The sequence below is a fragment of the Anas acuta genome, chromosome 20 (assembly GCF_963932015.1).
Source record: "Anas acuta chromosome 20, bAnaAcu1.1, whole genome shotgun sequence".
Taxonomy (NCBI): Eukaryota; Metazoa; Chordata; class Aves; order Anseriformes; family Anatidae; genus Anas; species Anas acuta.
The window spans coordinates 10,770,752-11,049,714 of record NC_088998.1 but is presented as its reverse complement, the minus strand read 5'-3'; the positions used below and the strand labels follow the sequence as shown (position 1 = coordinate 11,049,714).

Genomic DNA, 278,963 nt, shown 5'->3' with positions numbered 1-278,963 from the left:
TTTCATGCAGTGCAAATCTTTCCCTGTGGGTGCCTTGCAGCTCTCAAATTTCTGTGCTAACTGTCTGCAGTGACATCTACTGACATGAGCAGAGATTGACTGCGAGGTCTAAGGGGCAAAATTTACTGATATATTAATCCAGCAGCTCTTCTATTATATTGTCATCTTCTCTGCTTCACCAGTGATGCCACGTTCAGTATTTGGCAGTTGGTATCTTCCGTAACTACCTGCATGCTGTTTCCCACGTTTCCTCCAAGCGCCCAATTCTCCTGTGCCCACAGCCAGGACAAGTGCCCTGCTGGCCTAAACCTTTCCAGGAGGTTTTGTGCCACGATGGTCGCAAAAACATGTCCAAAAAGATTACATTTAAAACGATGCTATAATTTAATATTGCTGAAAAGTTGCTGTTACTTCTTTGAGTGTTTTCCTTCCACTTCTCCTTAATGATTTGCTACATCTGCCATTGGGACACGTATGAAAATGACATTGCAAACTGTTCCTCTTGTAAGCACTGTAAAACATCTATCAGATACTTAATAATGAGTACTTGAGGAGCATTGTACGTACACTTGCTCATTTTTCTTTTTTAATGATGAATGCAAATTGATCAAAAATAAAGATAAATTAGGAAAGTCCTTGCACAGCTTGAATCTCAATACGTTTTCTCCTTTTTTGTCTTTGCCTTTCTGAAGGAGTTTGCCAAGTTCCTCCTTTTAACTACCCTTAGAGCACAACTTTGTTCAGTGCTGTGCCTGAAAAGTATTTTGCTTGAAACAAACAAAAAAGTTGTGGTGAGCTGCCCGATGATGATTATTTTGTAAAAATGCATGTGCATCTGTCTTGCAGAAATGCTGCTCATGGATTCTCACTTATTCAGGTGGACAGTATGAAGGTCACCATGAAGGATATCTTGCAAAAGGCCTTAAAGAGAAGGAAGGGATCACAGAGAGGCTCAGGTGGGTTATTTATTGTATTTTTTAGAGGAGAGGGTGTTTTTCCATGAGGATATTTTATATCACTTTTTAGCTGTTATGAAAGATGCACGCTTTTTTCAGTGGGTGTTGTGATGCAGTCTGCATCTGCACTCTGAAGCAGTTCTGTGCACAGGTTTGTATTCTAGATACTGGCAAAAGGCAGACCGTAGAGAAACTGTGTCATGTTTGCTGCAGAGCAGTGTATCCATTACTGCAAATATTTCTTTATGATAACAAAGCCATTTGCATTCAAGTCCAGCCAGCAGTAGCATGAGATGACGGGTGGAAGTACAGTAGGGCCAGTCCTTGATAGAATTAGACTTTTAAGTTATGTAAGAAAATGATGCCTAATATGGCTTTAACAACTAATCCTTTAAATTATTTACTTTTCGAGAAAAAGACAAATTTACTTTCCGTGGTGTTGTCAAGGTAGTACTGTAATAGTTAAGTCATATTAACATTTTAAAAAAGAAAATTTGCAGTACTTGCATTTATATTTTACAGCAAAACCGTTCCAGGGTATAAATGCACATTCACATATATATTAGTACATACATTTCAGAAGTATAAGGCTGAGAGATCTTTCCAGCAACAAGAAATAATTACTGTGAGAAATTGCACTGAGCCTTGTCACACAACAAAGGAACTTTAATATAAACCTATCTATATACGAGGTAAAGATAAGGATCTCGTCTTTGTAAATGAATGAAGCCTCCTTATATACCCTTAGTTTTAACTATGTGAAAAGAAAATAAACCCTTTTCTGTTTAGAAGTAGTAGTTCAGTGCAGTTTTTAAACGAGTGTATAATCTGTCATGGATTTAATTAGCTATCTTCAGATGAAAGCTGAAGTTTTAATAAAAGTTAGAAGAGATAACGCAGTGAAGGACACGGATGAGCTGTCTCAAGGCCATATTCCAAGGGAACGATAAGAGCTGTAAAAAATGGCAGAGGAGAGCAATTGAATGAAGCAATGAAAATCTGATTCTCGTAAAAAAAAAAAAAAAAAAAAAAAAAAGTGCACACGAGATGCTGGTAGGGGTGTTGTAGATGAGACCCGCTCGCGTCTGCGAGCAATTTGGCGGCTGGCCAGAAGTCATTGTTCACCCTCGGCTGTGGCGGCTCAGTCCAGATGTGCCAACTGCACGTTTCGGCTTTTGCCAGCTGACTGCGCCGTTTGATAACCAGCTCTCTGGATGCCCATCACTGGCCGCAGAGATAGAATTAAATGATGATGATCTTCCCACAAGTTGGGAGAGGAAACAATGCATATAAATCTTGATTTCATCTCAGCGTGAGAAGTCTTTATCCATCATCACTCATAATGAACAAGTCGTTAGCTGCGATGAATGGTGTTCTGTTTTTTTCAAACACCTCTTTTGTTCACTTTTTGGGTGACTTTTATTTATTTCCTGGGGTCAGATTTCTCTTCCCAGAAGGGGGATGTCTAGAGGATTCACTTAGCTCAGTCTTTAAACTGCTTTCCTCCTTCGTGTAACAGATGTTATTCCTTGTCCATTTGAAATTTGCTTTTGCTTTTATTTTGTTACTTTTGTTCAGTAGTTTAGAAAACGAATGGAACTGTAATTTATTTCTTCAGCTAATATATTAATTTCTGTTTTCTTGGAACTTAAGCTCAGAAGCCTGTGTAGTAACAGGATATAGAAGCATACATATTTCTTCTTTCTTTTTTCATCTCTTTTTTTTTTTGATTATGTAGGAAATCATTTAAATTTTCTTATAAATTATACATGTGACTTCTCACCTCTTTGATATATGACCAGCATCCTTGCTGGATATAAGTCTCAGTAAAAGTAACAACTGAAAACCTTTTGATCACTGTGTGTATGTTTACTTTTGAACATATAATCTGATTTGTTGCAATAAGCCTTGTTGCTTGCAGATTTCACTTTAAGCTTGTGTGTAGATACATCCAGAATTAGGACCTGCAGTTGTAAACTTCATGAGTTGGAGTCACTGTTAGAAGAGTGATCACTCTAGGGAAAGGTTTTTGCTTGAATTCCCATACTAGTAAATGTCATAAAACAAATACAAATTCTGTTCTTAAAATGTTGGTGAGCACTCGTAGTGCATTGTTCACGTTGCCATGTAATGCTGTCGCGTGGGTGATGGGACTTCTCAGACTAGGCATTTATGTATTAAATCAGTAAATCATAAATTACAACTTTCTATTAAAATTATCTTCCCTTATCCACAACTTCCCTTTTTCTCAGTTACTTCTCTTATCCAAAACTGCAATTCATCAGTCAGCAGACACTTATTTATTTATTTATAGTCTTGCTGTCATTTTTTAAAACAGCAGAAATTGCAGCTGTTTGCACAGAGGGATCCTCTTGCTTGCACTGCCCTCTGGATCTGAAACAAGCCTTTTACCATTCCCTTCTGATGCTCTCAGCAGAACGGGATAAAAATGCTGCCTAGATTAAGGGATGGTTAAACCTCAGGATGCCACTACAGTGGGCATGGATTGACTGAAGCAGGCGTAGAAAAAGATTTTGTCATCATTCTTTATAGAGCACCACATTCTTCATTTTTGGAGTGAATATGCCTCGTACTTTCATTGAGAGATACACAGATAAATGGAATTCAAGATCAGACTATTAGCAGAGTAAGGTCCTGTGCCTTTGTCATTTAAGTCATTATGAAGCAGTGGATTAGGATGTCAGAGTTCTGAATAAAAGATGACATAATTTAGGAAAAGTATTTCTGCTCATTCTGCAACACTTTCTTCTGAGCTGACTGTTCTGGATTTTAGAAGCTACTAACCAGAAGGAGATGTAGCGTGTTCACTTAAAGCATTTGTAATAGTTTAATAAAACTGGAATGCATATGAACTTTGCTGCATTTTCAGTGTTCCTACAGATCAGTCTTCACAGGACAAATGAATTATGTTTATAGCTTTGTTAGTTTCACGTACTTGTGAAAGGAATTGCTTTCTGACCTATTTCCACTTCTGACTTCGGTGACATTTTTCAAACTTGTCCTGTTTATAAGAAAATGCAAGCCTTGGTTAGCTGTTCTGGGTAAGAAACTGAAGAATTGCTGTTGTCTAGTTGGGAAGAGGACATTCTGTTAGGAGAAGAACTAAGATACCAGGCTAGTTTTGTGCAGCTGTTTTACTCAGCTAGTAGTCCGCAGTTTACAAGTAGGCTTTTTAACCAGCAACTGAAGCACAAGTTCCAGAAAACGCCCAAGCCCAAGCCACCTCTGTGAGATGATGACAACCTGAGCTTCTCAATTTCCGACTTTTGTTTAAAAATGCCTTTACTGTATTTGTAGCTATCAGCCCTTGCTCCCTTCTGGAGCATGAGCCTGTTAATGACAGGGAAAAAGGTTCGTGACGAACGGCAGCGCAGGGCCCAGGGCTCTGCATGTTTCATTTCAGGACGTGCACTGGCATTCACATAGCTGCAGTGGGGACTACATCAGTAAAAATAATATCAGTGTGTTTATTTCAGAGTTCCATTTGTTGAAAAGACCAAAGCTGAATAAGACTTTTGACTGCAATCTAACTCAAAGCCAAAGATAATTTGTTGCAGGAAGATACAGGTCAATAGATGGAGACAGAAGTGGGCTACGACCTTTCTCTTACAGAAAGTACAATGAAAGAAATGGAAAAAGCATTCTAATTGTGTCTAGCTCTATTTAGATATTATGTTAGATAACGTTACTGCAAACAATTCAAAGTGTTTTATATTCTTTGCAGTTGCCCTTTCTTTGTGTCAAAAAACTGCATTGAAGATATGAAAGGTATGAATAATTTTTAAATAATAAATGTTGAGTGAATCTGCCGTAAATGTAGGTGTTAAAATAACCTGTGTGTTATGGCTGAGAGAACCAGACCCCTCAAGTCCTTCCATAGAGGACATGGTTGTTACTGGAGCAGTGTTTTGGGAGCTTCATGACCTGTCCCACAACAGATAGCAGCAGGGGGTTAATGGCAGTACTGTATCATTTCTTGCCACATGCCCAAATAACAAACTGGAAGAATTGTATGCGAATGGTGGCAAGTTAGGGAAAAGTCTGTAACAAACAGTCAGTGCTACACGCTGGAGAAGATAAATCTGCAGAGGAAATTGTTGAGGCAGATGTTTAATTAGTTGGAGTCAGGCTGGATAAACCGGGATAGGAACTGTATGCAGATATGCTGGTTTGCCTGCCTTTCAGTGGGCTGGTTCCATTGTCTTTAAAACTATTCTTTTTGCTTCGGAAAGAAGCAGCAAAAACAGCCATATAAGCTCTCTTATTGTAATGGATTCCCTTGTGTTCACTCATAAAATAGAAAATGTAATTGATGTTTTCCTATGGTAATGAAAAATAACTAAGTAGAATACTTTATCATCAGTTTGTTTAACCTATTGCGTGCTCAGCAGCACATACTGCAAATGCATATTTTGCATGAGTGCTGAAAATAAAACACTCTTGGTCATGGAATGAGCTCCCAGAGGATCCACCTCTGGGATCTCTCTTTGAATTGTTTGCAGTAACTTTATCTTACATAATATCTAAATATCTAACATAATATGTAAATAGAGCTAGACAGAATGCTTTTTCCATCTCTTTTATTGTACTCTCTATACAAGAAAGGTCGTAGCCCACTTCTGTCTCCATCTGTTGACCTGCGTCTTCCTGCAACAGATCCAGCGATGGACCACCTTGAGGGAGGCTCAGTAGAATCTTTGATGCAAGCCAGCTTTCTCAAAATAGGCAGAACGGGAGAGGAGAATTAGGTTTGGATGATACCCTAACCACAGTGGTCCAAGGCAGTGAGGAGGGAAAAGCTGAAATCTCCTCGCAGTTCCACAGGTACCTTGTTGGGCATGCCTCATTGACCTGGGCAGTGCTGAGATGCTGTGATAATGGCTCTGTAGAGTGCCCTAATATGCACGGATGATGTAAGGATTGCTTTGTATAATCCTGATAGGTCTGCAGCTCTTTGAAAATACTATTGAACTTTGTGAGCACTCCAGCAGCTGAAGGTTTAAATATAAAGTCGGTCTGAAATGCAGCAGATCTATGGAAAGGGAATCACATGCTTGAAATCACGAACATAAGAACTTCTCGTTCTTCCTAAATTTATCAGTGAAAATGTCAGATACGGTGCTGTCTAGAATTTGGACAGATATAATAATGGAGTCTTGAAAAGCCCTTTTAGAAGGTGAGATTTGGGTGGTTTAGTATTCAGCATAATGCTACTCCTTAGAAGTCAGTTAGCCTCAGTATTAACTTTAAAAAGGAGTAGACTTTAGGCATACTTTTAAGATCCCACCCTCACGTTTTGCAGAAAGATCCTGGAAGATGGACAGATCATGTTGTGTAGCTGTAAAATACCAGCATCAGTACAACTGTTGATTCGCTCTACTGCTAAACCATTTGTCTACAGGCAGTGCGCTGTGTCTTTCTTCTGGTCTTTCTTTTCCCAGTCCTTACATGTTACCCAGCTAGTTAGTCCAGCTTACACTAGGAATTCAGCTTATGGTAGCGGCACTTTTTAAATCCTGCTTTTTATGAAGGCTCTCAGTTAGACCAAGAAAAACAGAGTTGTTCCAAGAGGAGACGCAGAGACCCTTCTGTTCATGTCGCACAGCGCAGCTCAGGCTTGGTCTGACAGCATCCCACAACGTGCGGTAGGCAAGTAGATCGTATCAGGTTTTTTATATCTGCGCTAAAACCCACATTCAGTATTTTCTATAAAGCATGTTTGCATGGCTAACAATTTTAAGAACATAAGGAATATGATGACTTCATTCTTGATGCTTTGTGTATCTTGATGCCATGGTGATTCTCAAATTAAATACGTGCAGGAACTATATGTACGCGTGGAAGTTATCTTCCCTGCCTTTCAGCTGTCTCATACATACCTTTTGCTCTTCAACAAATACACTCGCTGGGATGCCAGTGGCCTTTTCCCCAGAGCTTGACTGAATGGACTATAAATACTAATGTAAAATAAATAAGAATGCAAAGAGAATATGTGCAGAGGCTTTGTTTTCAAACAAATGAAGCACTGATACCCGTTTATAACAACTGAATGTTCTTAGAAGGAAACGAGACAAAACTAAACAATGTAAAATGCTGAAACATTAGAATAATCCTGCCTGTTTCTGGTCCATGTCAGCCTCTCTTCATTTGAAATTTCTTGTGAACAGAGAAGCCTTGTCTGATTAATCTTGTCTGATTTTAAGTAGAAATTCTTTGCAGGATGAACATGCTACTGATTATTATTTAATAGCTCCTTCAAACTGTAAACATCCCTGAACCAGAAATGCTCAGTCCTTTTAAGAACAAAATGCTATACAAGTTTAATTGTTATAAACAATATCTTCTGCCAACATTTCACAGACATGACCTGTATTTTCCGCAGGTTAGAGTGAGTTATTAACTTAGTATTCTGTTCAGCTTGCAGAAAGACTAGTGCTTTTTCTATAAATGAAAACAGCTGCTTTACAATAACACCGAAGTCCCTAACAGCTGTCAACTATTGCTTTTTGCATTCTTTAAAATGTGTAAAGTGACCAAAAATAGTCTAAAATAATCTTCTTAATCTGGGTAAGTGTATTATCTCACTGCCAAAGGAAGCTGAGTAATAAAGAGAAAAATTCAAGAAACAGGGATGGAACATAGAAATAAAAGCCTCCCTATTGTATGTTAGTCTCTGCCACAGGAATTATTTTAACTGGTCTTTGCAACTCTGGTCTGTTCCATCACCAGGTAACCCAGAGCTGTGTCGAGCAGCACAGCCTATTACAAAACTGTGTTTTGTAGCAGTTTGCTATTCCTCTGGTTGAGATTTGTTTGCACAGGGCTGCTCAGTTACCCTTCAGAACCTCGAGAACAGAAGCTCAAAGTGAGGAGCACTGATGCAAACATGAAGCTTATCTTTCATTCAGAGAGTAACAAGGGAAAAGAGATCTGAGGTTTTTGTTTTGAAAATTCACTTTCTAGCATAGCAGTTTCAGCACCACTTTTAATGTCAAGTCTCATGTTTCAAACATGCTTCTGAAACTGTTTATAAACACATTTTATTCAAAACGTATGCAGGAGATAAGCAAAAACTATAATACAAAGACACCACTTGTGTGAAAAACCACTTATTGTCAAGTACCCTGCCAGGCCCAAGGGAAATCGCTAGGATGCCGTCAAGCTGAAGGTTTTCGTTTAAACCTGCCCCGTGGCAGCAGTGTTCCTGGCGTAGCGCAGTCCGGGTGGCACGCAGGGGGCTGGGGGCTGCGGTGCCCTGCTCCCTTTGTCCCCTGCAGCTGCCAGCACAGAGCTGGCGCTGCTCGTGCCGGGGCCGCCCGGGCTGGCGCTGGGTCTGTGCCGTGTGTTCGGTGCTGGATCCCTCCAGGGCCGTCGGCTTCAGCTCTGGAGGCAAATACGGGTCTGGGGAGCCCGCGGTGTGTCTAAAGCCAGTGCCCGGGCCGTTGTGGCATGCACTCTCTTGGAGCCTCGTTACAGATTTCAAACACAGAGTCTACTTTCTAGGACGTACACACCTCAATTTCAGTTTCTAAATTACCGAAAATTAGTAACTGGCTGTCTGGGGAATAACGGACAAGAAGAAATGGCTGGAAATAGGCATATGTAGGGTGCAGAGATCATAGATGAAAGGAGCCATGTAAAACCACGAGCCTGTGATTAAGGCATTTTTAAGAGATGAACCACGATTAGAAGGAACTGTCATTTAAGTTTGATTTTGTCATTGGATGATGATAACCGAGGAGCTTAAAATTAAAAGTAAATATGTTAGAGTAGGCGATGCATATGTTTGCTCTGACTTTTGGAGATGGAAGCCCCAGCATCTGTGACAGTGAAGAGCCAATTAATTTGTATTTCCTTGTGCTTACATGCGTGCTTTTCTGCTTAATGGTGGTTTTGAGTTTCCTTGGCTTTCAGTGCTTTGTTTTGGATAATTATAGCATCCCTGCAGAGTTTGCTGCCCTCAGTTATAAATGGCTTTACCTGGAAATACTTAGAAGTATTTTTTCCTTGCATTACGCTGTTTACACTCGCAGGATACAAATTTATAAACTTAAAAACATCAATATGTGTAGATCCTTTGCCAGACTTTCTCCTGCTTTTTGCCCTCTTCTCACCAAAGAGGAAATCTATTAAAAAAAAAAAAAAAAAGATGAACATAGAGCCCCCAAATATCACAACTTTCTCCCAGTGGTGTCTGTCCCATTGCCAGGTGCAGCGAGGAGCTGGCTAGATCATTTGCCCATTATTTCTTTAGCAAAATTTCCTTTGGATTGGTGTTGTGTGGTGTAAGCACCTCTGTGCTGGAGAGGATGTGACAGAGGCTGCTTGAAAGTTTTTCCTTTTGCCTACAATCTGCACTTCTGTTTTGCAGCAGTAATGATTTATTTCAGTGCGCCCTTTCTCGCTAGCCCACTGATGCTGTGCAGATGCTGACGTGACGGGGGCAGGGATGCTGGTGAACGTGGAGCCGCTCACAGGGAATAAAGTTTGTGAATAGTTTGTCAGAATAGAAATAGCTCGTTAGTCCTGTGCGTTTGGGCTGATGGGGTCTGGACATCAGCCTGAATTGCTGAGGAAAATTTTTCATGTCTGGCCTCTGAAATGAAAGTGAAATATTAGACCGAGTCTATTTTAGAGCTGTTGGTATTGAAATCATACATTTATTGGTTCTTCTGGATCAGTAATAAAGCTGTAATTTATGTGACATTTTAAATTCTACAGCTCAATGTTTGGATGGTAGAGATTTTTTGTTTATTTTATCCACTCTGATGAAAGAAGATACTGCTCTTACACCAGGTACATTCATGGCACCACCTCCATCCTGCTAGCTTTTTGTGAAGCTCGCAAAGCACCCGCCTGGGTGGTTATATTACTCTTGCTGCAATACTACTGCTTATACACCCATAACGGGGGAAAGCACCTTCCTCACTGCATAATTCAAGTCAGCAGTGCAGAGCCCTTACGCTGATGTACCTCACAAATAGCCCTCTGTGCCTGGATCTCAGGGTGCTCGCACTGGTGCTGTCCTTTAGGTAGCAGCTCGTGGAGGGGACTCATGGTGTGTTAGCTGCCGTGTGTACTGCCCTGTCACTAACCCGCACAGACAAGTTCCTGCACAATGTCTCTTAAATTGTGATCGACAATACACATTTTATATATGTATATAAAAAATACGGCTGTTGTGGCTTGGCCATTGGTATGTTGTGTTAAAGACAAAACACGATTTCTTTCTGTTTTCAGCTTTATTTAGAGCTGTGATGCTAACGTAAAAAGAATAAAGGCCTGTAGTAGACATTAAATAAAATACTTCTGTTAATATTCTGCAGCCTAGTTTGCTGCTAGTCACGCTGCACGCGTTCTGTTCTACAAAAGAGCAATACATAAATGAAGTGTGTTTGTTTCTTTTTAAGGGGCTTTTGACTAAATTCTTTAATTTCACTGGCTGTCAAGGTAGTGTTAAGTAAAATGGGTTTGAACTGCTGTAGTTTTTGTGTACTGGACTAGATGTCAGAAACCTTTGCCATCACTGGAAATTCTGTCACTCTGGATTTACTATCTGTTTCCCACAGCTGAATTCTTAAGCAGTGTGATTTAACACCTTGGCTCTCCATCAGCCGGTCCTGGCATTTATTTGAATGCATTACACCACTGGTTTCCATAAACTATTTTACAATTGTTTCATATAAATGACTGTTTATTTCTACAAAAACCATCTGTATTTCTGCGGAGAGCAGCAGATAACTGTGTGTAAAATTTGGTAATGTCACAACAGTGCAAGTTAAGAAAAAGCAGATTGGACTAAAAGAAAAAGTCTCGTGCTTGTGCATATTGTTAAAAGTTTGTTTTCACTATTCAAATATCTTTATTAACAGTATTTGCATTTGTAATGATAAAATCTTTATTCCACTTCAGAGGTGTTGAGGGGCTTTGGAGATTTTCAACGGATAAACAGATTTAAGATGTCCTCATAGCAGTAGGATTTGAGATGTAAACATTCTGGCTTTACAGCTATTTCCTCTCAAACTGTTTACATATTTTCTGTTGTTTTATTGTCATTGCCAAGCACACAATGAAATCTTTGCCCCTTCTGTTATGTTCTAAGAAAAATCCTGCAGCAGGAGGCCTGGGACCTCTCTGTGTTCTCAGTTTCTTTGCTTTCTGGAACGTATTGATCCCTCTCCTTCAGTTCTTTCACTTATGATCTTTGCCCCATCCTACAACCAAGGGTCAGTGTCCAACACTGATGGGAAACCCGCTCTGCCCCTGTACCTCCGGGGAGCTGCGTTGCAGTGCAGACAAGGAGGGCGATGTGGTGGCACAGTTCGCCAGCTCCCAGCCAGCATCGAATGAGTGCCCAGACTGAGCTGTTGTACTTCCCTGTGCCACCCATGGGCTGGCAGAGCGAAAGCTGGAATCCAGCAGTCTTACATTTAGCACAATTGATATTTTTTGACAGACTCTTTGAAATGATAGAAATACATAAACTTCCTCTTTTTTATAACCTTGTAATAGCTGTAGCATATTTCCAGCAATAATAAGAAAGTGGTAACAAAAAATAAATACAAACATACTTTAAACTAAAAAGAAATCACCCTTTCAAAACCTGGGATTGCAGCAGTAAGGCAGTAAATCATGTATTCTTGTGAAAGAAGAAACTTAAAATAGGGAAGTACCGCAGACATCAACATTAAATGTTTATCACATGTTTTATTTTGACTACTTTCCTGCCTTACCTCTCTCACATTCATTTTTGCTTACTTACTGTCTGCCTGGCCTCTGCTGCCATGACCATTAGGCAGTGACTGCCAAACTGTCTTTAAATTTTGAATTTCTCGTGTGCTATTTTGGAATTACAACTGCACACATGAGACAGTGCCTGGCACTGCTGCAGGGACGTTTGCAGGTGAGTGCCAGGTGCCTGCCACCCTTCGCGGTGGTGGGACGCTGCTCCGTGCAGGAGAGCAGCAAAGCAGGGCTTGGGAAGGCTGCAGAAGGGAGCGCCCTTCGTGTGCTGCGAGTGCGTGGTGCTGAGCCTCAGCGCAGCCTCACCCCTCCTGGTGCGTCTGGCGCTGGTCTCAGGAGCGTGGAGATCCTCCAGCATCACCGCGTAAACTTCTGGGGTTGTTTTGGGTTACGGGCCAAAAACTAACATCCTTCACACCACAGATGTTCAGGCAGCCTCACAGCTCCTGGCACGGTGTTGGCTGACTCACTGGGGACAATCTTCATCTGCTGTAAAACCAGACCAGGTTTGCTACCTCTGCTGAAGCCCAGCAGCCTGCTCCCCTCCCAGCTGCTCCCGTGTTCTGGAGGCTGCAGTGTCCTAATTCCAGAGCTTTTCTGTACAGAGGTGTCTGAGGAGCTCTGCCTATAGAGTAAGTTTTAAAACTAGTCCACAAGGGTACCAGATCACCGTGACCGGACAGCAGCCACTGGGAGTTCTGGGAGAGCTGGGATACAGAAATGCTGCGCTGTTAGATGTGGTGTGCAGCGTGGTGCACCTGCCGGCCTTTCAGGGGTGTGGGTGGCAGCAAATACAGCTCCCGTTCTTTGGAAGAGACCAGCATACCTTGGCTTCCTTGCTAAGCTCACTACAATTTTAGCAAAAAACAGAACTAAAAGATAACATATGGACGTATGCAGTACACTGAGGAAAGAAACTGCACAGCCTTTGTAGAGGAGGTTGTGCCTCACAAACGTGAGCAGCCGTTGAGGAAGCCAGAGACCATCTGAATGAGGCTGATGTGTTTTATATAGCATGCTTAGATTTCCAAAAAGATTTGACAAAGGCTCATAAAGCAATTAAGCTGTCACAGGATGAGAAGGAGGATCCTCACATGGATTAATAATTGATTAAAAGACAGGAAACAAAGAATAGGAATAATGGCTCTCCGTTATTAGTAACTAGGTTACTGGTGGAGTTCCAGTGGAACTGGTGGAACCTGCATTGTTCAGTTAATGTGCAGCATGGAAAAGGATGTGAATGCTGATGTGACAAAATGTGCTGTTGATACAAAAGAAGCAAGAATAGTGCAAATAAAAGCTGTCTGTGAAGTGCTGCAGAGGTATCTCACAATGCTGAGTGACAGGACAATAAAATGAGAGAGGGAATTCAGTGTCAATGAGTGCAAAATAATATACATGGTGAAAAGCAACCGTAACTATACGTATACAATGATGGGCTCTAATTACCTTCCATCAGTCAAGAAAAGTATCTTGGAGTCGGCATGGATAGTTCTCCGAACACTTCAGCTCAGTGCTTAGGAGCAGTCAGAAAGACAAATTGAACATTAGAAATTAGGAAAGAAATAGAGAACAAAACAGAAAGCATTATTATGCCAGTGCATAAATCTTGATGTGCCCACATCTTAATTATTATATTTTATCTCAAAAAGGATAAAACAGAGCTAAAAAGATACAGAAATAGATGAGTGTAGAAATGGATCAGATGTGAAATGAGGAGGACATGGTAAGCAGAGAAGAGCTTTTCTAGTTTGGAAAAGACATGACTGGGTACAAGAGGAGTCTATGAAGTGCAAGTGCTACAGATGGTGAATTGGGAGGGTTTTATCACTGCTGTTCATAAAACAAGAACTACATGGCACCAAAAGCAGTGGGTAGGCAATGATGTTTTGAGACAAAAGGGAATTCTTTTTCTCACATGGTGCAATAAATTATGGGAGTCGATGTTACGGAAATCAGAAATTCAAAAATGTTTTGAGCAGATGCATGGATGACAAAGGGTGTGAAAATGGTTGACAAAGGAGTATAGCTGGAGCTGGAACTTTGTGAGAATTCAGGAGCTCATGAGAACAAGGTAAAGATAAGGGCTGAGCAGGACACAGTGTTTTGTTGCAGAGACTAACACTGTAGAAATACAGGTTCTGTTTTAAACCATTTGAGGTTTTTGTTTATACTGGTCTGGTTAGTTAAGGTTAGGTTTGACCTCCACAAACATTAAATATTGAGGTAAGTCTTTCTATAATTGTTATTCTATCCTACTAACTTGTTTGCAGACGAGGATGGCTTTTGTTCGGGGTTTTCCTTAAAGCCTCCTTCTCTTTTTAAGTGTTAGTATTTGTTTATTGTGCAGATTCAACCCCTGACCGTGGTATTCTTCATTGCTATTGAAAGTTAATGGGGGAAAAATTGCATTCCAAACATTTGAACCTGTAGTAGCCATGGCTGAACTTAGTTGATCTCTGGTGATCGGTTCAATTTAGTTACGATTTTTAGCCATTAGGCTGGGGCTGAATGATGGTGATTTGGTTGAGGCCAAATGTCTGTAGAAAATTGGCTGTTTGATAAGAGCCCTGTTATCAGAGGGGGATACTTTCTCATTTACATTTAGATGAGTATTGATTATTTATTTACTCAGAGAAGTGAGATTCGTTCCCAATCTTATCTCTCTCGTCTCTGCTTGTCAGCAGAAAGAGAGATAGAGCTCCTGACATCAGCCCAAGATAACAGCACTTTGTAGTGAAGATAAAAGTTGGAATGGGCCTTTTTCTAGTCTTGACTGAAAGGATAAGTTTTAAAAATTAGAACTGATGGGTCATGCTTTCAAAACCCCATTCTGAAGGCTTTGCTGCTTAAATGGCAACAGAATTGGTTTGTTGTTATGCGGATGGCCATTCGCCTTTTGTAAGAGAGCCGCTTAATTTGATTATACTCCCTGATTCTTCCTGGGACACATTTGTGTTGTTCCATAGGAAAATAATGCTACGGATGAGTTATTGGGGTTTGTTCTGTTGTCTGGTTTTAATTCCTGATAAGCCTTCCCCTGCTGTAAGGGGTATCTCGAAATAATAAAGCACAATAGGTACCTGTAAGCAGAAACCAGTGGGTGGCTGAACAGGGCTTTTGGGGAAGGGGGTGCACGGCAGTGGGGACACCCCGATTCTCAGCAGCTGCTGGTCTGCCGGTACATTAAAATAAGCTGAGATGAGGGAAAAGGCTGTTGCCAGGAGTATCTGCAGCACTGGGTTGGTGTGTGCTCCCCCGTGCAGCCCCCTGTGCCGGCAGCGTGGCCCTGCAGAGAGGTGCCCAGGCCACCCTGCACCCACCCCAGGGCCGGGGTGCCTCTGGGGCCCTGAGCAAGTCTCTGCGAGCTTTTGACCAAAGGCTGTGCTTGAGAGTACAGCCACTCTTCTCTCACCGTGTTGTGGCTTGTTTCAAACAGCCGTCGTGCTTCTTTCCTGCCTCTCTGTAGGCCTGCACGTTTGTTTATCCACACCCTGCTTGCTTTAACGCAGCAACAGTTTTTCTCTCTCCAAGAATTGGTGACAAAATCACAGGACTAGAACGGGAGTTCGCATTCATTAGCTTTGTCTTCTGGGTGTTTTGCCCTGGTAACCTCCACGCTGACGTGCCCGCTCCCTGCTTGTTGTGGAGCGGAGCAGCAGCAGCTGGCTGCGGCCCGGCCTGGCGCTCGGTGTGTGAGGAGCTCGCGGCCCCACGGGGCGTCCTGCTGCCACCCTCTGCCATGCTCCCCAGGGCTTCTCCTACAGCCCTGCAGAGCATTTGCCTCCGGTTACAGAAACCCATAAAACCCAGCTTTGGCGTTATAACCTGAAATTCTGTTGGAATTCCCAGAGCAGTGTTGTTTGGAGACCCCTGAATCACGTCATATTTCTGCTGCAGTTACATCATGGGAACTTGTGAGAGAAGTCTGGTAGTAAAACTCCTTGCAGAATCAGCCTAACGTTTTTCAGCTGTTGTGAGGTACAGGTTGTGTGAATGTGTACAGACATTTAAGATACGTTGTTTAAGAGAAGGGACTGTCTAGAAGTCCATTTTTACTTTTTTCTGAGTTCCACGGTATTTCCTGGTTTTGGCCTGTAGTTCTGTTACTGTACTAACTGACAGTTAATACAGGCTTGACACAACCTGTGCAAAGCAATTTATCAGATGAACAATTTACCAAGCGAATGAACAATGTTGGATGACTAGAAATGGGTCAGTGGGGTAGGCGATAGCATAATACCTAGCAGTGCATCGTAGGGCAGCGATGTGCTCGTCTCACCAGACAGGTCTCAGGTGTGACCTGTGCAGACACCAGTGTTTCTGAGAGGGGCAATTCCGCTTCTTCATTTCATTAACATACTGTATACGTTTTTGGGATGGGGAAATAGAAGTGGAATAACAAGAGCTTGGGAAACACGAGAGAGTTGCCATGATGAGGCAGGGAGCGGGGGCGCACCGTGCGCTGCTGGCACCAGCAGATCCCCAGCCCCACTGGTCGCGGCCTGAAGGCCCTGCTGAACCCAGCGGTTCATCTGTGGTAGCAGCAGCTGGAGCAGTGGGTTTGGTCACAGGTGCCGGCAACACAGCAGTTCAGATCAGAAACAGCAGTTCTGCTGGCTTTGCCATTTCTGGGTATCGTTCAACATTTGGGTGTTTAGGAATTTGGGAAGCTGTATTTAACAAATGGACAAAACGAGGTTTTGCTGTCATTGATTCTGTTACCTACAACCTACACCAGGTTTTAAATACAAATTAACTTACAACTTGGCTTTGTTGGGGTCCTTTCCTACCCTGTAGCAAAGAAACGGATTCCTTTTCTCCAGCATCAGGAGCAATGTTTTTGCTCCTGAAAATGAACGTGTTTTCTGTACGTAGAGCTACAGAGAGGGCAGAGCAGAGGGCAGCAACACATCGTGCTTTTCACATAAGGAAAAATGCCCAAATAATACAGCTTAGTTGCACACCAAGATCTGGGTAGGAATTTCTTACAACAGGCAATGCCCCTGTCTTGCAGCATGGGCAGGGTATTTAATACAGAATTATTAATTAACAATCCGTGCTATTTAGCATAGGAATAATACAGAAATGTTGGTTGGAATTTGGTTGGAACATGGTGGGTAGCATTGCTGGAGTGCTATAGATGTCTGGAATATTTTGTTTTCTTGCACACCATCCTCCACCTTTTCATGATAGGACTCTTCCCTTTGGATAAGAGCTTTAGAACATAAACACCTACCTGCCTTACTTCTAGGGTGTGAGTAATCTCATATTAGTCGAACGTGATAAGCCATCACTTTGTTAGAAAACAGATGATTTTACAAGTTACTTTATGTTTCAGGTCCTCAGTATCGGCTGGAGAAGCAGAGTGAACCTAATGTCCCAGTAGATTTAGACTGTACCTTGGAGAGCCAGAGCACTTTGGAATTCTGCCTTGTCCGAGAGAACAGTACGTTTGCCCTTTTCACTTTTGCTCTTGTAAATTGCTTAAACTCACATAAGTTATGTATTTTGGAATACAAGCTGTACTGTCTGGGCAAGTAAGTTTTGATGAGACTCTTTCCTGAGGCATTTCTCTGTTGTGCCAAAAGAATATTCCAGAGGGAAATGATGGATTTTTCATACCTTTTAGTAAATAGTCTGCATCCTGTTTATCACTTTATGATTAATCTTTTTTTCTGTTAAACTCTGCTCTGTAAAGTTATGACCAAGCCTGAAAAACACTGGAAATATGAAGATTTTTCTGTTGCAGACACTATTTAGTGAATAAAGTGATTGGTCTGCAATATATTTTGCCATGTCAATACTGCTGTAGAAGGCACTGATATATTTTTTTAATTGAATTTAAAGAAATTAACCATGAAGCTATAACTAGAGTAGTATGATGATTTTTTAAAAGGTAGACAAATAGTCATCTCTCCAGCTACTCTGAAACATTTTTACTGTTACTATTTTAATGGTCCTAACATTATTTCCTGATTTATTCCTTTGCAAGAAATAATATGAAACTTACAAAATGGACATTTAACATAGATTTGGGTTTGTCCTCCATTTCATTTTGCTCCATCCATCATTCTTTCCAACAGTTGTACTCTTTTGATCTTGTACATTAGCTGTCAAAATTTTGATAGTACTAATGAGGAAACTGATGGCATTTATGGTCTCAGTCAAGACCATGCTTGGAGTATTTGCTGCAAACAGTCATAGTAAGAGTCCATTTCAAGAAGTGTACTTTTTTTTTCTTTCTTGCAAAGATTAGACCCTTTCATTTATGCTTTTCTGATACAGCATTTCATATTTTATTCTGGAAAGACAGCAGAGCATCACTGAAGTAACTCCTAACTCCAGTGGCAAGCAATAGACTCTGCTCTTGCGTAAGGTATAGCAAAATGAGACAGCTGCAATGAGCTCTGTGGTGGTACGTCAGTGCTGGAGCTGAGATTAAGCACTCATAGTTTTGGCTGCCATTCTGGGAAGTATCGAACTTGCTCCCAAAATATTCTTGGCACTCCTGCTTCATTTCTTTATAGAGTGGTTCTAAGAAACTGCAGGAGAGAATGATGTGAAAAGTAGAAGAGGTTTGTGCTGTGCATGAAGAAATGGAGCAATTTTAACCTCCAGTCACACTCTTTCAAAGGCCAGAATTCCCTGACATCGGCATCCCAGCTATTGTTTTTGTATTGATTTTTAGTCTGTGAAAAGATGTGTAATTCCTATATTTTCTTAGGTTTTTGCATATGTGATCAAAAATAGCATTTTTGTGTGCAGACTCCATAATTAAAAGTAGGTATCATGCACTGCATTTTAACCTATTTTCATAATCTGTGGAAGAGTCCCTGCTGTGGTTTGCAGGTATTCTTATTGATGCTTTTACTTCTCATGGGTTACTAGGTTCATGTTGCATCATTACTTTGATTATAAAGCTGTTGGAAGTTTGTAAGCAGTTTAGCAGCAGGCATTCATTCTGCACTGCATCAGTCCCAAACTGTAGCCCTGGCAGGTGCAGGAGAGCCTCGGAGGCTTGGTCTGAAAGTAAACACCAGTCAGAACGTTGAGGGAACACTCACCTTTTGCCAAAGCTCTTGTGCAGCAGCCACTGCCCTTCTAGGCTAGGCAGCACACACATGAACACAAGCTTCTGTGCAGAAGACAGCTTAGGAAGGGTGCAAGATAGATCCCTGAGGCTGTAGAGTCAAAAGTACTGTTAATTCGTGAGCTGTCCTGGCCTGCGTTAAGCAAATCATCAGAGCTCTTCCAAGACTGTGGCCTGGAGCCCCTGCTGGGACAGGGGTTACCACTAACTGGATGTGCCTGGGGCCGAGCCTCGACAGCCTCCCTGTGCTGCCTTCTCCTCAGGCTGCTGCAGTGTCATCATGCAGGTAGTGGGCGAGTGGCTTTTTGTCCTCCGCGTGGGTTTTGTGTGTGTTTGAAAGTGAAGGCAAAACAGACATTTTGGACAGTTCAAAAGCAAGTCACTGTTTTGGTTTGCTTGGTGCTGACAGTACTCTAGGCAAAATAATAAATGTTTGCACATTCTCTGCCATGCTGTAACAGCATTCTCTGAACTGACACCAAACTCCAATAAAGAACGCAGGAGAAGTCTTCTGCTTACAGTTTCTCCCCCCAAAAGTGCATGAATTTAAAGTCATCTTCCATTGTCCCTGCTCAGGATATATGGAAAACACCCGTGCAGTGAACTCTCTACACACGTACATATTCAAGGACAGTACAGGATGTAAGATCAGTCATAATTCATGCATTGTACATAGCCTAGTTTCCCCTACGCAAACCGAAAAACTAGATTTTGTAGTGCTTAAGGAGCTATCTTTTGACATGGCATTAAATGGAAATAATAACAATGCTGTGCTGTAAAGAAATAACTTGAAAATTGTAACATCAAAATGAAATATTTTGTGCATTTTGTTTTTATTTAAATTATTTTAGTTAAAATATGCCACTTAAGAAAAAAACTGTTACATTAACTATTTTTTAAAATGCACTCTTCATAGTCTCATACCATTAATTAATATAATATATACACATATATAAGATGCCAAACATATGCTAGTAAAATAGCTGCCATCTTCCCTTAGGCAAACAGAAAGTTTATATTTCCATGTACTAAATGAAACAGAAAACTTTCCATTATTAAAAATATACATGGAGAAATCTTCTACCTATCCAACTTCTACTAATAGCATTCAAACTAACAAACTGCTTCCAATATTTAGAACTATTTAACTTGCACTAAGATATATCTTTAAACTAAAAGCTTGCACTTTGTAATGTGAAATGCTTTTATGCGTAGTAACAAAGCATTCATGGCTAATTTAGTTTTGTACTTGCCATCTTACTTCTGGAAAGTTCCTCTTTCTCATTTTATCATTAGATAGTAATTAGTATTCAAGGGAAATTGGTCTTAATATATTAAAATTGGTTTAGTGCCTTTAGACCTGTACCAAAGCCAATGTCTTATTGGAAAATGTAATTGGGGCCTCTGTGTATGTAATTAATTGTATAACAATTAAGAACTTTGATTAAGCAGTATATAGTACATTAAGTAATAAGGGGACATTTCTGCAATGGAGTTAACTTTATATTTTGTTGTTGTATCAAGAAAATACAGAAAATTATTTTGTTCTCGAATATGATCTTCTTAAATATTTTAAGAAACTATGCTACGTGCAGCGTTTCTGTATTGTGATATTACTAATAAGTCATTTTTACATATCCCTACTGCTCACAAGTGTCCCTTTTGGATAGGACTTACTGTTTCAGCTTTCTAACTTAAGTTCAGGCCCATGCTTCTGGTCCCTGCCGTTTTATTACTGCTCATCTCTTTCAGCATTTGAAAATCAGGAATTTCTGTTAGGAGAGCTGACCAAGTTACAGATGTAGCTCAGTATTTCGTAATAATTAAAGTATATGAACAAAAGTACAACCTCTACACTCAACCTGGTTTTAAAAAAAAAAACACAGCTCTGCTGTTTCCAGACTGGAAAATACGTGAATTTTCTGAATGACAGTCAAATGGAGACTGCGAAATCAGTTCCATGACTGTGACTTCCAAAGCACCACAGTGGCCATCTTAAAGTGTAGGATTATGTAGTGCTTGATACTGCCTTTGCTTTTTATTCAATTTCTGCAGGCAGAAAGCACCGCTCATACTTTCTTAAGGTCTGTGATTTGAGGTTTTGTGTGACTGTGCTACACAAGCAGTCTGAGCGGAGATGAGAACAGGCCAGCCCTGGCTGGGAAGTCCCCTTCCTCCTCTGGATGGAGATGAGAGAGCTGATACGGATAAACGGGCACACAGCTGCACGGAATGCTTATGCCTGTATAGGATGTTCCTCTGTCCAGCACCATAAGTCCTCACAGTGTAACTTCTAGGGATTTCAAAACAATTTCTGTGAGAATAACATCAACTGTGCAGTGTCTGCAGTTCTCTCCAGGAATGTCTGAAAATACAGGCTCAGCTGAACCAGGTCTGTTACCTGCGTTGCACTTAGAATCCAGCACCGTGGGTCACCCTGCGCTCTGCATGGACAGCCCCAGGCACGCCAGGCTGCTGGCAGGTGCTGCTGAGTACAAACTGTATGAGTACAGCTCTTAATGAATAAAGGCGGTGGGAGGCTGGTCTCAGAAGGTGTCCTGGTGGCACCCATCGTCGTACTGAAGCCTTGGTGGCTGTGCAGGGTGGGCCGGCAGCAGGCACCGGCTGCACTGACCTGCAGGCAGCTCCTGTGCCCACCAGAGCTTCAGCCCCCTTCTGGCTCCAGGCACATGCTCTGCAGGCAGGGTGGATCTGTCAGGATGCTGGAAAATAAATCATGACAGTTCTTGTTTAGCTGTCATGTGTTGCTCTGTCCCTGGCTTGGGGACCAGCGGCAGAACCACACACTTCCTCTGGGCTGCTCTTTCTCTGCTCTCCCTTCATGGAGTTTCTACCCTGCTTCTCCAGTAATTAAACCCCTGTGATGGGCTCAGGGGGCTGCCTGCCTCTCAGCTGGGCTTTGCAGTTCAGGCAGGTTCTTACCTCAAGCCTTGTCTATCCCACAAACAACTTCAGCTTTTTTTGCTTTTTTTTTTCTTTTTTTTTTCCACAAAGTAAATCTTCTTTGATTAGGTAAGCTATTAGCAAAATGCAGAGGTCACTACAAAGTGAATCTCCGTGTCCTCTGCAAGCCCTGATGTGAAGGAGTCTGTTTCTGGCATCGGGATCTGCTCCACCCAGGACAGAGTGGTCGCTGCCTTCAGAGCTGAATTGCTGGATCGGCTCTTGGGCTAAATAATAGTCCTGGAGCATCCACTTTACTTGATTGTCTTCCCAAGCAGAAGCTTTTACATTCAAAAGCCACAGTGTGATCTCCATTACAAATACCCTGACAGGCCTGTAAATATTTGACAGGTTTATTCACAGCTGCTTGCATGTGGAAAATATTTTTACGATTTTTCCCCCAATCAGCTGGTGGAGATGGCTCTTTTCTCCTTGCTGAATTCCGGCAGTCTCGCAGACATCCTCGCAGAGCTGCGGGGTGAGAGCAATATGCCAAGCTCTGCAGTCAGGTTTTTCCCTGCAGGGCATTTCTCTCTGTTGTTACTGATATTACTGCTATTATCCAGTGCACCCTCAGGGGTCTGAGTGTCTTGCCATCTTTAGACAGATGATCTGTTTTGATGGTGGAGTTCCTGGCTCCTCTCCCAAGAGCAGCAACTGTAGAAATTCTGTAAACCTGAATCCATTCACAAAGCTTCATAAAACAAAATCAGCAGAGGTTATGTGATACGCAGAGGATCTGAAATGCTTCCAGTGCAAAAGCCCAGTGTTCAGCTTGCTTCAGCTGCAGCAGTTCATACTCCTCCAATTTTACACACTGCCGAGGTGTTCCCGTTTTCAGTTGCAGTGACAGTTTTTTCCCCTGGATATGATCTGGCAGGTCGCTAATTTACTTTCTAATACTTCTAATTTGGGTGTACACAATCTGAGAAGACAGCCTCAGAAAAGCCGTGTAAGGTGGACATTTAGCCTTCCATTTCAACAGTAACTAAATGCAGGCAGCGAGGTTAGGGACAGTTTGAGGCAGGCAGGGAGCTGGGAACGCAGAGGCAGTGGAACCTGGCAGAGGTTTCTTGTGTCTTCATCTTTATCAAGTGTTTTAAGAACATTTCACAGGAGATGCATGTTCTTTCTGTTGTTTCTGAATTTCTGATTGCTGCCGGTTTAGTGCATCGGTTGGTGCTAAAGCTTCTTGTAATAGCACTGTACTTGAAAAACAGCAGTCTAAAATACTGTCCGTTCTGGGAGAGGTGAGTCTCCATATCCCCCATTAAAACACGGGCTTGCTTTGGGAGATGACGGCAGGGAGTGCACAGTGCACCGTGGTGTTGGAAATGTCTCGGGAGAGGAGGCCTCTCCCTTTCATAGCGCAGCGTTTCGTTAGGGGCAGCATTAATTACCTGCCTGCACTCAGCTGGGAGCGAAGCAGTGAGGGGGCTCCCCAGGGTTCCTCCCGTACAGCCCTGCTGGCTGTGACCCTGCTGCACTATTTGGGTTCATGACAGCTTCTGGGTGTCCCCTGTCACCTTGTCCCCACGTCCCCGGTTCGTAATCCCCCAGGGGTGCGGAGGTGCCCAGGCACCCAGCCACGAGCTGTGCAGTGTAACAGCCTGGTCCTGCTGCTCTGCGGTGCATGGCGCAGTGATGGGGCAGGCTGCCTCCTCCGAGCTGCACCGTGCTCGCCTCGGCCCCTCGGGCCCCCCCTCCACTCCCACCCCTCGGGGGCAGGTTTGCTTTCAGCTGCAGGCAGCCTGTGCCGGTGCAGTGCTCCTGCCTTGCTGTCAGGCACTGCCACGCCACCGTGTTTCAAGATGCTTTTAAGTGCACCAAAAAGTTTGACATATCTCAGTGTATCTTTGAAGTACTGCAGCATGAGAGTTTGACATGATACATTATGATAATCCATAGTATAGAGACATTAACACAGGGGTCTTTGACAAAATACATTGTAATGTCTCTGAAGGAGCCATTACAATTTATCTTGTCATTCCGGAGCATAGAGTGGTTGCAATGTTAAGATGGCTCTGCATAAATTCACATGTAGACTGTTTCATTTGATTTTTGGAATTTTTTCAAGTTGAATGGCCCAGCCCAATTTGTCGCTTAACCCTTCTGTGTCCCCCCTTCCCCTAAGATGCGTTCCCGTCCGTGTTTCAGGAGCGGTGCTACGGGCGGCAAGGAGCACGCATCAATCTCACCCGCTCTCCTGTGGGCAGGATGGAAAGCTTATGTGACTAATGTCTATGAAATGTGAATCTTCTGCTGTGTGCTTTCAACATGTATTTTGACTCATTTAACAGCAAATGCTAACCTTACTTTAATGCAGACATGAATGATATTTATCACAAGCAGTGACATTTGTTACTGAATTAGCAAATAGGAAAGGGAACACTCTCGGCAAGCTGGGAAAATGCTCGCTGCTCGGGTGGGTTTTTTTCTTCTCTCTCCTACGTTTGTCCTGCTTATGGCCATACCTTGACAGCTTCCCTCGCTGAAGCAAATGGCTTGTAGTCCTGAAACTCTAAATTGCCCTCTTAAAAGGGAGCCTGCTTCTGAATCAACAGCGGGGATTTGAGCCAAGTGCCAGGGTTTTCCTCCGCTGGGAGCTGTTGCTTTTCCCAGCAAGCAGTCCCCGTGCTGTCAGGGCCCAGATACAGAAACTCACCCTAGCTCGGCTGTGAGCTGGGATCCCCCAGCGGGGCGGGGGTGTGCATCGCCAGAGTGCAAGGTCGGTGCGGGAAGTGTTGGTGCTGAGGCTGCTCGGGCTGCCTGTCTTCAACAAGTTCTTAGCCTGCTGTGCTGCAGCTTTAAGACCTGTACTAAAATTCCATCATCTCATCTTCCCATTATTAAAATTTCAGCAAAATATAAAGTTTTCATTAATCTCCTGCAGCAAATTTAGTACTCCGAACTGGCAGTTGATTCAGCTTTTAGGACTACATTAGCTGGGATATTAAACAAAACGTGTCATTCTTCAGTATCTTCTCTAAGAAGCTAAATCAGTTTTCAAACATATTTATACCACTTTATCTAACAGCATCGGAATGATCATTTAGAGCTGAGATGCTTTATTAGCAGCTGGCATAGAAATTACTTTGTGCAAAATTATATATCACATTATAGTAATGTTTAAATTGGTGTTAATCCAACATCATAAAACGCAAAAAATCTTTAAAGTGTGTTATATTTTTTCAGTAATTGGTATTTGGGCTTAATGAGATGTTACCTTTTATAAAGCCGGTACCTGCGGTAGTAATGAGAATACTAATCAGTAAATAAAGCACAGCGTCTGTACCACGGGCCCGAGGCAAGTGGCAGGGGCAGTGCCACTGCGGTGGGGTGCCCGTGTTACACCCGTGTCAGGGGATGTGCTGAAATACGGGGAAATGGTAAAAGTGTGTGCGTTGAAGGTGCCTGAAAATCCTGCTGTGGCTGGGGACAGCGTGTGCCAGGCAGAGGGGCTGGTGCCACGGGTGTCTCATGCCCCGTGAGAATCGGGCATCAGGGTGTTGCATTGCTTTTCACGTGGGACATGATTTGGTACATTGTCTGTAATAAATTAGTGATTTTGTCTTTGGATGGAGGATGCGAGCTCCCTCCTCCCACAGACATGGGCCCTGAGCGTTTTCTTCTTTCCTAAACGAATCAGCCAGTCCTCACGGTGCAAACCTTACTGCAGGTGTGCACCGACAGCTGTACGCTAGCTGCATCGTATGCCGTGTTTTAAACCTCTTGTTCATTATTGTTGGTGTATTTTGCAGGTTCAAGAGGAGAAGAGATCTCGGAGGAGGACCCCCAGATCGATATAGCTACAGTTCAGGATATGCTCAGTAGCCACCATTACAAGTCCTTCAAAGTCAGCATGATCCATAGGCTTCGATTCACCACTGATGTTCAGTTAGGTAAATCAATCCGTACTAAAGCGCTTAGGAAAATGGAGTGGTTCAAACCTTTGGCCATCTCTAATAGCTAACTGTCCATCTCAGACGTTTTTAAAGCAGTCATTATTATGTTGGTCTTTTTTATCATGGAGCACATCACTTGAATATGTTGCTAGCATTTCAGCAGTTAAAAAAATTGCTTTTAGTTGAAAACACTTCTGTATTTTTATTATCCGCCATCAGCTAGCACATGTTTCTTCTGAAAGAAGGCCATTACTTAATGACCCCATCTCTCTCTCTCTCTCTCTCTCTTTTTTTTTTTATTATAAATCTGGGATTCCTAATAGAAAGCTTCTTGCCAACTGTTTTGTTATTTTTAAATAAGGCTATGCAAAATTAGGAATTAAGATGTTTTTTCTTTTCTGAGACTGAAAATTTTAATGACCAGGTAGAAATTTGAGGTGAAACAAAGTATAAGTAGCATTCTCTAAAGGTTTTATACTGTCCTTATTAGCTTTCTGAATGCTTTTGAAAACCTGAAGGCCAAGGGATGACAGAATCTTGAATTATAAAAGCCCCATTACTGTTTTAAAATGATTGAATGGCTTTTTATCTTTGTGTTTAAATTGTGAAAATTTGATTAATGATGCATTGGTAGGTGACCTGTGACATTCCTGCAAATACCTTCCATAAAGAAATAATTCGGCAGTAAGATATTAAGTGCTGTAATGTTTACAAAATACGTTTATTCGTGATAATTCAGTAGAATTGCTAAATTTAAGCTACAGCATTATCTGTATTGTTGTCTTTACAATCTCTTCATTCTTCCGTTCTTAAGCAGATATAAAAGTATATGTCTCCAAAATTTGCACGTAAGAGGCTTTCTAGTTTTATTTTGAACTGTCTTGTTAAGGAAGGATTTATATGCTGGTGTTGAAGCAGGACAGCACTGGGCATGTTTTCTGCTTTTGAGTAAACTATCTGGGTGTGATAGTTTGCTCGCAGTGAAGTTTGACTCACTGTATCTGGAATCTGTCAGAAATGAGAGCCTGAAAAGGTCATGACAGATCACTAAAGATAAATGGTTAAGGGAGAGTAGCTGTTAAATGAAACAAATGGCTTAACTTGTTTGGTAGTGAAGGAGCTGACCCTGTCCAGTAGTGTAAGGACGATAAAAATTCCCGTTTTATAAAATCCTGCAAACATGTATTTTTTTGTTGACAGTACAGTGACACAATGGGATTTTTCTGTTCTAATTATTGTGTAAATATCAAAGAAATCCCAGCGAGGTATTCGAAGTTTGGGCAAATGGGCAGCATCAAAGCTTCTAAATAAAGTTGAAATAATTGTATATTGTTGGTTTTTCTCATGGATGTTTTTAAGATATTAAAGGAGCAATGCTGATAAAATAAACACTGAGGTGCTATTTGCAGTAGTGCTGCAGTGTCACCGTGTTAATCTTGTGCAAGTGACAGACTGCTCCATGCAATCTGAAATGTAAAAAAATATATATATATATATAAATTTCTCATCAGTAACTATGGTTTTGGAGATACTCTGTGTTGTTTTAGTGATGGTCAGTTACAGAGACTTTTCTCCGAGCAGTTTTGTGTGTCATTAGTTCTATGTAGCAGCCGTGGCAAAGCGACAGTTTTTCTAGAGAATTTGATCTCATCGCCTCGCCCCCTTACTGGCAGCACTGATGGGCTGGTAGCAGCACAGGAATGTATTGGCTGTCTGGCTAGCCGTTTGATGGTTGCACTGAAAACATCCATGTGGTTTTGGGAAAAGAGTCCCAGCTTCATAGGCTGAACACAGGAGAATGTTTAAGTGCATGCAAATATTTACTTTATTTGAATAGGTTCTGTACTGTATTTTATTTTACTTGCACAGAACAAGTAGCAATAACGTGAGCTGTTTGTGAATCGGTGTTTGCACAGAGGTACTTTCTGAAATGTTTTTAGCTGTTTGAGTACTGTTTATTGAATTTGAGGCAAGATTTCCTGAAAATATCAGAATAAGCTCAGTTGTCTGTACATTGTGCATAGCTCTTGGTAGAAAACAGAGATACATAAATGACAAGGGGAGGAATGACCCTTTTGACTGATGTTTTTATTACAGCTGAAAGCTTTAGCCGTGGCAGTTTAAGGTCTGGGTTTTTATGTTTTAGCTGATGTTACGGTATAATACACATACAGCAGTGTTCCCGACATCTTTACAAAGGCTCAGTCGTGTTGTGAAGGCACAAGACGTATTCGCTTGTGTACTACATTAGCAAAACTAAAAGAAGCATGTTGTCTTGGAAAACTGCTGCGGGAAAGTATTTCAGAAGGGGCGGGGGACAGTTGCAGACCCCCACAAGGGAAGCAGGAACAGAGCAGTGTTACTGGACTACTACAGTGATGACATTTCTTTTGCTAAAATGAATGAATAAAAAAATAGTAGAGGAAGCATTTTTACTTGTTTTCTGAGTGTGACTAATTTGTGCTGTGATACCAAGACTGTAGAAGCCACATATATAATACTGTTTTGATTTTAGGTTTCAATGCATACAGATTGCAGAAACAATAACACAGAAAAGACAACATTCTTTGTCAATGTGCTCTTCGGATGTGTGTGAGCTTAAGCCAGTGATGTCGAGATACAGAAATAATGGATGAAGTATACAGCAACAATTTGCAGATAAAAATAATAGAAGTTAAAGTGTATTTTACATGATAAAAAAAAGATGAAAGAGGAGGAAGTCTGTTACATCTGAGATGGGTACAAAATCCATGCTTGGTGAAGTAGCCTCTGCAGAAAAGATTGATGCAATGGGGAGTGACCTTGGCTTGGAGCAGGAGCTGGTGATGTATGTATGAGCATCTCTCTGCTAAATGGACCCAGATTTGTAGCACTAATATACATGGAAGCCCAGAACCAAACTCAGGATGGCAATAAATCAACAGCCACTTTGGGTGTCATTTCTGGTTTATATTCCACTATTGTTCTATCACTTTAATTCATGTCACTATCATCTGTTCATCTGGAACAGTTTTATATAATTTTCCAGTGGAGTTACCTGACAAATCCTATCAAATTAACAAGGTGCATTAACAATATTGACTGACTGTGAATTCTGAAGTTACAGGACCGTACTGTGAAAATTTTTAAAGGATATTTTCCGGGGTGATGTGTTTTTGTTTTTTTTTTTTAAGAAAGGTGTAGGGAACAAACCTCGCACACAAAGAATTTGCACATTTATTTTTAGAACTTGCTTTGACTTCTTTCATCGAGGAAATAAGAACATAAGAATTTTCCTTAAACTACAGAAAATCCCATTTTGAATAATTAGCCACTACAGTGAAACAATAAAGCTGATTTTAAATAATCTGTCCAAAATAACATTGCAAACCAAAATGAGCTCCAGTTACAACATCAGCCAGCTCACATTACCTAGTTCTAACAGCCCCTGTATTAACTGGGCTCTTGATACAATGCTTAATTGAAATGTGATATCTTTGATGTGACGTATGTTTAATGACAGAGTGCATTCTTGGATTAATAGAACAGGGGAGGGGGTTGGTGGCATTATTATCACCTGTCTTAGCAGCCGGGGTTAAAACGAAGGTTACCTTGTGTGCAGTGGAACGGACTGCAGCAGGACGGCTGCTGTAAGCAGGTGCTGCTTGCTGTCTGTATGCCTGGATTTTAGTTACATAAAGTACAAACGTGGTTTGCAGATTCTGCAGCAGTGACCAGACTTTAAGAAACATTGACTTAATTTTGGAGGGCTTGAGAGAGTTGTTTTGAGTGTGGCATCTTCTGTTTGTTTTGTCACATCTCTTACAAGTCAAATCATCAGCTCCTTTAAGTTTTCTTTTGCTTCAGACAAGCCAAATATAATGTATTGAAAAACACCATTGTCAAAAGCCTCAAGAGGGAAAGGTTCTCTCTGCCATTCTTCCAGAGGTGCAGAAGTGAAATTTAAATACTTTTTTTCCTGTGCTACTTCCTTTTGGCCGCGGCATCATGAGCTCCACCAGTAAGCTGTGACTTGCGAAATGTAATTATTTTCAAGGTTCCACACATCCTGGTGTAAAAAGCAGACTGAGAAGTTTGTTCAGCCATGTCAACAGACTCTACGCAGTGAGCTTCTGTTCGCCAGTGCGGCGTAGCAGGACGTTTGCTTTGTACCACCGTGATGAGAACTGCTGTAAATGGCAGGGAGCATCCCGGGGCAGGTTCCAGCACACGGGTAGCTTTCAGCCTGCTCGTGCAGCATCCCACTGGAAAAACACTCCTTTCATGAGCTCGAGAGAGACATGCAGAGGGATAATAGGGTAGGAATTTTCTGCACTCCCTCACAAAAGGTCTGCTGTATGATTCTGCGCGTGGAAGCACGCCGTGTATCCAGGTCAGCCTACGCACAGCAGGAGCGAAGCCGGAGCCATCTGGGGAAGCCCGTGTTCAGAGACAGGGCCCGGTGCCCGTGCCAGGAGCTACTCAGATCCTCAGCTTGCTTTCAAAGCAGCCTAATTAGAGCTGGCTTTAGGATGCCAGCAGTGTAAAAATGCACAAGATCTCTGGGACTGGGCGCCTTTGTTTATGATTATCTGGTTAACACAAAGACCGTTCTGTAATACCACAGTGTGTTGTCCTCTCGTATAGATTTCACAGTACAGGAGATAGAACAGTGACGTTGTGTGATAGTGTCTCCTACATATAATAGCGATGATGGAAAAAGTAGCAGTATCTTTGTATAAATCTTGCAGTTTGTGTAGCTGCTGTTTCCGGAGGAGCTCTGTGTGTGTTGAGAAGAATTTTTTCTGGGATATTTTTTTTTTCTCATTGGTATGCTTATTTCCAAGCAAGGCAGGGGAATAAAATGCAGATTATCAATGCACTTTGATAATCATTTGCTTTTGGTTTCAAAAGCTCCTGTGCTTTCAAAAAGCCCAAACGGGCAATATACCTTCATCCCATTTAAGATTTATAAAGTGTGTCAAATGACTGATATGAAATCACTTAAAAAGATCACTATTGTGGCTCTCTATCCTTTCTCATCTCAGGTATTTCTGGAGACAAGGTAGAGATAGACCCTGTTACTAATCAGAAGGCCAGCACTAAGTTTTGGATTAAGCAGAAACCCATTTCAATCGATTCTGAACTCCTCTGTGCCTGTGACCTTGCGGAAGAAAAAAGCCCAAGTGAGTAGTCCTTTTTATTTATGTTCTCTCTTCTCTCCCTCTCTGTATGTGCTAGATGCCCAAAGAATTATTGCTACCATGTCCTTTCCTTTTATAGGTGTATTTTATTCATTATAGGATGTTTTTAATCTGACTTGATTCTGTTGTAGAGAACATAACATAAACAGATACACATTTTATGAGTGTCCTTTAAATGCCGCTTGCAGCTAATGGCATCATTAAGAGTGTTTCTTGCCCACTATCAGTAGCTGCTAATATTGTCATACCAAGGAAACTGGTTTTTCCTAGCTGGTGTCTGGCCCCATAGCTCCGTAGTCAAATGTAGGTTTCCACATAATTGCTTTTTTTTTTTTTTTTTTTAATTTCTTAATATCTGGAGAGGTTTTTAAACAATTTCTCAGACACAACTGAGGATCTGAGGCATACAGTAAGTATCAGCACGGTCTCCATTTGCATCACTCGTGGCTGCAGGATCAGCAGAATTAAAACATGCCACGCTGGGAGTTCTGTTTCAGGAGAACATTGCCCATGCCTGGGCAGCAGTGATAGCTAAACCAGCTGGAGGATGCGTTGGATGTCCCAGTTCAACCGGTCTCCAAAAAAAGGGGGAAAAGATCGCTACCTTCAGAGTACAACTATAAATCTGGTGCTTTTGCTTATTGTATCAGTGGAGTAATGAGAGTCTAAATTTGTAAAATTTGTTTTAAAAAAGCAGGGCAGGGGCCTGAGGGGAATTGGGCAATGTCTCCCCATGGTGTCAAAATGTAACTATCTCCTGTCAAAAAGTAACTGCAGTTCTAAAGCTCAGATGGATTTTATTGCACTTGCGCTTGTGCAGGGTAGAGATGCTAAATATTAAGTACTTATCTGCAAGGTGACGGAGAGGGAGAATTATGTGATACATATTTACAGAGGTAATGATCTGTTGGATTCTTTTGGAAGAGTAAATTTATGGCTGCCACAGATTTTATCAGCAATTATTGAACTATATCCTTCTCCCCTTCATTACCCCTTCCTATTTCCATGCTCTTAGTCCAGTCACTGCCTTCCTTTTCTGTCTCTCCAGCAAGTCTTTATGGTCCTTGGGAAGGCATGATGCTGGGGAAGGACATTGCTAGTGACCAGGCAGTCCAAATGTGTAACGCTTGTCTTTACAGAGCTCCAAGGGAAGTGATCTAGCACAGCTCCATAACAGATAACTGGCAGTCAGCAAAGGCCACAGCAGAATCTGCAGTACTTCTAAATACCTAAGTGCTTGATTTCCAGTTGCACCTCAGACCGATTTTTCTTATTAAAGGTGTAGTTTTGCACTTGTAAATACATCAACACCTCTGGTTTTGTAGCCATGTTTCGTTTCAATTGCAAATATTTGTGGTAAAATCGTGCCAACAAATGGGGCTGTGTTTGAAAATCCAGCCTCGAAAGTCAAGGTTTCCAGCTCACACTCCTGCTAACACACACACGTGAGACCTTCAGGATGTCCTTGAATGCCTCTGGTGCTGTGTTCTGGAGGGGATGGGGGCTTGGCAGCCCCAGAGGCAGCCCCCGCTCTTCTGGGAAAAGACCCTTGTATCCAAATGCAGCGACTGCCACCCCAGGGAGAAACAAGGGGCAGAACTTCAGCCCCCAAGCGAAGTCTGCTGCCAGAAGGGCAGCGCCTTTCAGTGGAGACGATTCAATGAAGAATTGTGGTCACTTTGGAGAGGATTCTGACAGGTTATGACAAAGGCAATCTTTATGATACTGGGGTTTTATTTACTCGTTTTCATGTGGCCATTCATAAAGTTTTCATGTTAAGTAAGTGTTTGACATAGTTTCAAAAGGAGAAAATAATTCCCCCTGAAATCCACTGGCCTCCTCCAGATTCACCAAAGATGTTCCAAAAGTCATTATTTTGGGTCAGTAGGAGAGACTCTTAGCGTGACATCTCAGAATGATGCATTTTGGGGAACTCTTAACAGCAGATCGGTATCTCTTGAATTTTAAATGGAAAAAAGTTATTTTAGTAGCATAAAGGAATGAAACTCACTGTATTTCACAAGTTTTGTCTGTGATTTTTATCAGCATAGTGATATATGTTTGTAGCAGAGTTTACATCAAAAATTATTCCTGGATCTTTCTTGAATGAATTATTGCAAAGAAAGAGAGGCTGAGTGAAGATAAGGTGTTTGAGTTCTGCAATATATTTTGTTTCCATGTTTTTATCTCTTGTAACACAAACATGCTCCATTTCATCTTTCAGAAGTGTTCTGCACATGTAACAGGGCTTGTACAGTTACACTGGGGGAAAACAGAGTGTGTATTTTATTAAACTGACTGCATTCCCCAGACGTTAGTGACTGGGGCTGTACTAAAGTTGGGTGCTGCTTTGCTGTGCTGACATGCTGTGTTTCTGAAGAGCAGGGAAGGGGCTTCTGGAGCCTCCAGTTGTGGCTGGCCATGCTGTGCAGGGGCTGGGCAAGGGTCCTTGTGGAGGGAGGCTGGTCACAGTACAGCTCAGTACAGCTGAAACTTCATGCAAAATTTGTTTTCCTGCGTGTGGTAATTAACACAGTTTAATATTCAAGTGGGTCTGACTTTCTGACTAACGAGATTTTAGAGGTTTTTACTGGTACTTGTCTACAGAAACATAAAAATAGAAATTGTATATATATAGTAGGGGTGCTCATGCTTACTTTCAATTCAAGTTTTACCTGCAAAGACAGGTTTGTGCAGTGAAGCTTCAGTGACACTTGTGTCTTAAAGAACTTGACAACTTCACAGATCACGTGTTGTGAATATCTCCAGGAAGGCTCGAAGCCGAAGCTTTCCTTTACTGCAGCAGGACTTGGAGCTGCACTTAGTGGAAATGGAGAATGGAAAGAGAAAGCTTTGGCATCTAATTTGTCATTGGTGGGGGTATCGTAGGCAGGAATGGCTGATGATTTTTGTTTGCCCTTGTAGTAGGCCCAGGTTAGAATTTGAATTTTTATTTATAAATTAAATCAGACTCCCTGAATTTAGACAGAGGGAAGAGGTAATGGCCCTGCTGGCTCGATCAAATGCCATTAGAACCTGGAAACACTGTGTATAAAATGCTTGTTTAAATCAGGTTCAGTCTGATTATCACGAGAGATTCTGAATGTTTTGAATCTTGAAAGGAAGCATCCTATCATTGAGAAATAAGATTTAAACCTTAATAAAGTAGTTGTCATTTTTATAGCTGAAAAGAGCTTTGTATCTCAATTAAGTGTACATAATATAAAGTCTTAAGGAAGCAACATAATATGTTTAATACAATTATATCCCTTTGCAATAGTGTAATTTAAAGGAAATCTGATTCTGTTAATGTCTCTTACATTATTTGGACAAGGGAGAAACTTCAGTGTCACTAACCACTGCCTCTCCTACAAAGTGCACTGTGGACAAAGCGCGGCTGTGACCGCCGCGGTGTCGCTGTCCTTCTGAGGGCCAGGGTTACCAGCTTGCCTTGGCATCTGGCACTGGTGCTCACGGGGTTTAGCAGAGCTCAGGGGAGGCCTTTCAGTGGCACTGAGACTAATTGGTTGGGCAGACTTACAGTTTTCAAAATACATGTGGTTTTTTTCCATTAAGCGCATTTTATGACGGCTGCAGAAATCAGATTTATTTGATAATTTACTTGAAACATTGAAGAAATGTTCTCTGTGATCGTTTTTCTGTTTGTTTGTTTGTTTTGTGGATTTCCTTGTTTGGTTTGATTTTTTTTAGTAAAGCATATACATCTCAATTGCTTGGTCAAAATATCCTTAATATTAAGGGAGTCTAAACAAAGGTGTTCTGTAGGTCATGGAGTACATTGGTAACTTCAGTTTGTAATTTAATTGCCTGCTTTGCACCCTGCAGCTTAAGATTTCCTTTAAATTCTTATTCCATTGTTGCACTGGGGCTTAACAGAGTGTTAACCTGGTAATAGGCACAGGGCCTCCCCATTATATGTCTTGCTATCGAGCGGTTCTGCATGACTAGTTAAAAAAGATGGCAAGAAGATTAATGAAAGCCGCCTAGTACAGAAGGGGGTAGGTACCTTTGCAAGACTTCTAGCGAGGAGATATTAGAGCTGAACCAGAGCTTGGCTTTTTCTTTATCCTGTGACCTTTGAACCTGCCTTACTGTCGAGAGCTGCCAGCAGAGCCGACGTTTTGATTGATGTTGCAACACGAGTCAGTCTTTCCCATTGAATTCCACATCTGCACGAAAATAGCTTTTCTAGCAGTATTCATACTGGCTGTAAGTGATAGCCAAAGTGATGGCTGAAATGCTTTTATGTAGTTTTCATTTAAAGCTAAAGGTATGTGATGTTTTAATTCAGTATCAGGTTCCTCCAGATTATGCACATTGGGTAATACTAATTTAATGAATTTGTTATTGGATTGTGAAAGGACTAAAAACGTACAGAATGTGTTGGGAAGGCATGGATTCCTGCTGCTCAGGGAGCTTAAATAAAGATGTTGCATGTTTGTTCATAGCCCTGCAGTGGAGCCAGAGCAAAGAGCCAGCAATTACCCAGGCACTGTGCAAATGGTGCACAAAATATTGTGCGGTAGTTCCTAATATTAATGCTCCTGCTGTGAACAACGCAGTCTGGGAAATAATAGAAGAAAAATCGGACTTGATAGAAGCCTAATCACAGATTCTGGTCAAAGGATAAAAAATAGATTCAGCAGAGAAAATGTTACCGAGACTCAGGCGTGGAGTGAGAGAAATCTCAAGGTATGCAACAGAAACAAGCCCAAATGCGTGTGGACGTGTTGTTTGCAGAGTGGCTAAATGCCTCAAAGGGAAGGGAGCAAAGTCACAGATGGTGCTTGGTTTCGTCGTATTTTCCATTTTCTGTGGCAGGCTCAGGACTGTGCCCAGGTTGTTGGCGGCCAGCTTGAGCCCTGGCAAAAGGGCAGAGCTGTTGGAGACGTGCGAGCAGCCGTCCGTGGTCTGCGCTGTGCCGTGCCGGGAGCTGCTCTGCCTCTCCTCTAGCGCTGGAGCTGGCCACTCAGCCGTGTGCGTTTGGCACCGATTCGTACAATTTACACCCCGGAGAAGCAGCTGGCAGCAAGGGAGGCTTGAAGGAACAGCTTCGGCTTGGTGACCGCTTCAGTGTCCACTGCCAGTGGCTTGGAGGCAAGGGCTGCTCCTGCCTGGTGCCGTGCACAAGGGTGGCTGCAACTTATTAAAAACATCCAGCAGTGAGTAGCCTCCTCATAAAAGTACTCTGGAGCACTATCAGGAGCGTGCATTGCCTCATCCTTTTAACAAATATGTTTTGTAGCCCTATTAAAAGGGGTCTTCATCTATCCTGTCAAAGCTATTCTGCTGGGGTTTTTTAGTTTAATTACACTATCCAATTAAAACTCCTTGCTGCATTTTGATTCGCTTCTCCTTGGGCTTGAGTGGATATGACATTTACAAGGCTCGCCTTTCAAGCAGACAATAGCGTGATTGATGAGGTGCAGACGCAATGAAGGAGGCGATTGCCATGTGGAAACACTGCTTAGTGCATTTTGATTTATTTATCATCTTTTTTCCAAAACAAGGTTGCTGGTGAAAAGGTTTTGGGCAAGCCTGAGTTCCACGTCGATTTTCACCATTCTTGCAAAAATCTTTATTAGTATTTTGCCTTTGGTAATAATTCAATGAAGAAACAAAAGGATTCAGGAAAAAAAATCCAGAAGTGTGAATAGTTACCATAGTTTGACATGAAAGTGGTCTTTTACAGGACATCTAGAAACAAGACATCCACTAATAGCAATGTTTTACAATAAGCTTATAGCAGGATATAAAGACCTGAGTTGTGGGAAAAGTGTTCCTGAAATACGCTGCTCCCTGAGAATGGAGCAGGGCGGCAGGGCAGCAGCTTTCTTTTCATGACATCCATAACATTTGTTCCCACTTCAGTAACGCCTGGTCTCAACTCCACATTTTTTCCACTGATGTTGGTGGGGTCAGCATTTCGTCCATAACTTCAGCTGCATTTGCTACCTGCGGAGGAGAAATCTCCAAACGATGCACCTCTTGGGTGAGAATGGCTGGTGTGAAGTAGGCATAACCCGCCTTCATGCCCCGATTCCTGTCCAGTCTCCATCGCTGGCAGAGCCGGTGCTGTATCCCTGGCAATCCAGCCACGGCTGTGCTGCAGCTTGTGACATGCCCTTGCAAGAAAACATCTGAGTTTTTGTGTTCATTAGAGGTTGTCAGGTTCGGTGTTTAGATGGCGGTGCAACACTTGCATTTTTGTAGGACCTTCAGGCCCTGTCCCAGGGTCACAGCATCATTTTTTGACGTAGCACATACGGATTTAAAGCAGGGTCCCTCCCCAAAGCTTTAGAGTATATACCTCAGGGGTTGATGAACAGACATGCCCCCATTTCATACCACATTTAGCTAAGCTTGTCTCTGTACAGAAACATTGCTTGCCATGTATTTTATTTCCATGGTTCCCTGCCTGCTTACTGGTATATTTTTCCCTTCCGAGTCTGTGAGAAGAGATTTCAAGGTTTGATACTGTGGTCACAATTTCCAAAGTGGTGAAAATGGTGATAATGTGAAATGATGCCCATAAGTAGGTGGTTTTTTTTTCTTCAGAGAGGTGTTTCTCTAGCTCTTTATTATATATTATAGATTATATTATATGTATCTTAATTGTTGACTTATACTTTAGGGCCCTGTAATGACAAAGCAATCATCAAGGTGTACTGAAATTTTAACATAGATTTGCATTTCCCTGTGTTTGTTTTCTGTTTTATTTGAATCATGAATATTCTTTTCATCCTTCATCTAATTAGTGATTTAATTCAGTACATACTGTTTTAAAGATTGGCACGAACAGAGGCTTTTGATACAGTCTGATTTTGGCAGAGATGGGAAAGGCAGAAGACAAACTATTCCTAGTCTTGGCAAGTTCAGTAAAGAAGTTGTCTTTTCCTGTGCAGTTCCACATCCTTCCAATGTTTTCCAGGCAAAAAGTGTGGTTTTGAGATGCTGATAAAGAAAGTGCATTACTTCAGTTTAAAGGTGAAAATTTGTTTTTACCTGTATAAATTAAAGCACAGTGGAGCACAAAATTTTTGTGTGTTTTCTGAGACAGAAATTTTCAGATTTACCAATGAGCACATATGTATATCTTAGTCAGTAATTCTGGAAACTTTTCTAGCAGAATTTCTTGTCTGCTTCATGTAAACTCAAAACCAAATTGTGTGTGTTGGGGGGTGACGTGCAGCAGGGAGGCTGCAGTTTGCACAAGCACTGTCTCACCAAACGCCGTGAGGATAGGTTTCCAGCCATGACCAGTAGATTTGCGTGTGGCTGTGCCTCTGGGTTGGGAAGGATTGCTGTTTATACCATAACTAGCCCCTTCCTTCACTTTTTTGTCAGTACAGTAATATTAAAAACCAGGAGATATGCCAAGCAATTAAGTTTAAGACATCATGCTGACAGTGAGCTCTCCTCCTTTTCCGTGAATTAACATTTTCTATCTGAGTCTCCTGCATGCCTTTCTCCAGGTGTAACCACCTAGGAACCTGTTAGCATTCAAAGGTTAGGAAAGATTTGTCAAAATACGTCCAAAGGGCACCAGCGGTAGGACGCTGCTTCCCTGCTGTCAGAGGGACGTCAGTGCCACAAGGCACAGCAGGAGCGCTGCAGGCGTGGGGCAGTGGCACAAGCAGGCTGGGGGAGCCCCCACGTCTTGGCTGCAGCGTGCGGGGTGAGGGGCCAAGCAGATGTTCCTGCAGGTGACACGGGGACACCCTCAGCATCTGGGATGCACCCGGGCTGTCCGGGCACCAGGGCACTCCCCTGGCGTAGCAGAGTTGGCTGCAGAGATCTGTTGAGCTCATACTGCACGCATGGCAAGAGCATCTGATAACAGATGACTTGCTGTAATTTCACTTGCTTTTCTTCGATGTTTTATCAGATAAATGTATTTGAAAATAACATGTATTTTCCATTGCAGAGCCAGTAAAATCGATAGCAAAATGCTGATTAACAGTTTCCCTGTTGAGTTCCCTCTTGCCACCAGCCGCTGCCACCTTGTCGGCAGGTGGCTGTACCTGTGTACGTACACACGTGGCTTTGTCCCGGGGCAGGGCAGTGACAGCTGCTGCAGCTGAACACTCGGGTTTCAGACAGACTAAAGGACACATTGTTCATGCAGCAGGCACTGCAGTGAAGTTGTTCACAAAACATCTGCGTTTGTTTTAATTCTACCATCAAGTATGGCAGAAGCCACTTGAGCTACTGCTGTTTGTTGCCAGATATTCTTATATGGAAATATAAAACCATTGAAGTTCATATTGATCTCTGAATTGTCAAGGGTGGTGTTCTATTGGAAAGTGGTACATCACATATTTAAGCACTCTTGGAAATGGAAATCAATCTCACAATTCATAAATTCCATCTGGCTAGAACAGTAGCAGAGCAAAGTGCCAGTTATGGTATCAATGAACTAATATTTCATGCTGTAAATAGTATAACATGGACATGGGAGCACATAAACATAATGCTATAATGGGGCTTTCTAAAGAAAAGTCCTTTTAGCTTCTTTCCACTAAATCACCTGGCAGGGTGTAGGACGTGTTCTGCAGTGCCATGGGCTGTGCACAGCGGGGCAGGCGCCGCGCGCTCGGTCCCTGCGCGGGGGCAGCGCTGCCGTCCCCTGCCACGGCCGGGCAGCTCCGTGCCTCGGCCAGCACCTGCCCGAGAGGCAGGGCCCAGAGCAGCTTTTGTCATGGCCGGGCACAGACACTGCCCTCGGGTGTGCAGGGGGCTGCAGGGCGCTGGCTGCCAGGAGCGCAGCGCTGGGCCCTCCGCGGGGCACGGGGAGCAGGGCGAGCTCTGCCTCCTGCCACAGGCTGCAGCAGAATTGTTATTGGCATCCGTTGCTCTAATTGTCATCAAAACAGCTGACTCTTTGCAATCCTAAAATAAGTCCTCAAAATAAAGTTCTGTGTTCTGCTTCTGTCAGCTGTATGAACACTTCTGCCAGAACGGAGGAGCAGGTCACTGGGCTAGCGGAGAGTTGGGGATACTGGGGAGGGTTTCTTCACCAGGCATGATGAAAGCTGTGGTCTCGCTTAAGTTTTTGTATTAATATTTCATTGCGTGGCTCTCTGCCCCACCTCCACTCGGTGATGTATGGCCGAGCAGCAGACTGGCAGCACACCGGCTCTTTATTCCTTCCAGCTCTGGTGCAGGTTGTGTCTACCAGAAGGGGAGCGGGACTGCAAACCCAGCCCGGGCTGCCCCGTCTTGGAGAGGAGCCCGCTGGGCGGCGGTGTCCCCAAAGGGGCTCCCAGGGGTGGATGGCAGGGGACTGCAGCCCTCAGCCAGCAGGCAGCGGGGGCTCAGCTCTGGGTGCCCCCCGTCCCCCTGCCCTCCCCTCCAGCAGAGCTGTCCCGGGGCCTGCAGCGCCTGCTCCCGGGGCAGGGAAGAGGGGAACGAGCACCCGAGCCAGGGGAAGGGGCCCTCGTTCACACGCTCAGGAACCGCCAAGGAAACTTCCAAAACCAAATACAAAAACCTCCCTTGGAATCCTCCAGACCATGTTTGGTGCGATTTTTATTTTATTTTTTAGCGCGTTCTGGAGCTGTGCGTTCGGGCGTCCAGGGGAAGCTGCGGTGGCGTGCCGGTGCCTGCAGTGCTGTGTCATGTCTCCAGGAGCAGCCTTTCAGAATCATAAAGATGCTGAATTCAGTCCCGAGCAGAAGTCGGGCGTGAATGCATTAACATACTGATTAGCTTGCAGCCAGGAATTCCCGCATTTTTAGTACCACCAAGGCATCATTTGTCAAGTGATTTAAAGGGTTTTTTTACTATTATTATTAGCCAATTTTTCAATATAGAATTTATATTCCAGATTAGTGCATCATAATGGTGTTTAATTAACATGCCACAGTAAAATACGCACATCTCAAATTTTCTGGCCACAGATCTGGGGCATATATCAGTCATTTTTTGGAAATCTGGAGAATTAGATAATGTAAATAAGATTTCAAATTAGCTTTCCTTCACGAAAGATGTGAATTTACAGTAATGTGGCTGTTACTTTATGGATTGCTAACTTTGACCTTTGAACTGAATAAATTATGTGAAAACCGGAGGAAAAGTATAATGTATAGAATATGCTTAATTTTAATTTTTGAAGCCATGAATGTCTGAACGAGTGAAGGATATTTTGCCTTCCTACATGTTTTGCATACAGAGCTTTCTGCTGAAGCCGTGCCTCCTGTCCTGCCTGCAGTGCTGGTAAAGGTCACCAGTTTCCATGCCATTCTCCAAAGGCAGCCACGGAGGCTGGCCTGGCTGTCATCAGATCGAGTCCATTTAATCACTTAAAACCTCCATTTGGGACTGAGCAGCGAAGCCTGCCAGCAAAGTGCTACACAGATAAAAATTACAGTTCTACTTTAATTTTGAGTGTTCTGCTTGTAGGAGGAGAGATGCTGAGTTTCGTAGTGTCGTCGCTGCATCCGTTTTGTATTTTACAGTGACATTTTTCCTTTGCCTTAAGCAACTTGAGTAGGTTTGGGTGTTGTTTTGGGGAGAGGATTTTAGAGTGATAATTCTGGGGTTAATTGACCTTTTATTTTAAATATAACACTTATCTTCTACATTTGACGATTATACAGTGAATAGTTACATAAAGTAGTTCTAATGTGGTAGTTTAACTGAAATATGGTCTTGGGCTGAATGGGAGCTAACTAGCCATTTGATAGATTTTTGCATTTCCTGCAGTGGGGATGTGATGGGAAAATGAACTTTATTGAATAGAGTTCAGCTGCTCCTGTAAGCCACCACTTGCCTTAAATTGAAATGACATGAGAAGCCTGTCAGCGTTTCATTACTTCCTTCTGTTGTGCTGATGGTATGCTAAGATCACCATCTGTGTTTTTCTTCTGTCAGGCACACAAGCTCTGCGGAAACTTTAGAGGAATATTCTGAGCATTTTTTTTCTTATCTTTGCAGGTCATGCAATATTTAAACTTACATATCTAAGCAATCATGACTACAAACACCTTTACTTTGAATCAGATGCTGCTACTGTCAATGAAATTGTACTGAAGGTGAGTATTAAATTTTAACGTGACCCAAAATTCGGAGTGTTTTACCACTTGTTAGACATGGAAGTATTCGGGAGGTTCTAGAAATACACGGCTGGTGCAGTGCCTGAGGAGCAGCGAGGTGCCTCTCCCTTAGCAGCCCAGTGTCTGTTACTGGCTTTTCGGGCAGCCATGCAGGGCACTGCCTGTCCTGTGCGCAGGGCTGCCTCTTGGACTCACTTTCAGTTTAGAGATGCCAATCTTCGGCCGAGTTTTATCAGAAGCCATGAAATTCTATTGTGTCCCGGCACCCTGCACCTTCAGACACGTGTCCAGGTCTGTGGGCTGTCCTGCCGAGTCCCCCGAGGGCTGGGGCTGGGTCTTGGCAGCCAGCGCCAGGGCTGCCCAGCGGTTGGGACTGCCGCGGAGCCGTGCGCTGAAATAATCCCCAGGGATTACTTCAATCCGCCGGCCGATGTGGGGTTGGTGGCGCCAGCACCGGCTCACGCAGAGGGCAGGAGCTCTGCCAGGAGGGCACGTTGTTCAGGGCAGACGGGTTATTCCTCCCGCCCTGATCCTTTATCAGAGTTGTTTGGTTTCCTTGCAGCTCCGTGCAGAGACAGACTGATTTACTTTCTGAAACAAGTTTTCGTAACAATATTGGAAGATTAAATTTAATTTTCTGCAATCTAGGATTTTTTAGCAATTCAAAATTTTTAAAATAGTAATTTTTGCAATCTGTCCGTTATGTCATTTGCTTTTACTACTTCATGGATTGTTAGGACAAATTCTTTTGTTCCTACTTAACCCTAAATAAACCGTTGTAGTCTTCAGAACACAGGACAGATCTGAGACTGTTCATATAAGAAGTCTAAAAAAGTTTTGCTATGAATAGCATGAATATTCAAGAGAGAAATATTATTGAACAGTACTTTTTTCTTAACTCACAAATTGTTTATACAGAATATTTTCTGGTTTCGTGCATAAGTTACCAGTTTATTTTCAATTCCATCACCATTAAGAGATGCAGAGAAATCAGACTTTTCAAATTAGGCTTTTTACATGATCAAGTGAGAAAGACTGAGACTTTATTGACCATGAAAATTCCCTATATTTTTATGCCTTAAGCTGTAATATGCAATGAAAGTGAAACACTCTACAGTGCATAAAATTGTGCAAGTTTTAAGCCACAGCATATTAACCAGCTAATGGCAGACCAAAGGGCATTTTTATCTTTTTGATTCTTGCATTAACCTTCCATTAAAATTATCTATGTGATTATCACAAAGCACTGGAGATAATAAATTTAGGGAATAGCAGGCTTGTTAAATATCATTTAAAAATGCTTTCATCAAGTAAAATGTGCCAAAATACAGGGAAACTATGAGATTAGCTGAGTATGCAAACATCATAATGAAAGTATTATTTTTATTAAAGCTGATAAAATCTTTTATTGAAGCCCATTACTATATTAGACCAGCATTGTGGGTCTTCATGACTTCCTGCGTTCATCTGGAGGCTGGGTAAGGAGGGTTGGGTGAGCAGAGAGGGATGCTCAGCACCCAGCCCCCAGCCCGGGCACGGCCACGCTGTGCCCACCCAAGGAGCCCAGGAGGAAGAGCCAGGACGCAGCCCCGTGCAGCAGGGGGCTTCTCCTGAAGCTCTGAGCTGTTTCTGCTGTATTTTTGCCATTTTTACTAACGCCTTGTTCAGAGGTATGAGGGTCTGTGCCCTCCCTGGGCTGCTCCACTGAAACAGCAAGGAAATGAAATATCACTTCGTGTCTTGCAGGTTAACTATATTCTAGAGTCACGAGCAAGTACAGCCAGAGCAGATTATTTTGCTCAGAAACAAAGAAAACTGAGCAGGAGAACAAGCTTTAGCTTCCAGAAGGAGAAGAAATCAGGACAGCAGTAACACCTGGCCTTGAGGAACGCCTGTCTGCCGAATTCGGAGGAGGAGACGCTCCATGCAGCCCGGGAAGGTGGGAGCCAGGACTGTGGTGCTCCGGCTGCCAACAGGCAGGAGCAGCCAGGAAAGAAATCTGAATTATCCCATCTCTCACGGTTGGAAGATTATCCCTCTTTGGTGATGGGAAGTCTCCCCTGTGACAAAAATAAAGAGCCATATCAGCCGGAAAGAAGACTGTTACGCTTCAGGTTCCTTTGATTAGAAATAAGAGAATGACGTAGACTGGCATCATTTAATTACTGTATTATGTACAATCACAAGAAGAGATGTGATTACATATTATTTCACAGCCTGGTTAAAATAAATTATATACATCTGTAATACACCCACGTACACACAGGTATTGCTTGTGACATGATCAAATTTCTAAAAACAAAATGTAGGACAAATGTATCCATTTTTACTATTAATAAACAGATGTAATCTTTTTCAAGGTCCATATGATGCACAGTTCTTTTGGGGGGAGGCTGCAGTCCCAGATGGTTACACTTCTGTTGCTGAAGTGCAGGAGGCAACCGTGAGCCAGGGAACAGCAGCCATTGCAGGGGATCTGATCTGTGAAGAAATGTTGAGACAGTCAGGTCTCTTTTGCTTCATTTTTTTCAAAAATATTTTTCTTTAACTGTGCTTTTCAGCTTCGCATACGTTGTATGGAACATTATTTGCTGTAGTCAGCAGGATGTTTTGAAAACCAAGGCAGCGTCTCTGCAGCTACAAGGAGAGCATCGCCCTGCCCCTGGGAGCGGCGGGGTCGGCGCCGTAGGGCCACGGACCCACGGGTCTGCTCTCAGCGAGACAGCTGGCACCTGGGCACTGGGAAGTGCCTCCACCTTTCCTCAGAATTATTCTTTAAAAATACAAACAAAGACCTACTTTGTACTGGGATTTGTAACTATTCTGGCCTTGTCTGTCTAACACATCAGGGAACATGTGAATGGGATTATGGGGAACCAGAGCTGCATTTTTGGTTCAGTTCACCAGAGGTGTCTTTCATAAATCTCTCAAAGCCACTGAAGCTGGAGCTCTCTGCACTGCTGCAGTGGGTTTTGTATCAAGAAAATGCCTCCCGTTCTGAGGCCGTTCAGAGCCCAGCTGACGCTGGCAGGCTGCGGCACGCCGGCTGCTTGGGGCAGGGTGAACGCCCTCCTGGCCGTCTGCTTGCCCGCTGCAATGCCACCTCGGACACTTTCCTACCTTGCTTTTGTACAAAGAAAACTTTCTGAGCCTTAACACGTAGCTTAGGAGTAAGCACTAAGGCAGAGAGGTGTGTGTCAGTTGTCTGTCGCATTGACCTTCTCAGTTCTAAAAGGTTTAGCTTTGGAAGCACGCGAGTGCCGCCCTCCTGGAGCCAGAGCTGGGGCATCCGGGGGGGCCCTGCCTGCACCACACGGGTCTCTGGGTGCAGTCTTCCGTGACTCTTTCTCTGCAAAGGATAAACAAGAGAGACAATATTTTATAGTACGATATTAAATTTTTAAATATTTTATATGCACAAATGCAGCACAGATGCAATGGGGAAAGCCCCTTCAAATGATGCAATGTACCTGACTCCTTTAATCAGCTTTGTGAACTATTTAACATTAAAGTTGTTATGTGAATGTTCTTTTGCCAACTAGTTTCAATTCTTTTAACTGAACTAAAAAAATTGCCTACTTTGGTATCAAAAGTTACGCAAGTCTCCTACTTGTTTTCATGGCCATAATGCTGTTGCCACCCACTTAGGTTTATTTATTCTAAGTAGATATTCAATATGTGCAGTATTTTTCTTTCAGGAAAGCCTTAAGATTGACAAAATAAAAAAATAAAAAAAGAAAACAAAAAAAAAGAAAACTCCATCTAAACTGTGGTAGCGTTTGTGGCTGCATGGTCACTTGCCTGGATTGGTGCTGCGTTGCACGTGTATTTACAGCCTCTTAAGCCCCTTCCACCTGCTTGATTTTTAACACAGCCTGCGGGGGAGCTGGGACGCTCGCAGCACAGCCGAGCAGGGCAGGGAGGCAGGGGCGCTGCCCTCCTGCGTGCCCGGGGGCTTGGTGGGGAACGGGCGAGCTGGGGAGCCGGGGAACGAGGTCACTTCAAAATGTTCGTTTGCAGATAAGAAACAAATTTACTTCCAAAACCCAGATCTGCTTAAATACGCAGTGCGGAGAAAATGTTTCTAGTGTTTTGTGTTTGCTGGAAGAGTTAAACCAGAGCTCATGGTTGCAATCTGTGCACAGCTGAACAAAAATCCATCACGGGCTGGTCTTTCCCCGGTAGTTGTAGATTTAATTGATTCAGATGGGCATTCAACTGGGTCAGCAAAGCAAGCTGTTCCTTCCATGCCTTGTTACTAGGCTTCAGCAGGAGAGGGTGGCTGCCGGCTCACGTAACAAGGATGCCTTCTCCCTGAAGTGCATCAGTCTGTATTGGAAGCCTCTGAGTTTTTCTGAATTTTCTCTTATTCTGCTCCAACAGGCAGGGACCTGCCTTGCTTGTGCACCTGAAGCTTTATCATTGATTTTACCTCCTGTGTTGAAATATATTCTGCAAAAATCACCACCAAAGCCCAGTGACTTGGGGAGTACACAGAGTGAGCTGACAGCAGGGGCTGCTCTCCTCCTGCAGCGCCAGGAGCCCTGGGACGTGGGTGCTGATTGCAGCCTGGGTGCTCACAGCCCCTGGTGCGACCCAGCCACCACTGCCCGTCCTGCCTGGCTTTGCACAAAAGTGTCCCAAATCCAGCACAGGCTCCCAGGGCTCACCCAGCCCACCACCGGCCAGCCAGAGGAGCTCAGCGCGGCCGCTGGTGCGTGGTCAGCGTGGTGCCGCGGGCAGCAGCCCATGGCCTTCGGGGTGGAAGTGCTGAAGTGCGTCCCAAAGGAACGGCCACCCCCAGCCCCCTGCAGCCACAGCCAATGCTGTGAGCTGGACACGGGGCCTCGAGACCCTCGTGCCTCCTGGCCTGCCTGCAGAGGCTGCCCCAGAGAAGGGCACGGCAGCACCTCTGACCCAGGCACGTGCTGGTGTCCCAGCCGAGGCCGCAGACCCAGCCTGAGCTCTCCAAGGGCACTGCCCTGGTTTGCTGTGACTCCAGGAGCAAACCGAGCAGATTCCCCACATGCTGGGGCTGGTGGCAGCACCAGAGCACCCGAGGGCTCTGCGGCAGCAGTGCTGGGGTTGGGGCGCTGACAGGAGCGTGGCGGCTCCCACCCCGTGCCAGGGGCAGGGCAGAAAGCACTGAGCAGTCCTGGGCACAGCCCTTAGTTTAATGGGGGGGTTCTTTATGGAGACATGTTTGTACTGGGCACATGAATTTCACGGCAATGTGCTGCTGTGGCAGCGTGTGGCATCGGGCGCCGCTGCTGCTGCTAAAATTAATGCCCCTTAAATCACATCCCGGAGCGGCCGCCCGGGTGCGATGCTGGGATGGGGATGGAGACGTGCGGCTGCGATGGCTGCAGGGGCTGCGTGGTGGCAGCACTGCCCCGCGCCCCGCTCAGTGCCAGCCCCACAGCATTGCTCACAGCCACCACCAGCAGCCGGGGCACGGCAGGGCCGCACTGTACGAAGGGTTAAGCATGGTCACATTTCACTCTCCCCACACACCTCTTCTTAAATGCAAAAACAAAAAACAAAAAAAAACAAAAAAAAAAAAAAAAAAAGGAAAAAAATCTCAACAGGGTGTTGTTCACTCTAAAAACCCTAAGCATGATTTGTGAACTCTCACAGCCTTGGTAATCTCATCAGAGTAATGGGATTATATTTCAAATCACCATGGCCTGTTCATTACACATTTAAACTCCTTTGACAGAGGAAAAGTTAAATAAAATGTGTGCGTCAGCCCTGGTTGACTTTCCCGGTTCTCTTTCTTGATTAGACAAACAGATGCTGAGCTCCAAAATGAAAAAATAATGTGCTCATTTATTCATTTTTCTGACAAGTCACAATAGATTTTTAACTACAAATGAGCACCCTCCCCAGGTGGGGAGCGCAGGGGGTCAGCGCGCCGTGCCGCAGCGGGCACTGAGCCGGCGGGGCCCTGACCCACTGCAAGCGGCTGCACCCGCACAGCCGGCACCAGGCCGCTGCCATCGCTGCCCAGCACCTGAGGAAGGTTTCCGAGGAGCCCTGCTGATTGCGAGGAGCGGGGCTGCAGGCCAAGACCCCTCCGTGCCCTCACATCCTCTGTGCAAGGAGGGAAGCGGCCAGCGTGGCCTGGGAGCGGCCGCTTTCTGCTCCCAGCCGGCACGGCACCACTGTCCTGCGTGGTCCGAGCAGGCTGGGCCGTGCTCCCACCGGGGCGGCTTTCACACCGAGGCATGCCGGGGCTCTATTAGGGAGCCGAAACACCAGATAATTAGAAATACACCAGCAAACACCATTATTGTCAGGAGAATGCAATCGCATACAGTAATGATGCAATTATTAATGAGCAACTGCAAGGCTGTCATTAATTTAAGCTTTTCAGGATCACAGGCTAAGGCAAGTTAAATGCTACAGCAGGACAGGGTGGTCAGCGGCGGCACCACGCGGGGCCAGGCCAGGCCCGCAGCCCGCACAGGCCTGGCACCATCCTCATCCCGTGGGCACCCAGCCCACAGCGGCCTTCCCAGCCCTGCGCCCTCACCTCCCCCAAGGCCCTGCCCTGCGAGCCCTGGGGACACCTTCATGTGGCGTGGACACGGCCGGGGGGAGCCGGGGCCCGGTGCTACCCCCCCGGGCAGCAGCCCCCACGGGGTGCCCGTGCCTCGCGCCCCAGCTCGGTGCAGCCCCGCACCAGCGCGCGGCCCCGCGCTGCAATCTGTCAGGGCTGGGGCTGCAATCTGTACCTCGTGTCTGGGCTGTCATCTGACATAATTCCTCCCTGCTGGCATATTGCTGATTTGTGCATAAGTGATGCATGCAATCCACCTGAGTGAGGAGTCAGGGGTTTCGTGATCTGGGGCTGTCAGGGCAGGGTGTTTTAGTGCCTCCTGCGATTAGGTGGAATTGACAGGCCCTGAAAGCAGGGAATTGCACAACAGGGGAATTAACAGCCAGGGACTGAAGTGGAGTGTGGCACTCGTTTAATCTGCAATTTATCAGTTTACGTGGCTCCTTGTCGCAGGTGGAAGATTACACTCCAAAAAAGAAGGCTCCCTTTTTTTTTTAATTTCACCTGACAGGGAAAAGGAAGAGCAATATTTAGAGGCCGACACATTCCCTGGCCCTGGTGTTTCACTGGGCTGTGCTGCGCTGTGCTGAGCTGCACCGAGCTACCTCGCAGCACCAGGGGCTCCCAGGGCACCCAGCCCAGGCTTTGGAGCTGCTGAGTTTTGCCTCACCAGGACAAACGGCCGCTGCCTTGCCTTGCATGAGGGTGGTGCCGTCCCACAGCTCACATCCAAACTGTGCCAGGGCAGGGCACGGGCTGGGCATCCCCTCACTGACTGCCTGCAGCCCCTCTCCTTCCCCAGCACATGCCCTCACCCACCCCACTAGGAGTGAGTGCAGGTGCTCCCACGTGCCAGCCGTGCCCCTGGGTGCTGGCAGGGAACGAGTGGCCCCAGAGCCGTTCTTTGCTCTGCAGATTCCCCGTCTGTAAGTGCCGGGGCGGCCACAGCCGGCTCCGCGCTGATCGACTGCCAGGCCATTAGTCTGTCCGCACGGAGCAGTTCCTGGAAGCAGGGCTCCAGCAGCGCTCGCTGGCTGAGGCAGAGCTGGGCTCGTGCCCTGTGCCAGCTGCTGAGAGAGCATCCAGCACCGCTGCACCCGCCAGGCATCACCACGGGAAGGGCAAACCCACGGCGGGATGTGGTGAGGGTGTCCATGTGCCGGGTCTCCCCTGTGCAGGCACAGGCACAAAGTGCCAGCATGGCCCTGCGAAGGCTCCCCGGACCATGCTCAGATGCATGGGACAGCAGCACCCAGCAGCACCCCACACGCAGGTGCCTGACCTGCTCCAGAGGATGTTCTGCAGCGCAGCAGCCCCGTCCCACGGCTCCAGCCGCCCTGCAAGGGCCGCAGGAGGCTCATCTCGGGCACAGGAAACACCAGCCGCCGCGGTGCCTCCTCCTGGCCCCCCCCACACAGCGAGCTCCAATTTTGATAATATCATTAGAGTCTGATAATGGTTTCCAGGAACACTGTAGCCTTTCTGCGAGGTGACAGCCTGTAAAGGCAGCATGACAGATAATGTATTCTACAAGGGTACAATAATGTGACTCCAAGCACATTAAACTCCTTTAATGTGGGTGACATACACCTTCCTCTTAACATACATTATCATCCTGGGGGCACACGCGGCACGCAGCAGCAGGGATCCAGCACCCTGCACTGCAGCCGGCCGCCCTGGCACGTGGCCCCCCGCCCTGCCTTCCTCCTGCCTGCCCCCGGTGCCGGTGCTGGTGCTGGTGCCGGTGCCGGTGCTGGTGCCAATGCCCCACACCCGCCATGCAGCCAGGCGCTCCCGCACCCAGCACACTCTCCCTTCCCCGGGTGTGAGGAGGTTAAATCGCACAATGCAAATGCTTTTGCTGCTTATAAGCAATCTCCTTGGCCTTCTTGGCGGCCTGCTCTGATACTGCAAACCTTTATCCAACCTTATGGTATCAAAGATTATTTATAATGAATTAAATATGTTTTTAGCAGCTTCTTTCCACACTTACTGCCACACTTCCACTGCCGCTTCAACTTAATTAGGGAGGCCTTGCTAAAGAGATGGGAGTAAATGCATCTAAAGAAATATATCTATGTATAAATGAAAAAAGCAGCCACCACAGGTCAAACCAGTACTTTCAATTTATTGCCCTGGTACATTCATTTGTAAATAGCTTTGCCTTGCTGGTTTCTAAGTGCAAGGCTAATGTTGGAGTGCTTAAATTAATAGTGACGCACACCTTTCATTATTGCTATTAAATTAGGTGCTGGGCTTTGATGGATTCACTTGTTGCTGAACTAAAAGCCTTGTAGATGTGGGTGTGCGTATCCATTTGGTTTTACAGCAAATTTAGGTCTTAATGTCAAGGCAGACAGAACTGAGAGAGTTCCTCCTCAGCACGCGCTAATTAGCGGGACGGGCACCTCGCCCCCGGGCTCCTGCTGCGGGGCGGCGGCGCAGCGTGCGCAGGAAGCTGCCGCGGTGGCTGGCACGGAGCCGTGGCACTGAGGGGCTGCCGGGTGCCGAGCCACCACCCCAGGCATCAGCCCCACGGGCACCCTGCTGGAGCAGGCGGCCCCCGGTCCCCGCAGACACCGGGAGCTGTGACACCGAGCGCCAGCCCTGACACGTCCCGAGCGCCGTGGCTGACACAAGGCGCCGTGAGGAGCCCCCGTGACACCGGGCACGGCAGCGGGGAGCCTCCACGCCGGGGGGTTTGCGGCCAGGGGGTTGCATAGGGGCTGCCCTCGCTCCCCCGGGGGTGCCCTTGGCCCAATGCTGCCCCCCGCCCGCCGCCCTCCCTGCTCTGCTGCTGCTAATTAATCCTGAGGTTTTGCCAGTCGCATTGTGAAGTTCCCGGGCTGGGAGAAAGAGCAGCTTGTCTCCTTGACAGCAGAGAAGAAAAGGAAAAGAAATCGAAGCAGCAGCACTTAGTCCCTTCTCCTGTCAGCCAGACAAGTTGTTTTCATCTCCCTCTGAAGACGATCACAATGGGACGGCAAAACTTGGCCGCCTCGGAGCCAGCACCAGCGCTGCTGACGCAGGCAGGCCTGGCTGCTGCCCCGGGAGCGCTGCGCCTGCGGCCCGCCAGGAACAGCAGAACCAGGACGGGGTAACGGAGAGAACAGCTCAGCGTCCTGCATGGCCCCAGAGGCGGTGCTGAGGCACACGGCAGGATGGGGCTCGGTGCCGTTGTGGCTCTGGTGCTGGTGCTGGAGGAAGAGCGGCCGTGAGCTGACGGCCTGGCACCGGTGCTGCCACCGGCAGCGCCACCCAGCTCCTCGTGCACCAGGCGCTCATTGCCATGGATCCTTTTTGTGACTTATCCCTTAGGGTAATTGTGGTGTTTGGCCACCAACACCGCACCGTGCCCCTGCCCCGCGGCCAGGATGGGGCTGAGGGATGGGGCTGAGGGATGGGGCCGTGCGATGGGGCCGTGCGATGGGGCTGCAGGACAGGGCTGCAGGATGTGGAGCAGGACAGGAGCTGCAGGCTGGGCTCTGTGCAGAGCCTTTGTTCTGCAGCACAGTTCCCACTCCTAGCGTGCCATCTTGAGGCCGCTGACAGCAGCCCTCCGGCGCCGCACCGGCTGCGCGCCCACCGCCACCACCACGCTCCCCGTCCCTGTCCTGGCCCTGTTCCCACCTCCTGGGTGGCTCTGCCTGGGGGAAGCGGGGACCCCGGCACCCCCACTCTGCCCCAGCAGCACGAGGAGCCGTGAGAGCTGTGGGGAACCCCCCGTGCTCGCCTGTCCCAGACCCCGTCCCCATCCCACGCTGCAGAGCAGTGGTGGCACGGGTGGGACGCGCCTGCGGTGGTGCCCAAGGCACCAGAGCTGGTGGGAAAGCACTGACAGTGAGCAAGCAGAGCAGCTTCGGGACGTCCCTGCTGCTGTTTGCCTGGGGAAGGGAAGTCTGGGGGGAGGGAGGGGGTCAGCGTGGCAGGATCCAGCCCTGGCATTCACAGCGACTTGGGGCCTGCCAGATGTGGGGGGCTGGTCTGTTACGGGGCGCTGTGCTGGAGAAGTGGTCAGACACCTCCCTTAGGATGACGGGGCTTACTTCGGGAGAAGCCCCCACTGGCTCAGTTAAAAATCTCCCATCTTGGCCCTGGGGGCACTGCCCCGCCGTGCTCCTGGGAAGCCCCTCGCCCAGCAGCAGGCACCCGCTGCGGTGGCACAGGTCGGGCTCCTGCACCAGGAGCTGCCCGCAGCGCAGTGCCCGTCCCTGCCGTGCCGCCCTGCAGCGCCCGTGTCTCTGCACGTTATGCGACAGGCATGCACAAGAAATATTTCAATGCTAATTCTTTTTAAAATGATAAAATTTGTCTGTATTGTAAAATATAAGTCTCTGGGTTCCTGAGAGCTAAAATATTTTAATATATTTCCATGTAAATCTCGTTTTAGACTTTAATATCCTTTTAACATACATTAAAGTTTCAGCATTCCTGAGTACTTGACTATTTTAAGGCACTGCTCTGTACGTCTGGGATAAAAAGGCCTGCCCAGAGGAAAGAGGGGATCGAGGCGTGCAGGATGGCAGCGGGGGAGCAGCAGCCACCCTGCTGCGCCATCAGCACTGGGGCTGGGGACAAGGGGCCACACCAGTGCCACCAGGCACCCGCACGCTCGTGGCACTGCGGTGCTGAGCACTTGGGTGTTTCCACACAGACAATGAAATGTTATTTAAAAAACCCTGCGTGTGGTCGCAATTCCATGATTTCTGGTGAATGAGGTAAAAAGCGTTCTGGACAAACAGGTAGCACAAACCTCTAACGGGGGACAAAGGCCAGGGACTGCTGCTCTGCCACCGGGAGCGCTCCCTGCCGCAGACGTCCCTCTTCCACTGTGCCTTTTCCCCAGCACCTCCCCGGCCCCGCTCTCCTGCCATGCCGTTTGGGAAGCTTCAATTGCACAGAAACCCATCTTCTTGGGAAACACAGCCATTTGCATTCCAGTTTGATGCTTCTCATTGCTTCGCTGCTGGGGGATTAAAATCATCACCGTGCTAAACCCCGGAATGGAAAATAAACAAACAAAAACCGTCGCTGTGAGCCGGTCGCTTCTTGGGGCTCAGACACTTTCCTTTGGCGCGGGGCCCTGGTTCTTCCTTTGTAAAACATTATTATTAGTCAATAAAAGTTAAATCCCCTCGATAAGCCGGCACCCCCGCGGAGGAACAGACGGCCCCCCCTGGCCTCGCTGATTGACTCTGCGCAGCCCCGGGACTGCTCGCGCCTCCGCAAATGGGAAGATCTGATAAAGACCTAATCCAATTATAGCTCCGCACTTGCCAATGTTTGTTCTCTTTTAATGGGACTTTGGGGTTGTTGTTTTTTTTCTTCTCTTGCAGAATTTCCTGCGGTTCTCTGCTCCGGACGACAAGGCAGTGCCAGCTGCAGGAAGAGAGCGGCGCTGGCTCTGCTGGTGCCAGCAGCCAGGTCACCGCCAGGCCTGAGGGACCCGCACACCGGCTCCATCCCGCCCCAGGGCAGAGTTCCCTGTGCCTAGGGCACGGCAGACGCCCCCCCCCCCCCCCCCCCCACACACACACCTCTTCCCCATGGCTCCTTTGGTGTTTTGGAGGGAATAAATTGCTAATCAGCTGCCACCCCCTCCTCGGTGTCCTCTGCAGCGGCGCTCCAATAATTAATTATAAACTACAATACTGATCAGCTCGCATGTACTCCGTCTGCACTGACAATCATTAACCATAATATGAAATTTATAATGTTGAGACGTGGAACCTGGTGAGATGAACTGCTCTGCTTTTTAATCAGTTTTATGGGATGATATAATGCATTGATCGACAAAGACAAGATACAGTGCGTGTTCCTGTGTCTATAGCCGGGCAACCTTATTAATTTAGATTTACAAAGAGTTGCTTGATCTGAAGGGGACCGAGATGGCCAGGCCACCTGGCACAGGACAGCCCTTTGCCAGCCCCCCGGGAATGGCAGAGCTGTTCGTGAGGCTGTTGTGGTGCCGGGCACCGTGCTGGGGTGGCCCCGTCGGGGCCGTGGCGGTGTTGGGGCCGGTTCGAGGGCCTGCCCGCGCCTCCCTGCGCCCGCTGCACCCGCGGCTGGGGCATCGCCTCCCGGCCAGCACGGCCGGCCAGCTGGTAGCCATACGGGTGTGCCTTGGGCTGTCACATCGCATTTGCACGCCTGCTCTTGCGCTGCGGCTGGGAGAGGCTGGGTTGGTTGTTTTCAGGTCAGGGGCTGCAGCCAGCGCAAGAGGAAAATTCCCATTTCCCCACCAAGCCGTTAACCGTGACGTGGCCTGGCCCCACTCCTGCGCCCTGGTGTGGGCACAGTGGGGCTGCGCCGCCACCCCCGGCCCCACACCCCACATCCCTCCTGTCCCCATCCCATCCCCAGGGCAGAGCCCAAGCCAGACACACACCGGGCACCGCTGGGCACCTCCCTGTCTGCCACGGGGACCCTCTGCCACCGATGGTTGTGGGACCTGTCTGATTTGTGAAATCCTACCCAGAGCAGTTGGTCACCCAGAGCAGGACAAGCCCACGGCACATGAAGCTGTGCCTGCAGCTCCGAGGACGAGCGGGCAGCTCCTGAGCGCACTCAGCGCTGCGCCGGTGTTTGACGGGCACGGCTAATCCCCTTAGTCCAACATCAGTCCCGCAGAAAGCAGCTGAAGAGCTCAAAACAGATCCAATGGGTACAGAAAGGGAATGTAATTAGTGCCAGTTAGCACGGCTTTATGGAAAGTAGGTCTTGTCAAAAAATTTGGTTTCATTCTCTTAATTTAAAAGTTTAGCTAATGAAAGTAACTGGGAAGCTGTGGTATACTTAAGTTTCTGTTAGGCATTTGATTTAATAGTACATGACGTTTTGATTAAAAAATTAGCTCTATATAATATCAATAGAGCACACATTAAAAGGATTAAGAATTGGCTGACTGACAGGTCTCAAAAAGTAGTTGTCAATGGGGAATCATCACCGAATGAAGATATTCAACATTTCCATCCACGATCTGGAAGTAAATATGAAATCTCTGCTGACACGACTTGCGATGACAAGGACAGGGGAGCTGAAACCGGCAACGGGGGGTGGCTGGGACGCTGCCCTGTGCACCAACCCCTTGGAGGCAGCTCCCGGGGGCCGGGGGGCACCAGGCAGCCCTGGGTGGGGGTCCCTGAGCAGCACACAAGCCCTGCCTGGCTGGCACGGGGTGGGAGGCACAGGCCAGCCCCGAGCTGTGCGGGGCAGGGTTTGCAGGGCGCTGCAGCCTGGCCACACACCAGTGAGCAGGAATTGTTCATGGGGGGCAGGGGAAGGGGCAGTGAAGGAACGGTACCGGTGGTGCAGTGAACAACCGGTGTGTCTCCATCTGGTTCCACCTGGAGCCCCCCGGGGCACAGCCCCAGGGCCCCTCAGGGCCGCAGCAGTGGTGCTGAGAGGTCGGGGCTCAGCCGGCTGCCCCACAGCTCCCGGGCCTGTGTCCAGCCCCCATGGGACACGGCTGGTGCTGCCGTGGTGGCCCTGCAGGAGCCTCACACCCGACACCTCCTCAGCCCCTCGCTGCAGCACCCAGCCCCTGCGTGGTGCCAGCCGCCACCTCGGTTGCAGATCCGGGCACGCCGTTTCCTAGAGCAGTGTAACAGAAGGAAAACCTGCTGCTAACAGAGCCGTGCCGTCCCTCCAGCTCTGCGCTGTGAAGAGCAGCAGCCACCTCTGCTGGAGCAGCCAGCCGGGAGGACTCGCACCGAGCAGCTCCGGCAGCGAGGGCACTGCCCACGTCCTGCCCCACACGGCTCCTGTGCATCGCCTGAGCAGATGGGATTTCGGGGGACGGATGGGACGTGAGGTGCCAGCACCGTGCCCCGTGTCGATGCCACCCCAGCCCCTGCACTGCAGGCACGGCCGAGCCGGGGCCGCACGCAGCCTGTGCCATCGGCCGCTGCCTGGCACGGGCCGGGCGCTGCAGGCACCATCCCTCCGCTGGCCTTCAGCAGACGGAGGTTTTTGAAAGGCAAATCTTTATTAGTGCAGTGGATGTGTCTCACCCGCATTAATTCCCAATTGTGAACGCTTTCAATTAGCGACTGCAGGCACTCGGAGTGTTGGATGTGTTCATTAGTGACATGGCCTTGCGGCTCGGTGACAAGTGGGATGACAAACCTGTCTGAGGGACTGTAGGGCTTCAGCTGTGGCAAAGCTCTTGCACTAGCAGAGGGAGAAGGAAGCTGAGCTTCCCCGGGTGCCTGCATGGCACGGGGACACACTCCCAGATGGACCCCGTGCACGATGGCAGCACTGGCGGCAGAGCAGCCAGGTGAGGGTGACCCGGTGCCCTGATGGGTGCAGGCTGGCGGAGGAGCCCCCTCTGCCCCTCAGCTCATCCATCACCAGCAGAGGCATTTGCAGAGCCTCTGGGGCCGCCGCGAGTGCTGAGTCCTCAAAATCCTGCCTGAGCAGATGGCCCTGAGTCACCTCCAGAGGCGCCTGGGGAGCAGAAGGACTTGTCCCATCCCTGCCCGTGGGCAGGGGGCTGCACAGCCCTGTAGGGGCCCGCACAGCCCCGGCAGGGCCGCAGCTCTGCCCGAGCTCAGCCTGCGGTGCAGATTTCCCCTCTGGGCACTGCCACGCTCAGCAGACGGCCCGGCTCAGCCGCAGCACCCACAGCAGCCCTGCAACGGCACCGTGCTTTCACGGGGCTCTGCTGGCCCAATAAAAGATTATCAGCTAAATAAAACAAGAAGTGAGTGATGCCACTATGCCCTGCTGGATTGAAATTGTGTGAGCAAAGTGGTTTTCTCAGGGAGATTTATTTCCGCTGCTGGATGCAGGCAGCCAGCCCAGCGGAGAGAATAAGCCTTTCGCTCCGAGGCCACTGCTCCCTCCTGAAGTCAGCACTTGGTTTTTATTTCATTTTTGAGGGAATCAGAACAATAAAGGAAATATAAGCAGATATTTGCTCAACACTAGCGGGTGGAGGTGTGCACACGAGTGCAGGTACACACACACACTGCCAGGAGCCACGCGCTCCAGCTTCTGCCGTGGGTCCTGCCCTCCACCACACCAGCAGTGCCCAGTGCCCACGCTGGGCAGGACGGGGGCTGAGTCACCGTGGTTTGTCTGCCCAAGGTGGGTGCCTGGTGCCCTACTGTTGGGTACAAAACACCATTAGCCAGCCCCCAGGGGCAGGTACTGGGACGGGGGCGATGCACTGACCTGGTGTGTGCGGAGCAGTTACAGAACTGACCGTGGCAGCTCCCCCACACCCCATCCTGCAGGGAGCAACCAAGGCACCCAAACACCACATCCAAGATGATCAAATTTCTGCTGCTCAGAGTGATCCCCCTGCAGGTGTCACAGCAGAACAGGAGCCTTAAACCGCTCGCCTTCACCTCTCCTACTGGGAGCTTCGATTTCAGATACCGTCACCCCGTAATAAGTGGGCACCAATATCTGCTCCTGCACGAGTCCTGCTGGCTGGAAAGCATGCCATTATATCTCCAGTAATTGTAAATATTGTAAAGTGCTCGAGTCAGCAGTCTTGCTGAATTTTGCTTTCAACATCTGCAGCCCTATAAATCTTTGTCTCCTTCAGGTGAACTGTGCTCTCCACTCAGGCTCCAATTTACATCCTTTGGCACAGGCCCCCGCAGCAGCTCACAGCCCCGACCCCACTGCCATCGGCTGTCCTCGGGGACGGGGCCACGAGGGACCTGCTGGCCTCCCGGGAGCCGCGGGCAGCCCCGGCTGCACCAGCACCACACGGCCGTGCTGCCATGGGCCCAGCGGCCACCGGCACCGTTTGCTTTGTGCCAGAACCCTTCCAGTCACCAGACCTTCACTGGGCTTTTTTTTTTTTAATTGTTTTCAAAACAGATTTCATGTGGTCCCAAAATGAGACCATGATTGTAAATTAAAGTGTAATTAGCCTTTACGCTTTTATATTCATTAACTCTTCTCTGTTAATGATGCAGAGGCTGGAGTACAAACCCAGCATTATGAAACCACATCCAGGAAATAAAATAGTGATTTAGATAATGGCCAGAATGTATTGCTACTTACACATAATTAAACAAATGCTCAATTTACACTTGGAAACATGAATGAATGTTGATTAACCCCAGCCCAACGACTCCGCTGGCGACGCGGGTAAGTGGCCGCGCTGCTGTCAGGGCAGGGCAGGGCAGGGCAGGGCTGGGCGCCCGCTGCCCCCGCGCATCTGCCTGGCCCAGCTGCTGCAGCACAGCCGGGCCCGCGGCCGCCCCAGCCGGGGCACGCGGTGGCTCCGGCGCTGCAGGGCAGTGCCAAAATCCACCCTGGCACAGCGGCTGTGTCCCTGCTGCTGCATGGCCGGGGCAAGCACCAGGGCTGCTGGGGTCAGAGCCAGCTCCTCGTGGGGAGCCGTGGGGCTGCCGCGGTGCCGCAGCGAGGAGCCATCGCCTCTGCTCTGCCCGAGCGGGGCCGCGGGTGGGCTCTGCCTCTGCTCCTGCACAGGCTTTGTCTCCCAGTCCCGTGAGCCTGCTGCCCTCCAAATGTGCCAGTTACTATGGAGACGTCGCCTCGTTAGCACAGGAGGAGCTTAACGAAGTCCACTTGTGCAGGATAACGTTATCTGCTGCTGCAGATCCGGACACAAGGGACACAGGCGGGGGCACGGGTGGGCTCCATCTCCTGCTCCTCGTGCCCACAGCCACTGCGAGCCCGGCTCCAGGCTCTGGGTGGCCACGAAGCGAGCCCAAGGAATGGACCTGGCCACACGGAGGGCTCGTGGCCCTGCCATAAGGAGCTGCAGGATCTGGAGATGGCTCTGGTGCCAAGCAGGGCTCACGCGGTGTTTCCTGACACAGCCAGCTGTGGGCACCGGGCCAGGGCAGGGCAGTGTCTGCTCCTGGGGCTCTTACCGGGGAGAGGGGCTGGCGGCAGCCCCGCAGCACAAAGCCACCTCCATCCCAGGCCTCCCTCAGCCCTCCGCGGGTGACAGGGCGGAGGCGGCGCCCAGGACGGGCGCTGGTGGAGACCTCTGCTCCCAGGGACGTGAGGTTCATGGATCGTTGACTCAACAGGCCATAATGGCTCCATCTATCGGGGTCAATACGGGCGCCTTTGACACATGATAGACAATAATTGCTCCTGCTTAGAGACTTTTTAGTTCATGGATCATTGACCTGATGGGCTGTAACAGCTCCAAAGGAGGCTGCGAACGCGCTGAACACCCCTGCGCTTAAAAGCCCTCAGGAAAGAGCCGCGGTGTGAAACCGTGGTGTGAAACCACAGCGCTGCCACGGAGCGGGCACCAAGGCCTGAGCAGGGCCGTGCGTTACGGGGTGATGGCCAGGGGCAGGGGCCAGGCCTTGGCCTCCACCAGGGCAAAGGCGCGGGCGCTGCTGGGGCAGGAGCTGGGCACTGAGCTCCTGGGACTCGGCCGTGTGGTGGCCACCAGCCCTCATGGCCCCACAGCCCTGGGCCAGGCACCAGCCCAGCTCCGGGCCAGGCAGCCCTCCTGCAGCGGGGCCGAGGGGGAGCAGCAGCAGCCAGGGGAGAGGCGTCCGCGGCCCCCAGCCCCAGCACCCCGCCGGGGCCATGGGACGCGCCTGGGGACGGGCTCCCCGCACGGGGCCCGGGGCTCCCCTCAGCGCTGGCAACTTGCAGGTATATGATTTAATGAAAGGCACAATAAGAAGTGAAACAATTAGAATTTCTGCCTCATTATCATGGTAATCTTATCAGTCGGATAATGAGGTATTAATGGAGATTTAATGTGCCTCTCATAACAGAATCCCTTGGAGAAAACACATAAGGAAATTGCTGTAAATCCACTTAATGATGGAAAGGTCCCCAAACGCCATATTCCAGAGGATGAAAAATGCCGGATGCAAATGAGAGAGAATCAAGGTCAGTAACGCTGCGGGGACCCAGCCGCGGCCGGGCGGCGGCACCGGGCGGCGGAGCCGGGCCCGCTGCTGGGCGCCCCGGGGCGGGGGGGACCGGGGCCGGGAACGGGAACGGGGCCGGGCCGGGCCTGCAGGGGCCCCGCGCGGCCGCCAGGGGGCGGGCGAGGGCCGGCGGCGGGGCCCGGGAGCGGCGGGGCAGGACCGGGGCCGGGGCCGGGGCCGGGGGGGGCGGTGCGGAAAGAGGAGGCCGGGTCAGGTAAAACTGCTCTCCTTTTAATCAGTTTCTTACAGAACAGTACATTAATAACCAGGTTAGAGACAAGATGGGTTCCTGCGTACAGAATTGTGCAAGCTCGTTAATGCCGGTTTGTAAAGGCTGCACCAGGTTGAAGGAGGGGAGGCAGTACAAAGCTTGTAGAGGTAAAGCACAACGCACAGGTACAGGACACGGCACTAACGCAGCAGAGATTAGTTCCAAGTAGTACAGGCTCAAGCAGGTTCCCAGCTGCTACCGAGCATCCTTCCCCCTCCTGGGCCGTGTCCCTGCGGTCACGCTGCCAGCCCCAGGCTGTGCAGTGGGCACAGCAGCACGGGCACGCTGCTCACACCCGGTTACACACACACACACACACACACACACACACAGACACAGACACACACACACGCTTCACTTGCTTGAAGCTTTGCGGCTGATCGGCTCTGCCTGCTCCTGCTGCTCCTTCGCTGCCCCAGCAGTCGTCCCCTACCCGCTACCTGTCCCCAGCGCGGCCGGGAGCTCTCAAACTGCTGCTGGAATTTTGCTTACAGAACACCGACGGTTCCCAGTGACACAAACCAACACTGTGCTCACCAGAAACCCACCTACAGGAAACGGGATCACGATAGTGGCTTTTTTTCCTGAAATTTATGGCAGTTACATTCAGCATTTGGTAATACAAGGTCTTTAAAACAAAAACCTTTAAACCTAAATGACAAATATTTCATACACATTCCAATTCTCCTTAAAGAGTGTCTAAAAAAAGCCTTCAAGAGAAAACTCCGTTAGGGTTAGGAGCAAAAAAGGAATCTCCTGGGGATGAAAGAACCAGCCCTTTTCTTTCACGCCTCTATCCCCCAGAAAAGGAAAACACCACCTCTGCAAAAATTAATGGGCGCAGTCATGCCATTGTTTAATTGGGCAGTTTCTCCACGCTAACACCCAGTGCTGAAGTCCATGACCAAACCCCAAGTCCATGAATGCAATCCACTTACTGCTAATGACCTCTCCCCAGCCCCCTTCCCTCGGGGTGTTCCGTTCATCCTTCAGTGGTTGAAGTAATTCTAACAGAAAGCACCAAGTTTACAGAAACGGGTGTACGTGGTTGGCTGGCACCTTTTGGCAACAGTTCTGTTACTTTTGGTCCTTTATGCACTCTTTTCACATTTACTATTGCACACCAAAAATCTAACAACATCACTTCCTATACACGTAATTTATCATTTTAAAACAAAATGTTATGGGACACCACGGGAAAATATTAAGATGACATTACAAGGTTTTTAATTCTTTGGAAAGCCTAATTCTCTAACTACACCTAGCAATACTATATAAAGGACTTTCAGAGCAGGTAAAAAAAAAAAAAAAAAAAAGCAAAGGACCATCTTACAATGAATACTCTCAGCTAATCTGGGGCTAACCGAAACACTTACTGGTTTAAAAATGTTTTTTAAAAAATTACTCCAGTTCATTTATTTTTCTACACAGAAAAGCAAATTAATAAAAATAATGAAGAAAATGGTTCTTGCCACTTCCATGAAGGAAAGCAAATCTGAAAGACCAGATGATGCTGATCAAACTCTGTTTGCCAAGCTTGCAAACGGGACGCAATGCACAGGGTAATCACCAGCTTAGGTGTCATTGTGCCATCTTTTAAACTAGCAAGATTTAGAACAAGACTGATTTAAGGATCAAATATTATCCTCAACTAAAACCCAAACTTCAGGACTAAAAGAACTTTCATACATTGGTCTTAACATCTCAGATATTCAAGTAATAATTACATATTGTAGGACACTTAAATATAAATAAATTTATATTGCTTTTAGATATGATCTGGCCATATCTTTTGCGAGGGCGTATTTGTGCTTCACTGCTGCGTGTCAGGGCTGTGCTTGCAATATTAAGTTACATGTTCAGCACCAAAAACCCATCAAGGCTAAATAACCAGAATGTTGCAGTGGTACACACACTGAGTTTCCATAGTAAGGCAGATCAGAGGAATTCATTTCTATTGAGTGTTGCTCCTCCACACAATCAAGTCTCTAATAAAGGAGAAAGACTATAAAAAAAAAGTTATCATTCCACTCTTTCACCTGTGATTAGCTTGGCAAAAATGCTATACTGAATTACATATAGAGCCCTAGAAAGTAAGTTTCTTTAATTATGCCTTGACAAGTAGCACAGCCAAATCAAGCACTTGATACTTTACATAAATTGTTCCAATTTCAGTTAACCAAGTGATTTTAAGTACTAGTTCCTTACAGGTTTTAATCATCAAAATGCATACACGCAAACACACACACACACAAAACCCAACAAAAAAGCAAAAGATCAACGACAGAAAAACATATTTTGTAAAGAATGTGAGAAAGATTTTGTTTCCTTTACCAGTCACAGACACCAAGTCTTAACACATCCCTCTGTCAGAAGTGCACTGAACACTCCAGGAAGAGCAAGGAATAATACTGACATGAAAAAATTAAATGCTTGCTGTCCTTTTTCAGTGTAATTCTAGCTAAAAAAGAACAGCAATTACTTATATACAGGTGACAACCACTGGCCATCACTCAGACCATTTCATTCATGAAAAATTTATGGGGTGTTGTGCATAAAAACGTTTTTGAATTCATAATTATCAGTTTAAGGGAAAGGTGGGGTGAGAAATCTATAAAACACCCTGACCTGATGCCATGATATGTTTCATAAAGAACAGTGTTATATTTTAAAATATTTTATATGAACAGTAAAACTTGCACTGCTGCATAGCAGACAACATGAAGAACATTTAGTAAAAACATTCACTGAAACCCCTGGCATATGTATTTAATGTCACTAATCAAAATATATATTACAGCCCAAGGTTTTGTTAAGGATCTCTGTTTGGGGTTTGTACAGTATACACAATATTTCAGAAAAAAATATTACAGTAAGGTAATATTACTCCTTTTTATATTAGACTTATCTATTGTAACTTACAGTCCCTCTCCTCTATATATTCAAACCTTTATAACACCCTAATGCCCTAGCCAAAAAGTGTTTAACTATCAGTTAAGCCCTATCTATTATAAATTCCAGTTTCAGAAATTTCAGTAATTACATTTTAATAAATAGTTTAGTTTGTTCTTTTTTAATCTTGAGATCTCTCCTTTTGAGAAAGTCCTTTCATTTACCAAAACACAGTACGTAACAACCTGTTAGAGGTCAGAGAGGCTTTTGCTTGTTTATTTAAAGGATAACGAGTCCAAAGATAATTGCAATGCATTAAATATAGTTATATAATATTTACATTGTCCTCTCAGATTTTAAATTTAGGTGAAATACAATTGGTAACTAATGTCACCTACTACAAACTTGCAGTGTGGCTGGTGTTTTATTAATAAAAGGTGTATTAAGCTAGAAAGTATACTAAGTGGTTGCCCTGATTCTTGTTTCAGTATTCCATTAGAAATGAAGTGAATTATTCACATGAATAAGAATTCAGGAAAAGGGGTGATGAAAAAAAACATGGAGACTTTTCTGCATATTTTAAGATTCCAAAATACCTGAAAACTGTGGTCCCTTTTACAGTGCCAGTATCTACAGGGGAGAAAAATGCAACCAAAAGAGAAGAGGAAAACCTGTTAAATTAATTTGATTAGTAAAGGTGTGTTTTAAAATGCCTCAATTCTGTACAATATTATATACAAAGAAAGTTTCTTCTTAGCTTTTGCAGCTGTTGTACATTCTTATAGACTCTTCTGCTAACAGTCTGCCCGTGTATGTGCTGTTTGAGTTACTTGCGATCATCAATAGTCTTAATGAATTCAACTGCTGCTGTGAACTGCATCCACCAGTAAGATTCTTCTCCAGATAAACAGTTGGCATAGAAACTGCTAATGTACTGAACAGTGGACAGCAAACAAGGTGGATTTGCCTGAGGGTTAAAGAAGAAAAAAGATTGTTTGTTTGTTTGCAAAGCTAAGATACATAGTAGAAGTACAATTCTACTTCTGCAGTGATCCTCACAAATAGGTACATGATTATTTAATACATCTGTAGGATAGCGACTGCTTATCCAGACCACCCCCTTTTCACAGCCTCAGAAAACATCTGACTTGGTGAAAGGAGCATTTTTCCAACAAGGAAAAACAACTGGCAGGCCAAGAGAAAGAACACAGGCATAATCTATAAAAGCCATCCCAGATTTCAACACATGGAATAGCCTGTTATTTCAGAATTTTATACATCACAGACCATCCTCCAAACCCTCATGCTTCAAAAAAAAAACGCAAGTCCGTACTAATGTGGATCTTGGCTGTTGAAGAGGACAACATTAAGCATGCAGATAACGAGGCTGATGGACACATCAAAAAACACCCAAAACAACAACTACAAAAAAGCACCATCACTCCAACAATGCCTGGCCCCAATTTCCTTGGTTCCAACTTGCAAAGTTTGCTTGGATTCGAAAACCATAACTGCGATCACATTTCTGTTGTTTCTACTTAAACATGCTGAATTAGTTTTTTTGTTTGTTTGTTTTTAAGTTTAGCATGCTCCCAGCTACCCAAGTGAATTATTTTTCTTCCTAATGTGTGCTTGCTTATTAAAAGAATTAATTGAAGTTTGTGATCTTTGCAGAAGAACTCACCTTTATGAGAACAAAGACCAGAACAGGAACAAAATCATCTGCCCCAGGTACTGAATCTTCATTTGCCAGACTAAGCAGGTTCATGATTGTTGAACACATTCGCAGGATACACTGTACTTTGTCTCGGGGGGTTTTGTAAGCGCTTATTGTGCGGATTTCAGACTGTGCAGATGGCCACGGTGCCTCCCGGAGATATACCTAGAAAAAAGAAACACATTGCCTGCTCTCATTTGTCCAAGCTGCTAATGTGCACCGCAGAGGATCTGAGGTACCACAGACTTGCAGGCGGAAGCAAGGCTCGAGACTAACAGGAAGCGCTAGGTCAAGATGGTTGCATTACACTCAGAACTAAGGCCGCTTCCTGCTGTATTATAATGAAAAACTACAAGGAGACAATGCTGTCTGTGCAATTAACATAATTAGCCTGTACTTATTACTAACTTCTCCAGTACACTATTTTGAAAGAAGGTAGAGCTGTATCTCACTGTCGTCCATATAAGCAGCTTTATGAATACTTGCCGTTTGGAGTCACACAGCCCAAGCACTGAATTAGGAAGGCTGCAAACATTCAGCCTCTCACAGACCTCTTAAGCCTACCAACCTGCTTTTAGTTACCCTATTAACCATGAAAAAATTGAAAATGCTGTGCAAATTCCCAGATGTGTCAAGGTTCTGTTAATGATGGCTAGTTCTGAAAGCTAACTTGATAGCTGCAAACCACAGCTACAGCCTATGAATCACATCAGAAATATAAAGGGTTGAAGGCTTGTCTTTTGAAGGGAACTATCAGAAAGTTACTGCATCTTAGTATTGGTGCAGTGCAGGATATTACAGCTGGCACAGACAGAAAAACAATGTTTCGAGGTGTAAAGCAAAACAATCCTCTCATCACAAACATAATCAAAACCCAAGAACCCCAATACACAAAGCAAAGGAAAGGAGAAGTTGTTACCTCAGGTATCTGAAGTGCTTTGTGGTTTGCAGTCACTACTTTAGATAGCCTTTGTATATGTTCATGAAGGACCCTAAAAACAAACACAAAAAATAAGAGTAAGAGGTAAGCAGCAGCCAGCCAGCAGTCCCCTGAGGTTTCCCACTAGTTTCAGGTTTGGTATACTGTAAGAAAGATCTTCAGGAATGTGCATCATGGTGGGCCCAGCTAAGGGGCATTAGGTCAGTAAGTGACACACAGGATTTTGCCATACAATCAAGTTCAACTATGCAGCCATGAAAGCATTCAAAAAACATGCTCTAAAAACCAGCAGAACACCTAAATGTATGGAAAGTGCTGTACTAAAACAGAAAATGGAAGGAGCAAGTCCTGAAGCAGATTTTAATCATTCTCAGCAAACACACTTGCAGAGCTCAAAGTCTGTATCTCGAGTCATTATACTTAACATTTTATTTCATTCTAGCTGTTTGCTGCAAACACGAACTTTTGCACGTGATACTAAAGTACTCCTTTGGTTTTGTACAAAATGTTCTAAAAGGAAACACAAGTGTGTATGGCATGACGGCCTTAAGACAATCAAGTTTGTCACATGAAGACTGCAGAGCTTCCTTCTGCACCAACTGCAAAAGAGAAGCCAGGTACTTCAAATTGCAGTAACTTACTGGTCACGCAGAATATCTCCATCCTGATTAGGGTAGAACGCAAGTTTGAAAATGCGATTCATCACACTGCGCTCTATAGCTAATTGCGCATCCTGAAGCTGTTCTTCACTGGCATTCTGCCATATGGCATCCTGAGCCATTGCCCCATATAAGAACTGAAGAAAATCTTCAACTTGGGCTGTTTTATCATCTGCTGCTGTAAGTTTCTGGAAATCTGATAAAAAGCAAAAAAAGTACATTCAGTTAAAGTTAAAACAAACAAACAAAAAATCATTATTTCCTAGATATTTTTCTGGAAAGAAGAGCTCAGAATACATTTCAGACTTCCCACTAGGCAACACTGGGGCTCTGTTTTGCCCACACCATGGTCAGGGAAATTCAGGCAAGAACACATGAATTAAGCAAAGGAATTAAAGGAAAAGCATATAGACCATATTTAGCAAAGCATACAGTCAAAATACTTGATAATGTATCAATCACTTCCTCTGCAGTACCAATTCTTGTGCTTTCTTTCTAGCCACCCACAGAGATAACACAGAACAATCATTAGAACTAGTTGGAATGAGTGCACACAAAGTTGTCAGGGAGAGGGAAAGATAAATAAATAAAATCAAGAAAACCCATGTGTACCATTTTCTACCCCTACCTTTATTAAGTATGCATAGTTGCAACATTCACATTTATCTACAAAATACAGAACAAGTGATGCAGCCAAGTTAATGCAGCGTGACCAAATCACTGGCCGTTCATCAGCATCATATTTATAGCATTCTGGATCAGAAGACAACTGCCACTCACATCTGCCAGCAGCCTAAATGCCACAGTTGCCAATTTCTCTTTTAGATCATCCAGAAATAGCTGCCTTCTTTCTGTCCAATGAAAGGGCTTAACTCCTTTTCTGGGTCACTGAATCTTGTTACCAGAATTTAATCCCAGTAGATATAAATTCTTATACTAATACTAGCCTATTCAGACATATTTAATATGCAGCACTATCTGCTCCAGGAGCAAGAACTGACTCCAAATTTCTTATGTGCTTCATTAAGTCAGGTATGTACATATATAACAGAAATAGTTTGTTCTAGGAGGCTCTGTTTAGAGAGTTGTCTTCCTGTGCCTATATTGCTTATGCTATGACATTTTTGTATCTTTGATTCATCTGAGTCAAATTACTACTATTCTCCACATCTTCTAAGATACAACCACAGGATCTGTACTGATAAATTAAGTTGCAGCATTTAGTTATCATTTCATAATTAGTCAGTTGATCTTAATTGCTTAACAGTGTTAATGCTTGGAGCAGATGCTAGATAATATGACTTAGCATAACTTAAGGCCAGGTGAGGTGAAATTACCTTCATTCTAGCCCACGAAAAACACAGGCAGTTACCACAATGTTAAATCACAGTAATCTGTACATTTGAGCCATTAATTCACTAGTTGAAATGAAGACTGTTTCAAGAATCTGCTCCTCAGATCAGAAACTGTACTTTAAAACGTTAACCCAAGACGGTGTGTAAATACAGAGTGAAGGAATATAAACAATCCAGAGTCTGTATTAATCTTACCTTGAATAAACTCCCTTATTTTCTTTTCTTTGCTCTCTAGCAGTAACCTCACGCATACTGTAGTGAAGTATCTGTTGGCCACTTCTTTATCTCGCAGAACTCTTTGCAGCAGCCTTTCCAAGTGTGCTTGTGTTGTTTGCAGACCTTGGCGACACCGAGTTAAATAAGCGATATATGGAGCTCTTTTCCTAAAAGAAGCGTTCTACATTAGATTCACAGAGAAGATAGAAAATAATAGCTTTATAAACTGTTGAGCTGTAGTGCAAGAATAATCTTCAACCTGTTGTTTTTAAAACAAAGATAACACCTGAATTAGGAAGTTCAGTCTTATTACAGACTTCTCTGCCTGAATTTACTGCCCTTGCAGCACTCCAGAACGCAAGACTAAAGCAAATTCTAAACTGCGTCACTTGTGTGTTAAGAACTGAACATTAGCCACAAACTGATTTAATTCAAGTTTATTTCTACCTGAACTGACTTAAGGTCCAAACTTTAAGCCATTCCCAGAAATAGGAGACAATTCCATCATTTTGTGGGAAAGCAGAAATATAATATCTGATTTGGTAAAGTACAATTTAAATCCAAACAGGTCTTTCCAATCTGTTAGTGAATAAGTATATGGACTCATAAAGCCACTAATAATGAGATACAGAACAAACCTATAGTCCTCTGCAATAGAGGCCAGCAGCTTTCGACAAGTCCTGTTATCAAAGCGGCTTACGCATCGCATTGTTTCTTGCAGCTGGGCCATCAAGTTCTTGTCTTGAAGGTTAATAGCTTCAGCTAGCTGAACTTTCAAGAAGCACACTATTTCATTATCTAACAAAGAAAAAAGAAAAATTACTAAGGAAAAGTATGTAGGCATAATGAAAATGGAACAATGCTCTTGAATATGGGAGACATGCAAGCAGCAGTTTAAACCAAAACTTCTGTACATGACGCAGTGAGTGTTAAAATTAAGTATTTCTGAACTTTCCAGATATCAAGGGAGAAGTTTTCATATCACTACTTTACTTACTATGTAGAATTAATTCTGAAATGTGAAGAGGACCAGACAAGGAGACAGATTGACCTGTCTGCAAATAAACCTACAACCTACAACCTGCAGTACAGGCGTCATTAGACAGCAGAAAAGGAGATGAATACAGTACAAAACATTTGAATGCATAAATAAAATTTACCTTCAGGGTCTGTGTGATCTGGTAGACCATTCCTTGTTGAATGTGTCAACATTGGAAAGGCAACAGAATCTGCTGAACAAAGAGCCAACCTCAATTTCTTCTTTGCATCCCTTAAAGAGGAAAAGCATTTTCTTAAAGTTGCTGCAAACACAGCTTCTTCATTAAGCAGTCTATGTTTTTTGGTTTTGTTGTTTTATTTTAAACTTATAAAGTGTTATTTAACGTAATTTGAATACACCTGTGTTGTCAAGACTTTTGAGTATCAGTTCTTTTGATACACCACCTAGAGCAGTTTCAAATGAATTTTTCCAAACAATGAATTGCTCTCTTCTCTCAAATTACAATATCCCTCACTACCTCAGTGGAAATAGAACAGTCTGAGATGCTCAAAACTAAAAGCACATAGAAATTTACAATTAAAGACGACACCCATATCCACACTGATATTTGTGGGAATCTATCACATGACTTCAGCTTTTAATTCTGCTTTGTGGTTAAGATTAAACTTGCAAATGTGTTTACCTATAGGAGAAAGCAGAACTTTGTGGCTGGGCTACTTGACTTGCAGAGTCTGGTAGATCATCTGCAGACATGTTTTGCAAAGCCTCATCACGTGGAGAGTCATGCACGCTCTCACCATCCCCTGTAGTCTCTATGAAAAGAAAAAGTTACGTGTGAGTGAAGGAGTCCAAAGAAGAACCTAGACTAATACTCTAGAAGAAATGAAGACAGCAAGTAAAATAACTTGTTCTGAATAAGTGGAAAACCTATATTGAAAAATACACAATCTACAAGTTACTAAAAAGAAATTGCAACAGTTTTCAAAGGCAACATACTTCTTTGGTATCCATTTGTTAATAGAACATCTCTTGCCAGTTTGCTTTTTTTAAACTGCCACCTCAATGGCAACATGGAAGAGCTGCCCTTGGGAATACTAACTTAATTCTCAGACAAACTACTCTACAGGTTATATGAGAAAATGTTCTTGTTCCAGAGCTCACATTGTTCAGCTGTTAGCATTAACATTTGTCTAGAACACTGAAGTGTTTTTTATCTTTAAGGAGGAAAAACTATGTCAGTGATGACTATAAAAGCCAGGTTCTCACCTCCACTGTCATAGTTTACTAAAGCTCCTTCACTGGGACTGGTTCGCTTAATTGCATTCCTGTATTTATCCAGAATATCTTCTGCAGCTTGCGCCTGTGCACTGAGCCTTGGGCTGGGATCATCTGAAAAGTCCAAAACAAAAGGATTTAACCTTATATTGCGACAACTGAAAGCAAAATACAAAAATTTTGACCCACACATCTGGGCTCTGCCTTTAGCCAAAACAAGTAGCTGCTTGTGTTGCATAAAACCACAATTCAAATACATTTATGGGGTCTGAAGCAAAAGCAGGAAAAAAAATAAAGTGCAATGAAAGCGAGCAAATAAAGCCAAATCCTTGGCGTATGTATACTGTATACACAAACAGTTCTTGCCTATTTGAAGACTTCTAGAAGTGACTAGGCAAATAGAAAACTCAAGACCCAGGTCCAAATTATGTTTAAATTTAGCACTTAAGAAATTATCCCAGGAATGTGTCTGCAGCTAGCCTTACAGCTCAGCTATGATAAGGACGTGCACTTTTTAATGGAGACCAAAAAAAAAAAAAAAAAAGAAAACCTGACTTGAGTCAATGTTCCAGTACTATACATATTGACAGAAGCATGACAATTTAAAATCAGTCTTCAAGGAAACAAGTCTTCATCCACTTTCTTACTCAGAAAGCCAGTTGTGAACATTAACTATAATAGCGCATTTCTTTCTGGTATTGGACACCTAATGGGCACTCTGGTATTTTAAATGGCATGTTATAAGCAAAAATTTCTATGATGATATTATTCACATACCTTGAAGCGTTGAATATCTGTCAGGCACCATGTCATCTTTGTCTTTTTCTTGTTTTTCTTTCTTTCTAAATGGAATAGGAGCTGAAAATGCAAGGTAGCTTATCAGGGACTATGCTGAAATCAAGTCCAGACTGAAGAAACTTTAAGGAAATGGCTAACGAGGAAGTTTGTCACAAAATATACATCATCAAAAGCCTTTCTGTGAGGTGGAGCTAAACTGTATTATCACCATATGCAGTAAGCTCTACCGTTAACAAAAATACTACCAAGAGCCAGGCAGAGCACCCTTTTTTTTTTTTTAAATAAAAAAAGCTTTGCCTTCCAGTACATTCTATGAAAATATTAGAAGTCATGTTGGTTTCCATTTCTATTTATTTTTAATTTGTACTTTAATTTAGCCAACAGTCGTAAATCAAATATTGGTTGTAATGGCAAGAATCTTTTCTGGCAACTCCTTCCCGTTATTAAGTCCAGGGGGAAGATGTAAAGACAGTACATTGTTAAACAGAAGACCAAATAAAGCAGTATTAAAACACTGATAGTTATTTACAGTCACACATTGATGCGTTGAGGATTATGTTATGAAACAATAAAAAATTCTATGGAAGTGAGTAAAGATAAAATAAAAAGGCATCATGTACTAAAGTACCAAAAGCAGACAGACATGATCCTACCTTTGGGCATGGCAGACACAAAACGTTTTCTCCACCATGGCTTGTTTCTGTCAGACTTCTCATCATCACTGTCTTTTCGCTCTTCAATCTGTAGAGGGATGGAATATGTATTTTAATATATTACCACATCACATGTAAAGACAGAATTGCTCCTCAACAGCTACAGGTTATGCTTTATCAACTGTAAAAACAGAACTACGGCAGAGTACAGAAAGCCAGAGCAGGTTGAGTTAGAAATACCCCTCCTGAGGACGACAGCCCAAGTACAACACAAATGCTGTGAAAAGAATTTATTTATTTTTAAATCAATTGCTTTCCAGGAAGCTGCAGCATTTTACATTTTAACAATATAACAGAACTATTTCTGAAGTCCTACCAAGTCAAGTAAAGCTTATCCAGTAAATTTAAGAGGAAACGTGTAGATTTAAGTCAATCTGAACGCCTGTAGTTTTAGTTTGCAAATCATATGCCAATTTTTAAGAAGTACCCACAATACATTGTAATTCCTTGGTTAAACACATTTACTAACAGCTTTCTGGCATGAGAAGCATAATTATAGTGGGCACACTAGGGAAAAAAAAACAAAAAACAAAACAGCAACACAAAATGATAAACAGGAACCTCACCTCTCCCCTAGAGGAGTCTTTACTGGGAGATGAAGATGATGACTGAGATGCAGCCACCAGAACAGCTGCCCCAGTGTTGGTGGTTGGCATTGGAAGTTCCCTCTCCTCGTTACCAGGACGTCTGTTCCACCCAGGATCACTCATAGGTCTCCGAACTGATGACACTATATCTGAACTCCTGCTGCGGACTAGCCTTTCTGGGTAAGAATGCCTCTGCTTGAATGCTTCTAGATCAGTTGGAATTAAAGCGTGAGACCCAAAGTTTGGCAATCGGGCCTCATTACCTCCCATAGCTCCTTCCAAAATCGGTGGATCTGGTGGTGGGTGAGATGGTCTTGCATAGTGTACTTTAGGCCTTACTACAGCTGATACACCTGAGGTAATAAACATAAAAGAAGCCACATACATTTCTGTTAGTATCAGCTAATTTGGATGAATATTAACATAGAAGTATTGAATGGCAATTTTTATTAACAGAGTTTATTCTTTACCACTTACCCTCATTTGATGACAGAGGGTCAAACAATGCAAGCAAAGAATCTGTCTGAGAAGGAGGAGATGTCAACTGACTAGCTCCTGAAACGCAGGTTAAAAAGAAGTTAGCATTGTTCAAAGAACCACCTACACATAAGGGACATTGAGAAAACAATCTTCAGTAACAGTTCACAGGACTTATATTCTAAAAAATTATTAAAGGTATTCTGATATGGAAAGATTCCCATCTAATGTGCCAAAATGATCAAAGAGCTGCATCACAAAAATCGGGAAAATCTTGAGGAGACCAATTCCAAAGTGCAAGAAAACTATCAATGCAATCAAACAGAATTAGCAAAAGGCAATCTTAGATTGAAGGATGAAGCTCTAGTGCTATAAAATACTGGCATCTCTTTGCCAAACAAATACAGTGCTAGAAATAAAGAAAACACCAAACTTCTCAGCCACTAGATCTTTGAAATAGGGGAAAAAAACAGAAGAGAAGGAGTATTATTGCACTCTGAGCTTCTATAGTGCTCCTACTACACCATAAAAATTTGGGGATTCTCAATATCCATTATAAATACATCACTTTTACTAACATGGTGAGACCTCAGTTATCAGAGTTCTTACTTCTCATTTACAGGTATCTTACTTACCATGGGCTGTTTCATCCATGTCAGGACTTGTCACAGAATCTTTTCCCCCAAAGTCAGAGCTACATTCAGACCTGAGATCCTCAATCTTATTAGGAATATCTTCAGATGTTGCACTAATACCTTACATATAACAAAAGAAGCACCTTAAATACATTTCCAGACAAAAAGGAAGCAAAATCCCGAAGCTGTTAATATGTTTGGTCAACAATGCAATAATCAAGTCATAACTGACAGTAGCACATAAAAACATTCATAATTTCCATAATTGTAAAATAAGATTTTATGTTTCTGCTTTACGTATTCAATGGTTTTAACATACTCATGAATACTCTTTGAAAACATACATTAGAAAGATGTTTCACTCTGCTAAACACGTTGTGGAAAACTAGAAACTCAAGTACATGTATGCTGATTTACTTAAAGTTATGATAACAAACTGAATACAAGAAAGTTAGGAGTTTCCTCTAAATCATTGCTCCACTACTAACCATTGCTACGGTTCCACGCAGTATTCTATGCATTGCTACTTTTTTTCTTTTTAATTTTGTAAGTTAAATAAAGAATTACAGCTTTGAAAATCCCAGAATGAGTACAAAAAGTTATACATAATTTTTTTCTTATGAAACTAAAGCAAACACAGCAGAGCAGATGCTGACTATGTTCTAATATACCAGTGTGTTTTCAGATGCAATTAAACACACCTGATACAACGCTGAGGCCTGGTGTACTGGGTCGAGAGCTGACCTCCCTTACATCCGTGTCATCAGACGTGCTACCCAGCCCAGAACAGCTTTCCAGTTCTTGCAGTCTTTCTTCCTGTTTTAGGTCCGGGGCCTCTACAACAGGAGACAACACAGAGAAGAGAGAAAAAGCATCACTACTCAATGCCAGACTCCCTTAAAATTCATATACAAAAAGAAGACTGTGCGGCTTGATTTGGAATATTATTTTTTAAGCTAATTGAACCACTTCAGCGAGTCTTCTCCCTACACAGAAGGCAGGACTCTGCCCAGAAAGCAATGCCCTATTTGCACAGGCATTTTGACAAGTTCTTATCCATTTAGGTATTGTATTACTTTGAGACAGCGGTATACAGCCAAAACAACCAAAGTAAATTGTGATCAAATACAGCACTACTAAACATCACTATAAAAAAGAGCAAACAATTTTGCTTTGCATTGCCTTCTCTCCTCTTTCAGCCCTTAAGAATTTCTTAAGTAACAGTAAGTCTCTTACAATGCTTTTTATCTTCTCTCTGCCTAGGAATAATACATCCTTCTAGAAGTACTCACAAATATTAACCTAAGCTTACAACAGGAGTTCCTTGAGGAAGCATAGGAAGAGGCTGGTGCTTTGAATTATATGCCTCTGGTTCACACTAAAGTAATAAATACAAACTACATAATTCTGACCTGAGTCACTTGGTAATACTTCCACACTCCAGGCCTCACTTGTGGTTTCTGATATGGTCGAACCTGTGCAAGGATCAAGCAACACAGATCCTGAACCTGGTAAACACAGCAAGCTGCCTAGCATGTTCTCTGCAGCTGCACCTGCAAAAGTAAAGCAGAAATGTGTTAACTAGATACATACTTTCTGAAGATGAGTCTAACACAACATGTTCTTATTTTTCTCTTTTAAGTGTCCTTAATAAACTGATAACGAAAGACAATGTTATAAAGATAAAAATTGGCAACCAAACACAGTACGAGTCATGCACACAAAATCCTCCTACAGAGCAGCTCCACTTTAACCAATGAAAACACCTATTTAGAAAGAGAGGAGAAGGGTTCTGGAGCTTTACCATTTCACAGCAAGCATGAAGCATTTTAACATACCGGATGCATGACTGAGTTACCTGCAATTTCTTGCAAATGGTCTTCATCAATATTTGGATCAAAGTCGCTACCCAAGACATCTGTACTCCAAGTTTCGCTCACAGTTTCTGATATATCTCTGTCATCAGTCAACCCCATCATATCACGGATTTCAAATTTGCGGAGCTTGTCATCAAGATTATCCTGAGTTGTGGCTATATAAAAATAAAAAGTTCTGAATTTTTTGAAAGGCTTCTCTGATTACTTCTAATTGAAAATCTGTAAGAGCACATTAAAGGGGATTAAAAAACAAAACAAAACAAAAAAAATAATTCTGTCACATAAAATAGTGTTTAAAAGTAACGCCTGTAAAGCAGTATTATACAATTCAAGAGATGCTCCCTGAAAGCAATATTTAAGTACATCTGAGATGCAAGAAGAATCTTAAACAACATGGTGACCTATCAACCCAACAGACAGATAAAGTAATGGATAAAACTTAACACATTATCAAGAAACTTATACAATTCCAATAAAAAGCTTAACACAGTATTGTTGAAGCTGGAAGGGACCTCCAGAGATCATTCAAGTCCAACCCCCCTGTTCAAAACATGGTCAATTACAACAGGTTGCTCATGGTCATGTTTTGAAAATCTACAAGGTTGGAGGCTCAAAAACCTCTCTGGGCAACCTGTTCCAGTTTTTCATGTATGTATGTTAAACAGAAAGCTATTCAGCTGCTTTAAGACTACTCCAATCTAGACCACCTTATTCCCTTGAAGGAAAAGTAAGTATCAAGCAAAACTTTACAAGCAGTTTCCTACAAACTACTTATGTCTCAAAATTCCATGCAATTTTATTTTCAACCTTTGCTTTAGCATCTACAGCACCTCAGGCACTTGTTTCAGAGAATTTGCACCTGCCTTGTTCATGCTCTAACAGCTGCAGAGCTTCAACACCATTGCTCCCAGAGGGGCCCGCACCAAGCTCTGATACAGACTCTCCCTCTAAATCCAAAGATGACACAGAGTTGGAGCGATTCGAAGGACCTGTGAAAACACATTTTACCATAAATCTAATTTGAGTAACAGTTTCCAAATACACAGGATTAACAATCCTGGACACAATTAGCAACAATGATCAAGAAAAATTAAGTACAATACAAAATACTGAACTGATTAACAAAGTGTTTTGCTACTCTTGATCTCTACTCCATAGATCCTTAATCTGCACCATGATTTATACTTCACATGTATCAAGGACCACACTGACAATCATAACCTACAAAGAGATTACCAGAGATCTAGAATCTCACTATTACCATACTTCAACTAAGAGCCAATAAAGCCTTTGTCATTAATTTAATTATTGTTTATTTGAAAAGAAAGAGAGCAAGAATTACATTACAGAAGTTATAAAAAAATAAAGCACACTAAATAATTTGTACAGACCTCTTCGATACCACTGATAAACTTCTGCTTTGTTGTGTCTGAGGTTAACATAAAGGAGTTGTCCTGAGTCCAGAAACCATTCTGAGATATGTAATAGTTTATTAGAACATGATGGAAAAAAAAAGTCTGAGAACTCTAAGTTTAGAGGAAAGTTAGATTATTTTTAATAATTAGTTGTGCACTTAATTTAAAAAACAAACAAAAACCAACAACAAAAACACCCTTTTCTTCTTCTAAATACACTTACTGTTTTTGGTCATAATTCTCAGACTAAGTTATGCCTTTCCAGGTCAAAGTTCTGTTCCAGACTTTTTTCTTTGAATGGCTAACAGAAAAGACAAGCTCCTAGCTTGATCTTTAAAACAGTAGAGATGACATGCTATATTTAACAGAAGTTCCTTTTACAGAGAAGGGGAAAAAAAGTGACAAAACTTCTTCAAGACTTAAGTAACCCTTCACCTTCAGATATTCCTTCCAGATTATCACTGCAGAGGGAAAAGCGCAAGGTTTTATCAGGTTTACCATGGAGTTTGTTTTCATCAACAGGGACATCTCCTTGTCCGCCATCTGCAAGCTGCATGTTTAAGACCTAGAGAGTTGGGGGGAAACAAACAAGACATCCTTAACATAATCTATTTTTCAGGTAATTACACAGTGAACAAAATATTGTACATGCTTTTTGCACTTACAATCAAGCTCCTAACATTCCATTTGAAAAAACACGTTTATCTCCAAAATTAGAGCCTGGAGGGAATGTAAGGTAACCAAGACATGAACATAAGGCAAACCCTGGTAATAACAGGCCCACCAGCTCCTCCTTACTCCGTCAGTCTGATGTAATATGGAAACTGATGGTTACACAAGGCTGCAGAAGGAGATAATCCCAACTAGCAAGCAAAGCAGTGAAGATGAAAGCAGAATGCTGTTCTACGCCTGCTGAAAGAACAGGCTAGAAAACCAGCCTTAACCTAAGTGACATATTTTGAAGGCATTCATGGCAACATGACCACAGCTCCACCCTCACAAGAAGCTGGGCTTGTGTGATTCAACTCTGAGCTGCCAAAAACATCAGGATCAGCGTTCCTGTGCTGTTATTCACATACGTCACTTGATGCAGAGGACAAAGCACACAGGGAGGTAATAGAATTAATTTATTCAGGCTCAGAAGAAACAGACCCAGTTTGTTAAGCATGTTAGATGACAAAGCCTCTTCATAAAACTGCCAGCTTCATTTTTCCTGCGTTAACATACTGTTTTTCACAACTCGCAGATATGCTAAGGGAGGAGAAAAAACTTCTAACGTGTGGAAATTTGAAAGCTAAAATACCCAAGTTCAGTAACACAAACAAACAAGTGAAGATTTTAATCAGTGTTTTGAACATATTATCTGAATTTAAGCATCACAACTTCATTGTTCTACTATTAAAGAACACAGAAGCTGTATTTTACAAAATATCTAAGCTGTAATAGATTTTGCATACCTCATTTTCTGACATCATTCCTGGAGTAATCTGTGGACCTGTTCCCAAAGAAATCACCAGCACTTCTTCCGGCTGAACTTCTGGGATAGTCTCCTGCGAGGATCCTTCGTGATCCCCATGCTGATCCATTAGAATATTTGATCTACTTCTGCTACGAGTTGCTAAGAAAGTGTTTTGAAATATCAACATTAGAAAGCTGTTCCTTGTTTAGGGAGAAAAAGACAATGCAATGGAAATACAGAACTGCAAAGTTTTGAATTAATAATATGCATACTCATACATTTATAAAATGCCAAGTCTTAATAGAATTTGAGAGATGGAACCAGTGTTTAACATTGAGTACTGAACTGTGAAAAAGGACACAACATAAAAATTGAGAGAAACATCCTGTTTGTTTGTCACATCTTGTTTGCCTGCACAATTTTTACACCAAAGATTAGCACAAATTTCAGTAACTTTAAAGGGTCCAGAGTTTTGGCACGTGAAATCAAAAATGCAACCAAGTAGTAACAGTGAATTTCATGGGGTGGTAGCTGCAGAGGAGCTCCCCAGCTATATACACTTGGAAGTGGGAATATGATGTCTGCATTCATTTTGTAAAAAAGTCTACTCCATCCATATAATTCAAAGGAATTGAGGAAGATACTTATGTTTTAAATATTTTAAGAACCACATGCTATTTCTTCCCTCTTTAACTAGTAGTCATACATGCCCACACAACCTAGAAAAAAACATCTGTCCTTAGAAGAGACTGCCACTGGTCTAGTAGATAGGAAAAGTTTAAAAAGCACCCAAAAAGAAACAAAAAGATCTCTTGAAAAATAGATTCTGCATTTGTAGAATTGTGTGTTCCAATCACAGGAAGACCCTTAATAAATTAGTTGAGAACATTTTGTTAGGCATTGGAATGGGCTTTCCAGGGAAGTGGTTGAGTCACCATCCCTGGAGGTCTTTAAAAGACGTTTAGATGTAGAGCTTGGTGATATGGTTTAGTGGAGGACTGGTTAGTGTTAGGTCAGAGGTTGGACTAGGTGATCTAGGAGGTCTCTTCCAACATAGACGGTTCTGTGATTCTGTGTGATTAGGAAGGCTTTTACCTACAAAAAAGGTCTAGGTTTCTGTGGCTTAAAAATGATGTTTAATTAATTTGCATTTTAAGAGGAAAAACTTCTAAGTAGAGAAAATTTATTCTAGCAGGTGTCTCAAATGCAGATCCACAAAATCAACATCAGGTATTTTATTCGGATTATTTGGTGACTCTTTATTAGTCCTTTCAAGTAGCCTTATTTTCATGTTTGACACTGTGGAAGGAAAAACACCCACAGGGAATTAACATTGCTAAGTATGGCAGCATGACACCAGTTAATTTTTATTTGGTCCAAGGAAAACAAGGCAAGTGTGCAGAACTAACAGCCAAATTTTGATTTTAAAATCATCCACAAATACACATACGGTATTCTTAAAAACTACACGTACATAAAGAATGAGTTTCATAGAGAAATCAATTAAGAAATCTGAAAAAGAACTTATTTCCAAAGTAAACCAAAAGCATGCTTAAGTATGACAGTTGTGTTATAAATAAGTTTCACAGAAAAGAACAGAAAGAGGGCATTACCCACCAAAAGGGGTTACTAGAGTTATATGAGCTGAAAGATTGGTGGCAGAAGTATCCCAGGCAGTAATGGCTGCCAATTGCTGTCCTGGATTTCGAAAGCATTAAAGTAAAACAAAAGAAATCAAAACTTTGAGTAACAAAACTATTTTATATCATAAAATAAATCCTGTTGTGCCACTACTCTATAGGCCTAAGACCAGAACCATTCAGCAGCAGAGTTAAAACAACATGGGATAGGTTTGTTTTGGGGTTTGTTTTTCTGTGCCACTTATCTGTCTGTATATATTTTGACCCTGCTAAAAACAAACACCAAATGTCTCAAATGAACAGAAATATCCCATTTGGTCATATCCACATAAATACACACTGACGAAGACTACCACACCTCTTATTTTAAGAAAAAATATTATTAAAATAGAAAAGTTAAAGATTCAGAAAACCTATTCAAAAACAGGAAGAAAAAAAAATTGCATTACAGTATCTTAACTACTGAAACTAGATTGGGCAAATAATGGAGAATGAAGAGATACTCTGTTCTCAACACATACTCAAAGTTCTACTCTTTTTCTTCCTCCTCTACACTTGCTCCCTTCTACGATACAATCACTTTAAACTTAGTCTGCCCCACTAATTAAATGTCATAGCTTCCCTCTTACCACTTTCCTAAGCAATCTTCCCTCCTAGATCTGCTTTCCATCTTCAAACTTTCCCCTTACTATCCTTGCACTAGCCTAACAACTACTCCAGCATTCTTCTCCAGTTCAGTCCAGAGTGGGGAAGCTCACGACACTCACATCAGAAAGTAATAAAGATGCCTGGCTATCTATGCAAAAGAAAATTCTCTATCATCTACAGACTAAAAAGTAGGACCAGAAAGAGTAGCCAAAGAATAATCCTAAGAAAATTATTAAAAAAAAAAGGTAAAGGAAATATATCACAGTATCAGAAATCATGCAGAAAGTCTGTTTGCTGTCCTTACCTATTGGTAAGCGATTTTTTTTGTTAGCTGGAGTGGTTGCAGGAGAGAGCTGTGGGGTATTGTACGGAGTCATTTCAAGGCTGCTGCTTTTCCCTGGTTTGTTCTGGGGCAAGTTTGCTAACAAGTTTTCCAGAGCCATCCGATCTTCCTTAAGTTGATCACTTGACATCACATTCCGCATAAAACCAACCTACAAGTTTAGAAGTAGCGTGGGTAAGAATTTCAGTGTGAATTATCAGCCCTGTTTATCCAGTCTGTAAACACAGGGGTGCGAGTTTATATTAATTCTATTTAGGAACTTAAGATATTACCAGACTCGTCAGCTGGCTGTATGTCATGTAAACCACTGTTCTACTCAGCCCCTCCAGAAGATTAACTGAAGACATTGGAGGAGTTTCAACTGCACGCCCATCAATAACTACATCCAGGAAAGCAGCAACACAGCTCTGCAAGGGAAGAAGTTTTGAAATGAAAGACCATTTACCAGTGGTTGAAAAGAACGTAAGTTATGACAAGAGCTAAATAGTTTACATAATAACATTAAGTTTTGCTTCCTACTTTTAACGTCTTGGGATAAAAATACCATGCATTATTAAACCCACTGAAAGGCAGGTAAGGAAAGTTTTAGTACTTCCTGCAATCCTTCTCTGCATTCAAAAGTGCTACTTAAGTGTTCTTACAGTTTTTGAAGTGTTTCATTGCAGAGCAGCAGTTTCAGATCATAAATACGAATTAAACTGTTTATGGCAAAGAAGCTGCCCTTTCCTAAAGGATCTGCTGAGCACAGATTAAAAGTGAAACAAGGAAGCATCGCACAGTATCACTTTCTAATCTGACTGAACATTACCTGTACAATGAATGTGTAACTTCACATGATGACTGAAGAGCATTTTTAATTAACCAAGTTACACAAGCAAATTAAGTGTATGGTTTTTGTTTGTTTGTTTTTAATATATGACAGTACATCAAAAATCATTAGTTTTGTTGTTCTGATGAAGCTAATTGCTATGGAGGAGTCATACTAACACATGAAAAGGCAAACAAAAAAGCAAAACAAAAACGGAACAGAAGTTCCTTGTGCTAACAAATTACTTTTTAAACACTAGATTTCATACAAAAGTTGTCTGCAGATCTGTTTTCTTTCGCATCAGTAAAAAACTGACAGTAATTCAGCATTTCAGTTTAAAAGGTAACTTGCTTTAATTTCTTTTCTGTATTTTCTTTTAAGAAGTATGATTTCAAAGTAGAAGTCAGAATCCCTGAGCCTTAATTCTAGTACTCAAGATTTTGTTCCCAGCTCTGTGCAGCATTTAATCTGCTTTTCAGAACATGGAAATCCTAAGTTAACTGCTTAGCAAGTGCTTTGCAATGTCAGAAAAAAGAGGCTGCAGAAGGATGAAGTATACACAGGAGAGTCTTGGTTTTTTGAAGTCTGGACTCTTACTTTGTCAAATTTAGCAAGGTTGTTCTTCATACGTGGATCCCCCTCTTCAGAACCAGTCATTGCCAATTGCTGCAGAAGTCTCCCAACCTGAAATGAGAAAAACTATGAGGAATAAGTATTGCAAAACATCATCACAATGAACCCTATTACAAAAATTAGTTAAGGCAACTCCTCCGTTCTACGTTCATTTTAATGTAACACTAGAAATACTTTTGGTTGATTGGATAGTTTTGTGTTTGCTTTTAGGGCAAAAAAAATGCAAGCATATAAAAAAAAAAAAAAAGCAGCTGTTGCATTTAATAAGAAAATCTGCATGCATGGTATGCCATGAGTATCCATACTTCCTTCGCAAGAACAAAGCATGTTTGTTTTTACAACATGACCTAGATTCAACTCTCAATTCCGATTATCTCAAAGCTAGAGATTTTAAAAGGCTGTAGGTACTTTACTAAGTGTAAGTGGGGAGAAAAACAAAACAGGGAAAAGTCTAACTCTTGATCAGAGAATATACTCCTTATTAATCACCAACTACAACCTACTCTCAGTTTTAAAGAGCCAATTGCAATCTGCTGCAACAGGCAAGCAGCGGCACTGGACGGGACTAACAACGTATCTGAAAACCAATGCAAGGCCCTGGCAGTAACAGTGTCGTGAGTAAACTTCACTGGAATGATTTTCTGTGGGGATCACCGTCCACTTCACAGACATTTAAAAATAGGTTTTGTTACTTGTGTGGGGCATATCCTCAGCCAAATGAGACTCACTTAATGCCCGCAGCCCACACCTCTATACACTAGTATTAAATTGTCCAAGTATTCACACAGACAAAAATTTGCCGTGAGGGCTGGGGAATACTCTAATAAAAGAGTAGACAGCTACACAGTTACATAGTGGTCACTACTGCTTGACAAGAGGTTTTTTTGTCAGAAAAATATTTAATTACTTTGTTAAATACCTGGCATAATACTTAACGTTAGAAAGAAGAGCACCGTGTTCGTTTACATATATTCCAGAATTCATCTTACAGCCACATTTACACTTTATAAAAGCTATTATGAAGAATGGAAGCTAAGTACATTTGCAACTCTTGTAAGAGAGAAAGGAATACATCCTATAACATTTTAAAAGCAAATATTTTAAGCAAACAAGCAGATAAACTTTAGAACATGCCTTCTCAGCAATGACAAATATTGTATTAGCATTTGTCTTGTAGATCGGAGGTAGAGCACTCTACCTTTAACACAGTACCCCCCTGTTGCAGTAGAGAAAAAAAGGCCAAGGACATTTCTTTCAGATTTTTTTTTTTAATATTAGCTTAAAAGGAGTCATACCTGCATCAGATTAAATCTTGCCACCTCGTTTATGGGAGCATCAGAAATTATCCCGTACTGCTCTGGGTTAACAATCGCAGGACAGATGAAGCATGCTAGCAGGAGATCTGTGCACATTGCTCTGACCTCTCCGACCTCCAGCCTGTCTACACATGAGAGTGTTTTGTACATTTGTGACACGATCCATCGCAAGCTGTGTGGAAAACAGTACGTGTTTTGTTTGAGATAGCCTATGAATTTGTTCACCAAGGTCACCAGTTTGGCCTCATTGGAGTCGACCATCTCTTGAACTCTTTGCTTGAACTTTTCTGTGCCTTTCTCTCCAAACAACTTTTCCTGTTGTACTGGAGAGAATCTCTCAATTAATTTGTTTGGATCAGTTTCCAGGTGGTCTTCATCTTCAACCAGAAGCTGCATGATTGGCTCGTGTAAAGTTGCAGTAAGAAAAAGTTTTGCAGAAAAAAGTCCTTCAGAAAAAAGTTTGAATAAGATGCTGAATGCACAAGTACCTCGTCTCAACAGCCGCCTGGGGTTGTCACTTTCCTTAAGTTCAAATTCGATCAAGTAGCGAAGGACCTGGAGGAGGTAGCTCTCATCCTCCGGCATGATGCAGTTGCCATAAATGGAGGTGAAGACTGTGTGGATGACGCCCTGCGTGTTGTCCTGGTTGAGCTTCTCTCCAGCAACCAGACAGGATGCAATAAGCCTAGGGTTTTCTCTCAGTCTGTTTAGGAATTCTCCATAAGCAGTCTCCTGAAATCCCAACTGCTTGTATCCATCCACAAACTGCGTGTCCTCCAGGATTTTTGCATGCTGACAGCATTCAGCAGGAGAAGCCTCAGCACTTTAAAGAAAAACACAGAGACAGTGTAACTCGTAAGCAAACAAATTTACCAGAAGGCATCACCGGGTCAATCTGCTAACAAGGGTACCACCAAGGCAAAAAGTCTTCCCGTACAGTTAACCCAAACTATTGCCATATTCAGGAACAAGGACAGTTTGCTCACATAAACTGTGGACAGAAGTAAAATACACATGTGAAATGGGGGTAACTTAAACAGACAACAAGCAAGCCTCAGGTGAGTCAGATACCCTAGCTTAGATTTGTTTTAAAACTTCACTATTTTTATAGTCAGCACAGCAATGGACTAGAGATAATAAGAGAAAAATCTGAGAGATTTGCTGCAATTCACAGAAGTTTAGAGTTTTTTCTACCCACAAATTCTCCACCACCACCCTGCCAAGTCACCTTGTTATGATCAGTCTGTCCAAATTAATTCTTTGCTGCTTGGAAATCCATGCTGTGCGGTACAGCTTTTCAGCTGTCTTCAATACATCCGCATTGAGCCTTTGAATCAGCTGCTTTTCTGAGTTCACATACAGTCGTTCCTGCTTGAGGTGATGAGCCAGCGTGTGTATATCCAGCTTCACCATCTTTGAGAGTGGACTACACAGCACTCACTGAAAGAAAAGGGGAAGAAAAAGGTGAATTCCAACACTTCCAGGAACTAGTTTTGTTGGCCCCAATGAAGCAATAAGAAGGCTATAAGCTTAGCAGTAAATATGTCTGTGCATTCAATCAAGAATAAATATATAGTTAATGCTCAGAAAGCAAGTAAGACTCCCACACAGTCTGGAGTCCTAACACACACACACACACAACCTGGCTCTGTTCAGCAAGCAAAAAGAGCAACTTTAGGAAAGAGCAGACTACCACAGAACAATGCTGTTATCATATGTAACACTGCCTGAAAAAACAAACAAAAAACCAACCAAATAGTGTGGGTCTTGCAGAAATACCACCTAACATACAAAGGATTTGGGCATCTCCGCGTGATACAGTACCACAGCCAGTAAATAAGCAGAGATGTGTAAGCACTGAGTAACCGTGGCAAGTTTCACGCTGCTGTGCAGTTGTTTTTTTTTTTTTTTTTTTTACTTCTCCAAACCACCATGGCAAACCTCAGGACCTGTGTACAAGAAAAAGGGAGCAGCAGCATCCGTGGCTTTACAGTCCTCCAGAAAACATAAACATGTTGACAGCTAACAACTGCTGCTGAAACACACCTCTGCAGATGAGGAACGTCTCATTCGTTCTTATTACCAGTTTTTAAAAATTAATTATTTTGAAATCACACAAACATAGAAAGTAACAGTGCAAACAACTGTCTTCACCTTCAGTGTCTGGCAGAGGGCTGAGAACAGCAGAGTTGTGACGCCAGTAGCTTGACACATACGGCGCTTCAGCAGGCTTCAGGCTGGCTCTAAAGAAAACATGCAGCATGGTCAAAGAAGAAAATAAAATCCCCCAAACCTACTTAAGCAAGATGCAGATGCTGTTCCTCTGTTGGGATACTGGTATGAACACAGCCTAACCTGAAAGGGAAAACTCTTCTTCCGTGAGTACACCTATACAGTGCACTGCCCCCCTAAAAAAAAAAAAAAAAAAAAAAAAAAAAACTCTTCCCATTATGACTAGTATAAAAGGACAACAGCTGTATTCTCTACCCTTCCCACGCTGCACAACATTCACTCCGTGCCAGCGCTCAGGACAAGAGCTTTAAAAAGCAATTAGCCACACTTACGTACTCGGTAACGCGCTGCAGAAGGCAAGGTTAGACAGACAGAGCAGCAGCAGCTTCAGCTGGTACTAATTCCGGAAAGTTGTTTATCAGATTACCTTATCGGTTTCTCACAAATAAAGAAGCTGTCCATAATTACCCAGTTACCTCGTTTAAAACTATCATTCATCAAACTTGAAATGAGAGATGCCTGCACGTAGTCATATAAAAGAGAGCTTAGGAAATTTAGGTATCTGGCAATCTGATGTGTCTGAAGAAACAACAGGTACTAAATAACTCCTGCTATCTGCCAGCTATTTTTCAATCCTGGTAATCTCATTTCGATAGGAAAACACTTCATATTTCGTAAGGCTGCTCGGAAAGCTGCTGAAAGCTGTGGCACGGTATGAAAAACTTATCACAGCAATTCAAGCAATTCCACTTTGTGACGCTCCACCGAAACCACAAAGATTGTGAGCTGACAGCTTCTAAGATGTTTTGTCCTGCCATCAGCGTGACCTAAGTTTATTAGGACCCAAGACAACCTCTGCCTTTGATAAATATGGGACTAAACATGGGATTGCTTCTCATGTTTAGAAGTCCTGGGAAACACTCTCATAAATCTTCAGGTACTGAACCTACAGAGATGTGGTTTTGTACCATGGCACACAGAAACAAGTGACACCTCCATTAAATATTTCTGTGATTCAGTTGACAGAAAAGAGATTAAGCCAAGCCACAGTTACTGCCAGTACACAAAATTCTCCCTCCTCCAACGCCTCCTGCTCAAGGTTATTTGCTCCTCCTGAGTCTAGCTACGCAAGACTCAACTTCCAAAGCAAGTTTGGGCAGATCTAATGTAGGCAGGGCAGGGCAAGGCAAAGCTGAAATCACTCCATCTTACTGAAAAAGAATTCCAAAGCAGGGCTGAACAACTTCCATACTAGCTTACCCCGATGAAAATCTCTTTTTCTTTGGTAATATTTATAGTAACAACTAACAAGCCTTCTGTATACAAGCTAACAACTCACCTCCCAACTCTGAGCAAAAACAAGCAAACATTTTTCAGCAGGAGAGTTCACCATGACCTCAGATCTACCCACTGAACTCTCACGTTGCAATACTCACCATCTCAAAACAGGTCCAACACGCACCATGCATTTCAACCTGCTACAGTGGCTGTCAATACTAACCTGAAACTCTTACTTCAAGTTTGTGTCTTTGAAAGCGGCTGCTCTGCAGCCAACACGCAGCACAGTGCCTACGCAGTAAGATCTACGTGCAACAAGCTCCTCGTTTCCCATGCCCCTAACAGGGCTTATCAGGAGTGCTCAGGCTCGGCTGGCTCCTGAGCTGTCAATTGCGGTATGATTGCATTGCGCAAAAATCCACAGGAGCACGCAGCCAGGCTAAAATGTGCTCCGGCTGCCTGTGCTGTTGGAAAGAGGGGTTCCCCTTACATAATGAGTCATACTAATTAACTTTCAGTCAGAAGAACTTGAAGTCACTGACAAAAACAACTCGTTCCCAGCCTCCTGTCTTGAGACCAGTTCCCATCTTCACCTCGAAACGTCCCAGCACCGCAATCCACCGTAAAGGGGGCCTGTCAGCACAGCCTGCACACTCCAGGACCTGATGCATCACACACCGACACCTTCACTTACAGCACCTCAAGCTCTCTGGAACCCCCCCAGAAGGAGCAGCTCCTAGGAGCGTTTCCTAAAATCACCGTCCCGTCTGCTGCCCGCTTTTTGGAGGCGCAGCATTTGGGATTTCACGGACTGTCCGTGCCATGCCCCCCTCCATCACCTTCAAACCGCAGCTCCCACCCGTGAGTCAGCTGCATCGCCCACAAAGCAGCCTGCTACCTAGCCTAAGCACAGCATCACCCGCTCGGGGTGGGAGCTGCTCCCAGCGGCACCGCCAGCTCTTCCCTCGCAGCACGGTATCATGACTTTGCAAGAACAAGCACAGACACCCGCTCGGTCGAGCTCTCCAGCGCTAAGACCCTATTAGAAAGAATTAAAAACCCAAAACAAACAAAGAAGGAAGTCCCGGCGCGCTGCGAGCCGCGAGCTGCGGAGCTCCGGAACGCGAAAGGCGCCGCGCTGCCGGGGCCGCCCCCCGCCCGCTGCCCCCGCCGCGCCGAGCAGGGAGGGCCGCGGGGCAGCCCCGAGCCGCACCGGGGCCGGGCCCCAGCCGCCCCCCTCGGGGCCAGCCCGGCCAAGCCGCCCCTGCCCCTGCCCCTGCCCCTGCCCCGCACCTCCTGCCCGGCGCGCTGCCTCCTCCCGCTCGGCTCCCAGCAACGGGCAGAGCTCGGCCAGGCCCGGGCTGCCGCCCGCCTGCCCTCCCGCCGCCCTTCCTCTTCCTCTCCCCTTCCCCTCCCTTCCTCCCCTTCCTCTTCCTCCTCCTCCTCCTCCTCCGCCCCCGCAGCGCGCCCCTACCCGGCCAGCGCCCCGGCTCCGCCGCCGCCCGGCTCCCGCTGCGGCCCCGCGCCCGGCGCGGCACTGCGCAGGCGGCGGGCGGCGACGCCGCGCTCCTGGGACGCGGGGCCCTGGGACTTGTAGTCCCGCCGCCGGGGGGCCCGGGCCCTTCCCCCGCTGCCTCGCATCGCCGCCCGAAGCGGAGCCGGAGCGTGCGGCAAGAGCCCGGCCGGGCCCCCCGAGCCGCCCTGAGAGGAGCAGCGTGGCCGGGCCAAGAAACAAGCGCAGGGCTCGCACCCTGCCCGGCCTCAGGCAGCCAGCAGCCGTGCCCGGTGCCTCACGACAGGGCCCAACGACCGCCGAGGGCACGGCCTGAGGGGCGGCGAGCACAGCGCTGGGGCTGCCAGCCCCACGGGCACGGCTCAGCCTCGTGTGTGTGCTGCTAGGCTGCTGCTCGCAGGAGTGCTAGGGAAAAGTAGAGAGTTGGACATCACTTATTAAATGTGTCCCGACAGAGAATTTAAGCAGCTTATTCTCCAAGAAGAAAAACGAAAGGGAATCACAGACACCTCAGCGGGGCCGTTTGCAGTGTGATGGCAGCAGGCTCGCAGGGAGCTCACCCGGGCACAGCCCCGGGCACAGCACACGGTGCCAGCTGTACCCACGGCTCCTCACGGCCCGGGGCTGACGGGCTCCCGGGTGCCCGGTGGGTCGGGACGGGGCATCCAGGCCTCAGCACGGGGCCAGTGGTGGTTTAGGTAGGAAAGCAAATCCCTGAGTCACCGCAGCTGCTGCTCTGTGCATAAATCATCTGTGAAGCTCCTCCAAGGGCCAGCTCAGCACCACAGCCGCCCATTTGCGCTTTGTATCTGTTATTCCCTGAGCTATTACGTGTGTGCCTCCTCCTTACTGGCGCAGCTACTGCCTTGCATTTTCCCCGCTGATAAAAGGAACGCCTCACGCCATTGATGTCTAAAAGGCCAACTGATGCTTTACAACCAACCACAGCAACCGAACAACAAAAAAGCGTTTATCGAGCCTGCACACACCCCGTGTGGCCAACTGCTGCGCCCGGTCCCACGCAGCCGGCTGCCAGCATCGCCCCCGGCAGCACCGCAGGCACCGGGGCCTCGCCCCCCCAGGGGAGCCTGGGGGAAACGGGCAGCGCCCAGCCCGAGGCCTGGGGGCACGAAGCCGCCCCCTCGGCTGCACGAGGCCCCCCGGGTACCAGGCGGGGGCACTGGGCACGGCCGTGCTGGGGCTGCCCCTCTGCGCGGGGTGCCCGCCGGCCACCTCAGTCACCTCAGGTGCCCAGGCTCCGTGCGCCGCCCCCGCCGCTCCCTCACGGCGCGGCCCGAGGGGACCCCCCCCCCCCCCGGCGGTCCCGTCCCGCCCGGTGCCAGCCCTGAGGCGCGAGGCGCGGCGGGCGGGGCGGGGCCGCGCGGTCACCATGGAAACTTCCAGAACGTCCCCCCCGGCCGCGCCGCGACGGCGTCCCGCGGCCAATGGGCGCCCTCCGCTTGGCTCACGCTTCTCCGCTGATAGGCCCGCGGCGCCGGGGCACGAACCAATCGCGCGGCGGGAGGGGCGCGCGCCCGGTGTGTCAGAGCGGCCGCGCGCTCGTCGCCAATCGCGGAAGGCCAGCTTAGTGGCAGCCGACCAATGGGCGCGCTCCAGCGAGGGCTCCGCAGCCAATGGCGAGCCTCCACGCAGGAGTAACGGAGGGTATATAAGGGCGGCCGGCGCGGCCTGGGCGCTCAGCGGCAGTTGGCGGCGAGGCGCGGTCGGTGGCACGGTACGGACGGGGCGGGGGGGCCGCGGCCTAGCGTCGGGCCTGGGCGGGGGGTGGGTGCTGGGGCGGGGGGGGCGCGCTGGGGGCCGGAGCCGCCGCGCCCCGCACGTGGCGCCTCCATTTTGTGACCTTTTGGGCTCCCGGCAGGGCGGCGAGGGGCGAGCGGCCGGCATGAGGCACCTCCTGTGGGCGCTGCTGCTGCTGGGCGCCGCGCGGGCGGACGACGAGGAGAAGAAGGAGGACGTGGGCACGGTGGTGGGCATCGACCTCGGCACCACCTACTCCTGGTGCGTGGGGGGCTGCGGCCGGGCGGGGCTGGGGGGGGCTGGAGGCTGACTGCGGGCTGGGGGCCTGGGAGAACGGCTGGGGGGGGGGGGGGAGGGAAATGGCAGAGCACGGGGAGGGGGAGGGGAAGAGCGGAACTTGGGGGGAGGGGAGGGAGGGGAAGGCCCCCGTGCCGCCTGACGGCTCCGCTTCTCCCGCAGCGTGGGCGTTTTCAAGAATGGCCGGGTGGAAATCATTGCCAACGACCAGGGGAACCGCATCACCCCGTCCTACGTGGCGTTCACGCCCGAGGGGGAGCGCTTGATCGGGGATGCCGCCAAGAACCAGCTGACGTCCAACCCCGAGAACACCGTGTTCGATGCCAAGCGGCTCATAGGCCGCACCTGGAACGACCCCTCGGTGCAGCAGGACATCAAGTACTTGCCCTTCAAGGTGCGCCTGGTCACAGGGTGGTGGATGGAGGTGGGGGGGTCAGATGAACAGGCTGCAGATGCTGCCTGCTTTCTCTCCTGCTTGAGAAAAGCAAGGCCTTTAAATCTGCGTTTTTATGAGCAACCCTGTGGCTTTTATAGCTTTCTATTCAGATCAAGGCTCATAAAGGATTTACTGAATCATCAGAGAGAAAGAAGCAATCTGACAATTAGGAATAGCTTCAAGAATTGCTGGAATATATGACACTGTCTCTTTCTTCTCAGGTTGTTGAAAAGAAAGCCAAGCCCCATATTCAAGTTGATGTTGGCGGTGGACAGACAAAAACATTTGCTCCTGAAGAAATTTCAGCTATGGTCCTGACAAAGATGAAGGAAACCGCGGAGGCTTACCTGGGGAAGAAGGTGAGCTGAGTGCTGCTAACAGGAACTTAAGGCAGAGGTGCCTTACGAAACTGAAGATAACTGGTCAGAATCTCAGGATTAAGCTTGCTGTCATAAACTTTGTGTTCAGTGCTTAGGTGGCTCAGCTGATTGTGGGGTTTTACATAAGGAACAATGGGCTACTTGTTCCAGGCACTGCTGCGCTCATTTCTGAGGTGTGTAGCTTGTCCTTTATTTTTCTGATAATTTCCTCTTGCTCTTCCTGCAGGTTACCCATGCAGTTGTTACTGTGCCAGCCTACTTCAATGACGCTCAGCGCCAGGCCACAAAAGATGCTGGTACCATTGCTGGGCTGAACGTGATGCGGATCATCAACGAGCCGTAAGTAGCCTCAACAGCTCTGCCTGCTGGGTGTCTGGGGGTGGGGCCTGGTGATCAGTCTGCTGAATTTGTTACTCCCTAAACAGAACAGCTGCTGCTATTGCCTATGGATTGGACAAGAGAGAGGGTGAGAAGAACATCCTCGTGTTCGACTTGGGTGGTGGGACTTTTGATGTCTCCCTCCTCACAATTGACAATGGAGTCTTCGAAGTTGTGGCTACTAATGGAGACACTCACCTGGGTGGAGAAGACTTTGACCAACGTGTTATGGAACACTTCATCAAACTCTACAAAAAGAAGACCGGGAAAGATGTCAGGAAGGATAATAGAGCTGTGCAGAAACTCAGACGGGAAGTGGAGAAAGCAAAGAGAGCCTTGTCATCTCAGCATCAAGCCAGGATTGAAATAGAATCATTTTTTGAGGGAGAAGATTTCTCTGAGACACTTACTCGAGCCAAGTTTGAAGAACTGAACATGGTAAGCTTAGAAAATGAGTTAAATTACCTCAGCCCCTCCCAAAATTGCTGCTGGTGAATGCACAGGACTTCACATTGTGCCTCTGTTACACTTGAGCAGAATGCAAATAACTTAGTTCAAGTAGCAAGTTATTTATATTCTAAAAAGCAGAAAACCATTGCTTCCTGGGGCATCTGGGGCTGCACACATTACTGACAAATAAGTTCTCATCGAGGCTGAACACAGCCTTGGTGAGCTGACTCGGCAGTTCTTAGTACCCTAAGCTTGGGACTAGGCATGTGGGAATAGAGTCTCACTGTCCGATCTCTTGTCTTTCCAGGACCTGTTCCGTTCTACAATGAAGCCTGTTCAGAAAGTTCTGGAAGACTCTGACCTGAAGAAGTCTGATATTGATGAGATTGTTCTTGTTGGTGGCTCTACTCGCATCCCCAAAATACAACAACTTGTTAAAGAGTTCTTCAATGGCAAAGAGCCTTCTCGTGGCATTAATCCAGATGAGGCTGTAGCCTATGGTGCAGCTGTTCAGGCTGGTGTTCTCTCTGGGGACCAAGACACAGGTAATTAAATCTTTAGGTAATTGCATCTTTACTGTCACTCTCAAGAGTGACTGAAGAGTGGATACTGTTACTGCCAAACAGTGGTGGATGTGAATTTCCTGAGTTCTGTATTTGCCTCAGACTGCTGCAATGAATGCACTCCCTCAAAGAGGAGCTGAAGTCGCTCACATTCTGCCCCTTGATCTGTTTGTTGCAGGTGACTTGGTCCTGCTTGATGTGTGTCCTCTGACCCTGGGTATTGAGACAGTTGGAGGTGTGATGACTAAACTGATCCCAAGAAATACTGTGGTTCCCACAAAGAAGTCTCAGATTTTCTCTACAGCTTCTGACAACCAGCCAACTGTGACAATCAAGGTCTACGAAGGTGAGTGCTGCCCGTGTCCCCTGCAGCAGCTGCAGGTACTCCCAGATGCATACACCTATCCCTGGCTCTGGCTGCTACCAGACCAAGGCAGCTCTGAGCAGCATCAATGGCTGCTCTGCAGATCAGTTCCCAAAAGATCAGCTCTCAAACATGGTTACTCCATGGTTGCATTCTGAAGAGCTTCTCTTTAGAGTAAGAAAGAGGTGATAGTGTAGGCATCAAGATGAACGTTGAGATGGAATTTAAAACCTCAGCTTTGAAAAGCATGTAGCTAAAAGCTAGTGGTTTTGCAAAAAGTGCAAACCATGGGTAGCAAAGAAAACTGTCTAATTGTGACCTATCTAATTGTGTAATTGTCTTCTAGGTGAGCGTCCCCTCACCAAGGATAATCATCTTCTGGGAACTTTCGATCTGACGGGAATCCCTCCTGCTCCTCGTGGCGTCCCACAGATTGAAGTTACCTTTGAAATAGATGTAAATGGGATCCTCCGCGTCACAGCTGAAGACAAGGGCACTGGGAACAAAAACAAGATCACAATTACGAATGATCAGAATCGGCTAACACCAGAAGAGATTGAGAGGATGGTTAACGATGCTGAGAAGTTTGCAGAGGAAGACAAAAAGCTTAAGGAACGCATTGATGCCCGGAACGAGCTGGAGAGCTATGCCTACTCTCTGAAGAACCAGATTGGGGACAAAGAGAAGCTGGGTGGCAAGCTGTCATCTGAAGACAAAGAAACAATAGAGAAGGCAGTAGAGGAAAAGATCGAGTGGCTTGAAAGCCACCAAGATGCGGATATCGAAGACTTCAAATCAAAGAAGAAGGAGCTAGAGGAAGTCGTTCAGCCCATTGTTAGCAAGCTCTACGGAAGCGCAGGCCCCCCTCCCTCCGGTGAAGAAGAAACAGCAGAAAAGGATGAGTTGTAGATACTGGCATCCCTGAATGTTGTGTGTATATATTGGACTCAGGAACACTTGTTTAAAATATTGAACTCTTAATTTGGAATGTAACTCTGAATCTTCACTCGTGAGTGGAGCTGGAAATGCTAGCCCAAAGTGGCTGTTTACTGCTTTTCGTTAGCAGGTGTTTGTCTGGGGAGGGAAGGGTAGCGGGGGGGGCGTGTAAATGACAACAGGGGTGTAGAAGTACTGGCCATGGAAGCGTTCTATTTAACAACTCGGTCATGTGAATTTGGTGTAGAGCTTTTCTACCTGAAGTGACCACAATAAATTTGTTATTTACACTGGATTTTTGTACCTTGGACTTGCTGTCACCTAGCAGCAGCTGCTCCTCATGGATGGAGGGGACCTTAGGGGTGGGTAACCACTGACACAATACCTCAGGGTGACACTGCCCTGGGAGGGGGTAAGCTGTAGCAGCTCTGCTGGCTGCCGGGAGCTGAGCTTTGGCTGCAGGACTTAATGCAAAGAAAGCTGCCAAGGAAAGGGGCTGGTGAGAGCTGTGACCATGTTGCTGGTTGCTGCCCAAAGCTGGGTTCAGGCTCCTTCTGCACAAGGAGCCTGCTCCACCTGTGGGGAAGTGCCCAGCAACCAGCTCCAGGAGCCTGACCCCTGCCCTGGGTTGGGTGAGACTCCTCACCCTCACCTACCGCTTGTGGAGTGTGGCTGTGTGAGCATGGGGGAGGCTGAGCCCAAAGCTCACTCACAAGGCCTGAACCCCAGCTGCAGCAGGCTCTGAAGCAGCTCCTTGCAGCTCAGCCTCCCTCGGTAATGACAAAGTCTCTCACATTGCAGGAACAAAGCTCAGCTCCTCTGCCTGCTCCCCTGCCTGTGGTGTTTTCCTTGGGGTGGGAGACAGGTGGCCCTACACACTCATTTTCACAGTAGTGGCAGATAAACCCCTTTAAGTACCCTTCAGAAAGCTGTAGGTAACAGTGCTCTGCAGGTTTCTGTGGCCAAGCAGGACGCTGAGAGCTGCCTTAGGGAGAAGCTGCCCAGAAGCAACGCGTTCCAGCTGCTGAGGCTCTTCCGCAGCCTCACCAAGGGACAGGAGCTGTGAGTGCAGGGTGAGCGGCTGTACCCAGCTGGGAGCACGGAGCCACCCCTGACAGCAACACCGCCTTTATTGCAGGGCAGGGCCTTGCTCAGCCACCGCTACAAAACCTTCCCGGGCCTGCCCGCCCGCGCACTACTCGATCAGGGTCACCAGGCAGTCCCTGAACATCTCCCCTTGCGTGTCCATTCCCCCAAACACGAACAGCAGATGCAGGGCTGGGTCCTCCCCACAGCCCTGCTCCTCCTCCTCCTCCTCGCTCCCCAGCAGGAGGTCAGCCTTGCCCCCCGCCGGCTCCTCTTCGGCTTCCTCTCCCACAGCGCCAGGGCTGCCAGGGGCGCGCCAGGGGATGATGCACATGGCGTGGTCCAGCCTCCCAGCGGGCAGCGGGGACTCAAAGCGCAGGAGCGTCCACCGCTGCTCCCCTGCAGAGCAAAGAGAGGCGATCACAGCATAAACAGTGCTTTGGACTCAGAGAAACATTGCTGGAGCGGTGCCATCACCGTGGACCAGTCCGCACCATTACACAGCCCTAAAAACCAGCAGAGAGAGGCAGCTGCAGCGTTTGGCCTCGTGCTGGTACAACCCCAGGGCAATGACACCGACTGCGGAGAAGATGAAGCCCGGGAACCGAGGGCTGTTTGCAGACACTGCATTTACCGCCACGCCCTGAGCTCTCCCTACCCATGTGGTATTTGTGCGTGGTGTCCAGGGCCCCGGCCGGGCCCATGCCCCCGAAGATGTACACGTGGTCCCTGAGCACTGCTGAGGCGTGCGACGCGCGTCCCCCTGGGACATCACCGCTAGCTCGTATCTTAACCCACGTCAGGTCTGCTGTGGGAGGAAAACAACACAAAAATAGTAATGCTCAGCAGGACTGAAATATTTCATGGCTACCCCAAATCATAGTTTTCAACCACCCCAAATCATAGTTTTCCTTTATTTTAAAAAGGGTTCCAGTAGGGTTTTGCTTTTCTGAGCTCAGGAAATAATTGTTACGTGCTTAAAAGAGAAAGCAAAGCCAGCTGCAGACTACTCGGTACTACTCAGTGAAAAGCAGCAGAGCCAAGCCGAGCAAGATGTGGCAGCACACGACCTCATCTTCCCTGCCCACCACACTTCAGTGACCTTTTAGTGAAAAGGTCTCCCTGAGAGCAAAGTGCACCACCACAGCTCCTGCTCCGAGGAGCCTGCATCCATCCTTACCTGTATCAATGCAGAACAGATCATCGTAGAAAACATCGCCAGCTAAACCGCCGTGTATGAGGAGTTTGGTCCCGACTGCGACCATGACGTGCCCGTGCCGGGGGGACGGGGGATCGCCGCGGGTGTCGGGCTGGGACCAGGTACAGGTGGCTGCAAAAGAGCACGGCCGTGTGAGGGAATGGCTCTGGGGCTCCCCAAACCAGCGGTGCCGCAGCCTCGCTGATGCCTCCCTTTGCTGCATGCGGGGCCAGAGGAGTGAACAGAGCAATAACACTGGGAGAGAACACCCGTGGCACTGCCATCCCATTGCCATTTTGGTCCAAACTCCCAGTTCCAGTACAAAGATCAGAGCAGCAAACAACCTCTGTCCGCCCACTTAAGCTGGCAGCCAAGGCAGGATCCTCGTATCTGTGTATCCTTGAGGAGCTCAGAACGCAGACCTGCAGCCCGGAGGCTGCTCATTCCCACCCTCTGACAACAACCCAGAGGTACCTGTGTCAAACACGTGAAGCTGCTGGTCTTGGACAGGTTCTGCTCCCTTGTCTCCCCCTCCGAAGACGTACAGGCGGTCCCCGACAGCTGCCAAGGATGCATGGAACGTCCTGGGCAGTGGCGGGGTGCCAGCCACCGCAGGACTCTCCCAGGTTCCTGTTTCTGATTGAGACGTTTCATCAAGAAAGCAACACAGCAGGGGGGTGGGAACGGAGAACACCCCCGGGCCTGAGCCGGGGGGCTGCCGGGGCTGCCACCAGCCCGTGGCCCCAGCCCCCCCCCACCCTGCCGGTGCCGGTCACTCACCGGGGTCCAGCGCCTGCACGCAGCTCCTGTTCCCGGCCTGGTCGGCGCCGCCGAAGACCCAGAGGCGCGGGGGTTGGCGGGGGGGCAGGAAGGTGGCGTGCTCGTAGCGCGGCCGCAGCCCGCTCCAGCCGGCCTGGGCCCAGCGCAGGGACCCTGCGGGCACCGCCGGCGGCGTCAGCGCCGTGAGGGCCCCGTGGGGTCCCGGTGAGGGCCCCGCCGCCCCCCTGCCCCCGGCGCTCACCCAGCTCCAGGACGTGCGCGTCCGCGAAGGCGCCGTCGGTGTCGGCGCCGCCCAGCAGCAGGACGCGGCCGGGCCGGGCGGGCAGCAGGAGGCAGCCGGGCCCCACGCGCCCGCTGGGCCCCGCGCCGCGAGGCCGCAGCCGGTACCTGCGGGGAGGCGGCGCTCAGAGGCGGGGGGGTACTGGGGGATACCGGGGGGTGTCGGGGGGGTACCGGGGAGTCGCCGCTCACCACTTGGCCGCCTGCGGGCGCTGCCCCGGCTCCAGCGGCTCCAGCGGCGCCCCCATGGCGGGGCCGGGCCGGGCGCTGCCTCCCCGCCCTCCCGGTGCCCGCCGCCGGAAGCGCTCCGCTCCCCTCCCCTCCCCCTCCGCTTCCGCTTCCGCTCGGTGACGCCTCCCGGAAGCTTCGCGCTCCGCTTCCGGCCCCGAGCCGCCGAGCCAAGATGGCGCCGCTGGACCTGGACAAGTACGTGGAGATCGCGCGGCTCTGCAAGTACCTGCCCGAGAACGACCTCAAGGTGCGGCCACCGGGGCGGGGAGGGCACCGGGAGCGGGAGCGGGGCGGGCACCGGGGCGGGGCGGCGGCGGGCACCGGGGGCTGGTGGCGCCGCCCCTCCTGACCGAGCCCGCCGTGCCCCGCAGCGGCTGTGTGACTACGTGTGTGACCTGCTGCTGGAGGAGTCCAACGTGCAGCCCGTCTGCACGCCCGTCACGGTGTGCGGCGACATCCACGGCCAGGTAACGGCCCCGCCGCGCCGCACGGCGCCGGCCTCAGCGCCCGGTGCCCCCTGCCCGCGCTGAGCCCCGCGCCCTCCCCGCAGTTCTATGACCTGTGCGAGCTGTTCCGGACCGGCGGGCAGGTGCCGGACACCAACTACATCTTCATGGTACGTGCGGCCCCCGCCGCCCCTCCCCGCTCCCGGTGCTGCTGCAGGCGCGGCAGCCCCAGCACCCACCCGGTGTCCCTGGGGCGCCCGGTGCCTCCGGGTTCCTGCCGGGAAGCCCTGCCCCGCCCCTGTCTGTGCGTTCACCGATGTGTTTTTGACTTGCAGGGTGACTTTGTAGATAGAGGTTATTATAGTCTCGAGACTTTCACTTACCTCCTTGCACTAAAAGCTAAGTGGCCTGATCGTATCACACTGTTACGGGGCAATCATGAGAGCAGGCAGATAACGCAGGTGTATGGATTCTACGGTAAGTGCTCACCCAACGCTGTCTGACTGGGGGTTGGCGTGCCGGGACCCAGTGCCTCACCTCTCCCTTGGGAGCCCGCGTTGAACGTGGCACTGCGTGGGGCTTTTCCAGAACTGGGGGGAAATGGACTCAATAAACCTTTAACATTGTCAATGTGGTTGTTGTGCTCGTGAAGTAGAGGTGTTCTAGGCCAGACCTTGCCCACCCCTCCCTGCAGTGTCTGTGTTTCTGTCTGTGCTTCTGTTTGGCAATGCGCTTCGGTGTCTGAATGAAAGGTTCTGCACCAAACCCTGCTGTTCCCGAAACTCTCCCTGTGTAAACCAAAAGTGTCCGTGTGTGGAGTTTGCTGTGGAGGCCGTTCATTTATTGTCAGCAGTTCACGTTTGGGAAAGCCCCGGACAAGAAGTGAGCAGCAGAACGACTGCTTGAAAATCTGGGGGAATTGAGTTGCTTGGAAAATTATTTTGTTCCGTGGTGTGAGGCTTTGGTAAAATCTGGGAAATCCTGGGAAGTATCGTAACGCCTGCAACAGGGAGCAGAGAGCACGGGCTGTGACGTGCGTCCGGGTGACTGCCACCAAGAGCACCAGTAAACGCTCACCAGTCAGCTCGAAAGAGGCATGTGTCTGCCAGCTTCAGTGTCACGTTGTACGGCTCCAAAAGCTGCCCTCGAGCCGAGGGGTCTGTGGGAAGCAGGGAAAGCGTCGGCTGCTTGAGCCCCCAGTGTCTGCGCGTGGTGCTCTGCAAGCAGAGAGCTGCAGCACTGGGGGCTGCTCCCCGCTGCTGGATCCGCTGCTGCTGCTGCTCCTGACCGGGGTTTTGTTTGCTTGCTGGCTGCTTGGGTTTGTGTTGTGTGTTTTTGTTGTACGCCTGACTTTCCAAGTTCTGTTGTGTTGCCTCTGACCTTACTGCCTGAACTTCTGCTCCGCTGAGAAGGAAAAACTTGTCTATTTAACAGATGAGTGCCAAACCAAATACGGCAATGCTAACGCGTGGAGGTACTGCACCAAAGTCTTTGACATGCTCACAATAGCAGCTGTAAGTGTAAACGCCCCAGGAGCACCCCGAGCAGGTCATCTACATGCGACCTCCAGCACTGGTGGCCGCTAGGGGTACCCCGGCAGCGTGCTGGGTTTGACTGAAATGCTGAGTGTTTTGCGTGCCTCTCCCCAGTTAATAGACGAGCAGATCCTCTGCGTGCACGGCGGTCTGTCTCCAGACATCAAGACGCTCGATCAGATCCGAACCATCGAACGCAATCAAGAAATTCCTCACAAAGGCGCCTTCTGCGACCTGGTGTGGTCGGACCCGGAGGACGTGGACACGTGGGCCATCAGCCCACGGGGGGCAGGCTGGCTGTTCGGAGCCAAGGTGACGAACGAGGTGAGGGTGCTGCCGCGTGTAACTGCGGGTGTGGGACACGCTGCTTGGGGGCTGCCTCGGCATCTACCCTGGCGGTGAGTGGACTGGGGCACTGCAAGGGGAACTGGCCTCATGGGGGAGCTGCAAGGAAGCCGAGGAGGAGGAGGAGGAGGAGGAGGAGGAGGAGGAGGAGGAGGAGGAGGAAGAGGTTTGCTCGTGCCTTGTTGTTGACCCTTTAAGCCCACTTGAAAAGAGCCAGCTGTTTGATCCTAAAGGCAGAGAGAGAACTGCCAAAGGCCAGAGCGCTGACCTTGCTTTTACAAAATGCAGTGCAGTGAGACCAACCGTACTGCTGGGGAGGGCGCAGAGAACTTGGCGAGGAGCCGGGAGAAGACAAAGATACCATTTCCTTAACAATTCTTCACGTAACTTTTGTTACTTTGCAAAGCAGCGAGCAGACTTCTCGAGGCTCAGACATTTTGATGTTCCCAGGCTTCTGAGCCAGTGATGGTACAAAATCCTTGTGCTGCTCCTTGTTCTCTGGGGCCTTCCCACAGAGGAAGGGCTGACATCTCTGACAGCGCAGCCTGAGGCATCCCGACTGCCTCTGAAATGAGCGGTTCGCACTGCTGAGGGTTCAAAACCCCAGCGTGCCCTCTCTGTGTGTGCTGAGACAGAGGTTTGCTCGTGGCACTGTTGGTGCTGTGCTGCCCTTGCTGTACCTGAGGAGCCAGACCCCAGTTCTGCTGCCACCTCTGGGCGTGGGGGCACCCTCGCACTGGTGTGGGCAGCACTGCCTGCTGCCAGGCTGGCTGCGAGCATCTGCGCTGTCTGAGCTTGACGGAGGGCTGGGAAAGAGAGAAGCCCTGGGGTGGGTCTGTGCAGCAGGGCTGCGGCTGGGGGCTGCCCAGGGGCTGTGGGTGCCGGGCACAGCGTGCGGAGCACTCAGGTTCCTTTTCCCCCGCAGTTTGTTCACATCAACAACCTGAAGCTGATCTGCAGAGCGCACCAGCTGGTTCACGAAGGCTACAAGTTCATGTTCGACGAGAAGCTGGTGACCGTGTGGTCCGCCCCCAACTACTGCTACCGCTGCGGGAACATCGCCTCCATCATGGTGTTCAAGGACGTAAACACGAGGGAGCCCAAGCTGTTCCGCGCCGTGCCCGACTCGGAGCGCGTCATCCCGCCGCGCACCACCACGCCGTACTTCCTCTGAGCCCCCCCTTCCCCCAATACATTTTTATTGCGCACTTTGCTGCCCCAACGCTGCCTCCTGCCTCTGTTCCCGTTCCGTCGCCGAAACCGGGGCGGGTCCCGGCCCCCCCGGGGAATTTCAGAGCCCGAGGCCCGGCCCCGGCCCTGCCCGGGGGTGCTCCGGGCTCACACCGGGGCCGTGCGGCCGGTGGGGGGGGAGGGTCCCGGCGGCCGGGTCCCGGTCCCGGTCCCGGTCCGGGTTCCAATTCCGGTTCCGGCTGCCGGTCCCAGGGGGCGGTTCCGGTTCCGTTTCCGGCGGGCGGGTTCCGGTTCCGGCGGGTCCCGGTTCCGGTTCCGGCATGGCGCGGAGCACGCTGTCGTCGCGCTTCCGCCGCCTGGACGTGGAGCGCTTCGACGGGAGCCGCTTCGAGGACGAGCCCGAGGAGGCGCCGCCGGCAGAGCCCGAGCCCGGCCCCGAGGCGGAGGCGCTGCTGCGGCGGTATCCTTGGCGGCGGGGGGCGGGGGGGGGCCGGCGCCGCGCCCGTTGCGCTCCTTGACTCGCAGCGCCGCAGAGGGGACGCGCTCAGGGCCCTGCACGCCGCCCTGCGCAGCGCCCCGCGCCTGGCAGCCAGCCCCGACACCAAGGTGAGGGGGGGGACGGTGGGGAGGGGAGGGGAAGGGGAAGGGGAAAGGGAGGGGAAGGGCAGGACGGCGACCCGAGCCGCAGCGGGCCGGCCGTGCCCGATGAGTGGCCGGGAGGGTCAGGGGGAACGCAGCAAGCAAACCGTGCGTAACGCGCGGGGGTTGGTGCAGCTCAGCGGGCAGCTCGCTCTGGTGGCCCCTCTGAGAAAACAGCACCAAAACCCCCGCTTTGAAAGGCCTCCCCTTCTGCCTTCTCCCTGCGTCAAGTGAAGGACGTTCGCCTGCTCGGCACAACAAACAAACAAACCGCCCTCCAGTGCTGCCGCTGCTCCCCTGAGCACGCCCAGCACGGTGTGGGGACTGCGCCCGGCTCTGATGTCGTTTTCCTTCCCTTTGCAGGAGCAGGCGCAGGGAACCATGCTGAAAGTGCTCATGGCTTTTAAAAGCAGTGAGATAGAACAAGCGGTGAACTCGTTAGACGGAAACGGCATTGACTTGTTAATGAAGTATATTTATAAAGGATTCGAAAAGCCAACAGAAAATAGTAGTGCAATATTACTCCAATGGCACGAAAAGGTAGGTGTCCCCGCCGGTGCCCTCTTGGCACAGCCATGGTCAGCACGGCACCGCCAGGGAGAGCCCCTGGGAGGAGAAGTTCTGCTGGTTTCCTGTAGCTGAGTGTGTGGCTGGGGGGGCTCAGGTCTGGCCCCTGCCATCAGCCGGGTGCTTTCAGCACACACAGACCCAGCTCACTGGGATCTCGTGAGCCTGCCTTGTTTGTGCAGTGAGGGCTTCTGCCATCTCCGGAAGGATTCTGGTGGCAGCCGTAGTGGTGCTGCCGGCTGTTCCTGTGAGTTACGCGTAGCGAGGTAGGGGAGGGCGCAGGGAGGACCAGGAGTGCTGACAGCTGATGGGTTTTTGTGCTGGGCGAGGCACCTGCAGCAAATGTTCTGCGGACGCTACTGCAACTACTTCAGACGCCCCCAGCTGCACAGGTTTTAGCCGCAGCACTGGCTGCCAGCGCCTCTCCTAGGGAAGACAACCCACAGGAATGCTGCAGTTCAGGGAGTTGCCTGCGCCGTGGCACAGCCTGCTGCTGAGGCCCGTGGCATTTCCCAAAAGCGCGCTGCCTTCCTGTGTTATGTTCAGGCAGAAGTGGTGTAATGGTGACTCCAGCCATTAGAAGCTGTCACAAGCCTCACAGAACAGTGACAGGGGAGGAGGAGGAAGAGGAAGGTTCTCGGGAAGGAACAAGTTTCTGCTTGACTTGTTTTTTGTTGTTCTTTCTACTGGAGCCTATTTTTGGGTAACCGTGGGTTGGTGCTCCCAGTGTGTAACATTACACAACACTGTCCTGACTGGAAAGAAGTCAGTGCTCAGAGCGTGTGGCCACCTGTAAGCATCTCTTCCTTCTTGTTTTGAAAGGAACAAGGTGAGGCAGAAGTAGGCTGGGCAGTATTTAAAACTTTGCCTTTGTCCTGCCTCTTGGCACTGCTTGCTTAGCCTGGAGGCAGCTGTGTGAGTTAAGCGAGGGATGCGCACGGTGTGTGTGATGGAACACTGCACCCAGAGAACACTGCCCAGCCTGCAGAGAACAGCGCGGTTTGGGGTCTCAGTGGAACTTTCAAATGCCTGCAATGCCTGCACAGGGGCTGGCTGTGTGACTGGGAGTAACGACTCTCTCCTTTCCCATCCCTACAGGCATTAGCAGTAGGTGGACTAGGTGCCATAGTAAGAGTTCTTACTGCAAGAAAGACTGTTTAAAGACTGTTAACGAACCACGATGACGATCAGTTTTGGACCCAGAAGAAGGAATTAGCTGAAACAACACCAGTCCATCCTCATTAGAGATTGCAATCTACTGAACTACTCCAGGAACCTCCTCTTGGAATGCTTTTAACCTTAAAGGTGGGGAAAGTACAAAGGCATTCCTGTATATTCTGACCACCAAATACAGGAGCCAAGACATTCTCCTGCTCCCTTTAAAAGGCAGAGGGAAGGCAACCTCCTGCCTGCTGTTACTGTAAGTGAGCAGGTGTTCTCAGATGCTGCTTAATCTAAGTGTGGTGATAGCAGATCCTGGCTGTGCTGCTTAGTTAAGAGGGCCTTAGCGGATGCAAGATTCTGACAGCTTATGAATGGGAGAAGTGGTTACTAGAAAGATGGTTTTGTGTGCACACATACAGATGTATGTGGTCAAAGGACTAGTTGGGCTGTGGGGTTGGTTTCATTGTAAAGTGCCTGCTGCGTTAATAAAGTTCTTGGATCATACAAGTTTAGTAACGTATTTTTGGCTTAATCCTAAGTATGACACATCCAAAACCAGTAGAGCAATTCTAAGCAAAGGGCCCGCCTCTACAAGAGTGCTCTGCTCTCCACTTCCTTACAAAGTTTGGCATTAAATTACTAACGGTGCAGCTATTCAAACCAGCGTCATCTCAAGCAGCAGTTCGGAGCAGCCCAGGTAGGAGCGTTGTTTGCAGTGTCCCTAGGGGCTCAGTTTGCAGTGCAGAGTCTGGGCCTTGCTTCTTTTGGCACAGCCCTGCCTGCTCCACCTGAAGCAGCTGCGAAGGGAGGCTGTATTCTCTTCTTTGTTTTTATCAGCTCCTAAAAGTGCAGTAGCAGCTGTCCCTGGTGAGATGAGTTTAGGAAGCACTCTGCCTCATTCCTGACCTAATTCCCTACAAGAAACAGAGGCCTTAATTACCTAACTACCCCTTTGTATGATGGGCAGGTGATAAATGGTGTTTCATGCTTTAAGCCTCTCAGTTTTAATTAGCTACAGCATCCCAGGGGACATAACCAGGACTATGAAGAAATCAAGATTAGAGTTTTAATCCAAAATGTATTGCACCACAAATTTCATAGTGTTTCAATACAATCCATATTTACAGCATAGAAGGAAAGAAATCCATTGGCCATAGAAAGGATTGTGTATACCACTGTTCCTATACAAGGGAAAGTGCATTAGCTTTTTTTTTTTTTAGTACACCACACACACACACACCATTCTTGCTCTGGTATCTGAAGAAAATTCAACACTTGAGAACTAGTTGTTACGGTAAGTTGATCCTGTATGAGCTTTGGGAAGTGTTAGTCAGTCTGTTATCTACGACAGGTATCACGCTTTCTTCTAGGGTACCTGTCCTGCATTTGTTACTATTCAGCAGTAACTTTTCAACCCAGGCTCAACTTAAACCAATCTGTCATTAAGCAGGCATCAGCACGAGAGAATCCTGTCCCTTGGCCTTGGTCCCACAGAAACAGGACAAGGGGACATTCTAAAGGAAAAGGCCCTCCCCAGAACCAATCGGGTTATCGGCCTGCCCCCACTTTGTTTCAATACAGGAGCAGCTGATAAAAAGTATATTTCTGATTGTCTGTTTTCGTTATTAGAGCTGTACTCTTCCCCTAAACTTCCCTACTCTATACAGTTAAGTGCCATGGATCAGAAGTTGCTAGACTCTGTTTTGACAAGTTTAATGTACCAAGAAGTCCTGGTGGTTTTACTAAACTTAAATTGAGCCTAGCTCTAAACTGAGGAGTGTCACCTGTGCCAAGGTAATAGCTACTGTGAGCTCCTGTCTTATATATGGCTACTTAACCAAAACTGAAGATTTGCAGCAGATTTACTGCTCTACCAACTTGACCCCATGTAGGATACTTTCATCTTCACCACAGCGTCCGCGTGCATGGGAGCAGTCCACGTGCTGAAACTCAGCACTGCCTCTGATTGCCACCACCAAGGTCATTCAGACCCCTGTTAGCAAACAAAGTTAAAATTATGAACAGTGACCTTATTTTCATTAAGGACAGGTGGGATTTTCTTGACTGCATTTAACATTGTTAGTAACATGAACCTCATTGTAAGAGAATTACCAGAATTGCAGCCTGCTCAAATTTCGTACATGCATAGTTTTTTGAAAATACATCCAAATTTTAAGGAGCCAGACTGATTGCTGCTTCCTCTTTTCATCTAGATTGCGTGGTGGTGTTGTAACTAAAGGGCAAAATTGTGCTTCCAGTCTGTGCCAGCTTGGTCCCCTCTTCCTAAGGCAGAAGGAAGCAACCTGCTGGAACCAAGATCTATTAAGAGTTGAATTTTGCCCTCAAAACCAAAAACCTCATAAGCAGCGTTCCTTTTACCATGTAGCTAGGACACAGTTAACAGCCCACTACATGTTCATAACAGTTTCTAAGCATCAGTATCTGAACTATACAAAACCACAAGAGAGGTGGATACTGGTTATGAAATTTTGTCACTATCAGACTTGTAAAGGAAAAAAAAAATAGTACCAATATTCTTCACTTTTTTTTCTTTTTTCTTTTTTAAATAAAAGCTATTTTCAGTGTGCATTTACAATACCTGGAATTCAGCTTTAAAAATTTAAAATAGTTTACCTCCCCTTCTTCCCAATGCTAACAACCTATAGTACAGACTAATAGATTAGTTTTAAAGGCGACTGAGTATTAGGACTATAATTAAGACCATTTTAAATATTATTTTTCTTTAAGAAAAGTAAAATCAGACAACTCTAAAGTTGTGCTCTCAAATTAAATAATCGTCATCAACATGCAGCCTTCAGGACTGCAGGCCAGGATATATGCACCTTAAATTACACAGTGATATGAAAAGATGCAAATTATTAGTTATGTCAGTATAACAAGGCAAGGCAAATTTCTTTTTGGTTAAAGCTCCTGCTCCTGTTCTCTGAAAGCCTTCTCAAACTGTCAAAAGTTCAGTACAGTATTGCCAACATTTTTCTTCCATCGCTTGCTTTCCACAGCGAGACACGGAAGCTTGACTGTGTCTAGAGTTACTCAACTCTAGCACTCCGTAACAGAAGCCGGAGCCACCCTCATAACAGATGCACGTGTTAGAAGCTTGAACTGCCAGCACCGGTGTTAGTGAGGTTAACGTTACCCTTTGGTGCCAAGAAAACCAGATTGATGAGCACAAGGAGCTGACTTCCTTTGAAAGACCATCGAGACAATGGTCCCCGAATCCAACCCAGAAGAGGTGTTGCAGTTTGTAGTGAAAATTTCTCCTTGCACAGTATTACTTTTGTAAACAGCTTCCAAGTTCCTGTACAAAATACTGCAATGACAGTGATTAAGTCACACCTGAAGTGGTGTGTTCAGTGTTCTTTTCACAGAAAAAAAAAGTGGCTAGATGCTGAACGCCCATTTTCAGGTTCCCTTAAGACCACAGTGTCCTTGGGCTCGAGATAGATGGCCGGATACTGCCTTTAGGAGATGGCTTTGACCCAAACCACGACATCTAGGACAGGAAAGCACAACACGCATTATGCTGGGTACACACTTTTAAGAAGCTGAAGACTTAAAAAAAAGAATACAGCACCTATGTATCTCCCTATCATTTGATGGAAAGAGCTGTTTATAAAACAACACTGCGGATTTCAGATGAAGAAACTGAAAACAGTTTCACATAACCAAGCCTAGAAGGAACAGCATCCTGTTTTCACAAGTGAACACTACTGGAGTACACTTATATGTATTCTTTAAAGTAATAACAAATCTAGTCATTTAAACAGTACCTGTAGTTAATCTAGTATTAAGCTACTCTCTGAAAAAGATGGCAAGGGGTAGTAGACCGAATGTGTTCAACCCACCAAGTCAGCAGAAATGAATGCAGGGCACATAGAAGAAACTGAGGCAGCACTCATTTATGAACATCCACTAATAATGACACAGCCAGGGGCATATAACAGATCTCATTTCACACAAAGGGAAAGGAGAAACAGATCTAGGTGTCTAAGCCTAATGTCAACATGACAAAACCAAGAATTCAGTTTCCTCTTAAACGTTTGACTACTCACAGAGCTTTCTAGCTTCCTATCACAGCCTAATTCCACTGGGCAAAACTGTGCTGTCGCTCCTCTGAAGCACTGGAAAGTTGCCCTGTATTTCCCTTGCTGACAGACTATTTCCAACGTGTATCTATGCAATCAGCTAACATTTTAATAGTAAGTTACACGTATTATGGTACCTAACATTTGGAAAATATATTTTTCATGATCTCCTAGCATCAACGAACATTCATTCCTTTTGCTCGGAATCCAGTTAGAGATTGCAAGTGGAACAGAATCCTTACCTTGTACTCCAAAGTTTCTTTAAGCATATTTTCTTCCTCTTGCGAAAAATTCAGTAACACCGATACAGCTTTAATTAGATGGAATGCCTGAAAGAAACCACAGAGTTTTGCTGCTTATGATGCTCTCAGGCTCCACATTTTGGACTACAGTGCAGCACTGTTTTTCTGCAGTTTTAGTGACAGACTTTTTAGTCACAACTGTGAGCAGCAGAGCAACAGTTTCCCACTATCCCCAATTCCAGTAGGCCAGGACAGCTTGTACCTTATTTCTTCTGTTTGTGTTTCCTGGCTTTCTGTTCTTTAATAGTGGTTTGCATATTTGGGGGAAAAAAGACTAAATGAGGAGCCTAGTTAGTAAGAATAAAGAAGCCTGGCTCCTGTGGCATCCTAGTTTCTTTAAGCTTTGGTAAGTTGATCAAGCCAGCACATAGGTAAGTAAGAATCATGGTGTTTTAAGCACACACTTAGGTGCACTAACTGCACAGTACTAGTATTCTAAATGTGTCAGTCATGAAGAACTAGTAAAGGAGTCAAGCAGTCAAGAAACCATGGAGCTGCACTATTATTTCCTTGATCTTATCTACTGTCTGACTTGCAAATAAGAAAAGTGTATTTGTCATGACTTTTACCTGTATTTTTTCCAAAATAACGTAGAGAACAAAAAGGAGCCCCAGTGCATACAGAGTTGCACCTCATAAATATCACCTTAATAGCAAGTGGTTTATGTCATCCTTTTTTGTTGCTGCCTTAAATATATAGCCTCTTTACACTAATTGCATATACTCCATATGCTTTTTAAGAATAGCACAGAGAACGCCTTATGGCTTCGGATCTTTAACTTCCAGACATAATTACCTCCTACCTTCTATTTAGATCCTAAAAATCTCTACTTCCAAACATACTGCTGTTAGCTAGTTTGTGTTACTGTGCTGAATCAGTCAATTATTTTTTAAGTGCAAAAGTATGAAACTGGCACAGAAGTATCCTTAGCAGGTGCCAGTTTCTAGAGAAGAAAAGACTTGAAAGATAAGCATACATTTTTACCTCAGACTCCCGGCAGGACATGAATTTTAGTACAACGTGTTTAAGGTATTCAAAGTTTATCTCCCTTGAGTCATTTAAATCAGAATTGTTTGTGACAGTCACAGAAGTATTAGGCACTTCAGAATTTGTTTTTTCACGTACTTCAGGTACCTCACTGTCAGGCCTTATTTTCTGAAAAGGAAAAGAGACGTCGTGATACATTGTGGACTGTGTCAGTTTGGCACTGGGAGAAGATTTGCATCTGAAATATCTAACGCAGAGGGCTTGTACCCACAAGGTGGGTAAAACCTTGGCATCAACAGGACGAGCTTCTCATCCTTCAAGGTATCATAGCAGAGCAGCGTCTTCACCCCTCCCTAGACTCTAGGACAGAAGCTAGTTGCTGTTAGTGTTATGTCTATGTGACACAAACCAGCAGAATTGGCTTCAGCCTAGATCATTTGATCATTTTCTTTCACCACTCATCTGCTCTATGCTTTTCAAATGAAGGCTTTCTCCAAACAATTCTCAAGTTCAGAACAAAAATCACATAATTAGAATATTTTTAAATTGCTTTTAAGATGTTTAAAATAGAACTTTTTCTCAGAGAGAAAAGCTATCGTACGAGGGATTAAAGAAGAGCTTTCCCTGAGGGCTGACCTCACTCCTATGAGAAAACTTCAATGACTGGCAGCTAAGTAGCCATCAAACCTCAGCCAATCGCTCCACAGAAATGTACTGGATGCTGGACACTACCAAACACAGGTCATCTATTGCTATAATTCGACGTTGCAATAGCTCGGTGGTGATGGCTACCTGTCACACCATCCATTCAATAAATAATGATCTAGGCTGACCTATTTCCTTAAGTTAAGGGTTCACAGAACTGCCTGCAAATGCAAGGAAACTGCAAGCATTCCCAGTAGAAAGAAAAAAAAATACACTGTAGCTAGCAGTCAAGTTTTTGGAACTCCTGGTTCAAGTAACTGTCAGGGAGTGCCAGCTGGAGAGAGATTGAGAAACATAACACTTACCAGTTCTTTTTGGAGGGTTTTTTTCAGTTCTGTCATTCTTTGCTGTAACTGCTTTATCATCTGTCAACAGAGCAAAGGACAGCACTAACATAGCATTCACTGTTAGGACACATTTTGACCCACAGGTATATGTAAAAACCCATGACAAGTAAGTGTAAGGAACAGAACAATAATTAAACACAGACAGCTCCAAAGAAGCAACCTGAATGTCTTGTCTTTCTGGCTGCACATGTTCACAGGCATGCAATAGGACACTTGGGTTTTAATGATAGCACAACAGAAATTAATTCAATGAATTCAAACAAAAGGGTTCTGCAAGAAAGCTGTGCAAGGTATCATTTGGTGCTTCTTTCCTCCAAAACAGATAAGGAGCAGAACATGCCACAAGAAGAGATTTCCTTACAACTCTAGCTGCAGTTTTCATTTACTGTTATGATACCCTTATACAATCCAGAGGGGAAGAAATTACTTATAGAATGTTGGATTCAGATTGGATCTCTCATTTGGGAAGCCTGCTTAGGCCCATCTTCCTAAGGCTGTGGCACAGGTAGCACCAATTATTAGGCTTCCTAGTTAAAATGGGAAAGACTAACAGCTGTTTCTCCTGTTTCAGTTTACCTTGTTTTTCTCAACAATTTGCTGCTCCAGCTCTCTGTTATCCTTCTGAAGTTGAATGACATCTGCAGCTGCTACCTCTCCATTCTGTTCCATCACACGGTTTTCTGGAGGATGTAAATGCTCGTTGTTCAAGGGTCCTGCTGATTCTTCTAGATCTGAAACCTGTAAAAATGAAAATGGTGAACTGCAGAGATATCATGGTATTTGCAGCCCATGATCACTCTTCAGGGAGAAAGCTAAACTTTCCTACTTCTGTAGGGTTTTGTTTTTGTTTTTGTTTTTTGCTTGTTTGCTTTTGTGTGTGGGTGGCAGCAGTTTTCTGGCGTGTGTGTGTCTGTGTTTTTTTTTTGTTTTCTTTTTTTTTTTTTTTTTTAAGTACAAAGCATTAGTGACAATTGAGTTGGCTACATCATCTCCCAGTGGCCTCTTCAGAGATTTTGGGTCTCAGTCTCATAAAATGTCTTGAGGGGATTGAGTAAGTCAAATAAAATAAGGTGGTAGCCTTCTTGAACCACTCACAGATCTGAGAGCAAACAGCTTCCTTTAGGAAGACAAAGAGCAACAAATAATGGTGTACCACCAAGGCATAACAGAAGTTGGATCTCTTGCACGACTGCTGATTTTCCCAAAAAAGTCAGAAGAGAGAAGCTTTGCAATTGCACTCACATTTTTCTCATGTTCTCTGGCCAACATGCATTCCTGTACCTGCAACTTCAACTCATCTATTTCCTTTCTTGCCGTTTCTTCTTTCTCCATTGCTTGGCTATTACATGCCTCTATGTCAGATTGCAACTGGTGCATTTGCAGCAAGACAGCTTCATGATCTGAGGAAGGAGAAATCTGCTTAGTATCAGTCTTCTGAATCAAATGGGATTTTTTTTTTTAATTATTTTTCTTAGACAAAGCAAGATACACTGACAGTAAATCCTGACCTTTGAGTTGTGCTCTGTCACAAAGACAGAAGACAATGAAATTTAAGCCACCAATCTCATGCACATATTTTTGCGGAGGAGTGCTCTAGCTGTTTAAAAGTCAGGGTGATTTTAATACTTAAAAGTATAATTATAAATTATACCTGTTCTAAAAGAACACGTACCTCCACCAGAAGTCTGCAACTTGTGTTCCAACTGTGCAGGAACACGTGGGGCTGAGCTGTGAGCACAAATGGCTAGCCAGTGGAATGGTGCAACAAGAGGCTAAAGTTTTGTTCCCTTTCTAAGCAATGACAACACACGAGAAACACAGAGGTGCCTGGAATTGAATGAAGATGACTGCACTTCATTTTTTAGTATAATTGTGGAATATCAGCCTACAACTGCTCTTTAAGAATGTAAATAACGTATTTCATGTAAGTGCAGTTTTTAAAGTGGTACAACAAAGTAGCAGTTTTTGAACTGCAATTCTTTATTTCATGTGTTTTGCACAATACATTTGCCTACAAGAAGTACAGCAAGACTGTACTCAGATGAAGCTATCTGGAATACAGTAAGCTCGTTTGATCTAACCTTGTCTGAGTTGGTTTAGTTCTTCCTTCTGTTTTAGAAGCACATCAGATTTTTCACCAATAAGTCGGTCTTTTTCCTCTATTAAGGAAGCCAGATGTGAAACCTTCAAAGCAGTCAAACAAACAGAATTCATTAAAGACGTGCAACTAGAAGAGGCTATGGAATGATTTCAACATATCTCAGGTTCAGAATTTTGGGGAGTGCAGCGAGGGGGGAGGACTGGAGAAGAATTCTATCAGTGGAAGGCAGCGGCTGGTATCTACAACTAGGCAGGGGCTGCGTGAGCCCTGTGTTAGGCAATACAGCACCTTGAGAAGCAGTTTGTGCAGCATTAGTGTTACAGATAATACAGTCTGGATGTCTGTGATCTATCCCAAGACTCACAGAAGGCATCACATCCACACTGTCCTCATTTAGAAAGCACTGAAGTCAACGTGGTGCTGGAGCTAAAACCACACTTCCACTTCTAACAAGCTCCGTGTCACAACTGCAGGTTGCCTCATAACCGGCAGGTGGCAGCTGTAAAACAGACGCTGTGCAAAACTGGATATCACTGTACCCCTTCTACAGCTGGATCGAGCAAGTACGTTATCTGCAACTGTTCTAGATGCATGAAGAAGCCGAAAGATCAAGATCAAACTAAATTCAAACTTGCTCAGCTGACAGTTCCCAGCTTAAGAAAACAGGAGTTCCCATTATCCACTACACTGCTTTGAACAAATAGAAGAACAAAATAAGACTACCTAGAGTTTCCATTCGGTTACTGGATATAAACTCCTCCCTAAAAGGGAGCATAGGATTCTAGAACTGCTGTGCTTAAGAGGGACAAAGATGTGATACAAGCACTAAAAGGAACAACAGAATGATTTTAAAAAAAAAAAAAAAAAAAAAAAAAAAAAAAAAAAAAGCCAGCTAGCCATGTCTCAGGATGACTTGCCCACTGGGACTACACACCATCCTACAGATTAAAGGGGTCTGAAATAATCATCTCCATTCTGAGTAAATGTGTTCACTTGCTACCAACTGGTCTTCCCCTCATTTTTTTTTATAGTAAACGTCACAGCCTGCCCTAATTCTTGAGCCTACAAACTTACAAATATCTCCAACTTTGCAGCTAGCAGCATTTTACATTTTCCCACTGGAATAGCTTGCATAAATTGATAAAGATTCTTGTGCAAGCATTTATATAGTCACCCCGACTTTCACGTTTACCGAGGCAACCCTGGCTGTCTTGCATGCTGAAGATGATTCCAATTAATTAACGTAACAGACAGGAACATTACAGCCAAGTCTCATCCGATCTGTTAGAAGTTAGAGCACCTGAACATATTTTAGACTATGGGTATTGACCAACCTGCTGTTGAAATTCCTCCCTCTGTTTTCGTGTTTCTTCCAGTGCTTTGGCAATTTCAGTGCTGACAGTCTCTCTGCTGCTTAATTCCTTCTGCAAAACAAAGGTAATTCAGATGTTACTTGAGACAACTAAAATCAAGTCAGTGTCTCATCTTTAAAACCAAATCCATTAGCAACTACAATTTATCGGTGTTCTAATACACTATGATTTACATTTATTTCCAGTTGTGCACCATTGTTTTGTTTGACTGTACTACTGACACCTGCACGCGTAGGAGCAGTACAGAACTGATGAAAGACCCCAAACATATCTTAAAAGATCTCTTATTAGCTTGAAGTATCTGTTACAAAGTGGTGGCTCCTTCCTACAACTATCTTTACACTTAATTAGGCATCTAACAGTAGCTAAAGATAAAATTTTCAACAATCTAAAATTACAGTCAGAAGATTAAGTATAAGCTGTAAATACCTAACCAAGTTCCACTTATGCTTATGACTGCTTTTTTTGAATGCTACGAGTGGAATTGATGTGGAACTATTCTGCGTTCAGTGCTGCCAACAGGATTTAAAAGCTCTTCATGCCTGACAATATGGGAATGTATTATTTATGCCTGATTTGGGCAGATACAAGCATTCTGTTTCAGGAAAGGATCACCCATTTGTAACACTCCTCGGATGCGTTTCTACTGAGGAACGGAGATGATTTGCAGCTTTAAGTACACAGAACCTAAATGCAATCTGATTCCAAGTGTTAGGAAGGTAACACACCTTGCCAGGAACTGTTTCTCAAACTAAGCACAACATTTAACCGGTATCACTAACCAATTAAGCCCTTACCTTTAGCCTGTTTAGTTCAGATTCTTGATTTTTTAATGAACTCTCATACTTTTCTCTGCTTTCATTAAGATGTTCATTTTCCTTCTCCAACTGGCTCTGTAAAATAAAGACTGCTTAAGTACTAAGCACAAGTATTCCAATGCTTTGTTTAAACAGATCCAGTGAGTTCTCTGTTCATATTTAATATCTCAAAGTATTAGAACATCTATTGGAGTGCTTAGGAGCTCTGAGTAAGCACATTCAGACAATGTATCTACTAGCTTTGTTAAAATAATTGTGAAGACTCAGGTGCCCCCTGAACAGGTGCCCCCTGTACTTACTATCTTGTGCTGAGTAGATGTTTTATCAAATTCCCAAGCTGTTTGAAGAGCAGCAATTTGAGACTCCAGTCCAGTAACTTTTTGTTCATATTGATGTTTCTCACTTGATAACTGCTGCTGCAGTTTATTTCTTTCATTTTCAAGATCAGTTTCCTTAAGAAAAATAAAGACCACTGAGTAATAAAATGGTATTTTATTAATTGTACTGTTCTCTGATAAGAATTGGACATCATTTCATGTGACATACTCAAACTGAATTAATACTATTTCTTTGGCAGCAGTGCCATGCACTCTCATACAGACATTATTAGTTTAGGAGACAAACAGCAAGAAAACACCAGAGCAACAAATCGAACACAGAGAAAATAGTACCAGTGGAGATGCCGAAAAATGATTTGCAACTGGTCATGAAAATATGCAGCGTACTCACCAACTTCTGGATCTTCAGATCTTGCTCACCAGCTGATTCTTTTATCTTTTTCAACGTTTCTGTTGTGGTCTGCAGTTTTTGTTCCAGTTCTCTATTCTAAAATATAACAATACATTAACTTCCTTATCCATTGGCATCTACATCACTAGAAAAAAACAGTAACATACAGAATGTGGGATGACCCAATAAACATCAAAACAATGAAACCACATAGTTCAGAGAGAAAGTCTACTTGACACACGCTGCTTTCTTTAAAAACTCGTCACCATCCCAGCCCTTCCTCAGCAATGCTTGCACTCCAGCTACTTGTTTCTTTGGGTAGGAAAGATATGCTTGAAAACTCTTAACTTCAGAACCACTAGGCACCTCTCCATCACTGTAGGTGGGGGGATGACCAGAGCCACGGATCAATTAAACTTTTCTTTCAGACTAAATGGGACATACAGCTTCACTTTTGGTCAAGAGCAAAAGTACAGCAAGAGGAAGAGGTATTGTGTATCAAGAGGATGGAAATAGTGGGCATTTGTAGGAAAAAAACATTTACCTGTGTTTCCAACTGGTTCACAGTATCAGCGTGATGCATTCTGTCTGTTAGTATCTGCTGCCTGGTTTCATCCAGTTTCAGCTCAAGAGCAGCTTTCTGAAGATTATATTGGGTTGAAGAACAGGAGGACAGACAGACAAAGAGATAGGATTTTAATTAAGATTTGTCTTTGCATTTCATTAATAAAACAATACTAAAATGGACCCACATGCAAAAACAAAGTTTCTCGCTCCCATCTTCATGCTTCAATTCATGATAATGAACAATAAGAAGGGCGCACTGTTCTCTGTAAGGATTAAACAGTGAAACTTTCCAGTTGCTCCACCTTTTGTGGGCATGTTAAAAAGCTCTTCTTTCCCTTCTAAGCAGATAGATACGTTGCTTAAACGGACAATTCAGAAAGACCAATGCAGACATCTGTGCAAAAAGTACATAAACAGCCTGCATTACATCATCATGTATTCTTTCCATATGTAGTAAACAATGTATGTTCTAAAAAAATCTCCTTGAGATTGCACTTTTAAGCAGCCTATAAATGTAAAATTACCTCCTTTAGTAGTTCCTGCATATGTTCATCCCCTGAAAGATTTCTTTCTAGCTTCTTTTCCAAAGAGGACACTTTTTCCTGCAGCTGTTCGGTAAGTTTATTTCTCTCAGCAAATTCAAAAGTCATCTGTGGGAACAAGAAATCATTTTTATTTTTTGTAGCCAAGCTTTCATCCAATCCACTGTAGTTTGACATGAACAAATGCCTCTAGGAAAAGTTCTATTTGAAAAAACAATATAATGTTCAAACCCTTCATGAACACCACATTTCAGACTAACAGTGCGTTACCAAAGCATACACCTTCACACCAGGCAACAGAAGGTGCGTCTGAAAACACTTAACCTTTAGCTTATGTTGTTCATATTCCACCTTCAGAGATTCATGCTCCACTTGTAACATTTCCAGTCTCTTCTCACAACCGGAACCAGCAACTTGAGCCTAAAAATTTTGAGAAATGACTTGATTTAAATCTTAGATTTCCAAAAACACAAAACTGATATCAAATATAACTTCTGTAAACAGGGAGCTTTGAATCAAACCTCACTTATCTGAAACTTACATTTTGCAAGTCTACAGAAAGCTTCTGAATGACAGTTTGTAGTTCCTGTTCTCGTAACTCCAGAGCAGTGATCTTATTTTCTGCATTTGTCTCAGCTGTCCTTAGTTCATCTCTTCACAGAAAGAGGGAAAAAAGTGACATAGCATTCTAGAAAAATAACCTTTGGAAGATAATTCTGCTTCTTATGAAAATGGACTAAGCAACATGAACAACATTTTCTTGCCTTCAAACCAGCCACTGTCTTGATTATACACTTTCCAAAAAGGTAATGATTAAGTATTCAAACTACACACACAAAAACTGTAACATTCTTACAAAGTCCTAAACAAGTACTGCTTCAATTGGCTTGAAAATAAAGGTATATAAACTTGGCATTTGCATCCACACTGACACACCAGAAGCAATTATTCAGTCTGTTGATTGCATATATAAACTCTTCCAAAAAAGACAGACTTGGGCACAAAGTATTAGTATAGGGGAAATTAATACACCCCTCACGAAATACGACATCCATACCTCTGTGCCTCTAGCTCCAAGAACTGCTGCTGCAACTCCTGAAGATCTTTTCGTAGGCCTGATGACTCATTGCTTGCATCCTGAAGCACTTCCTTAGTGTGGGCTAGCTCTTGAGTGCGTGCCTCTAGTTCCTGCTCTGCTTTGCTCAGAGATTCTTCCTTTTTCAAAAGCTGGATAGCAGAATGTTAACTTTAACAATATACATGAACTGGTAGTGCTGATAGAGTCTTCTCATTTAAACCTGTTTCCCTTATTAAGTTATGAGCTGAATTAAATAACTCCCAGAAAAGTCACTGTTGTAATACTCTACACAGTACTGTACACACATACCTCCTGATAGGATCTGGACACTGAACAAGACTGTGTATCAGCATTAAGGCTGAAAACAACGCAGTGCTACCACTGAGTAGGTGTTCTAACAGAAATTTTAGCAAAAAGTTATGTTTAAAACAATCTTACCATGTGTTTAACTTTGGCCATTTCCTGCTGTTGAAAGCCTTCCAGCTCATCAATTTCATCTCTCTTTTGAAAAAGGTTCAAACTCTGCTCCCTCATTTCTCGTAACTGCTTTTCAAGCATTTTTTTTTCCTGATAAACCAACAAAAATAAAAGGAATCTGAGAATATCTGAACGCTAATTTGAAGTCAATATGAGTTTAGTTAAATTCTCTGGGAAAGAAATCTTTTCTTGCATCCCTAAGGTGTTCTGACAGTGCTACATATAGAACTAGAACCTCTTCAAATTCGTGTTGCACTATGCAACGTGGAGCAAATTACTGAACTGCAAAAATCTTTTTTAAAAAATTGTCTTTGTTACAATGCGGTCAATGAAAATGCAACTCACAGCAAATAGTAACCTGTTTAATGTCTTCATAATCAGAGGTACTTTAAAATAGACTAAGTTAAATGGTGAGAACTACAGCAAAACTGTAATCCCACACTAAAAAAATAGGTTTCTTTCTTTTATGAAACAGATGACCCACTACAAGACCTCAGACTAAATCACTACCTCCTTTTGCATCCCAGCTGCCTCCTCAGTAAGATCATTCTTCTTGCAACCCATCCTTCTTTTTTTCCGCATTGAAAATTAATTCCAGAAACATTTCATAAAGCACCGGAGCTGGTAAATCTATGGCCCCACCCACTGAACAATGATCAAATATTAAAAAGAGCTGAACAGAGCTGAGCTGTAGAAAGCCTGTGGGTGCTGTTTAAAAATACAAAACAAAAGAAAAGCTTAATTACCTTTTCAACTTGACCCAATTTTTCCATCCACTCCTGAACAAGAAAGAAAGAAGAAAAATCAAAACCCAGCTGCAGACTTTAAAGGAGAACAATTATAGTTTAAAAAAAAAATTGTACTGATACAAAGTTACTGATACTGGTAAGTTGTGGAAATGATTAAAAAAACACAGTAATCACCCCAAAAAAACAGGTAATATTTCAATATATAAAAGCTGTGGAATAATCTATGTTACCTGCATATAAAGGTATTATTCTAAATAAAGCAAAAATGACAACAGGTCTACTGCAGTGGAATCTTACAAGTGTGAACTTAACATTAGAAAGTTTTGTGGGCTCTTATTAAAAACATTAAGAAGACTCAGAAAAACGACAAGCACTACACCTTTTTTTGTTTGTTTTTAAACTTTGGCACACTAATCGAACACAATGCAGAACAACTACTTTAATTAATGGTGACACCTGTCTGAAACATCAATGTCATGCACAGACAGTCAAAACCCGAGCTGTTCAAACTCTGTTACCTGGTCCTTTTTTTCTAAGGCCAAAGCCATTCCCTCAGCCATCTTGGCTCGGTTGGCCTGGTGAGCTTCATTCTGCTCTTGAAACTTCCTCATGGAGGCTATCAACAGAGAATCACCAGCTGTGTTAAAAACCCATCAGTGGATTCTGAAATTTCTACGTCATTTACATCATACTGCTTGCACATCAATCAAGTTCCAGAAATAACAAAGATACAAGTATCGTTTCTCACAGGGTTATAACAAAGCTGTAGGCTTCAAAACAGTCTCTCCTGCATATTAGCCCCAAATTTGCCAAAAAGAGCGTATTAACAATTTAATTCGTCAGCCAACCCACAGGCACACAGTTTGAAATGTTTAAAACAATCAAAATTGTTTCTTTTCAGCTGTATTTAAATCATGGCAGTTTTCAACTTAAAAGAGAGAGAGAAAAATACGTACAATCCTGATGCTTTTCTAATGCATTCTCAAGCTTCTCTTTTATCTTCTGCAAGTTTCGGATCTGATCAGCATAATCTTGTGTGAGGAGGGAGAAGCACAGACCAGGAATGGACAGACATTAGGGAAAGAAATCAAATAGAAAAAAAAAAGAAAAAGGGGAAAAAAAAAAAGAAAAAAGGATGAGTGGAAAATGACAATGATTTTCTCAACCAGAAAATCATTCCTGCTGAGGAAAACCTGGGTGACTGTAACAATGAACACAAGCAACTAATTCTATACTGTCCATAGGGAAAATGACCGGTACAAACAGGAGGGACCTGTCCTCAGCACGCTACTTACACAAAAAAGGGCAGTACCAGAGAATGGCAAACTATCCCCACATCTGGCTATAAAAAGCCCATCTTCATCGGGCTACAACCTCTCCTTATTTCCCAAGGCTGCCTCTGACCTTTGGGAAGGAGCTGTAACAGCTCAGCCTAGTCTCTGACCCACTCCATGCGGGTCAAACCAAACGTACATTCTAAATAAATTTAAACACTTAAGTTGAAAGGAAATAGTTTCTAATAGGATTTTATACGCATCAAGACACATACCAGACAGCTTGATCTCCAGCTTTCTTATTTGTTCATTTCTTCTGAACAACTGGGATGAAAGATCCTCTCTAGAGCTGCTTCCATCAGAAGCCTTGACAGAAGAAGAACACTCGTGTAACTTACAAATACAGACAAAACGATCCTGTCACATACAGACTCTAGGATGATAAACAGTGCTCCACCAAGGTGCCAGAGCATTGCAGCACTCGTTTAATCCTTTCACACCTGGAATTATGCAGACTGCTTAAGCAATGATTTATAACAAAAGACAGCTTGAGCAGAACATGGGAGGTACTACAGTGCTCTGCGTGCAACAATACCGAGCGTGTGCTCTCAGCAGTTACACAGCGTGCTGGCTAGTCAGGAGGCAAATGCAGGTGCACGGCGAGATCACAGCTAACCTGTATCCAGCTCGCTTCAAGTAATCAGCTTCACAAACAGGCACCTTACGTGTTTGCCCATTTAGCATCTGCTCAGTTTTATAACTGCTTTGCAGAGCTCTGTACTGAGACAGCTCTGTAACTCCTGTATACGTGAGTAAACTAGGAGGTGCTGTAGTAAACACACCAACATTTCCTCATTAGTACCTAAGCTGCCTCCAACTAATGACTCATCCCCGTATCGAGGCGCACACCTACAGACACCCGACACGCAGACACCTCGCGGGGCACACTCAGAACCCGCGGCCACCAAAGCCACAGCCTCAAGGCTGCGGGAGGAACCAAACCGCGGCAGGCGCTGAACTCACGAAGTCATCTCCCGAGTCCGCCCCCACGGACGTTATGGACTCCTTGCTGATGGACCGGGGGATCCGGGCGGCCCCCCCCGCCCTGGGGGCCACGGCCGCCTCCTCCGCGATCTTCTTCTTCAGCTTGGCGAACATCGCTCCTCGCTCCCCGCGGGTGCCGCAGCGGCCGGGCGCTGCCCACAGCCGCCGGTAACGCTCCGAGCTCCGCGCTGCGCCTCCCGGTGCCGGGCTTCAGCTCCCAGCCCCGTCCTCGCGGCGTCACGGAGCCTCCCGGCCCATGGGAGCCCCGCGGCCCGGCAGCGCCTGCAGGGTACGGCCGGGGGGGGGTCAGGGTCAGGGTCCCCCCGGGGCGGTCTCACCGCGCAGCCCCGGGGCCGTGCGGGAGGCCCCGGCCCGGCCCCGCCGCCCCCGCCCCGCTCCCAGGCAGCCGCGGGCCCGCGGACACCGATCGGCCCCGCGGCCCGGCCCCGCCGCCCGCCTCCCCGGGCCCCGGCCCGCGGCTCCCCGGCCCCCCAGCGCCCCGGTTCCCGCCCCGCCGCCCCCGGCCTCGCCTCTCCTCGCCCGCCACCGCCGGGACCCCGCGGCCGCCGCCGCTCCCCTGGCGACGCCGACCCGGAAGCGCCGCGCGGGCCGGAAGCGCCGAGGGACGCTGCGCATGCGCCGTGGGCGGGCCCCGGCCCCGGCCCCCAGCACGGCCCGGCCCGGCCGCGGCCTCCCCTCAGCCCCGGTCCCCGCCCGGCCCCGGCCCCGCCGCCCGGTCCCCGCCGCTTCCTGACCGCCCGGCCCTGCCCGCAGCCCCGCAGCCCCGCCCGGCTCCTCCCTTGGCAGCAGGCTGCCCTCACACAGCGCTTCGGCGAGTTACAGAGCCCTGGCACAGAACGGCTGGTTGCTCCAAAACAAGTTTATTTATAGATCTTTGTGTTCTTAAAGTAAAATAATCTGCTTTGTTACCAAAATATGATACACGGGCACACGGCTGTAAAACACCTTTAAACCAATCACTACACAACCACACAGCGCAGCACCTGGCCCTCGGGGCACAGCCCCCCCCCATGCTTCCTCCTCCTCCTCCTCCTCCTCCTCCTCCCCCTCGTTCCTCCTGCCCCGGCCGAGCCCCGCGCCCCCTCCCCGCCCGCCCCCCCCGCGTCCCGGCTCAGCCCGGGGCTGCAGGATCCTGCCCCTCACCCCTGGGAACTGAGAACAAAACACACGCCAAAAGAAATCCGCGAAGGCAAGGGGGCAGATAGTCAAACCAGGCTTTTATTCTTGAACAAAGAGCTGCTGTTAGATCCAGAAAGATCTAAATAGCTAACGAACGCCTTGGGACCAGCACGTAGCAGTTGAAATCTGCTCTAAACATGAAACCAGGATCTTTAAGAGAAACACCTATGCATGCTCAGGGCAGCTGGCTCGTTAATGCAGCAATCGGAACGCAGAGACAGTCCTTCATTTTCCAAAATATCTGTCAAATTCAGAAATCTCAAACTCAGTCTTCTCTGTCTCAGTAGAGGAATGGTTTGGTGGTAAAAATAATAACAATAACAATAATTAATAATAAAAAAAATTAAAAAAAGTAAAAAAAAAAAAGTAGCTTTACTTTCATTCTTGAATATAAAGCAGACATTTGTTTGATGTATTCCTTCCTGGTTCTATTTGTAGACATCCAAATCTTGGAACCACTTACAATAGATTTGGTCACAGTACCAAAGTTGCTCTAGAAGTCAACGATACAAGAAAACGCAGGAGCCATCTCAGGAGTATGTTTTCTCTACTCCGCGGATTTTTGCCCCATCCTCTGCACCAGTTTCCCTCACACTGAGGCTGACACCAGGCTAACGTCAGCAGGGAGAGCTTCCAGCTGCGGACGTTAGCTTTTTCCCTTGCTGGTTAGATTCCCTTACTGGCACCATCTGCGGAGCTCCCTCAGTCACAGAACTGCAGCAGCCATCACAGGTCGGCTGCTCGCACCCAAGCCTCTGGGCCTGGAACGGGCAGGACTAAGCGAGGGCTGTGCCACTGCCTCATCAGTGATCTGTAGTAAGAACATCTACCGAAGAATCTAATGTAGCTAAAGATCTTACAAAAGAAGCCTCAAGAGAGGGGGGGAAACAAGTTGTTTAGACAGATTCCAAGCTTTTTTTTTTTTTTTTTTTTAGCTTTCAGGAAAAAGCAGATTTCAGGCATAGCGTGGAGTTACAGCGCAAGGAAGAAGGCAAAGCAGGGGGAGGCACTTCACAACAGCATGCCTGTGGATGAATGATGGAGCAATACTTCCATCCTTAGAAGGGAAGCCTGACCAAAGCTACTGAAGTTGTAGCTTTTGAAGATGATTACCTTAAGTCTAATTCCCTTTCCTCATCTATTTCATACAGTCTTTAAAAGACATCTCTGCACATCTCCCTGTCTTGAGAGTTTTAATAAGTCACAACCTTACAGCTACTGTTTTGACAAATTACCCAAACAAAGTCCTGAAGCTTTTCAAGAAACCACTCAGGGGAGCAACTCCAGTTCACACAGCCCGCAGAAGCTAGCGCTCCATTTAGCTGTGCATGGAGAAAATGATGCATGACATCCCAAAAGTAGTTAAACACAGAGCTGTAAAGATTCATGACCCTCTCTTCCCCTCTCACTGTTATTCTGGGAAGTCAGACAGGGAAGAAACAGAAGGCAACAACACTAACCTAGATGTTCTAAAGCCAGTTTGAACAGAGGAGTAGGAATAGAGGTGCCTCCTGTGGAAGTAGGATTAATTTGAACGTATCACATGCAGTAAGTCGGGAGCTAGGCAGAAGTAGTCTGACAGAGACATTCAGTACAGCTCACATTTTCCTCTCTTAGTATATTACATACAAAATTGACCCTTTTAGTTCAGTATTGCTTGGTGGTGACTAGTCTTATCCACTAACGTATGCAATGTAGTTATATGTGAAGAAAGGGTTAATGAGACAAGAGGGAAGGCATTAGGCCTGAGAAGAAAAGGATCTGTTCTCACTTAAAAATGGTTCAGTCTTTCCTTCGCTTCCAATGAGGACTGCTAGATACACAAACCAATTTTTTCTTCAGTACATACAAGCATACATAGAGAAGGTACCTACAACCACGGCACACAGCACACAGTAGCACAAGTTTAGAATGACTTAGTAAGTTCAAACAAGACAAGGAGGGAAAATAGCAATATTTTCATCTTGAAAGCAGTTGTTTTGGGCCAGAAGGGAGGGGGCTGGCTCAAAATCCAAGATTAGATACTCATCCTATCTACAACTAGAGCAGACAGAAGGTATCAGCCTTTTTCTTACAAAGAAAAAGTACTCCTACTAACACAACAGGAGTGAAATCGGTATCTCTGAATACTCTTGTCAGCAGCAAACCTTCTGAAGCAAAGGTCAGGAGGTAAGAAGAGAAAGAGGGACTTCCAGAATGAATTTTTGACTTGGACAGTCAATGCTGTTAAGAAGTTCAACTTCTGAACTCATTTCAAAAGCCTTAAATTCTCCTCATGTATTCTAGCTTCTTCTTAATCTTTGCTTTGTTGTTTTGTTTGTTGTTGATTTTTTTTAAAGCGCATTCTCCTCTGATTAGATCTACGTTGGTAACAAGCAAACAAAACCTCTTCTCAGGGCTGAACAGTGGATTAGAAGCCTCCCAGATCACAAGCAAGGACTCCTTGCTTCAGCCCAGCTGAAGTGAAGACTCGCAGTCTGCCAAGGCTTCCCCAGTCAGGTAACAACATCCCACAGAGGGTCACCAGCCCACGCTGATGGAATCATCACGCCCATGCTTAGAATTAGCATACTATTGTCCAGATACACAGAGCCAAAATGAGAACAGCTTCATAAAAGCAAGAGCTAAAGCAAAACAAAAGCATTTGACTGGAAGGGAGTGAGCTGGGGAAACCTGAATTCCCCTCTCCCGTGCAAGCTGAACACTGCTGGAGGAGGAACAGCAGACGGGGTAACAGATAATGCGTATCTATCCCTTGCTGCTGCATTAAAGGCTTTCGCTATTTTCAGCTTCCCCATACAATCCCACATTTTAATATCTGGGGACCTCCTACCAGGAGAAAAGGCAGATCATCAGCTTCACAGTTAAGAATCTATGAATCTAATCACTACGTACAGGAGTACTCATTCCCCCTGGCTAACTGAGGCCTCCTGTACCTGAAATCAGATCTGAATTACTTCAAGGACCAAGTGCAAGTCCGTGAAAACAGAGAATTACAATGGCAGAAGAGCAATTACCTTTACTACAACCACAAATGATCCGGTACACTTTGTGGAATGCACCCAGAATGGCGTATGTGTGTATATATAAATTTTGTATATAGACATTGTACTGTTTCATACTTTTTAATACATATACAAGTACCTATACATATATACATATTTACAATTTACACCAGCCAGTAGATGTATGCGTATTGTACATATACACACAAACGCCTAGAACACACATGCACACACACAGACACACACTCTTTAAAATAAACTCCACATTCCATGTAACAAAGTCCTGCCATAGTCCAAGAAGAGCAGCACCAAGTGATGGTGGGGGCAACATAATAGCTTCAAGACTGCTTAGAACAAACACATTTTTTCTTTTTTAACACTTGGGAAAGCAAAGAATGGGTTGCATCAGCTACAGCCCAGATACAGAGAACCCTCATACAAACTTCCCACCTACACTCCAGCAATTCCTGCTATTCCACACTGTGCTCTCTTCAGCTGAATGAGGGCGTATCAGTGCTGATGCGCTGCCCTGCACTATTCCAGCTGAGCAGATCACACTTTGTATGACAGCACTACAAACAGGTCTACTGTAGTAACTATGGTAGTCACCTTGTTTTTTTTTCCCCAACAAAAATGGAGGCCTGGCTGGGGTTCAACATGAAAAGAACTGATCAGACTTGTTCTTTCACTTCCTTTCTAGTATATGGAACAGCAAACATTGGCTTATTTAATTAAAATATTTTCATTTCCTTCCCTCTGATCATGCTTTCACTGTCAGGAGTTGCAGGAGGTGCTCTAGCTTTGCAAAGCAGGCGGTACAGTCCAAATGAGGCAGGCAGTAACCTTTCCCGGCAGTCAGAGCAGCCTTCTCCAGCAAGTGCCGTTGCAAAGCCACTGTACTCCTTCACATCCCACGTCTGAGGGAGCCCATAGTTCTGCCAAACATAACCACAGCCCCCCAGTTTTACTGGTTCAAAGAAAGGACCGAGATGCAATGCTGGGCACTCAAAACACTAACAGGGCTTTATGGCAGCACCCGCTTTCTTTAACATGCAAGAGGAGCACCAGCATCTCTCCTTGGGCACGGGGATCCAGCACAGACTGGTCTGATAAATGAGTGACTGGAAGGGGCTGTTTGTATTCAGTGCTTTATGGGGCATTCTTTCAACTCCAACCAGGGACTAGTGACACTGCGGGAGCCTCGCATTTCATCCACACAAAGAAAATAGGGGACCACACCTGCTGAAAATTTAAAGATCGCTGTCTAGTATCTCAAAATGAAGAATGCCCTCTCCTAGAAAATCATGGCAGCAATACAAATGGCAAGATGATCCTTACACTGAGAGAAAGGGCTAGCTTTCTTAGTTTCTAATTTATTAACCTGCTAACCACCTACCCAGCCAGGCAGAGTGGAAATTGGTCAGCAGTACAAATTTATATATAAATTGCTGTGTCAAATTTAAAGGGAGCATTAATTTCTTTACAACTTAATTTCAAACCTGCTGCATCCAAATACTACCTAATCTTCCGCAGTTTTGTCTACTTACTCGCCTAAGACTGAAAAAATATATTTGTTATGAAGGACTCTGTATTATTGCTATTGTTGGTTTGCACTGTGTTGTTCCACCTTTGCCATTTCAGATCCAGACTCTTTGGGGATAAAATATTGTGTTGTGTTTTTTTTTTTTTCTATTGATTTTTTCCAATTTTTTAAAATTTGTATAAAAATAAAGAATTTCCACAAATGTGGGCTAAAGGTAACCAATAATACGTATATGCTTAGGATTAGCTGTTGGAAATGTGGTTGATATCCACAAGACCACAAATAAACCTCTAGTGATTCTTTAGTTTAACATTTACAAGACATGAAAACTTCTGCTTATAAAATTGACCCCATACAGAATGGAACAGCTAACCTAACAGCTGTTTATTGTTACTTTTTAAAATAATGGTCCTAAGTTTAAAAATAAAATCAAGTACTTCCTTTTATGATTTTCACATTAGAAAACTGCACCATTCAAAATCTGTGGCCAGGGAAACCCCTTTGCAGTAAGACAGTTTTTTTTAATAGTCGTCGAGAGTGTTTTCCATGAAAACATTTCTAACATCCAGTATGGAAGCCAGCTCCAAAATGTGCTTTTGGAGGTGAGGGTTCTCCACCGTCTCATCTCTTGGCAGCTGAGGATAAGATTCTGGATAATTTCGTGTTTCCTGCTAGATGACAGTGAAAACAAAGAATCAGACATTCATTTATTTTCATAGCCTTTCAGAAGAAGATTGCAAAAGGCCAGTTTCACGTAAGAGATACCCTAATCTGTTTAGCATGCCACAGAGAGAAATGATTCTAGCAGAAATAAAGCCACTTTCAGTTTTCTTTTCCTATTTACTCAGGGATGGTTGTAGCGGCAATACAAATGCCCATTCATCTAAGATGGTTATTCATATGTTCAAAGAAACGTTGTGAATAGAATAATAATTGAAAAAGGCTTGACATATACTTACTTAATAGGCTGGAGTTCATTTCTTGAAATTGTAGACATGTAAGCATCTCCACTGGGAGATTCACCTCATCCTAAAACAAATATCTAAGACACGGGGGGCGAATCCATCCCCGCTCACAGATAACCTACTTTTCCCTGATACCAAGGAAGCCAAGGTAGATTAACTTAGGTTTGGAAAGCTACCAGGTGCCTGCAGTTAGATGAGAGGAATACTGCACCTTTCTGTGTTTTGACTTTTGTGTTGTTTTGTTTTGTTTTTTCCTCTAATGTTTAAAACAGAGCAGGCAGTTTATATGCCAACAATTAGAAATAGAAAATGGTGTAGATCCAGAAGTAGGACTTCACTGTTGGCACAGCACTAACCAACAGGGAGGGAAAACACCATCTTCATGTTTAGTTTACTCAAACTTCAAACACCTTTCGAACTATTTGTGCTAAAATACATTCCCAGCAATAAAGTTCCACTACTCCCCACTTCCTCTTACACTCTTGTTTTACAGCTTTTTAGTTGCATTGAAATAATAATCTTGAATTATTAAGAGGAATTGTTCTACCAGACAAGGCTGCTTAGAGTGACATAAGTGAATCTCATAAGTGTCTGCTACTTATGTAGAAAAATAAGACTGAAGCAAGTCAGAGGCTTCACGCCTTTGGAGAGGTAAAGAGGCACAAATTCAATACAAGCTGAAGTCATTAGCACGTGAGAATCAGCTGTCTTTCTGAACTCACAATGATATGCTTAGCAATAAGACCCTTCCAACCTGCAATTCTATATGCACTCAATTGTTGCTCTCACAAAAGGACAGAAGTCCCTGCATACCCGGAAAATTTTGTGCATCCTCATAGTAGCCGAGCAGAAAATAAATCTTGTTAGAAGCAAACGAAGAAATTCATCCCCAAAGAATTGAAGAAAGGACTGATCTGCAAAGGAAGGCAACAAAGAAAACTCAAGTTAGAAAGGCTTTAAGAACAAGAAAAGACGTGGAGGAAAGCACCACAAATACCTGTGCATTCACTTTATTCACTGTTCTGTCCCTTGGTAAGGCTGGGCAAGAACAACCAACATCTCCTGAAGCAGCATACTAAGTCTTAGTTGTACATCTGTAGGCACGTACCTATGGAGCGGGAGTGGGTCAGCAGCTGGGCAATATCTCGATTGATTTTTCTAAGATAGTCTTGACACTTCTCCCACAAACCTCTGCGCATGCTTGATAATCCAGAGACAAATAGGAATGCCATTAAAGGATTGTTCAGAAAGAGTGTGAAGAGGCTACCCCGCTGAGACTGATCTACAAATCAATAGACAAAGAGATACATTTGGCACACGAAACAGAAAAGAGGTCCCTGCCACAGAATGGAGTCACTCACCCACTAAATGCTCTAACAGCAGAACTACTGGGTTGTGTTAGCTACATATATTCTCCTTTTGTGGAAGATCTGTTCTCAAGGTGATGCACATGACTAGCAATAAAGGCTCACTGGAGATGTGCATTAACACCGAGAAAAATGAGATTCTCCCATGTACTGTAGGAAGCCTGTGTCATCATTTTGTGCACACAACTTGAACATACAAGTTGTACCTGAAACAACTGATAGAAGGTACTGATTACAAACCTTACGAGGAATTGTTAGTTAAACATGGACATTCCTATTCCACTCACAGAACCAGACAGTTGAACCTATACAACCTCCCAAAAGTCTACACAGTCACTCTTTTGTCGGGCATCACAATATCTTAAAGTCCATTTATTCCATGCAGTTCAACACGGAGCTTCAGCTCCATAAACTGAGAAGCCAAAAAAAGAAAGGTAATGCACATAAGAAGATCATGTCCAAACACTTCTTCCTCAGCAAGGCTTACTAACTCGCTTTGGTGCAATTCTTCCTTCTTCAGGACACAGGCACACAGTCCTGCATGATAAAATGCCACACTGGCACGGGGGCTCAGTTAGGTTCAGCTAAGAAGTCTCTGCACGGCGCTGTAGTGCAGTGTGCCCCACCTGCAGGGCTGCACCAAGACATTCCTGACTGGTCAGTGAACACCACAAAAGCATCTGGTATTCGATAAAGAATTAAGCTCTGTTTTTCAGAGTTTCTGTTTAAACGGGATTCATTATTACAATATTTACTTTCTACTCAGGTTTCAGCTAAGTAACAGGACTAGTTCTAAAACAAATGAGAAGCTTCTGTTTCTTGTACATCTGATCACGATACCTGCTTAACATCTCTCTATGTGGCTCTGAGAAGATTTTGCTCTACATCTGGTATTTAAAAGCTGATACCTTAACTGACTCTGCTGACTTTCTGGTACTAATAAAACTACCCCAAGTACTAATAATAACAATGATAAATAAGCAGTAATACAATAATTAGAATCCCAACAATGAGCAGGCAGTATTCCGAGTCTTCGTGTAGGAGCAACTTTGCCTTTTAGCACTTGTTGAAGCTGTCTGTTGTTACAGTACGCTACTTGCCATAAACTTAAAGTAGTATGATAGAATTGACATAAAGAAAGTTAATCTGATTTAGGGGATAAATAATGGTAAAAGGATATCTTTTCCTGAAGAACCTACACTACATATGTTTGAGATGGACAAATGACACAACTGTAGCTTGTTAGGAAATGCAATGTACTACACATACCTTGTAATGCTTTTGGATATGCTGTTGGAGAAAGCAAGCACACCAATGGTTGTCCAAATAAGTTTGTGAAATTCTGTAACAGATAAGAATTTTGAAGTATTGATTGTCACTCTGCTTGCTTTTGAATATTTAACAGGTTAAGGGTACAAATGCTATTCATGACAGAGGATGCGCTAACGCCTGTCACACAGTTAAGCATTGACAGTAGGGCTGACAAATGGACTTACTCCTAGAACACAGACAGAAGGAATGTAACCCATTACACATTTAAGGATATTTAATTCTCTCATTTCACTGCTATCGATAGCAGACACCGATTTCATAGAAATACACCTTTCAGTAGTAACACATTACTTGAGAAACTAAACAAAAACCCAACCATGTTCTGCAATAAAAATGAAAGCCATTGTTTTTCAGGTCAAAACAGATCTACTGTCTTTCCTCAATACCAACTGAACTATCCAACCAAAGTGAATTCTTTACACTTTTCTTTCTGATGAAACAGAAGAGATCAATGGAGAAAAGTTTTAAAATACATTTGCTTTAAAAGAAGTAGGTCGTGACCTCAACATCTGCTATACTGAAGTCGTATTGTAAAATAATCATTTCTGGGACCAGCATCTTAAATATTGCACCAGTGTCCTGTGGCACAGAAATTTCTCCAGAAACCTCAAAAGAAGCATGTCTAGTTTCACCAACAGTTACCTGGTAATAGTCCTACTATGTATCTAAGAGGTATGTTCATTGGTAATAATGATTACTAAGGAAAACAAAAAAACAAAACAAAACAAAAAAACATTTTTCATTTAAACAACCTGCCTGCATTACCTCTCATACCTCTTGTCAACAATAGCTTTCTTAAAACTGAAGGAGTTTAAAACTCCAGGAGTCACCACTCCACATTGCCAGTTTGAACTGAACAGGCACTGGCAGGTCACACACTCTCAAGCAACACACATGCTTAGGATTCATGAACAGATCCACATGTTGAATTCAATCTTGTATCACCAAGTAGAGACCAAAGTAGATTTCCCGTACACTCCCTCAGTAAACATAACAATGCTATTAAATGCTCCCTACAGCAAAACCAAGGGTCATTCATATCTCAGAAAGGGTATTATTCATTGACAACATCGGAGAACATCTTGGACTCTAAATGTCCCATAAGAGGTTAAGTCAACAAAACAACTACATCCTACAAAGAGGAGAAACGACCTGGTTTACCCTAACTCACAGCTCTCTGGAAGATGATTGCTTACATGCAGTCGCTATGTCTAAACTGTAGATCCAGGAGAATAAGACTCTCAAGCTTCCAGGTACCTGTTTCAGGCCTTGCCCGGACACAGCCCAAGCAAACACCAGGATTCACTCTCCACCACCTTAGCCCCTGACTTCAACAGAAAAGAGTTGTGTGCACACATACAACAAAGGAAAAGGAGCCATGATTTAGAGAGTATGACCATAACGTAAACAGGAAAAAAACAGCCCTGCAGGGTAGAGGTTAACAGCAGTTCTGGGTAAGGAATAACCTACCCCTCAGTGCATGGACAACTCAAAAAAGGTGTTTTTGGGGTTCAAAATTGACTCTTTTTTTACTTCAGTATTCAACTCTTCCAAAAGAAGCACTGCTGCTTTTAAAAATACATTTCACATCTCATAAACATCTCTTTCCAAAAAAGAGCTACCTGTCATCACCAAAAAGATCATTTCACAAGCAAGTTTTACTGAGTATTATATCACATCACCAACAAAGACTTCGCATTCTTAGTGGCTGGAGCAGTACTCTTTAAGCCTTTGGATTAGATCATAATCTTAGACAACCACAGCTACAAGAACATCCTGAATTTAAAATATTATTTCATCCACATACACAGTGGTAACCTTCGAAAGCACAGCCATCTATATTTAAATGGAGATGTAAAAAATATTCAAAGCTTTACATAGATATGCTTGATGTGCAGTTCACTTCCACTTTCAGCTAAATATATAGGGAAGGAAGCTATTCAAGTAAGTGCCGCTGATTTGGCAAACTGGCAAATCACTTCCTGGCAAGACTGACTTCCAGTCATCACCATTTAAACCTTCGAGAAAGACAGTGAGAATGTGAATGCACGCAGAAGATCAGAAATGGGTGTAGAAAAAGATGTGTGAGCAGTTGCTGTTACTGCCGGTGTTGCTAGCAGTGACATTTAAATGTCAGGATAGCTGCTGTCCTATCAGGAGAGATCAGAGCAGCCATGTGGAAAGAAAGTCAGTACACTGCCTTCAACTTCTCACACAATTGCACAGAACCTCTTTGTTTGTGCCAGTGCTTGAGTCTACAAAGCATCTTGTAACACACCCGGAGGGTATTTGCAGGATAACACTATCAGTATATTCTGGCTACCTGAAACCAAGCATGTAAACATTTGCAGAACAACAACAGATAAGGGCTAGGAAGTACTGATATCGAGAACTCTGTCACTGACCTTCAGTTGGAAACAAACCAAAAACCCTACACCCATTCCCACATACTCATCTGCCTAGGTGCAATGGCAGTCAACTGTGAAGGTGAGTGCAGGTTCTTAAATGCTAAATATATATATATATATTAATAGAGGACCATGTTTTTTTTTTTTTCATTCTGTTCTTAGATTCCTCACAATTATACCCACACCATTCACATTTCTGTGCTCCTTAATAAAGGCAGGAACTACAGGACCTCTTTTACACCAGCTGTTCTGTGTGCTTAACAGGCAGCGCACTGGGAGTATTATATACCACTGATGGTCAGTTCACTGCAGAACAAGGTAAAAAAATTGGAGACTCAAGTTTTTACATACTGTGTGCCCAAAAGAAAAAAAAAAAAAAGCAATCTAAAGATAATTCAGTTATCAACTTAACATTTAGTACAAAAAGTGAATTCTAAAGTGAAAAAACTTGGCAGTTATACTCAAAACAGGTACAAATCTGTAGGTGAGAATCCATGACCTCAAAAAGATCCTTTGCTCTAAGCTATCCACAGAAGCCTGCTATGTCTAGAGCTGTACTGGAACAAAGGATCTCCAGAAATCCCTTACTGTCTCTTCCAGAGCTGATCCACTTGACCACTTTCAGCAAATCTACTAGAGAGAAAGGGGGGAACCAAACTGCTCTCTTCCCCCTGAAACAAACCCAAATTCCCCTGTTGTTATACCAGAATCAATGTCAAGAAAGAGCAAAGGAAAATAAACCCCTACCAAATCCTCATCTTCTCAGAAAGACAAGGAAACCATCCTAAAACAGAGAAGGGAATTTAACAAAAAGCAGATTTGTGTTGATATCTAGTGCAGCAAAGTTAAATGTGGTTAAAAAGCCCTTTGAAATGCATTACAATACAACAAGCAGAAAAACCTACAGAGAGGGCCATATCACTTTTAAAACCGTTGGGTAAAAATTCTGTGATTCAATACTGGACGATTCTGAATTATACTGATCACAAATTTAGTAACTTGTTAGCCAACACATGCCTTTAAAACAAATGACACAGACTATGGATACTGAAAAAAGAACAAGTTCATCTGGCCACTAGACGTCCCTATTCCTCTTCAGAAATGCAGCTGTGAACATTCACTTTTCTCACTGCAAATAATGGAGCTACGAAAAAGGAAGACATAAGGAAGTGGCACTATCCCCAGACACAGCATATTCTTAATATCCCATTCAGGAATTAAATAATTGTCATAATGCTATCCAGATGCAACTGGCAACTGAGATTGAAAATGCCTGCTTCTTTATTACCCGAATTGCAGATTCCCAAAGGTGATTTGGCATGGAGTAATTCTACTTTAAGTCGACAGCCTCCTAGAAGGAGACTGATTGTCCAAGCATATACCACTCTACAGTAACACTGGATGCTAATTTGAGTCTTGTTATTTCCTTGGTTGAGACACTTTTCAGACACAGACACCCCGTGTTTTAAAAGATCAGGCTCAATGCTTTGACTCGTTTCTGTTGGTTAAAAGCAACTGAGTGCTGGACGACTGGAAAAAGAAAAAGCAGATTAGTTAGCTCCCTCCCCCATGCACACGCACCAAGATTTGTCTTTGGTATATAACAAAAATAAACCTCCCACCAGAGATCTTGGAAATCTTGAACCTTTTTTCCCTCCAGGAGGATTTATTACTTTCCAATGAGCGGCTGTTCATGTGGTTCTCCTTCTTGTTCCTATTCATAGGATCAGATCCTGACTAGCATGCACAACCTCAAAAGAAAAGAAAGACTGAATACAAAGTGTTTAAAAAAATAGCCCATTAAAAGTGTAATCTAACTAGGGGTTGACACTGTATCCTATCATGTAAGTAGCTGCCTTCAAGAGCCTTACCTTATAGGCGACGCTATTTGACGAATCCACAATGATAAAGAGAGGCTTCCTTGTGAAAGGGTAGAGATCTCCAGGGTGAAGACTGAAAAGAGAAAGAGATGCTTCACAGAGCACTAGAATCGCTACAAAGCTGTGACAGTGCAGAAGTTTCTCAGGTACACAGCTGCCCACGTCCAGACAAAAACAAAGCAGATTCCTCTTGCCCTGATCTTCAGGTGCATCCTGAGAAAGTAACTGCAGAATTAATTTGGTATTCTCTGTAATGTGGGCTACCAGACTTGTTATTAGCTCCTTTCCAAGAAGAGATGTTTATCTTCTTCCGAACTTATCATCCATTTTCCAATAATAAAGAACTTACCTTAAGTCACAGTAATACTTTTCAGTGCTTAAATCATCATTCAGAATTCCATATTCATTTCTAATTCTTGAAATTCAAGCCAATCTATATTTATGATGTTCTACAATGACAAGTTTGAATTCAAGAGGCTTTGACGTATTTTTCTCTACTAAAGACAAATTCTTCTCAGTTGTCACATTCATGAGACTTACCAGTGCATCTCCTTGTAAGATTGGTTTCGCTTGTGGATAGCATCTCCATTTATAACGTCCCGGTTACTATTTGTCAGAACACCACCAAAATCATATGGACCTACACACGGCAAAAAAAAAAAAAAAGAAGTTAAAATTAGCAGAGGTTAAGTCAGCTCTGTTATGGATTTAATGAATACATGAAAGGAAAGAAGCAACCAAAAATCCCAGAGAACTATGTGAATCTGAACTACTATAGCTCTAGGGACAGAGTGGAGGAACCTGGAGACTTTACTAGCTCAGTTGTAAGCATTTTTAGTAGTTTCAGCATCTATCAAATAGAAGAAAACAACGGAACTTCATAATTTCTAATTTACTATTTATCCACAAATATAGCACAACAGGTCCAAATACTGTCTCTCATTATACTACATAGCAAAAAGTTTAAAACCCATTACATGTTTCATACAGGAAAATCAATACCTCTGTTAAATTACTATGTAAACTAGTATATTCTAGGATCAGAATCTGACCAAAAACTAATGCTAAATCAATCAAAAACCCTTTTGCCTCTCAGAATGGATATAATATCTGCAGTAAGAAGTCTGCAAAGGGGAAAAGAAAAAGCTCAAAGAATTAATATGCTTTTAATACTTCTAGAAAGGAAAAAAAAAATTAACTGGGTTTCAAATCTGCAGCAAAGATTTATTTTTAAGATTTCAAATACAGAATTCACAGTTTTTAAATGCACACACCCTGGACACGTGCTCCTAAGGCAACCTAAAGAAAGATTCTGCTAATCTTATACAACTGAGCACCTGCCTATCTGTTTGATTTAGTGCAAAGATGAAAGTAATAAAAATACCAAACCCTACAAAAAAAAAAAAGCACTAGAAATACCAAGAAGTATTTCTGCAATTGATACAGTTATGAAGCATCATTAACATTAGTAAAAGACAGTATTAGGTTTTCCTAATTCTGTTATATATTTACAGAGTTGAAAGACTAGTATTTGGCCACCAAATGCATCGTTTTTCAGGCTTGGATATGTAAGACACCCTTCCATTTTAAGGGAAGCTTTGGGAATAGAAAATTAGGAGCAGAACATACATGAATTTAGTATTGTTACAAATGTTTAATGTGATCTGACAAACTACTTACAGGCAATCAACAGTGCAGCTTGCAGCTGCTCTCCCTTTTAATAAGGTAGAACTTTTTGGTCTTTGCAGATTACACTACCTTATTAAAAGAATGCAGTTGTAATGAGATTCATTTAATAAAAACTAAAGTCTAACTATTCAGATTTACAGAAAACGGAGCCTTGATGGCTCTATGGTAAAGTACTAAGCTGAAATAATACATGCAGTGAAGTGAACGTAATACTGTAAAGAACACAGTTCAGTTAGAAGCCACCACCAAGTCATAGCAAAAAATAAAATGTTAAAAGCATGTAAAAAAAAATCACTGCCACAATCAGAAGTTGACAGAGATTTTTTTTTTCCTTTAACATTTTGAGAGCTCAAAAATCATGCATGAGAATGGACAAGGCATGCATCTTATAAAGGAATGCAAGTCTCAAACAGATGAGGCGTGTACAATATTTAGGATGTTAAAAACATTTTTTTCCCTTAAATTATATAAACAGATCTTTTGACTGTGTTTGCTTCAGCCAACCAGTTTTCAACTTTTAGACTGCAGCTGCATCCAAATATTCTGCTAGATTGCAAAGAATAGGAGGATGAGGTGAGGGGAATTGTCAAAAAATCATGAGAAGGGCTTGAATTGTCACATTAACAAACACACAAATAGAACAATCCCTGCAGATGCTTCAGCCCTTTTACCAGCCATTTCCTGACCAGATGTTCTCATGGTACTGGAGATTTGAAAGAATCACAAAGTGCCATTTAGCTATTTTATTAGCTTTGCACGGATGCATCAACAGAGACATATAGTCTTTAAAATTGGTGAAGCTTTTAATACTTCAGATGCATCAAAAACTATCTATGTCCCCTGAAAAGGTCTCAGGTTAATGAACACTAACTAAGATACATGGAATTAACTACTGTTTGTGCAAAGAAAAGACTATCTGACTAAATAGACAGGAGAATAAAATTGACTTGTCTTTTAAAAGGAGCTTTGTGACATCTTTCTTGGCCACTTGTCCTGGAACACATAGAGAATTCAAGCCCTGTTCATGACAGGGAGCATTCCTTTATTGTACCTTCACTATCCGAACGACCTGATGGGAACACGCCCGTGGCAGACAAGTAAATCAGCAGTACACTGTTTGCAGGCAGCTCCTGAAATTCAAATAGAGAGAAGAGTAGCAAGGGAGAAAATGTATAAATTTATTATAATATACCACCAACATCTTAGTAAAAATGTCATAATTTAAGATTGTGCTACTTCTGCTTCTAGCTTCCCTTCATTCTATTATTCTTAGGTGTATATAACTCGCCCCACTACATAACCCCTTCAAACAGGTGAGTACATAGACAAAAATGTAAACTGGAGATAGATTAACACTTTTTTTCCATATTGACATTTAAGCTGACAGTAGTGGTTCAAACAGCAATTTTATTAAAAAAAAAAAAAAAAAAAAAAAAAAGATTTTCAAATACAGAACGGAAATCAAAAGTTCCATGGGGTCTGCAATATCTGACTCTTCCCCCTGACCCTTTCAGCTTCTCATCTGGATAAAAGCACAACACATCCAGGTTCCCATATAGACCTGTAAAAAAAAAATCTATATTCCACCTGTCTATGGACTGGCCACATGAGGAAGGAGATACTTTTGTTTTCTGCAAAAGGCTGAGCATGCAGGCAGCCAGAAATGACCACTTTCACAAACCTTAAATGATGCTGCTAAAAACGTATACAGCTGGCTGAAAGTTGGTTTATAAAGCAGATATTTATGGGGGTTTTCCCGCCTGGCTGGTTTCTCTGTTGACTCCTGTTGAAAAACAAAACAAAACAAAACAAAAACTTTATATTTACAACGCAGCTTCGTAAGCCTCTAAATTTATATTAGAATGCTCACCTTCAATGTATTTTTCATACAAATGGTCCGTCTGTGCAGCATTTCCTACTACACTGTAAAGTATGATGCACAGTACTTGCACCAGAACTTTATATTATCCTTCATTTTATCTAGATCTTTTTTATTCTCTAAAGCAGAACCCATGAAAAGAATGAAAAACAAAAAAACACACTCCCCATGTCACCTGAATAAATTAAAATATAGCTATTTAATTCTGCCTACAGATAAAGGTTTTTTTGTGCTTTCTCTGGAGGGAACATTTAAACTTCCTAGGAATTAGCAAGCTGATGAACTTGTGTGGCTGCATGTCTGCTAGAGAGAAAACAAAATAATGGGTGAGTGTACACGGACAAGGACAGCCATTACACCCCTTCAGCAGTACTCAAACTATACCAGGGTAAACCTTTTGTGAAATGATACCCAAATATTCACTTCTGATACTTTACACACTATTAGAGGTTTCTCCAAGAAAACAACAACAAGAATTGATTACTTGGGTTAAATTCCAAGGCTTTGAGCAACCCTTCATAACCTGCTGTGCACAGGGACAGTACAGAAACATTACAGCTTTTTTTTTTTTTTAATCTATTAAGATCTGTTGTCAGATTTGTCACTGAAATGGAACTCACTTGCATTCCAGGTTTGTTCATTTGTGAAGCTAAATTCATTGGTTCCCTTTCAAGTGCTTGTAGCATTCGAAACATATCAATTGTTAATTCACTGAACTTGACCTGCAAAAAAAGTTAAATGGTTTACTCTGCCAGACACAAATTAAACAGTCTCTTTCTTTGCAATTATCCAGATAACAGATTCAACAGCATCCCAGACAGACTGCTTTCTGTCAGTATCATCTCTGAATCTCTAAAGACCCATTAACGTCTTAGAAGAGCTCAGAGAGGACGAAGCCTGTTTATTAAAGGTCCTCTAGGCCAGTTCACTGTCATGCAGGCTCTACTTCACAAGTTAGACTTTCCTGAGGTGTTCACAAATCAAGTGCTGGAACCCACTATGTACTGTGAATCTAGACAAAATCTGGAAGATACACAGACTGTAATTTGGATAAAACTTGCTTACCTGAAAAAAGAGCTCAGAGAAAAGTCATGATGTTTGCACAACTTCATTATCATCATCATGTAAAACACAAGACCTTGAATATCTTTTGAAAATCCCTTCCTGTCGCAACTGAAGTTGCAACAAGCTGGGGTATATCATATGAAAGCCCGAGTCAAGGTTTTTCTAGACAGCTTACAAGCCAGTCGTGCTTGAACATTACTAAAATTGATCTGTTATATGAAAAATCATCTGTATCTACTTATTGACGTGATGAATAATAAGCAATATGAGGTGAGTACCACAGGTGTAATATCTGAAAAAAACAACAAACAAACTTAAGAGGTTCTCAGAAATAAGAGACACCTTAAGTTTGCTCCCACTGCAAGCATCACTTCCAAAATACATCAGTGATCACTTTATTGCAATCTCTAGTTTCTACTGTATGATCCAAAGAGATGTCACAGGAGGAGGGACTTTGAACTCCAAAGACACAAGCCCAAGGCCTCACAATCTCTGTTACCTGGTTATTGCAGTTCCCAATAATCAGTGCGTCTGCAAGAGCAAGCTGTCCCACTATCATTCCCTGTTCTAGCAATGGAGCTCCAGTTTCAGAAAGCCTGTTGGAGGTGATTACAATGGTGTTGTCATCATTTAAAACCATAACAGGGTCTGCCTAAAAAAACAACCAGAATAAATAAGGAATTCAATGGAATGTACAGATTTACAGTTAGAGAGAAGATTGAAGGTCTTGCCACTTACAACAAACCTTTCATAACTGAGGCAGATTTTTAAAATTAATTTGCCATGCAGATGTTTGCATGCAAGCCACACAGCAATGCCTTAGCATTTGGAAAAGAAACCGCTTTTAGAGACTTAAAGCAAATACATGGTACAAGTACTTGAGGGTACAGCAGATAGAAAAAATGTATTCCCTCAAACAACACGAACTCTGCTTCCTATCCTATAGCTTTTCTATACCTGAGGAACCAAATACCATCAACAACCCTACAAATTGATGCAGAACAAACTACACATTCCTAGAACACAGAAAAATTGTGCACTATTTCACCACTTCTTCCCTTCCTAGAAGGAACTAGGAAGGGAGCTGAGTCAACCAATGATAATGCTGCCATCTATTCTGGCAATACTTAAATACATAATCATGCTACACAATGATGTCTTGTACAAAAAGAGGGAAGTAGAACACTGTCTTGTTTGATAGAATAAATACATTTATTTTAACAAACTTCAGAAGTTGGTCACATTACAACTTTGCTAAGAGACACTATCAGTTAACTGCCATGATTACATTATATTTCCCAACGGCTTATGTGTTGCCTGTGTAAAAGGTCAGTACTCCAACAAAGCACACTTTAAAACACAGTCAAAATGCCTGCAAAAAAAAAAAACTCAACAACTGACAACTGAGAGAGACCGCTATTCTCACCTCAATAAAAGCTGCCACTTCCTGCAGAACCAGGTTCCACTCCACCTGATCTTCAGTATTAAACCGATGAGTGTAGTCTTCAATTTCATCTGACAGCTCCTGATGTAAAAAGTTCAAAGACACAGTTACTTCTTAAACTGAGAACTTCAGTAACTTCACAATTTGGTTAGCTGTGCTGGCCTTTAAGGAAAAAAAATCATTTTACTTAAGAACATATGTAGCACACTTGTGACTAACATGCTAGCCAAAGCGTGCTCTTTCAAGAGACAGAATGCCAATGTTGCATTGAGCTTTGGCAACGAAAAGTGTCTTTTCATCAGGTCCCAATGCAAAGCATATCTGGAGTTAAGTTTAGTAACTATTACACTCGCATACAGCTACAGCACTGGTTATTACCTCAATCTACGGACACACAGGACTCAAATTTAAGCTTACAAGCAACTTTAAATGCGTTGAGAAAGTGAATGGTATGGCTTTTTTAGCTGCTACTGCTAGTTCAAGTAAGCTTAGACAAAAAGACAGTAATGCAACCTACACAAAACTGTCAATGCCAGAAGTTGCTTGCATAAGGTTGTCAGAGAGGTTTGGGAAACATATGCTGTCAGGAGAAGCATACTGTTCCTTTGGTGTAGCTAAAGGGTACCTCCCAAACTCAGTTGTAACTGTTAGAATATTTTACTTGGTGTTCAAACAATACTGGCAAGTCATTGGAACATTAAGTGTCATTATTAAATGTCAGACTCACAGAGGATATTCACTGTGTTGGATGCCAGATATGCCAAAAAGGCAATGATCAACCTTGGTCAGTACTTTATTCATTGTACCTAAAGACTTTGGTTTATATGCAGTCAGTACTTTACTCCCACAGCAGAGGCATATGCAGATTCAGCCTCTCCAATTTCATAGTAATATTTATATCCCTTAGCAAGGTTTTATTTTGATGGGTCTCTGGAAGGTGCAAAATATATTCAGGATGCGTCCTAGACATGGGACAGAGTGACAGCAGTTTGGAAAGAAGAAAAAATAAGCCCAATATCAAACTAGGAGACTCTGGCTTTCACATCCATACGGTGTCATACAGGAATGAAGATGTACTCAGAGCTACCGGATGATTCCCACACTTTCAGATTACTAACGTGCATCTTACAGTTTATTCCCAGTAACTACATCAATTTGTAATTTTTTTCTCTAGCCAAATGTTCACATAATACTGACGTCTTTCCATAGATCAATCCACGTTATTCCTTCCTTCTGCGGCATCCAACACACAATCAAAATAAATTAAAAAAAAAAAAAAAAAAAGCTATGTTGTAGCAGCAGCAAACATCATAGATGTAATGAGTGATATTTCAGATGAAATAGACTATATTATAGATTCCTTAATTAGGTAAAAAAGCCTTTAATGAACAGCAGCCTCCCACCCATCACCTTTATCATCATTTTAACATACCTTTACAAGGTCCTTTACTACATCCATTTTGTTGAGCAAGAGACAAACCACTATAAACCTTGCATAGTAACGCAGCTTCTTAACCACTAATTCAGGCCTAAACACAACAAAAACAGCACAGTCAAGTTTGAGATTAAAATACAATATAGATAGGCAACTGGGGAGCCAGGGTAAGGGAGAGGAGGAAGTTAAGATCAGAAAGAGATCAAACACACTGCAAATTGGGAATTCTAACTGAATTCATATAGACATCAACAGGTACCTGGCTCAGTTTATTTACATTGAATACAGATACAAAAATCAAGAAAACCCCTTTCCTCACAGGCTCCTTACACAAGAAGAGGCATGGGAATCAGTTATAATAGCTGTCTTTAAGCCTTTTGACAGTTCATGGGCAGGCTCTGACCCCATGGCATCAGATGAGTACCACAGCTGGCTCAGAGTTCACCCACCCGGGACAACTTAAGAGACCTGCAAGTCAGCATAGCCTGTAATTACTTAACCACTTCCAAAACTGCCTGACAGCATCTAGAAACATGCTTGCTCAGTCCTACCTTGTCTGGAACCACTCAAGCACTCACACTGAAATTGAGAGATTTTTAAGAGAGAAGATAATAGGAACAACAGATACCAGAGCAGAGCAACTTTCATTTTTTGTGGCACGTAGATACGTTTAGAAATCTGCAAGACTACAGAAGTGCAAAGAAGTCCAGAGATCCTTGAATACCTTGCAAGAAAGTCCCTCACTAAACCTTCTGCGTTACCTTGATGATGATTTCAGATAATTTCTTCTTTACCTTTAATTTGATAATGGAACCCAGGTTTACTCTCTAGAACATATTATCAGGATCCAGAATTGAGTTTTCTAGCTATTCTTATTTATATCTATGTTCTTGGCAGTCAGTCAGCTTGGCACTGCCACAACACATCCCTCTTTTGAGCACACCTTTGTTGGTACCGTGTCTTAAAGGAAGATGTTATGCCTTCTTAAGCTCTTGGACCTTGTCCCAGTTAGTTACAGAGGGCTGTTGTACAGCAGTACCAAATGACGCTCCCCCAAAATGCCAGATTAGAAACAAACAGTTCCTCTGCTTCAGCCCAACTGATTTATCTTGCAGGTGCAGCATACTAGGTCCCAGCACTGCCACTGTGCAGGACTCAAAACGACAAAAACCTTCGGGCTAATAGCTTTCTAGCCAGGACCACACAATAGAATATTCTTCCAGTCATCCTGAAAAGCTCTTCTTTATACTGGGGTTTTTAATCATTGCAAAAGGGTTGGAAAGAAACTTCCTCCAAAAACATTGATTTCATCTCAGTTTTGATCCTACAGTTAATTATTTGCTACTTTCATACACCGTTATAGCCTTGGGGAAGAAAAAAAAAAAGGAGTGCATGCATTCAGACATACCTGTCTTCTTTGTTGACTTGGGAGTAGTATGACCTCTGCCTAATTGCCGAATAGAAGGAGAAAGCTTCATTGAGATAGCTGGTTTCTGAAGTGCGCAAGCTGTAGAGGAAGAATCAGATTAGCTCACTGCTTCAGTTGAAAATCCATGCCAAACCCTCCCTTTCTGCCCCCTCAACCATCTTGTGCATCAATGGCAAAAATCCCTCCTCAAATAACATTGTATGAAAGCCAGACTCTTGTTCTTTGTGCATGCTGGGAGTACAGATTTCAGAGCTTGGATTCCATTTCTGAAAACAATCAAATCTGCCTGCCTTGTGCCCACACGTACAGGTGACAGGTTAATTCATGGTTAAAGGAACATTAAGCTCCCAAACTTATAAATCACACTTTTGCACAAGAGTCAAATGTAGCACATGTGGAAGACTTAAAGACACTTCTGAGGGAGCAGATAACTCCTTAGGCAGGATCAGTGTGACTCTAGCAGTATCACATCAGGCTCACAGGTGCCTTTCCGTGCAGCACCCCATGCAGTCCCAAGTGCCTTCTCATTCACAAACAGACATCACAACTCAACTGACATTCATTTCTACCTCAGCAGGCTCCTGACTGAGTATCCAGATAACTGGCATGGAACTGCCACTAACGCTGCATTTCCCTAGCGAATCCTTTTCTGTGCTTACTTACTAATAATGGTAATAGAGCTGCCCAATCTTGGAAGCAATTTCCCCAATTTGCCACCGCTTCAACCCATACCGATTGTCCAATACTTGTCTATTTCGCAAGAGAGAAAAGAAAGATTAAAAGGCATTCCGGAATTTCTCAGAACATCACACCAGACAAGACAAAGAGCTGCTGTAGGGCCAAACTCAGCTTTCATTCCTGGTGTAGCATTCCCAGTAGCAGTCCCTCACAGAGCCAACAGCACTGCATACACACACCAGAACAAGGACCATTTATGTTGCAAAAACTTGCAAGAGCTAGACATAAGTATGTTGCACAAAATACACAAAACAAAAAGGTCACCACTTCCCAGGAGAACACTCAACTACACAGCCAACATAAGGTGTGAAAGATCGGAGCCCACACTGCAGCAAGACGCTTCACACCCCTCCAGATGGGTTCTGCACTGCAGAAGCCACCATCCCAGCTTCTCCTTGGCAATATATTAAAGCAACATGCATTCAAGTAGAGCAAAAGGTTTTGTTCAAAAATAAAATGAAAACTCTGTAACATTTTAATTCATTAGACTGTGAGCACTCCAGGAAGTGACTGTTCCCTCCCTTCATGCTTGAATAACAGTGAAATCGCAGTCTTAACTGGGGCCCCTAGGCATACCGTAATACCAGAGATTAAAGTTGCGTTTAAATCCATAGAAAACAGTTGTCTACAACATTCCCTTACCGATGCTGCTGTTGGAATTTCCAGAGTTTGGTATAAACATCAAATGTTCGCCCAAAATAGGATTGCCACTGCTTTTGCCCATACTGAGGTAAATCCCTGCAACAGACAAGCGACAAACACAGAGTTACTGAGTAGACTCCAGTCAACCCAGCATGACGGCAGTGTATTTGAATCCGTGTCAGAATAGCTTTGTTCAGAATTGACTTGAAATATTTTCAAGCTCTGCCTGCACCCAGAACTCCAAGAAGCACGATTCCTACCGTTTTTCAAAACCTGTTCTAACCGGAATCCCCAAGGAAATGCTGTTTGGCTTGTAGGAAGTACACATACCAAGATCTGACCATATTATCCCCAACACACTTACCCCCAAAACAGCCAGGCTGCATATTCATTTAACATGTGTACAAGAAAAGACTGTATGCATATATACGAGAAAGAAGCATGCATGGGCACGAAGAAATTCTCCAGTCTTTTCTCCTAACTATGGCTTCCTACTTCCAGCTGAATTCCCTAGTCACTTTTCAAATGAAAAAAGAATTGAAGTTATTTAACAGAGGTCCCAGGCATTTTGCAAACGTTCAGAATGATTGCATAAAGGTAATCACTGTCTGGGGGTACAGAGAGACAATGTCATAAATTGCCCTGGTTTTACAGATTCCATCCCAAACAGGACAACGCTGTAATGTTAAACTGAAGGTACACAGCTCAACCATAAGTGGCTGAGGTAAAACTTTTCCTGCTAAGACAATAACCCACCCTTCATATGCATGAACTGTAATTCAGTCACTCATTCGAAGAACAGCAGAATTACTTGAACCATTCCAGTGTCTATCAGCAGCCAACACCCCCCTGTCCTTCACACCCTACCTGAGGTCCCGTGTCCAGCTACAAACCCGACCGGCCAACAGCCCCGACCCAGCCGACCCCTTGGGAAAGGCTGACTGTCCGGGCTGAGTTGTGCCCCACAGCTTCCACCAGTTATACAGGCAGACGTTCACTTTGAAGTTAGTTATGAAACGTATGGTGTATTCATGATGCATTCATGCCGTATTTATTATGGCCATACGATACCCTGAGCACATGGGCCTGTTCTCTCCAGATGTACCTGGAATGCCAGAGTGGCTTCTCCAACACGCAGAATGGCAGCAGATGGAAGCAGTACTCCCATGAGCGAGCCCACATGAGTCAAGAGATTGGATATGTACCAAAAGCATTGGTACAGTCTGAGGAGTAACAAGGAATCCATGCTCACCCCATAAACATGCCTTTATCAAGGCTCCTCAGTGCCAACAGGTTCTCAACAACATTAGCAGAATAGGCCTACAGTCAATCCAAAGAACAGATGACCATGTTCCTACATGCATTTTTCCACACGTGGTTGAAAACATCTTACTGTCTTGCTAAGAGAAGTATTTTCATTGGTTACATGCACAGAAAGCTAAACTGGACTCTTGCCCATAATAAAAAGAAAAAGAAATTAAAAAACACTACCCAAGAGCAAGCAGAATAATCTAATGGTAATTAGTTCACTTAGACTCATTTAGATCGATAATATTTCTTGCTACTCGTTAAGAAAACTTCCTTTTTTCGATGGATGAGGCTGCTCGCTGTTTCAGAACCAGACCCCATAACACCATCCATAAATCAGCTGTGCGAGTGTCACCCGGCCCAGCCAGCAATACAGATGCTCACAGCTAACATGCACTGGGTCAGGTTACATCACCCGAGCAACATTTGTCACCCTTTAACTCACACTTAGTGAGAGGTTGGAACCCAGGACTGTCTTTTCCACGTTGGTCTCCAGTGCAGAGACGTTAGTCGAGCCACTGAACTCCCCTTGTGTACATTCATTCAAGTTCCAAGCTGTACTCCCCCCACAACGATGTAGTCCTAAGGATCTTAGCTTTAAATCCACATGCTCTTAATGCTAGTAGAAGGCCTTCATCTGGGAGTTATTTGAGCCTTGGAACAAATGCAACGCAGGAGACCAAAGCCCATCGGTCTCACTGAATGCACGTTGCTTACAGAGTATCCTGAAGCTGAGGTATACAACCCTACACGGAACTGGAATCACTTGTTCAAGATGGCATAATCTGTCATTTGATTCCAGAACTATTCCTTCAGGGAATGCTCTCTCAGATCACCGGGCTGCTTCATGCACCATCCAAAACCTCAGTCTTCAGCAGACTTGCAGGCAAAAGCAGCATATTCCACCTCCAAGCCTGGGATGTCCAGACTGCTGCCAAACCATTCCAAACCACACCACATCCTCTGGAAGAGGGAGACAGGCAAAGCAGCACACCACAATTTCCAGAGAAAAAAATTGTGGTGCATTTTTGCTAACTGGAATTGCTTTAACAGCACCCTGGGTAGAAAAGTAAATTAATATTCTTTTGCTCATCAGCCAACTATACTTCCCACACAGCTTGAGGGGACCTAGCCTAGCTACTATATGCAAAATGAATCTGTTATCTGCTACACTTACCAACCCAGAAAAGCCATTCCAGTACCTGCTGCTGCTATTCTATGCAGATGCCAAGGTAGTATTTTATTTTTTTAAAAAAGGATCATCTCAAACTGCACGACATCTTGGAACATACTTTGGTGTAGCGAGGGGTAAACAGGAGCATAAGCATGTGCTTCAGGACACCAACACAATATACATCTTCATCCAAATTCAGATTGATACAAAACTACATACATTTAAATCAGTTACTGCAGTGAAACATTCACCACTTTCTATTGTAGTAATATATGCAAAATATCGTAGTAATAAATGCAAACATTACAGCTAAACAAAGTTAATAATTTGTCCAAATACATGACTAAGGTATATTGCAAGCTTTGATATAGCAAGAGGTAATGTTAAATTTAATTAGCATGTCCACAAGTTTCAATGTTTGTGGGTTTTGAGAGTTAGAAAAAATAAAAATAAAAAAATAAGATACAAACTGATAATTTAAAATTAAAAAAAAAGGGAAAAAAAGTTCAATGACACTGACTTAATGACTAAATTAGTAAATTGACTCCAAGTATTAATTTGGGCTTTCTAGGCAAAGTTGCTTAGGACATTTGAACAGAGGTCTGACATAAGGAGAGAAGAAGATGCACCCTTCTTCCCTTGAATACTGGGAAGAAGCAGGTATTTGCACAAATTAAGAAACAAACATCTGTTTGCTGATGATGCTTATGAATATATCCCACTTCAGTAAGCTAAAACGTTCTTTGTACCTCACCTGACGTCTTCCCTCATGCAACTGACTCCTCTTATTTTGCACCTTCCTGAGCATTCCCCTGAAGCCCAGTTCAACTCGCTGTGCTGCATTAGTTTGGAATATGTGAAAAGCCATGGTATTTTAAAAAGCTGTTAGTGCAGCGTACATATGTTTGGCCATTGCTGTCCACGGTCACTGCGGGGTGTCCACACGTATATTTCTCAAGCTTTATGCTCGCCTAATTGCAGCTGGCATAGCTGCACAATACCATGCGATTCCTCAGCTCCCCAGGGAACAGGAAAGATCTCCATGGAAACAGACAGTAGCACTTGTTCTTTTGATAGTATTCTGACATGGCTGTAATAACACTTCATTTATGACAATACATTACCATGGTTCCATCACAGATTTTTGCAGACAAGCCCTGCCATTGCTACCATCCATTTTCCTTCCCATTTGCTGTTCTGTGTTCTGATCACGCGTGTTGCTCCCGTGTACCAAGAAATTTTGCTGTGAGAAAGCAGACGGCATAAGCAAGAGAGGACATTTAGTGCGCAGCTTCTTTAATGAGACCAGAGGATCTGCCTTATTTGGTGGAAAGTAATAGCCCAAAAGAATTTTAAAGACTCAGTTGACTGCAAAATGGATCATTAGCACAGCTCCTCCCACCGACTGAGGCAGGGAATATATGATCCAGAAGTAACTACACACCCAAATTGAAAGCAAAAGACCTACAGCATAGCAAGACATGTTGCTGCTCTCAGATCTAGAGAAGGATAAAAGCCATACACAGAGAAAAAGGCAAGGGCTCCCTCTTCCAGGGTGTGCTTGGCTCGGGACGCTGGGCAGGGACCAAGCAGCAGTAGGGGCACTCACTCGTGCCGTTACTGATCATGACCAGCTTCAGAGGAGGGACAACGGGGCAGCAAGAAGCCACCCACGTGCAGAGGGACTGGAGATGCTCTGATTTAGGTCAGTCCTGTTCAGACAAGGACGAGGGTCACCCACACCTCGTCACAACGGCCTCCAGCAACACACGGAGACCTTCTGACGTTTTGATGTTACAATATTCCAAAATGACATGAACACAAGACCTCCCGTGTTCTGAAAGGATGGGTTTCTCACCCCGGGCACAGAAGGCTGGTTCCCTTACCACAGGGGAGTGGCTGGTGGGTAAATCCCACAGAGGGTTTTATCCAGTATTGCTGCATAGTCTTAGCAAAGACCAGCACTGCTCCTGTGCTTGTCATTCGTTTTCTGTCAGAAGTTTGTTCCAGCCGTGCTGTTGGCAGAAGCCAGATAGCACAGGAAAGCAATTAAAGGTGCTGAGACTTGTTTGGCCAGCACCTCGTGGGAGTTGTCACACAGGGACACAGCTCACAGAGACACAAAGACACTGAGGAAGTCCTAGAGGCTCAGCAGCACACTTGTTCAAAAAGAAGGTTACAGCAAGTTTAACATTCAGAGCTTCAAACACGTTCACAGTTTTGACAGGTGATAAAAAGGACAATTTCCTTTTATGTTCATATGCTTGTAGTAATTACAGGCTCCTATGCCCAGAACCCAGACAGCAGTGGGATAACGGGGTTTCAGCACAGCGTTCCCCTGGCCTCTACCAACCCACAAAGGCGAGCACACCAGCACAGCATGCAGTCGCCGGCCTCACCACCACAGGTGGTGTGAGAAGCCAGCGTGAGACAGGGCTACAGCCCACTGCTTTACCTGAAGCTAGCAGGGTCCTGTTGTTTCTACATCAGCAGCATCTCGTAGAACTAAGAGGTTCGATTTGCATCTTACTGCAAGTCTGAGAAATGAACAGCTAAATACTACCAGCTCTTTCTGCGAAAGGACAGCAGTCACGATTCTTGCAGCCAACACAATGAGTAACAAGACTTTGTAGTCTGGGGAAGTACAGTACATGTGGAAAGTCTCGTTTAAGTTTCAAGCTTCTCTATGATACTGAACACACCGAAGCACTTTCTAGCATCAAAAAGAAAATAACAGGTGATAGCACACCGTGAAAAGCTTCTTTGTAACTCACTCCCTCTCCACATTTCCAGGAGAAAAACAAGTGGGAGTGGGGAAAGGAGGAGAAAGAGAAACTGCAACACACTTCATTAACAGTTGTTTATAACTTATAGCTCGTCCAAAACCAAGTATAGATACTAGGAAGACAACCTCCTTCTTAAGTTATTCTAGGAGGTATGGTCACAAAAGGACGGTATCACTGGCAGTGTGAGCATGAAGTATACTTTGGAGCAGCAACCTTGGCAGATCATCATATGTTTTCCTCAAATGCTGTATTTGGCATCTGTATTGGGAAGAGAGGAAGGAAATGCTACTGAAACAAAGACGTGGCAGGCTGAGCCCTTGCATTTTTGGCAGCAGCAATAGCTAAGCAGCTGCCAACACAGCTATAGGCTCGGTTCCCTGCAGCTGAAGTGCCCAGAGGAGATTTTGGGAAGGAAATCATTGCTCTCCTCTCCCTCCCCCACCACATTTTTTTTTTCCCATGAAACATGTTAGGGAAAAGAGAACGGCATCAAATACAGCAGCAAAGGCTACCATCATCTTCAAAACAGAAGAGGGCAGGCAGGTATCAATGTATTTATTATGCTAAAAGGAAAAGCAAGCAACTGGACTAAGAATCAGGATACTTGCCAAGTCCTTTCCAGGTGAACTCTCCAGAACAGAATAAGCATTAACAGAGGAGATACCTGAAGGCTGCTTTACCCAGCTGTAGCCATAGGAATCACAGGCCTTGTAGGTGAAATGGCAGTGAAGTTTGGTGCAAGAAGCACCTACGTTAGCTGTGCCAAGTTACAGCAAGGACAAAGGCAGCTTCCCATTCTAGGACGTTTTTATTTTCACACAGGAGAGCTGGCTGCTGAAGGCCATCTCTCTATTTTTTATTGCCCAAATCCCACCCAAATTTTCTATCTTCTGTCTGGATAAGAAGGTTTCTTTTTGTCAAAATACCATGGATGCACACGGAAACAATATCTATCTGGTAATCCAATAAAAGTACTAATTCTGCCCCAAAGGAACAGACAGAACGGCTGTAAGTACTCTGCCTTCTTTGTGATCTGCTCCTGAACAACATGCAAACAGACCATGCAAACTTCTACAGACGTTCTTACATATATGGTCCAAAACTACCCCTACACAGGTGCACACTGCTCTCTCCTAAACAAACTTGCTAGTTTTGAGATGAAAATGCTAGTTGTACATCTTACTTCACATTCCCTCACATACTCGAGTGCATGTTCCAACGCTTTTCTGAAGGAATACTACCAAATGTGCAATGCACTAACCTTAAGCCATTGAAGAGCTGTTTAGATTTATCCAACAAGTAGCAAAAGTCTGTAACTGTTTTCCTCTCTGCCTGAGGAATATCATCTTCAGCTCCTCCTGATGACATGATTTCTTTTAGGGCAAACTCAGTCCTATGAAGAAGAAAATAGACATATCACTCAGCAATTGAGGGCTACTGTGAACTCACCCAGATTAGATGCATGTTCCACGGGGATGGTGACAACGAGCATGCAATTCTCCCTTGGGTGACTCTTCTTAAGACTCATTAAAAGCAACATCTGAGAATCAAAGCACGGGACTTATTACTTCACAATGTACTAGATAACAGCACAAAATTAAAAATAGAATTGGCACAAGAGTCATAAAATAACTGAGGACTGTATTCACAAACACAAAAATGCCAGCAAAAGGATTTTAACATAAACATTTGAGTTTCATACTTGGACAAAGACATCTCTGAATTTGCCTTACTGCAGAGGTGTTTATCCTGCAGCCATGTTTACAGTTCTGTTTATATTTCATTTTCATTCTGGAACTGTTGAAAACTGTAGTTTGCTAGTTGCTATTGCTGCAACACACCAGTTTTAGACAAACTGGTAAAAAAGAAAACTCTGCTTCCTCTCTACTTCCCCATGACTAGTTAGTTTAGTTCCACGGCTTGCACTGCCCACAATTATACCTGAAAATCTATTTTTACTGTTCGTGTGAGCAAGATGTCATACTGTAAACAAAAAAAACTAAGACATAACACAGATATTCCTAGTACTGAACAAGTAAGGGAATAGGAAAGCCTGTAAAGGCAGAGTGGCTTTTACAATCTGACTTGAAACATACATACACATAAAGTTAACCTTCCACATGCCACACATCAAAACAGCAGCAGCAAAACATCCTCTAAAAACGGCTGTGAGGTCATCTTGGGCTCTTCTGTGCTCTCTAAGAAATTTAGTGCAAGATAATCACACCTCTAACTGGGCAAATGCAGAGCTTTTACTTTCAGTGACTTCTCTACCAGATCTGGTAAGCACTTTTGTTAGGTAACGATTTTCCATTTGTGCAGAAGCTCTGTTTGGATGTTATTTGCATAAATAATTATCCCCAAATCCCAACTCAAGCCAGAAAATGGCAGAGCTAACTTCTCACAGTCATTGGAAAGTACCCACAAGTATCTTTCTCCACTTGCCATGATAAACCTTCCCAATCACCAAACAGGCTTCAGAAACGCTTCCCTGAGCGGGCATTTCGTGCCTACCAAATTCAGGAGATCACAGCAGCTCCTTCCAGTTTGGGGGGCTGGCAGTGAGTGAGCACTGCTGGCCAAGCAATTCGGTCATTCCCAGGGCAGACCAGATGCAGACACATTCGCCTGAATTTGCACACCCACGTGGCAGTGCACAGAGCACCACTGCAGGAGCACAGGGTGCGGCACACCGGCTGCCTGCTGGAGAGCTCCAGAAGAGGAAGTTTCTGCTCACTGTCAGGGGACTGCGATATGGGTGAGGATGGGTGCCAGACAATGTACGAGTTCACACATACCAACCAGATGCCGAAACCTGTTGGTATGGGTCCAGCAAAGCAGGACGTGAATGTCACAAAGCACTGCCCCGCGTCTGAGACCTCTGCGCCTGTGACCACACAGCGCCAAACACAACAGCCAGCACTCAGAGCAAACACACAACACCAAAGGGAGCAATGAGAGCTGAGAAACAGACGTCAGAAGCAGCCAGGAGGTGATGCAAGAATTTCAGGAAGAGGGACAATACCCCAGTTTCACGTGTTCTGCAGCAAGCTTGACCTAAATCCTGCGGCGAGGCCCCTGGGCTCTGCAGCGCTCCGCTGGGGACGGTCGCACGCTCTAGAGAGACTGCAGACAGATCTCTAAAAAGGAGGGGTTGCTTAAATGGCTCAGTATGTTTCAGACAGTCTGTATATCATTCCCCACATTTAATTTAATGGTACAGTCAGTTTTATCGTATGCTACCTTTAAATTACACCACTTTTTACACCATCTTTCCCAGCCATCGCTAACATTGGCCAGCTGGATCTGTGTTCGCCCTGCAGCAGGTGAGTAAAACCAACCGCGGCCCTCACGGCAGAGTCGCCAGGCCCTCTGCAAGCAGGGCTGCTTATGCAATCACTAAAAGATAAGCCAGCAAATTCCCTGCCTGCTGCTCTGAAAGGTATCAGGCGGCAGACAAAATACTTGCAGAGAAACCATGAAAAGCCAGGGGAGAACAAAAAATGGGAAGGAAGGAAAGAAGGAAAAAAAGACTTTTCGGATCATAGACAGTTAAGAAGTACTTCGAAAGCCTATGCTCAGCCCTGCCAGTTCCTAATGATTTAGCATATTCTAATTTGTGCTAAGTCAGAAGAACTGCAGGGGAGTTGGGAGGATGAGGGGGAGAAAGGGAGAGATTCCCCAGCTGGAAACAAAACATTTTGGACAATGTTCTGGATGTTCAGCTCACGATATTGCTACTGGCACAAGGGTTTGGACTTCTTCCTGAAGCAGAGGCCAAAGCACCTTTTCTGCTTATTGAACAAAACGTCTGTAAGCACAGGAGCAAGCTGCACTGTGAAGGGATGAGGAGCGAGGGGCAGGCTCACCACTGCCCCGCCACCACCTAGTGTCAGGAAAACATCCAGCCTTACCCAAGAACCTTTCAGCCAACATAACAAACTAGTTCTGGAGTCTGTGATTTTGTTGTTTCACATGACCCAGACCCCGTGTCCATCGGGCAGCCCCCGGAGCAGCACGGCCATGGCTCCTTCCTGGCCGCGGGCACCCCAGGCTGCGGGCAGCCTTCCTCCAGAGGGCTCTGGGCAGAGGTCTGTGAGGAACCAGGAACAGCCTGATCCATAGCGTGACTTGGAAAAACCCCATCTGCCAGCTGTTCAGACATGCATAACCTAACTTCATGAACATCTGTCAAACATTTTGAGGTATTCCTCTCACCCGACCTTAATCATTACCTAGTGAGACGAGCACAAGAATTTATCTCATTTTCTACTGATGCTTTTAGGAGAGAGGTGACCAGAAGACTTAGAAGTTGATCTAAGACATCAGAATGAATGGGTAGGGCTCAGGTGTTTATAACAAGCTATTTCATTAGTACGTAATCCATTAAACACAGAAGTCTCAACGTGCCCTATTTGGTTCAGGTTATTTTATAATGAAACAGCCAAATCGCAGTTAAAAGGAGAATGAAACCGAACTGAAGTTATCCACACAATCCCAAAACCACCAATGACCTGAAGATGCAAACGTAATTGCCATGGGCCAGAACAGACACAGCAGACACAACACCTCCGTGGGAAGAGGAGCGAGCACATCCCAGGTATCACCACTGGACGGTGCCTGCGGAGGAGCTCAAGTTTCACCCCTGTGCAGGATAATTAAAGGCATGTTTTGGCTCTCCCACATATTGCATCCACAAAACCGGCGTACTTCTAAACCACCCGCTGCATTTACAGATGGACACGGTACAGTGGAAAGTCCTCCTGAATTTCCTTGAGGATAAGCTTAAGGAGTAAGATAAGGCTTGCTCAGGACGGACAGGCTTCTTACTTGCTGTGCATCAAACCTATCTTCATGGTGATTACAAAAACACCACATAGAAGTTACGTTACCAAAACATTCGGACTGAGCCACATAATGGGCAAGCAGAGTCTTCCTTCCAGGAAAAAAAATGATGGAAAAAGAAATACGGATTTCAACCAAGAAAGAAGTAGAAGCAGAGAAAAAATAAGTGCAGTTGTAAGAAACATGACAATTTCCATCTGTGAGGTAGCTTTAAAAAAGCTGCTAGAAGGTAATTTTTTCCACAGATCCCAGGTTCAAAGCAACATTTTGGTTACAGGCACGAGCTGAGTGCTGCTGCAATTGAAACCCCAGCTTCACTCAGCCACAGCATGTGCCTGAATATGAAGAGAAGAAGGGAAGGGAAGATGGACAGAAAAAGGGAAATGAGCAGTTCAGTGGCAGGAGAAGCTGGCTTTTCCTTTGTGATCAGGAAGAAAAATCAGGTTAGTTATCTCACGCACTGGTTTTGGCTTCTCATGCACCAGAGAGGGTGGCATTTGGTGCTGTACAAAGAAAGAACGACGATCACAGCAGCGCAGGAAAGGAGGAGGTCTTCCCTGCCTTAAAGACTGTGTTGTAATGCAGCAGCACCACAGACAGAAAATTATTATTAGAAACAGCAAGTGGCACAGCAAAGGGAGGAAGATAGCTACTGACATCGCTGTTTCCTCAGGGACTGCTGAGCTACAAACGACAAAAATAAATAAAATGCAACCAGCACTATATCCCCAACGTAGACCTCTCCTCCATTCGAGGAGTAACCCCGCAGATCCGTGCTCCTCTTCTGCAGACAGACGGTTGTCCCAGTTTTCTAAGCCCGGCTATATTAGAAATATCACCTACTTATGTTTTTGTTCTTGTGTTTGATGTTTTTTGTTTTCTTTCACACAAAAGAAACCACTGGGCTGTTCTGCACATTGCTTGGTTTTTATTCAAGTAGCACATTTTAGAACGATGCTGCTGGGAAAAAAATGTATATATATAAAAATGTGGATGTAGGCAGGTGGGTAGGTATGCTAGAGTCTGCAGAAGGAGACTCTGAAACATTGATTTAAGACTTAAAATAAGACAGAAAAATGTGATTTTCAGCAGAAGTTGTTATTCTCTCCAAGGTTTTGCCAACTCCTCAGGCTAAAGAAGGCAGAAAATTTGCGCTAGCCAAACACCGCACTTCACATGCCAGGTTCCTTCCACCACGCTCTCAGAATGCACAATTCCAGGTTTGCTCAGCACAACACGTTGTTATATTGTGCAAATTCATCCCACTGCAGCATGGAGAATAGCAGAGAAGAGCTTACAGGCATCCCAGAGAACGCCAAGACCATGCAGAGCATTTGGAGCTGCAAGGCAGCAGGAGGAGGAGGGCTTGGATGGGAAACGGATGAAAGCTTCGCGATGCTTGCAAGCAGTTTTTAAAGTTATGTGTCACTTACATCACACACATTTCCACTTCCCTGTGGTTTGCTGTCTTTTGGCTAAGGTTTTCCAGGCTCGGTTGGAAAGGAAAAAGTCTGCTCAAGTCAACGGCACGCACTCCCAGCCGGCCCTATACTCAGACTCAAGCTTGCAAAGCAAGGCTTGCTTTGTGCATGGTGGGAGAGCACCTGCTTCACAGAAACCAAGCTGACAACAGTCAGGCACAGGTATGTTAAACAAGGGCGCTAGGTGCACATCCCTTTAGCCAGGGTTCTTGCTCAGGCAGGGTAACTAACCTGGGATTCACCTGGTAGGACAGGGCGCTCACAGCCTCACGCCTGGCACTCGCTGCGGAACGAGCGGTGACACTCGGGGACGGTGCCGGGACGGTGCCGGGACCTGGGCAAACTGCTGAGCACGGGCACGCAGAGAGAGGGGAGGGCCCCGGAGCTGCACAGGCAGGGTGGGCTGCACGAGGCACCTCCACCTCCTGGTGTCTCCTTTGCCAGGCCATTGCAAATGCCCAGCTGCCTCCCAGCACAGCTCCCCACAGCAACGCTTACGGGATAAGAGCCAAGAATGTCCAATAGCAGTTTTTCAGCTTTACCTACTTCATTTAAATGGTCAATTGAAAAAAAACTCCTCGCTAGACATCAGCCTTAGACTTAAAACTCTCACCCTGTACTAGAAGCACAACCTCGTGACACAGCCTTTAGCTGCACATCTCCTGGAGTTTAAGAAATTCCTGAGCACAGGCACAGATACTTCATACGTGATGTGCAACCTGCCCTCCTTACTTCAAATCAGAGGAATTTAGCCCTAAAGCTTTAGGCATTTATACTTCAAACCATCACTTTCATCAAAAAATCCTATTATTTCCTAAGTATAGGCACAAATACATCTTTCAGAAACAACCCTTCCTAAAAGCTGAACACATCGCTCGTGTGGCAAGTGACTCCACGCACCTTCCCTGCACTGATCTCCGGGGAGCTTCAGCCTTTCAGATTAAGTCTGGATGTTGAATATTCCTACTATGCAGAGAAACATTTATTACAGCCCAGAAATGTGATCAATATGACCCAGGGAAGCTTTGTGGCGAAAATTAGAACAAGAATCTATTTTATTTCAGGCTCCAGCTGTTTTGATTACCGAGCTTTCGACTCTGTCCCTTAAATACCCCCCCCAGGAGCTTCAGCACAGGGCAGCAGATGCAAGGCCAGCAGGGCAGCCCAGGGCGGTCAGTCTGGGGAACAGGAATAAGAGGGAGAAGAGCAACATCTTATGGCAAAGGTGCTGCTGGAGTTTTGCTCAGCCCCACACCTGATGGCAGCAGGCTGTACACCAAGCAGCCAGCAGGGCTGGGCTGGCCGTCCTGATTAACCCCAAGCCTGAGCATCAGAGCTTGCATTTCTGCAACAGATGCAACATGAAACAGCAAACTGTCATACAAACAGCACGTCCTAAACTCTTGCTGATCTGGAGTTTCACTGCTTGCACCGAATACAAATGGCCCGGGGTTTACAGTTGAGGCTCTGATTAATATTCAGATGCTGGAGTCAAGCAGGAAATATAATCATGTGCTTAGACAAGTGAGCTAATGATAAGAGTAAGTTATGGTTGCATCCTGATTCCCAGCTTCGTGGCCAGTTTTACCATTTTAATCAAGAAAGCACAGCAGAGAAATATAAACTGCTTTTCAAACGCTTCCCACTCCTAGCTCAGAGATGCAAGTAATACCCAAAAAGCAAAAGCAAATAAACTTTCTACATCTGTCTTGTTGAAACAGGAACTTCCCCAGACCAAGGCATTATTAGAACTGCTCTCCGCAGAAACTGCCGGTGGAATTCTGTTTCTAATCATTCTAATCTGTCAGGACTTGAAAGGTTTCTAACCTTGAGTCAGAGAGACCGGCTCTCTCTCCACTTTTCACCCTGAAACATCTCCCACAGCATCACTGCCCAAAGGGACTGCAATATAAAACCAGACACTCTGCAGGAATTAATTTGCTGATAAGAAATAGATAACAGACAAAACTAAGCTCTTGATCACTCATACCCAAAGCCTGGTACCATCACAGCCCGAGTCTCTACCAACAAAGGTCTGATCCGCTGTCCCTGACTCCCAGATCAGATCCCAGCACCGTTCTGGATCCAGAAAGCTCCACAGCTCTCGCTAGATGCTGCTGAAATACGGTGCTGGGCTCCTGACAGCCCACTAACTGCCTGTTAAAAGGAGAAGACAGCTGCCAAGAATCCTCCTCGTGCCTTGCTCTGAGCAGCTGGTTGTGGCACCCTCCCTGCTGAGAGCTTCCCTCTGAAAAACCAAACCGAACCACTGCAGCTGACAGCAGTGCCCATCGGAAGGAAAAAATCAATCCCGCCCCTGCATTATGCCAACGTCCTTTCCCATTTCATCCTTTAAGGAAAAGCAAACAAACAATCACTGCTCTACAATAGACGGACCAGCCCCACTCTGCTGCCGGCCAGCAGAAATGTATTTGTGCCTCTGTCAAGAGACGTCTACCTTTGCTACTTGCCTCTCCTCCTTCTACAGACTGGCACACTCGCCTCTTGTGTTTTCTTTCAAAGCTACGCTGCACGTTTTGGGAAAACCATCTGTGTGTTTCCACGTACTCTGCTCAGAGCGCTAGTCCTGACGGAGTTGCAGACAACACAAAATTAATTAGAACCCAGATTCATTCTTCTTGCCAGAATACCTAATTCTCTGCTGAGCGCCACCGTCCCCAGCTTCCTGAGAGGCCGCCCGGTTCTGTGCAAGATCCACTTTTCACATCAGTAAACGCGTGTCCCCGCGTGCCCCCGCTCACACGCCCGGAGGCTTCACAGCTCGCTGGTGCCAGCACTGCCGGGGAGTGGCGAGGGGCAGGCATCCACCACAGCCAGTGAGGGCAGGCAGGGACACCTCAGGTACAGCGGCTTGATAAAGAAATATCAGGAAAAAAATACCAATTCCTTTATCACTCCAAGGTTTGTAGTAGGAGTTGGAAGCCAACAGAGCCATTTCTCGTCCCCAGCCACTGCTGGCCCCAGGGCACGGCCACCAGCAGGCCGGGGGTGCGGGGCCAGAAGCCTCTCCTGAATTCACTCCGGGCCGACTCACTTCAAATACGCGCGACACAACATCACCATGGGATGCGTATGGGGCCTTTTTCAACTAACTGCATAACACGCAACTTTTGCTTCTCTTCTTTATGCTCCTGCCACTCGCAATCTGTTCCATGTTTGTCCGCTCCGTGCCCTCTGTGATCCCCCTTTCGCTACAGCTCACGACCCTCTGCGTAGGGGATGAACAAAGGGCAAAGCCCCAAAGCCATCCTGGTTGGCTCTCTGCTCTTGGCCTGCCTTAACCAGCTTGCAGCTGAAAACAAGCCCGAGCTCAGAGTCAGGCTGGGGCAGAGCCGCTCGGTCACCAGCGTCCAGGAATCCCCAGAAGATGGTTCAGAAGCAGCGTGGAAGAGGACGCACCTACTGCCCACATCCACGTCTAATTCAAATCGTGACTCTGCAGTGGTGCCTGCATCCCACCTACGTGGTGCTGAGCAGTCATTTGCTTTGTATGAAAGAGCAGGAGGAAAAAAGAACATCAGGCTAGCCTACTCTTGGCAGGGGTGGGAGGGGAAGAGGAGAGAGAGAAAAACACCATCAGCTGCGGCGGGTTGAGCTGTGTGTATTTACATTTCACAAGCTCAACTATTTAGTGGTTTATTTACACACAATGTGCTTGGAGCAGCTAAAATGCCAGTTGTGTTTTATCTTGATTTGGTGGCAACGCGCATAAAGCCACAAAATCATCGGAAGAGCCTGGAAATGAGACGTGAACCTCGCACATCTGGAAAAGCACGCAAGCCACTGCGAGAAGGGAGGAGGATTTTGGAAGCACAGGCACAGCGAGGGCTGAAATGCATCAGCTATGACCAGACACCGAAATACAGCCCAGGGACTCAAAGGCAGCTCCGGCGTCCCAGCAGAGCAGAGCCGCGGGGCTGCGCAGCCCCACGCTGCCCCTCCATATTGCAGCGAGCGGGGAGCTGCAGCCAGCTCCATTTTATGCACACTCGATGGCAAGGAGCCAACACAACTGTTGACTGAGCCAAAGCTGGGCCCCCTTGAACTAAGCCATCACCTAGAGCAGTGTGGAAAAGCACATGCCTCTCGCTTCTACGGCGGCCAAGTTCCTGAAAAGCATCCGAGCTACACGATAATTTTTTTGCTTGAGTCAGAAAACGACCGATGTTTTAACTCCTTTATACACACTCCTAATTCAAAGCAGAAAGGTTGCCATGCGATGGGACCTGATGTCAATGCGGTGCAGAGACTCAGGAGACCTCTTTAGAGCAAGCCTTTTACTAGATAGCCCAAATGGCAGCTGGGGCCAGCATCGGCCGGAGAGCAGGACTCATCACATGCCCCATCTTGTTTGCATTCTTGGCCAAGGTGTCAGTGGCTGCTTTCCAACAGGATCCTCACCCTGACAGGAGAGAATGCAGCGCAAGCTCAGGAAAGCTTTTTGGTCAGCTCAGTTCTCCTCCTCCCTCCACGGTGGTGTTTGGCAGTAAGCTGCCAGCATGCACAGGAACTGCTCGGAGAGCGTCACCACTCCGGGAATTCACCCTGCAGAGCAGAGACGCTCCTGGACCATCACTCCACCACAAGGCAGAGAAATCCCTCTGCTGATTTCTACCTTAATTATATAAAAAATTGAGCTCCTAGTCTGTGTTCCATTATAATAATAGCAATAATTAAAAATCCTTCAAGCGAGGAGTCCTCCAAACCTGCTGCTCCATCCAGGCTTTCTGGCATCACACACTTCCTTTCTTGACTGATGTCCCGAGGGAGCCAGACTGATGGTTTTTCTACTCTATTCCTGTTGCAGGACTGCACTGTGCTCTCTCAGCACATGTAAACTGCTAGGTAATATTTGTGTTGGCGACTAACACGCATACTTTATAGAAACAGACCTCTATTTGACCCTCCATGCAGCTCCCACGTACAACTTCGTGCACTCCTTTACACAGCCTTCCTCTGCTGCAGCACATACCCCGTTCCATAACCCTGTTTCCAGCCTCCTTAAATACTGCATATCCAGAATAGGGTTTATGTGCTTACAGAGAGCAGCCTGGCTGTAAGAGCCAAGCCTGCAGAATGTTCTTAGGCAAGAATACCAAAGAAAACGAGTGCAAAAATTGCCTGCAGAAGTCCTGGTTTTCCTCCTGCACAGCTCGCTCCAGCTAAACATTTCTATGAAAAGAACTACCAAGAGTTCTGTGAAAAAAAGACACCAACACAGATTTCTGTGATAAAACCGATGGCTGTGTTCTGCTTTTTTTTTTTCCTTCCAAATACTGCCTAGATAGCTAAGACTTCACTGCAACATCACTTCCGAACAGACTTTCACACCAGAACTCTTCCTTCTGGCCTCAAAGTCACCATACATGGCAAAAGACAAGCCAAAGCAACGCGTCCAGATGATCAGATTCATCTCCATTGTTCGTTTACGCTGCTGTTTATCAACGACTCCTTTTAAAGCCAGCAGAGCTAAATCGGAGTAGAACCGAAGTGAAGGAGCAGCGTGTGCGGGCTGCATGGGGTGAGCACAGCGGTGACTTTCAGCCTTTTACCACGAGCAGATCTAGCTTCTCAGGTGGCCACTGCGAACAACCACAGGGTGCTACCGCCTGCCAGCTTCTCACAGTTTAACATACAACTCACCCCAAGCGGCCGTCTGTGTGAGAAAACCTCCTGTGTCCATAAGGGACACGGATAACTGAGTGACTTGTCTGTGCGTTGTACCTGTGCTTCAGAATACAGCAATGATGGCAACTGCCTCCATAAGGCAATAAAATCTTTTTCCTCTCCATACGGTTTCTGTGAATAATTGCTGTTACATTTTCTGGAGCGCAGTACCTGGCTATGAGGTTTGTGTTCGCTGTCTGCAGTATTCTGGCAGCCCAGACTGACTGGCAGATTATATTCCTTGCTTGTCATTAAGCAGCTCATTATTATTTTTTCTTTTTAACAAACATAATCCAGTTTAGCAAAATATCTGAGAGGAGACTGGCTGATCCGGCTCCAGAAAGCAGCGGGGCCACAGCTCAGGGCAGGGGTCACGCTTCTGCACCGCTCCCGGGGCTGTCACACCCCGGGGGTCGCCCGGGGTCTCCATGCAGCCACCGCAGCCGCAGGTCTCCGTGCCGATCGCCCACCGGGCCCCCCCCGGGGCTGTCCCCCGCCGCGGCCGGCACGGTGTGAGGGCAGCCGCCCGTTGGGAGCCGTGCTCAGCCCGGCCGTGCCGGCAGCCCGCGGGCCCTCAGCGGCTCCGCACCCAGAGCCGCGGCCCGGCCCGGGCAGCTCCCGCAGCCCCCGATGCTCTCCGGTACCGGCTCCGCTCTGCAGGCGGGGGCTGCAGCTGCCCAACCGCGGCACCGAGCCCAGCCAAGGCGCTGCCGGGGCCGTGCCCCGCTCCTGGCCGCTGCCCGCAGCCTTCATGGGGCCGCCAGGACCGGAACCGGTACCGGGCAGCGCGGCGGGGGCACGAGGGCACAGGCGGCCCCCACCGGGCCCGGAGCCCCCCCGGTTCCTCAGCGCCCGCCAAGCCCCGGGGGGGGGCAGCGGGCACCGGGCGCGGCGCTGTCACGGCCGCAGCGCGCCCCGCGCCTCACGGGGCCGGCCCCGCACCTGCCGCCGCCGCCGCCTCACCTGGGCCGGGCCTCGGCCCGCGGCGGGGGGCGCGGGGACCCCGGCACGGCCCTGCCCGGCCCCACGCCGCCGCCGCTCTGCCCCCCCCGCCGCCCCGCGCACCTGGAGCCGTGCCGCTGCCGCTGTCAGTGCCGTGCCCGTGCCCGTGCCGGGCGGGCGCCGCCGCCCCCAGCCCCGCTCGGCTCCGGCCGCGGCCGCCCAGCTCCGGGGCGCGGAGCGCGGCTGCCGCCTGCCGCCGCTCGGGGCCGGGCTGGCCCCGCCCCCCCGCCCCTATTGGCCGAGCGCCCCGGCCGGCGGCGGAGCGGCGCGCGCTGATTGGGCCCGCGGGACGTCAGTCAGCGGCGCGCCTCAGCCCCCCCGCGGGGCCGGGCTCGGCGAGCGGCGGCGCCACCGCGCGGGGAGGCGGCGCGGCCACACACGGGGCCGGCCCCGCGCCGCTCCGCCACCGGCACCGCCACCGGCACCGCCACCGGCACCGCCACCGGCACCGCCACCGGCACCGCCACCGGCACCGGCCCTCGCTGCGCCCCGCCCGGTCCCATCCCCGGCCCCGCCGCGATGCCCGCCCCCCGCCCTCCCGTCCCCGTCCCCGCCGCCCCCGGGCTTTGGCCGCCGCACCTGGGCCCGCTCCGCGCCGCCGGCTCCGTGGTGCTGCGGGGCAGACTCGAGGCGGGGCGGCGGGGCGGCTGCCAGCCCGCTACCGGCGCCCAGCCCCGCCGCCGCCCCCCGCCCTCCGCGGCCGGTTCCACGGCGCGGCTCAGGGGGGGTGCGGCGCGGCTCGGGAACCCCCCCCCGCCCCCCCCCGCCCATTGGTAGGCGCCGGGCCGAGGCCCCTCCCCCCCGCCCCGCGCCCCTTCCGGCCCTTCCGCCCGAGCCGCCGCCGCCGCCGCCATCATGGTGAGCGCCCCGCGCCGCCGCCATCCGCCAACATCCGCCAACATCCGCGCCGACACCGCCACCCCGAGCTGCGGCACGGCGGCACCGCGCGCTGCGGGCCCGGCCCGGCCTCGCTGGGGGGGGAGGAGCGGGGGCTGGGGGCGGATGGGCCGGGGAGGGCACCGGGGGGAGCCGGGGGGAACCGGGGGGGACCGGGGGGAACCGGGGGGGGGGCCCTGACGCGCCGTGACCGGGTGTCCGCCGCCCGCAGGCCAAGATCAAGGCCCGGGACCTGCGGGGGAAGAAGAAGGAGGAGCTGCTGAAGCAGCTGGATGACCTCAAGGTGGAGCTGTCCCAGCTGCGCGTGGCCAAGGTGACGGGCGGCGCCGCCTCCAAGCTCTCCAAGATGTAAGCGGGGCCGGGACGGGGCTGGGGGCCGGGGGGGACCGGCTGCGGGCCGGAGGGGAGCGTCTGGGCTCGGGGCGTGGGCGCTGAGGGGAGGCCTGCTGGGCGCTGTGCTGCAGGGCAGGCACGGTGTGGGCTGTGGGGTTGTCCGATATCTGCCTCATGTTTACCACACAGCGCTGGTTGTGTAAACCCGTGGTGTTCGTCCCTCGGTGTGTTCTGAGACATCCTCTTCTTTTTTTTTTTTTCCACCTGCAGCCGTGTGGTGCGCAAATCCATTGCTAGAGTCTTAACTGTGATCAACCAGACTCAGAAGGAGAACTTGAGAAAGTTTTACAAAGTAAGTCCAAACTTCCTGCACGGTGACTTCTGTTATTCTCAAACACTGACAATTTAGAAGCGTTCTAACTATAGATTCTTACTTGTAAAGTTTAAAACGTAAGGGAAAAAATGTTCATGTACGTATAGCTTAAAGTTTTCTAATAATGGTTCATTTTAAAACACTGTTAAGAGAGTAACCAGAATTCTGTAAGCCCAATGTGAGTATGTATTGCCAGAAGAGTTTTCCGGGCAGCACCCTTTCTCTGAAACTCTAGTATATTTTCTAGATGATGCAGTTCCCAGAAATGCAGATACTCTGCTTGCTAAATCTTAATTAAGTTGCAGGTGAGTGAGCAATTCTCTTGCTCAGCACATTCCTGTAGTTCTTAGAATGCTACTTGTTAGGGATTTGGATTGGTTAGAATGGGACAAGAAAATGACAAAAGGTCTTGGGAAATTGGGATTCATAATATCGATTACTTACCTCTAACCTGAGTGAAGGTTAGTAGAGCTGGTACAAAAGTTGGTATCAACCCCTGCTTCCCAGTGGAGAGAAATTCTATAAGCTTCTAGACTGTAATGATAGTTCTAGCAAAAACAAGCTTAAAGCACTGCTGCTAATGCTTTTGTAGGTAACTCAGCTCGTTGTGAGCTCATTTATCTGATCTGTGTTGCAGTCTTTAAACTCAACTGTTGTATGTTTTTGAAAATAGGGCAAAAAGTACAAGCCTCTGGATCTGCGGCCAAAGAAGACTCGTGCCATGCGACGCAGGTTAAACAAGCATGAAGAAAATCTGAAGACCAAGAAACAGCAGCGAAAAGAACGCTTGTACCCTATGAGGAAATACGCCATCAAGGCGTAAAACTGCAGTGTACTAAAAGTTCTTAATTATATTGGGTATGTCTCATTAAATAGAACTTTGTTTGGAAGGTGTTAGTGGTGGTCTTTTGAGTAGCAGTTAGATAAAGATGTCATCACCTTTATGGAGAGAAATCAGAGGATTCACAGAAAACTTGTTTCAGCTTTTATCGGTAATGAATATGCTAATAGCTTGCGATTATCTTTTTCTCTATGAAGAGCAGGTAAATGAGTACAGATCCATGGAGCTGGCACAGAACCCGTTAAATGATTTATTTTTCCGTCCCTCGCTGGAGTTCTTTGGAACCCAGAGTTGTGATTCTGAAGGCCTTTTTTGGTTCTGATGTAGTGAAGAGTTGCACAGAGCAGTCCAAGCGTTACTGATGTAGTGATGGTTTGTGTCAGTTTAGCTGATGTATTCTAACACCAGAAATTCTCTACCCAGCAGGGAGTCCTTACACACAATTGGATCCAGATTCTGTTCAAGGAAAAGATCTTAATTCTGCTCGCTGAACTCAGCGTAGATCTGAAGGATTTTTAAGCCTCAAGCAAATTATAACCAGAGAGAGGTCTAATTACGTGTGGTAAAGTGTATTTCCCATATATTGAGATTGTATGAGGGACGCTTTACGATGATGCTAATGCTGGCTGTCTGACAGCTTCATTAAGGGCCGAATGCAGACCTGGACGGGATGGTAGTGCCTCCTTGGCAGTGGAGGAGGTGCAGCCTGACAGCTCTGGCCCCAGCCCCACAAGGGACCAGGCTGCTGAAGCACGCTGTAAGGTTGGAGCATTGAGCTGTGGCTCCTGTGGGCTAATACGTTACCTAAATAGGTGCAGTGTTACAAAATGCTTTGCTTACTGATCCTGAACACCCTGCAGTGGCCAGCAGTAGCCTGTTCTGGAGAAGCACAAGCTTCTCACCCAGCACACGTGGCCCTCCAGAAGAAAAACAAGCAGACCACTGTGAGGATGCAGATCTGCACATTTCTGTCCCAGAAGCCTGATGCAGTTGGGTTACAGATTGTCAACATGCTGCTTACCATTCAGAAAAGAAAGGGGAGAGAACGCGGGGGAAAAAGCTTAAGTATCAGGCACTAACAATCTAAGGTGGAGCCACAGGTTTGGATGGCATCGTGCCCAGAGAAGACTCTAAACACACTGGCCAAGCTGCAGAGACAAAATGAATCGTGGCTTGCAGCTGATGCAAGCTGCAAGATGATGAACATCCTAAAGCCATAACTGAGAATTTGTTAATTCTGTGCTGCAGTTCTACATGATGCAGTTCCAAACAGAATAGTTCAGGTCAGAAGCTACCCCTGGAGGTCGCCAGTGCAACTGCTGAGAGCAAGGCCAACTTTGCAGTTAAATCAATTTGTCCAACTTCTTCCATATTCTTCTGTAGGTGATGGGTTATAGCTGCAATCTGCTGTTTTTCAGAAGCTTTTCTATATCCACTTGTGAAACAACAAAGCAATGTTCAGCTCGCCTCAGCTCTGCCACTTTGAGCTCCCCTCAATGCCGCGTTCAGGGTTCGGGGCACGCTTTGTTTCTGCATTCTCACACAAGCGGTGGTGGAGCACAGTGTTACTGCTGGGCGGGGGGGGATTCTCGTGCTGTGCGTTCCCGTCGGGAGGGGGAGTAGGAGACCTGTCAGATGCTTGGCTCTGAAGCCCAGAGCATGAGGCTCCGTCCGTGTCCCCGCCGGCCGCGGGGCGGCACCAGCGGCACGGGCACAACCCGCGGGGAGCGGCCGGGGCCCGGCTGCAGGGAGCTCCGGGCACCGGGGGGGCTCCGCTGCACACAAAGCCCGGCGCTTCTGGCGCTCCCGGGGCTGCTCCCGGTGCCTCCCTCCTGCGGGACCTCAGCCCCGCAGCTCCCCGGGCGCTGCCCTGGCTCCTGCCCGTGGCAGGGGACATGGGGATGCAGCGGGACGTGTGGGGCCATGCGGGGCTGTGACCGCAGCGCTCATGTCCTTGGCCGTGCCCGCTGCCCCCCGTGTGCCACCATGGAGCAGTGTGGGCGGCGATGCCATCATCACCCCCAGCCCGGTGGGCAGAGCCATGTCCCACCAGCCCCATCCCACCAGCCCCCTGTCCCGCCAGCCCCACGGGCAGCCCAGGTCGGCCCGGGGCAGCCGCCCGCTCGCTGCCCTGAATGCCGGTTTTGTTGGCCGGGCAGGGGGAGGCCTCGTCCCCACGCCGCCCCCGGCCCCGCTGCTGCCGTGAATGCCGGCAGTGTCTGCACGCAGGCGCTGCGCTGCTGGGCCCCCTCCCGCTGCCCTGGTGGCTCCCGGACAAAGGTGGCACTGGGGCTCCCAGGCCCGGGGGTGCTGCGTGCCGGGGCCCCCTGACTCCCTGCCAGCCCGGGCTGCACACCCGATGAAGGGAGCCTCTGTGCGAGGCCGAGCAGAGCCCAGCCGAGGAGCTGCATGAGCGGCCCTCCTCCCCCTGTGCCGTGCCACAGGGCGCCGTATGTGGGGGGCCTTTGTAGGGTGCGGGGTCACCACAGCACCCCGAGCAGCAGGAGCCCCTCCTGCAGTGGGCAGAGGCAGCGACATGGGCACCGTGCGGCCCCAGCATGGCCCCGCCGCCAGCCAGGCAGTGCCAGGGTGCTCAGCAGGGGGGTGCAGACCCGGCCAGGCTGCGGGCAGGCAGTGTGTGTGCCGGGCCGAGGCAGCAGCGCACGTGGGAGAACAGTAGCAAACCCCAACATCTGGAAAAGTTTTGCGTCCTGCATTATTTCTTTAGTTCTGGCCCATTTTTGCTGAGATTCTCCTTGGCAGGGACTGCGGAGCGCGGGCTGGCCAAGCTGAGGAGCTCCCCGGGAGCACGGCACTGACGGAGGGGCGGGGGCTGCCCTGGGGCTGGCAGTGGGGGCTGAGGGTCCCAGTGGGTGCTGTGGCCCCTCTGTGCAACCCCCCTGGTCCTGGGGGGGCTGCTGCTGCCCAGGCAGGTGGTGGGGCTGTTCTGGGAGTGTGTGCTTTGTCCCAGCGTCACCTCTGGCCCCGTCCAGCCCTTAGGGCACCCTGAGGGGGCTGCCGTGCCCGGCTGCCTCGCCAGGGCGGTTTGGAGCAGCAGCGGCGAGCCTGGGAAGGGATTTGTGTTTCCACTTGCGGGTGACTCAGCCCCGGCACCGCCAAGGCCCGCGGCTCCCTCCCTTCCCTCCGGTCGCTGCCGCCTGCTGCTGCCCAGCCCTGCCCTGTGGCATTTGGGGTCAGCAGGGCTCAGCCCCACAGCCCTGCGTCACCCACGGCTCTGCGGGTCCTGCACTGGGGCCTGCAGCACCGACATCTTCCCACCAAGTGAGTCCCAGCGCAGGGAGCTGATGGGGTCAGGGCACACAGAGTGGCACGGGCAGGGGCTCAGCCTCCCACCCACGGGGGTCCTGGGGGCCGCTAGGCTCTGCTGAGCCACTGCTAGCACGGCTGGGCACTGTCACGGGCACAGCCCTACACCGAGCCCCGGCCCTGCAGCCCCAGGGACCAGCAGCCCCTCAGCCCCCAGCCCCCAGCCCCACCACGCAGCTCCTGGCCCCCTGGGCCTGGGGACAGTGGCCCTGCTGGGCGTGAGGCCGTGCTCCCCGCCAAGCTGTGCTGCTTCCTGCAGTGACTTAGTCACAGCCTCATCTTTTGCTGGCCCTGGGGACCATCAGCTCTATTTTAGGTACAGGGAACAACGGTGCCTGATACGGCACAGAGCAGGGGGGCGGAGGGGCCCAGGGCAAAGCAGGAGGGATGCGGGGATGCTCCATGCCTTGGGCTCTGCCCTTTCTGCTCCCTCCTGTCCTGCAGCGTCTGTGCTGGGATGTGCCCTTGGTGCCTGCCCAAGCCCAGAAAGGGGCACTTCAAGGCCCCCTGGTCCTGGGGTCAGTTCGTGCCTTGGCTCCCCCTCCTTCTGGCAGCCCCACGCAGCCCCGGCGTGCTGGGAAGGTGTGTGGGGGCCGGCAGCGCCTGCTGCTCGCCCGGCCAGCCTTGTTTGCGTTGGTCGATATTCACATCCCGAGCCTCCCGCTGCACTGCCAGATGCGGCTTCATCACGCTTACAAGAGAAACAGCTCCCTGCTGCGAGCACAGCCCCGCCAAGGGGGGCACTGCAGCAGGCCTGGTGCAGGGCAGCGGGGTGCTTTGGGGGGAGCCCCCCCTTGCTGACAGCCGCGGGTGCAGCGAGCCGGTGGCTGCCGGGCAGCCCGCAGCGGGGACGTGCCCCTCGCAGGCAGCGGGAATGCCTCCTGTGCTGCTGGCTGCGCCCCGGCCCTCACGTAGCAGGGACAGCATGGAGGGAAGGGTCGGGGGGGGCGATAAAAATAGACCGATGTGACACCCGGTACGGCTGGCTCTGGCTTTGAAGCATGTTTGCAATGTGGGCACAGCACCAGGACACACTTCCATCTGCTGCCGGACACACATTGCTTCATGCCCGGGGTCAGCAGCCCTGGCCAGAGATAAGAAGTGAGGGAAGGGCCCGGATTCCCCGAGCACTGCCGGGCCCATCTGCGCAGCACCACGGGCACGCGACCCTCATCTGTCTGTGGGTGATGCCCAGCACAGGGCCATGCAGGGCACACAGCCCGCATGCCCCAGTCCCCTCAGTGCCACCCACAGGCAGATGTGGCCCTGTCCTGGTGCCCTGTGGCAGGCAGGAGGTGCCCTTGGCACGGCAGCAGCTCCCAGCACAGCGGGTCCGGGCAGGCTCCGGCTGAGCCCTGCCTGGAGCAGAGCCCGTGCCTTGCTCAGCGCCCCTGCACCGCGTCCTCGCCCTGTCCTGCTCTCAGGCTGCCCCTGGGGCTGGGCTGCTCCCCGCCGTGGGGCTGGCACCAGGGGGGTACAAGCAGCCCTGGGCAGCTCTGTGCTGAGTGGGGGCCCCAGCCTGATTAGCTGGGCCAGCAGGGAGGCAAAGCTACCGCAAACACACAGAGCCGGGCCGGTAACTGAGAAGGAAGCAGCTGGGGTCGGGGGGAATTGGGCTGTTTGTGCCTCACTGCCTGCCCTGGCAGAGGGGCCCACGGGGGGCAGCCCCCAGGACCTGCCCGCACCCCACTGACCACAGAGGGTTGTGTAGGACAGGGTTCATGGTGCCCGCAGCCACTTGGCCCCGCTGGCCCCGGCCGCCCTTCCCCAGGTGCTGTGTTACCATCACCAGGCCTCGGGCGCTGCCACCCCGCCGCGTCCCCATCTCAGGCTTCATTTGCTGCTTGCTGCTGCATGGAGGGATTTTTAATCTCTTAATCACGTTACGAGCAGAGGTGGTGCTGGGCACGCACAGCAGGAATGTCTGGAAGTCAGCGGCGTCTGGCGCGGCAGGGACCCGGCCTGTCCCCAGCCACGTGTCCCCACCGCGTCCTGCACTGGGACCTCCGTCCTGCCCCGCCTGGCGGGGCACCAGCAGCAGGACGAGCACGAGCTGGCACCGTGCAGCCCACGGGCTGGCAGGGCTGCCATCACACACACATCATGGCACCACATACACAAGCAGCCCGGCCCCGTGGCAGGGGCAGTGGCCCAGGAGGTTTCACGTGTCCCCGAGCGTGTCCCAGCTGCGTGGGCAGCCCCCGGGCAGGCACCAAGGGGCAGCTCCATGGCCGAGGCCGGGGGGGAGTCCCCGGCACACAATGGCAGGGAAAGGCATCGGGGTGACTTCAGGCTGAGAGAACATCAGAGAGCGGTGGGGGGCCGGGGAAGCCCGAGGAACCCAGCATAATGACCCCTCCGGGAGACAAAAGCCCCTTTGTTTTTGCTCGCTGCTGGTGCTGGTCAGGCAGGAGCTGGGGCAGGGCTGCGGTGGTGCTGAGCCGGGGGTCAGGGATCCTTCCACAGCCCCACGGCCAGTGCAGGGCCCAGCGGTGCTGGGCACCGGGTGCCGTGCGCTGTGGTCGGTGTCACCCAAGCACCTGCGTGTCCCCCCAAGCTGTCCTGGCCATGGGTGCCACAGGCTGGGGCCGCAGGGCTTGGAGAAATGCCAGCAGCCATCGGGGGAAGGACTTACCTCGTGAAATGTCTGTCATTTGGGTGTAATTAAAGTTTCTCGTTATCGTGGTGTTAATGGCAGCCAGGGTGTGCTCGCAGAGGGGCGCCTTTGCAGGAGGCCCCGCAGCTGCAATTAGGCAACGCTGCCCTCCGGCCACGCGGTTTTAATTAACCTCGTCCTGGGACCCCCCAGTCCCTTCCCCTTTGGGCCCCAAACCAACTCCTCCCCTCGCACCCTCTGATTCCCAGGCAGCCGTGGCTGCATCTTCACCCGCTGCCCCGGGCATGGGCACAGCACTGCTGGGGGCACCGGGGGCACAGGGACAGGCCCCGGGGTGCTGCGGTGCAGGTGCCTGCGGGTCCCCGTGGCACTGGGTGCAGTCGGCTCCCCGGGGCACAGCCGGGGCCGTGCTTTGTTCCTGATGTTTTCGTTCCCAGAGGGAATCGAGGGACGCCCCTAACCCCCAGCCCAGCGCTGGTCCGGCACAGCAAGACAGCGCAAGGCAGAGCGGCAGCCCCCGCAGAACAACAACAAAGCCCTGGAATTAGAGATGTGCTGGGAGTTTACTTTACCGCAAAAAAATGTCAGAAATCCGTATTGTTTAGACAGGGATTTGCTGGGGATCGTTAGATAAAAGCCTGGCAGAGACCCAGCCAGGGGAAAAAAGTCAGCCAGCTCCTTTCCCCTGGCGGGGGACTGGCGGATGAGCAAGGGCTGTGCCGCACCGCACGGCCAGCGGGGCACCGGGGCAGGCTCCGGGCTGGGGCTGCAGCAGAGCCGTGAAGGGCGTCCTGCAGCCCCTGCCTGCCCGTGGTGCCCGCCTTGGGCGTTCCCTGCAGGAAGCGTCATTTCGGCCATGCCCAGGATGTGTGCTCCGCTGGGGGGGCTGCTCTCGCCCCTTGGCCCCTCGGGGGCCCCCTGGCAGCTCCACGGTTGCAGAATTTCGCAGCAGGGCTGGGGCAGCTGCTGCCGCCCATGCCCACGCTCAGCTGCTCTCGTCTCTCTGTGTCCAGGTTACAGTGAGACCAGATTTCCTGGCAGCCGGTCCCGGCTCCCAGATGTTCCTCCTCAGGCTGCAGCTCAGACCTGGAAACAGCAAATTCCTCTTTTTTCCCCAGGACTGAGCCAGGGTGTGCTCCCGGCCCTGCTCTTGGTCCTGGCCTGCCTCCTGCACCGCCGGGCCGGGGCCCACGGGACGCAGCCGTGGCCACGCCGGGTGCTGAGCCCCTGGTGCCCACCCTGGGGCCCCACAGGGCCAGGCTGGGGTGGGCTGAGCCCCCCTGCCAGCGGGTGGGAACGAGCAGCATGGCAGCACGGTGCCCTCCCCGGCACAGGCAGCGTGTGCAGGGAGCAGCCCCCATGCATGCAGGCAGCCCCACACCCGGCCGTGGGATGGGCGCACCCCAAGCAGGACCGCGAGCACCCACACCACCCCGTCCCGGCTTCAGGAGAAAGGACGGAGGCACACAGTCTGTTTTTACGTCTGTTACTTTTTAATACTGTTCACTTCTAAAATGACAGAAACCAAGCCAAGCAATCCTGGGCCCTCGCCCTGCCTTGGGAGGAGCGCACGAGGGCCACGCGCCCCCTCCCCGCGCGGTGCTGGGCGCAGGACACACACCAGCACTGCAGACAGGCTGCTCCGTGCCAGCGCACGCCTCCTGTGAATGCATTTAAATAACAAGCTATGAATTGCAAAAGCATAGGCATCTTATTTGCATCTTCTAACATAGCAATCAGTGGCTGTTCCTGCCGGCGAGGCAGCGCCCCGGCTGCACCCACCCTGCAGGACAAGGTCCCGGGGGTGCTAAGGGCAACAACGGCTGCAGCAGGCACGGGGCCAGGCTGTGCACAGCGCTGTGGGGTGGGAGAGCTGCGGGGCTGCCCCGTGCCCTGCCGCAGCCCCGGGGCCTCCAGCAGGCAGTGCTGGCCGAGCTGCTGGTGGTGGCACCCAGCCCTGCAGCCCCAGCAGCCGCCGCGTCGTGGGGGTGTCCCCAGGGCGCTCCCCGCACCATGGGGCCCCGACAGCCCGGCCCTGCCGGTGGCTGCTGGCTGGGAGAGCCCCGGGGGGAGCCGGGCTCTTCCCGCGGCCCCGGCCCAGCGCGGGTGCCGGTGCCGGGCTGCTGCCGGGTGCCCGGACCCGGCCGGGAGCTCAGACCACGAAGTGGAGCCTGTAGGTCATCTGATGGCCGTTGTCCCAGGCGTAGAGCACCTTCTCTTTGGGGTTGTAGTCGACCTGCGTGGTGAAGGCGTACTCGTTGAGGAAAGGCAGCCGGAGCTCCGCCTCTGTGTCCGTGTGCGTGTCGAAGGCGTAGGAGATCTGCCCTTCCTTCTGGTTGTAGGTGTCCACGGCGTACAGGATGCCGCAGATGATGAAGCAGTTCCCGTAGGCGTTGCGCTTCAGCCCCGTCTTCCAGGTGGTCTCCCTGCGCACCGACAGGTCCCCGGGGTCGAGGCGGCTCAGGACGATCACCTCCTGCTGCGAGTAGTCGTAGTCCACGGAGGGGTAGATGACCCAGAGCCCGCTCTCATCCACCGCGAAGTCGATGTCCGAGTGCCCCCTCCACTTCCAGGGCGTCGTGTCCTCGTACACCACGTCGTGGAGCAGCGCCCAGCCGGCCACGTAACGCTCCTTCAGGTCGTACTTGATGATGTTCTTGGTGAAGGCACGGTTGTAGTAGAAGGCGCCCCGGTACACCACGTGCCCGGTGCCGATCCAGTTGTAGGGCAGCTTGTAGAGGTTGCTCCAGCGGCCTGCGGGCGGGTGGGGGGTGTTGAGAGCTCCGGGAGGCCCCGGCCCCTCGCCCCCTGTGCTCCCTGGTGCCGGGCAGGACGCCAGGCACAGGGAACCAGGGGCAGGTCCCCGTCCGCTCCCCACGCGGGGAGGCAGCGCCCAGGGCCTGGCACAGCGCCTGGCAGGAAGCGAGGCCCCCCCCCGCCACCGGCCTCACCCTGCTTGAAGTTGTCCAGGCTCCTGAACTCCACCAGGCTGTTGCCGTAGTAGTAGTTGGTGACGTAGATGCGGTCATCCTTGGCCGCCGGGTCCTTCATCCAGGCCCCCTCGTTGCGCCCGTAGCTGTGGTGCTCCGTGGGGGGCTCCACCGACTTGATGGTGCCTTCGCACTCCACCTCCTTCACTGCGGGAGGAGGAGGAGGAGGAGGAAGAGGAGGAGGAAGGCTCAGTCCTTGCAGGGCCAGGAGCTGGGCCACCAGCCCTCAGGAGCCAGGACGGGTGCCGTGGGTGCCCCCTCCCCGCAGCCCAGCCATGCACACTCACCTCTGTTGGGTGCTTCGGGGCCACTGGTGCTGTCAGCCCCGTCCCCGGGGGGGCTGCGGGCAGCAGTGCGAGGGGCTGGGGCGGTGCTGGGCGCAGCCGTGGTGCTGGGCACGGTGGTCTCTGCCCGTGCACTGGGACGGGACGGGGTGCTCTCAGCCGGGGGGGGCGTGGGGTCCCTCTCCTCCTGCCGCTCGGGCACAGCCGCCCCCCTGGCGGTGCTCTCTGTGGGGACACAGGGGGGGCTCGGTGTGCCGGCAGTGACAGCCCCAGGCCCCCGCCCCACAGAACAGCCCTGCACTCACCGCGGCTGCCGGCCTCCTCCGCCTGCCCGGCCTTGTAGTAGGTGATGCCCCGGACCACGGTCTGCTGCTGTGCGGGCGGCTTGGGCTTGGCGGTGGGCTGCGACCCCCCTCGCTTTGTGTTTTCCTTCTTGGGCTTCTCAGGCTTGAGCGGCTTCTCCTTGGGTGCTCGTGCAGCCGCCCTGTCTGCCAGTGCCTTGCGGGGACTGGGGAACCGCGCGGCCTCCTTCCCGCGGCCGCCCGCCGTGTCCTGGGGGAGCCCCGGTCAGACCCCTCCGGCCCCAGGAGCTGCAGCACCGCGGGGCAGCCCGGGGGGGGTCGAGTACCTGTGCCTTGCTGTCAGGGACCGCAGCAGCGTCCTTCTGCAGCAGCTGGTAGCCCAGGTTGGAGATCTCCTTCTTGATGCTGATCATGATGTCGGAGTAGTTCTCGTAGCGTCTCATCTGGTCGGTGAGGTGCAGCACGCTCTGCTTCATGAAGTCGTTCTCCCTGCTCAGGTTGGTCTTGATGGTCTGCAGGGAGGGGAGGATGAGGGGAACCCTGCTGGGGGAGCCCACAGCACCCCCAAAAGTCCCAAGCACCCGGATGGGGCCAGGCCACACGTCGAGGGCGCTGCGGGGCTGCCTGTCAGCACGCGGTGGGGAGGGTGCCCCGGTGCTCACTCACCTCCTCCAGGGTGTTCATCTGGGCGACCACCTTGCTGATGTAGGAGTGCACCTTCATCAGGTCCATGCTGTACAGCGTCCCCTCCAGCAGGTCCACCATGGACTGCAGCTGCACAGGGAGAGCCAGGCTGGGGCAGGGGCCACGGGGCAGCACCCGTGGGGTGCCCCACGCGGCCCCTTCCCTGCTGCGGCTGCAGCACCGGGACCACACCGCTGCCCCCCCAGGGGTCTGCTGCTGCATGGGGTGGGGGCCCTGCCCCACAGCCGCGTCCCACCAGGCCCGCAGGTACCTTGAAGAGCTCGGGCGCCTGCTTCTTCAGCTTCTCCATCTTCCACTCGTTCTCGCAGGGGTTGAGCGAGGAGGGGGGCGCGGTGCAGGAGCACTTGCAGTCGGCCCCCGAGCTCACCGTCTCCACCGTGTAGAAGTCCTCCACCCGCGCGCTGCCGGCCCTGACGCGGCTGCAGGCGTCCTTGCTGAGCGGCCTCAGGATGCACTTGCAGCGGCAGTCGGAGCCCTCCGAGGTCATCCGCACCTGGTCCGCCTCACCCAGCGTCTGCAGGGGACAGTGCCGGGGGTCCCATGGGGCCACCCGCCGCCACCGAGCCTCCCACCCGCTGCAGCCCCGGGCTCTGCTGCGTTTCCCCCTCCCCAGGGGCTCCTGGCCGTGCCCTGGGAGCATGGGGCATGGCGCAGCCCCGCCACCCTGTCTCTCCTCTCTGCACCCAGCTGATGGTGATGGTGACAAAACCCGAGCAGCCTCTCATCCCTGGGGACATGGGGCTGGTTCCTGCTGCCATTTCCCAGCTGCCGGCAGGACCTGGGTGAGCAGCACTGATGAGAGGAGCCAGCAGCGCCTCCATCCTTGCGTGCCTGCAACATGGCTGGGGGGGGGGCTGCTTGCACACCCCGAGCCCACACAGGGACGATTGTTCGTGACGAGACGCAGCCACCTCGGGGTGAGCTCAGCCCCTCCAGACGGGGACGGCTCCCGCGATGGCCTCAGGCCCAGTCAAGGACTCCCTTGTTTCCACACATGGCCCTGACTCACGCAAGAGCCCGGGGTGCTTTTCTGCTGTTTTTTCCAGATAAGGAACTGCTCTCTCCCCGGCTGTGCTTGGGAACAAAGCCCCCAGTGCAGCAGGCTTGGCGGGCCGGGTGGGCACGGCCGTGTGTCACCCAGCACCCGCTGTCCTGCCCAGGGGGGGCTGCACCGTGGCACGAGGCTGCTCCTGCTCCCCGGAGCCGCTGCGCTGCACATCCCCATGGCAGGGGCACCGCTGCCTGGTGGCGGGCAGCTGCCAGCCCGTCCCGTGCTCCTCGTGCTCGTGCTTTGGTCAGGAGCAGTGGTGGGAGCAGGGCTGGGAGCCGCAGCCGAGCAGCTGCTGCGGAGGCTTCTCCAGCCCGGGGCAGCGGCCGGCAGCAGTGACGCCAGCAGAGCTGCTTGTTCCCTCTCACACCCAGCTGTGTGAAAACCCGTGTCCCAGCATGGCTTTGGCCACGCTGCTGAGCTGGAAAAAGCAGCTTGTGTGTGCTGCAGGCTGCCTTCCCGGCCGGCCGGGTACCTTCCCCCGGAGATCTGGGGCAGCGGGAGGCTGCAGCAAGCCAGGGACTTCCCGGGGGGACCTGTCCTGGGAAAACGCCCCCGCGCCTGGGGGTAACGGGGAAGGAGAGCACCCGTGGGCACGGCCACGCTGCTCACTGCTGGCTGGCACCTGCCTGTTTGTGGACGTGCCCTCGGTCACATCCCAGGACAGCGGTGGGGACGCGGGGCTCAGCTCCCTGCGGGGTGGCAGCCTGGGGGCAGGGGACCCCCCATGGCTCCTGGCGGCCCCCCCTGAGGGCAGCCGGCTGTGGCCACAGGGAACCTCCCCCTGCCCACCAGGCTTCCCTGCCGCCGGCCACACCTTGCACACACAAACCCTGGCATTTTTCTGCCAGTGCCCTAACGAGCCCCTTGATTAATGAGGAAATGCAGAGCTGCTTGGAGGCTCCAAGAACCCCCGGGTGACGGGGGGGCTCATGGGTCTGGGACAGGCGCCACACGTGGGCACTGGCACTGCCAGTGTCAGCCCCCCGCAGCCAGGAGAAGCCCATGGGTGGGCTCAGCCCGTCCCCACAGCCTCGGGGGCAGCGCAGGGACCCCCACCTCGCTGGGTCTGCGGGAACCCTGGGGAGCTGGGGACGGGTCCTGGTGGGGACCGTCCTGCTCTGGGGTCCCTCCTGCTCCGCGCACCACGAGGCTGGGAGAGGCAGCGCCGGGGGACTGGGGGCAGGAGGGCTCTGCAGCCAGGGCCAGCCTGGCTCACCCTGGGAAACCAAACGGTGGCAGGGCTGGGAGCCGAGGTTAACTCTTCCTCTGCCTTCCTCCGCTCCCCCGGGAGCACAGCGCGGCGTGGGAAAGGGCAGAGGCACAGCCTGCAGGCAGCACCGCGGGGCTGGCGGTGGCCCAGGACCAGCAAGCAGGGAGCTGCGCTCCCTCGGCCGCTGATCTCCCAGTCTGGTCCCAGTGCCAGCGGCTCCCCCGGCCCCGGGAGCGGGGGGTTTTCCTTCCCAAAGCTGCTGCAAAGCCTCCCTACATTTTGCATTTCAAAAAACCCTCTCCCTTTTCATAGGGAAACGAAGGTCTCACTAGCTGGGAGGAAAACAGGCTGCTGGGGAGCGCTGTAAATTTAACAAGATCTCATAAACCGCTCGGCAGGGTGCCGCGGGCAGCGGTGGCAGAGGGCTGGGGACGGGACGGGGATGGGGATGGGCAGGGCAGTGCGGGGAGCAGGATCCTCCTGGGCAAACGCTGAGTCCCCAAACTCCTGTGCTCACCCCTGGCTCCCTCCGACCTCCCCACGGCAGTGCCTGTGCTCGTGCAAATGGGCAGGAAGGTTTGGAGCCTGGCCGCCAGCCTCAGCCTCCCACACCCAGGGGGCTGCACGAGGTCCCTTTGTGCACGTGCGTCCCGGTGCCAGCCCCGCGAGGGCTGTGCCAAGGGGCTGGGAGCGCAGCGCTGCTGGCACAGCCCGTGCGGGGCTCCCCCTGCCCACCAGCACCCCGAGACCAACCCATGGCTGAGCCCTGGGGAGCACGCTGCCGTCCTGCCTGCTCCAGCACCTTCCGCGCGGCACGGCTCCAGCTCCTCGTGCCGGAGGCTGGTTCCCGTGGGAGCAGGCGGCGGCGGGCGGCGCGTTCCCTCCCATCGCACTTGGCAGCGCTGCTCCAGGGAGGATCGGCCTCGCGCGGAGGCCCCAGCGTCGCGCTTAGGTGGGGCGTGCGGGCCGGGGCGGTGCGCAGCGAGCTCGCCCGTAGCCGCTGCGGGTTGTTTACACTGCGCGGGGGGCTGAGCAAACCAAGGCTCCCCCGCGGCACCAAGAGGCAGCCGCCCCTAAACCCGGACACCGAGGGATCTCCCGCCCTCGTTCCAGCAGCAGCCCCTGCTCGGGGCACTGTGCCCACCGCCCCTTTATCTCGCAGGGGTTGGCAGCAGCGAGAGCCGCTCGCCCCAGGCTGAGGGTGAGAGCAGGCGCTGGGGCTGCGGTGAGCCCGGCGGTGCTCGCACCTCTGAGCGGCAGCCAGGGCACCGCGCCTGCCTGCACCCGGGCGGTAACATTAAACCCCGCTCTGCCTTTTAAATGGCTTCCTTAAACAGGAACCATATGTTCTATTTATACACAAAAGGCAATAAACAAGGAAGTCTTAAAAAAAGGTCCCCGCGCAGCCCGCTCCGCGAAGGTCACTGCCTCCGAGCATCGCCCGCGGCGCTGAACCTGCAGAGCCCTCCCTGGCCCCGCGCTCAGCACCAGCCCCGAGCACTGGGGGCACGGGGCGGCTCCTGCCCCAGGCCGGGGGCCCCCCACCCGTGGCTCCCCCAGAAGCGTTCTGGGGGCGGTGGCAGTGCCGGGGCCGGGCTGGCTGCTGGCAGGCGGGAGCATCCCCGCGCCGTGCCGAGGTGTCCTCGCTCCCAGCTCTCCAAGCGGGGCGATCCCAGCGCCGCGGAGCTTCTGGGACCTCTTGCAAAAGCGTCCGTGCGAGCTCTGAGCTGGTGCCAGCGCTGGGAGGAGGCAGGGCCTGACAGAGCCTCTGACAGAGCCCGGCTGCTCCGGAGCCGCGCTGTGCCCTGTGCCAGGGGACCTGTCCCGTCCCGCACGGACACTGCTCAGCGCCCGGCTCGCTGCCGTGCCGCGCTCCGCGCCAGGGCAGGGCACCCGCGGCACCCTCACCCTCACCTTCCTCCTCCTCCTCCTCCCTGCGCTCAGCCCCGGGGGGCACCGCGGGGAGCTCCGCCCGCGGATCCCGGAGCCGGGCGTTGCGCACCGGGTGCCCGGGCACGTCCCGGCCCCGCTCCGCCCTTCCTGCCCCGGCCCCGCTCCGTCCCGGGGCCGCTCCCTCCGCGGGGCTCCGGTTCCGCCGCCCCCCTCCTCCTGTCCGCCGCGCTCCCGCCTGGCCGGGGCTGCCCGCGGGGCTCGCAGCTGAGCGCAGCGCCCCGCTCTGCCCCCGGTGCCCGCCCCGGGGGTCCCGTCCCGAGCTCGGTCGCGGTGCCGGTGCCGGTCCCGGTCCTTACCGTGCTGCCGCCGCGCGCCGCGGCCAGCGCCGGGAGCAGCAGCGCCGGGAGCAGCAGCGCCCGCATGGCGAGAGCGGCGCCGAGCGCCCGCACCGAGCGCCCGCTCCGCCCGGACCGGCGGCGGGGAGGAGCCGCGGGACCGCCCGCCCCGCCCAGCCCAGCCCCGGCCCCAGCCCCAGCCCCGGCCCCGGCCCCACGAGCGGCGCCGCCGGGTGCCCGGTGCCCGCAGCGCCTCTCCCGCAGCGCCGTGCCCCGGGGCTGCCCCCGCTGCCCGCTGCCGGCCGGCGGCTGCCCCCTGGCGCCCCGCGGCTCCCGGGGCACCGGCGCGGGGCGGGGCGGGGCCACCCGCGGGGGGCGTGGCCAAGGGGGAGGGGGCGTGGCCTCAGCACCCGGTGGGCGGGGCTTGCGGGGGGCGGTGGGACTACGTTTCCCGTGGTGCCCCGCGCGGGGGGGGCGTGGCGGCCGAGCGGCGGTGGCCGCGGCTGTCAGCAGCGCCCGGAGCGGCCATGGGGGCGCGCGGCCGCCGGGGCCCCTGAGAGCGCCGCGCCCCGGCCCCGGCCCCGGCCGCGGCGCCGCCGCCATGGAGCTGGAGCCGCCCGCGGAGCTCCCGGAGCCCTGCGCCGCCGCCAAGGGGCCGCCGCGCAGCGGTGAGTGAGGTACCGGGGGGGGGGGGGGGCGGTGAGGAGCGGGGCCGGGCGCGGCGGAGCGGAGCGGGGCAGGAGCGGAGCGGGGCCGCTCGGGGCCGCTCGGGGCCGCTCGGGGCGGGGCGGGCTCCACACGGCCCGGCCCGGCCCGGCTCGGCCGGCGGGGGCACAACAAAGGCCGCAGCGGCGCCCCCGGGCCTGCGCTGCCCCCCCCCCGCCGGCCCCCCCCCGGGCTGCACCGCCCCGGGGCGCTCCCCGTGCCCGGCCCCGGGGTCCGGGGGTGCCGTGTCCGCGGGCAGCCCCCCCCCGGGCGGTGCCGGCCCCTCCGCTGCTGCGAGGCCGCCCCGCGACCTTCAGCCCCTGCTCGGCGCCCTGCGGCCGGGGGAGGAGCGGGGGCAGCCCGGGAGGTCCCCGCGGGGCGAGCAGCCCCCCTGCTGCCCGCCCCGAACAAAGATCCGCAGCGCTCCCGGCACCGCGGGCAGGGCTCCTGCTCTGCAGCCCGCTTTAGGGCAGCACCGAGAATTTGGGGCGCGTTCCTGGCGGCGATGCCCAGCCCCGTGCCTGCCCCGGAGCCCCGCACGTGGCTTGTGCGCACCCCGAGGGGGCTGCCCCGGGTCTGGGGGCTCTGCAGGGAGAGGCTCGCAGGAACTTTGAAATGCGGCCGCGGGATCTGAGGGCAGCGGCTGTGGCAATTCCAGCCTCATTATCTCAGGGGGCATTTCGCATGTCCTCAGAATCTCAGGCGACGGCTGTTCCTTACCGCTGCCAGCGGGTCCCCTCCCGAGAAAGGAGCGGGTTTTGTGACTGTGTGAATCAGAGGCAAACGAGTCAAATCCATTCTTTTTAAATAATTTTGTTCGGGCTTTCACTTTCCCTGCGCTGCTAGCAATTAGTTGTTGGAGGATCCCCTTAGCACCAATTTCCCCAGAGTTTCATTTGGCATATTGTTGTTTTTTCTATGAATGAAACAAAAAATAATTGAAGCGGTATAAAAACCATTAAGTTTCAAATAAAACAACAGTGGAGCTGGTTATCTAGAATTAAGACAACTCCGGGCGCTTTGCGTGAGTAGTCTGGGAAGATTTAAGTATCAGGAAACTAACTGAATTATTTAGCTCCCTTAATGTTCCCGATGGGTAAATTACTGATCCGGGAGAGCTTTGCAGCAGAAAGAAGGGCAAAGTTGTGAGAGCACAGAGGATGCAAAGTTTTCAAGAAAAATGCCCTTGCTTGCATCCCTTCCCTCTCCTGCAGCTCTCTTAGAAAGTTTACTGGTACGCACTGACGTTTTTAGTGGCTCTTTATGCTTGGTTGCTTTGCATCTGATGAGATAAGCCTTTGCTTAACAAAGACTATTTCATTGATACAGCTTGGTCTTCGTTTACTTGCTATAAACATTTCTTTGAAGGTTTAGGAAGAAAAACAAATTGAGTTGTCGAATGGCAACGCTGCTGAAGTCAAATGTCTCTGAATAAACAAGAGGCTGCGGTGTTATTTCAGCGCGGTTTTGGCTTGTGGAACGGGGGTGCCTCTTGCTTTCGTAAATAATAACAGACAATAATAAACACCAGAACTCTGAGCCTGTGGATGTGGTGAGAAATAAGATTTATAATTTAGGAAGAACTGAGTCCTCTGTTTGTTTGGATGGTTAGATGGAAAAATACCTCTTGGTGTAAAGCTGGAATTCAGTATTGATGGCTTCTGTAGATCATTAATCGGGGGAAAAGGCTTTATGCGTGCCTCGTATTAAAAACAAGAGTAGCAAAGAATTCAGCAGGCAGTGTGTGATGGGAAGCTGCAACAATTTTTTTTTCTGCTATGAATTGTTGTAAAGTTACTCTGCAGTAGAAAATAAAACGGAATCTTCTGGTCGGGGGCTGTGCTTACTGCTTGCTGTAATGCTGAGCTTTTAGTCACGTCTCTAGCAGGTCACTTTTGATATCTTTTTTTTTGGGAGGCAAATTTGCAAGGGGTTGAGTGAATTACTGTGCAGCTCTTCGTGGCGGCAGCTCTGAACAAATGCTTTTACACTAGCATTCTCTGAGAATGAGAGCACAGTTTATCCTGTTGATAAACTGCCTATTTAAATAAAGCCTTCAGCGGTGTAATCTGGTAATTCTAATGAAGTCATTTACATAAAGAATTGGCCCAGGATTTCGTCAGATGGTTGCTGGTGAGCTGAAATGCATTCTTTCCCTCCAGCTGTATTAAACCAGCCTTTTGATCCTTCCCTTTTTTTTTTTGAGCCTTTAAGCCACAGTGGTTATCACTTCGCAGAGTTAATTGAGAAAGGGAAGTTGGGGGACAAGAGGACCCTGCGAGGTTTAGCTTTAGTCTTAATTATTACAGTTCTAATTACCTAATTAGAAGACTTCAGATTTTCTGTTGATAAAAATGGTTCTGTGCAGCTCTTTCTAGAAAGAGGAAGTGCACTGCTGGTAGGCTGGCTGCAGAGAAATTGTGTTGGTGAAGGATTCCCTGCGCGTACCCTGCAGGCAGCCCGTGCCTGCAGCACCCCAATTCTCGGCGGCTCCCAGGAGGTGACCCCGCGTCCTTCGCGAGGTGTGTGTGGGGCATCTGCCTTGTGTCACCTCCTTGCCGCCTTTGTGGGGGTGCTGGAAACTTGGGGAAGTTTCTGGTCGCTGTGAAGGACTGAAGACTTTTAGCTGTTTTTTCCCTTTGTGCACATCAGAAAATGCTGAAGATTCACCAGAGCTCTAATGCCGGGCTGGCTGCGAAGTGCTGCCCTGTCCTTGGCTTGAAGCACATCTCCCGGCTGAAACTTGCTGGGAACTTTAAATGTTTCAAGGAAATATAACCTCGAATTTTATGTCCTTGGACATCAGGCTGAAGGCTCCCAGAAGGCAGGAGCGGGAGGCAGCCCGTGCCCTCGTGGGGAGCTGCGGTGGGCGCGCTGTGGTGCGGTGCTCACAGCTCGGGGCTGGCTCTGCAGGGCTGCTGCTGGCTCTGCCATGCCTCTGCCAGCGTGTGGCTCCTCTGGGAGCCTGCTGGCTCCTGGGGTTGTAGGAAAATGGAGCAAGTTGTGCTGTGAGGAGCTGCTGCCAGGTGCTGCCCGTGTCCGCCCCAAGTCTCCTCCGGTCTCCCAGCCGTACCCTGACTTTGTGCTTTGGCAGGGCACAGTAAGAACTGCTCTGAATGTATTGCTGCTGTAAATGTGTTATGTACGCTTCTGCTGTGAGATTTCAGGTCCTGAGGCAGCTCTATAACAGCCTCAGAGAGCTGCCTTTCTGCTGGGCACGGGCAGCGACTGGCCTCACCTGCGGGCAGCTTCCCTCCCTGCAGCACCCCGTTCTTGGTTACTGAGCCTCAGCTTGGGGTGGGTACCGGCCCAGCTGGGGTCTTCTCTTGTTTTGCAGTGGAACGTGAGTTTTTTAAAGTAGATTTTCTCCAGAGTTGGATCTCTGGATGTCAGTTCAGCAGGAGACAAAGTTTTGCTGCAGAGAAGCCGTTGTTTCTCTGTAGCACCTCGAGCCAGGTTTCTCAACCACCCAGGAGTAATGCTGGGTGCGTGCCTGGTGTTTTTCTGGGGTGATTAATTGCAAACGCAGCCTCACGCACCCAGCTTCCTCGAGCAGTGTCTGTCAGCTTGGCCACCCGGGGCAGGGCCCAGCTTGGCCATCGCATCGCCATCCCCAGTGAGGGAGCCGCCGTGGTGCGGGCGCACCGTGCAGCCTGCCCTGCCCTGCCGGGGTGGCTGTTCCGTGCCTCCCGCCCTGCCTGTGGCTTCAGGAGGCTTTTCTTTGCCTGCTTGTCGCTCCCTGCTTCCCCGGTGCCTGCTGCATTGCTTTGTTACCTTCGCGCTGGAGCCAGCCTTTGTGTTTCATCTCCATTTCCATAGCAGCTCTCCCCAGCGCACTGTCCCTGCCCCGGGATGATATCCATAAAAATGACACTTCCTCGTCTCGGAAAAGCTCCCCAGGCCCGGTGGAGACGTGTAAAAAGGGCACCCAGCAGGAGGAGAGGCCCACGGCTCGAAATATTCATCAATCATTTTCCTGGCACCAGGAAACCGATCGGCCCTTCTGAGGGGCAGAGTGTGATCCATCACCCCGGCTGGGAAGCGGGGCCGCTGCCCGGACAGCAGCGTCGGCGGGGGAAGCGCCATGTCCGTGTCCCTGTCCGTGTCCGTGCCCGTCCCAGGAGGTGACACACACACGAGGACGGGCAGGCTGCTTCTGTGTGTGAAAACAAACAAACGGCAAAGTTGTGAGGAAAACTGATGAATCACCTCTGTGCAGGCTCAGCTCAGGCTAAAGACGTTTCCAGCACTGGAGCTGCGCTGTGCTTTGCTTCTGGATTTATTTGGGGTTTCTGTAGCCGACAGGAGCCGTTCTCATCCCCTGTTCCCAGGCCTCCCTGTGCTCTACCCGCAGGTCCAGCAGCACGCTGCCAGCCTCTGCAGGGGCAGGTTACAGAAACTTCCAGCTCCATGAAACAAACTGGGTTTAAATAGCCTGTGCTGCAGGCTGGTACCGGGGAAGGGATGGCCCTCTGCATGCTGCTCCTTTTCTTCTGTGTTTAACCTGTGCTGAAAATAAAAATATATACATAGAGCTGGAGATTGCCCAACAACAAGCACACAGTCCCTGCCAGCCTCTGTAGGGTGTTTTATTGGAGCAGGCGGGTAGGGGTTACGTGAACTCTTATCTGGGAAATTGCTGTAAGCTGAAGCAAGTTGTTTACAACTGCTCTTTCTACGAGGACTCCTGCAGTAGCCCTTGTGTAAGGAATACCATAATATTTATGGTGAAATAGCTGTCACTTGGATTGCCAGAATTCCTGCACCAGGAAAACCATCCCCGTGTGCCTGCTGTGACCCGAGCAGCGCTGAGCTCCGGGCCCTGACAAGCCCCGCTGCCCTCCGGAGCTGTGCCGTGCCCCGTGCTGGGGGTGGCACAGCGCGGCTCCCTGCACCCTCGTCCTTTTTCAGTTTGAAGAGCTCCAGGAGCCCGAACCCGGTGCTTTAAGTGCAGAACATACCCAGCGGGTCGGTCACTGCACAGTGGCTGAGGGCCAGGCTGCCAGCTGCTCCTCAACGCCCTCCTTCGGGACGGTGAGCTGCTTCCAGGCACGGACACGGCTCGTGGCTGCGGCGGGGGGAGCTGGGCTGGTGCTCGAGTGGCGAGCCTCGAAGCATGCCGCTGGCCAAGCAGAACACGGCCATCTGCGGAACGGGGACTGCCGAGGCGGGGGTTCTTGTTTCGGGGTCACAGGGCGCTCGATTTCTCTGTAACACGAGGAGAGAACTCGAATGTCTCTGGTTTGGGAGTGTGAGCGCGTCGGGTGCTGCTGGGCAAGGATGCTGTCGGGACAGACGAGGCTGCGGTGGTGCTGCTGCCCCAATGCTGCTGTGCGGCACATTTGGCAGCTGTCTGCTGGTGAGCTGCACTCTGCACACCTCCTCCACAAGAAATCAGTGGAAATGAGGTCCGTGAGGTTTTCATCAAGCTGATGGTGAGAAAAGCAAATGATTTTGTCTGTCGGATATTTTTCATTCACACTTCAGCTGCCCAGGATGCGGGTTTTCAAAGACACTTTCCTAAAGGAGACGGCGAACGAGTCATGAGCAGAAGGGGAGGTGCTGATACCCTGTCCTGACAGCTGGAGCTGTACGCTGAGGAGATAATTCCTTTAAGCTGTGTTTGTGCTGCTGCATAAAAAATAGAACGATAAATTGCTGCTACTGTTTAGCCTGGTTTTGGTGGAAAAAAAACACATGCTGATCTTCAAATGTTTTTAATCTACTTGGTGAGCAAATATGCTCAGCTCCTAACAGAAGAATAGGAACAGATTTCTCTCGATGTACGTGACTAGTGCTTTAGAATTACAAGTTTTATAGTCATCTCTCTTAACCTGATACAAAAAAGGCAAAATCTTATCCTGCCTTTTCATGGAAACCAGCAAAACGTAAACTCTTGTGTTGTTGCTGTGAGGTCAGATCAAACTAGAATTAAAGCTTCAGATTTGTCTATAGAGCAGCAGTGTATGCTGAAGTCACTTCAAAATGATTTTTCCACTGGGCAGAATGGTAGCTTCCTTTTTAGAAATGTAGGTATTTTCCCTGTCCTGTAATCTACAGATAAAAACAAATATCAACAAATACCGAATGCTAGGAATGATGCTTCTATCTTGGAGTATGTTTTCTAGTTCTCAAACACTTTGCTGTGTTTTCCATGCTGCTTAGATGTGTGCTGCCACACTTACAAGCTAATAAGCGAGCTGGCGTCCTGCGAAATGAGATTATAGCAGCAGACAGATGCAGATGGAATGAGGCCGAAGAGAAAGGAGTGTTTCTGGAATTGCAAACAGCAGGAGCTAATACGGTTTGCAAACACCAGAGACAGTAGGCAGAGAGGTAGGTGCTGGGAGAGAATCAAATTTCCCTTGATTCTTGTCTGTATGCAGTCCCCATTCCTAGGAGGCTAATAATGCAAGCTTTTCACTCCAACAAACCCGAATTGTCAGTATTTTAGGGCTGCAAGGCAAGTGGTCAGTGAGGCTGGAGGGCCGTAGATCACTGAATTGCACGAAAGTTGCTTGAGTCAGTTGTCAAGGAAGGAAAACTTCTTTAACAGGGCATCAAACTCCCAGATCCCATAGCAGACGTGGTTAAGACGAGCTGCGTGTGCTCTCGGGGTGCGGGTAACGGGCTGCAGGACTGCTGCCCCTTCCCCTCTGCTCTCAGAGCTGGCGCTGGTCTCGTGTCCGGGACAGAGCCCAGGGCCTGCTCGCGGGGCTCTGGCTGCAGCATCGCCTGGAGCCGGGGGCTCACACCCAGGCACTGAGCATCCCTCGGGCACGGGGAGCCCCGGGTCGATCCTTTTGCTGCCGAAGGACAGTTCATTTATTGCAGTCATCAGCGTGAGCCACAAAACACTTTCAGGTGGCCTGTAGGAAGAAACAAAGACCTCATGAAAATGAAAGAGCACCAACCACAGCTACACCCACGCTGACAAATTACGTGCTAAGCTCATTCATTGATTTGGTCCTCTCGTGATGTGCAGCAAGAGCTACAGCTCTGGTGATTGATTTATACGACACAGAATATCATATTTCTAACACCTGCCACTTCCCTGTGCTGAAAGTGAGTTATAGACCTAACCACAGGATGCCAGCAGTAGCTTTATGTATGGTGCGGGGAGCATATCTGCTGCAGCTCAGCTGTCTTGTTTTAGGATTGAGCATTACAGAAGCGTATTGCAGGTAGGCCCTTACGAAGCTTTCACCCTTCCTAACGCAGTGTTTAGATGTTCACTGTGCATTCAGGGGTTGGTTTTAATTGTTCAGTCTTTGAGCACATGTGGCAGCAGTGGAGGAATGTTTTCATGCCTAGTTCCTTCACCTGCTTCTCACGTTCTAGGATGCTGCTGAGATCCTTCCATGGAGCACGACCCCGTGGCCAGTGAGTCCTGGTTACTCTTCTCTCCTTCCCAGGGTAGCAGGAGAGCCGAGTCACAGCAAGCTCTGGGTACAGCTGCAGCCCGGTACAGCAGAAGCTGTAATGATATCTTCACAAAATTAGACTTGAACACTGTTAAATTCATTAACTGTGAGGTTAGGGGGAAAACTGTTTTCAGAGCTCCCCACGTGTCTGTGCTTGCCCAGGATCTGTCTGTCGGTGCTGGTCGTGCACCAGCTGCTGAATTACAGGGGCACGGCGAAGAGGTCCGGTCGTGCTTCCATTCTGAAGTGCTGGGGGCTGGCACCTCTGGGAATGCTGGCTAACCTACAGCCCGATTCCTGGCATCTTCCACGTGGCACGATGTGCTGCTAGTTATTGGTGGTTGAGTCTTACTCTGGGTTGATAACGCTTCAAAAATCAGCAGCATCTCTACCCTTGCATAACGCTGCTCGATTTTACTTAATGTAGGTAAATGTGCTAGACTGAATGGGTGGATTTTTCTGAGGTAGTATGCCAAGGACTTGTGTTGGCCAACATTTTATCAGTGATCAAAAAGCAAATATAGGATTTTCACTAATGTACACACAGCACAAAGATTTGCAGAACGATTATGCAATTGATCTTTCAATATTGGAGCAGTCTGGGCTGCCCGCTGGGCCATATCCCATTCAACCAGAGCGTGTTCCAGGTAAATGGCGTGGCTGGGAGCAGGCAGCCTGCCTGCAGCGGGCACCTAATGCTGACAGGCACTGGCTGCAGAATGTCTTCATGGGGCAGTGCCTGTCATTGCAGTGCTTCGTCCAGAAATGCTGATGCGATCCTTCGGGAGCTGGAGGTGGGCCCTTCATGGTCACTGCCCATCTTGTGCTGATGGCGCTGTGTTGGAGTGATAACAGTGTGGTGCTGCTTGCAGCCCTGATCGCCTAAAATACGGGGAATTGCCCCAAAAGATCAAGGGAGCCTGGTAGTCCTGTCTTAGCTTATTGAAAAGACTGAGAGTAATTATCTTGTTGGATTGCAGCCACAAAAAGGATCTCTTGAGTAGAGCTTCCAGCACAGACAGGACCCGGCGTTACCAGGCTGCCAGCTGAAGCTCTGAATTTAGATTAAAAATACAAATTGAAACCAGTGATTTCTTACTCTTGGTTACCCCTACATCTTGTAGTGGTTTTTGCTCCCACATCAGGACAGAATGCCTTTAAGAGATGTGCCTGGTGAGTAGGGGCAGTGCTGTGCTCTGAAATCCTCACCGTGCGGGCTGCCTGCCCGGCGCGTTGCAGAAGGCTTCTGGAAATCCCAGCTGGGAGTCGCGGTACGGCTGGTGCCACAGCCACACGCGTCTCCTCTCTGCTCCGATCCGTGTCTCAGGAGGCATTTCAGGAATCCCGTGACTTTTGATGGCATCAATAAATCAGACAGCACGCTGACAGAATTTCCCTGGAATGTAAACAGACATTTAGGGAACGTCTGTGCTTAGGGAGGGGAGCGCAGGTACAGCTCCCGCAGCACGCGGGGCGTTGGAGTGCTGTGCCTGCTTGCGGCTCTGTTGGTAAATAGGAGCCGTGAGTGTTTTCCATGCTAACAAAAATAACTGTCAATATTTATCACGAAGTGACCTTACTTCCCGCTCCTCTCTCCAAACAGCATGTTTTCAGAGGAGAGGTGAGACGAGCAGCTCTGCCTGATGTAGGGGAAAGGGGAGGAATGTCTCTGTATGGTAAAATTGGCTGATAAGGGATAATGAATCACCTCTAACTCGGCTCTGCTCAGCAGTAGCTGATCTGGAGAGCTGCAGGCTGCTCAGCCTCGCCTCGGTCCCTGGGTAAAGCATGGAGCTGATCCTCCCCAAGGATGTTTCCAGGCACAGGTAGGACAGGAAGGGAACTGGGAACGCTGACAGGGGCTTGCCAAGAGCAAACCGTGCCTGAGCAGGCTCCTTCCTCCTGGGCCGGGATGGCTGGGCCCCGAAACGAGGGGAGGGCTGCCTGCCATTTACCGTAACCTTAAGCAAGACTTTTGACACAGTCTGACGTGCCAATATTTTGGCCAAATGGGGAAATGTGAGTGAAAAACTAGCTCTGTCTGGCTCAGAGGGTAGCAGTCGGTAGGTGAAAGGCTGACGGGTGGCCGGGTACTGAGGGGACCTGTGCAGGGGCAGTGCTGCTCGGTGCTGGCACCAGCCAGAGCACGGCGGGGTGTGTGTCTGACCGGCTGGTGAGGTTCTGGAGGAACCTCAGTGACCAGAAGGGAAGGATCGACCGAAACCTTCAGGTTCAACAGAGAGCAGCTGTGGTGCAGGGCCCTGCTGAAATGCTGCGGGGCCCTGCTGAGCCTGGGGAGCGCGACGGCTCCTCAGGGCGGTGCGGGGAGGCTGGGGGCTCCGACGCCTGCTAGGCGAGGACAGGCCGAGGGGATTGCGGTTGTTTAGCTTGGAGAAGAGGAGGCTAAGTGGGGATTAACGGCCGGCCTGCCAGTCCTTTAAAAGTGGTTCTAGGAACAAATGGAGCTGGACTCTTCGGGGGTGTGTGGCAAAAGGTCAGGACAGCGATGGGAATTCCTGCTGGATGCTCTGAGGGGATAAAGGTGTTCTCGGGAGTGATGCAGTACTGATGTCTGGAGAGGCCGTGGATCCTTGGAGATTTTCAAAACTTTGGTGAAGAGACCCCTGGGCGAGCTGATCCAGCCTTGAGAACGGGTCTGCTTCCAGTGGCAGGGCACCAGGTGAGCGGCAGAGGCCTTCCACTCTCCTGATGGTCGTATGAGTGTGATTCTGCAGCTGCTCAGGGTGCCTTGTGCGCTGTACTCCTGTGTGCGATGTGCTGGGCTGCCAAACTCGTGCACCGATACCTTCAAAGCCCAATGCGATGTCCCAGGTTCAGGCTAAGTTCATTTCTAGGAGTATCCCCCGCGCACCCCTTCAATTAGCATAAACGGGGACAAGGGCAGGCAAAGGTCAAGAGGAGTTCAGAACAGCATAACCTCTTTTTGCTGGCATTTCCCAACGTTGCTCATCCTGCAAAGCTCTCCTCGCTCCCCTCGCCATCGTGTTTACTATACAGCTGTAAAAGTGGGAGAACAAGGCTCGGCTTGATACAAGGGAAGTTCGAAATCGAGCGGTTGAGAATAGGTAGCATTGTTGCTTAAAACAGGAGAAATAATTGATTTATGTTATGGTGGCCAATTAGGCTGTAAAGTGGGAAACTCTTAAAGCAACCCTGTGGCTTCAAGGCAGCCTTTGCTCTGATTTCTGCCCAGCAAATAGGGGGTACCCCAATAAAGGTCATCAGCTCCATGAGCTAAATTATTAATTCCTTTCATGCCACTCAGGGCTTGTAAACAGTATATAATCCAAGAAAACAATTGGCACTGTTCACTTACTGGGCAGAGGAAAGGTCAGAGGGTAAATAGTTGTATTGGCACCAGCTGCTCCTCATAGCTGAGCAGACTTTTGTCCTTTTCATCTGGTAGAGCAAACCTGTTTCCAAAGCTGTAGCTGGTTGTTGATCCATATCTCCTCTCGTAGCTGAGTTGCTGTTAGGAGCCTAATGTTGCATATAATTATGACAAAAAAAGGGCTGGAGGGGAGGGATGTGCATGAGAACCAGCATCGCTGTGCTTCGTAAAGAGCTGCTTGAAATAGTGAACGTGCTAGTTTATGTGAATAAGAGGCATTTTATAATTCACCTGTTTGAGGCAAATTGTGGGGTAAGTTGGTGCTTTTCTGGGGTCTCGGCTCGCCGTGTTCCTGCTGGGATGGCGTTGTGGGGCTCACAGCAGGGCTTGGCCGAACACGGAGGCGATCCCAGGAACTTCAGAGCTGGCACCAGGAGAGCTGTGACCGGTGTGCTGGCCGTGGTGAATGCTGATGATTAAAAAATCGATGTAATGTCAAGCAGGAGCTGAAATTACCCTTTCGAGTGTAGCCAGCAAGTGTTGCATTTCTGTTGTCTGCAGCTTTCCATGTGGCTCTGTAGCAGTGTGAGAGTGCACGACTTGAGCCTACGCCAGCTCCCTGGTGACACGCTCACCGCTCAGAATTACTCTTCCGAAGGCACGCGTGTTGTTTGGTTGCTTTTTGAATGATATTTGATAAATTATTCCAGATGTTGGCAGGTGTAGCTTACTGCCCGAAGTGCTGGCTATTCACACCGCCGCTCCTGGGGCGCTGCCATCTGGCTGGCTGGGGGCAGCTGACCTCTCCCTGCCGGACAGCAGCAGGTAACCTTTACACGGCCATCTGCTGATCGGTCACTGCAGCCTTCCTGAAAGCTCAGCTGTGCACAGCACTGGTGTCTCCATGGACTAAATCTTGCCATTCTCAGGAGAATAAAAGTAACTTCAATGCTGCACTTACTATTGAAGTTGTCCTGGCTATATATGGAAGCATATTTAGCTTTAAATAGGGGTAAAAAAGAGGCTCTTTCCAGGTATCTAAAATTGTTATACTGCAGATAAAGAATCTTTTTTTGTTGTTTTTTTTTTTTTTTTTTTTTTACTTACAAAAATGTGTATAGTTTGAGTTACCTACCTCTTTCAAAGGGTTCACAATTCCTGCATTAAGGAGAACATAGAAATAAAGTGGAAAACAGGAAGATGCAAAACTTTTTATTTTTCCTGTAAGCAGATCAGGGGAGCTGTAGGAAGTGCTGCATGGCGTGTGGCTGTCAGCGTGCTCCAGGATGGCTGTGCCATACCCAGCTTTCTGGACAGCGGTGCGAGGAACACGAGGAAGAGCCCAGCCATACAAGGGCACGTTTGGTAGAAGTTCTGGGCAGTAAATGTCTCCAGTTAACAGAAAATGAGATGGGCATAACCCAGGCTGTTTAAACCTGCCACTTTTGTTGTGAGTGGCCGTCGGTACGCTGAACTGAAGCTGTTGGACTTGTGTAGTAAGACCAAGGCTGCTCAGCAAAGAGCTCGGTAGGTGTGGCTGGAGACATAGCGGGATTAATTTCTGTAAGCACAGAGCTGTGTGTGCTCTTCGTGTTCCATGACAATGGTCTGCCCAAGTGTTTACGTTCATTTGTGGTTTGCCTAATTAGAGCAGAACTTTGCAGTGCTCCGTGTAAACAGAAGCCCTCGGTGCCGAGCTGTAAGAATGTGAAGGGCCTGATTTGGGCTGGCAGCAAACCCTGGCTGTGGGCTGAGCTGGGCTTCTGGGGCTCTGCTCTGTGGCTGAGGAATGTAAACTTGTGTTTGCTGGCTCTTAAATATGACAATTATATGTAATTGTGGGATCTACCATCATAAAAATGATGGAGAGGGAGACTGATTTGCTGAACTTGGGCATTTGTGGTGATGGCACAAGAATGAATGTTGTCTTTTTTGAGAGAGATCCAGCCCTAGAGAGCACTTCTTCATGCTACCTAATCTCAGATTAAAACTGACCCCATTACTAGGAGATGACTTTCTTGGTTTGGATCCTGGGCAGTTGGATCATTTGCAAAGTGCAGAGAATACCTGGCTCTTGGTTCAGATCACGCTTTTTTTTTTTTTTTTAATTTCTTTGCAGGCACAGGATAGTTCTGTTTCTTTTTTCAGATGTTATAAAACAAAGCTTTTTGGAATGTCTTTGTCTTTAAAGATACTTGCTTCTGGTACTGCTTCAGATCAAATGCCAGCATTTGTGTGCTTTTGGAAGGGAATCTGTCTTCCTATCAGGAATCTTTTGAAGGAGCACTGGACACAGTTGTCATCTCTTTTCATCTGCAGTAATGCTCCACTTAAAAGATGCCATTGCATACGGTTTAAAGCAGACAGAATTTAGGATTTCTTCACGCTGAAGTGTTCTGAAGTCATGTTCTTATCTAACTTGCAGTGGTTTTGCTGGAATGGCAATTTGAAAAGCAAGTCTGCAAGTAATGGGTATGTGAGATAATATTGTAAAAGGGAAAAGGGTGGTGCTGTTAAAAACTGCTTCTCAAAGCTACTTCCATAGATAAGATACACCTGTTTAATTTAAATGTACATTTTCAAGATTAAAAACTTATTAAGGCACTTGGTAAAACACACATCACAATTTTCTCATTTTCACTTTCTCATTAGCTACAGATGTGGAGCAGATGAGTTCCTCTTCTCCTGTCCTTCCTGTGAACTCCATGGGCAGTAAGTACCTCGTTTTCTTGCCAAATACAATGAGGTAGAATTTCTCACTCTGAGATCATATAAAGAGATGAATTCATACTTCACTGTAGAGACTTTGAGAAGTTTTACAGCTAATGCTTACTCACAGAACTGAGGACCTGATATTTGGTTACAGAAGTAGCACGGTCCAGGTCTGCACATCGCTGTTTACACCAGCACAAGGTAGGTTGCATAAGATTTTACCATGAGAGATAGGTCAGTGAAAGCTGTGAAGTAGTTGCCTGAATGTTAGTGATACGATGATTCAAAAGGAACCTGAGGTGCTGGCAGATTACATTGACCTAAAAGTATCCATCTGAAGTGTATCCCTATTAAACTTAGAAATGTTATAGCTGGGAATTCCTAATGAAACTGAAAGCAGGTGGTAAAATCTTCCATTGCAGCGCAATTCTGGGCCTGTAACATTCTGTGACTAAAAATCTGGGCTGCTGGACACTTAAAATAAGGTGAATGCAGAATTCTTTTTTAATACTCCATCTAGTGGTATTTACTGTGTCCAAGGATCAAATGGATTTTGTTGGTTATAATCCACTAGATGGCAACAAGTCCTTGTTGGACTTGCAATTGTTACAGACCGAAATCAATGCAATTCTATTCATAATAGAGGGATGAGGTATGTGCAAATTTCTCATTTAAAGCAACTTTTTGGTCATTTTTAGAAACACTCTGGATTTTTCAAGTGTGGCATACTATTATCTGACACTTTAAAATAACGTTCAGATGCTCAGAACTACTTAAGTTCTTCCAGAGTCAGGGCACTGGGCATTCCACCTCTGTTACCGTGCTCATGGCACTTACTTTTATTGGAGAACTGTGGTTCCTCTGCAAGGGGAGATGTTTCCTCCCTCTGTAATGAGAACAGTCCTGTGGAATGAACGTAACGTAGGCTCAGGGTTGCAAATGTACGTGCAGTTATTTGTGTGTTAAGGACTACTTATATTCATCTAGATAGGATTTCTTCTAGTTGTTCATTTTGATATAGAAATTTCACATGCATTTATAATTTATTTTCATAAACTATGTGTGTATAGCTTATGAAAATATTGTTTGATGTTCTGTTGAATCTTTGTAGCCTGGCATAGCTTACAGTTAATGCATGAGGGGCCTGAATGCAGTAAAAGGTATTGAAACTTAATTTTCCACTGTGTTCTCATATCAGGATATATCTGCCAAATACTGAAAGCAAAGGCTGACTAAGATGAGTCAAATGATTTTTTTTTTTTTCCCCTAAATACTTGTATATTATTGCTGGTCTGAATTTGTCTAGCTGCAGCTGTTATCTTTGCTAAACCGAAAAACGCTTGTCAAACTTCTGTTCCGTATGAAGTTATTTATATAAACTGTTGATTAATTAAATAAACTGAGCTCCTGGAGTTCTTTTCACGTCTTCCTGTCTTTTGATCACACCTTCAGTGCTGGTGGGCAGGCTGAGCGCAGCAGCAGGGACACGGGCACGCTGCCGCTGGTGCCGGGTGGGCAGCAGGGCCTGAGCCGCTGCGCCTTGACAGATGAGCCCTGGCAATTCCTGCTGGGGCAGCCCCTAGAGCTCTGCAGCCCCAGCTGTCCGGTCTGAGGTGCTGGCAGCACTGGGGGTGCTGGTGCTCAGCTTTGTCCCGCGCCCAGCAGCTGGTCCTGCTGCCTGTGAGGCTGCTGGCCCCTGCTAGGGCGCGAGCAGCTGGCGCCAGAAGCATCCCAAACTTCCCAAGCATGATTTTTCAAAAATCCTGAGTATGTCGGGTAACCTGTTTTTCCCCTAGTAGTTTTTTTTCTTTGCTGTCTCATTACAAAACATGATTAAAGCAAAAGGCTTACGGATTTTCACAGTGGAGTAGCAAACTGAGTTCTTATGCTTCTTTGTGCGTTAGGAGCATTGAGCTGGGGAGCGTCTGCTTAAACCTTGTGATTTTCATGCATTAGCAAACTTACTCTGTAGTTTTCTGCCTGAAATGTCTTACTTGGAGTAATTGCAGTGAATTATTTTCACATTTTTTTTGCAGTAAGGATGAACATCTGGCAAGACTTTATTTTGTATTTTCATATAGATGTATGTGGGGAAAACCAGTAGGTCAAGTGAGATTTCGGTGTTTACAAGAAAACATTTGTGTTATTTTATATTGTTTAAGAAGCCACTGGAAAAAGTACAAATTGTGTGATCATACGTTTTCAGCAAGTCTTCCAAACATGCTGAAAAATTTGGAATTTCAAAGGCAAAATGTCAAACTGCATCAAAACAAGTCATTTGGCTAGCTCATGGTTATGCAATTGCGCAGGCATGTTTTCAGCCTGATCACTTCTGTACTACTGCAGTGAACTTTCTAGATCCAAACTGACTTTTGCCAAGGGTTTCAGTAGAAAAGCTCTGTGTAGGTGACTGGCACTGAACAGAGCCCTTCAGTGCCACACCTGGGAGACTTTTCCTAAAGCCGTGTTTTGCAGAGGTGCCTTCAGTTTGTGCATCAGTTGAACTCAGCGAAGCTGTTCCTGTCTACTCATTCTGCTAAAAGACAAACTTTTTTAATTGTAAAACTTTTTTAATTGTGATGCTTCTGCTGGGCGAAGCAGCGTTCACTGTTGCCCCTCTGGTCATGCCCTGTGCTGCATTTTGGGGGCTGTGACTTGCTGCTGCCCCATCACCAGTGACTTGCTGCTGCCCCCCTCCCATTCTTATCCTTGTCACTTGTCATCTGGGCAATCTCAATTCCGTCAGCTCTCATTGATTGCTTTTTAGGACTTGATGTTGTTCCATAGTTGTCTCTGTCAGAAGGACTCATTTCCTGTAATCAGGTGAAGCTCGCTGCATGGACTTGTGCTTTCCTGATAGTGAAAACTGAGATTTACAAATGCAGCAAGGAGTTGTGTTGTTTTTATTAGAACAGTTGATCAGCTGAGTTTTCTCTCCCTTCTGCTCCCTTACATAGCTCTCTCGATCATTCCTTACTTAGTCTGTTAGCTGTCTTATGTACATTTGGGCCTTTTTTTAAAAAGTACTTTTTAACATATGTAGCTACATTTAATGTTCAAATTTGTATCATGTGAAAAAGATATTTGAAGTCACTGATAAATGCCAATGGTTTATTCCTGCTTTTCAGTGTTTACGTCTCAAGTAAAATTCTAAAAAAACAAACAAACCAACAACAAACAAACCACAGCAGAATATAAATATTACGAGTTACTGTTTTAATGTGCTTCAGTAGACAGTACAGACCTGTATGAAAAGGCTTCCACATTTAACCAGGATGCTTTCTGTATCTTTATAAAGTGTCCAGCATGGGCGCAGCTCCCATTGAAGCTGGTAAGGGACAGGGAGGAGTAAGTCAGTCTGCCCTGAACTGGGATCAGGATTGTTTTCCTGTATTTAGAACAAAAACACAGCCTTGAAAAGCCGTGTTCGTGCCCTGTTATAACATCTGCTTTCTACAGGGGATGCTTATTTCATCCAGAATTTCCTGCTTTGTAAAACACTTTTATCTTTGCAGTGGCTGTCAGGTGGCAAAGCATCCCTGTGTGCCTGTGCTCGTGAAGGAGCGTGAGCGGCCGGTCCCACAGCTCCCACAGCCCTGCCCTGTGCCAGGGGGAGGAGAAGCTGAACTCAGAGCTGCTTCAGCACGCAGCCTGCGTCCCTCCTGCCAGCGAGCCCCGAGCAGGAGGAGCGGGCAGTCTCTCAGCTAGCTGGTCCGCAGTTTGCATTCATTGATCAGTGAGTTGATAGAAACGAAAACCCACCGACAGCAATGAATGTTGAGTGCAGCCATTAGGTGCAGTTCCTGCGGGCAGCTCCGTGCTGCCACGGGGCACGGTCGGGGTCGCAGCCATCCCGGTCTCAGGACACGACTATTGCAGGGCTTCTTCTATCTGGGAGGCTTCTGGGAAGGACATTTACACAGGGAAAAGAGTAGGAAAAACATTCTTCACTTTAGAAACAGCATTAAAAATACAGGATTTCCTTTTTCATGGTTTTGCTTGGTTACTCCGCTTAGGCTACAGCTTCTTGCTGTCAGGCGTATTGCTTTTGGGATCGAGACCGTTCCTGACTCCGTACCACAAGGGCTGGAGCCCTGCATGGGATGGGCCAGCTGGGGCAGGCAGGGTACCAGGTGGACACGGCCGAGGTGCCTGGGCATCCACCTTGCCTTCCCTTGGGAAGCACGGCTGGTTTCTTGCTGTCGTTGCACGAGCAGGCAAACATGAGTTGTGGCAGCAGCTGGACCTTGCTGGGAGGAATCCAGTCCGTGGCCAGTGTTCCCAGTGAGCAGCTGCTGAAATTGAGCACAGGTTCCTATGAGCAAATGAACTGACATTCCACAGCTTTTTCCAGACGAGCTCAAGTTGCCAGTCCAAATGGAAAGGAGGTTTTCCTCCTGATCTGGCCTATATTCTGCTGTTCTGAACATACACCATACCCAGGCTTGTTTAAGCATGCCATATGCCGTGTGTACATTACTGCTCTTGTGCTGTCCACAGAAAACCTTCCATTACTCATTTTTTTTGCAGAAATTCTGGTCTAGCTCATAGTCTTTTTGTTTGTTGTTGCTGTTAAATAGAAAACAACCATTTTTTTTTTTACCAGTTCATTTTTGGAGAAAGTAGGGAAGTAGAGCTGGAAAAACTCAACCTCTAGCTCTTAATATAATCTAAATCATGACCTGTTAATAGCAACCATATGTGAAAAACTCCGAAGGTTCAAGCTTTCCATTTAAGAGAGGGTTTGTGATAAACCTCAAGGTACAGTCAACGGTCGATGGTTTTTTTTAGTTCTCAAACTCACCGACAGCGTTGAATGTTCACTGAAGCTATCCAAAGGCGGCTGTGTACATGCACTGTACATACTTTCCATGCATATGTTTTCCATAGACGAGCAGTGGAAACACTGCTGAGGGCTGCACATTCTTTATTGTAAAGTCTTAAACTGCAAGTATTTTAATTATGAAATGGAACCATGCGGACTAATGAATAGCAGAAGTGTAACACTGCTGTTATCGATGCTAGCTTGACTTCGTGGTTCTTAAACCAGCGTCGAGTATATCTGAACCACAGCTGTGGAAAAGCCTTCCTCCTGTGGATGTGCATACTAAATAGCATCACCAAGGTTTTTAAAGCTTGAGCTGCTCGAGTGAGGTGGGCGCTGGGCACACTGCTCCCGACTCCAGGTGAACTGACTTCACGCTAAGATGTTTTTCCTCTTGGTGATGGGCAGGCAGCACAAAATCGTTTCTACCTCTTGCTGCTTCTTGCTTGTCTGATATTCCGAGCTGCTTCCTACGTGCTGCAGCGAACCTGCAGGTCCATCTGCAGTTGTCTGTGGCAGCTGAAAGCTGGAAGGGTCTCCCCAGCCCCAGGTGAGTCTGTAGGCTCTGACCAGGCTCACAGAGACTCGTGCTGGGCTCTGTTCAGAGCCTGATTCCTCCCGTTTGGTGGCAGTCCATCAGCCTGGTGCTAGGTGACTTGGGAAATCCCACCCAAAGTGAACAACTGCCTCAAAAGTCTGCCTGATTCTCACATCAGTTTTAATATGATCTAGAGCATTACTGGAACAGCTTTTTCCTTAAACTGTGAGTTTTAAACTGAGTATGTAAATGTCTGCCTAAGAACATACCAGTCAGAATGCCTGAACTGGATTATCTTCCTGGAAAGTGGAAAAATGGATTTATTCTCCTTAAATTTCTATCTTGCATTCAGTTACCTTCACTTTTTCCACCTGGCTTCCACGGTTTGAGAAGAAATTACTTGCAGCTTGTTTGTTAAAAATGGAATCTCTTGCTGTACCTAAAATAGCTGCTGTAGATGAACTGGAGCCTGCAAAGCCTATAGGAATAATTTCACTTAAAAGCTAGTCTACAGAACTTTAAATTCAGTGATTTCTCTTGTGAAGTCTCAGTGATGTCTCTGAATATCCCGAGCTGATACATGTAACTTAAATATTTGTTGTATACTGAGTAAGTTGTATCTTTGAGAGATGAGCTTGTTCACAGAATATAGTTTGGAGACTGCACGTAAATGGACTGAGTTCAGCGGTACCATTAAACATCAACTGATCCTGGAAATTAAAGAAATTCTCTGAAAATTAGTCTCACCTTGTTCCTGCAATCTTTTTGGAGTGGGAGCTGGTGGAACGAACAAAGAACATTTGCATTAATAACAAGCAGTGATTGACCTCAAGTGTTGAGCCCGGCTGACCGCAGCTGGTAGGTACAACGTAAAGCAGGGGAGCCAAGTGCAAACCGAGCATGGAACTGCATGCATGTATTAAACTGCAGAGAGGCTTTTTCCTCAGTTCACGTCTTCCTCCTCTTGTACCTCCACTGACCCTCTACCCGGTAACTGTCGTCATCTCATTTTGGAAATGGAAATCATTTTTATTCTGAATGCCACAAAGCGTGTGTGTTATTTCTGTATTCTGGCTGCATGCTCCCTCCCTCTTGCAAAGTTCAAAGCTCTCAATCTGTTAGATTTTTGGTCAGATTCTGAGATGAAAAAAAATATTCCTCAGAAACAATGGAACTGGGCAATGTTTGCAGGCTTGGGATGGACAAATGAAATTGTTACAAGCGTCCTTTTGTAGGGGATTTCTCCCCCAAACCACAAAAAAAACCTTTTCTCTTTTGTCTTTCCCTTTCCTGGTGTATTACATTTCCATACGGAGGGTATGAGGGTACGAACACTGTGTGTACATTGTGTAAGCACACGCGGAGGGTCACCCTGCTACAATGACAGCAACGTGCACCAACCAGCCTGGGGGCCGGACTCTGTCCTACGTAGTCCTGGCACTTTCTCCTACTGGTGCTCGAACGATTGCTTGTATCCTATCACACAACAGGCCGAGTCACTTTTCATGCCATTTCTTCCCCGTTTTGTTTCCCTACTGAGGTGTCTCACCTGCGTGCTTAACCAAAGCTTCGTCACTGGGGAGCAGAGCACGTGCTGAGCTGGGCAGAGAGGGCAGCCTCACAAAGCTGCTGCCGAGGGGTTGTGTGAGCCTACCACACAACATTTTTTGCACATTTCTTTTGCATTAGCATAGCAGAATTGTTGAGATGCTGTTGTGGTTGTATTTTGTGCCAGTCTGGCAAACCTCAGAAGTTTGGAAGCTTCTTTATCTGCACTGAATCTTGAACCCATGTTCCTTTCAGACATTTTTGCTACCGAGTGCTGACACCAGCCCGTATTTGACAGCTGCCATCTCTATTTCTATTACTTTTTTATGCAGTGTTACAAATCTCTCTTGTAAATTGGGGAGTGTAAAAAAATAAAAACAAATGGACACTTCCCTGCCCCTAAGCCATGCTTTTACAGAAGGTGAACATGGCTCTTCAACAACACCTTCTTGAATCCTTCACCAGCTTCAGCTGAAACCAGGCAGCTGGGGAACGGCCCTCAGGGGTGGGTTCCTGCAGACCTGGTGAGGGCAGTGCCTCGGAGGGGAATCTGTCCGGGAACATGCTGAGAAGCAGCAGGGTGCGAGAGAATCCCCACCCCTGGATGTGCCCCAGAAGTGGGAAAAGCTCCGTGCGGACCTGATGCCTTCCCTAGGTGATAGCAGCAGTCAGCTGGTAGCCAGGGGTCTGCAAGTGCCTGATGTGCGGAACCATGGCAGGGCTCACCGATGGAACGGGCTCGGGGCAGAGCACTGCCAGGGCACAACTTGGCACTGAAAGTGCTGCACGCAGAGCACACGGCTTCTCTTTGAACCTGGTTTTTGTATGGAGAAAATTCTCCTCAAAATGTGCATACACATCCTGATACAGGTTAATTGTGTAAAGTCCGGTGACGAGATTTAGTTCTGTGGATGACTCTGGTATTCTGTGTATTTGTGGTGCCTGAGCAATTCTTACACCCTAACCCAATCCTTCTACCAGTTCCTCACAGCAACGCTTTTATTTAGAGTCTAGCAGCACTGCCCTAAGTGCAGCTGAATCCGTTTCCAGTATGCACATGGTAGGAAAGCAGCTCCACTTCTCCACAATGTCCCCTCTGCTGGGGCTGCTCACGAGGTGCCCCCAGGCGTGGGATGAGCGAGGCTGAGCTTTGCGATGCGGTGCCAGCGCCCGACTGAAGCACTTGTGGAAAAGCCCTGCACAAGCGTGTTTGCTTTGTCCTGTAACCAACTTGAATTGTCCTATAAACGTGTGTTTGTAGAGGTAAATTACTTCGGTGTAAGCATGCAAATACAGCTTAGTGAAAGGGGGGCAGATAAGGATGCAATCACTGGCAGTGTTTTTAGTTATTGCTATTTCACTGGGATTTGGGAACGTGTTTCAGTAGCAATGCCACTGCCAAACACTTCAGCATCAGCAGCCTTCTGCAATTAGCACTGCGCGGTGTTATTTCTCCTACCTGCCCAAAAGCTCGCTGGATTACTACTTGACAAGTCTTGTGATATGTGCAATCAGGGGACAAAGCTACCCGCCTGTTCCCTTTGCCCTCTTAGCATATAGAACATAACGTTACGGTGCTGATCCCACAGCAAACAAACACAGCTCTTCTGGGACCAGAGAGAAGTGCGACTAATGCCCGTTTCCAGTGATCTGGGGGGGCTTAGGTTATTTTGATGTAACTGTGCATCGACAGCCTTGCTGGTGGATGCAGCACAACCGCAGACTTTTGGAAGGTGTTTGACGTAATGCCATGTGACATCTTAGACGGGTGTGATATAAATTTGCTGTGCCGAATGTTGAAAGGACTGAAAAATGACAAAGAGCGAGGTCTCGGTGTAATTCCAAGTGGGAACTTGACCAAGCGATGCAGTCCTGGTCTGCTAAAGGCTAGGCTAGAGAGATCACTAAGCTGGAGAGGTTTCTGAAAAGCTAAGTGGAGAGCAAATTAGAAAATCAAGAGACTTGGCAGCCTCTGTTTAGCTTAGGGTCAGGATCAACTTGATTAACCCAGTAGTGTGCATACGGCGAGCACAAGCTCACCTATAAAGGGTCCTTCAGCATCGTGTAAGCGAGGCATCTCTGCGAGCACAGGAGAGCGTGCTTCCAATCTGCAGCTTCCAGCTCTAAGAAGGAGACTGCTCCAGCTGTTGCCAGTGGTCCAGATGGACTGTCTGTCACTAGGAGCATTTAAAAACTCTTCTGTGCCCTATTGAGAAGAGCTGCTCTTGTTTATATGGGTTGTTGCAGGCAAGCCCTATGCCCTGCTGCTCCAATGGTGCAGGTCTGCACCGTTTGGTCCTGGTTGGGAGCTGGGGATCTAAGCAGCACCTCAAGGGGACATGTTCAGAGAAAACAGCAACAAAATCCCCCAAAATAGGTGCTTTGGTTATTCATGGAGCAAAGCTACTCCTTCAGCCAGGAAAGGTATTTGATTATCTGGAAGTGCAGCTGCCTGTTGAAGATAACCTACCAAATCTGAAAGGGGAAATACGCAGACACTGAGGTCCTGAGTGGATGCCCATGAAGATTAAAAGTAGAATAAAGCTCTCTGAAGCAAAATGGTGAAGGGTAGGGAATTCTGTCCTCTCTGTTAATATCTTTACCTGCACAAATGAGCCAATTAGAGCACAGCAGCACTGGCTCCAGGTTCGTGGTGTATCTGGTTTTGCAGGGGAAATGCAGACCCTTGAGGCTGGGTTAAGGATACAAGCAGGAGAAACTTGCCCGTGTCCTACAAATCATCTCTCGTCTTCCAGATGTTTTTCAGCTCCCCCACTGTTTCTTGGTTTCTGTGCATTCAGTAGCAGTGAATGAGTTTTTGTGAACTGTCCAGCGTCCCTGTGAACTCTTATCTTATCCCACATCTTTTAAGAGAACATTTGTTGCCATGAAGATTACTGTCAATATTAGATTCATTGTTAGGATTCCTGAGATTCTTCTCTATTAAAAATGAACTCCTGCCATTGTGCTGTGCTCCGACACATCCAGTGCTGGGTAAGCAGCTTCTGTAGATATAAACAACCCTGTCTCTGTTGGTTTATCAACATGCTAGTGATTCTTCATCACTGAAATATTTGTCCTGCGCTGCACTAAACCTAGGACGTTGTTCTAGTGGTGGTGGTGAATTTAAGATAAGTACTTCCTCAGAAGACACTGCTCTGCTGAATGCTCTTACTGACTGACCTGTGCTGAAGATCAGGAAGATTTCCCACTCGTGAATTTAGGCGCAGTTCCTGTGACTGGGTTCAGGAAGGAGAGCGATGATTGTAATTACAACCACTCGAGTCTGCTACCAGTGCAAGCAGCGAGCCTGAGATTGGTTTCTTCCTTTTGATATTTTTAGAATCTGCTGGCCCAGTTGTCAGTACGACAGTTGTTAGCAAAAGCTACTGCTGTTGTGGAGAACTGACCTCTTGCTTTCCGATGGGAAACGGCTGGACTTGGCCAGGCTTGGTGGTGGCAGTAGGGAGGGCAGAAAATGTGTTCTGTCCTAACACACATCTCAACAGTCAAACTGAGATAGATCATACGCTTCAGAAAAAAATAAGGGTAGCTGGAGATTATAATGTTAACTGCAAAGAACAGGACTCTCTTTGATACATCTTTTGTTTTTGATGAGCCAGTGCATGCTGCGAAGTCTGCTTTGTGTGAGCTCTTCCTGAACGCGGTGTCTGCAGTGAGATCTGTGTCTTACAAGGAATCAGCCTGTGTTTCAATTCAAGGTAGTGAAGAAATGCCCAGAGAAATTTAAAGATTTTGTTTTGTTTATATGGTTTAATCTTGAAAGACTGTATTAAATGTGATCCCTGCAACGGAAGGTCTGTTCCTAGGTAGGGACACCGCAGAGGTGTCTTCCTGCAACACGAGCCACGTTGTGGCTGTTGCAATGTCCCTGTGTTCACACACTGATCATACTTAAAAATATAGAAATGCAGATTTTTTCATATGCTAATTGGGACTTTCATATTTCACTTACTCTGTTGGAATATTAACAATTCTAGCTGGATGAACCTTAGATTATCCGCTTGGGAAGCAGTATGGATGGAGAGGGATCAAATGAAGGATTTGCTTTTCATAATCATGTCTCTTTCTGATTCATTGATAGTTTGTCCTTTGAAAATAATTAGTTTCTATTTTTCAGCTATATAAACCAGCAGTTCTCAGCTGATACAATTCTAGGTTTGCAGTTCTCAACAAAAACACCTCCAAATTTCACAGGTTTTGATTCAGTTTAGACAGCACGGCACCTCTGAGTCAATTTTATTTTGCCATCTTTCAGGACTCCATTTCAAGATACATTTAGTACAATAACGATTTTACTTCTAATAGCCCTAAATAACTACGGCAAAGTAAATGACAGCATGATGAGCTGCAGGAATGTACGTAAAGATCCTCCCAGCCTATTCTTACAGCTTGGCAATGTCTGCTTTAGCTGGAAATGTGGCGTTCTCTTAATGTCTGCCTCAGGAGCTGAACAGGTGCCGTGATCTCACTGAACTCCAGGATGCTGGATTCCCAGTTGTGCTTTAGGTTAAGCCTCCCAGTTTAGGCTAATTCCCAGTTGTGCTTTAGTTTAGCCTCAGCAGGTACCATGAGGTTTCAGTGCAGTGCTCCTCATGCCATCAGGAAATAAAACCACCGTTAGCAGATCCTGTGCCTGCTCTAACTCACAGTGAGTGAACTTCTCAGTTTCACTGCTCCTTGTTCAGGTTTCCATACAAAATTATTTCAAGCTTGTTTATGAATGATCTAAACTACAGCGTGCAGCCACAGCATTGACTCTAGGGAACTTCAGCCACCGGATGCCTCACACAAGGACAGCCTTCTCTTATCTAATGAGGTATTGTAATACTACAGCATGGTATGTACCCTTGAGATCTCTAACTTGATTTTCTGTTTTTAGAGAAGATTCTGAAGTACTCTTACGTTGGGTACACTGTTACTGCTAGAAAAGCTGATGGGTGAAGGAAGCAAATTAATTTCTCTCTTGATTCAGACTGGCCCGTCTGGGATCCAGGATGCAGTTCCACTCAGACTTGCTGTTTTGAAAGATGCAAATCCTGGTAGCGTGCCTGACTGCTGGTCAGTTATTGGCCAATAATACTTCTCTTCCCTAAGAACCTCTGCCTGCAGGGATTGTGGGCCCTTTCAGTTCAGTTCTCAGAAAGGAAGAAAAGATGGAGAACTGCCGCAGGGCGCAGTTTGAGACCAAGGATTCCTTTCTGTAGTGTCTTTACTGCTTTACACTGCTTCAGTGTCCATTTCTCACTTCTCCACTGCCACACGAGAGGAAAAAGAAAAGGAAACATCTAAAACACACGTTGACAACTGTAAAAGCCAGTGCCTTTGTTCTTGCCCTGAGCCGGGTGCAGCAGACAGCCGCAGCGGCCCCGGGCATTCATTGCTTTGGCGTGCCCAGCACTGGGTGCCACGCTGCGGGACCATGCATGGCTTCACAGTTGTTGAAAGCTTACGAACTTCATAACTGAGCCTCTTTACAATCTGTAAATGACCCTCACCTGCCTGGTTCTTGCAATTTGGCACTAGTTTACTGCTCCTGTTCCAGCATCTCCTTCAGCTGATGCTGGAATTGGAGACGGTGCCTAAGGCAGCGGTGCGGTCAGCCAGCCACCCGCTGTCCGCGATGCTCTTCTTCCACTGCTTGGGTGTGCTGCTCAGCCTCAGACCAGCCGTGCCTCTGTAACTGTGCTGCAGGTGTTAACATTTAAAATAGAAGCCTCTTCAAAGGCTCTTGTAGAACAACTGAGTATAATTTGGGGGTGGGTGGGAAGACACTCCCTTACATCTGGTGACCTGGCACGTATCCTGCTGGAAGGAAGACTTGCCCCCCTCAGGTATTTAATTTCTTTGCTTTTGTGTGCTTTAAGTATCAGATGATGATGGGTATGCCATCCAGGTGAGCAGGACTCGGCCGTTCTTTTCAGAATTGTAGACTTAACCTATTTAAATGTAGCCATTCTGTGAAACACAAAGGAGAAAATGTACTCATCTTCATTTAGAAGAATGATCTTTGGATAATGTCACCCAAGTACTACTCGTTTTTATCTTCCCTATAAAATAAATTGGTCCCAGTGTGCTGAGATGCACATAAAAGTTTGAATATGGAAGTAGCATAAAATTCAGATGACTCGGTAGAACCAACTTCAGAATTTTGGAAAGACTGGAGTGGATTTACGGAGCACAATTTATGAAGGAGTAACGTGCTGGCGGTTTTAATCCGTGAGTCTTAATCTGCTGGCTTTGTTTTATTTTTCCGTGCTCTTTTCTATAGTTGTTTAATTCTATTACCTACCTTTCTCCTGGGGTGTGATAAGAACAGAACTGTTTCATGGCACAGTTACCAAAGCACAGTAATGAGCCACAGACTGCAGATGATGGTTCTGGAATTTGTTTAGTGTACTGCTCTTCGAGTTGGGGATTCAACAATCGCAGCGTTATTTTTAGTTTCCCTTTTACACTCAATTCATTGGTATTTAGAAAACAGTTTCTAATACTTTAAAATATACCTTCTCTCCGTCCCTCTTCCATGTACTTTCACTGACAACCGGGTGTGTTTGCATCTGTGTTTCAGTAATTGCCTTCTAACTGGGACAATTAAGAGCTGTGAGAAGAGAGGAAACCTGTCATAAAGGCAGACGGCTGTTTGGAACACTCGGGGGTTTCCAAATGACAGCACAGAGCATAGGTGGACGTACTGCAAGGGTATCAAAACTCAGACAGCGAGACCCTCCTGCTCAAACACGGAACTGCAGGTTTCTGGGGGGAAGGCTGCTTCTGTTCTCAGGCTGAGCGACACAAACCACCGCTCAGAGAGATGATACAGCTGGAACAGCCTCGCTCGACTCAAATACTTCAGCATGTTCTTCATTTTCAGAGTGTAATGCTGAAACACTGCGTCTATCCACTGGGTACTGAAGGAAAAAATTATTAAGTAGGGCAAACAAAGCTGAAGCTAAGCTATTATGTATTTCAGCTTGCTTAGTATTTGGCATGTGGACCAAATGCTTTAGATTATAAGGCATAAGCCGTTCAGAACCTTAAGTTATTTTAAAATTAAATGGATGACAGACACAGGTCTGCTGCACGGATTTGATTTTCTTTGTGTATTAGCAGAAGTAGTAAGCAATGTCTGTAAGTATCTAATAAAGCTATTTTCTGCTCTTATAGGAAGGTTTACTATGAGAAACAGAACTGAGACAGTACTACATTTTCAATAAAACAAATTGAACAGATTCTCAGAAATCTAGGTCACAGTAACAGATGACCTATACATGGTCCTAGTTTTTGATGCAACTGTCTAATCTGCTCTGAGAGTACTAGCCAGACATCATTCCTAATTGACCTTGATATTCAGTGAACAGAAAGAAAGCTAAAGCCACATGATATTTAAATCTTCGGCAGAAAAAAATATATGGCAAACCTGAACGCATTCTTTTATACCTGGAATCTATCCTTGTACTGCGAGTCTTATCTGCAACCAGGTTGGTATCTTAAAAATCTGAACGTGGGGCTCCACCGCCAGCAGCCTGAGCACAGCCCTTCCCAACACCTCGCCCCGCTGTCTGTGACTGCTGGGGGACCGTGTCTGGGACTGGGCTGCCCCGTTGGCCTTTTTGTTCATGAGATCTGACTTTAGGGCCTGCTGCAGACAATGCCACACTTACAGGCTTCCTACGTGTGAGAACACAGAGACGTGTGCTGATAAATGTATGGCCCGCCAGTAAGCCCAGAAGAATCTAAGTAATAAAGCCTTAAGTGGGCATGGCAAGGTATTTTCCAAGAAAATGTTAAGTTCCTTTAGGTAACCAACTAAGAATCGGTAAATACACCACAGAAGGTTTTGTATTGGTGACCCATGGTTTGCTGCATGTCACTAGCTGTGTTAGGGGCATGCACCTGGCAGATGACGGCGTTGCTCCCGACGTGCTTCGTGCCGGAGCTGTGGCAGGAAGCACAGACGATGCCTGCTGCTGCTCAGGGCAGGGGTGCCTTGTGCTGACGGCAGCACCCTCCGGGGAGGTGTGCGGGTGCACCGCGGGCAGCTCCAGGCCCCTTCATTTCAGCAACCCACCCCCAAACTGCTCCTGTCCTCGACTGCATTTTGGCATCTCATCTCAGACAGCCGGGAGTTTGTGTGCAGAACACAGGTTGACCACAGATCTGAGTCATTTGCTGTTGCAAAACCAAATTGATGTGACTGTAAGAGAGCTGAGACTGAAAACTCGTGGCGATGGTACTAAGCTAAGGTCCCTCCTTGCATTACGGGGTCGGGGCAGTTGGGGATGGTCCAAACTTTCCATGCACTACAGGGAAACTAAGAGTGATTGAAGTCTGTTTAAAAAGTGCTTTTACTAATCTACACCTCAGTGCTGCTGCTTATGGGGAAAGGATGCCGTTATTTCATCTGTAATATGAAAATACCTGATTGTTGTCTTCCGCGTTTTTTGTTTGAATCTTGCGTGACATTAATCAATAGTATGGGCCTGAAACGATGGTAGCATCTGCTGGCTATTACTGAGATAAAATGAAATTCTTAAGATTCCACGTTCGTTAAATTGCCAAGTATATTGCTAAATTTGGGCATACCTGGTACATTTTTATTGGCAGCTAACCCTGTAATGCAGTATTATATATTAATAAATCCTCAGATTATATACACTTGGGTATTTTGCAACTGCTGCAACTTCAAAGCCTGTTAGTAGTTAAAAGGTTTCTTCTTTTTTTTTTTGAGTCTTCATAAACTTTATACTGGAATAGCTGTAAGTGGAGTTGGGAGCACTGACTTTTCAGTTTCCCCGTACTCGTGTGTAGCTGAGAACAACCTGACCAAACAAGATCTTCAACAGCTCTCAGCAGCCTTTCTTTATGTGCGTGTCAGGGATTATTCTGATGTCCCAGATGAGTTTACAGATGCTCACAGCCAGGAGGGCATGCCTGGACCTTCTTTTTATGCCTGTTTTGATTAGGCAGGAACGCTTTCTGCCAACCTCTAACAGTATGGTTTCCACTCCAAGTGAAATGCCCAACAGGTATTCAAACTGAGACACCTAATTGTCAGGGCAGAACAGAACTTTAAGCTTATTTTCTTTTTAGGAAGCAATTCAAGAGACTTTAACTTTTTTTTTTCTGAATGTTTTAAAATCAGCCTACTGATGAATAACCAGTATTAGCAGTCACAGAGGCAATGGAAAGGTTACTATAATTTAAGAATACGATGGTATTTAATCTAAACGTGCTTTGTTGGTAGATGCATCCATATCCTTAACTTAGAATAGAAATCATCTGGGCTGTTTTCAGTAAGAGGCTTCTTTTTGATAGGTCTTTCTGGGTTTGTAAGTAACATGATGAAGAAAATTAAAATAGCTTGATTGTAATCTACCCTGATTCTTATCACCCAAGTTTAACTGAGAAGTAAAACACCCAAGCCATTGTACTGCATCAGGAAGAGAATTCAAGGAAATTGTATAATTATGCAGACAGAACTGATTCCTGTGCAAAGTATTTACATTCCTATTTGTATTTCTAATGTCCTGAAACAGCAACTCAAGGTGCTACAAGCTGGCCCTGCACATACAGGGATATTTTACCTCAATTTTACTGGCATTACAGTAAGAGGACTTCACGTTTTTCAAAAGTTGTGTAGTATTTCAGCCACCCAGGCTTTTTGTTCCCCTATATTGCCAGAAGGAGCACCGGAGGCACAGCCTTGTCTGCCTGCTGGGCTGACGCAGGGCGCATCAGCACGGCCAGGGGTCCCCACCCAGCTCCCCCAGGTGCCATGGAACAGGGCCTTGCTTTTGCTTCCCTTGCTTCAGCACCCTTCCCTGTCTTGCTGTGGTCCCAAGGATTGCATTGGTAAAGCACGCTTAAGAGCAGCAAAGAGCGGAGCCCATTTTCTCTATTTGGTGATGGCGCAGCTCGGAGCAGAGGTGTACATCTCCCCGCTGCGATTTATTACAGTTCTGTTCGGCCTCTTCCCTGGGCAAAGGAGAGAGCTAAGGGATTTCTGCTGTGCTCGTGGCCGTACAGGCAGAGATCTGCTGGCTCCTCTTAAATACTGGGACGGAGACCTGCATCTGTATGCCTGAGAAGGTGGAAAGCTGTAATATCCAGTTGGAATGGGTGTTGGGTGATGTTCATGGGTACGAAGATTTATGGAAGCTGAGGAGGAGCAGCCCCAGCCTCCTGGTAAGGGCTGAACCTACCTCCCCCCTCGGCGTACAGTTAGGGGCAGGCTCCTCATCTAATAGGACCTGCTGGTTGGCTTTCTAATCTTTATAATTTCTGCTCATTGGCTCCAGTCAGAGGATTAAAGCCCAGTCTCTGAGGAGTTTTTTTTTTTTTTTTTAAAGTCTGAAAGACTGGGGGGTGGGGGGAATAGGGGAAATAGGAAGTACGAGACACTAAGTATTTTGTTTTTCTTATTTATTGTGGTATTTGCCAGGCTGACCCGACTGAACAGCATCCTCCTACACGCCTGATGGGGTGAGGCATGCGGTGAACTTGCTGTACCTTTAGGACGGAGCCAGCGCTCCAGCTCCAGCCCCTTCCAGCTGCCATTAACATGAGGCAGCACATCTCAGGCTAGACATCAGCTGTCTGGGTAACGGATCTGCGCTGTTTATAAACACCGAGGCTTTCTGGCATCAAAATTCCTTCCCGCCCCCCCCCGTGAATTCAGACCTCCAGCTCGGCCACGCTCCTGCCTGCCAGCCCACGGGGCAGCACCGGCGCTGCAAAGTAACCGGACGGACTGGTGATTTGATGGGCCGTGACCACAAAGCTTTTATGACATTCTAGGTGCTTAAAAATGGCAGGAAGGAGCTCTTAAACATGGCACGGCCGTGTTGCCTCTCCGTAACGCCAGACCTGCCAATAGTGCATCAAAAGCCGTAATTTCCTGTGCACTGCAGCCCCCCGGCACCGCTGCCTTCAGCTTTGTGTCCCCCGGCTTGTGCCTGTGTGCTAACAAATCTCTATTGTCCGGCGGGGCGAATAGTGGCTGGCAGCAAAGAATTGCTGTCTGGTTTCTATTCAAATCCAGGTAGTCAGAGATATGAATGGGCTCCCTCCGACAGCCCCTGCTCGGCACGGAGCCTCCGCCGCTTCCCGAGCCGGGGGGCTGCAGGGAGCAGGGGGGGGTTTAAGGCGTTTTGACGCCGCTCCCGGCTGCAACTTCGGGCCCCGCCGCCCCCCGGTTCCCGGCCGCGAGCAGCGGGGCGAGGCGCCCGCTCGGCAACTTTCTCCGCCCGCCGCACGGCCCCGGACCCGCCGGGAAAAGTTTGGCGGCCCCGAGCCTCCCGCACAGCCCCCGCGGAGCCCCCGGTGCTGCGAGCAGCCGAGGCACGGGGCGGCCCCCGGGGCTGTACCGGGCCCCCCGAGCCGTGCCGGGCCGTGCCCCCCGCCCCAACTGTTGCTGCCCGTGCCGGCGGCGCGCACAAAGCCGGTGTCGGCGGGCGCCCTGCCCTGCCCTGCGCTCCCCGCGGGGCCGCCGCCTTTGTCCCCGCCCGCCGCCGCCCCCCGCCGCCGCCGCCGCCTCCCGGTGGGGCCGGGGCCGGGTCCCTCCTCCCCCCCCCCAATTCCCCCGGCCCCTCGGCTCCCCCCGGCCCGGCCGCGCTGCCCGGCGGCGCCGGGGACCTTTGTGGCCGCCCGGCCGCGGGCAGCTCCTTCGCCGAGAACAAAGGAGCACGTGCGGGAACGGCACCGGCGGGCAGCCTCCCGCCGGGACGGGCTCCGCGTCCCGGGCCGCGCCCCGCCGAGCGGCCCCGCGCCGGTGCCGGTGCCGGCCCTTACCTGGCGGCGCCGTCCCGCGCTGCTGGGGGCGCTGCTGGGGGCGCGGCGGGGCCCCGCGGGCTTTGTCCCGGCCCCGCGCCCGGGAGGCGCCGCGTCCCGCTCCGCTCCGCTCCCCCCCCGCCGCCGCCGCCGCCCAGCCGGGAGCGGAGCAGGGGCCCGGCCGCGCGCGCGCGCGCCGCCGGCAGCGCCGGTGTCGGTGCCGCGCCCGGGGTTTGTCAGCGCCGCGGGAGCGCGCACGCAGAGCAGCGGGGCCGGGCGCGTCCCCGCTCGGCTCCCGGCGCCCCGCAGCCCCGCGCGCGCCGCCCCGCCGGGCCCTTATAGCGCCCGCTGACGGACAGCAGCGCCGCCGTCACGCGCGCCCTGAGCCCGCGCCCATTGGCCCGGGGCCGCAGACGGGGCGGGGCCTCCCCCAGCCCCGCCCCGCCCCGCCCCGCCCCGCCCGGCGCGGCGCTGTTTGGGTGTCTGGGCGGCGGGGAGGGGGGGGGGGGATGGCGGCGGGGGGCTGGGGGCGCCCCCGGGGCTCCGGCAGCGCCGTCGCCGCCCCCCCCGCCCGCGGAGTCAGAGTCCCCCACCGGTCCCGTGCGGCCCCCAGCCCCCCGGGGGGACCCGCGGGGGTTCGGGCTTCGCCCCCCGGCCGCCCCCAGCCGTGCCCCGGGCCCCTCCGGCCTGGGAATGAGGGCCCCGCCCGGCCCCGCGCCCCCCGTCCCGCCGGGCTCCCCCCCAGAACGGCGGTGCCGGGGCCGTGCCCCCGCCCGGTGGGTGCCGCACCCCGGGGGAGGCCGCCCCAGGAGCACTAAATGCCCCCCCCGGTTCGATTCCCCGGCACCCCGGGGCCGCCTCCCTGCCCCGGTGCTGCGCCTCGCAGGGCTGGGGGCCGGGCAGGGCTCCCGCAGGGCCGGGGGCTCCTCTCGGGGCTTTGGCAGCCCCCAGGCCCCGCGGGGCCGCGTGTGAGCTGCTGGAGGGCAGGTGGCTGCGGGCAGCTCCCCTCACCTCACACCCCATCATTTTATTAAAACACCGACCCCAAGGGAGCTGCCACGGGAACACGGTCTGTGCCCTGGGGGGTCCCCCAGCACGGGGGTCTGGGGAGCGTTTTGGGTCGTGTCGCGATGCCAGCATCAGGGGTCCCTCCTGCGACAGGGGTGTGGGTGGCGAGAGGTCCCTGTCAGCATTCCTCTGTCAGTTCCCACCGAATCCCCCTTGAGGGCTGGGTAGATGCACAAATGGGAAATGAGATGAAAAAACAAATGACAGTTACATGGCAGTCATCGAGCAGGAGGCAAACTGAAAAAAAAAAGGCCAGGATGGAGCTCCAGCCATGACCCCAGCTCCTATCAGCGCTGTGCAGCTGCCACTGATGGGGGTGAAGAGGCTCCCACCTCTTGTTCCTGAGTGTGAAGGCGATAGCTGCTATCTGCTGTCCGTTCTGCCCACAAAAATCATTCTGGTAACTTCTCCGGTTCCCAGACAGCTTCCCCTCTGTCTCCAGCCATTCTCTCTCACTTGCTGAGGCACTTTGCCACTCCTCCGTCCTGCTGCTAAGAGCTGCATGGGCGCCCGAGTGGTCAGCTGTGGGTCACACAGGCCGAAAAGAAGGCAGTGTCTTTGAACCTATTTATGAAAAGTTAAAAATGAGACCGCAGGAGTGTCTTTGAGGGTAGAACGGACTTTGCAAGCCACCCAAATGGCTGCTGCACGCTAGGAGCTTTGACAGCCTCCTGTGCATGGACACTGTACTTCCCAGGCCTCGTGTCGTGTCCAAATAGTGAAATCTTTTCATGGAATATTGTAGCAATGACATAAAAGACCCCAAACATGAAATGTAAGGGTCTAGAAAAAGAAAGTACTTCGGCACTGTGTGTAAATGGAATCGCATCCCAGTCTCCAGATACCCCTTTGTGTCTCCCATATCAGAGGTGATCTCCACCTGGTTACGTTGCTTGAATATTTTGAGGCTTGCCCTAATTATATTGCTCTCATTATCAAAACACGAGGTCCTGTTCATTGGATATACATCGTGATTACAGAATTAGAACCGTGTTTCACTGAATTTATGGAAAACATCACTCCCCAGGGGGAAGCTGCTGCTGGAGCGGTCGTGGAAGAAAAGCTCTCCAGGCAAGGGCACCGCATCCGAGGGCGTCCTGACACGCTGCTCCTGGCGGCAGGAGCGGGGCCTGAAGGACCCTGTCACCGACAACGGGGCTGGGAGGAGGAGCTGGGGGTTGACCCAGTTTTCAACCCTTAGACCACGTTAAAATGCTGTAGTCAACTTCGGGGTATGTTCTGTGCAGAAAATTTACCCGAGTCAAAAAGAGCACAGAGGAGATCTGAGCCAACAACAGAGAGGCAGCGCAGGGGCTCCTTGTGCTTCCCCCTGGTGTTTGCGAGGCTTTTTGGCACGTCCAGTCCTGGAGAAAGGCTGTGACAAAATGGGGGAAGGAGGAATTCTTCTGTAAGTTTGATCAGATCAAACCTTCTGACCCCTCTCCACCTCTGTTCCTCTTCTGGGGTCATCGAAACGTGTCCATGGTCCCGTTCAGTCTGTAAATCAAACGACTGTAAATCAAACTATCTAAGAAAGTAGTTTGGACAAAAGTTAATTTGGGTCAAAGAGGGATTAACCAAGGAAAATGTTTCTACTCGTTCATCCGTCTGCTAAGAAGCAAGCGGGCAAAAGCTTGGAAAGAAACCTTGCTGAGCCCATTTTATGAGTTATTTTGTGTGTGCTCGGTCCTTCTGGTAGCTGTCAATACTTACATCCGTCTGCATCAATGAGGAAGGGAATAGATTGATTGGAGAGCAAATTCAAAGGGGAAAGATTTGGCCAGTGGCATGATGAAAGGCAGAAGTGTGGGTAGAACGGGATTAAAGCAGAAATACTCTTGGTATTGACCACACGGTCAGAGGCCTCTACTTTAGTCCTGCTAACAGTTGTATTTAGGGCTAACTTGATACCTCCTGTGCATGAAAAAGGAGGGAAAAAAATAAAAACGTCAGCATGAAACTGAGGGAGATAGCAATTGTTTGCTAAAACTGATAGAAATTGACAAAGAGTCACTACAGAGTCCTAGGAGCAGCCTAGGGGAAGCCCACACCGGGAAGGCCTCGGGTTTGGGGCTGAAAACTGGAGGAATGGCCAACAGCCGGCAGGGCAGGGCAGGGCAGGCTGCTGGGGCTGCCACTGCTGGAATCCAGGCGCTGTGCGGGGCCGTGGGGCTTGTCCCGGTGAATCCCCGACACAGAGCCCTGGGTTTCCTTCTTGCCTCTCCGTGCATGTGTGCATTTAAAGGAGAGTTTCCTCTCTCCTTTAAAACCTCAGTTAGGAGAAAAGCAGCCTTCACAAGGGGAATTACATCAGCCATCCGAAGCACTGCCATTAAAATGTGTTCTGTGCACAGACCGTGGGACCGTGCCGCTGCGCTGGGTGCTGTGCAGTCAGTTCTCGTGTCTGACAGTCAGGGAGTAGCTTGAGCCTGCTCACTTGAGAAGTAAACAAGAGGAAAATATAAAGGAAAAAGACCAAAACTAAATAACGAGTCAGTGGAAGAGCCAGGAACGGGTTCTGCTAACTGTGCGTGTATTTGTTTTTTAGGGTATGCTGCCAGTATTAATAACAAAAGAATTGGCTCAGTTTCCACATTTCAGCTATGAAAAATGCATGTCTGTATTCCTGTAATCAGGGGAGCACTTGTGCTCAAAGAGAGGAGCGCTGCAGGTTAGCACTCTGACAGTGTCCCTGTGGCTGTCTTTTTCTCGGTGGCTGTCACCTTCTGTAGTCATCAAGTGGATAAAGAATTTTTGTCATGCTGCTTCATGACTGAAGGCTGTGCTCTTAAAGAGCAGGAGAATTAGCTCTGAAGTGTGCATTATCAGAGCGTATGATGATGTTGGAAATCATAAAAACTAAAATATACTTTCTCTCTATTTTCCATTTCTCTTATCACGGCTCTGAGGAGGTGCAGAATCTGTTTTTAGTTTGTCACGTTTGTTGTTATTTTTTTTTCCTAGCTGCTGCAGAAATGCTCGGGATCATGGCGAGCTACCAGCCCTTTGCTTTTTGCATCATTCAAAAACCTTCCATTTAGAAGCCATTCTGATATCTTGGTGGTTTTTTTCTTCTTCGTCTTTTTTTAACTACTAAGGAAATTTGCATGAAAATGGAATCATTGTTTCTGAAGAGTTCCATCTGCTCCTGCTGCTTATTCTGTAGCTGAAGTCATAATCCTCTGCTTGTGACATTTCCCATTGAAGAGGTTTTTGGCTCGTTAGAGTTCCAGCACAAAATTTCAGAACAGGGGACATACAGATGCTTCACCTATAGATATATATATATAAAAAAAGCCTGGAGGTGCTGTCAGAACTCCGCATGCATCTGCAGTGGCTGCAGAGCCGTTCTGCAGGGACTGGCTGGGTAGGAAACGGGGCAGGCAGGAGGTGCGCCGGGCCGGGCTTAGGAAGGGAGAACGAATTTCCTCACGTTGTCAAAGCTTTGGCTAGGTGATCGGTGGGCAGCTCAGTGCGTTAGCCTGGGCTCTGGCTGGGGTGGGCTCTCAGGGCTGAGTCGGGGTTACCGCGCTGCTGGAACCGGCTGCAGGGAAGGGGCCAAGCCCTTAGCGGAGCCTCAGCCGGGACGCAGCAGCCGGGCGCCCTCCGGCAGCCACCGAGGGTCCCTCGGCCGTTCCTGGAGGAGCTCCCACGGCCCTGGAACTCCTTCAGGAGAATTCCTGCAGATGAGGGGGGAGCCTCATTGTTGTTCCCATTCCTCCCCTCCTGGGGTTTGTGCGTTTTACATGTGCGTGTGTGTCACCGTGCGGTGTGCGCGTGTGGGAATGCCAAACGCATTCTTCCAGTGGAGCAATAGGAAATGGAGAATCCTGCAAGCTGCGAAGTTCTGCTTGTCCTGCTAGGACCTCTGTCGCTATGCAGAAATACTGCAGGAAAGTGGGTCACAGCGCAGCGCTCCGAGCAGCCGGCGCCAGCCCTGCCGCAAGGCTGGCAGCACCGGGAGCACGGGCAGGGAGCGCGGGGCTGTGCCGAGAGCATTGGTCCCCCTGCTCTGCGCCCCCATCTCCGGGAGTGTTTCTGCACCTGTGAGGTACCTGTGAGAGGCACGGCACGTGTACGACCCAGGCTGTGTTTTAAGGCAGGCAGCGTTTAGTTCTGCTGAGGAGAACAATTGCTCGCAGACCTTCAAATCTCAGATTTCCATTTTCTCTATTAATCACCGTGTGGTGTGCGCACGCACCCCTGTGAGCACTGTGTGTGCTCGGGGGCTGCTCTGTTAGCCCAGCAGCAGTGCCCAAAACGGCCTGCCCTCCTTTGTCACTGCAGGCTGAGTGCCCTTCCCCTGCCTCCCTGGCTCTCTGACTGTCCCGGGACGGCCACGAGTGCCCCTGCCCTTCCCCAGGCAGCACCACGTCCGTGCAGCTCCGTCTGGGTGCAGAGCAGGTGGGTGCCCGGAGCAAAAGCTGCCCCCGGCTGGTGCTGCCCCGAGTCGGGGCGCTGGGCTGCCCCCGTGGGGATCGCCTCTGCTGCACTGCTGGTCCCCAGCCCTGTCTGCAGCCAGGCACAGCCTTACAGTCCCACAACCCTGCAGGGATCAGGTTTATAATTCACCTCTTTAGGGACAAGGGCAGCTGATACCAACCGATCCGCACAGTTGCGTAGTTGTGCTTTGTAAGCTCCACAGGAAATACACTCAGCTAAACAAAGCCGTGATTACGTGCGGCTCCCTACCTCTGTTTTCTTGCTGTTCTTTCTCACGTTAATGCTCAAGTACATGCTGGTTAGGAAAGCTCGCTCTCGTGCCCCTGTTGCCAGCACCAGGTCCCGCTCCAGCTTGTCGTCTCCTCTCTGTCCTTGGCCCCTGCAGCCCTCCGGGGGCCAGCCTGAGGCTCTCGTCCGGTGACACCCAGTCACGCAGCCGCCTCCTGGGGCTGCACACACGCTGCGGTCATGGCATGGTCAGGGGCAGCTGGGAGCAGTGGGCAGAGGGTGAGGGACTGAGACTGAGACCGAGCACCAGGGGGCTGAACACCGGCACGGCTGTGTGGAGACATGGTTCTGCTGGGTGCAAGCAAAACACCTCTCCTCGGGGGAAAAAACCCTCTGCAAAAGTTTGGTGTGAGTATCGGTGCCTTCTTTTTGAGGAGGGGTCTCTCCCATCTGAGAGCCACAGGACAATGTAGGCCTGTCAGTGCGGGTCGTGCTGCTGGAGCTGCTCTGGGCTGGGCGCTGTGCCGTCAGCGTGGCCTCGCTGCACCACTGGGGCCGGGGCTCCTCTGTCCTGCAGAGCTGCTCGGGTGCCTGGCTGCAGCACCGAGGTGTGCCAGCGTGTACACGCCATCCCAAACAAAGGGCCTGCTATTGTCGTTTGCATGTGATTTTTTTTTTTCCTTTTAAAATTAATTCCGCTTTCTATTTCTGCGTGCAGAAGCACAGCCATGCACACACATGACCCAAGTACAAATTCTGCACAGCTACAGCCAAGTTATAAACGAGACCAGAAATCGCATGTAGCTCCGTGATTTAATTTTCTCTGACATATTGAGTCTATGTTTTAGCCTACAGAACTCCACAGCTGTGCCCTAATTCTCTTTTCCTTGTGATCTCAGCATCGCTGCCTTTTAAGGCACTGCTATTCTGGGATCTCAGCAGGACACCATGTTACGCTGTCACCGGGAGCTTGGTAGTCCTGCCACTGCACAACGCGGCTCCTCACCGGACTTGCAGGCAGTATGTGCAAGGAAAAGTTTCCAGATTTAGTCAGTGGGGGATACCAGATGAGAGTGCTTCATATTCCGCATAATAACATACATCAAACTGTCGGTGCGGGGTTTCTGCTGTGATTTCTGTCCAAGGGCACAAGAGAAACATTTATATTTTCTTCCAAATAATGCGCAGTAATTGGATTTCAGCAAGACCTGTGTCTGAGAAGGCAATTCACACAGAAGATGGCAATCTCTCGTGCTTTAAATACGGGGGTCGCTGCCCTGGAGTGTTTATGTTCTGTTCTGTTCAGTGCCGTTTGTATCTATACAGCTAACAGGCCTAGCTCTTGTCTTATGCATTTAACCAAATATTGACTGGGTTTTAATTCTAGTGCTGCCTCTTTCTGAGATGTGGAGCTGCCCGTATAGATGTGGCGTGGCAGTTTGCTCAAATTGCTGAGTTTGGGGTAGGAACCTGCTAGCTGTGCTTTAGGCTGTTCCTGCACGTGGCGTGGCAGCCTTGCTGGTCAGATCTGTGAACAGGAGCGTTCAGAGGGTGCCTCCTGGGAGCAGCACAGGCTGCTTTGCTGTAGTGGGTGTGCTGCAGAGGCACCAAACACAGCACACGTAGCCCCGTATTTTGGCTGGTGAGATGCCTGGTGGTAAGCACGAGGAGGTTCTTTACATGCCGTGATTTCAAGGTGCATAACACAAACACTGGGGATTTCAGAAAGCTGACTCTGAAATCCAGGCATCGTTGCTGGGGCCGACCGCTCCAGCTCCAGCCTGGCTCTCCCGTTCAGGCTCCGTGGCTGCGTGGTGCTGGCCGGGGTCGGGGTGATGCTGACAGCTGCTGCAGCCCCCCACGAGGCTCAGCACGGCCGTGCTGTGACACCACCAGCTCCTCTTGGCCCCGTTCCCTTCATGTAATGTGCCATGTTCACCTTCCCAGCACAACAGAGCTGGTAACCCCCGAGCAGCAGCAGTGGGCTGCGTGAGGTTTGGGACGGGGCAGCCCAGCTCCGTGGTGGTCACGGGGAGAGGCAGGCTCCTTCGGTGGGTGTTGAGGAGCAGCTGTTAGGAAATTATCGCTTTGCTGTGGTTGGTGTCCTCAGAGAGCAGTTCAGCACACCTTAATTAAGGTTCCTAATTCCTGCCAGGCAGCTGCCTCTGAACCTGGAGGGGAAGAGATGGCTCTGTTCCTCGCCTTGTAGAGGAGCGAGCCTCTTAACCTGCATCGCACAGCAGGTGGAAATCCCTCTGGTCGTGGTTCCAGCTTTGGCGTTCTGTTGCTTTTCATCTGAGATACAAATATTGCTTCAGTAATTACCAGAGGCATCAACCCGCACCAGCTATTAGATGTGGTACAAGCTCAGCATTTCCAAAAGCTGCTCCAGCAGCTGTGCTCCAGCGCAGCATCGGCTCGGGCTCCTGCTGCCCCGGCTGAGGGGTTCCCCGTCACCCCGGGCCTTGGTGGAAGGCGATGCAGGGCGGCCCGGGTCCCTGTGAGGAGTGGGCTCAGCCTGTACGGACCGTGTCACCTCTCCCGGTGCTGTGTGTTATATTAAAATTAGATTTTAATAGTTGGCGCAGACCTGCCTGGCAGTGCTGGTGTCCCGGAGGAAGCAGCCCCCTGCCTCCACGCAGCACCTCCCAGCACAGCTGCCAGGCTGCTCAGCTCACCGACTGCAAGGAAAGAGGGGAAAATGGAAATGTTTGCAGTGAGGTATCTTGGGAGGAACACGCCACAACATTCAGGGACTCTTAATGTCCTGGGGATAAAACTGGAGGAATTCAAAGATACAAAACCCCTCAGATGGTTGTGACAAACCAGCGCGCTGCTACATCCCATGTCATGGATTTTGAATGCTCGGGTGTTCTCCTGTGTCAGCTGGAAGACAAAATGTAGGGCTGTGCGTTCCCAGCAGAGCCGCGCTGGGGCTGTACCGGCTGTGTCTAGACGAGCAGACTGGGGGTGAACCGAGAAATTGCCCCGAAACAACCAGCTTCTGAAGGTCCTGGAATGGGAGGCAACGAGGGGCTCATCCGCAGCATCAGTCGGCTGCAAAAGCAAACGAGGGCACACTTCTGAGTGGGCTTGCTGAAAACAGAGGAATATTGGGATTAAAGATTCCCTTTATTTTTATTATTTTTTGGGGGGAGGGTGCAGAAGAGTGCAATTTGTCAGTTCCTTCTGAACATGCCCGTGTTGCTGTATCCTGCCCTGGTCCTCTTCCTGTCTGCTCAATTCCTTGGGTGGCTGTGCGTTGTTGTTGTTGTTCCTGTGTGCAAGGTGATCGCTTTTCCCAGTTCCTCCTGCTTTCCTTCTCTTTTGTACAGTTCTGGGAAATTCCTCAGCCTGCAGAAGACCCCGTTTATCTTTGAACTATCTAGCTACGTAGAATGGTTTTGTGACTACAGGAATTTCATCCCCAAAATGTGCTGCAGTCCTGGGGACTTGTTCTATTTACTGCCAGTTGTAGCTGCCACCAATACGTAGTAGTTTTCTTCCTTGAGTACATCGTCTTAGTCCGATAGATTTTAATACTGGATTTACCAAACGGCACTGCCTGATGCTCCGGTGGCATCGTGTAAGACATGTCACGATAGATACGGACTTTAAAGATTGTTTTAAATGGCTTTAATACAGACAGAGGTCAGAAAAGGCAAGATAACAGCAAAAGAGGCTATGTCAAAAAGTAATTAGAGCAGGACAAATGGATTGTGCAGGCATGTCGAAGGCTGTTATTTCTGTAGGCAGTGAGTAGGAAAGGTGTTAATGTAATGTGACAGATCTGGAGCAAAAATGAGGGTGCAGGGAAAACAAATAGGAGCTGACCAATGGAATGATCTGAATTATGAGGTTGGCTTTAACATAATTTGATAACACATGGAAGAAGCGGTTAGTGTAGTTTCTTTGAAAATCGAATTGTCTTAAAGGCTGCGTGTTTGACCCAGCCCTCACACCCCGAGGAGCAGTCCCCGCTCCGTGGCCGCCCTGCGCAGCCGTAAGAAGCATGGGAATGGTTTGCCCTGTGCAGCTTCACGAACAGAGAGGTTTTTGCTAGTGTTAGTCTAATAAGATTGGGTTTTCTTTGCAGCCATGGATGTCTTAATTGGGGACCCCGTGCCTGGGGTGGGCGTCTGGGGCCTAGGAGCCGCTGGTATGGATTACAGGAGGGCTGAGAGCCTGGTTTGTTGGGAGGGAAGGGCTGGGATCACATGGAGCAGACAGAGGATGGGCAGGTAGCAGGTATTTTTTCAGGACCCGGCTCTTGCACTATGCAGCAGTGAGAGCAATGTTACCCAGGGGGGGCAGCAGTGCAGAAATACCCCACACTGCCGGGCTGCTGCGGAGCACAGAGCAGAACAGTTACCTTCCCGAGCACTGCCCTCCGCAGTGCTGTGCTGAAATCCTTTTTGGGATGCTGCAGGGTGCTGCAGGATGCTGTGGGAGGCTGTGGGATGCTGCGGGGTGCTGCAGGATGCTGTGGGATGCTGCGGGATGCTGTGGGGTGCTGTGGGATGCTGCGGGGTGCTGCGGGATGCTGCGGGGTGCTGCGGGATGCTGCAGGCTGCTGCCCCCTCCTGTCCAGCTGCCAGCCTGGCAGCACCACCCGTGCAGGCGAGGGCCCAGCAGCAGGTCCCAGGCATGCAGCGAGCCCCAGCCTCCTCCCACAGCGCTGGGCAAAGCTATGGTGTGCGGCGTGTGGGATGTGACCCTGCGGGATGCTCCCGGGGAGGGCGAGGACAGGGCCCTGCCTCAGCGCGGCAGATAGTGAGGCTTTGGGATAATGCATTTTTAAAACTCGTCGTAAATCCCGAGGATTACAAACCGCGGGCATTTTCCCTTTCAGCAGAAGGCGGGCGGTTATCTCTGCCTGGCAGCAGCCCTGCTCACAGCACAGGCAGCGCGTGCCTTGCAGCTCAGCACTGCCCTCGTGTCACACATTCCTGCAGAGCAGCCTCTGCTCTGGGCGCTGCGCTGCTCGGGGCCCCAGCGCCTGCCAGCGATGCGCAGGAGGCACGGAGCAGTGTGCAGGGAGCATTTGTGCCACACTTCTGGTGACCCCAAGCAGCTAATTAGCAGCTGTGCTCATAAAAATGTGCCTGGTGCAGGGTCAGGATCTGCAGCTTTAGCTCTGCAGTATTCCCCCCTTCGTTTTGCTGCCTGAGCTGACGGCTGGGGAAATGCCCTCTCCCTCGGGTTTGTCCTGGCAGTGCCCGGGTACCCGGCACCTCTCATCCACTGAGATCAGGACTGTGATCCTAACGGTTGTAAAGGCAAACTGTCAGCCCGCTGCTGTTATTGCTATTAAAACTACCGGCGATGCTGTAGCCAGGCCCACAGAAATCTCTTGGCTTGTCAGGTTTCCCCCGAAGTGCCCGGCAGTTCTCCTGCCTCCTCCTCGGAAGCTCCCTTCGCCTTCTGACCCCAACGCCTCCCGCCTCTTCCTATCCCCTGGCCCACATTTGCCTTTGCTGTCCAGGCACGGATCCGTTTTGGTTTTGGATGAAGAGATTTCTGCTAATCTGTGTGTGCACCCGCGGCCAAGGTGTGTGCCCCGTGCCGTGGCAGAGCCGTGTGGCTGCTCCTGCAGTGCCGTGGCGGTGCAGGGTCTGCAGCCGGTGACCAGGACCCCGCTCCACGGCTCCCGAAGGCTTCCTGCAATGCTCTGAGGCCGTGGGACGGGCAGGACTCGCTTGCTGTCGCAGAATGCCGGCATCTGGGCAGGGGATGAAGTCATCCTGCGGGAGAGGAGCTCTTTCTGCTAAGGGTTTAGAAAGGCGCTCGATTGCCTGCTGATAGAAACGCAAAGCTTTTTCCTCCGCAATTCTCTTTTCTTGTACTTGCCCACTGAGGCTGTAAAGCCATATACTTCTCATTCCTACAATCCCATTTGTTTTCCTTTTTTCCTCTGAAGGTGACCTCTCTGAGGAGCCCTTAACCTCCCCCCAGCTCCTTCCTCTGTCTCTCAGCCTCGGCGATTTGTCACCCATGGAGCGCGCTGCAATGAAACGCTTCTCGCCACCCGCTCAGCGGGCCTGCGCGGCAAGTCCAGTGCTGAGCAAAGGAAAATATAAATAAACGAAACTGGAAATGTGATAGAAAAATCCACCTTGCACAGCGACCTACGAGCGATTAGAGAGGAGGAAAATTCTGAAGTTTGTGCACACCAAGTGAACGTCTTCGGCGGAATAATTAATGCCCTGCTCCTGGTGCGTTAGATGCTAGGAGCGGTAATTACTGCATCTGTTATTCAACTGCTGTCCCGAGACCTCTCACACGTCAGGCCGGTGGCTGGGATCATTTCCTGCAGTCCCTTGCACAGCTTCTGAACAATCTGCTGTAGAAAAGGGAGAGAGGCTGTACCCTGTTTGTGTAAAAACAAAACCAAATCACACAAAGAGTAGTTTTGCACAAAAACGAGCCATGTAAAAGCAAAACAAAGCCACTTTAATTTTTTAAACATGGCTTTTTCCTGTCTTCACCTGCAGACAAGCGGCCGTGTTGGTAGCAGGCCGAGCAGGAGCAGGCAGGATCGGCACGCAGATGCATGCTGCCAGGCTTTGACCTGTACATTTGTTCCGTTTACCTTTTTTATGGCGTCAGGAATTGCTCCCTGTGACTTTCACACTCACCTAGTGCGACGTTCAAGTACAAACCTTTCCGATATGCTCTGTGCAGAGTATCCAGGCTGGAGGCTGGGGGGAAGGAGCAGGATGCCTGCTGCAGGCGCCTCGCTCTGCCTCCGTCCCGGTCCCTTACAGGATACCCCGGGTGCCTCGCTGTGTCCTATTGCTTCCTCTGCCTGGCCCTTATGGCCGTCGTGTCAGGACAATAAATCCTTTGCAGGCAGCGTTGTCACTTGTTGAGTTGTTGGCAGTGTTTTTGGCTTTTACTGTTGTGAACTGGTAGGCTTCTGCAATGTTGGCTGTCAGGGAAAACAGCATCTTCTGGTTTGGTTGTTTGTGTTTGGGTTGGGAAGTGGCTGATTCAGGCAGCGTAACAGGCAGAACGGGAGAAGCAGCCACAATACTTTTCCTTTTACCAAAGTAGCTTTAAGGCTGTTTGGTTCAGACAATAGAATTAATCTTTCTTGTCTTCTTTTCCTGCCCTGTGCCCCATTCATAGTTTGGGCTCTCATTTTACAGAACAGTTCCAGATCTCTGCAATTATTTTCTGCCCTTAAGGATTCATTATGGACAAACTGTGACATGAGTATTTAATACAAGTGAGTTTAGAGCAATTCGGAAGATTTGGATTGTCTGGCCAATTACCCTTTCTCCAGCACCACGTTTTGTCTATACTTGCAGTTGTTTCTGGATTTTATTTTTAGTTTTTGGATCTCTGTTTTCAATCCTAACAGCAGTAGTGAGAGCAACATTTTGTGTTGGCCTGTTATCCCGAGATTAAGGCGCTTTCTTTCAGCCCCCTCTGCCCACAGCACAGCGTTACCAAATAAGTGCTCCGCATTCTGGTCACACTTCTCCAAGGGGTGCCGGGAGCAGAGCAAAGCGCTCGCGTAGGATAAAGAATGTGGAGATTTTGGAGCAGGGACAATTGCAAACAGCTGTGTAAACAGCACAGCCAGGGGATGGGCTTACCTTGGCCGTGCTCTGAGGGTGCAGGATAACAGGCTCCTCTCACGAGCCCTGCTTTGGTAACCTCCGCAGCGAAAAAAGAGAGGTCAATCCGGAGAGCATGTCAAGGACTGACACAGCAGCTCCACAGATTTACAGCGCGAGCACAGCCGAGGACTGGGCCTGCTGCACCGCTGCTTTGCAGCAACTTGCTGCCGCGCCGTGCACCTGCCTCTGCCCGAATTAGGGGCAGGAGAGGACCTGGGCAGGGAGCGGGCAGAGCCCCGCTGCTGGCTGGGGGTGCCCGGCCCCACGGGCTGAGCCAGAGCAGGTTGCCCGGCCGGAGCCCCGCTGCTGCACGCACGGGGTTATTTGCATTGCTGGATGTCACCAGAAAGCAATAAAATTTCAGGCTGGGGATCAAGTGAAATATGACCTCTTTTGTTGCCTCTGTGACTTGTTTATTCTAGGCCGGCCGTTTCTCAGAGCGCGGGTGAGCCCTGCAGCCCTCAGGATGAACAGAAGCAGGCTGTGACTTCTGAGCCGAACCCGCGCAGGCTTCTTGAGGACAGGCTGGGTTTGGCATTGGCACAAACTGCCAGTTTTGGCTGGGTTCATCCCAGGAGGAGGGTGAGGGTGCAGGTAAATGTGAGGTGATACCTGATGAGATCTCACCGGTGCTGTTCTGGCACGGGCAGCTAAACAGCCGCAGATTTATCGTTGTGCAGGCTTGTGCTGCCACCAAGTTTGGAGGCAGGCAATCTGCCTGGTGGAGAACAAGCAGCGTGGATTTTCTTACGTGAGAGAAAAATTGGGAAAAGATGAACTGCTCAACGCGTCATGCAATGTTTTCCATTCTAGCACAGGTTTTCTTTGCGGAGCTATGGCTGGTGTACCTCTAGCTGCATTCAAGCAATAACGCTGCTGAAATTCTTTGCTTTCTGTTAGCGGAGTGAGTGCAGGCCTCCTGACGAGCCCTGGCGGTACCATTTCTAAGCCCTGATGGTTTGGCTGACCCCGCTCACCAGCTCGCACCCCGGCTGCTCCACACACACACAGGGCTTGTGTCAGGGCACCGCGGGGCCTGAGGGGGGGCAGCGGGCAGGGCCCTGGCGGCAGGGGGGCGGCGGAGGGGCGCCCCCGGGCCCCGGGCTCGGTGAGGGGCTCGGCTCGGCCCCGCTGCCCCCGGCCCCGCCGGGCCCCGCGGTGACATCACGGCTCGTTAGCATAGGCTCGGCCCGCGGCAGCGGCGGGCGGGTGAGGGCCTTGCAGCCCGGCCGCGCCGCGGCCATGAGGCGGCCCCGCTGAGGAGCGCGGCGCCGGGGGGATGAAGCGGGACTCGACCTGCGGGGAAGGTGAGGGGCTGAGGGGCTGGGGGGGGGCAGCGGGACCGGGGGCGCCTCCCCAGAGCCTTTGTTCGGGGAGCACGGCCTGGAGGGGAGGGGGCGGGGGGGGACACACCGGGGATGAGGGGAGGTGGAACCGGGGCGGGCGGGCACCGAGAGCCGGGCCCGGGCCGGGGGGAGCGGGGCCGGTGCCTGCCTGGGGGGATCCTGAGGGAGCGCGGGGCGCTGCTGGCCCCGGGGCCGGGCTGGGGGGGCTGCGTGGGGCCGGCATTGTCCGGAGCTGTGCCCAGGCCCCGCTGGGCTCTGTGGGGCTCCGCGCCTCCGACAGCTCCCCCGGAGATGTGCAGGGGCAGGGAGGCTGCTTTTAGCTGTGCCGCTTGGTCACTGATGGATTTATAAAATTGTCTCACCCGGAGCTGAATACAGAGCCCGTGGCGGTGCTGGGGCTGGTTTTTAGGTGCTGTGGGGCCGGCTGCTGAGCCCCGAGCGGCCTCAGAACCACACGGACACCACTATGGGTGCCCTCCTCCCAGCCAGCGGGGCACACCGGGGTGCAGCGGGCTTTTGTTCCCCGGGCTTTGTCAAACAACCGGCTCCAACGAGCCGCCAGCCTCCGCAGGGCTGCCTCCCGTGCGCGGCACAAAGGCGTGGGACGGGGAACCCGCTGTGGTGTGGGCCCCGTGGCCGCGCGTGGTGCCCTGCCACGAGCCCTGGGGTGCCACTGGTGAGCCCTCGCCGGCCGGGGGCATCCGCTGCACACCCTGTGAAAGCACAGCCGTGCATTCCCTGGCTTTTTTTACGAGGGTTTGCTTTTGATTGAACCCTTCTGCAGAAGCAAGATCAGTGTGGAATAAGCCTGCATCTGTTGGATGTAGTTACTGGACGGGGTAACAGACCGCGGTGTGCTGGCTGTTTCTCCGCCGCAGCATCCCTACTTTTGTCTCCTACACTCCGCTCGGTGCTTTTTGGAAGGAGCCCCATCTCCGTGTCTCTGTAGCACATCACCTTTTTACAGCAGAGAGGAGGACGTTACAGGCCACCTCTTTTTCCACCCCTTTTGTTTTTTTTTCTTTTTTTTCCCCCGAGGCTTTAGGAGGCTTGTCCGTTTGAATTAACCTCCAGCACAGCTGGGCACACAAACGGTTTTGTTCCATTTGCAGAGGGTTGGTGCCGGTCAGGCTCGCGGCGCAGGCTGGAGGGGCAGCAGCTCCCCTGGCTTTGTGCACCCTGCGGCGGCCGGGGGCCAGCCCAAGGACGTGGTCCCTGCCTGCCGCCCCTCCCCGGTGGTCACTTCAGCCCCTAGCAGATGCACTGGGTGCTGGCGGGGCGCTCGAGGCAGCAGTGTGCAGGAACGGGGCAGTTCCCCCTCAGTACTGAATGTAACCGGACGTTTTTCTCGAAACAAAAAGCCGACCGTGAAAGAAGCCGTGGGGAAGGATAAGGGCAAAGGAGTCTCAACACAACACGTCTGTTGGTGTCTGAGGCATCGTCAGGGGTGAGAGGCGAGCAGGGTTGTGTTGGGCTTCCAGTAACACACGTGGGGGAGCTCCCCCCGCGCCCCTCCCCACGCAGCTGCTGCGGAGCAGCTGGAGGTGGAAACGCCTGAGCAGGGCTGCGGGTGTCGTGTCCGCGGACGAGTTAATCAAGAAGCAAAGAACCGACACGTAGTTGAAGAGCTGTTAAACCTATTAATAAACTGCAGTGTTGGGTGCCACCTGTAATCTTCGCTGTGGAAGGTTTCCTGAGTGGAAAGCGAGTTCAGTTGTGTGCAGTGGCACTGCTGAAAGCTGCGGCTTTCTTTGTCCTCCTGCTCCCTTCCAGCCAAACTAAATCCCCGCACGGTCTCTTCTTTGGACCTTTGGTGTGGGTTTTGTCTTAACTTCTTGCCTCAGTCTAAAAAATGTAGGTTTTGTTTCTGCTCCACGGTGCAGCACCGGTGTCCCAAACAGCACGCTGCGGACACAGCTCTGCCTCCCAGGGCAGACCTCGCGCAGGCGGCTGCGTGCTACAGGTTTGAGCTGCAAACACAGCCGCGGGTGCGGCGCTTTTCACAGCTCTTGGAGGTGGCTGCGATTCCACCAGCGTCTGCTCCTGTCCCCACCGTGAGCTGCCGGCCCGCTCGGAAGGCAGCAGCAGGGGCAGTGCCCCGGTGGCAGCGCTTGTTTGCATGAGTGGCAGCGCTGGGAGTTATGACAGGGGCTTGCCGAGGACCCAACAAGTGTCCTGATACTTTATTTTATTTGCTCGGTATTTTATATGCTTGTTCATGGGTTTTCATGTTTTCTGTGCTTGTGTTTTCTGTGCCTGTGTACAAATGTGCCCAGGCAGTTGAATGCCGAGCGCATCAAGAGGAATCTAAGGTATTTCTTCTCAGAAATTCATGGGAATTTTGTTTTAAAAATGATTCCGAGTACTCATCTCGATGATAGGAAAAGTCTTTTATGAAATAAGTGCACGGCTTTTACCGCCTGCCTTACGGCGCGCAGACAAGTGGAGGTCCCCCTGCTTTCTCACACTGCCGCTGTGACTCTTGTGTAACATCATAATATTCCTGCAGAATTTACATTGTATTAAAATGTGGTATGAAACCTACCATGACCTTTGAAAACAATGCGTCCTTTAATGTGGCTTTGGGGAGGGGTTTGTGAGGGAGTAGCCATAAAAATCTTCAGGGTTCAAGATGAGGTTGAGATTTTTCTGAGTGCTTTTGTCGTAGCAGCAACTGTTTGATTTAGTGGCCCCCGTTACAATAGGTTGTGAGAACAAAGCCCGAATATCCCGCGTACGAGTCCGTTACGTGTAAGACCTACCAAGAAAACTGAAACGAGAGGTGTTTGCTCAGCCCTTCCTCCCAGACGAGCCACAAACAAGCTCTTTGGAGCAGCTCGGTGCCGGTGGCTTTATTTCTTATCACCATTGTCAGGAGCTGGGAGATGAGCACCAACAGACGGGGCGGGGGAAGGCTGCTGTGCTCTGCGATGGCTGTACCGACACTGAGCCTTGGTGCTCGGCGAAATTTCAAGGTTAAGGGAGCTCGGAGTGCTCCCAGGGCAGGGCTTCTTTAATTCCCCTGTGCTTTGCGATTCCCGTGGAGCCCAGTGGCGATTCGGCTCAGCAATCCCAGTGTGCGCTTGCACAAGGAGCTTGCGTTAAGCAGGGTGAAAAATAGCAAAGGTCAGGAGCTGGCAAACCCGCGGGCTGTAGGAGGATCACAATTTTACAGGATTTTTTAAAGCACCGAAACTCCAAGGCTTCCTGTAGGCAATTATTTTTTGTCTGCCAGTTTTGCTTGAGGAGCAGTTTACGGGGTACGCGGGCATCTCCTTCTCTGTTCCCCGGGGGTTTGTTTCTTTGTTCGTGGCGTGAAGCACTGCTCTGTGTGCTCTGTGTGCGTTTTGATCTGGAAACACACCCAACGAGCAGCTTGTGCGGCGAGGCGTGTGCAGCCCCAGGTTCCTGCGGCAGCGGGGTCGCTCACAACACCTCACCACTGCCCTGCTCGGGGGGAACGGGCACGGCAGGGGAAGGGTCCCGTGCTCAGCCGCTTTAATCCTCCGTGCTTCCTACGTTCTCTAGGCGACGGCCCCATTCTTCCCACAACAAAAAGCTGCGCCTGGAGATGAGCCCTGGCTTCAATGCCCCTCACCAGCTGTGCGGGGGGACGCTGCCCCACGCTCATCCCTGACACCTCCCCACATTGCGGGAGCACGAAAGGCGGAGGTGGTGCAGCTCCCAGGAGCCTGGGCACGGTGCTCGGCCAGCAGAGCCCTGCCTGGGAAGCCTTCAGCAGCTTTCATTCCTCTGCTGCTCCTGGGCACAGCCCTGAGGTGAGCCAGCCCACGCAGCTGGGAGCGTGTCCCTGTGGCGGTGACACCAGGAGGGCTGCATTGGTTAAAGTTTGTGTTGCCTTTCTTCAGGCCTTTGTTTTAGGATTCCATAGCAATTGTGGTGAAATTTGCAGAGAAATGCAAATTTGTATGTCGCACGTCAGTAAATCTTTTAGAAAATTAATACCAATCGGTTGTGGTCACTGCTGGGTTTAACTGTGGAGGAAACTGCTGGGGAGTCAGAGCAGCTGGTGTACATTTGGGGCTGGCTTGTGCAACCCGGGGCTGCTTTCCTCTCTGCCCTGCTGTGCCTGGCTCGCTTCTTGCTACCGAGCTCAGACGTTCTGCAGTAGGAAGGAGCCAGGCTGCTCTGTCACACTGCTGGGGCTATATCGGGGAGGACCTCGGTGTCACTTCTGTGTCCTGCCACTCCAAAACCCAGCAGACAAAACTATCCTCGGCTGGGAACCTCCTGGTCAGGCATGGCTGGGGAAGGCCCGGCGGCGTGCTGCGGGAAGCTTGAAGGAGAGCTCGTGCTCTCTTTTCCTTCTCTCCGCTCAGGTTTTTTGCCACCCAGTGCCTTCCCCGCTCACTGCCACGTGCTGCCCTGCCCTGTTCGCTTCAGCCGTGGCCGTGCTGGGAGCTCCTGGGGCGGGGAGGTTTCTGCTCCGTGCTTCGAGCTGTTGGCAGCAGCAGAGAAACTTCTGTGGGTAAAGCCTGAGGCTGGGTGCTGAAGCCAGGTGCCTCGTGCTTGCAGCCCCAGGGAGCTCCAGAGAGCCATTGCCACCTCCTGGGGCCTGGGGGAGCTGCACTTCCCTGCCCAGATCGTGCTCAGGCCAAGAACCACAGAAGCGTGGTTCTGGAGCCCTGTTGTCAGAAGCGCAGCGATGCCCTTCCTGCCCCTCGCGGCCTCTGCCTCATGCTAGTGTGCCTGAGGCTTCCCGCAGTGCCCGCTGACACTGGGGAGACGCCAGGTGCCACAGCACAGCTCTGTGCGGACCCCTCGAGCTGTGCCCGTGTCCTCAGCACAGCTCTGTTCATCCCGAGCAGGATTTCGTTGGGTTACAGCATGGGGGCGGGGGCCGGCAGAGCGTCGGGTACGAGGGGTGAAGGCGCCTGGTGGCTCAGCATCTGCCGGAGGGGGCTGCCGTGCGGTGGCGGCGTTATTTTAGCGGGGCTGACTTTTAATGTGAAGCAGGATTTAGGTCTCCCCGTGCAGATGCAAGATAATGAGCCTACATCTAGGTTAACGAAGTCAGTTGCTTTAGCCATCATTTACTTTTTCCTTTCCGTCTGACATCCACGTCTATGAAGATTACTGCGTGCTCGCGGAGGTTCTGGCTGAGCCGTGCATCATCCCTCTGCTGTCTCACAGGGGCTGTTACAGCCGCAAGACACTGAATTTAATATGACAGCTCCTATTGCTGGGGGTCGTACAATTTACATTTTTGTCATCCAAAGGCCTTCCAAATGTTTGGAGCAGGAAAAGTAAAATCGAGTCACAGCAGCTTAACCTTGGTGTTGTTTCTGTAGCGGTTTGCTCAGGTTGTGGGCACATGAACTGTGCAGAGAGGCTCTCCATGAGGTGGCCGTGTCCCCACGTCCCCCTGCCTGTCCTGTGTCGGGTCGCTCGGGGAAGCCGGGTTGTTGACCGCAGCGCCCTCTCCTTTCTCTTGCAGATGACCGGGTTGAGCAGCGAACCTGCCTGATCTGCGGGGACAGAGCCACGGGGCTGCACTATGGGATCATCTCCTGCGAGGGCTGCAAGGGGTTTTTCAAAAGGAGCATTTGCAACAAGCGGGTTTACAGATGCAGCCGGGACAAGAACTGCGTCATGTCACGCAAGCAGCGCAACAGGTGCCAGTACTGCCGGCTGCTCAAATGCCTCCAGATGGGGATGAACCGGAAAGGTAAAGAAACCTGAGCTTTGGGTGCTGCGTGTGCAGGCGCGAGCCACACGGCCCAGCTGGCCGTTCTGGGACACAATCTACTTTTTCCCAGACCCCCTAAATAACCAAAACTAAAATGAATCTCATCCTGTCTTAAATCTGTTGGCTTGCCTCTGCCACCCCTGCTCCTGAGGGCTCCGGGCTGCCCGGGTTGGGTTGCTCTGTCTGTCTGTGAGAGCTGAGGCTTGCAGTTGCTGGCCTGCAACAAGTGCCAGTGTCTCTGGCTGCTGCCTGTCCCCAGGCGGTGGCACACAGCCCCCAGCAGAGCAGCTCGTGGGTCTGGGAGCACAGGAGCCGCTCGCCCCTGTCTCTGGGGAGGTCAGGGCCGGAGCTGTCCTGGGTTAGGGACAGCTGTGGTGTGGTTCCCATGCGTGGCCGACGTACAGAGCTGGGGAAGTGTTGTGGCATCATCTTCAGGATGAGAAACCCTAAGTAGCTCAGAAATTAACAGTAAAAAATAGACCGGGATTTATTTCAGTCACATCTCTAGTCTTCACTCCAATCATTTGACTTTTTAATCTGCAGAAATAAGGTTGTTACCCTTTAAAAGCAGACATTTCTTAGTTTAATGACAATCAGCTGAGTAGAAGCAGGGGCTGCTGTAGCACAGGGGCTGCCTGGGCTCAGGCTTTGCTACAGGACTGCTGCCCAGCCTCACAGACACAGGCATCGGGTCATGTTTGTTAAACGTAGCTATCGATGCCTTGAATGTCATAACTCATCTGAAAGCCACCTGTCAAAAGCACTGAAACCTCCATAAATTCACTGCAGATCCACCAGGGTCTTTGTTACAAAACGCATCTTGGGGGTGAGATGGAAAGCTTATCTCCCGACCGCCTTGATTACCAATTTTCCTGGGCAGTGTCTCTGGACGGACGCTGCCGGCGCTCAGCAGTGCTCAGAGCTGCGCGGGGCAGCGCCGCCATCTCCCGGCCGCTGCGCTGGTGCTCGTCCTGCTCCCGGTGCTCGCTGCAGCCCGAGCCTCCCGGGGACAGGACGCGGCTCCTGAGGCCTCGTGGCTCTCGTGGCTCTTTGCAAGCACTTCAGGCTGGGCTTTCCGAGCAGTCGGTGCGTGTGGCAGGGATTTGCAGCCACGGGTAAACACCTGCAGCGTTCAGTTCACATCAGCCAGACTTCTGGACATGGAGCACAGTCAGTGCAGGAGGGCCGGGGCAGGCTGGTGCACCAGCCCAGGTTTGTACCTGCTGTAAAAGGTGCAGAAATACCCCAGAGGGAGATGCTCCACATCTGAAAGGTGCCGCAGGACACCACGAGACTTGCGCAGTACAGGAATTTTTCCTTAAATACTGTCCCATTTTCTGTTCCTGAAGAGCCCCCCCCCCCAGCCCTGAGCGCAGCACGGGGGGGCAGTGGCGGCTGCAAGGTCATGGTGCAGCTGGGGAGAGCCTGCTGCCAAGTCTGCCCGGCCTGCTGGGAACAAGATTGTGCCCTGATAAACACAGGGACCCGGGCCAGAGAGCAGTCCCCTTCTGCAGGGCTGCTCCGAGGTTGGGCTGCTGGGGAAGGGGCGGCTCAGGAGCAGCTCCAGCATCGTCTCCTTAATTGGGCTTTGCTCTGAAACAGCTGCAGGGGCGAGCTGCTTTATCTCTGTGTTGTCTCCAGCATCAGCGGTGTCTGTGCAGGTGCAGCCTGCCTTGTGGTGGCCTCACCGGGCTGTGTGCTATGGCATCAGAAATGCTGCTGTTGGCTTTTCAGTTTCTAGCAGACCTGCACATCTGTTGAATTATTTGGGGGAGCAGTAGGATTGCTCTCCACATGCCATCTCTCAAATTAATACAACGTTGTGATAAAGCACTGAGTGTTTCTTCATAGGAATCTGTTAGTAGGAATCTATTTTTTGATACCAAACAGTAGTGTTCCTTACCAAGATTTGTTTGTTTTCTTTCAGCAATCAGAGAGGATGGCATGCCAGGAGGCAGAAACAAAAGTATCGGGCCTGTCCAGGTGAGCACATGCAGAAATGTCTCCAGGGTTCACTTGCTCCTGTTCAGCTGACCTTGGCACACGTCTCTGCGTCAGCTGGGCTTCCCTCTGCTGTGGCAGGGGAAAGGCTGGCCATTTTCTGATGGGAAGGCACGTCCTGTGCATGGGAGCTGTGTTTTCTAAGCGCTTTCCTTGCCATTACTCCTGGCTCTGGCTGCTGGGAGCTGGAGTCACGAGCAGTGTGCCCTGGGACGGGGAGGAGGCAGCGAGCTGAGCGCCTCTGGGAGGGGGCTGGGGCCGGTGCTGCTGTGGCACAGCCTGCCAACCCTGCCCCTGCCTCCTGCCCGCCTGCTGGGGATTGGGCTCCCCATCAGGTAGATGCATGTCATGAACGGTAGGTTTGTAAATAAAGTGTGGCCCTGCTTGTCTGCGGGGAGAGGACACGTCACAGCCCCAGGGGATTGCTGCAGGTGCTGGCACGGACACCCTGGGATCCCTGGGCTGTGGCTTGAGCCAGCGCAGCCGCCTCCAAAGCTCCCAGTAAATCTGCAGGCTGTGTGCTGCAATTTCTTAAGTTGTTGCAAGTGGGGCTCCAGTAAATGTCTCGGTGCATTGATGGCGCAGCTTGTCTGGAGATGCCTTGTAAAACGCGAGGTAATTCAGACACAGCAGCTTGTCCCGCACGCCTGAGAAATGATGTCTGTTTCCAGCTTGCTTCTAGAAAAGCAGCCTTTAAAAAGTTTACTGGTTATTTAATAAAACAGAAAGAAATACTGGAAGCCTTTTCTGTGACAGCACTACCTATGAAAGTGCTGTGCACCCCAGCGCAGAATGGCAGACGTGAAGAGCCAGGGGCCAGGCAGCTCAGGTCCCCCGTGACTGCCCAAGGACGAAAACAAGAATTAGCAGTGTGGCCCTGCTGGCAGTCAGCATCGAGGAGGGAGACAGCTCAAATAAATAAATAAAAATCCCTTAGAAATGGTACAGCATTTCCTGCTGTTTGCAAACACTGTGTTGTGCAACCACATCGGTTACTAATTCCTAATCCCATGTGGGTCTGTCAAGACTGGAATAAACTGCTTTAAGCAATGTTAGGCTCTTGAAAATGACACTTGGAGTTCACTGCGCTGCCTTGCAGATCGCTGACTCGAGGTCTTTCCATGTTCTGTGACAGCCATGCTAAGGTACTCGCACATAATATATGAACAAAAGCCCAAGAATGTTGTTGCATATTCATCACTACAGAGCAAGCCTTCTCCTGGAGCCTACCCAGCTCCTTAAACCTATCCTCCTTCTGGTCTCTCCAGTATCCTGTAGCAGGAATTCCCTTATTTTTGTTCAGTCCATTTTAGCTTCATAAATTTTTATTCTCTAATACATGTTTTAAGCATGAGGTGCTTGATGACTTCGTCAGGTGCAGCCTGGTTGCTTATCTGGGGACAAAGCAGTGAACAGCGATTCCCTATGAGCAGTTCACCCCGACTAACTCAGTTCAGCACAGCACCTCTCCCAGTGGGCTCAGCAGCTGTACCTGGAATTTTTTCATGTATGTTGTTAAATGTAAAGTGAGGTGGCGAGTGTCGGTATTTCTCAGGACACTGACGCGTTTCTGCTGGCGCAGATCAGTTCCAGCCCTGTTTGATGTGGCAGGACAGTCAGGGTGTTTGTGTATGGAAACTCTGCCGTGTTTCTCTTCTCAGTCGGAAGTAGCAGCTTGGCACTAACTGTGATGATCTTATGTCTGAAAGATATCGGAGGAAGAGATTGAAAGAATTATGTCCTGGACAAGAATTTGAGGGAGAGGCAACATGTCATGGAGCAACAACGGAGACAGCGACCACAGCTCCCCTGGAATGGAGTTTCTGAGAGCAACCAGCCTTCACCTGTTTCTACTCCATCTTCAAGGTGGGAATTACCTCTGGAAGAGTTTCGCTGTTACAATAAATTTTGACCCTGTTTCTCCTGAGTGACTACTCGGGATCAATGTAGGAAAAATTACCCTGGAATTACCTCCTCGTGTGACCTGAACGTACTGCACATCTTCCTGCACGTTCTTACATCTCTAAATGCACTTTTAGAAAGACAGCCACTGGATTGGGAAATAATTGATTGATAGAGGGGAAAAATGCTAATGAGTAAATGAAAAAAGAAGGCAATGTTGAGTTAACATTCTGATATTTGAAATAGAGTTCTTAATTTGCATTGATTTTTTCTTTGCCCTGCAGATCATGGAAACCTGATTAGCTCTCACTGTTCCTTCTATATAAGCTCTTTTTCTCCGCTGTGCTCAGATTTTGAAAATAAATGAACTCCACTTAGGCTTGCTAATTGGTGGTGTGACTTTGTCAGTTACTGTTAGTGCTGGCCACCAGAGCTCAGGATTTGACGCACAACACGGCAAGAATCTCGGGCTTGCAAGCCCAGCTGCTTTCGGTTGCATTGTAAGCTAGGAGGTATTTGTGTTCGCTGGCTGTATAAACTGCTTAATTTACAGTCCTAAATTCTGGCCCTTTAAGAAAGCAGGAGTGGAAATGCTTGCTGCAGTCAGCTCTCTGCTGTGCTCAGACTGGCTGCTCGGCAGCTAGAGCCCAGTGCTTCGCTAAATGGATCTAGCTGGAGTCAGGCGCAAACGCAAGGCACCTTCTGCATGCTGGTATTTCCAGTGTAGCATTTAAAACAGACAAAGGATATCGATTCTCTTCTCTTCTCTTCTCTTCTCTTCTCTTCTTCTTACTCTTAACGTTCTTCTCTCTTCTCTCTTATCTCTTCTCTTGCTCTCTTTCTCTGTCTCTTCTCTTCCTCTTGACTTCACTTCTCTTCTCTACTCCTTCTCTTCTCAGTCTCTCTTCTGCTTCTCTTTCATCTCTTCTTCTCTCTTCTCTTCTCTTCTCTCTTCTCTTCTCTTCTCTTCTCTTCTCTTCTCTTCTCTTCTCTTCTCTTCTCTTCTCTTTTTCCTTTTCTGTTTTTATCAACATTTCTGATGGAGCTGGATTTTTAACATTTTAATGAATTGTGTGGAGTTCTGTGAGTATATTAAAATGCTTTTCCCTGTCTAGTAGGTCTGTGGAGCTGAATGGATTCGCTGCACTCAGGGATCAGTATATTGGGACGCCGGTGTCCATGCACTATCAGTACTCTCCCGCACCTTTTTAGCTATTCTGCTCACTCGGCTCTGATGCCCCGCAAGCGCGCAGCCTGGACCACCCAGTCGCACAGCCTGATCAATCAGCTGGTGTCAGCGGAGGACTTGCAGCCACTCGGCACTCCGATGCTCATTGAAGACGGGTGAGTGTGCACAGCGTGGTGGGGAGGCAGCCCCGAGCTCCACCTTCAGCTTGTCCTTCAGTGGGCTGCCCGTGTGTGCGCACCGCCTGCAGCTCGTGCTGCGCAGGGTGCTGGGGGCTACGGGGAGCCGGGCGTGTGCTCACAGCCCTGGGGGCACGGGGAGCAGCGTCTGGGGAGCAGCTGCAGCCACAGTGCAGGCAGCAAACAGGAGCGTGTCCCATGGCTGGAGCTGTGCCCTGCCTGGCGCTGGGGTGCACAGACCTTGGCGGGGTGCCTCAGGCTGCACGTGCCAGGCTGAGCCTGCACGGGAGCGGGTTTGGTGGTTTCAGCCCCAAGCCCGTGGAGAAGGGCTGGGGATAAGCCCCGTAGCTGGAAAAGCACAACACGGCTGGAATAAAGCCGGGTGGTCAGCCTGCTGGGGCCCAGCTGCCCCCTGCCTGGGGAGAGCCCCGCTAGCCGGGGGGGCCTCCAGCCCCCCGGCAGGCTCTGGCAATCGCTGCTCCCACCGCCAGGTGACACTCTGGGCACCGGCATGCCGGGTGCTCGCACACCAATTCCAGTGACATTTTCCTTGCTTTTCAAGTGCCTTGTCAGATTATGTCATTCGATGTTTTTAATTATTTCTATGCCTTCATATTAACTGTGCCTGCAGCGTATAAAAGTGACTCAGGCAGAGCTGTTTGCATTGTTGTGTCGTCTGGCGGCTGAATTGCTTTTCAGGCAGATTGCTTGGATCAAGAAGCTGCCGTTCTTCTGTGAACTCTCGATCAAGGACTATACCTGCCTGCTCAGCTCCACCTGGCAGGAGCTGATCCTGCTTTCCTCGCTGACTGTTTACAGCAAGCAGATCTTTGGTGACCTCGCGGATGTCACCTTCCAAGTACTCTCCCTCTGATGACGAGCTGCACAGGTGAGGCGCGGGGCTGAGCCCCAGGTGAGGGAGCGTGGTGTGGTGATGGGGGGCAGGCAGCGAGCAGGGTGGCCAGGAGCCTCTTCCCAGCCCCACCACCCCTGTGGGTGCTTCGCCTGCTGCTGCCTTTCTGTTTTCAAGGAAAGGTTATTCCATGCTGAGAACAAATGCTTGAGACTTCGTATCTGACAGGGGCCGTGGCTAGTCAGTGCTGAATAAAGCCTGCATTTTCAGGGCGGTGTATGATGCTGTCTGAAGTTTCCTTTTGGTCGTGCTTTTGGAGTGGATGTCCCTGGAGCAGGGAGGGCACATGCTGTTCTGGCTCATGCTTGCAATCCTTAGGTCCAAACGCCTTCAGAAGAGCCACTTAAGTGCCCCAGGAAACCTTTTAAAAATCTGCATTTAGGGAGGTAGGACATTCACTAAACGTGACAATCTATTACATGGAAAAAGTGGGTGCACATGTATGCGTCTTCTCTGCAGGCTTCATTCAAACAATACTGTGAGATTGTATTTATAAAACCAGCAGGTTTGAACTGGTAAGAATCACAGGCTTGTTTTCTGGGGCTGGTGAGGACCAATACCTTGCATAGACTCAGTGTTTCTGAAAATTATTCCTCAGACTTAAAACGTATATGCTAGCAATTCTAACAGGTAGAAGATAAGTGGTGTTCAGCTGCACAAACTTTTTTAGGAAGCCTGATGCACCTTTGCTTTGAGTTTCTTGTATTTGTATCTGAAGGTTAATTTCCATTTAAGTACTGTCTTCTTAAAATATCATTTTATTTAACTTGAAATGTTTGTCCTTCTCGCTCGCATCCCCATTAATTTTATACAGACTTAGGATTTCAATTTCAGCCTCTCTTAATGGTGACTTGTCTTAGAATTCCTCTAAATTTTCAAACTGACTGACTTACCTGGGTCCTCAGACTGTGGAGAGACAGCTGAAGGTAAATCATGTTTGGAAGCATTCTTTTGGAATTGTGCACAGAAAAAGGGCGAGACTTGTAAAATATTTCAGACCAATCCCGTGATATCAGTTTGTGTTTTCTATTGAGACTGATAGTTTTGTTTCTGTCTAGTCTCTGGGGCTTCCTGCAGCTGAAAAACACTCACGTTCTGTGTTACCCAGTGAGTGGCCCATTTCTTTCTATTTTTTCCTGAGCTTTCTCTATATCTTTCTTTAAGAATTTTCAGTACATTTTAAAAATACTTTTTTTTTTCTAATTTCTTTGATAAAAGCTGATGAAGTTGATAAAATCAAACTGCAAATAAGGAAAAAAAAAAACACAGCAGCATGGATGTAGTCCATTTCTTGTTTTTGCTTTTTTAAACTAGCAGCAGCTCTAACAGAAGGGCTCCATCCTGTGCTGAGCAGAGAGCTCAGTCAGAGGCTTCCCAGCTGTTGGAGGAGAAAACAGGTGCTGGTTAGATCATCTCGAGGATGGTTCTCCCTTAGCAAGGCTGTCCTCCTGCAGCACAGCTCTGCAAGCTGCCTTTGCTGCGGAGAGAGTAAAACTAACCGATCTGACACTTGGGTAACCCTGAGATACAGAACAGAAGGTCTTTAAAAATCACTTGGGCCAGTGGAGCGATTGTTCACAAAGCTGGTCATCCTTACTATCAAAGTCTGCATTATTAATTGCTATCTCAGTGTTTTGATTGCATAAATTTGAAGATGTTGCAACTTAGCTGTTGTTTTTTTTTCCATAGTCTGTACTATCTGATGTTCTGAGGAACCTGCCTTTCATTTATCACTTTGGCCAGGGTGATAGTTTTTTGCGTCTTTTTCTTTTTTTCCTCTATTTTCTCTTTCTCTCCTTTCTCTTTCTTCTGTAGTCTGGGTGCCAGCCAGGTCCTTCTTTTGGCAGCAGACTGAACTGCTGCCCACCCTCTGACGTTTGCCCTGTTTGTGCTCTGATAGACCTGGCAGTTCTGCAGGAGTCCGCAGGGGATCTGGGTGCTTGGTGAGCGGAGATTTAAAACACTTCGTGTGCTCGCTCATCCCAGCGCCCAGCAGCTTCACGGGGTTCCTTTGTGAACCCCTCTCACAGCCCAGGAGGCTGACTCCGGACAGCCGCGAGGAGGCGAGGACTGGCCCCAGGTGCCTCATTTCCTGGGGCAGGTCCCTGCTCGGCCCAGCCATTCATCCCGCATCTGGTGCCGCTCCTGCGAGGAGCAGCGAGGGTCACAGCAAGACACAATGCCACTTGTTCCTCTATTCAGCCTGCCCTTTGTTCCTGCTGTCCTGGTCGGAGCCTCTAAAGAGAAGTGTGCGTTTCATTTTGGGGCTGGGATAAATATGAGCGAGAGGTAAGAAAATAAGACAAAGGAGGAATCCTCGCCCTTCAGAAAGGGGCAATTCAAAGCCCGCAGCCTCAAAAGGCCTTCGGAACAGACCCGTGCACATGGGTGAAAATAGGTGTGCTCGGGAGGGCGACGTTTCTGTAGGCTCTTCTCCTGATTTAGCTTTTCAAGTATTAATTGTCATTAGGGAAAATGGGAAAATGGCACCAAAAAGCCATTTAGCGGGAAGCTGCACAGATGAGGGATCTGAGCTGTGCCCTTTCGGTCTCAGCTGTCGTGGTGGTGGCTGCCCCCAGCGTAGCTGCGCGCGGTGGGACCCGTGCTCGTGAAAGCTGTAAGGGGACTCATAAGGAGAGGCTTTCCTTGAAGAACCTCAGCTTCCTTGAATTCTGGTGTTCGCTGATTATTACAAACTGAAGGTTGGTCTTACAGCCAGTTGAAAAAATTAATTGAAGCAGTGCTCGTCTGGCATTTTGGGGTAAATCTCAGTCTCATTTACAAAATGCCGGGAGCAATGTTAATGTTTAGGTAGGTGACAAATGAACATATGGGATGAGCTCCTGGGTTTTAATCACTTCTAACAATGGGCTGAATGTTCTCGTGGCCTGCTGGATCAAATGTTTTCTTTTATTGTGCTGTTTTTCTGTAGATGACTATGAAATGAATAGATTCCTGACCTCCCCCAGCACGCTCCTGATACCGCTTCCCTTCCCCCTCTCCCCAGCTGATCCTGATAACCCATAGCCAGAACCTCGCCTGGTGTAAACTGCGAGGAAAAGTGTGTGGAGGAGTCAGTCCTCAGGAAGAAATAGGGCTGTGAAAAACAGAACAGCTTTGTTTGGAAGGGGGAGGAAAGTATGCACAGAAAAGTAAGACAGTTCAACTGCAGGAATGAGAGAAGAGCTCTCCTGGATTTATGAAGTGATGAGTGGCTGGTAAAAATGTGCACGCTCTAAAAACAATTAAACCCACCAGACGACTGAGTGGTCTTTGTGCTCATTAACTTCTTGAGCTTTGCAATCTTGCACCTGTGAGATTTTTAATGTTAACTTGAGAGCAAGGAAACTTGTACAACTTTAGATTAGCCGACAAAGCTTTCATCGCTTACAATATTACTTTCCTGAAGAATTGACCTGAAGTTCAGATAGCTTGTTTTCACTTCTCTGAGGCCAAACTGCACCATGCATTTTACAAATAACTTTGAAGTAAACAAACATACATGCCAAAATAAGGTGTTATTCAGTGAAAAGGGTTCTATTTTCGTTCTATTCAGAGATGGCTTTCTGGCTGTGCTCTTATTCTTTGTGCTGTACAATGCCAGAGCGCAGCTGAAGCTTGCCTAAACACTTCTGTCCCACTTCTCAGGATTTATGCAATCTATGGTTTCTTTGAAACCGGTGGTATCGCAGTGAGAGGCGCTCAGGAGAGGCTGGTACTGGCCATTTGCACACGTGGGACATCGCCTGCAGGCACCGGGAGCTGCTCTGCGCCCTTCAGGTTCTGCCTCTGCCTTAAATCACCTCTGGCGTGCAGGCAGGCACCTGTAACCTGGAGCTTCACTCATTTTAACAAGGATTATTTGTGCTTCTGTGCATGTCTGTGTTTGGGGAAAAGCTCCCAGCCTTACTGTGGTGTCTCACTTCAGGAAGCTCTCAGCTGACAGAGATTAGCAACCCATAGCACACAGGCAATCAGTGGGGTTGTGTGGAGGTATGGGACCTTTGTCGGTCACCAGGGCAATTTTAGGGAGGTGATGGAGGTGATCTTCCTCGCCTGTCTGTTAGGTAACTGAGGGGTGCCACTGTTGTGCACGGGGCAGTGTCATTCTTCGGTATATAAACAAAGCCAATTCAAATAGCAGTGTGTGGGTAAAAGAAACTGTGGGCACGTCTGCTGCTGGCAACAGGAGGTGGTTCCTGTGCAGCGGGGTCTGGTGTCCCCGTTCCTGCAGCCCTCCCCACTGATGCAGCTGTGTTTTGGTGCTGCTCTGTTCGTGTTGAAAAGCCCTGGGCAGAGCCAAAGCCTGCTGATTGCCATGATTTTGTAAGAAAAGGATAAAATGAATGTAGCAGCTCTGTGAAATGGAGGGTTTTGTTTAATAAAGGAAGAAAAATAAAAAAGCCAACGAGTTGGGTGTCAGGTTAGATGTCTGTTGCAGAGAACTTGTGTTCCCCTGTAACGTGCTGTACAACAGCACCCAGCCTAACCCCCCGGGCTGGCTGAGCGGTATTGTCCAGCTGTATGGGACACAGCACACCTTGAAGGATGCCTCAGTATTTCTGCTGGCCACTTGCAGGGATAAATTCAGTTGCTGCAGGTGACAGGAAATACAAATTGAAGAAAGGTGCCTGCCCAGTGGGGTGAGAAGGCACTATCCTGATGGAAAGCTGGGGAAATAGAAGTGTGGAGAGGCAAAGCAGTGTGCCTACAAGCACACAAGAAGGTGCTGCACATTGCTGGCTCCATGAAACCTTAATCCCCATCAGAACAGGCTCATGATGAACAGAAACACTTGCTTCTACTTCACCTTAATAGTCCCAGCAGACTTGAAGCAGTTTTGACAAAGATTTTTTGAATTCCATTGCAAAATTTTAGAATTTCTGAAGTTATTTTAATAAGCTTCTTACCTGTCTTGTGTGAACTGTGTCCTGAAGGTGTTCACGTATGGTCTCTGTCCTCCAGATTCAGTGAAGAGGGGATGGAGGTGATGGAGCGGTTGATCTACCTCTTTCGCAAATTTAACCAGTTGAAGGTCAGCAACGAGGAGTATGCGTGCATGAAAGCCATTAACTTCCTAAACCAAGGTGAGTCAATGAAGAGGAGGACCCAGTCCTGCTAGAAAAATTGTCTGAAACAATCTGAACAGTCTTTGCTTCCCTGATGGAAAATGGGAGGGAAGGATCTGAAACCCAGGGATGGATGTGGGCTCTGGAAACTCTGCCGTTGTACAGACAGCGCACCACGCAGTGTCATACCTACATACCTGCGTGGGGAAGTTCTGAAAGTGAAGGAATTCATTTGCTTAGTCATTTGTATCGCCTTCAGGTGTAGACACTGAGGATAGTACCTGTGCCATTTTACGTATGTAGCAACTCGGCCAGTATCAGTCAGACCATAGCAGAGAGACTGGTGAAACTTCCCTAGGGGACATTTGGGTGACCCATTACTTACCAACTGCTAATGAACTTCTCACCAGGCAAGGATCTGTCATCTGAAAGTGTTAGTGGTTTAGGTAGCTCTTCATGCAATTAACTAAATGATTCTTTTAAAACTGTTAATACAACCTTTCACAGATTCCCAACTGAAAAATGTATTTGTTCATTCTTCTGCTTGAAGGGATGGCTTTGTAAAACTTGATTTTCCCTGTTTTTTTTTTGTTTTTTTTTTTTTAAGAGCTTTTCTGTCTCTGTAAAATATTTACCTTCAGGATTTATGCTTAGGTCATCTAGCTGGCTTCCTGCTATTTAGATTCTTCATCAATATATTTTCCCGTGCCTAATGTTACCTCTTTAAAATGGAAAGTATTCACGAATGAAGTATTTATATGCAAGCAATGAATTCCGCCTAATAAGGGGCTGTATCCTCCTGTTGATTAACCACTCTGTTAAAGCTGGCTGTCCAAAACATTGCAAGACCCTTGACATTTCAAAATCTTGAGTAAAGTCAGTGCAAAATGAGCTGCAGATTAATTCTTCAATGAGTGAGGAAATCCTGGTCATTTCCTAACAAATGCAGTGTGCTGAAATAGTTTGGAATCGATAGGTTTGTTGTGATTCCCTTTTCAGTAGTTGCTTGTTGTAATTACACATCCGTGGAGCCCCTTGGGACGTTTCTTTATGTCGTGTGTGCATAAATGAAGAAAACCGTGGAGAGGCAAATGCTTAATAGATGGTGTTCAGCTGTAATTTTGGAAATGAATGTCCCCAGAGTCTTCTTGTACTGTGAAAGATAGTTGCAGTCTGTAAAAATGTGCTGAAAACTCCCTCCTCCCCCACTCGTTTTCACCAGGAGATAGTGCTGACTCTTCAATGTGTGCCCGGGCTCAGATCCGGTTTGCTTCCCTGGGCAGTTTCCTGACACTGGATAATGCACTTCTTTAGCTGTCTCCATTGTTTTCCGAAGTGTATTTTCATTAACTTCCTGCCTCCTTTTATTTTTAGTTGAAGTTTGCAATTTTTTTATGAGAAATACCTGAAAATTATTTTTAAAAGTCAGCTTTTGGGCAGCAGATCAATGCCTCTTCCGTCACATTGTCGTAGAGGAGCGAGCCGCAGGAGGCTTGTGCAGTTCCCGTGCTCCGGCCGCGCTGGATCCCTCCCAGGACACCCAGCAGCGTGCAAATGTCATTGATCATGCTGAAGGGTGGCAGTGGGACTTCCTGCCCGGCTGATGGCTTGGAAATGTCCATTTTTCCTTTGTGTACATTGCCTGACACTGGTAAAGCTAAATTTTAAAACAAGAGCTTGACCAGGCTGTAAATGATATGACATAACTCGTGAGCAGGTGGGGAGAAATGCGACGGTACCTGGAGTTATGGAGTTTTTTATCAGCTAAAATCACCGTGTTTCTGCCTGAGGAAGTATTACAGAACTGCTGTGAGGACTAAACCTTGACACACAGCTGCCTTACAAAAGGCAGTCAGGGATTTCAGGTCTGGAGCTGTTACTTGTGATAGAGTTCACTAAGCTCTGAAGATGAGCAGCTCAGGATTTGTGCTGTTCTCATCCGTGTCGTCTGCGGAAGGAAGTCTTGCACCTGGACACCCTGCGGGTGCAGGCACACCAGGAGAGGAGTGAGATCTTAGTCTCTGGGTAACTAGACATTTGAAGTCAGCCTCCAAAACAGTGACCAGCTTAGAGTTTTAGAAATCAGTCTGTCCTTCCTGAAGAGATGGCAGTAAGTGTGAATCTGTTGTTCTCAGATGTTTTCCTCGTGTTTTCATTACTCTAATCATATGCTCTTTCAGACATTAGGGGACTGACTAACGCCTCCCAGCTGGAGCAGCTGAACAAGCGGTACTGGTATGTCTGCCAGGATTTCACAGAGTACAAATACCCCCATCAGCCCAACCGTTTTCCGGATTTAATGATGTGTTTGCCAGAGATACGATATATAGCAGGTAACTTTTTGAGCTCTTCTCCCACTGCAATCACATACAAATTATGAAATCCTCTTCTAAAATAAAGTTAATCTATGAGAATGAAATTCTTGCCTACTTTGCCAGAGGGTGTTTATGTGAGACCTTTTTCTACTTAAGCTTCTCCCTTGTCTTTGAAGTGGTCTCCTGTCACCCCCAGTTCTGCAGGTAGGCTGACACGGGGCAAGTTGTTCCCCTCTGCTGCACAGTGCTGCTTGCTCATAGACCCCTGCTCCCGAGAAGACAGGCTTTGTCCCTCAAGTGCTTCAGTTTAAGTACTTGGGTCAGGTTTGTATTTTATTTTCTTCCCTTCAGTCCTAGTTCAGAGGCATTTTGTCCTAAACAGATGTAGCCCCAGTCTGAGAGGTTGTTTCATGAGAGGTGGAGAGGTCCCTGAAGTGCTGCTGAGGAGCACAGGATGAGCAGAGCTGTTGCAGTCCTACGGGGTAAACCCTGGGCGTCAGCTCCTCTGGACGTTAGCATATCTGAAACATGCAGGTGAATTGTCAGCTTCACTTCTGTCACTAATTAGATCCACACTGTCTGGTGTTATTAAGGCATTGTTTGTTCCCAAGTGTTATGGTAAAGGAAGATACTTGCCTCCCCGTGTCAAGGCTCCGTATGCTTCATCCTACCCTGCTGTAACAAAGTAGATAATAATCACATAATAGCTCACATAATTTACTCACCGAGATCTACAAGGGAGTTAGAGGAGAGACAGCATTTAGTCTTTCCCAGTTTCTATAAATACTGCTCCATTGTGGAGAAATCATTTTGATCTGACTTTGCCCATTTATTTAGCTTTCATTTCAGTAAATAATAAATCCTGTTGTGTCCAAATGGGTATCAAATGTCTAATGTAGCAGTAGGATGATTAACTGTTTCTCTGAGAGGTTCAAGGTAAAACCATCGTCAGCGGTGCTGGCTTAGGTGTCTCTCGGAAATCTGATTCAGGAATGGCTGCTAATTCTGGCCTTTTTCTTAACAGGAAAAATGGTGAACGTCCCGCTGGAGCAGCTGCCTCTCCTTTTTAAGGCCGTTCTACATTCCTGCAAGACGAGCGCGAGCAAAGAGTGAGCCCAGCTTGCCCCCGACCCGTGCCTTACTCTGTGCCTCAGGCAGGGAGCGGGCTCACCTCGAGAGGAAGGGGGAAACATGACCAGGGCAGGAGGGAAGTGCTGAGACGGGGCAATGGGTGTCCCTGCCATTGTAGCAAGAACCTTTTGTGTTTGTTTTTGTTTTTTTACTCTTTTTCCTATATATTTATTTCACGACAGAGTTGAATGTATGATCTTCAACACGATGCACATGGTTCTGTATGAATGCAGCAGATGCATTCTCCAGCAGTTTACAGAATGTGAAGATGTTTAATGTGACAGTGTTTGTTAGGGTTAGTTCTTTTGTATTTTGGGGCTGGGGACTGAGATGACTAAGACTACCTCAAGGAGAAGATGCTGTTCACGCACTGCTCTTTCCGTGATTTGTATCCAAAAGCGTTTGTCGAAGAGCGCAAACTGCCTCACCTCACTGACAGAGCTGTTAGCATCCCAAATGGACAGTTTTGGAGACGTGGGTGTTAGAGAAGTGCCAAGCTTTATTTTTGTTATTGTTTAAGGAAATTAAAAAAAAAAAAAAAGATGACAGGGAGAGGAAAAGAAGAAACAGTTTGTTTAGCCAGTTGGTTTTTCTTTCTCTGGCAGTTCTCAGCCACAAGTGGCAGTACCTGCAGTTTCCCTGAATTCTGCCCCCAGGATTGCAGTGCTCCCAGGCCAAGAAGGGCTTGCAACCCCGTTCCCTCCTGGAGCTGCAGGAGTGCGATCTGCCCTCCGTCTCCAGCCTCACCAGCTGGCCTGCCACTGCTGCTGCTCCTTTCCATTCGATTGAAATTGTGCTGTTGCAGGTTGTAGCTGGCCTCTGACATTACAACAGCAAGGTACTCTCGTAGAGAGAGGGAACTGCAAATAATTTCTAATTGCTTCCTTAACATCCATTTTCCATTCATAAAAGCAGGAGAGAAGAGGCAGGATTGCCCCTTTTAGTGTATGCCCCCAAGGTGGTGGCTGACTGCTGGGGAGACTTCTGCACTGCAGCAATCAGAAGCAGCCTGTTTCTGGGACCAGTTGACCCCCCTCGTGGTTAAATGTAACCTGCATAATGGTGACCAGGGACTCCAGTATCCTCTGGCATGCTTTCCTCTGCTGGACTTGGGGAGGGCATGATCCATAGTTGTATTCTGCCAGGACAGTTTTACTGCTCCGTGGAATCCTTCTGCACCAGGAAAAAATACTGTGAGTACAGTACTTGGGCAGCCGTTTGTCCCAGGCGTTGCAAGGCTGGGATTTCCATCTAGCAACCTCCACACCACTCCTCTGCATGGAGAGATGTTTTAATGACAGCAGGTTAGCTGTATGAGTAACTGCTAAGTCCTGGTGCTTATCTAAATTTGGGTATTCTCATAGGAAATCTCGTGGCATCCTGCCTGTGGTGGTGGTGGGGAGCGCAGGGGACAAGCTCCTGATCTTTCATTAACAAGATTCCCCTAGGCTGCCACGTTACCCTGCCTGGACTTCCTTCCCTCTATCACTACATATAATCTTCAGGTAACAAATTGTTGAATGCTGTTTTTAAAATACTTTGGGAAGCAGCTTCTGTTCCCTCAGGGGAGGAGGAACCAGTCGCTCCCTTTTTGTCTTGTCCTGGTAGCAGCTGTGCATGGCACGCAGTGAGTACTGCTCGGGAGTGAAGTTGCTGTGAGATGAAAATGAAAGTGGCGGTGAGCAGGAATGCCTTCACCACTTGTCTTTCCTTTCCCTGCATCCCAGAGGGTTTAGCTGCAACCCAGGAGACCCTGTGACCCACTGGCTTGGCACATCTCTAGGTTAGTCAACGGCACTGCTGGGTGCTGGGCGCTGCCTGCTCCCTTCAGACCTCTCCTCGGAGGCGTGCTGTTGACTAGCGGCGAGCCCCATTGCGTTCTTTGTGATTCTGTTGGGAATCTTCCAGCTTGTCAGTTTCCCTTTTCTAAAAGTCCACTAGCTGCTCATTTTTCATTATTTAAATATGATGTTACGGGTAACAGCTGCTGGGACCAGCAGCAGTTCGGTTTGATAGAGCTTCACAAATCCAAAGGTGGTTCTGTAAATCTCATTTACTTTCTGATTGTAAAATGAGACAAGCACATATTTCTCAGGAAAGCCTTCTGCATACAGCATATACCTCAAGTGTAAATGGTAAGAGTTTAGTATATCTGTTTGTAAGTTAGAAATTATTTCTCAGCTTTTAAGTTTAATTTCCAAATAGCTTGATATGATCTTTTTATTACGGGTTATCTTCTGGCTTGCTGTTTTATACACTCAAGGAATTGTTAAATTGCATAGCAGTAATTTTATTCTGTGATTACTGAATTCTTATAATCTGTTGATGAATGAGAGTTTGTTTTAATTAGTGTACATAGAAGTGGTCATCCTGTTGCCAAATACCCAACAAAAATAATGTATTTGCTGTTCTGTATTTATCCAAAATACTCCCAAGACTAATGCTGTACCAAAAACAACAAAAACCACACCTAAATTCAGATAAGATGATAAACGGTCAAGAATGTTCTACTTTTCTGTTACATAACCAAATTGTATAAAGGCTGATTGGCAGCAGTATCTGCTAACAAATAATTGGTTTAATGTAGGGAGTAAAGAAGCCTTACTACATTGACAAGTGAGGCAGAAGCTGATGTACCAAACCAGAATGTAACTCACTGGACAGTCAGTCGGAATATCTTCTGCACCAAGTCCTCTAATGACTTGTATTTTTTAAACAGGGTAAAGTGAATGTGTTGCATTGCAAACTCAGGTATTATAAGAAGGTAGGAACGTAGCTAGAATGTAGAGACGTTAGGTCAGTCGCTAGATGTATTTGTGAATTTGGTTTGAAGGACACCCTGGAAAGGTTGGAATTTTTGTTCCATTCTTCACGTAACATTCAGTTTACAGGGACTCATATTTTATTTGTGCTTAATGCTAGTAGGGGGAAGTTCATTATCTTTGGTACCTATCTGCTGTTGCTTATCTGACCTTCTGTCATAGAGGAATCAATCAACAATAATAGTCTTTGGTAGAATTTTCTGCCATGACAAGTCAATTTTTATCCCCGATTTGAAAGATAAATTGGCTGACTGACCCCCTCCTCTCCTTCATAGTATTTGTGCAAATAGAAAGCTGAAGAGTTACTTTTAATCCGGACAGAGATTCGGGACATAAATTTGAAATGCCCAGGCTCCCGTATTCCGAGGAGCTCTGTGTAGGTCTCTTAGTTGCTGTTTTGCAGCTCGCAGCTCATCAGCCAGCACAGGGAACAGCGCAGGCACTGCTGCTGCAGGTGATGGCGATGAGTCTTTGCTCGAGTGGCAAGACCCCGGGACCTGAACAAAAAAGCTCTTTGAAAACCTCTGCATTTTCTTCCGAAGCTTGCCTTTGGGTCAAGCCTCTGTCACATGAATGGAGTCGTGACTCCACCATGTGTGTCAGAGCAAGTTCTTGTCCTCAACGTGCCCCTAGAGAGGGCCATGGGATGGGGGCACTGCCAGGGTGCTCAGGGATGCCCCGAACCTCTGAACCGGTGGGTTCTGGAGATGGCCAAATGGATATGGCAGGGGCTATCCCTACAGCCGCTCACACCCATGCAAGCTCCTTTGTAATTGCTGGCTGCGGGCAACCTTTCCCCTGTGCTGCCGTGGGCTCGGAGCGAGCCAGCGAGGGCACGCGGTGCCCGGGGAGTGCTGGTGTCACCAGGCTCCTGCTGCCCACAGAGCCGTGGCTCCATCTGCTCCCGGCTGAGTGTGTGGGCACGGGCTGTGCCATGGGCAGCGACAGGAGTGACCTGCATGGGAGGTGGGCTGCAGGAACCCGTCCCGGGGGTGCCGACCACGCTGAGCCCCTCGCTGCCCGTCCTGCCCCCTTACATCTGTGTGCCGACACGGACAAGGGCTCTGCAGCCGTGTGCACAGAACAGAAGCACAGCCAGCTCAGGTTAATGATTTTAAGTTCTGTCCTTCAAACCAACCTTTAAAAAAAAAAAAAAAACAACTAAAAAAAAACACTTGAATTTCTTTTTATTACATTTCTTAAAACAACAAAAAATTCTCCCGTGAATGTGCTATTTACCGATCATTCTTTCTTCTTTCTTGGTTTTGATTTGAAGCTATGAAGCTTGGTGTCTGTGAAAATGTTATTTCTGTATTTCTCAGGATAATAAGCGGCAATCATCCCTGCCACATAAAAGGCAGGAGAAAGGGGGAAACTTGGGGAACTAGTTTAAGTGTGAAACTAATTTTTAAGTTGTAGATGATGTTTAAATCGGGGGTAACGTGTGAGATGTCAGTATCAAGCTGTGGCGTTTCTCTGGGTTCTCAGTGTGTTGTTTGCAATGCACAGCAGCTCAGGGATAAGTATTTAAAATGGGACCCAGAGAAACCCGAGTTTTGATGTTGCAACCGTTGCTTCTTTCATGACTTGTCTGGAGGACTCCTTGAGACCTGAATAAAGCCCCCGTACGGAGGTGTTGGGGGCAGAATTCTGCTTTCCCTGGTGGGACGTTTGTTTAGGCCCCTCCGGTGGCTGTGGGGAACCCCCCAGGGATGCGTGGGGCTGGCGTGGGGCTGGGGACCAAGCAGCAGCTCCCCCGGCAGATCTGTGCCGTGCCTCTGGCTGGCACCCTGCAGCCCCCAGCTCTCAGTCCCCAGCCCCCAGCCCCGCAGCAGCCCCACTGGGGTGGGGAGGGCGAAGTGTGCCAGGCCAGCCCCATGGGCAGCTGCACGCCTTCAGCGGGCACGTCATGTCCAAAGCAGCGTGTAAATGTGCTGCATCCTTTTGCCCTCAGTGCTCAGTGGGTTCAGGTGCTCATGGAACAGGAAAACGTGGGCACTTCTCTTGCTGGCAGAGCCATTCCTGCCGTCAGTGTGTGGCTTAGGAATTAGAGCGTTGGGGTCTGCAGTTGGTACAGCTTCCTTCTCGTGTTTGCCAGGGCTGTAGGCTCATTCAGCCTGGCTGAGAAGTGTCCTGACGTGTACAAGCGGCTCACCCACCGCTGCTGGGGGTATCAGAACGGCGCCATCCAGCACGCTGCAGCCACGGGCAGGGCTGGGCACAGGCAGAGCAGCAGCACGGAGCCTGGCAGCAGGTTTGTGGGGCTAAAAGCCACCTCCTCGGCTGTCCCAGCAGCCAGGGAGTGCACGCTGAGTACAAACCAGCAGAGCATAAAGCTGCTGAGGGCGGTATAGGCGGTATCTTCGCCTTGAAAGAAAAAATTGAAAAGAAAAAAAAAGATTCTGTGCAGTTGACCTCTAACAAGTCTATGAAAGAAGCAACACGGTTCAGTGGAAGAAATGCCCCCAAGGGCAAAAAGAAACAGAAATTGAAACCAGATGACGATCAACCTTAACAAAGCCTTTTGTGATTCATTGTTTTCTTTCGATTTATGAAATGTCTTGTAATAGTTGATAACATTATTGACTCGATTTCCATAACAAAACTACCTCGTGTGACATCCTGTTTATCATCTCAAAGGGATTGTGAGAAAAACAAAATGCTGCCAGTGTTTGTTGCTAAAGAGCGGGCTGTGTGAACGGCAGTTCCCTGCCTCTTGGTGCTGGTAGGTGCACCCACGGTGATTTCTGACCTCACGTCCCCCGACCACGGGCACCCCGGCTCGCGGGGGTCCTGCTGCTGTTCCTGGGACGAAGTGGCACGGGGGCACCATGCTCCATGTTCCTGCGGCACGGCGCAGACTGGTGCTGATGGCCCGGGGCCTCCGCAAGCCTGCACGTCCTGGCTGTGGATCCCGAGGGAGCAGCTCCGGCCCGCTGAGTGGTGCTCGTCTTGGCCATTGCTGCCTCCTGGGCTGGGTCCGAGGCCAGTTTGGTCCTGGGGCCCTTCCGCAGATGCTCCCAGCAATGGTTTCTCCCGGTCAAACACTGCGTTTTTCCCACGATCCCTTGCCTAAATCAGGGAAGCAGGATGTTGCCTGGCATGGCACGTTAGCAGCGGGGAGCTGGGGTCGGGTGCTGCGCCCTGGGGAGCGCCTGGCGGGATCCGTGTCCCCGTCACCTTGCTGCACCCCAGGGGATGTCCTCCCGGTGTGGCACGGTGCGGGGCACGGCGGCCCTGCTGCGGCGGCACCGGCACAGCTCCCTGCCAGCCCGGCCTGGCGCGGCTCCGCTGCCCCGCTCTGTGACTTGACTACCTGTGGAAATGTGACCAATAAGTGTTGAACGCATGTGTAGCGAGTGTTAGCTGTATGAACTAATAAATGTGAATTGTTCTGCACCGCTGGCCAGGCTGCTGCTTCCTTTCATCTGGGTGATGGGGCTGGGCACTGGTGTGGTGGCACCCACGGCACCCCCTGGTGCAGGGGGGGCTGGCACGGGAACTGGGGTGGCTCTGGGAGGGGCTGGGGGTCCCCAGGGTGCACGATCCCACCCCGTTGGGATTGGCAGGCGGGCACTGGGGGGGCAATGCGAGAGCAGCAGTTTGAATGGCACATCCCCTCCTAACCAAGAGGCAGGAGGGCAGGAGGACAGAGCTTCTTTCTGCCGCTGCGTCCTTGCAGCCTGCTGTGCATGCTGCCGTGGTGGGGCTGTCACCTGGGGACCCGGGGGTGGCCGGGACAGGCTGGGAGCTGCAGGAGGGGCGGCTGCAGCAGGAGCTGCGGCAGGAGGCAGCGTCTGCACGAGGGCTGCAGCGGGGAGCCTTGACCAGCAGCTCCGGAGGCACTGCAGAAAGCGTTTGGAGCTTTTCCATGTCCCCGAGGTGGGTGTGTGGTGAGAGGCTGACAAGTGCTTCTCGCGTTTCCATCTCTGTGGGTGTTGGGTGCAGGCTGAGGCCCACGCACTGCTGAGCGCAGCGGCGGCACCGAGTGAGCAGCTGGGCCCTGAGTCCCTCCTGGGATTGCTCTGCAGCTCGTGAATTGCAAAACTTCTAAAATTGGTGGTTCTGGGTCCTGCACGGAGCAGATGGATCCATGCGAGGTGCCTGTGAGGACAGGACTTTGACCCAAGAGCCTTTATACCTAGGAAATTCCCCAGCATTTCTTCAGAGACAGCAGCAATCCCTTTGTTCAGACCTAAAAGAGGCTTTGCCCCAGGGAGCAGAAGGGGGTCAGGGGAGCTGTCTCAGAACCAGGCCAAGGCAAAGGGCTGGCTGAACGGTGATCTGCTCCAGCCTGGGCCCCTGACAGTAATTTGCAGCCAGATGAAGCAGTAATTCCCCCTGAGCTGGAACTTGGTGCTCACAATAATCCCTTACAGCAGCCGCAGTAAAGGTGTCAGGCCATAGATCAGCACCGAGCGCCTTCAGCCTCATCCCAGGGCCGGTCCTGAGCTTGCCCCGGGGCCGTGTGCTCGCGGGAGGGATTTTGCTGTGCCCAGGAGGGATTTTGCTCTGCCCGCAGGCCACGGCCTCTTCCTGCGGCACCTGCACGGCACCTCCCGAGGGTGTGGGTGGGGTGAGGGAGGAGAATCCCAGGGTCATGTCAGGGGGAGAATTGCTCCAGCAGCCCGGCTGGGTGTCCGTGCAGATCCTCCTTCCCCACCAGGAGAGCTCTGCTCCTTTTCCCAGTGCTGCAGGAACCAGCACACGGAGCTGGCCCCAAGCCTGGTCCAGGAGCCTCCCCGGCCCTGCTCGGCTGCTCCATCCCTGCCACCACAGGGGCTGCAGGGTGGCCGTGTCCCAGACCCCGAGCCCGCAGGGTCCCTGCTGCCCTCTGCAGCGCGTTGCCTGCCCCCTCCCCGCTCCTTCCAGGGCAAATTGTGTCCTCGTCTCGGTCCCCACGTGAGCCGTGCTGCCCCACTCCTCTGCCAGGCGCCTCCCTCCTGCTGCCCCTCCGTGGTGTTAACGCTTCTTATTTACAGCACCTCTCCTCACCTGCGGCACAGCTCCAACGCCTCTGCTGCCACGCTGCCTGGATTTATTCCCCCGAGGGGCCCTGAAGGTCGGCAGTGGCGAGGCGCCTCGGGAGGTGGCGGAGGACACGGCGCACGCGGGGCTCTGGGGTCGTCCGCACCTGAAAGCCGAGCGGGAGAGCCCGGGGGGGCGCGGAGGCGCTGGGCGGCACCGCCTGGGCACGGAGGGCTGCCTGGAGAGCACACCCGGAGTGGGAAAAGTACCAGCACGCTTCCATTTGCAGCTCAACCCCTACTGACCACTGTATTTTGATTAGAGCTCTGCTTCCTTTTCATCTCCGTGCTCCGGCTGGTGACAACTGCCACAGCCTCGTGCGCGCGGTGCCATAGTTTATCACCGAAGGCCAGCGGCTCTATGAATCCAGAGCCAGCGCGGAACAAATCACGCTGTCACTAACGTCAAACTTGTTAACCTGATCTTTGGTGGATCACCAGTGTCAACATTGCATGGGACATACATTATCGGGCCCAAGGACTTTGGGAGATGTGTTTGTCAGGCTGTTCTGTCACAGTCCCACTCTTGACCTTCGCAAAGTAACTTTCAAGGATAAGCTGCTTTCCTCTGACAGCGAGGTGCAGTTCCCAGGGGTGTCACCCCTCAGCCATGGGGCTGCGAGGTGAGGCTGGGCCCCCACACACGTGGTGCTGCCACGGCTCGACCCAGCGATGAGCCAAGATCTGCCGGGGTGCTGCTCGGGGGCCTCCGCCAGGCTTTGGGCTGTGGATGGACCCCCGATGGTGTCCGTCCCCAGGCACGTCCCCTGTGTGAGCTCCCCACCGTGTCACCACTGCTCTCGCTTTGCCCTCGCGTTTTGCTCAGCCGCTGCCCCCAGCGTTCAGACCCGGACACCAGCCTGCGTGCAGTGGGCCAGTGGGGCTGCGCTTACTGGAGCAGTCTGAGCACCTCTGGGTTTGCCCGGTGCAGGTGCACGAATGGCTGCTGGCATTTCTGGCAGGGCTGACACCGGAGAGGTCAGGGGAAGGACGGGGCTCCCAGCTGGGACAGCAGCACAACGGTGAGAGGTGTGCGACCCCAGCAAGCTCCTGCTGCTGCTGCCGCTCCCCTGCCAGTACCGGGGTCCTGCTGGGGCTGCGCCGCTCCTGGCTGTGCTGTCGGGACAGGGCTGAGCCGGGGCCGGGGCAGCTCGTGGCCGGCGGGACCCCAAGGTGGGCGCTGGGTTCCAGCCCCACATGGCTCTCCCCGCGGGCCGACCCTGCTAATCAGCTGTGAAAGAGAGAGAGAAAGCTGGAGAGAAATCTTTCTCTCTGCTAACCTCATCACAATAAAGATTCCTATAAAGAGCTCTTATCCTTGAAGAAAATGAGGCACATAAGCAGGAATAGTAAACAAAAGGCTGTCATTTTGACCCAGGAGTGCTTCATGTTGTTGGCAACTGCCAAGAGGAAACATAAAGAGAGGCTGCATCCAAGTCCCAATTATGCAGAACTATGTGACTGATATGTCAATGAGTCCCCCCGGGAGGAGACCACCAGCGCTGCCTGCGCACCATCTGCACACGCCGCCATGCGCCGGGCCTGCCCGCACCCCCGAGCAAAGGCGTGCGTGGCATCGGAAGAATGCGGGGGACAAGGTAATGTCATCGGGAACGCTATCGCCAAAGTCCTCGCCGCGCGCACGTTATCGCCACGCGCCCCGGAGTCAGGGACTGCGGGCAGCCGGCGGCGCAGGCGGCCGGCTCTGGCCAACAGTAGTGCTGACCACACCTGCTGCAGGCACGCTCCGGGAACGTGGCGCAGGCAGGAGGGCTGCCCCGCCGCAGATAAGCTGAGTGGATGAAGATAACATCCGAGAAGGAGATACGCTTTGCCGAGCATCAAGGCTGCGCACCAGCAAGGAGCCAAAGCGCGGCTGCGTCCCGCGGCGGGTGGTGCGGCCCCGAGGGCTCCGCTGCAGCCGTGCCGGCCCCTTGGTGATGGCCGGGGCTTTGGTGACAGCAGCTGGGGTTGGCGATGGCTGTGGCAGGGCTTGGCCCCATGGGGAGCACGAAGCAGAGGCTGTGCCAGTCCCTCAGCCGTGATGGGGAAGGTGTCACTGCATGGCCGGGGGCAGCGGTGCCTCCTCTGTGCCCATGGCTGCTGGGGACGCCCCCACCAAAGCTGCAGCAGGGCCTTTGGGCGCAGGCACCCAGTGGCAGCCAGCCCCCCTTCCTAGCACCTCCCTGGGAGCCTGTGTCACTGGGAGCACAGGGCCCTGTCCCCTCCTGGGTGCTGGCACCAGCTCATCCCTCTGCCACCAAACCCTTGCCCCACGCTGCCCCTCTGCCCATCCCCAGGCACCCCCAGGGCTGTGCACAGCCTTTGGCACGGGCTCTGCATGCCAGGCTGCTGCCTGAACGGGCACTTGCTGCAGGGGTACACAGGGTGCCCGCAGGCACTGCCGGTCCCGTGTCCTACAGCAAGCCCAGCACTGGGACGGGAAGGAGAGCAGCAGCCTGGGCAAGTGGTGGGTGCCACTGCTGCAAAGCGCCCCAGTGTTGGAGCTGGTGCCCTCATTGCAGACAAAGCTGGGTGTCCCCAGTGCCAGAGCCCCGTGTGCCCACCTTGCCAGGAGCTGGCTCGCTGCAGGGCCCCTGTGGCTGCCCCGACCTGCAGCTCCCCAGCCCACCCCTCCGTCCGGCCCCGCCGCGCTGCCCCGAGAGCGAGCACTGAGCGCGCACCCGCTGCAGGAGCTGGGCCACGGCCTTGGCAAGGGCCTGTGCAAAGGAAGGTGCCCAAGGCCAGCAGGGACGTATTTACCCCTGAAAACACCTAGCTTCAAAAATAGCAAGTGGCCGGCATGCGGCCGGGGCTTCCCGGGGGAACAATGCCCGGCGGGAGGAAGCGGAGCGGCCGCCCCGCACTGCTCCGTCCCCGCCTCGCGCGGGGCTGAGCCGCGAGCCGCTGTGTGCCGGCCCGGCGGGGACCTTGAACCTGCCAAAGATTTATTTTCCCTGACATTGGCATTGCATCGGAACATCTGGCATTCGGCTGATAATTGCTTGGGATCGGGGCGGAAGCTGCCTCTCCAGGCCTGGCTCTTCTACAGAGCTGTGTTTTCGTTACTTTTCTCCTCTCTTCAGCTGCAGAGTGAGGAAAAAACAACCGGGGCTGCACAGCTCATGGCTCCCGCTCCTTCCCCACAGCCCCGTGCCGCGGGCTCCCCGCTCCCTCCTGCGGTGAGGCCGTGAGCTGGGGTCTGTCCCTGTGGGGTGACGCCCGTCCTGTGGCCCCAAGCCTGGGTCCTGCCGCCCTGGTACCCGCTGGGGCCACAGCACAAAGTCCTCGGGGCCGTGGTGCTGGGGTGAGCCACCAGCGAGCTCTGTGCAGACACGTGGGGAGATGCTGGGGTGATGGATAGCGGGGCTGTGGGGAGGAAGAAGGAGCAAATCCCTGCCCTGGCAGGAGGGAGGTGTCGTGAGTGGCCTCTTCCCCAGCACCTCGCCTCCCTGCGCTCACAGGGAGATGGAAACCAGAGCCCCGGGGCCACCACAGTGCCCAAGGGTCAGGACTGTGCCCGGCACCGTGCAGGAGGTGGGAAATCCAGGTGGTGGGGACTTTGCTGTCCCAAAGCCTTGTCCGTGAGCACTTTTTCCATGCACTCCAAGTGGGCAGCTGGGCTCTGTGCCTGTCCCGGCCACTGTGGGTGCTGGCCTGGGTGGCCCAGGTTCCTTCAAGGGCTGGAGAGGCCTCGGCTGCTGGTCCCCGGTGCTGGCTTTGCTCGTCCCATAGATCCTGCTCCTCCCGAGGCGTCCTGCCCCGCAGCCTGACCTGGCGTGGCCGCCCCACGGCCCCCTCCCTCGCACCGTGGCCATAAATCAGCGTGGCCCCGGCGCGGGCGCAGGCGCTGGTGCGCTCGCCCCTGCCCACCCGTGCCCCCCGCCTCCCGCCGGAGTTCCTCTCTCCTGGTGCTTTATCTGCTGCAGAGGTCCCACTTATCTCCCCTGTCACTTTCTAATGCTAGTTTATGGGCAGCATTTTGTAGCTTAATTATGATGTTTTTCTGCATGGTCACGTGGCCACAGAAACCAATAAGGCAACTAAGTTGGTCCATCTCGGCTGAGCCTGGCCCCCGCGGGGAGGAGATTGGCTGGTGTCCTGCACCGGGCGCTGTGTGCGCAGCCAGAGCCCCGACACCTCCCCAGCGGACACGGGCCCTATAAATCCCCCAGCCCACTCCGGAGGGGGCAGCGGGACCCGACACCCGTGGAGGATCCTTGGGCTGGGGTTGCTCGCCCGAGGTGCGAGCGAAGATCTCCTGGCACCCCCACCCCGTGTGCAGCGGGGCACAGCGCCGTGTCGCGGTGAGTATTTGCCAGCGGGGACACCCGCAGCCACCCTGCCCTGCCTGTCCCCTGCCCGCGCCCTGGTTCCTGGGGTCTCTCTGGCCTGGTGGAGGTTGGGGACGCTTGGCAAGGAAGTGGGAGCCGTGCGTGGGCCTTCGCTTCCCGTCCCATCCCCATGAGCGGACGTGGGGATGGAGGCACCAGCATCAGCTGGGCGTGGGGACACCCAGGGACACCCAGGGACACCCAGGGACACCCAGGGTCTCCTGGCCCTGCTTTGGGCCCCAAGGGCAGCAGAGCGAGGTCCCGCCATGGCCTCAGCCCTTTGGCCTTGGTGCTGCCCAGAAATGCCAGATCCAGCCGCGGGGCAAGGGGGTGGCGAGCGAAGGGCTCTGAGGGGCTCTGAGAGTGCAAGGGGCGGCGAGCCGGGGGTTCCTGGCCACCCCAGCTCCGTCGCAGCCCCCTCAAGCACAGGCAGCCCCCGCACCCCCGGCTCCTTCTGGGCTCCTCTCCCCGGTGGCAGCCGAAGCCCCGCGGCTCCCGGCAGCTCCCCTGGAGCTCACAGCGAGCGTGGGGGCTGCGGCCGGGGGGCTCTGCGGGCTGTAGGCGCGCTCCTTCCCAGCCAAACCACCCCGCGCCGGGGGCTGCCTGCTGCTATTCTTAGCCTGGGCTCGGCTCCTGGTGGCTCTGGAGCGATCCTGTGCCGAGCCCGCTTCCTGTTTGCCGCACATCCCTGCCAGCGCCGCTTCCTCCCCGGGGCACCCACGGGCCACGATGGGCGTGCGGGATGAGCCGTACGGGGCGAGCTGCGGGGGACGAGCTGCGTGGAATGGGATGTGCGGGGTGGGATGTGCGGGATGAGCCCAGCATCGGGGCCTGCGACCTCCCCGTGGCGCCCTTGGGTGTCAAAATGCCTCAGATTGCAGCTCCATCCCCTGTGGGCCCTTCATGGTGCCGAGCTGGGCAGCCAGGAAGCGTTTCTCGATGAGAGCAGCCCAGCCCCGAGGGGACGGGTTGAGCTCCCGTGCCTGGCTCAGTGAGGGAGCCTCGAGCTCCCCGTGGCCGAGCACCCAGACTGGGGCATGTGCCCGGCCGGGCTGGGAGCAGGAGGCTCCTCCTGCCTGGTGATGCGGTGCCAGGCCAGGCACAGAGTCACCCTTTGCTGTGTTTTTGGGCTCCGTTTGGCCCTGGTTGCCGGCCAGGGGGAGCCCCGAACTGGGCTGCACCCCTGTGCGCCTGGGCAAGGCCCACGGCTGGGAGCAGGACACGTGTGGGTGCTGAGCTCCATTTGAGCAGCAGCTGCTCCTCCACCCCTGCCTGGAGGCAGCGCCCGTGCTGACTGGGGCAGCTCACCGAGCCCCCCAAGCAGCCCCTTCTCCAGGACAAGGCTGGGAGGCTGGAGGTGGCCGCGTTTGCCTGTGAGCAGGAAACTTCCTCAGACAGAACCAAGCCCAGCTGACAGCGGGGACGTGCGCTGTGCTGGTGTATGGGGGAGTGTGCTGGTTTATTCAGCGAGCGTCCCTAAAAGTGAGGCAGGGATCTGAACGGCGGCAGCGAGCGCTGTCTGTCCGGCTGGGCCACGTCCCTGCCGCTACCGCTGCCGGTGGCCTGGGGAGGTGCCGGGGGTGCCGCACACCCAGAGCTCCTCACGCAGCTTTCCTGGGGCTCCTCCAGCAGCTGTGGGGGTGACGGGCCTGCTCTGGCTGTCCTGGGGGGCCGGGGGCTGGCTGCTGGCTGCGGGCACCGCTCCGGCTCCCACATATAAAGCCGTGCAGGCCGGAGCAGGGGATAGCGGGGGGCTCTTGTGTGCCGTGGGTGCTGCGGGGCCCGGCTGCTGCGGGCGGCTCTCGGCCCCTTGGTGCAGGGAGGTGGCCGCAGCCCCAGCCGGGGGCTCGGTTCCCATCTCCTCCTGCCCCGGGGCCGCCGCCGTCGGGGCCTCCGCAGCCGGGGGGCCGTGGCCGTGCCGTGCCGGGCCGTGCCCGCAGCCCCTTGCCCCCGGGCTGCCAGGTCCCTCCTCCCCAGCCCGTCCCCAGCCGCCAGCCGCCCGCTCTCCCAGAGGAGGTTCCCCAGCCCCCGGGGGGCTGGCCGCTCGCCCGCACCAGCATGGAGCTGCTCTTCCAGGCGCTATAAAGGGCTCCGGCGCCGGCACCTGCCGCTCGCTCTCCGCCGCGCCGCGCTCCCGCTGCCGCTCCCGGCGCAGGGCTCGGGGCCGCCCGGTGCCCGTCCCCCCCCCGGCCCCGTCCCGCTGAGCCGCCGCCGTGTCCCGCAGCAGGGCCGCCGGCGGGGATGGACTATTCGTATGATGAGGACCTGGACGAGCTGTGTCCGGTCTGCGGGGACAAGGTCTCGGGGTACCACTACGGGCTGCTCACCTGCGAGAGCTGCAAGGTAGGAGCGGGCAGGGGGCTGCGGGGGGGGGGGGGGCACGGCCGGGGCCGGGGCTGCAGAAGGGGGGCACGGCCGGGGCCGGGGCTGCGGGGTCCCCCCCGGGCCGCCCCTCGCCCGCTTTCGTTAGCGGCGCCTCGCCGGGCGGCGGCACGGGAGCGCGGCCGCGACGGGAGCCCCGGCGGCGGGCGGGGGGCTCGGGGCAGGGCGGGGGGCTCCGGGCGGGGGGCCGGGGGCTCGGGGCCGGTGCCCGCCGCATCACCGCCGCTGGCCGCCGCAGGGCTTCTTCAAGAGGACGGTGCAGAACAACAAGCACTACACCTGCACCGAGAGCCAGAACTGCAAGATCGACAAGACCCAGAGGAAGCGCTGCCCCTACTGCCGCTTCCAGAAGTGCCTCACCGTGGGGATGCGCCTGGAAGGTACAAACGGGACAGGACGGGACGGGACGGGACGGGTCGGGACGGGACGGAGCGGGGGGCTCCGTGCTCGGTGCTCGCCCTGCGCGCTCCCCCCGCGGCCGCCGCCGCGCCCCCCGGGCCGGTAATTGCCGGGGCTGCTCCGGTTCCGTTTTTCCTCCCCAAGTTAAACAAAAATTCGTTTTTTCGCCTTGCCTTCTGCTTTTCGTTCCTTTGTTTTTGTTTTGTTTCTCCGGGGGTTTTGGCTGCCGCGGCTTCAACTTTCCAGGATTTTTTTTCTTTGCTGGCAGAACGGTTGGGAAATAGCAGAGGAATTATTGTTTTCCTTAATCACATAATTCCAGAAGCTGAGACTTAAGGAAAACGTTAAATATTACGAGACTCACAATAAAACTGCGTGAGACCCACCACAAATTATATTTTTCCTCTTGGTGACATTTCGTATAACAGATTTCTCAGCTGCCTGACTCTCGGGGAGTGCAATTACATCCCCCACTGTTGTCACCTCGCTCGTGTCAGAGGAGCTGATCCTGACTGAGACGTTCGAGTCGGGCCCTGACATCCCCGCATCTTGTGTTGTGGTTTCTGCAGCGCTTAGCACAGCCCAGCAAAATACATCCAGGACACAGTTCGCTGGCAAGCGATTGCAAAGCAAAAGCAAACGCAAACGTGGAAAGGAAAACTCCTGCCGTTGTCAGCTCCCCCCCAGCCCCTTCTTGCCTGAACCCGTTCACATTTTACGGCGGGTGGCTGGGGGCAGGCTGGGCTGACGCTTCTCACCTGGCCGGGCAGGGCTGCATGGCGCGGAGTTGAAGGCGAGGTGCGGGTTAATGGCGAAGCACTGCGCGTACTTGCAGGGAGCCCAGGGAGCGGGGTTGGAGCGCTGCTGGGGCGGAGGCGCGGGGCTGAGACACAACATCGGGCTGCAGAATCAGCCCCTGCAAACTCCCGGCGAGGTGCAGCTTCCAGCCCTGTCTCCAGACTGATCCCAGTTCCCTGCTTCTCCCCGGACTGGAGTTACTGGTACCCTGAGCCTGCCGTGCGCGGGCCAGCACCGCACCCGTCAGCAGGGGTTTGGGATTAGGGCAGGTGCCGGCTGTAAGGGACAGGCAGAGGCAGCTTTTGGGGGGGCAGATGCACTTTTGGTTTCCCGTTTTTGGCTGTTTTTGTCTTGCTCACCATGGAGCTCATTTGGCCCCGTGTTTTGCCTGGCTAGCAGGGCAGCGGCCGGGCTATCGGCAGCCGTCTCGTTCCAAACAGCCTCTTTTTGTTTATTTCCTTGCCGTTAGCTGCAGCAGCTCGCTGGGGAGGGAGGCACCCAGAGGCAAATAGCATTCCTGTGGGACTCTTGTGTTAAAAACTGGAGCCTACATTGCCTTCGTTATTGCATTTTTTGGTCAGGGAAGCCAAGCTACACGGAGAATGCTTCAGCAACACAGGACAAAAGCAAGCCCCGAATGATTAATTTTGGAGACAAGCACGGTGGTGACACCGGCCCCCTCCCGAAGCCGCAGTGCAGCTTGTGGCTGGGGGAACCGCGGGGCAGGGGGCGCAGAGCTGCCGCGGGGACGGTGACGTGGCCAAGGGCCGGGGGCAGGGGGCTGGGGGCTGGGGGCTTCCCTTTGCCCACCTCTCTCCCTGCTCCGGGCTCTTGGCTGTGAGATGGCCAGGGTGTGAATCCAGTGGGATTTAGAAACGGATGCAGTCCTGAAATGGAAAAGGGGAGTAGGAGGGGGTTGAAAGCCCCCTTCTGTCTTTGTGTTCTTGGTCCAAGATGGAAGGAGGTGACCGGTGTTTGCCTGGGGAAGGTTTTGGGCAGGGAGGATGCAGGTGGGCTTGGGATGTGCTCCCTGGGCTCCCTTTCTCAAAGGGCAGGGGAAATGCTGGTGGGGGAATAAACCCCAAAATATTATTTGGAGTGGGTAGGAGATGAGGGCTCTCGGTGCGCCCTACGGTGTGGGGCTGGTGGCAGAGGCCAGGTGCCAGCTGGGGCTGTGCTGGGGTGTCCCCACGGGGAGCCCCGTGGGGGTGCTGGCAGCAGAGCCTGGAGGCAGGCACGGCCCGAGGCAGCTGCGTGCGGGGCAGGCTCCCACGAGCCGGGGAGCTGAGGCATCCCGGGTCGCGGAGGATGCCTGTGGCCGCGTGGCTCGAGATGCTGTTTCCATGAATAAAGAATGAGGGAGGAAGCACAGGGCGGCTCCCCGGGGAGCACATTCCTGCTCTCCCTGCAAACGCACTCCCGCCCTTCCAGCCTGCCCGGGGAGGGTCTGGGAGCTCTCCGGGGTCTGGCCACGCTTCCAGCATCCGCGGGGCACACGGCTGAAGGAGAAGCAGAGGTACCAGCGGTGACACAAAAGCAAGAACCGGCTGCTCTCCGCGAGGCTGTGAGCCAGCTGAGGGGCTTTTCCCTTTCATGCTCGGCCGCGGGCTGTGCTCGCTGGCTCGCTCATCCCTGGTGCCTGCCGAGGCGTCCAGCTCGCGGCCTCCCGAGCGGGGCTGTGCGGGTGGGCTGGCGGCTGCGGGGCCAGGATGAGTTGTGCTGCAGAGAAGCACCTGTGTGCTCGCACAGTGACACATTCTTGGGTTTCCTCGGGGTTCAGCAGGAATGTTTGCTTTGCTGCAGGCCATCAGGATGACTCCAAGAGCGGGGCACTTGGGCTGAGCCCCCGGCTGTGGCTGGCCCTGGGCAGCCCGAGGGCACCTCACAGCCGTGCACAGGGCTCTGAGAGCCCTGGAAATGGGAGAGGGCTGCAGGAAGAGTGCAGCTTGGGTGCACACAAGCTGGAGTTTGTGCTGCCCCAGGCTCGGCAAAAACAAGGAAATCCTGGGGCTGGTCCAGGGTTGAGGGCTGTAAAAATGAAAGCAGGCGTCAAACCCCCCCTTGTCTGCCCAGGCTTCTGGGGCTCTGCTCTAAGCCCACACAGGGCACAACCTCCCCTACCCCTGTGCATTTCATAGCTCAAGCCAAGTATTTCTTCCTTCCTTGCAATTCCCAGAGGCTTTGAGGCACAGCAGACCCCAGCCCCGCAGCACAGCCCTGCCCGCAGCTCTCTGGGCAACTGTCCCAGTGCCCCCCAGCCCCATTTGTCTGCCCCCCCTCGCGGTGCCCTCCCTCGGCGCGGGTTCACTGCAGCCTCTGCCGCCTCTGCCCCACAGCCGTGCGTGCAGACCGGATGCGCGGAGGCAGGAACAAGTTTGGGCCCATGTACAAGCGGGACCGTGCCTTAAAGCAGCAGAAGAAAGCCCTGATCCGTGCCAACGGCTTCAAGCTGGAGACCGTGCCCCAGATCGTGTCTCCCGTGCAGAACGACTACAGCCTGTCCTCCACCATCCACAGCATCCACGCCATGTCCAAGACCCTGCCGCCCAACCCTGCCGCCCTGACGCCCGTCGACTACGAGCGCGGCCCCTACGGGACGCCCTCCCTGGGAATGACTGTGCCCAGCCACGTGCCGCTCGCCGGCTACCACTACCCCTCCTTCCCCAGCCGCACCATCAAGTCCGAGTACCCCGACCACTACACAAATGCGCACGAGCCCGTGCCCTACATGTACCCAGAGACCTACCCCAGCAGCTCCCCGCCCGACATCCCCGAGGTCATCCTGAAGCTGCTGCAGCTGGAGCCCGACGAGGCCCAGGTGAAGGCGCGGATCCTGGCCTGCCTGCAGCAGGAGCAAGGCAAAGGCCGGCACGAGAAGCTCAGCACCTTCGGCCTCATGTGCAAGATGGCAGACCAGACCCTCTTCTCCATCGTGGAGTGGGCACGGAGCTGCATCTTCTTCAAGGAGCTGGAGGTAGGGGCCTGGGCGCTGGGAGGGAGGTGGCATGGGGATGCGGGCAGCGAGGGGAGCGGGGATAAGTGCCGGCAGGACGGGGTGCTGCAGCGGGCAGGATTGGGGCTGACGTGCTGGCAGCAGGGCAATGGCCATGACCACAAACCTGCCGGCACCGCGGGGCTCGCCGTGCCCGGTGCATCACGGCGGGGGCTGGTGCGGAGGCAATCGCCGGCAGAGTGAGTGCGGTGTCAGGCTCTAGGTATAATTGAAAAATGTAACGTTGAGGAATTATAGTTGAGACAATTCTCTCCTCCGCCTTTAGGAGGAAAATCGATGCTGTCAGGTGGGTGCCCGCGAGCAGCAGGGAGCCAGGGCCGGGCTGGGCTGAGGGCAGCTCCCCTGCACCGGCCTCAGCTGCCGGCAGCCGCGCGCTGGGGAGCACGGTGCTAAGATCCCAAAGTGCTGCAAAAATGGGAGAATATTTTGCCGTGTTGGCACAGTGCTGCAAGCTGAGTCCCACAGCTGCCGGGAGAGGCAGGTGCCTTCCTGTGCATGCAGTGTGAGGCTGCACTACCCAGGGCTGGCCAAAATCAGCGCCCATCCCAGTGCCACAGGAACCATGCCCAGGACAGGGCCATGCTCCTTGCCATGCCCACCCCATGGGTACCACAGGGCAGAGCCTCTCTGCCCAAAATAGCCCCTGGCTATCCAAAACACTGTCAGGAAGTCGCATTGTGGGGCTGGGTCGGGCTTATTTCAATCATATCAGTGTCCAGCCTGGATTTTGGGAACAGGGCGGCTGTTGTTTTGCAGGAGATATTGTAAACAGTGTAAATTCAGCCATCAGCTGCATTGCCGCGTAGCCTTGTAACTCTATTGTCTGCCTGATCACACCACGAAAATAGGCTGCTTCCGTGTGAACGCACCTCCGAGGGCACTCCTCCTCCTCCTCCTGCAGGGCTTGGGATGGTGCCACGAGGCCTCACCTGGCCGGGGCCACCGGTGCCCTGAGCACATCCCGGTGGTGCCCGGGGATGGAGCTGAGCGGAGCCCCCTGGGCACATCCCCCTGAGCTGCCCCATCCCTGGGGTGGGAGCGGGCTGGGGGCACCAGTGGGTGCACGCCACAGCCAGCACCATGCTGCACAGCACCAGGTGTCCCCCGGCACGGGGCGGTGATTTTTGGAGGCTGTGGGACGGGGCAGCAGCTCCGCAGCGCCTGGAACCTCTCCCTCTCCTGCCCGGCGCATAAAAGCGCGCGGTAAATGAACTCCTGCTAGTGCAGAGTTTATGGCTTTGCCCTAAAGCCCACTAGCACAGCGTAAAACCGCGGCCTCGGGGATCGATGGCCGTAACGCAGGCAGTCCCCGCGGCACGGCCGGAGCTGCCTGGAGCAGGGACACCGCAGCCCCCGGGGACCCAGGAACGGCCACGTGCAGGCGGCTGCTGCTGCCCCCAGCCAGGGAAGGGCTCCTGGGGGGCCGGGCTGGGAGGGCGATGCACCGGCATCACTGCAGGATGATGCTGAGCAGGGAGTGAGTACAGGTCACCTTTCTGTGTCCCCCATGTGCCGTGTCCCCCCTTCCCCAAGCACTCTTAGCTGCCAGGGGTGCTGGGGCCACTGCGTTTTGCAGCCAGACGGCTTCTCCAGGCCTGGAGGGGGCAAACCCTGGGGGGTGCTGGGGCGAGGCTTTGCTCCCTGCCTGGGGGAGCAGGACCAAGTCCCCCCCGGAGCCAGCAGGTCCCGTTCCCATTCTTGTTCCCACACCAAAAGCCCAGTGAGGGACCCAGCACACCGGGCAGACCGGACCCTTTGCCATCTCCTCCCAGCTGGATGCCGGGGCCAGGGCTGGGGCCGTGGGGAGAGCCCCCCCGGCTCCTCCACTGCGCCCTGGGAAGGACACGGGGGGAGAGGGGCGAACGGCCCCTTGACATCAGCTCGCGCGCCACGTCCGCCCGCAGGCGCGGGGCAGCCAGATTGAAAACAGATTTAACTTCCCAGATATATCGTTTCATTTAAGGGCCAGTAATTCTGTCAGTCTGCCACTGACAAACGAGGGTCCCCATGCCAATCCGCCGCGAGACTGATGTCGCCGCGTTCATCTTGTGTCACCAGGCGGAGAATTACGGACTGCGCTGGCCTTCGGAGCCAAGACTAATAATGCCGCACGGCAGAAGGGGATTTGGGGGCCCGCTTGTTTATCGAGGGCCGGCCGCGGAGCCGCGGCGCGAGGCCGCGCGGGCGGAGGTGGAAGAGGTCAGCGCTGACGCCCATAAATACGAACTTTAACTGAGTCTAGATGAGATGTGTCAGGACTGAGGGAAGATTTGCAGCAGCTCTTCAGGAAGAAAAATATGGGCCGGGGGTGAAATATATTTTGTTGGGTCGCGAGTCTCAGGCAACTTTGTCCTTTCAGATGTAATTTTTTATATATATATGGAGAGAGAGAGGGATGTGAGTGCACACGCACACTTGCACACTCACATTGTGTCTGCTCGAGGTTCCTTTTATACACAAATATCCTGCACAGTCTGGTCTAGATGGGTGATATTGCTACGTGTATCTATAAATATCATGCACACAGGGGTGCGATGACCTTTAGATTGGGATGAGCAGCCAGGAATGTTAAACAAATTGCCGTGGTTTCAGCCCGAGGCTGGTCAGAGCCCCGGTGGCTGGGCACGCGGGCTCGCTGCGAGGGGTGCGCACAGCCGGGGGCCAGGGGACACCGATCCCCCACAGCCCTTCCTCGCTGCTCCCCACCCGTGGGTGAACACCAGCCTGGGGGAAACGCCGCTCCAAGGGGCTTCTGTGCTGCGCTGTCCTCGGGGCTGGTTTCCCTCGCTCCTAGGAGCGATCTCGCAGCCACCACGGGGCCATTTGCAGTCGGCTGCTCCTCTGCCTGCAGCACGCATGGGTCATCTTGACCCCCATCTCCTGGCCAACAGCCAGCGCGTTTTTGGCAGATTTAAAATCTCCTTCTGGTCGTGGATGCTGCAGCAATGTTTAGCATCCTCTGCACTGGGGTAAATGTGACTGCTTCCCGTGGCTGCTGCTCCCGCAGCGCGCCGATGCCGAGGGCTGCTGCTGGCACGGGCAAAGGGCACAGCCCAGGGCCACAGCGCGTGCTCTGCCTGCAGGGAGGTGTCAGCCCAGCCCTGCTGCACGGGGCTTGGTGGGTGTTTTTTTTTATTTTTTTATGCTTTAAGCTGCCCATGGCAGTGGTATCTGGGCAGGGGGAAGGGGGCCTGCATCTGACCATTAACACCTTACACTTGTGTGGGGTTTTGATTGCCGGCCCCCGGCGGACGGTTAATCCACTTTCGCACTTCCCAGCAGCCGAGGTGACAGGTCCTGCTCGCACCCAGTAATTGCCCGGGCTGCAGCTCGGGGTGCTGGTGCTCACCGTGTGCCCACGCTGGGACGGAGCCGCAGGGGCCAGCCCCACACCAGGATTTGGGCAAAGTCCCTTAGGGCAGCGCTGGGGTGTGGTTGGGTTGGGAGGCATCCAAGCACCCCTCAGGCCCATGGTGTGGTGCAGGCAGTGCTGGGTGGGTGTGCTGGAGCCGCCGAGCACCTTGGAGCAAGGTGAGGCTGGTGGTGCTCACTGGGGTCACTCACGGTGCTGCAGGGATGCCCGAGTGTGGGCAGGGGTACCAGGGGGACACCCTGTGCCAACACATGCAGCAGCACGGGGATTTAGCTGCTGGGGGAAATGCCTGCCCCCTCCCTGGACCTTTACAGCCCAGCCCCACTTATTGTAGGGAAATGGATTTTTGTGTCGGTTGCGGGTGTGCCTTCCTCAGAAAGGCCTTTTCCACGGCTGTGGTGGCAGGTGAGTGCTCGCCCCGCACGGGGAGCGTTTCACTGCCACGTTTTGTGAACGGGTTAAATGCTTTCTTTAAAAAAAAGAAAAAAAAAGAAAATAAAAAAAAAAGCCTCTTAAAGACAGCTTGCATCAGGTCCTTGATAAAGCACTCCGTTGAAAAGCCTTGACATTAAAAGAGGAAGATCCTTTGCTTAACTTTTAAAGGCGAGTGTGCGTGCGTGCCGCCTCGCCGGGAGGACCGATGGGCACTGAAGGGCCGTCCATTAGGAGCCCCCTCCTCTGCACAGCACCGGCTGCAGTGGGGGCACGGGGAGGCCACCCCCATGGTGGGAGCAGGGTGCAGGGATGTCCCCAAACACCCCGTGCAGCGCTGGAGCCCGTGGAGCCTCTGCTGGGCTCCCACCATGGCCCCACGGAGCCCCCAGGAAGGCCACACACGGCACACTGGGGCAGGCAGCGGGCACTGCGGGGCGAGGTGTGCCGTGGGTGGCGTGGAGGTGACACTGAAAGCGCCTGCGGAGCTTGGGAGAAGCCAGCAGGTCGTTACGGGAAGAAACGGGGGTTTCGGGACTGTTTGGATGTTTCCTTTTGGAAAAGATGAGTTTCTTTAGAGCATTTTTTAGAGCAAAGCCCTCAGCCTGTCCCTCCTGGAGCTCGTCCCGGTGAGGAATGAGGCACAGGAAGGAGGTTCCAAAACAAGGCCAGGAGATGAGCGGGGGGCTCGGCGCTGGCCGGGTGCTGCCGGCTGGGAGCGTGCAGCCGTGCGGGGAGCCCGGCTCCCTGCACCGCTCACCAGCCGCCGGCCTTGGGGCCAGAGGTCGTTCCGAATGCAGAAAACCTCCATTTTGTTTTGACGCAGAATGAGCTTTTCCCCAGTTCTTTGTTCAGCAGCCGAGCAGAAACCCCGTGTCCTGTGGGGCTCTGGTCTCTGGGGCTCGGGCTGGGTGCAGTGGCTGGGGCAGCCCTGCTGCTGCGGGCACTTGGCACCGCCGGGCACCTCCCTCCCCAGTGCCACCCGGGGCCAACCACCACCACAGCTCCCAAATACGCCCAGGCAGCCTGTGGGGGGTGCCGGGCTCAGGAACCATAAAGCTCTTTCTCATCCGACTTCCATTCCTTTTGCAATCTACCGACCCTGGTTTATTGCAGCCTCTTCAGCCAAACGACGGTATTATCCAGCTCCATGATGCTGCATCTGTCTTCCTTCTATTAAAAGCAGCGAGCACAATGGCCCTGCAGAGCTCTTCTGGTGGCGCTGAATTTGCTGGGAGGGAAGTATTGATGATAAACCCCGCACCGGTGGGGACGGCGGCTTTGGGGCTGCCTCCTCCCCGCTGCCGGGGCTGGGACAGCAGAGGAGCGGGCAGGGTGTGAGTGCTGGGAGGCACCAGGGGTAAAGCGCTGGAGGACGGGCGCTGTGCTCTGCAGCTGTACGGTGACCAGGGACGGGCAGCAGACACAGGGCCTTTGTGCAAGAGCAGCGTCGCACTCCCCCGTCGGGGTGCCGGGCGAGGGGATGCGGCCAGTGGTCATTTTGTTAAAGATTTGTGCACGGCTTCGGCAGGATTCCTGCTGATAAGGGGCAGCCAGCCCCGCTCCTCTGCTCCCCTCCCCTGCCCTCCTCCGGCCCCGCTCCCCCTCTGTGGGGTCCCGCTGCAGCTCCCTGGGATGGCCGTGGGTCTGCACTGCCCTGCGTGGGACACCAGGCAGGGATTAAAAAAATGTGGGTTTTTTTTTGGCAGACAGTGATAGTGGGGGCAAAGTCCCGGACCCCAGGAGCAGAGGGGCTCCCTGTGGAGGTGGCAATGCCCCTGCAGTCACAGCCCTTCACCAGCCCAGCCCGGCTGCTGCCGGCAGGCAAAGCTGGCCATGGAGAGGAGCTGGGGTGGGAATGGCCCCGTGGGTTCGTCCCCTGTGGGCCACATCCACGTGCGCGGGGGCATCAGCGGCGCGGCTCTGCCTGTGTTGCAGGTGGGCGACCAGATGAAGCTGCTGCAGAACTGCTGGAGTGAGCTGCTGGTGTTCGACCACGTCTACCGGCAGCTGCAGCACGGCAAGGAGCACAGCGTGCTGCTGGTCACCGGCCAGGAGGTGAGCGTGGGACTGCCCCTGGGGCTGTGGGGCCGGGGAGATTTTGGTCTCACTTCTGGCCATGTTCCTCGTGGCACAGGGTGTCCAGTTTGTTTGTGCTGCGGGCTGGTTGTGCAGAAGATGATGTTTTTGCTGCACTCTGCAGAGAGACCTGAGCCTTCTGCCCAGCCCTGGGGCATGGCCCCATCCCACTGCCCTGTGGGCTCCCGGGTCTGCAGCAAAATGTTTCATACAGGGGAAAATCCCCAGCCGGGTTTTTATTCACAGAGCACTCAGCTCTGCGGGGGGCCCGGTTCTGAGCAGCAGCAGAGCAGAGGGGACCCACGGCACCACCACTGTTCACTGCTTCTCCCCTGCTTTTGGCTGGAGCCGTGGGCTGGGGCGAGCTGGTGGGGGCGGCAGGGAGGGCGCAGGGTGCTGCAGCTGATGCTCGCCCCCTCCTGCAGGTGGACCTGTCGACGGTGACGGCACAGGCGGGCTCCATCCTGCACTCCCTGGTGCTGCGGGCGCAGGAGCTGGTCCTGCACCTGCACTCCCTCCAGGTGGACCGGCAGGAGTTCGTCTGCCTCAAGTTCCTGATCCTCTTCAGCCTCGGTGAGCAGGGCATGGGCAGGGATCCACCACGGGGCACAGGGCTGCGGGTCGGAGCACCGCGAGGCTGCCCCAGGCGTTATGGGAGGCGGTGGGAGCAGCTGGGCTGGCTGCGGGAGGGCTGGGGACTGAGGGGCTGTTGGCGAGGCACCGGGAGCAAGGGCTGATGCCTTTCAGCTGCCCTGCCTTGTGCAAGAGGCCTCTGCGGTTCCTCGGGCTGTTTCTGCTTTGCTCTGGCTGCGGAGGCCGTTGCAGCGCCAGGTGCCCGCAGGCAGAGCCTGTTTTGGTCACCCACCCGCTGCACCCGGCGGGGAAACAAGCGGCTGATACGGCCCTGCAAAACAGGCGTGTTGACAGAGGCGGCCGCGGGGACGGCCCCTATCTCCCCCGGGATTTGCGTCAGAGGGCCCTGGCCAGGGGCTGCACGTTTCTCCTGATTAGGAGCTGCCTCGGAGCCTGCGGTCGGCCGACGCGGCGGGTTCACACGGTCCCTCCTCACCCAGACAAAATACGCGGGAGCCCTGAGAGCCCTCCCTGTCCCTGGGGCTCTGCCCCGGCCCCGGCCCCGGGAGCATCCCCCATCCACCACAGCCACCATGGGCGTGCGGTGCCTTTGGCATTTTCCCACAGGTTTCACCCCAAGGAGGGCAGTTTATGGGGTCCGGAGCCATCTCCAACCCAGCCGCCTTCGTTACCGGTGCTGACACCGTCACCTCGGCCCCGTCCCGGCAGCAGCTCTCACCCCCCGGTGTGAGGACGGTGGCAGGGCCAGCGAGGGGCTCAGCTGGCTGCCGTGCTCCCGGCTCGCACCTCTGCTGCTGCAGCCCCTCGGCTTCACACCCCGCTGCTGCCACCGCTAATTGTGCCTGCATCCGGGCCCTGGGGCTGAGCTGGGGCCGTGAGCCCAGCCTGGGGCATCTCTGTCCCCATCCCCAACCAAATCCAGCAGCGGGTCCCTCGCTGTGGGATCCCGGCACCTCGGGCAGGGTGGGTGTCTCGGGGCCTGGAGCCACACGGCTCTTCCTTCCTGCAGCTGCGGCATCTCCTCCCTGGGCTTTCTTTTTCTTTAGAGCTGTTTTGAAATCCAGAGAAATTAGATATGGGATTTGCTGTTCAAACAGTGATAAAGTGTGGCACAAACAGTGCCCGGGCTGGGAAATGAAGAAGCTGGTGGGGCCCACACCCCAGCCGCTGCCCCGCAGGATCTGCAGAGGTCAGGTTGGTCCCCACCACGCTGCCCTGTCCCCCATCTCTGTCCCGGTCCCCCATCCCCGTCCCTGTCCCCACCACATGTCACATCGAGCAGGGGCAGTGTCCTCCCGGGTGTGTGGTGAACGCCTGTGCCCGTGGAAGTTGTGCTGAGCACGGTGTGGTATTCCTCGTCCCTGGAGAGGCGGCTTCCAGGGAAGGCATGGAATAAAATAGCTGTGTTTTCCCAGACATCATGTTGCCCCAAATCCAACTTTTTCTCTCCATATTGCAGAGCTCACTTGGAGTAATTTGCCCTTCGCAGGCTCAGCTGTAGAGGATGGGATTGTGTATTATGTGCAGGATGTAATTGCCTTTAACAAGAGAATTTCCACATTTACCACTCTGGCATAGCACAATCAAAGCCAAGCCCTGCTCACAAGAGCTGCCATTTGAGTTCTAAATAGATTTCTCTCCTGAGCAGGTAAAGAGATTTAATTAAAATTAGGGCTTCTCAAAATAGCAATATTTATGAGGACGGCACAGGTTAGCTTTGTTCTACAGAAGGGCTTAATAGAGCCTTAATGGATTGACCTATCATTCGATTTCATGACTTACATTCATGAAGCAGCTACTCTTGGGGAGGGGAGGAAGAGAGGCTTTTATAGCCCACATTCCCTTAAGCGTTTGCAATTTATCAGCAGCTTCTCCCAAACAAAAGGAGCTGTGAATAGGAAGAACACTTGAGGGCATAGAAATAATCCCAGGCATATCTGTATGTGTGATGGGAGGCTTTGTCACAGGACAGTCTTTGCAACTGCTGCAGTGTCGCTAAATGAAGTGAGTCAATGTTATTTGGACAACATTCTTTATTCCTTGCAGGAATGAAAAGATTATTCAAATATTCAATTAAACAGTGAATAGGGTCTTTCAGAGAACCAGGTGAGTTCATCGAGTAGAACTAGCTATTGTTGAGCCAACTCAGGGGATAGATTTGACATTTATCAATATAACTTCTTTTTTTTTTTTTTTTTTTAATGACTCGCACAATAACCTTATGCAGATAAAGAGATTTCATAACAACAACCCCGGGTAGAAGGGAGAGGGCCACAATAGGAGCAAATGTGCCGCAGGAGTGAAAAGGGAAGGGTGATCTGATAAAGTGTGCCTTGGCACAACCCGTGGCACTCGTGCCTGCACCATGCAGTGCCCGCCCGGCCGCGCAGCCCGGCCCATGCAGGGCTGGAGGCTGCATCCCCCGGGACCCCCGGCAGTGCCTCCGCTCCCCATTGTGCCTGTGCCAGGGCTCAGCCCCCTCACCACCAGCACCACACGTTGCCCTCCTGAACGCTGCCCAGCCCCTTGGCCATGGCCACAGCCCGTTCAGCCCACAAGCCAAGTTTGCCTCCCTTCTTTTTCAGAGGCAAAAGCCTGAACTAGCCCCCAAACCTGCCATCGCCTTGGTTGAAGCCCCTGCTCAGATCCAGGAGCTCCGCACAGCCGTGCCTGAGCTGCAGACCCCGAGCCGAGCCTGGTGCCAGGAGCTGGTGGTGCTGTTGCCCACGCAGCCGTGGCGGCACAGTAAAGCTGCTAAATCCCAGCGCCCCAAGTGCTCCCAGTGCTGATATCTGCAGCAAGGTCTCCCAGAGGCGGGTGCTGCGATACAATCCGTGTTTGGCTGTGGCCAGCTGATGGGGAGCAGCACGGTGCCTAAAGCCATTAGACCTGCTGATGCAGCACCATGGGACACAGCTTGACACCCAGTGCCTTGCCCATGGAGCAGCAGCAGCGAACCGAGCACCCACGCTGCGGCGGCAGGGGGAGGGCAGGCCTGCAGTGGTCACCCTGGGTGCCCAAAGTGGAGAACCCCTGGCCCACAAGCTGGGCTTGCCCCTGGAGCTGCCCCTGGCCCTGGCTTTGGTTGTGGCATGGAGGTGGAGGAGCAGCTTGGGTGGGGCAGTGGCCTCGGGGCCACCCAAAGGTGGGGTCCTGCGGATAGGGCACGGGTCTGCAGCAGCAGGGGCACCCATGAGGTGGGCAGGGATGGGGGCTGATGGCAGCACAGCAGGACCCCTCGTGCCATGCGCTGGCACTGGGCGCAGTGACTGCAGGAACCTGGGTCCCACAGGGACAGATCCCTCCTGGGGCACCCAGAACAGAGTGGGGCAGGTGCCTGTGTTTGGCACCATTGCAGCACCCCTCCATCTCTTGCAGACGTGAAGTACCTGGAGAACCACACGCTGGCTAAGGACGCTCAGGAGAAGGCCAACGCGGCGCTGCTGGAGTACACCGTCTGCCACTACCCCCACTCCACGGACAAGTTTCGCCAGCTGCTGCTGCGGCTGGCAGAGGTCCGGGCGCTGAGCATGCAGGCGGAGGAGTACCTGTACCACAAGCACCTGAGCGGGGAGGTGCCCTGCAACAACCTCCTCATCGAGATGCTGCACGCCAAGCGGACTTGAGCGCGGCCCCGCGCACGGACCCGGCAGAGCCCCGGCGCTGACGGCAGCAGCACGGGGCAGGAGGTGCACCCGGGGTGGCCGCTGCCGCCTCTCACCCCGTGCTTCTCAGTGATGCTATTTAACCCGTACTATTGGAAAGGTCCCAGATGATTTATTTTAATACACAGTAAGGACTGTTAATGGCTGTGGGGCCGTGGGCTCAGCCGCTGGACTGCCCCATCGGCAGCGTGGCCCCGCAGCTCCTCTGCACACCCGGTGCCCAGCACGCCGCCTGCCAGACCCAGCTCTGTGGGGTGAGGAAGGGTAAAGCCCGGCTTTTCTCCTATTTATGCTCCTCTCCTGCTGTCCTTATGCACCATCTCCTTGCTGCCCTCCCTGCCCCCAGCCCAGCCCTGTCTCAGGACCCCTCATGCACAGGGCAGGGGAAGCAGCGAGCTGACCCCCTGCGGGCGGTGGTTTCGCAGGGCTCGCGGTGTGCCCAGACACTGGAGCGGTGGCAGAGGATTTCTGCAGGAGCAAACAGAGCCCCGGAGCTCCCGCAGTGTCGCTGCCTGCTGGGTGCCGAGCAGCACAGGAGGGGCCAGGCACTGCCGAGCCCTCAGCCAGGTTTTTCTCAGCGCCTGCTGGTGCGGGGGCGGCAGCCGTGGCTTTGCAGCCCTCGGCAGCTGCAGTGCACCCTGTGCCCAAGGTCAGCTCGTGTCTGGGGTGGCAAAGCTCGGTGCAGAGGCTCCAAAAGAGTCAGTGCTGGGAGCAGGGGCCCGTCCCTGGGATTTGAAGCTGCTGCTGCTGCAACACCCCCTGCAGCAGGACAGGAGTGGACACAGGGCTGAGAGCTCTGTCCCAGGAGCATTGCGGGTCCCTGTGCCAAGGCAGCACCGGCACTGAAGCTCCCTCCAGCCACCAGCTGTGCCCTCGTCTTGCCTGAGGAGCAGCCAAGGGACATGACGAGGCCAGGGGTGGGCTCTGTCCCCTCCCTGCCCGCAGGTGATGCTGGTGGAGGTGGCACAGCGGCTGGGCAGGAGGGACGTGCAGGTCAGGCTCATGCTGCGGCACCGGGCAGCCGCAGCAGCACGTGGCAGCACGTGCCCAGGGCCTGGGGGTGCAGCAGCACCCCCTGCACCCACCTCCAAAGCACCGGAGCGAGGAGTTGTAAGAACAGCCCCGTGGTTCACAGGGGCCACGCCAGGCCTCCAGGGCCCTGTCCTGCCACCCCCAGTGGAGCCCTCCCTGCCCAGCCCCTCCAGCACGGCCTCATCCCAGGGTGGCAGCAAGCACGGTGCCAAC

At 49.6% G+C, this 278,963-nt stretch overlaps 12 protein-coding genes and 1 long non-coding RNA gene across 25 annotated transcripts in view; 8 read left to right on the top strand and 5 right to left on the bottom strand.

The window, feature by feature from the left end:
- Positions 1–44,306, top strand: part of MAPKAP1 (MAPK associated protein 1) — a 101,294-nt gene extending 56,988 nt beyond the window's left edge. The window contains exons 7-12 of one of the 2 annotated variants that reach the window (XM_068657155.1): positions 847–956; positions 17,062–17,169; positions 25,539–25,679; positions 30,710–30,847; positions 41,825–41,922; positions 43,690–44,306. In XM_068657155.1, the coding sequence (XP_068513256.1) occupies positions 847–956; positions 17,062–17,169; positions 25,539–25,679; positions 30,710–30,847; positions 41,825–41,922; positions 43,690–43,815 (721 nt within the window). In that variant the 3' untranslated portion in view covers positions 43,816–44,306. The remainder of the gene's footprint in view (positions 1–846; positions 957–17,061; positions 17,170–25,538; positions 25,680–30,709; positions 30,848–41,824; positions 41,923–43,689) is intronic. The other variant, XM_068657156.1, reaches the window with a different exon arrangement.
- A 16,306-nt stretch (positions 44,307–60,612) lies between these two features.
- Positions 60,613–89,208, bottom strand: GAPVD1 (GTPase activating protein and VPS9 domains 1). 7 transcript variants are annotated; one of them, XM_068656452.1, is made up of 28 exons: positions 89,061–89,208; positions 86,231–86,319; positions 85,305–85,516; positions 84,056–84,899; positions 82,725–82,811; positions 81,592–81,726; positions 81,281–81,470; positions 80,306–80,386; positions 78,687–78,847; positions 77,665–77,794; positions 76,678–76,803; positions 75,796–75,969; positions 75,350–75,490; positions 74,639–74,773; positions 73,938–74,057; positions 73,303–73,380; positions 72,805–73,178; positions 72,179–72,266; positions 71,505–71,585; positions 70,719–70,841; positions 70,135–70,264; positions 69,613–69,722; positions 69,091–69,250; positions 68,432–68,619; positions 66,864–67,077; positions 66,202–66,274; positions 65,250–65,447; positions 60,613–64,532 (listed from the first exon to the last, which is right to left on the bottom strand). In XM_068656452.1, exons 3-28 carry the CDS (start codon positions 85,487–85,489, stop codon positions 64,392–64,394), a joined length of 4,467 nt encoding a protein of 1,488 aa, XP_068512553.1. In that variant the 5' UTR covers positions 85,490–85,516; positions 86,231–86,319; positions 89,061–89,208; the 3' UTR covers positions 60,613–64,391. The 7 variants fall into 7 exon arrangements, with proteins under 7 accessions (XP_068512553.1, XP_068512546.1, XP_068512550.1 ...); XM_068656445.1 differs by lacking the exon at positions 80,306–80,386 and adding an exon at positions 77,206–77,286; XM_068656449.1 differs by lacking the exon at positions 80,306–80,386 and adding an exon at positions 77,206–77,286 and having other exon boundaries at positions 77,728–77,794.
- On the top strand, positions 67,780–75,356 carry LOC137842457 (uncharacterized). 2 transcript variants are annotated; one of them, XR_011089072.1, is made up of 3 exons: positions 67,780–67,913; positions 72,816–73,005; positions 74,612–74,743. It is a non-coding gene; the product is annotated as an uncharacterized lncRNA (long non-coding RNA). The 2 variants fall into 2 exon arrangements; XR_011089073.1 differs by lacking the exon at positions 74,612–74,743 and adding an exon at positions 74,763–75,356 and having other exon boundaries at positions 67,781–67,913.
- A 1,266-nt stretch (positions 89,209–90,474) lies between the features above and the next one.
- Positions 90,475–94,956, top strand: HSPA5 (heat shock protein family A (Hsp70) member 5). The gene is made up of 9 exons (XM_068656457.1): positions 90,475–90,834; positions 90,979–91,118; positions 91,317–91,548; positions 91,812–91,949; positions 92,197–92,309; positions 92,396–92,786; positions 93,106–93,343; positions 93,540–93,707; positions 94,072–94,956. The coding sequence occupies exons 1-9, from the start codon at positions 90,490–90,492 to the stop codon at positions 94,632–94,634; spliced, it is 2,328 nt and encodes a 775-aa protein (XP_068512558.1). The 5' UTR covers positions 90,475–90,489; the 3' UTR covers positions 94,635–94,956.
- Positions 94,957–95,773: 817 nt separating this feature from the next.
- Positions 95,774–98,329, bottom strand: RABEPK (Rab9 effector protein with kelch motifs). 2 transcript variants are annotated; one of them, XM_068656460.1, is made up of 7 exons: positions 98,197–98,329; positions 97,967–98,112; positions 97,726–97,878; positions 97,420–97,581; positions 96,928–97,077; positions 96,406–96,555; positions 95,774–96,146 (listed from the first exon to the last, which is right to left on the bottom strand). In XM_068656460.1, exons 1-7 carry the CDS (start codon positions 98,250–98,252, stop codon positions 95,857–95,859), a joined length of 1,107 nt encoding a protein of 368 aa, XP_068512561.1. In that variant the 5' UTR covers positions 98,253–98,329; the 3' UTR covers positions 95,774–95,856. The 2 variants fall into 2 exon arrangements, with proteins under 2 accessions (XP_068512561.1, XP_068512562.1); XM_068656461.1 differs by having other exon boundaries at positions 96,406–96,552.
- On the top strand, positions 98,322–101,783 carry PPP6C (protein phosphatase 6 catalytic subunit). The gene is made up of 7 exons (XM_068656462.1): positions 98,322–98,482; positions 98,607–98,702; positions 98,786–98,851; positions 99,017–99,158; positions 100,116–100,195; positions 100,331–100,540; positions 101,487–101,783. The coding sequence occupies exons 1-7, from the start codon at positions 98,408–98,410 to the stop codon at positions 101,733–101,735; spliced, it is 918 nt and encodes a 305-aa protein (XP_068512563.1). The 5' UTR covers positions 98,322–98,407; the 3' UTR covers positions 101,736–101,783.
- A 233-nt stretch (positions 101,784–102,016) lies between these two features.
- ARPC5L (actin related protein 2/3 complex subunit 5 like) lies at positions 102,017–104,629 on the top strand. Its single transcript, XM_068656463.1, has 4 exons — positions 102,017–102,212; positions 102,286–102,358; positions 102,755–102,931; positions 104,057–104,629. Exons 1-4 carry the CDS (start codon positions 102,073–102,075, stop codon positions 104,117–104,119), a joined length of 453 nt encoding a protein of 150 aa, XP_068512564.1. The 5' UTR covers positions 102,017–102,072; the 3' UTR covers positions 104,120–104,629.
- A 545-nt stretch (positions 104,630–105,174) lies between these two features.
- On the bottom strand, positions 105,175–122,006 carry GOLGA1 (golgin A1). 2 transcript variants are annotated; one of them, XM_068656453.1, is made up of 23 exons: positions 121,852–122,006; positions 121,301–121,603; positions 120,553–120,643; positions 119,960–120,034; positions 119,522–119,619; positions 119,001–119,033; positions 118,216–118,344; positions 117,757–117,926; positions 117,241–117,352; positions 117,024–117,119; positions 116,682–116,807; positions 116,135–116,230; positions 115,591–115,686; positions 115,161–115,313; positions 114,841–114,936; positions 114,005–114,094; positions 112,651–112,753; positions 111,812–111,969; positions 111,146–111,307; positions 110,528–110,587; positions 109,515–109,685; positions 108,471–108,557; positions 105,175–107,636 (listed from the first exon to the last, which is right to left on the bottom strand). In XM_068656453.1, exons 2-23 carry the CDS (start codon positions 121,433–121,435, stop codon positions 107,556–107,558), a joined length of 2,418 nt encoding a protein of 805 aa, XP_068512554.1. In that variant the 5' UTR covers positions 121,436–121,603; positions 121,852–122,006; the 3' UTR covers positions 105,175–107,555. The 2 variants fall into 2 exon arrangements, with proteins under 2 accessions (XP_068512554.1, XP_068512555.1); XM_068656454.1 differs by having other exon boundaries at positions 111,851–111,969.
- Positions 122,007–122,542: 536 nt separating this feature from the next.
- On the bottom strand, positions 122,543–164,330 carry SCAI (suppressor of cancer cell invasion). The gene is made up of 17 exons (XM_068656458.1): positions 164,206–164,330; positions 151,872–152,003; positions 145,343–145,438; positions 144,626–144,712; positions 143,942–144,040; positions 142,531–142,627; positions 141,081–141,179; positions 140,154–140,306; positions 139,210–139,311; positions 138,392–138,493; positions 137,762–137,840; positions 135,562–135,661; positions 135,013–135,094; positions 130,671–130,743; positions 129,143–129,316; positions 128,848–128,948; positions 122,543–127,740 (listed from the first exon to the last, which is right to left on the bottom strand). Exons 2-17 carry the CDS (start codon positions 151,976–151,978, stop codon positions 127,591–127,593), a joined length of 1,701 nt encoding a protein of 566 aa, XP_068512559.1. The 5' UTR covers positions 151,979–152,003; positions 164,206–164,330; the 3' UTR covers positions 122,543–127,590.
- Positions 164,331–164,340: 10 nt separating this feature from the next.
- On the top strand, positions 164,341–166,119 carry RPL35 (ribosomal protein L35). The gene is made up of 4 exons (XM_068656464.1): positions 164,341–164,484; positions 164,735–164,871; positions 165,127–165,208; positions 165,903–166,119. The coding sequence occupies exons 1-4, from the start codon at positions 164,482–164,484 to the stop codon at positions 166,050–166,052; spliced, it is 372 nt and encodes a 123-aa protein (XP_068512565.1). The 5' UTR covers positions 164,341–164,481; the 3' UTR covers positions 166,053–166,119.
- A 7,365-nt stretch (positions 166,120–173,484) lies between these two features.
- Positions 173,485–180,964, bottom strand: OLFML2A (olfactomedin like 2A). 2 transcript variants are annotated; one of them, XM_068656456.1, is made up of 8 exons: positions 180,806–180,964; positions 176,546–176,809; positions 176,257–176,364; positions 175,917–176,102; positions 175,594–175,840; positions 175,292–175,513; positions 174,966–175,151; positions 173,485–174,768 (listed from the first exon to the last, which is right to left on the bottom strand). In XM_068656456.1, exons 1-8 carry the CDS (start codon positions 180,869–180,871, stop codon positions 174,167–174,169), a joined length of 1,881 nt encoding a protein of 626 aa, XP_068512557.1. In that variant the 5' UTR covers positions 180,872–180,964; the 3' UTR covers positions 173,485–174,166. The 2 variants fall into 2 exon arrangements, with proteins under 2 accessions (XP_068512557.1, XP_068512556.1); XM_068656455.1 differs by having other exon boundaries at positions 175,292–175,511; positions 175,580–175,840; positions 180,806–180,962.
- A 257-nt stretch (positions 180,965–181,221) lies between these two features.
- Positions 181,222–255,021, top strand: NR6A1 (nuclear receptor subfamily 6 group A member 1). The gene is given in 13 exon segments (XM_068656465.1): positions 181,222–181,452; positions 194,918–194,977; positions 233,853–234,083; positions 236,032–236,087; positions 237,815–237,914; positions 237,917–237,971; positions 239,123–239,201; positions 239,203–239,355; positions 240,004–240,225; positions 240,227–240,261; positions 245,251–245,372; positions 247,535–247,687; positions 248,694–255,021. Coding segments are annotated over 13 exon segments (1,422 nt in total). The 5' UTR covers positions 181,222–181,385; the 3' UTR covers positions 248,783–255,021.
- A 5,576-nt stretch (positions 255,022–260,597) lies between these two features.
- NR5A1 (nuclear receptor subfamily 5 group A member 1) lies at positions 260,598–277,748 on the top strand. Of its 2 annotated transcripts, none has more exons than XM_068657054.1 (7): positions 260,598–260,956; positions 263,211–263,326; positions 263,604–263,745; positions 266,899–267,536; positions 273,319–273,438; positions 273,885–274,032; positions 277,432–277,748. In XM_068657054.1, the coding sequence occupies exons 2-7, from the start codon at positions 263,225–263,227 to the stop codon at positions 277,677–277,679; spliced, it is 1,398 nt and encodes a 465-aa protein (XP_068513155.1). In that variant the 5' UTR covers positions 260,598–260,956; positions 263,211–263,224; the 3' UTR covers positions 277,680–277,748. The 2 variants fall into 2 exon arrangements, with proteins under 2 accessions (XP_068513155.1, XP_068513154.1); XM_068657053.1 differs by having other exon boundaries at positions 260,599–260,956; positions 263,208–263,326.
- The last annotated feature ends 1,215 nt before the right edge of the window (positions 277,749–278,963 follow it).

Bases quoted from the DNA above. Each gene is read 5' to 3' on its own strand.
- RABEPK (XM_068656460.1), bottom strand. From the start codon at position 98,252: ATGGGGGCGCCGCTGGAGCCGCTGGAGCCGGGGCAGCGCCCGCAGGCG. The intron at 98,113-98,196 runs GTGAGCGGCGAC...GCCTCCCCGCAG, and splicing joins CGCCCGCAGGCGGCCAAGTG to GTACCGGCTGCGGCCTCGCG. The intron at 97,879-97,966 runs GTGAGCGCCGGG...CGGTGCCCGCAG, and splicing joins CGCGCACGTCCTGGAGCTGG to GGTCCCTGCGCTGGGCCCAG.
- ARPC5L (XM_068656463.1), top strand. From the start codon at position 102,073: ATGGCGCGGAGCACGCTGTCGTCGCGCTTCCGCCGCCTGGACGTGGAG. The intron at 102,213-102,285 runs GTATCCTTGGCG...GCAGCGCCGCAG, and splicing joins GCGGAGGCGCTGCTGCGGCG to AGGGGACGCGCTCAGGGCCC. The intron at 102,932-104,056 runs GTAGGTGTCCCC...CCATCCCTACAG, and splicing joins TACTCCAATGGCACGAAAAG to GCATTAGCAGTAGGTGGACT.
- NR5A1 (XM_068657054.1), top strand. From the start codon at position 263,225: ATGGACTATTCGTATGATGAGGACCTGGACGAGCTGTGTCCGGTCTGC. The intron at 267,537-273,318 runs GTAGGGGCCTGG...CCTGTGTTGCAG, and splicing joins TCTTCTTCAAGGAGCTGGAG to GTGGGCGACCAGATGAAGCT. The intron at 273,439-273,884 runs GTGAGCGTGGGA...CCCCTCCTGCAG, and splicing joins TGCTGGTCACCGGCCAGGAG to GTGGACCTGTCGACGGTGAC.
- HSPA5 (XM_068656457.1), top strand. From the start codon at position 90,490: ATGGAAACTTCCAGAACGTCCCCCCCGGCCGCGCCGCGACGGCGTCCC. The intron at 90,835-90,978 runs GTACGGACGGGG...GGCTCCCGGCAG, and splicing joins GAGGCGCGGTCGGTGGCACG to GGCGGCGAGGGGCGAGCGGC. The intron at 91,950-92,196 runs GTGAGCTGAGTG...CTCTTCCTGCAG, and splicing joins AGGCTTACCTGGGGAAGAAG to GTTACCCATGCAGTTGTTAC.
- PPP6C (XM_068656462.1), top strand. From the start codon at position 98,408: ATGGCGCCGCTGGACCTGGACAAGTACGTGGAGATCGCGCGGCTCTGC. The intron at 98,852-99,016 runs GTACGTGCGGCC...TTTGACTTGCAG, and splicing joins ACACCAACTACATCTTCATG to GGTGACTTTGTAGATAGAGG. The intron at 100,541-101,486 runs GTGAGGGTGCTG...TTTCCCCCGCAG, and splicing joins GAGCCAAGGTGACGAACGAG to TTTGTTCACATCAACAACCT.
- GOLGA1 (XM_068656453.1), bottom strand. From the start codon at position 121,435: ATGTTCGCCAAGCTGAAGAAGAAGATCGCGGAGGAGGCGGCCGTGGCC. The intron at 119,034-119,521 runs GTAACAGAGTTT...TTTCTTGTTCAG, and splicing joins CCTTAGAAAAAAAGGACCAG to GAGTGGATGGAAAAATTGGG. The intron at 114,937-115,160 runs GTAAGTACAGGG...TTTATTTTACAG, and splicing joins CATCTACTCAGCACAAGATA to AGCCAGTTGGAGAAGGAAAA.
- GAPVD1 (XM_068656452.1), bottom strand. From the start codon at position 85,489: ATGGTGAAGCTGGATATACACACGCTGGCTCATCACCTCAAGCAGGAA. The intron at 80,387-81,280 runs GTAAGGACAGCA...TTCGAAATCCAG, and splicing joins AAAAAATCGCTTACCAATAG to GACAGCAATTGGCAGCCATT. The intron at 69,723-70,134 runs GTAAACACATTT...TTCCTCTTTAAG, and splicing joins AGTTCTGCTTTCTCCTATAG to GGATGCAAAGAAGAAATTGA.
- OLFML2A (XM_068656455.1), bottom strand. From the start codon at position 180,871: ATGCGGGCGCTGCTGCTCCCGGCGCTGCTGCTCCCGGCGCTGGCCGCG. The intron at 176,810-180,805 runs GTAAGGACCGGG...TGTCCCCTGCAG, and splicing joins CGGCGCGCGGCGGCAGCACG to ACGCTGGGTGAGGCGGACCA. The intron at 176,103-176,256 runs GTGAGTGAGCAC...CCCTCCCTGCAG, and splicing joins AGATGAACACCCTGGAGGAG to ACCATCAAGACCAACCTGAG.
- SCAI (XM_068656458.1), bottom strand. From the start codon at position 151,978: ATGTCATCAGGAGGAGCTGAAGATGATATTCCTCAGGCAGAGAGGAAA. The intron at 140,307-141,080 runs GTGAGAATAGCG...TTGTTTTTTTAG, and splicing joins AAGTGGCAGCTTTTATTGAG to GCAGACCCTGTTATGGTTTT. The intron at 127,741-128,847 runs GTATGCAGGGAC...ACTGTCATCTAG, and splicing joins GGATGCACAAAATTTTCCGG to CAGGAAACACGAAATTATCC.
- RPL35 (XM_068656464.1), top strand. The intron at 164,872-165,126 runs GTAAGCGGGGCC...TTCCACCTGCAG, and splicing joins GCCTCCAAGCTCTCCAAGAT to CCGTGTGGTGCGCAAATCCA. The intron at 165,209-165,902 runs GTAAGTCCAAAC...TTTTGAAAATAG, and splicing joins ACTTGAGAAAGTTTTACAAA to GGCAAAAAGTACAAGCCTCT.